At 41.4% G+C, this 222,284-nt stretch overlaps 8 protein-coding genes and 5 long non-coding RNA genes across 20 annotated transcripts; 5 read left to right on the top strand and 8 right to left on the bottom strand.

The window, feature by feature from the left end:
- Nucleotides 1–15,539: 15,539 nt before the first annotated feature.
- LOC139631409 (tripartite motif-containing protein 14) lies at nucleotides 15,540–23,463 on the bottom strand. Its single transcript, XM_071495645.1, has 7 exons — nucleotides 23,124–23,463; nucleotides 20,391–21,346; nucleotides 20,172–20,267; nucleotides 17,691–17,939; nucleotides 17,554–17,576; nucleotides 16,761–16,915; nucleotides 15,540–16,573 (listed from the first exon to the last, which is right to left on the bottom strand). The coding sequence occupies exons 1-7, from the start codon at nucleotides 23,371–23,373 to the stop codon at nucleotides 16,029–16,031; spliced, it is 2,274 nt and encodes a 757-aa protein (XP_071351746.1). The 5' UTR covers nucleotides 23,374–23,463; the 3' UTR covers nucleotides 15,540–16,028.
- On the top strand, nucleotides 23,304–25,965 carry LOC139631425 (uncharacterized). 3 transcript variants are annotated; one of them, XR_011693387.1, is made up of 4 exons: nucleotides 23,304–23,436; nucleotides 23,804–23,931; nucleotides 25,544–25,601; nucleotides 25,696–25,965. It is a non-coding gene; the product is annotated as an uncharacterized lncRNA (long non-coding RNA). The 3 variants fall into 3 exon arrangements; XR_011693388.1 differs by having other exon boundaries at nucleotides 23,350–23,486; XR_011693386.1 differs by having other exon boundaries at nucleotides 23,403–23,540.
- A 354-nt stretch (nucleotides 25,966–26,319) lies between these two features.
- Nucleotides 26,320–50,094, bottom strand: LOC139631400 (LHFPL tetraspan subfamily member 3 protein-like). Its single transcript, XM_071495637.1, has 4 exons — nucleotides 48,636–50,094; nucleotides 30,789–31,025; nucleotides 28,629–28,658; nucleotides 26,320–27,753 (listed from the first exon to the last, which is right to left on the bottom strand). Exons 1-3 carry the CDS (start codon nucleotides 49,060–49,062, stop codon nucleotides 28,642–28,644), a joined length of 681 nt encoding a protein of 226 aa, XP_071351738.1. The 5' UTR covers nucleotides 49,063–50,094; the 3' UTR covers nucleotides 26,320–27,753; nucleotides 28,629–28,641.
- Nucleotides 50,095–52,251: 2,157 nt separating this feature from the next.
- LOC139631387 (uncharacterized) lies at nucleotides 52,252–60,003 on the top strand. Its single transcript, XR_011693370.1, has 3 exons — nucleotides 52,252–52,808; nucleotides 53,462–53,570; nucleotides 59,821–60,003. It is a non-coding gene; the product is annotated as an uncharacterized lncRNA (long non-coding RNA).
- Nucleotides 60,004–79,858: 19,855 nt separating this feature from the next.
- LOC139631353 (reelin-like) lies at nucleotides 79,859–170,149 on the top strand. Of its 3 annotated transcripts, none has more exons than XM_071495565.1 (64): nucleotides 79,859–80,433; nucleotides 99,515–99,622; nucleotides 114,972–115,110; nucleotides 125,384–125,454; nucleotides 132,431–132,463; nucleotides 132,583–132,661; nucleotides 132,833–132,929; nucleotides 134,585–134,636; nucleotides 135,879–135,987; nucleotides 136,482–136,722; nucleotides 136,924–137,069; nucleotides 139,122–139,273; nucleotides 139,446–139,561; nucleotides 140,189–140,397; nucleotides 140,879–141,007; nucleotides 141,112–141,221; nucleotides 141,710–141,776; nucleotides 142,071–142,304; nucleotides 143,244–143,405; nucleotides 144,149–144,385; nucleotides 144,795–144,987; nucleotides 145,775–145,887; nucleotides 147,731–147,868; nucleotides 148,055–148,241; nucleotides 149,076–149,281; nucleotides 149,404–149,575; nucleotides 149,819–150,025; nucleotides 150,152–150,387; nucleotides 150,556–150,713; nucleotides 150,823–151,030; nucleotides 151,149–151,225; nucleotides 151,726–151,884; nucleotides 152,008–152,202; nucleotides 152,989–153,262; nucleotides 153,362–153,502; nucleotides 153,630–153,807; nucleotides 153,931–154,015; nucleotides 154,127–154,309; nucleotides 154,569–154,737; nucleotides 154,899–155,004; nucleotides 155,126–155,352; nucleotides 155,514–155,737; nucleotides 156,239–156,389; nucleotides 156,515–156,773; nucleotides 156,941–157,190; nucleotides 157,389–157,557; nucleotides 157,815–157,955; nucleotides 158,207–158,384; nucleotides 159,220–159,413; nucleotides 159,509–159,759; nucleotides 159,885–160,039; nucleotides 160,177–160,391; nucleotides 160,597–160,774; nucleotides 160,914–161,089; nucleotides 161,186–161,292; nucleotides 161,403–161,645; nucleotides 161,775–161,950; nucleotides 162,048–162,121; nucleotides 162,930–163,091; nucleotides 163,277–163,434; nucleotides 163,734–163,953; nucleotides 164,105–164,302; nucleotides 164,737–164,835; nucleotides 168,679–170,149. In XM_071495565.1, exons 1-64 carry the CDS (start codon nucleotides 80,181–80,183, stop codon nucleotides 168,773–168,775), a joined length of 10,431 nt encoding a protein of 3,476 aa, XP_071351666.1. In that variant the 5' UTR covers nucleotides 79,859–80,180; the 3' UTR covers nucleotides 168,776–170,149. The 3 variants fall into 3 exon arrangements, with proteins under 3 accessions (XP_071351666.1, XP_071351659.1, XP_071351651.1); XM_071495558.1 differs by lacking the exon at nucleotides 168,679–170,149 and adding an exon at nucleotides 166,799–168,672; XM_071495550.1 differs by lacking the exon at nucleotides 168,679–170,149 and adding an exon at nucleotides 166,799–168,672 and having other exon boundaries at nucleotides 163,734–163,959.
- LOC139631395 (uncharacterized) lies at nucleotides 142,190–143,364 on the bottom strand. Its single transcript, XR_011693372.1, has 3 exons — nucleotides 143,252–143,364; nucleotides 142,409–142,513; nucleotides 142,190–142,316 (listed from the first exon to the last, which is right to left on the bottom strand). It is a non-coding gene; the product is annotated as an uncharacterized lncRNA (long non-coding RNA).
- On the bottom strand, nucleotides 163,279–166,252 carry LOC139631391 (uncharacterized). Its single transcript, XR_011693371.1, has 3 exons — nucleotides 166,119–166,252; nucleotides 163,726–163,902; nucleotides 163,279–163,414 (listed from the first exon to the last, which is right to left on the bottom strand). It is a non-coding gene; the product is annotated as an uncharacterized lncRNA (long non-coding RNA).
- A 777-nt stretch (nucleotides 170,150–170,926) lies between the features above and the next one.
- bncr (bouncer) lies at nucleotides 170,927–171,310 on the bottom strand. Its single transcript, XM_071488222.1, has one exon. It carries the CDS (start codon nucleotides 171,308–171,310, stop codon nucleotides 170,927–170,929), a length of 384 nt encoding a protein of 127 aa, XP_071344323.1.
- Nucleotides 171,311–172,112: 802 nt separating this feature from the next.
- Nucleotides 172,113–173,186, bottom strand: LOC139631369 (protein Bouncer-like). Its single transcript, XM_071495576.1, has 2 exons — nucleotides 173,025–173,186; nucleotides 172,113–172,908 (listed from the first exon to the last, which is right to left on the bottom strand). The coding sequence occupies exons 1-2, from the start codon at nucleotides 173,045–173,047 to the stop codon at nucleotides 172,425–172,427; spliced, it is 507 nt and encodes a 168-aa protein (XP_071351677.1). The 5' UTR covers nucleotides 173,048–173,186; the 3' UTR covers nucleotides 172,113–172,424.
- On the top strand, nucleotides 172,776–173,794 carry LOC139631382 (uncharacterized). Its single transcript, XR_011693368.1, has 3 exons — nucleotides 172,776–172,913; nucleotides 173,064–173,130; nucleotides 173,634–173,794. It is a non-coding gene; the product is annotated as an uncharacterized lncRNA (long non-coding RNA).
- LOC139631372 (small integral membrane protein 29-like) lies at nucleotides 173,211–175,908 on the bottom strand. Of its 2 annotated transcripts, none has more exons than XM_071495598.1 (5): nucleotides 175,754–175,908; nucleotides 174,132–174,399; nucleotides 174,002–174,027; nucleotides 173,794–173,899; nucleotides 173,211–173,682 (listed from the first exon to the last, which is right to left on the bottom strand). In XM_071495598.1, exons 2-5 carry the CDS (start codon nucleotides 174,276–174,278, stop codon nucleotides 173,629–173,631), a joined length of 333 nt encoding a protein of 110 aa, XP_071351699.1. In that variant the 5' UTR covers nucleotides 174,279–174,399; nucleotides 175,754–175,908; the 3' UTR covers nucleotides 173,211–173,628. The 2 variants fall into 2 exon arrangements, with proteins under 2 accessions (XP_071351699.1, XP_071351693.1); XM_071495592.1 differs by lacking the exon at nucleotides 175,754–175,908 and adding an exon at nucleotides 174,582–174,724.
- A 205-nt stretch (nucleotides 175,909–176,113) lies between these two features.
- pik3c2g (phosphatidylinositol-4-phosphate 3-kinase catalytic subunit type 2 gamma) lies at nucleotides 176,114–190,444 on the top strand. 2 transcript variants are annotated; one of them, XM_071495512.1, is made up of 33 exons: nucleotides 176,114–176,229; nucleotides 176,638–177,193; nucleotides 177,308–177,387; nucleotides 177,742–177,899; nucleotides 178,517–178,631; nucleotides 178,737–178,848; nucleotides 179,216–179,286; nucleotides 179,456–179,519; nucleotides 179,630–179,755; nucleotides 180,003–180,033; nucleotides 180,151–180,334; nucleotides 180,471–180,593; nucleotides 180,948–181,076; nucleotides 182,090–182,204; nucleotides 182,288–182,421; nucleotides 182,593–182,781; nucleotides 183,107–183,200; nucleotides 183,423–183,517; nucleotides 183,814–183,994; nucleotides 184,113–184,220; nucleotides 184,341–184,433; nucleotides 184,586–184,715; nucleotides 185,130–185,266; nucleotides 185,399–185,568; nucleotides 185,684–185,840; nucleotides 185,945–186,054; nucleotides 186,185–186,353; nucleotides 187,398–187,516; nucleotides 187,705–187,801; nucleotides 187,907–187,970; nucleotides 188,173–188,252; nucleotides 188,399–188,524; nucleotides 189,438–190,444. In XM_071495512.1, the coding sequence occupies exons 2-33, from the start codon at nucleotides 176,726–176,728 to the stop codon at nucleotides 189,588–189,590; spliced, it is 4,182 nt and encodes a 1,393-aa protein (XP_071351613.1). In that variant the 5' UTR covers nucleotides 176,114–176,229; nucleotides 176,638–176,725; the 3' UTR covers nucleotides 189,591–190,444. The 2 variants fall into 2 exon arrangements, 1 of the variants encoding a protein (XP_071351613.1); XR_011693361.1 differs by lacking the exon at nucleotides 188,173–188,252 and having other exon boundaries at nucleotides 189,438–189,578.
- A 352-nt stretch (nucleotides 190,445–190,796) lies between these two features.
- Nucleotides 190,797–207,289, bottom strand: LOC139631343 (1-phosphatidylinositol 4,5-bisphosphate phosphodiesterase zeta-1-like). 2 transcript variants are annotated; one of them, XM_071495535.1, is made up of 13 exons: nucleotides 207,139–207,241; nucleotides 206,247–206,284; nucleotides 205,917–206,112; nucleotides 203,943–204,144; nucleotides 201,745–201,889; nucleotides 201,184–201,336; nucleotides 199,491–199,688; nucleotides 199,217–199,373; nucleotides 198,090–198,206; nucleotides 196,346–196,518; nucleotides 194,254–194,380; nucleotides 191,476–191,625; nucleotides 190,797–191,220 (listed from the first exon to the last, which is right to left on the bottom strand). In XM_071495535.1, exons 3-13 carry the CDS (start codon nucleotides 206,104–206,106, stop codon nucleotides 191,138–191,140), a joined length of 1,695 nt encoding a protein of 564 aa, XP_071351636.1. In that variant the 5' UTR covers nucleotides 206,107–206,112; nucleotides 206,247–206,284; nucleotides 207,139–207,241; the 3' UTR covers nucleotides 190,797–191,137. The 2 variants fall into 2 exon arrangements, with proteins under 2 accessions (XP_071351636.1, XP_071351628.1); XM_071495527.1 differs by lacking the exon at nucleotides 206,247–206,284 and having other exon boundaries at nucleotides 207,139–207,289.
- Nucleotides 207,290–222,284: the final 14,995 nt, after the last annotated feature.

The raw sequence follows: 222,284 nt of genomic DNA, 5'->3' as shown, positions 1-222,284 counted from the left end.
ATGGGAATGCTTCAAATGTGTTACTCCCTGCCAAACTATATGGTGGCCCTGAGGTGCAAAACATACTGTGCATACCTGTGTTTAGACTATTGTATACTCATCAACGCAATTCCAATGAAGCGCCGTGCCATACCAACAGAGTATCTACTATACTAAACTATCAAAACATCTTGTCCCCATCTTGTCTTTGCGGTGTATGAAGTCAGGGTTGTGTGCCTTTAATTGCCTTTGTAACAGTATCAAGGATATTCACGCAGGTGCTAATAAAACAATCTCCTCGACTTTGAATAGAGGTGTTGAATGAGTGTTGGAGGAAGGACCTCTGAGGATTTACTAGCAGAAGCAGAATGAAAGGTGTGAGAGGGGAACAGTGCACAGAGGTTGGCGGTGAGTAAGACACATTTTTATAGAACATCTTTATGGCAACATGCACATATTTCTCTGAAGTGTTACTGTAAGCAAGGAAGCACCCAAAGCTTTATTTATATAGCACATTTCATTCCAGGTGGAAGCACAATGTGCTGCACAAAGCATGAGAGATCGCAGAAGTTGCAACCACAAAAACTATGTGGATATTGTGAAGATTAAACATTAGACACAAATTAAAAACAAACCCATAAATGATACATATGAATTAAAAACCATTAATAAAATAAAATAATTAACAACCAATCAGTAAAAATAAGAAATGCTAATTAAAACTATTAAAAAGTAGGAATAAAATATGATTGAATTAGATAATAGTTAGATCAATAAAATTATTTGACATATAAAACAAACAAATAAAAATAAATAAATAAAAATAAAATAGAATGGTAAATTCAGACCAGCAAACCAGGCTTCTGGAAAGCACAGCTAAAAAGGAATGTTTTCCGTTTAGATTTAAAAGGTGATATTAGGGGTGATCCTACCCCTAATATGATTAGGACTTGAACAAAGATAGTGACTGGATAAAATATCCCTTTTATATTGACCTAGATAACATTTTACACAATAAACCAAACTGTCAGCCAGTGGAGCCACATCATGCCATGATGCTCAATGGTTAACATTTTCATTTGAGTCTGTGGTTCATTGTACGTACTGTACAGGTCAGAAAAAAACAAGAATTGTTCAGTCTGTAATTTAGATGTTGGCCGAACTGAAAATAAAACACATCAATGTTAATCAAATGTAAATCGAAATTCCTAAGGAAAATATCTCTGAAAGAAAACACACAAAACTCATTAGGCTGACCAGTGAATAGCTGTGATGTAGATGTAATAATTCGAAGTATTCATAATACAACCAAATTAAAGTATTACCTAGGAGGGCCACTTCCAGTGATAGTTAAAACTTTCATCTTTAAGCATCTATTTTTACACAACAGATGGGCCTTCTTGGTAATTATGGATCTCAGTAGTGGAAATAACCTGTCAGAGGATATTGGAGAAGAGTGTAATCGTGTTTCAGTGGCATTTTCGCCCTGGCACCTGCATGACATCAACCCTTCACTATTTTATCAGGATATTGGGCATTGGAAGGAAAGCGTGACATTTAAGAGGGACAGATGATGGCAGTAGGTGGCTGTTACAGGTGAATGAAAGCCAGAGGTATTTTGTTAGAGATAGTAAGAGCAAGAGGTAAGGTACGCTGCTGTGAAAAGTGAAAACATGTATAAGCACATGAGGAGAGAGAAGACATGGTTTGTGTGGAGAGACGAGAGGGGTTGAAACAGGAAGTCTTTCCCTTTACTCTATGTATCATACCGTTTTTCAATACATAACCATTTTTAGCCTGAAGACAGAGGAATGTGCACATGTGCTCCATGCGATGTGAGCAACGAACAAGAAAATATGGGCTCTAAGAAAGGGGCTGGTATGTGGGAGGCATTTGTGCTTTGTCTTCACCCACACTCAAACCTGTCAAACAAACAACACTCTTCTTCCACCCCCAACATGCAGCAACCAATTAGGTTTTAGTATCACAAAACTCAATTTCTTGCCTCTTGCCCAGTCTTTCTAAAATGAGATTGTCTGGAACAAGGTGTTTGGTAATCAGTGTTTGTGGATGAAGGGAAGGAGATATTACAGTAAAACCCATCATGCTTGTTATGGTTATTTTGTGAGTTAAGATGTTAAGTCAAGCGCAACGACACTTCGTTATTCTACAAGTCTAAGATTGTTCCAGTTCACAATATCTTCATGTTGACTGCTGAAACTCTTAAAAAAAAAGAAAAAGAAAAACACCCCTTGTAAGAACATCAGGGCTGTTGGTCGATTTCATCACCAACCGCAAAGGCTCACCATGTTATCCAAAGAATTTTTGTCTTGTTACACTTACGAATAAAGATCCTTGACCACAAGGTAGACACAGAATACAGCATGGATTAAGAATAATCCCAGGTCATCAGATCCATACTAAACACTCAGTGGACCTTGATGACGCCGAGACTATGTTATCAGCTCACTTACAGACATCCTACCTCTTCAGCTAATCCTGTTAGACAGCCTTCCAGGAGTCTTAGTCTTATATTCCCCTGCTGTGCTTCATCTCACTTCACATCACAGGGTTCCAGGGTGTTTTTAAAGCATGAGATATCTCTCACATACGGTAATCATGTATTAACACTCCAAAAATTGAATCTTCTTAATCCTCCCTTGCCTCAGGACAGCAGGATATACTGTCTAAGAGCAAGATTGTGATATTTGATTCATTCACAGGAATGGATTATTCAGGCTTGTTGCCAGTGAGCTGAGAAAACTGAAACCAGTCATCACAACAGGAAGACTGTGGGAAATTGATGAGGACAGGGACTTCCTGGAAGAGAGCAAGAATCAGCCAATACTGTCCACAGCCAACATTGCCAGGTGAAAGGATATGGTGAAGCAGCCACTGTAAAACAAGAAGACGAGAAGTGATTTCTGGACTTTTGAATAAATGGAGAGGAGGATATTGACCCAAGTGGATAAACACTGTCCAATATAGCTGTCATCCATTAAGTTTACTGTATCAAGAGTACAACTGGCCCGGAGGTCATCCCTTCTGTCACATGAAAACACAAAGAGGAGGAGTGAGGTGGTGGGTCCATGATGAGCAGTGGTCAGCTGTGCCTCTGGATTGGTTGTTCATTTATCTGTGAGAATCTCCCATGAGGCTCAGCTTTAGCCCAACAGTTGTTCGGAAGGAAGGAGGCAAAGGTCAAGTATTATTGCAGTCCCCCCACTCCCCTGTCTGCATGCAGGCTTGTTGACCTGGCCTCCACCAGACTCAACAAATGCACAGCCAGTTAATAATTTCCTTGGCTCATCCTTTACTTTGAGATTAATCATTATTTTCTCTATCCGATCCTGGAGAGAATTAGAAAACCTACTAATCCAATAATAATCAGGACATAAACCGAATTACCTTTCTGCTGAATAACTTCCACAAAAGGTGAATGAAACAAGACAAGAAAACAGGAGAAAAGCAATATCTTTGTTGTACACAGTCAAAATGTTGTCTGTTAGAAATGCACTTGAGATGGAAATGTGCATCCTAAAACACTGCATACAGATTGCACAATTGGCTCTATTCAAATTTATTAAGCAAATGGAAATAGTCTTTTGATATGAAGGACCTCTCCGAGGTTTTGGCACATTGTGCTGCTACGTGGGATCCATCTAAATATTTAGCACCTAAGCTGCTCTTCTTATGGAAACAATGGTGTTCCTTCTTTCAAATATAATTAAATTTCCTCTTTGCCTCAGCCAAGAGCTATTTTGAGAACCTGGCTCTTATTTGTTCCAAGCAGGAGAAAATTATTAACCCAAACACAGGCTTAATACAGATTTGAGGGCATTTCGCCTCCCAGCTTTGACAACAGAGCCTGAGTAGTTGACTCTAAAGGAGGCAAATCTGATTTTATATGATGTATGAAACATTAATGTTTCACAAGCTGAATGATGTCCCACAGGTGTTGCAGAAGTAGTAAAAAACATGCAGAAATTGAAGCTTTAATATAAGAAGCCAACAGGTCTCAGCTATAAGACATGCTAATAGCTTCATTAAAAACAGATTAATTGTAATTAATTCAGGTTTGAAATGAAAAGAGGAAATGCTGACTGTGCCATCAGCTGACTGGATGCACAAACAAGACTGTACACCTGGAAAACACCAACAGTGTTTGAACCTTGTAAACCAATAAATATGATGGTAATTGATCAAAACCACTCCCATTACACCCGCATCTGCTTGGTGTATGCCGCAGATGGTATAAATCCGGGCCTGTATGGCATTTCCCTCAGGATCAACACACACTTCAGCCTCTGGAATGAATATATGACTTCCTGCACACGCTGCATACACGATTTACATATTTCATCATTAAGGGAGAAAACGGATTAGAGGAAGAGATGAATAATTTCATAGCCAATATGGACTAGCTTCTCTCCTCAGTCGCACTGAGGCTACACAAAGGAACATGCTGCAGCAGTCACAGAAACTGAACACTGTTTAAATATTTTATAAGGACACCTTTGTTTTGCTTTTACAAAACAGACTTGGAGCGTTTAATGAGATATTTTATAGAGGCAGGAAATATCCTGCCCTCTCAGACAACTTTACCCAACATTAAAACCACTGACAGGTGAGACAAGTAACAGATAACATATTATTACAGTGACATCTGTTAAGGGGTGGGATGTATTAGGCAGCCAGCAAACAGTCAGTGCTTGAAGTTGATGTTTTGGAAGCAAGAGATATGGGCATGACAGGGGCCGAATTGTGATTGTTAGACAATGCAGCATCTCCAAAACAACAGGTCCTGCAAGGTGTTCCCTGTATGCAGTGGTCAATCCCTACAAAAAGGGAAAACTGGTGAACCAGCAAAGATGTCAAAGGATCATCGATGCCTTTGACCCCTGTCCACTGCCAAAAGCACCGGCAATGGGCACATGAATGTCAGAACTGGACTATGGAGCAATGGAAGAGAGTGACCTGGTCTGATGAATCTCGTTTTCCTGTACATCATATGGTCGGCCGGGTGCATATGAAGAGATAGCACCGAGATGCACTCTTGTGAGAGGACAAGCTGTCAGAAACAGTCTGATGCTCTGGGCCATGTTTGCTGAGAAACCTTGGGTATTGGCATTCATGTGGATGTTACATTGACACGTACCACCTACCTAAACATTAAGGACTTCAAGCAGCAACAGTTGAAGAGATGGCTACAGCATGATGTGATATGACGAAGATTCTATCTCGACACTTCCTACCATTGCAGCCGAAGTGCCTATAACAGCAAATCAGTCATTCTCACGTCGTCGACAGTGGGCTGCAATGGTAGGAAGTGTCAAGATAGAATCTTCGTCATCCACGTCATGCTGTAGCCGTCCCTTCAACCATCACTGCTTAAAGTCCCTAACGTCTACTACAGGAGAACGACTGGTTTGCTGTTGTCAGTCAGTACCCCTGTCATGATTTCTTTGAGCTTTTATATCTCTTAAAAAAGGCTGGTCGCCAACAAGTGGCTTAAATGTCAGCATGAGCAATAGGAGGACCAATCTACTTTTCAGTCCTTATCGTTTATACTCGCACTTTTGCAAACTATTACTGACTTTACAAGAGGAAAAGCTTTTGTAGAAGAGGTAAGCACACTAAATCAAGCTACAAGTTGGACTGGTGATGTTGCAGCCATGCAACCATTAGCTTTTTACTTCTGGCGATTGTAATTTGGCTTCAAAAGTCAGAAAAGTGGTGTTCATTTGTGAAGATTATCATGCCGAACAGAACGTGTAAATATCAAAAACTCTTGTTTGTCGCAGAGCTTCTTTTCTTTTCTGCAGTAATCCAAAAGACAATGTAAAAATGATGCTAAATTCTGGACTGGCCTATGAAAATACATCAGCCCAACAGCACTCTGGACTAGTGCTATTTGAATCCAAAATACATCACATATCATGATATATTATGATATTTACTATGTGTCCGGCAAATACCTTTGAGACAGGGTAAAACTGTATAATATGATTCATCAATTGAGAAACAGCTTGAACTGTGCCCACAGGGAGATGCATGTGTGCAGTGGAATGTGAAAAACAGATTAGAGAAGAGTCCAGCTCACTGCCAATGATAAAGGAGGAGGATTTAAAGTTGTTGGGCCGAATCTCTAGCAAACTGAGAGATAAAAGCTGAGACTGTGAGTGGGTGAACAGGGTTGTCTTTGTCAGGGTTCACACCTCAGCAAACACCCCACTGCCCAGAGGCACAGGAAAAAACAGAAGCATGAAAAATAAATGAGAGAGAGAGTTTTCTCTGCAACACAAATAAATGGGCACAATTGAACTCCTCCAGTGATGATGATGGGTCTGCATAGCAGTATTTTGACTCTGTCCTAGAAAAAAAATCAATAAATGACTTCAGTAAAAGTTTGTGCTCAACTCAAAATCTACATATTTTAAGGGAAGTCAAAACTCTTTCAGTCTGCATCAGGCCCATCTTGTTTAACTAGCTGAGTGTTTTAGACAAGCTAAGCTCATCAAAGACGTTCTCATGTGAAGGCACATATTGATTTGTCCCATACCCTGCTGACAGGCCGGTCGTTGCATTGACGAGAAGAGAGAGAACTGAGAGTTCTGTATCTTTCTGGCTTCTCCAACGGGAAGTGAAATGAGACGCTGGCTGACACTCCTAAAGTCTCTGGTGAAAATATGACAGCTCTCTGAGGATACAGAAGGACGGCGACTTCCCTTACACTTCACTCTGCTCCCTCCAGTCCTTTATCCATGGATCAGGATATGTTCTCCTCTAGTGCACACTAAAAGCTGATGGCAAAGTCAGTGTGACCAGCTCCCTCAAAGTGTTATTGCAGTTATTTCAGGCGAATGCTGTCTTAAATGTCACTGGCTCAAACCCTATTTGGAATTTTGTCTGAGCAAGTGCAAATCCTCACAGAGATGAATATTTCCCAGTTTTTACAGTTTAGCTAATTCATAGTAAAGAATGCAAATTTATATTATTATTATTATTTTATTATTATCATTATTTATTTTTTTTCTGTGACTGTCAAAACTTAATATACACTGGCAGTGGAGCTCACCTATTGGAAATTTGAACCTCAACATCAAAATATCATTGAAATTACCAATATAACCTTTTTTTGCACTGAAATGTACTGAAAAGACAATATAGTGAACCTAACCTTGTCAGCTCAAGCCATTCATGATGCTAGGAATGGTAATAAATGTAAAGCTAAAAGTAATAAAAGTAATAAAAGATGTATTTGGATGGACCATTGCAGCTAACACCACCCACACACTCATCATATAACAAAACAGGCTGAAAGAGAAACTTTCTGAAATGTCTGCAAAACTAAAGAGACTGAAATACAGGAACATCATTGGTATAAAGTTTAATGTTGTTTCATTAGTCAGGGTCTAGTTCTCGTCTGTAGAGCTTCATCAATGTAATTTTTAGTCACGCTCAAATAAAACAAGGTCATAACTGATAGGCAGGGACAGGAAGAAGTGGGCTCAGAGTGTGTTCAGGTGTGACCGTCCAGCTGCCCCAGGGACACAGACGTTATTCACATTTCACCATGACACTGAATTTGAGATGTGAATAAATTGCTCAAGTCAGCAAACGCTTGGAGGAGACAAAATGACAGTGTGAGAGGAAGACAGGGAGGGTGAACTGTGGGAATTCCTAATGGGCCAAAAGAAAGATCGAGTGAAAAGAAGAGAAACAACGAGAGCAGTGAAGATTTCACTTTAATGAGCATGCTTCATTCGTGGGATTCGGGGACACATCAGAAAATAGCACAGAATGTTTTTCAAGATTTTTCTCATAGAATTACACAAAAATAACATCAACCACAAATAACAGCCTGCTTATTACAAAGACAATGAAAACAGCCTATACAATAATGATATATAGCTTTTGAAATGCATGGACTGACAATGCCCTGGCTACAATATGTGCACTGAGATTATAAATCTTCATAAAAACAGCAATAATAGAACTCACACCAGAATTCATACCAATATTTCCATCCATGGGCTCAAACACCAACATACCAATTACCTTGAGCAGTGAAACACCCTTATCTACAGCAGTGATATAAAAACATTCCAGACAGCTGAAAGTAGGCCCAGGAGGAAGGCAGGGGGAAATGAAAATGTTGGGTGATTACATTAAGGATGCAATATTTTTGCACTGAGAAGGCCTGATTGCTCGGGGCAGAGTTGATGATCTCAGGCCCGGTTGCTTCATCTCCCGGTCACAATGCTGCTGTGTGTGGAAATGCCAAATGTTTCATTGCTCACAGTCATTCAGTGCCTGAGCATCTGCTCGGGGTCAGGAGCTCTCCTGGCTGACATTTTCATGGTGTAGGTGGAAGATAAATGTGATGACACATGTCTCATTGTCACCATTAAAACTTAAGTTGTTATACAATAGATAAATGTTAATTGTCTTGATTGTTACCTTTACAGCATTTCATTTATCACCAGCAATAAAGTAATCTACACAGTGAGGCATTTGGTCTCACTGATCCTGCTAAATGGATCATAACTTTGTGTGTTTTTCCCTGTGGCACTCTGAAACATTATTAAACCAAATGCAAAATAACCAGCGATTGACTCAGTGTAACCGGACTGTGGATATCAGTGCTTGAAATGGTTGCTGTTTGATTGTTAGTCATTCCTTTCTACTGGAGACCAACTGCTGTTGGTTTGTTGACTAGCACAGGAGGCAACATTTTCATTTTCACCCATTATCATTATCATTATCACTTCTGCCCCTGATGACCTGCTTCTATCCTGCTGTGACACCTCTGGAAATCAGCCCACTGTTAAAGCAGGCTAAGACGTTTAGGGAAATACGCTTATTCGCTTTCTTGATTAGAATTTGTTGAGAAGATCAACACCAACTCCACCTGTGTGCTAAACATGAAGCTACAGCCAGCCAGTTAGCCTATCTTAGCATGAAGACTGGAAACATGGGGAAATGGCTAATCTGGTTTAAAGGTGCCATTATACTCCATCAGAATAATCTGTCAGATGGTGGAATAGCTTTAAATGGCTGCAGCCTCATATTTAGCGGAGAGATGTGAGATGGTGGTGTCAGTGTTCTCATCTAACTCTTAGCAAGAAAGCAAATCACTGTTTTCCAAAATGTCAATGTCTATTCCTTCAAATACAATAACTGTCCTGAGCACTGAATATGTATGTGTTTGTGTGGGAAACGTTATTAATGAGGAGGGTTGCAGGAGTCAGAGGCTTGGACGGAGATAATGCACTTTAACATTCGCACTCAGCCATCTGATTTGTTGCCAGAACTAGTGAGACATGGAAAACTCTGCTAACCCTCACAGACATGATTAAGCTCATATGATAGATGCACATTCAGCAGCACTGTGTCCTTGAATGACACATTAATGGTTTATCAATAGTTTTTCAGTGTTTGTTTGCCCCTCCACAAATATCTTAGGCAGGCTGTTAAACCATGCTCTGAGCTGCATATGAGCAGGACGGGAAAAGACAAAACAATCAAACATCACTGCAACGTTAAAGGATCAGAAACACAAGGAAGCTCTGTTTCTCTGGTGATTGTGTGTTTGATGAGAAACCTGCAGCTTTGGCCAGAGCAGGAGGTGAAAGCAGAAATCAAGAGCCCCAGCTGTGTTTGCCTGGAAAATGAAGTTGCATGAAGTTGGATGATTAGAGCCCAGAAGTGGTTCAGTTCATTTCTGAAAATACTGTTTAATTAAATCCTACAAAAGCCATAAGGGAATCCCCAAAAGGCAAGTAAAAGGTGCTAGAAAGTTTAGAATTAAGCACAGATTGTGTGAAAGGAAATCTGTTCTGGTCATTAGCGACTGACAATTCAATTTAGTAGATCTGAATTACCCTCGAGGAATAAATCCAATACATTTGACATTTCTTTACAAGCAATAATCTTTGGCAAATACTCGTCACTGTTGATCCTCTTACCGAAATAGGACTTGTTTTTAACACATAAAGCCAATGTTGAAGGAAAGGAAAATTAGAGATGATCAAGAAACAACATACAGCAGAAGTGATTAAAAGATAGATTGTGTTTCTTTGTGTGTTTTGACTCCAGCAGTGAAGCGTTAGCACTCGTGCTTGAAAACCATCCTCCAAGGAGTAGAAAGCCCTGCTACCTTCACTACTACACTAGATTGTTGTCTGTACTGGGTTTTTCACAGTTTCAAAAGAAAAGAGTTCAATCTGGAAGCTGCTTTTTCCCTCCTTACTGCTGCTTTCTGTCAGAGGCTATACTCTCCTTTATTCAACTAACCTTTCCAGCTATCGCCTTCCTTCTTCCTGTTGATATCTGAGGCTGTTTCAGGTTTTTTTTATACAAAATCCACTGATCAGGCATTTGACTTAAAAATCCAGTCGCTTCCCTTAAATAAATAGATTACACAGGAACTGAGATGGTATCTGTCAAAGAGAGGGAAAGAATTAGAGATGTTACATTTTTGATTTATAAATGTACAACTTAAAGCCCAAGAGGGTTAAATGAGAAACTGCAGAAACTTTGTTCTCAAAGAACAGGATTTTTTTTTTTAGCACAACAGGAAATGAAGCTAGAGGATGTGTGTCCATAGGTCAACTGAACTGAATTTGAATTTTGTTAAGGTTATTCATAAATATTAAGCGATTAAATAAGTGGACTATTTTTTTTTTAAACATAGAAAATATTTGATGATGAGGTTGAATGGGTACAGAATTTGTTGCATTGTGTTGAAAAAATGAGATTCAGTTTTTTTTTTTTTTACACATTGATGGGTCAAGATGAACAAACATCTTTGCTAAAGAATATTTTGAAGAGTCGGTTGTAATTGTGCAACGTGTTTTAATTTTGATGACCAGTTTGCACCTCAGTGTGTGGACTCTCAAATTTAGAAATTAGGCAGAGGGATGTAAACTAAGAAAACAACTGGCCGTAGAGTATGTAAGGCTCAGCCTCTCACGAGAGCCTCCTGCTAACACCTCCTTGAACGAGACACTGAATCCTAGTCGTCATCGAACCTGCACTCTGACCTTCCTGCAGAGAGGCCAAGACACAAGAGCAATAGGTCAGACAAATAAATAAATAAATAATGCTCAAGACACTGGAGCTATTCTGAGAAATGACAGATAGGGGGGGTACAGTATGTGGGCTGGAGGAGGAGGCAGACAGGCACTGTAGCCGACAGTATATAGCGTTTGGAATAGATGCTGCTGCTTTTTCCACCTAATCTTAATGTGCTGACATGTTAATGGTTGAAGAGCAACACCACCAAGTAATGCTAGGGATAGACAGACAAGGAAACAGACACAGCTGTCTGCCATTCAAGTGTTTGAATTACTGTGCATAATGCAGTGGGGGTGTTTAATTCTCTACAGAATACGCGCTTGAATGTGGAAAAAAAATGGACACCACCACGATAAGCTGTGATCACTTGACAGCAGCACAGACATATGCGAGATTTGGTTTTCGTCAAATTAGATTTTATCAATTCAGCCACGGATGACGGACAGATACGGAGATAGATTCGCTCATGAAAGTCATGAGGCGTTTTCCGTGGCAGTCGAGAGTGAATTGATTTGCCTGGGGAAAGGTGCAGGAGAAGAATAGGCATGTCACTCAACAATAGGCCCAATGACTTCTTCTGTCTCAGATTTCCCTGGACCTTGCCAAGCCTGGCAGGTGACTGGGCGAGACACGTGAGACTCCCCGCTCACCTGGGCTCACCAAACTGTTGCCATGCCAACAAAAGATACGGCTCCAAGGCATGCCGGGTGTGTGTAGAGACCATGCCAACACCTGCTCATACTTGCACATAGGCAGTATACCTGTGTCGATCATGTAGTGTTTCATATAATGTCACCTAGATTCAAAACTATGACTCTTTTTGTTGTTTTGATTTATTTTCTGGACAACACTTTGGTTGTATGCCACACAGGCCTGAGCTGCTCACGCTTGGGCTACTGAGACAATACTTGGTAGAGACATTTCCATAGGATTTGCTGATAATGCAAAAGGATACATAACGACAGCCCCACTCTTTGACAGAGTACTTCATTGTGAACAAAGCAAAGAAGGAACACGCAGAGGACCTCCTGTGCTCTGAACCTAGATACTAATCCAGCTCTCATTTAAAACTTTAGGAGGTTTGTGGAAAAACCTCCTAAAGTTTGCAAATAAGGTATCAATAAATAGCTTTAAAAAAAACAGCTGGAAACCACTGTGTATCTTAAAGCAGATGGTGGCAGTTCACTTGTTTGTTATGCATGAGCGGCCACATCTCTGCTGCCTGTTGACAAGCTGATAAAACGGACTCCGAGCTGGTTTCTGCCCTGATGGAGGAAGATGTGTATATGCTCTCTAATGAGCACAAACCCAAGTACACCCAATTACTTTACCAGCTAGGATGTTGTGGGAGCAGTTGAAATTGGAAGTAAATGCTTGAATTCAACAGTGTTTGATGTGTGTTCTTGGTGTTGCAGAGAGAACTTAAGCTCTGCCACTGTTTTTCTGGTTAATTAGAGTACAATCCTCCATGTCTATGTTTCATAAAGACTATAGCCCTGTTTGTGCCTATCATTTACTTTCATGACATGACATTTGTATTGCCAATCTTTAAAAAACTCAGGGGGTCATTTAACGAGAATCCTCAAAGACTCTTCTAACCATCTGGATGGAAAAACGTAAATGATGAATGATTTTTAAGCCGTTTCCTAACTTTTCGTAAACACAAATGACAAATGAGTGTCCTTGCTCAGTTTGTGCATCATGAACCAAAATAACACATTATATTATCAGTTGTTTATATATATATATATATACATGCAAAGTAATGGGTTCAGATTTTGTGTGTGTTTGTTTGATAAAAAAGAGCATAAATATATCTTTTAAGGCAACCAAGATTAGAAGTCCAAACTTGAGAAACTATTTAAAAATCCAAGAGAAGGGATGTTTTCATCCAGTGGTTACAACAGTCTTTAAGGAAAGCAGTAAGTGCTGCGAAATGAATCTTTGAGTTCAAAGATTTTTTTAGCCTAATTATTTTTCAGAAAAATCAGATTTTCTGTGATTTAAATGTAATAGCAGATGAAAGGAGCAAACTGCAGTTATTGAGACGACTGATCATGTGTTGTTGGTTGCATTCAGAAAGTATTCAGACCCCCCTCACTATTTCAAATTTTGTCAAGTTGCAGCATTATGCTAAAATCATTACATTTCATTTTTTTTTCCCTCATCAATCTACACTTGATCATTAAATGACATTTAATTCATTAAAAAGGAAAATTTTAAATATCACAATGACATAAGTATTCAGCGACAGGCTACTTAGGTGAAACACCTTTGGCAGTGATTACAGTCTCACGTCTTACGACGCGTCTAGCTTTGCACACAAGCTCTGCAGATCCTCTCAAGATCTGTCAGGTTGGTGAAAAAACATTTTCAGGTCTCTCCAGAGATATTTAACACATTCTGAATGCCCTATAAATGTAACATTTTACATGCTAAATTAACTTATTGTGACTCTAATCAGTGAGTTTGACTGATCTCGACCCAGGAGTTAACGGCTGACTTTGGGGCACATTTTCTCATGGAAGAATGCAAATTGAATTGGCTACTATTCCTGGCCGAGGAGAAAAGGCAATCTGTGCTGTGTAGTCACTATTACTTCCACAGAAGGACAGAAGGAGCATTTACTGTGAATTAACCCACATCAAATTGCTCTATACATCAACCTCTGAAAATGATCCACAAATTGTTCAACCTCTGAGCAATCTTGGCATAAGGTCAAAGTCTAAAAAGCTAGAACAGAGGGAGAGTGACATTTAGTGGCATTAAGAAGACAGTTTAAGTGAAAGGCTTGCTGCCCACTATCTGTGTGAAATCTCTGACCCCTGTAATTTCAAGCAATTCCACTTTCTTTACTGACAACAATGAGTGGTAGAAGCATGAAATCCAAAGGAGAGCACTGACTGGAGAAGCTTTGCAAATGAGACCCACTTACTGTACAGCTTCAATATGAATCTGCTGAAGAAAAAAAGGCATTTCCTGAAAGAAACAAATAACATTAATTTAATACTATTCTCAATAGTCAGATGAGTTTAGAGTCCTTTTAATTAAGTATTGATTTTAAAAGCAAATAGCACCCTTTATTGCCTGGCTTTCTCCTCCTAATCTGTTCTTGATTTCTGTTTATTTGCCTTTGAGATCACCAGTGGAAAGGAGCGATACATTACCATAAATCAACTGAATGCGGGATGCAGTGGCTTTTAAGATGCGAGACAAGGCCACATCCGCTGAGTAATTTATCACTCTACATTACCTTGTCACTGAAGTGGTAATTTAGGGATTTGATTCTTTGCATATTCCTCTGAGACATAAATACCCGAGTGCATTTTACCACAGCAGCCAGAAGTGGGCAAAGGTATCTTATTATGTGAGGACATTTTGACAAGCAGACTCTTTGGCTGTTACCTTGAGGATATAGGAGGCTCCTGGGATTACTAATGAAGACAGTTTGTCCCTTGATTTAGTGACGGCCCATTAGTAGCCAATGACGCTGCCTAGAGCCTTCAATACAACATCACATACATTTTATTCCTTATTAACTAGCTGACACGCTGCTCGCTGCCAACGCAGTATACGCCCTTTGCTCATTTCATTTAATAGTAACACGTCTGGGAAAGCTTGTATGAGCTTGGCTGCATTTGAGAGACCATTGGATGGACATGGAGAGGAGAATTTAATTATCCTAAGCCCCCTCCTCCTCTCTGCCTCTCAGATATTGCATCCTGCCCTCATGTGCCAGCTGGGAAACAGAGAGAAAGAAAGCAAAGCTGCAAAGAGGGTTTCTGACTACCTTTGGATCATGTGGCTGAAAGTGTGAAATTGTTGCCATGGTTGACTGGTGCACCTGTGTGGATTCAGGTTTCTCAAGCGTCTGAAATTATACCAAACAAAAGTCTATCACAAGGGGAAGCAGACAATTTGGCAAAACAAGTTATTAAAGTATGAAAAAAATAACTGTAGGTGGTGATTAGTCCTCGCTCTTTATGAAGCTCTATTCCCCCGAGCTGTCGTGTGCAAGTTTCATTTAGCCCTTTACAGTTGTAGTTTATTTCATACTGTAGATCCTGAAGATTTCAAGCTACTCAATTAGTCAACAGATTTGGATCAACCTTGATCCAAGGCCAGCTGTTCCAGAACCACTGGAATGCTGTTGCTTTACCAATCATCCAGAAAGAGTTAATGAAAGCACTTTGATCCCTCTCAGTGACGTCAACAGCAGAGACCCCCTGTCAGAATAAATGAGCCTCAGTTTGCAAGGAGGGGAACAATTTAGCGACAGCAGCGATCTGTGACGCTGTAAGGAGTTTGTGCCAAAAGCAGTGTTTGTTGTCGGTAAATCTCACATGCTGTGGGGGCAGTGAGAGTTTAAAGTTAGCACACCAACTGTCACCTGTTGAGGGGAAACACACCACCCACTCACACACCTGTGTTTCTATTCAAACGCATATAGGAAGCATCAAGGCACAAAGTCATGCAGGTTTTACTTTGCTTTTGAAACTCTGACCCTTTATTTCTACATAAAGACAATGGCTCACCAGAAGATCAAAGAGGTATCAAACATCTGGAACATAAGAACATTTGGAACATTTTAAAAAACATATTAAAAATGGAAATATTATCTAACATTGTTTACATTCCTCCAATTTAAAAACTTCCTCATTATCTCACTGAAAATCTCAAATTAAAAACTGAAAAATATCCTAAGCACTCTTTGAAATGTTACATGTATAATGGAAGGTGAACAGCATTTCTAGCCTGATAAATCCAGTTATATATGATATCATGTAAAAAAAGAAAATCAAATTTTTTGCAAAAGAACAGCATTATACAGAGCATGACAACATCCCCGAGAATTTTACAAAATATCCAGTTTTTATGAAGAAGTGGTTTTCACATATAAAAAAGGCACTGAACTTTCATGTGTTCTGTGTATTTATAGCAGAACTGACATGCCAGTATTGAATGGTTTATGACTGGAACAGATCACAGATGGCCAGCTGTGTTTTAGACACAGACAGAGCTGGGTAAAGAGGGTCAGTAAACCTGTGATTGTAGGAATGCATTAGTACTAGACTGCCCCCTGGTGTCACATTAAAGAATGATAAGAGACCCTCTTCAAAGTCGAGGAACACTCCCACCCTCTGCAGCCTGTCCGCATCCACAGGAACAGGCACTTTGTTATGCAGAGCTTCCACCTTCTTTTTGTCACAGGCGAGGCACCAGGAGTAACTGTTGAAGCCCAGACGAGAGTTGTCCCTTTGGCCCTTCCTCTCTATCTGTCCCTCACACAGCCCCACCTTCCAGCGGCCATCATCCACAGACACGTTCACCTCCCAGTACCAGCGGCCCCCCTCCAGGGCACAGGAGGCCAGGACTTGCGGGAAGGAGCTGAAGCGAGCCTCGTGCTCTGCGTAGAGCTGCTGAGTCTCGCTGTAGGTCACCCTCCTGTTGCCCTCAGACAGCTGCAGCTTGGAATGAGCTGTGTCTGCATCCAAGAGGGGAACGGTACCATCTGTGCACAGGGAAGGAGATGAAAAAAAAAAAAAAAAGAATTTTCAGATCAGAACATTAAGACTAATTGAATATAGCACCTTTGAGGCTACAGGATGCATTTAGTCCTTTGGTTTAATCAGATGTGATTGTGAAAAGCAAGTGGAAGGTCAACAGGTTCTGGTATTAAAAAAATCCACTTGTCTCACAGAGCAGTCTGTAGAGGTCTCTGTCTTTGCCAGGCACAGTGATGATGACTGCGTCCAGCCGCTTCTCTGTCCACCTCTGCAAACATTTGAGCCGGGCCTGATCCACTTCCTCTGGAGCCTCAAAGTTCTCCACAAAGCTCCCTCTGTTACCAGCCCTGGGGAAAAGAAGCAGAGAATTCAGACTTAAGATTTTAAGACCTCTTCATTCCTTAATGATCCCATAAGGTTGGCTATACTGACATAGCTACACAGACACAAAAAAAGAAATACACAGAGACATAGTAAGTGAACAGCAACACTTAAATGCAACACAATAAAGGAAAAAAATCATGTGTTAAATATGCAAAAACAAATAAACAAATGACCAAACAAGCACACAGGTAAATATTCAGTAGGTCCTTAAAAGTAGCCATTATTATTTTATTAAACTTTATTAAACAAGATTGGATAAAGAGTCTGTAAAAATGGCCACACAGATACTGTATCTACAACAGACTGCAGCTGTTCGTAATATTCCTGTCAGCGTAACATCTCCACTGATCTCTTTTGCAGGTAAAACTGGTCACAGCAAGAGTCTGTGGATTAAACACGGTCACTGCTTCTGGAAAGTCACAATGCTACAGATTTTTATAAATGTGTTTTTTCATAATAAGGGTGAATTAGCCTTTTAAGAGTAATGAAAGTTTCATATATGCTACCTGTGCTCTGTTAGTAGCACATTTAGCTATTGACATGTTCAACAAATTGCTGTTTTTTCATGCAACAAGGTGGAAGTTGAAAGAAAATCACTTACAGTTGAGCGACTTTGCTGTACTCCTGTCATGTGAAGGAAAAAGACATTTTCTGTTGGTTAGTTTTCATAAGCCAACAGTATATCTTATATATTTTACAAGCAAACAAAGAGGTATTTCCTCCTAACACCCAGCTCACCATAATGAAGGCCTGGTCCTGTATGCGTTTGTCTCCCTTGGCATCAGCTAGCCCCTCTAGAGTGTGGAGGCCTTGCTGGATGGACAGCATGGAGCTCTGGAGATGACTGAGTTTCTCCTCTAGTCCACCCAGAACCCTGCTTTCCTCCTTCATCACACACTGAAGAGCTGATTGCTCCTCCTGCTCCAGGGCCTCTCTGATGGCTCTGTACTGCTGCTGCACCCCTTCTCGTGCCTCATTTAAAGCCACCTGGACAGATCAAATGTAACTGTTGTGTTACGTAATGTTATATTTTTCTCAGCTGTCATTGCAGTCTACCAATCACTCAAATAAATGAGCAAATCAGAATTTTAAAATAACACACAGTTAGTGAAACCTGACATTCAAGGAGCAAAACCTCAACCCAGATCTGCACAACTATAAGTTCAGTCTCAGCCTCACATTTTTTGCAAAACACAACTTATCACTTGCCATTTGCCATTTCAAGGCACTGCCTTTCAAAACCCCACACCAATGAACCAACTGATCAAACACGGCCGTCAGGTGCACAGACACTCAGGTGCTTCATTGTAAACTCATCGATCAAGTGTAAGAACTATAACTAGGCAACAGGTGAGTTTGCCTTTCCACAACAGCACAAGTGATATACAACTTTCCTCTGCTATCTACAGTAAAATCAGTACAATGTGTACTACATCAGTGCTTTTTAGTTCACATTCAGTATGTTTGAAACTATGCCTTTTACATTTTACACATATTTTAACTGGTCTACATGGGAGTGAGGTCAGTCCCCTACTCTCTGTCCCATTTCCTGTCACTCTCCACTGTCCTATAAATATACGCATCATGGGCAAAAAAAAAAAAAAAAAAGAGAGCGAGAATGTTAAGGAGGAGAGATATCATATCGAGATATCACTGCAAGGAAATTTAAACAAACATCCTCAATGACACACACATAGTTTTGATCAGGTCTCTCTATCAACATCACATACAGATAAAACAACTCTACAACAACTCTAAGGGTAAAACACCTGCAGCATGAATATGTGGAGGTAACAGTAATGCATACAGAACCTTTTTACATGTAAATTTGCAGTAGGTCTATATTGAAGTACACAATGTTGTCTTTCTTCCAGAGTTCTTTTGCACTTTTTTTATCTTCATAGGTGAGGCTTGCTTTAACCTGACAACAGTAAGAAGACGAGGGAGAAACATCATTGGCCACAGAGCTATTCTGAATGTCCTTGGCCAACATCGTGGTAACATCACAATGTCTGTTGCAATTACACAGAACGGGCTCCTCCACCACTATGCCAACTTAGGTCCTTACAACACGGCCCACAAGGTCCAAATTTTAAGAGAGACTACACACACTGTCACAGCATGAGACCAAATGGATGCAGCTCAGATGAGAGATATTGTCATCTCAGCAACCACTATTTTCACTTCAATACCTTCCACCTTCCTTAACCTTAAAAGGTTTATGATCTCCAGCTCTATGTCAGGACACCCCTCATTGAAACCATGGAGGAGGCCTGCGACCAAACTGATGCAGGGTCTGTGCAACGCTGGCCTTACCAGAAGACTGTTCCAGTGACTGAGTCTGTGATGTGGGTTGATGTTGAAGAAGAGTTGATGTTTAGGATGTAGATGGTTTTTTTTTTTAATGAATGATTCTTTGTTGTCTCCATGAATGTGCTCTGCTATCTACTATGTGGAGAGAAAATATTGTGTGTGTTTATTTGTGTGCTGCGTTTGGTCAATATATTCAAGTGCTTTACTCTAATTATGGGGAAAAAAATAAAAAGAACAACATCAAACCCAGACTAATTTAGATTGAGTGTGTGACTAGTTCAATTAGAATCAGATTGTATGAACCATGTGTGTGCCAGACAGCAACAAAATTGGGTTTTTATAAGTTGATGTATATTTTTGAATGAAGTGTTTCATTTTGCAAAGAATCTGAGGTCCTGCTGCTTGTGTGTGTGTGTGTGGTTGTATGAATTGCGTGTAGTGTTTTTGACAAATGAGCCCTTCTTTCAAAGCTGTGGTTAAGCTGTAAACCATGTCTAACCATATCCTCAGCTCACAAGAAAATTCTAAATGTACCATGGAGATCACCACATATTTACTTAAAAATTCATTTATAAATAATCTTTCTTGGGCATTTTTAAACAAATTCAGCTGTTCTCTAGTTTGAGAATTTATTTGTATAAGCCTTCCAACTCTGACATGAAACTGTGTTTGTGGTTTACATGACAGCTGAGAATTGCTACCCATTTATAGCTGATTATATCTGCTTTAAAAAAAACTGAAATCTCAATACAGTGCTATAACTCCATGGTGATTCTTTGGCTTCAAAACATGCAGATAAGTCTGCATATCTGTAATATCATATATATCACCTTGAGTCAACGTAAGAATAAATCTTATCCTGTATTACTGAGCAGTTCATGTAACTGTAAGAGTTAATTCTCTTACTCTGGAGGTCTCCTTCTTCTGCATAAATTCAGTCACTCTGTTCTTCACTTGCTGTTCAGCATCCTGCAGTTGTTTGATCTCTTCTTTCAGGTTCCCCTTTGGAAAAAGGTGCACAGAGAATTAAAAGAGAGAATTAAAAAAAACTAATTTACTGCTATGTCTAGTTTTAGATGTATCTCAACTTTAACCACATGTATGGTTCTATAATTCACCACTCACCCTGAGCTCTCTCTCTGCCTCCCTGATGCTGATGCACACATGGTCCCGGTGGGAGCCTATGACGGTACACACCGTGCACACACACACGCCACACTGGCGGCAGAAGATTCTGTTAATCTCTTGGTGCTCCTGACACCTCCAGGGAGAAATGTCCTCCATGGGAGGAACCAGGGTGTGATTCTGAAACACAGGGGAGTCCAGGTGGGGACGTAGGTGCTCTGTACACATGGAAGCTCCACACACCAGGCAGGTCTTCACAGCAGACTGATACCCAGTTTTAGGACAATAATGGCAGGGCACAGGGCTGGCTTTTTTGACTTCTGGCCTGGAAAAGATGCCAACAAGGCTAGAGGATCCTGAAGCAGCGGCAGGATGTTTGGTGAGTATCAGAGGAGGCTTTATGTGATGTACTGGAGACTTATCTTGACCTGGGGTGGAGACCCCAGGGGAGAAATCAGAGTTGGCAGGTGTGGCAGATTTCTTTGGTGAGGCATGAATTCCTGTCACTTGTGTGTCCGTCCTTGGTGCTGCGAGAGGTGCATCACATATATCTACTTCATTTGAGCTGTCAGAGTCATCCAGCGTGAGTACTTCTGGTTTACTATGGCTCTGCTGGGCTGATGTGTCTTGTGGCGGATCACTTTCAGGTACTGCCTTGCTGCCAGACTTGTCACTGGAGGATCTGCCATCACCACGCTCAGACTGTGCAGATTCTTTGTGCACTGTTTTCTTGGATGTGTCCACACCAGTCGACTGCCCAGGTTTATCTGAGAAGGAAGTGGTGGGAGTCTCAGCATCACTGGCCGACTCACGGGGAGATTCCACAGTTGATCGCTTTTTGTCAGGCTGCTCTGGGGCAGGTGTGCTGGCTTTTCTCTTCCCCAGGAGCGTGCTGGTGAGTGAGGGCCTCCTCAATGTCGAGTCAGATCCATTTTGTTCATCGTTACTGGATGTGGCTTAAAAAAAAGTTAGAGTAGAAAGTTGATTTAGCACTTTTATATCGATACTTCACATGAACTCCCACAAGCTGCCTATTGACCAACACAACTGCACTAAACCTTTAATGCCTATTGAGCAGTTCCACTTCAAGCAATTCAAGCAGTGACTTTGATCTTGCTTTCGTCTTCGTTATTATATTGCCTTGCAAGTTCACTTAGAGGCCATGACTTGATCAATACAACTGCTGGTGAAAATACTTCATTTTATTGATGATTTGACGAAGACGCTGTATTTACCGTGGTTTGGTCATGTTATGGCCACTACCCGATTTCAATAAAGTCTAAACGTGTAAAAGTATAAGCACAGATAGGGATCCTGGATATCAGATCAGTGCATCTTTGTGATTGATATTCAACTTAAAATCACCCACTCACAGTGCAACTGTGATTTGAAGTCGCTGCTTGAATCCCTGTGGCATCAGTCATTAGCAGTGAAATACAAATTACATAATGTGGAAATGGAAAAATCTTAAAATCATGGTGACGTATGTCGTATGTCAAACTGAGAGGGGACATACTTAAGAACACGTCATTAATTAGTTACACTTTAGCCCTCACTGACTTCTTGATAAAGAAGACAAGCTTTGGCCTCAAAATTACTATTAGATTGAGCCTCAATTTATGCTACTTCACACATATTGCACGGGAAATATTTTACTCCACTACATTTATTAGAAAGATATAGTTACCAGCTACTTAAATGATTAAGATTTTACATAAAACCTCACGATAGGCTGAATAAAAGGAACAAAACAAAAAGATTAAACCAGTTTTCCTTTTGGGCTTGTGACACCTTACAAAAATACAGTCTACAGCTGGAGTTATGTTCCAGATGTCTATGAAATGTTAGCAGTTCCACCAAGGAGAGTAAAGTAGGGTTGCTACTAATTATTTTCATAATCGACTAATGTGACAGTCATTTTCTAATTAATTAATCAATTATTATTATTCATTTGGTTTATAAAATGTCAGAGAAAAAATAAAAATTCCTGTTACAATTCCCCAAAGCCCAAGGTGACATCTTAAGATGTCTTGTTTTGTCTGACAAACAGTTATAGTTAAAGATATTCACTACAGCTTCTCATATGGTTGGCTTAGAAAATTATTATTTATTAAGGAAGATAGTTGCCAATTGTTTTTTTTGTTTGTTTTTTTTGCATTTTGAGAGTAAAGTACATAAAACTAGCTCCACCTCGACTAACTACAACAGTAAAGTGCTGCTCACACATTAGTGCATAAGTATTAACAATCTAATGACAATAATAATAATAATAATAATAATAATAATAATAATAATAATAATAATAATAATAATAATAGCATATATCAGTCACTGGGACCATTTTTCGGCGACTACTTTTGATCCTCAAGTACAACTGTGAAACTACTTGTGTACTTTTACTCCGGTTGGCTCTTTAATGCAGGACTTTTACTTGTAGTGGAGTACTTTCACATTACATTTACTTCAGCAAAGGAGTCTTCTTCAACAAGGACTGTATTTCCTGTTTATTAGTCGTTCGGGTGCAAAAGTAGCTAAAGAATGATGTGAGCTTGCATGTGTCTAGTAACATGTAAATTCATTAGCTAGTTCAGCGGGTACCCGCCGGAAGTTAGCTGAATTAGCGAGGGTTACCTGCCAGCCTCACCGTCACCTGTGTATTGGGCCACTTCATAAACACTTATTTCTAACCGAGCGCTTACAGGCACAAGGTTGACCCAGTTGTTTTCAGAGTACCTGCGGTGCTGCGAGGCTGAGCCCGCCGACTCGGGGCGGGCGGCCGTATAAAGCTGCGGTCAAACGGCAGCGTCTGGTACACAGTTTTACACCTCCACTCGGGACAGTGGTACGGCCCGTCCGGCGTTACGCTCCACAAGTCTCCGATACATCGTCGGCAGAAGCGGTGGTTGCACTTCAGGCTAACGGGGTCCCGGGTCAGCTCGTTGCACAGAGGACACCTCGCCGGAGTGTCCAACGATGCTCCCATTTTGTTTTGACTGATGTTTAGTTTCTGTTTCCGGGATGTCAAGCAGCAGAGGCGGAGCCACAGGTTTGAATCCCGCTTCCCGTCCCCACGGTTCAAGTCTTAAAGGTGCAGCGGTAATGAGTGTATCATTTACATCATCATCACAGTGCGGAAATATTCTCCTACAAGTAAAAGTCGTGCATTCACCGTTTTACTTAAGTGCAAATTATTAACATTAAAGACGCGAAAGTAAAAGAACTCATGACTTGAGGCAGATTTTTTCAAGCTCAAAGTAGACCTGCAGGATTTAGTACAGGTTCTGTAAACGAGATTTTAAACAATAATATAGCAGTAAACAATTATTTCTATGTAAAGATATATTGGAGTAATTGTGTCCTAAGCGTTAAATGAAGTCAAACATCATGTTGTAATTTAAGTTTCTCTGTTTTAGGTTTTGGTAACCAGACTGAGAAAGCGGGATGTTCCTGTTTGGGTCCCTCCTGTTAAACCGATGGCCTTCCCCACCTTTAAACACACAGGCACCGCCCACACGGGAGCAGACACAGTGCACAATGTCAGGTGAAAGTGTCATTTAAGAATTTCCTCCACTAAAGAAACAATTTTTCATCTAAAAAGGCCTCTAACTAAGAGGGATGAGACCAGAGCACAGGCCAACTGGTCATTGGGACAACAAAACATTCAGAAAGTTTGTATGTCTGATCGCAGATTATTCCAAAGCTGAATTTAGGCTTTCCCAGTCGGACTGCAGTCGGGCCCTGCTCGGTCAGTGGACCATCAAAACCAGAAAGTTTTTAAAGTTTTTGCCAGCTTCAGTGTTTTTATTGGTTCCTTCAGTGTCATTTGTGCTACGATGATAAAGTCCAAGGCTGAAATGCACTATTTGTATATGAATCACAGTGAAGCACGACCAAAGTTGTAACAGTACTCCAGCGTTTTTAATCAGATTATTCAGTCTCCTTGTGTTCTTGTCTGACCTGGTGCTGTCTCAGCATACTGCAGAATAAAAAAGGATATCAGTATACCCACTGAAACATAGCAGACTACACCTCTGACTAAAAACCTGTGCTACATAACATAATCAGATTGAATATAGAAGTGTTTATTAAAGGAAAAATATCCAAGTTGGAGCCTAGTTGTTCTAGGTTCTCAAAGACAAGTCAGTGGCTTGGATGAAGAAACTGTAGGAGAGAAGCAGCCTAAATATAAATGAGATGGATATACGGCCCAACAGGGCAATGGCTGTCTGTCATCCTGGCTACAGTGCTGAACAGAAACCTGGGGTTGTTCTTGTTTTCATCTATTAGCAATGACTATAGAAGAGACATTATGGAGGGCTTTTTTTTGTATGTTAATATACTATCTTTCCAAGCCTTGTGAAATTCTTCTAGATTGGTGGAACGCCACTTCCTTTCCAGCTTTTGTGAATTATACTCTAGGTGACAAGTAACTGCAGTGAAGTTCTGAACACTTTGAAATGAAGTGAAGTATAAAGCAGCATAAAATAATCCCTGGTAGGAGAACTGTTCAGATCCTTAATTTAAGTAGCAAAACCATAATGTAAATGTCCTCCATTCAAAATTGTACCTAAAAGAACAGAGACTCAATCTAGTTAACACTTTTTTTCCAATATTTATTTGTGATAAGCATTGTTTAGTGGCAACTTTGTCAATATTATCAGCTCATGGTCCACCACCTATGTTAAACTGGACAGTTTAAAGGCCGTAATGTTCACTACAATGTGTTTGGTATCATTTTAATGAGTACATTCTTGGCCTTTATGCATTATTCATTCGGTCTTTATACAGAAGTATCACCAGGAAAACATTCTTAAATGATCAAATGTATTAATCTTAGATGTGTTAAGACTGGGCTGGGATTTTCATTGTCTGTGCCAGAACCCCTTCCAGACAATTTTCTCAGGCACCCATTTGTATCATTCAGCATTTGTATCATTCATGAGTCATCATTCATGACAGGAGTTTGTACTGCGGAGCTTTAATTCACTAATCATGATTTAAAACAGAGTTGTGTAACTGTTTCTACCATAAGAGGATCAACAATTAACCTACCAATGAAATCTCAAATCAAAATACTGCTGTCATTTTATGCACTCACTGAGTGAGCTGCAATGAAATGCAATTTAACAAAATGAAGTTACTCCTCCTTCTAGGCTCTGGATAGCCAAAAAGGACTCCCATGAACCACACACAACCAATCAGCATTAAAAGGTCTGGATAAACCAAGTGCTTATTTAGAAGGTTGACAGTACTGAGTGTTATGAATCAGAGTAATAAGCTTTTAAACTGTTCTTTTCTATTCCAGAGGACAAAGCCATCTGAGCCACACAGACACTGGTTCTTGTGATGATGCCTTAAAGCACCAGATGGGAACAGTAATAGCTAGAAGTGTTATACATTTTTTTCCCTCTCTCATGTTTTCCTCTCAATAACATTCTTGCTGTATTGTGGTCTAGAAATGTGACTTGGATAAAAAGACTATTGTGATTTGTGAGTGAAAGGTTAATCTTATAATCTCGTAGCAGCATTTTCTTACCAACCATGTCACTTATGTTGCCTGGAATTATGAAGTCAAAGTGGGACCTATATTTTGTGCTGTGAATTTTTAATGCAATAATGGAAATGAAAGGCTAGCATTTGAATACAAAATTAAAGAAATAAATTAAGATTTTAAATGAATTTTCTCTTATATTATTAGACGTTTAAATCAATAAATACCTTAAAAATGTATATGTTATATCTCAAATCCACAATTAAGCTTTCAGATCCTTTCTTTAACTTTTTTCCTCAAACCAATTTTGAGAGATTGGCGGTGTGCTTGGAAAGACAGTGCAATCTGTTACATATCCAACACATGAAAACACAAAAAACACAACAAAAAACACAAAAAAAAAAACAAAAAAAAAGAAAGAAAGAAATCATGACAGTGTTTTACAGTGAAAACCTTTATTAAGTGTTCATATATTCTTAAAGGAATCTCTTAAATTTCTGTAAGTTAACCTCCTCCATATTTGCTAATTGTTTGGTATCTATAGAATATTTATTTACATAAGAACATATCTGGGCTGGGACAGGCCTTAGTCATCCAATATCACTAGAGATCAATCCTCACGCACACCTGTCACTTTATGCAATTCTCCAACTCCATTATATTACCCTGTATGTCCCAACAAAACAAAGGGAGAGAGGGAGTCAAAGAGAGAGAGAAACGGAAAGAGAGAGCTGGAGACAAAGACTGAGACAGGCAGATTTAGCTACACAACAGGACAATTGTGTGTGAGGCTGGCATATTGGTTCACTTGCCCAACAAACTATTGCACACAATGCACATTCACGCTAACATTCACATTCTGTATGTGCATGCACTCACACCCACTCCAATATAGCCACTGAACTCCCTTCACACACACACACACACACACATACAGAAGCACACTCGCACAGCTGCTACAAGTCCTGCAGCAGACAGTCCTAATAGCCCCATCACAGTGTAGATACCACAGACTATAAAATATTATATTTCTTCTCAAACTGAAGCGCTGTGGAAAGTTAGCTAGCAGGGCATTGAATGGGTTTTGTTAAAATTCCTAGAACATCTTTAATATTCACTGTACATACTTTGTAAATACAAGTTTTTTCTCTTTTGGATGATTTATATTCTTATAAAACAGTCTATTTTTTTTTTCCAGTAAATGAAGAGGAACAAAGGAGCATATGAGCAAAAGAAGAAACTAAAACTTTCATTTCATTGTCAAACCTTACATATGAAACACAACAGATTTACAGCAACCCGATATTATCTGAAATTTAGCAGTTTCTTCTTTTCACAAATAAAACATGACACACATTCTGAAGGTGATACACACAGCTAAGTGTTAACATATTTTAATATTCGTTATTACAGTTTGTTAATGTATTGTTTGAATGTACTGAATGTTGTGTACAGAGTTGTTTTCGTGGATATGAGTGAGGTGGCATGTGTGTATGTGTGTTTGTGTCTGTGCTCGTACTGCAGGTGTCAACCCTGTGCCCTCTCAGGTAGGTAGTCGGTAGTCCATATACTTCTCAATAGAATAACAGTCTCTGCCCCTGCCATGGTCTATGTAATGTTGTGCAAGGACTAGCTTGGGAGACACGCTGGGATTAAAGAGCACTGGGCTCCATCTAAGTGTTGGAAATGATGTGGGGACTGCGAGCAGGATGCATGGACTTCAAAGGTCGGGGTACACTGGGTTTTTTGGCAGGTGGATGTGAAAGGCAGGCTGGCTGGTTCAATAGTATTCTTCTCCTTCACAGACCTTCCTTTAAGTTGATGTTGAGGGGCTGGTACTTTATGGAAACGGACTCATGGTGATTCAGGAACCTGAGGGAAAGAAAGAAAAACTGAGTGTTGTGTAGAAACTACGTTCAGTTTTAAGGTATTGTATTTCTACTTAATGTATCCTAAATGAATTTAAATTTGTTTGGCAGACATTGATTGTCTTCTTTCACACCACATTAATCATATCTCTGATTAATCCTGTGACCTTTTTGGTGGGAGCCTGACCCCTCGACTGGAAACCACTGAAATGATTTGACCAGCTACAACAGTAGAATGCTGCTCACATTGTAAAACATCAGTATTAATAATCCAATAATGTAATATACAATAATACTTTTACTTTTGATCATTTAAGTACATTTTCCTGAAAAAAGATTTACTTAAGATTTTGTATACAGCACTTTTACTTGTAATGCACAATGTAACGTATATTGTTATATTAGTACTTTAGTCAATGAACTGAGTACTTCTTCTACCACTGATTTACTCTGAGATACTTGTACTTTATTTGAGTATTTCCATGTTATTTTACTGTATATTACATACAGACTAAAATGTATTTTTTACAACTTTTTGCCACATTTACTTGACAGCTACAATTAGTAGTTACTTCAGAGATTAAAAATGTATGTTCTTAACTTTTAATAAGCTCATAGAATATTTCATTGTTATATGAGCACTGTAAAGTTGTTAAAACTGGCTTCACCTTCACCACAATACGAAATTATAATTCTGCTTACACTGTAATACATCTGTAATTATTAAATATGAAATGTTAAATATGTATAAGAATATGTTAAATATAACAGAACAATCACATTTTGCATGGTGGTTTACATAATGACAGACAGCTCTTTGTCATGCTCATAGGGTAACATGTATATATATTTCAAGATGTATGTTATGTGCTTACTTACTATATAGGTTTCATTAGGCGTTGCCTCCCTCTGCAAAAAAAAACCAAAAAAACAACCAAAAAACAAACAGAACCACAGAGAAAAATATTAAAGTGCAACAACACAGTACTCAAGGTCATGCTATTAATAGACTCCCATGTTCACACGTTGCCAGACACATGCATCCTTCACCATGAGTGGCTGTACTGCACACAAACACCGGTAGATGGCATCAAGGATGAGCTAATTGGTAAAAGACTATTGAGCTGTTATGAATAATTCATAAATGATAGATTCTCCAGAGCCCTTAACTAAGGACTGGCACGTCACTGGGCTGCACAATGAGGCAATTTATTGACTAGTAAAGCTACTGATAATCCCATTCAAGTTTTCCCTTTTATGACATTGATTCTATATCTTTCACCTCGGCTCTTTATCTCTTATTTGTCAGTTGAAGGTCAGCGGGGATGGGGATGAGAAAACAGAAATTGCACAGGCCTCCTCCCAGAGTTGGTTATATTACTTTGTAAATTGTATTACTACATCCACAGATGATTAAACATGGCAGCATGATGATGCTACATGTGCATTACTGTCATGAGAGTGTGACACCAAACCGAGGCATCATCATCAGTCTTTCCAAGCCCCCTGTGCCCCTTTAAGATGCCGTTCCCTTCTCTCCTCCCTTCTCACTCTTTCTCCTCACTTCTTTTTTGAGGGTTGCTGGATGTCCATGCCTGTCTGGTTCCATTACAGGCTACATGGCATGGACATACTAATCCCATTTCCCACTGAGACACGTACCTGGACCCAGGCCTTTTCACAGTATCTCACTTTGTAGACTTGTGATAGTGATCCAGAATTACATACAGTATGCGTTTACAGCAGTTTCAGCCAGGACATTTCTCTCTGGCTGAACCATCACATCCCCTCACTGTATAGTAGATCTGTGGTGTGGCAGTGAGAGTCTGTCAGATATTCTTACTGATTTTGGATCATTGTCCAGTCATAGAACACTAGGGAGCAGATACGTGAGTTATGTTAAGATAATACTGAAAATGTCATCAACATGGAAGTCAGGCTGTCAGCTCATTTGCGATGGCATCTGGATGTACCTCATTCAACCATGACAAAATTTACATCATTTGAAAACATGCCATGTGGCTCTATCTGACAACAGATGCTAATTATGCAACACTACATACAAAATGGAGAAGTAAAAGGAGAAAAAAAGCAAAATAACTCTTTTGTTTTTTGTTGTTTGTTTTTTTTTTACTAGGTTTGTGTCTCAATGGATTTGGTTCCACACAATTCTCTTTCATAATAGATCATGGCTGTTCATCAAAAGGGATCAGACACAGGAAGCTATTAAGGGGTTAAAATAAGCGCACATGTTTGCTCGTTTATAGCTGTTGATTTTTTTTAATTCTTATTATATCAAACTCATTATCCAACAGAATTCCCTCAATTATGTTCAAATTGTACATTTGAAGCTTAATAAATTTAATGTTGCTTTTATTGAGGCTGCATCAAAAGCTCATTACGTCATAATTGTGGCTTTCATTTGTCACAAGTAAGCGCACCGCCTGTGATCCAGTTATGAATTCAACTCACAGAATCTGTTTGCCAGACAAGTGTATGTTTTATCACGACCTTATTGGGTGTGCACTCTCCATTTTCAGTCTGGTAGAACGTTGTGATAAATCAGATGTCTATGTTTAAAGCAAGCTTTAAAGTACTCTCATTTGCTTTAAGTATATGCTTTTGCCAGCCCACTATAGCGGCATAAATTGCATTGAGAGTTCACTTTTAGAGCAAATCAATGGCCCATAGATTTATAACCCAGTACAAGATTTAAAATAAACAGAAATTTAAGGGAATCACTGCCCAATTCTAGATGCATTCACTGTACATGTGGAGAAGTATTTATAATTTCACTTAATTAATACCAAAAAGAGCAATATAGATTCGGTGAAAAAGTGAGGCTAATGGTTTAAGAGGCTGTTCTCCAGAATCATTTTGACTTTACATGCTGGTAAGTAGCAGTCCTGCCCCCAGAGTGCTGCTCTGAAGCTGGCTCTGACTTTCAGTGTAGTGCACCAGCGGAAAGAGGGAATTTTCCCAGGGAAGATCAATAAAATATCACATTTTATCAGATTAGATACACTAGTACATTCTCACCCTTGCTTTCAGCCAGCAGCTCTTCAGACATGAGGCCGTCCTGACGGTTCCCCAGGACAAAGGCCAGGAAGGAGAGGATGAGGGCATCCAGGATGCCCATTATAGCCAAGATGTAGGCCCAACGCACTGAGCAGGCCCCCAGGCTGTATTTGTCTGTCTGCTCTCCGCACATCCGCCGGACCTCATCGCTGTCCCAGCCGTCAGGATAGATCATACAACCCAGCACCAGACAGACACCTAGTGGGAGGCAGAGAGGGGAAGAGTCAGTAAAAGAGAGGTGGCAACATGAGGGAGGATATTGGATGAAAGTGGGATGAGGAGAGGAAGGAGGAACAAAAGGTATAAACAGAACAAAAATGAATATGGGAGGAGAAGTGCACAGTAACAAATGAGGTCGGGGATAATGAGACTTTTTGGGGAAATGAGAGAAGAAGAATTATTATTTCAAGTGCTTTAAAAATCTCCACCCTTTCATTATCCTCTGTGGATAGTTAACTGTTTTTATTGCATTCATCACTTTGATTTTCATTTCTTCTCTTTGTTGGGAAGTGAGTGTCTAGACACAATGAGTGCCGGCAGAAGAGCAGTAAAACCTGCAGTAGACATCCACAAACAGCCATGGCCAGACACAATAGCAGCAAGAGATATAGACTGTGGTAACTGCTCTCGTCATATGAAAAACTGTCCAGGATTTCCTAAGTTGTTTTGTTACACAACAACATGGATTCTCTCCCTCTTGCATTTTAAGCAGCGGTAATATTAGATTTTAACTCCTATCTACTCATTCTCAGTTTCTGCCCAAAGTGTAAGATGTCTCTCTCTCTCATTTTCGATTTGAATCTCTCTCATCTTCAGTTTCAAAGAGATTCTTCTCTGAGGTGATGCTGCGGCAGAACAGCACAGAAAAAAAAAAAAAAAAAAAAAAGAAAGCCCATGCACAGTCTTGCAGCCTTTTCTCCCTCTTTGGATTTTCACTAACCACTCCTCATTCTCAGTTTTTGCCCAAGGGGTAAAATCTCTCTCATCTTCAATCTGAGCGAGGTTCTCCTCTGAGGTGATGCTGCAGCAGAACAGCATAAGCTGACTGCACAATTATCCAGAGTGCATTGCACATTAATAATAAAACATACTAATAAAACGAACCCACTTCTTTATCCCCAAACACTTGCTTGCAATGTTTCCTCTCTGCATGCAGTTTGTTCATGTATTTGGGTTAAAGATTTTGAATGTTATTCTAGTTAGTTAACCATGCAATCAGCATTTTTTCTACATTTTTTTTTTTTACTTGTACACATTTAAACAGAGATGTATGTGTATATAACTTATATTGGCCTTATTTGTAGCATTTTTTCTGGCTTAATCACAGTCCTAAAACCAAAAGTGGTAACAGTATGCTCTTTTCACATATGCATATACAAGCGCACACATATGCAGTAAATCACACACACACACACACACACACATACACATACACACTGCATTAACTTGTAGTACTGCTGCAGTATTTACTAGTCATGGAAATTAGCAGGTGTTGGGAGATGTTTCAGTGAGAGACAGGGAAATTACAGAGCAATATATGCTGCAGCCAAACCACATACCCAACAGAGCAGATCAGCCCCAAGACTCCTCTTCTACCTCCCCCGTGTCTCCAACTGTCATAACAAATTCATATGCGCACAGTGTTTCGGGGAGCAAGGACTCAGGTGCTTGTTCAGACTCAGTCAGACGGATGGAGGAGTACTGCGGACAGTCCCATGCCATTTACAACAGGAAAATATTCCTTTACTGGATTTTACTATTATTATTACTACTAATTAAACAACAGAAATTATTGCCATATACTGTAGTTTCAACATTACAGTTGTACAACCGTTTTATGAATGAATAGAGGCTGTTATTTGCAGTCTTCAGGAAGATTCATGGAATCAAGCAACAAGCCTTTTTCACTGAAGCAAGACTGAACTTGGCCGTGACAGGGATGCGATAGGGCCTCGCTCGGACCTGCGTCTGTCACTCAGCCCACACCAGATCTATATGCAGTAGCATCACAGGCTGTCAAACATCCTCTTGAGTCTAGTATGTGATTCACCTCCTGACTGAGTGTCACTGAGGCCCTGCTGCACGTTGTGAACAGCGAGTTGACAGTGAACAGGTCCGCTTCTACCTGCGTCACAGGAAGCCAGACCTCAACAGCCTGTCTGCCTGTCCACGGCGTGCTAACAAGCCTCTGATGTCCCTGTCAACGACACACTGACAAATACAGAAGCTGGCTGTGGCTGCAGAGGCCACAGAGCAGGCCCTGAACTCACAATACAGTACATTTACACACATATGTGACGTGTTGTTGAACTAAACCACCTTTCAATATTTTCTGTATTCAGAGCAAATCAGCGACACAAGGTGCTTGACAAACAACTATCAAATTGAGGGGGAGTTTAAAGCAGTCAGTGCTGAAGGAAAGAGACAAAGCTGCCTCCGTATGTCCTTGGCTTGAACATAGTAATAGCCCTGGTTTTTTGATAGAGCAGTCCAGCCTGAGATGGTGCTGATTAGCTGAACCAATCAGTAAGCTGTCACGTTTTTGGTCACCCAGGGGGGAAGCTGTCCATGCGTTATACTGATATAAATTTAACTTTTTCACCTTGGAATAAGAATGAATCCCTACCAACTGTGTTTCTCCTAGCCGTATGAATGCTGTGAATATTATGGAGGCTCATGTCGCAACATTCACGGAATAGAGGAAGCGCCATAGACGACCAAATAACATTTGATATTCTGTGCGTCAACACACATTACTATTCTCCCTCCCTCGTGATGTATTTATTGCAAAGGTAACAAAAGCTTTTCCAGATCCTTCTGGGTGTCTCTTGGATGCCTTTGGCTCAATTCAGTGCCATCATGAATATTACATTGAGGCTCAGAAGGAGAGAGAAGAGGCTCACAGACAGAGAAGGGGAGAAAGGGTACAGGAAAAAGACGAATGAAAGCGGTGTACGCCGACAAATGCTGATAGCATCAGGGAACGAGAGATACAAGAGCAGTGAAATATCTGTCACAGTCACTGCTGAACGTTATCTACTCTAAAGCCTGCCTCTACAGATGAGCGTCTCTGAGGGATGCTCCGGCCAGGATTATACCAACAGAGGGTGCCACAAATGCCACTCCCGTTTCCAGAAACAGCATGTGGTAAGAGGAGGAGCACATGTCCCCTCCATACACTGTAACAGTAAACCCGGAGTCAACTAATCCATAACCACACAACACAGTCCAGGAGACCCAATCCAGCACAGTGCGACATCCACTTACATAAGGAGAGGCTTAAGCAAAATTCACAGGGTAAAAAAATCACAGCTATAGTGCCATGCAGTTTATACCAACATCAATAATACCAGAGGAAATGCCAGAGGAAACCATGAAACCTCTAAATATATCAGGGGGGAGGCAGCGTGGCTTTCCAATTTATCTAAACATTTGAAAACATATTCTCTATAAAATACATTAATAGTATATCAGATATAATATAGTACAAACCCAAGTTATTGTCTTGCATTGTTTTTTCTTATTACCACAGATAACAAGCCAAACATAGCCATGAGTCATCACAGACATTTTAGCACTGCTTCACTTGAGTTTAATAACAAAACAAGGAAATCACTATCTAAAAATGAGTGGAAAACATTTAGTTTTATGCCAGTCCCCCAGAGCTTGAGCTTCTTTATAAATCAATAATTTTGCACCAAAAAACATTTGACATACAGTCCATGAAGAGTGTCCTCATAACAGAGTACGTAGCACAAGTACGTCTCATTAACTCCTAATGCAGTGCAGTCAAACATCATTAATGCAGGTTTGCTTCCTGTTTAGTTGTTGCAGATGTGTGTGTGTGTGTGTGTGTGTGTGTACAGGTGCCCACCGTGTCTATTAGTGCTGAAATGATCAGTTGATTCATTGATTAGCTGATCTACAGAAAATTAATTGTGAGTTTTTTGATAATCGGCCAATAATTCATAAATGAGTAATTTATGAATACTAAATAGGGGGATTTAAAGCGTTACACTATCTCATTATCTTTACATATCTGCAGGCTTCACCCACTCACACTGCATTGGAGCAAAACTTCATGCTGCAGTAATAAACTGTGTGCTCCAAATCCTCGCCACAGAAATAGCAGCACACTTGACAGAATGCAGCTGTCAGTTGGAGGCGAGACTAGATATTAACTGATGGCATTATCCTACCCTTTCAGCTTTGCCCTTCTCTCTGTCTCTCCTCCCGCTCCGGGAGGAGCAGGCAGGCGTAAAGAGAGGAGAGGCAGATTATGAGGCAGGGCGAGGCAGAGATACAGAGAGAGAGAGAGAGAGAGAGAGAGCACGGGGGGGGGGGGGGGGGGGGGGGGGGGGTAGATGTGGTGAGAGACAGGGCCCATGTAGGGTGCCACGCTCCTGCCCTGTGTGAAGCCGCCAGCAAGTACCCAGCACCGCACTAACGTCATGAGCACTGCCTTTTACACACACACATGCACACACACACACACACACACACACCTATCTGTTTGTATCTTTCTCTTCCTGGGAACACTGGGACCATGCACGTGGAAAACTGGGCTGAGAAATGCTTGTTGGCTAACAGCAGCTTATATAAGAGACTGTAGGTAGGGCAGATTAGGTGCAAACAGCGCTACAGGAAAGTCTGAGGGCAGACCAGCAGATGGTACACAACGATTTGATGGCAGTAGATTCGTCAGAAGCACATTGGCTCATTTTCCCAAAGAGATGACTAAATCCCATCGATACTGGAAGAATCCCATTGCCTCCTATAATCTCTGTGCGTCATTTACAAGTTCTGTAGGTGACTGGAGGATTCATGTGACCTCCAGAGTAGCAGCTCGACTGGATTTGTGTGTCAGGTTTACAGACAAAGAAAAATAAATCACATATAATGTATGTGAAAGACTAGACTTAATCTACCGCTATAGCATTTGGCTCATGCTTTACCGTAACACTGTCAATGCAATTGCATGTCTGAGTGTGTTCTCAGTGTTTCAGCATGTCATTGATTGCACTGGGTGGCAGATGGTAATACACAGTTTTGTGTTCTCTGCTCTTTCCATCACTTACACATCTGCAGCACATCCAAGCAGCCATGAAAATGGATTCACATTTTTCAACTCCCACAGTCCTTTGTGGATCCCATTTTCTCCTCTTCTCATTTAAATAGCTGTGACAAACTGAATTATGCATACGCACAACCCAAACTGTGCTATCTTACACTGCATACGCCTATCCAGTTATATCACAAACATACACACACACACACATTGATATATATACTGGTAAACATGCACCTCTTTGTGTAAAATATACACAGTGGCTTAAGTGCTCATTCATCTGTTACTTCTCATAGTGACACATCTTGGTGCTGATAAATAATAAGAGTGTGTTTACTGAGCTGACAGCCTCTCTGTGCCTGTGGCTGTATAAATGGCATTTAAGGTAAAAACTAAAAGTGAGCTCAAAAAAAGGAAACTGACACAGACGTTCTGGGAACAGCTCTGAGTGTTTATCCCAGTGGGGCTTCCTATGAATATGCATAGGTACGTTTGCTTTAATATAATAGCTAATGTTACACTCCCACAGGTGAAATGGTGACCTGAATGTGGGTAAAATCCTTCCACTTCAGTTCAAAGGGTTCCTTCTATAGGCTTCTTCCTTCTTAAAGAAAGAAACTGATTGGAATACAAAATACAACGGGAGATACAGAAAGGCAGCACCATTTTCACTCACATCCAAACAGAACAAAAGAACAGTTTGTGATTGTTCTTCATCGGCCAGTACTGTGATCTACTACCCCTAAAGACATGGTTCATCCCTGATGCTTGTTGTCTACGTTGCTGTTCTCAGAATTAGGCTCCAGGCAGAGTGAGAGTCCTGCCACTGCTGAGGCCCAGTGTGGCTGGGTGCTCGGGTGAGTCAAGTTGCTGAGTCTGGAGACAAGCAGCCCAAGGCCGAACAGCACAATGTGGGAGGGAGGTGGGAGCAGAAGAAGTAGCCTAAAGTTTCAAGGACCACACAGCTGGTTCTGCTTATTTAACTTATTTTAACAATTCCACGACAAACTGCATATATTCTACATTTCTGCAGGCGTTTTTTCAAAGCATACTGCATAGTGCAGTTTGCTGCAAGCGTTTAAATGCACCAGCAAGTAAGAGTATTCAAAACACTGCCTGCTCACAACTGCATTATATCACCATTCAATGATCACAGAAAACAGACTAAAATTTGACTGTGGCTCGTTGATTTTCATGCCATACTGGCATGAACTGATACTGTTGGCTTGGTGGAAAGTCTAAACATTTTCAGAGCGTTTATGTAGGTGTCTTGACACACTGAATAACACTGGTAAAGGGTTTATGGACTCCACTTTCATAGTGCTAAACCTTAGAAGGACAATCTATTTTACAACTTGCCTCTCAGTGGTCAAGGACACTTCAATATGTAAAAATGAAGAGCTGGGGATGGACCCACCAACCCTGCAGTTAATGGAGAGCCTGACCTACCACCTGTATGTTTGTGTGTGTGTGTGTGTGTGTGCATGCAGGGGTGGACAGTAACAAAGTACATTTATATGAATATTGTACTTAAGTATGTTTTTCCAGTAACTGTACTTTACTTGAATATTATTTTCATTGGAAACTCATGACTTTTACGCATCTACACTTACAAGAAAAATATAATGCTTTTAACTAACTACATTTCTATTAAGTACTTGTTAGTTTGAAGCAGAGCTTTTGGTCATTGGGATGAATTTTCCTTTATTTTGAAAAATGTGATAGAGCATACACTGTGTTCATCACAGGCAACTCCTGCACTGTTAGTCATGTTGTGCTGCTGCATTTTAGAACAGCTCAGTTTGAACTTGGATAAAGATGAGGCAAAAGATTCTTCACCGCAGCACCACGGCCTCATCTTGATCTTGCTTTGTCCAATTTTTGAAACGAAAACGAAAAGATTCCTTTCATTTTAAATGTTTGCTGTGTTTACCACGACCAAACCTCACACTCTACAAAAAAAAAAAAAAAAAAAAAAATGTCAGCAGCTCCTTTTGTTATGTTTTTATGTCCATTTCTACAAGCTTCTTATTCTACAGATTCTACAGTCAGGTTGTTTCAGAGTCATTAGGTTCTGTAAATGTGGAACAATACAACAATGTGTTGACACAAAAAAAATATACCTTTGAAAACTTAAGTATTTTTAAAAGCATGCACTCCAATACTTTAACTCAAGTAAAAATGTGACTGAACAACTTTCACTTGTATTAGAGTAATATTTGACTAGGAGCATCTATACTTTGACTCAAGTAAAAACATTGGTGGGACGTTGATCCTATGCACTCCAGTACTACACTATGGCTATAAGAGAAAAAAATAATGAGAGATATATAGGATTTAGAGTTTCATAGTTTCACACAGCATAGGCAGGAGATGAGCATACTTTTAGACAGCTGGTTGGATACAAATTGAAGACAGTCGTCTGAAAAAATACTTCCAAAGTGTCAAGGATACAGTGGAAAGTGGGTCAAGAGAAACTTTTAAAACTGACTCCAACTATCTCCCCTAGAAGATGAGGAAGAGGCTTCTTGAGATGAGCTGTCTACAGTCCAAATCTATTTCGGCTTCAGCTGCTGGCAAAACTCAGTGGTTGCTAGAAGGAAGCAAGGAGCTTCCAGGCATCCTCTGAATCCCACACTGTCTTCATCAATTTTCTGCAAAACGAGCACATAGTGCCCACCGCTTACCTCTCAATTCAATTCAAAGGATTACAAGGGGCAAAAAATGGTTTATTTCATCAAATCATCTCTGTTCTGTGCCAGAACAAGTCTTACAGAAACTTTTTAACCACCTTGCAGTGCTGCAAATAGTCTTCCCACAACAGCATATTGCATATTATAGTATACCTGTAGGCTGCAGGAAGCTCTCTGACCTATGCTGCAGGGAATAAAACTCGACTAGAAGGAGATCTTTAAATATATCATTTCCTCCTCAGCTTCAGAACAAGCCTGACGTACTGTATGAATCTAAAAAAGAGAGTGTAGCACATCTCTGCCTAACAGGGGGAGAGTGATAGGAGGCGACGTGTCTATCACCACCCACACACTAATTCATTCAGTCAATCAATTAAACAAGCAACTCAATCTATTAGGTGTGTGTGTAAAAAGATAATAATTTGTACCTCAGTAACTAAGATACTATATTGGCATTATGCACTTTAGATTGATCTGTCTGTCTATCTGTCTGTCTGTCTGTCTGTCTTTAAATCCTGCTTAGCCTCTGTAATAGATATAACATTTCAGGTTAAAGCAGAGGTGGGGTTGCGGAATTAGAGGGTGGGGGGAGGGGTAGAGGAAGAGAATTGCAGTGTAAACCGCAGTGAGCAGAGCAGGAGGGAGTCAGGCTGGGGTGGAGGGCTTATGTAACAGGTCCAGATGCAGCCTGTACCTCCACAGAGGATAAGGATTGGCAAGGGCAATGGGGATGAAAAGAGGCCTTTGAATTCTCTGTGAAAATACTGACTGGGCCACCAGTTCAGGGACGATGGAGGTAAACTGTGCCCTCTCAGTCAACAGTTAACATTAGGAGTACTCACCCGAGACAGACTAAGCGTCTGCGGCAGAACACGAACAAATGAAGATGTAGTTGTAACAGCATTTTCAGTGAAAATAGCTAAATGAAATATTAAATAAAATTAAAAATACAAGATTTCATAAATGCTCCCTCTAGCCACCGCTTTCTAACAAAATAGTGCTTGAGGGCTAGACTGACTTACAACTCCTGTAGCTGACACAAATTAATAAATTGCACAGTTTTAAATATTCTGCATTTGCAGTGGTGGAGGATGTATCCAAATTATGAAAGTATTTAGTAAAAGTAGCAAGTAGAATCATAATTTACTTACAATAACAAAAATAAAGGTACTCATTATGCTGACTAGCTCCAGTTATTATATTATTGGATCATTATTATAGGTACTAATATGTAATTTTGTAGATGGTCATGGTGGAGCTCATTCTAACAGACTCCTACGGTGATATCATACGTCATATGCAATGCATCATACTTTATAAACATTACACATTATGTTTTGCATCTCAACATGACATGTAACTAATGACCGTAGCTGTTGAATAAATGGAGTGAATTAAAAAGTACATTTACCTCAGAAATGTAGTGGAGTAGAAGTATAAAGTGGCATAAAAAGTAAGGCACAGGTATGTCAACATTTTACTCATGTGAAGTACTTGGTTAAATGTACCCTCCAAAACTGTGCATGTAAACACGTCACACATGAACACAAGCACACAGTGTCCTTTCTGGCCCACCTCATCCCTCCCTTTGTGGAATAAATCAGCAGGCCACTTCTGAGATCACAAGGATTAACTCCAGAAAATCTATAGTCCACACCCTGCAGGGCAGCAGGGACACCAAACACAGGGAGTCATGATGACGACTTGGCTGGCATTTGCAGTTTGTATTGCACAGTGCTACACCTAGACGCGCAAAGTGTGGGCTAATTAATCAGCATTGATCTGTTCGGTTCGAGGACTAAAAACATGATCTTAAATTATACCAACTTTGCTGCATTCACAAATAAGCTTTAAATAGTATGCCTTACAAAAATCAGCACACGGCCTTGAGTTTGACTCTCTTGCTGTGCTGCAACAACCTGGCCATGGTATGTAATTAAAAACACATGTTCAGTGCAGCCATGTAGAACCATCTATCCTCTCCTCACGGTCAACCATCAGCAGTAGGGAGAGCTGCATGGATGATGGTTCCCCAGTGCTTCCCACTGGCTATAATTAGATGGTTGCACTGACTGTATGGGTTTCTTAATTACAAAAACTTGGGACTCTAACGGTGTTAATACAGAGGTGATTTAAAAACAGATTACCTTTGTAGAAATGAGGGAAATGGATGAGAAAGCAACTCTGATTATTCCTCACTGTATGATTTTATATGAAAACAGGGGAAAATGGAAGAGACGGGTTTAAAGACAGCCAAAGAGACAAAGACAGAAAAAGATCTAAGGAGAGTCACAGTGATGAGTTTGTCCCGGAGAGATCATCCTGACCTCCCCTTTGAATTCTGAGATGTCTACTGCAAGGGAGTTATGGGAGGATTAGGACACAAGGTAGTGTTGTGTTTTCATTTGTTTTGTTTGGAAAAAAGGTGGTGGTGAGAATACACATCGGCTCTTCAAGTATCCCAGACCGGTTATCATCGCCTCTCTTAACCACCTGACTGCCACTATCAAGCCCCTACAGGCAGCCAGTGTGGATGTCAGGTACAGATTTCAGGAACCTATTTAGGATTTGAGAGCAGCTCTGCTCTCATATTTCTATTGCTTTAAAATCTCCTACGGCCCTGTATTGTTTGTTCTGTCAATTAACTCAATATGAGACCAGTTTCTCAATCTCTCATAGACACACTGCGCCACAGACACAGTTTTATTTCTCTCCAGTGTTTCATAGTTAAAAGTGCTAATGCACCTCGCTGTAACAACAGCAGACAGTACTCTCCCATGTTGTTTCGCTCTCTGTTTTACACAAATCTGCCCCACTGGGTATGTGGCTTGATGTGCTGCAGAGAGACATTACTCCCTGCTCTGTACGTAGCTGCTGCAGCACAAGTGACTAGATACATCAGCTTGTTTCTAACATGATGATAGTAACCGACAGGTTCCAAACTGTCACGGACTGCTGTTAAATAACAAAAAGGTCCACGGTAAGATTGGCTTCCTCTCATAGGCTGCAGTTTTGATGTCCTGGTGTGACATTTGTGAAAGTTTCATGCTACACATTCATTTAAAGGGACACAGTCAGACTACAAAAACTGTGCACAGAGAGAGGTGCACACTCATGAAGTTAATTTGGGTAGGCAGGCCACGGGTAATTTATTCATCAGATTGGGATGCATGTTGACAGAATCTCACTAACTAGTTTATTTTGCCAACTGTTTAGACACATAACATTAGTCATCTTACATTAGTGTGTGAAATTATGATGGCGGTGTGTTTTTGATAAACATTAGCTAAGTCACATGAGTTTGTCTACATCCATAAATACACAAAATAATGGACAAATGCCCAATTATGTTTAATTACTTGATATGAAAAGGTCTCTACAGCACCTGAATGCCACTAAGTCCACTAAAGGAAATATGAATTTACTTCCATAATGGCGTAAGTAGAATACAGTATGTATTGTGCCCTAACCAGTAACATAACACAACAGTAACACAACATAAAGTAACTGATTTTCTGCCACTTTGGGGCAGCACAACAAACTGTTAACACTACACTGACATATTCTCACTTTATATTGAAATTGTAAGCATAAAGTTGCTTGCATGCAGTATTTAGACATCCACCAGTTATAAAGCAACATTAGTATTGGATCTGGAGTTGTTTCAGGTGACCAAACAAATGTCTGCGTGGCTCTTTAGCGGCCGCTAACTTTGTCCGTCAGTTGTGTTTTTGGCACATTGCAAACAGTCATTTGACCCATTGTTAATATTTAAAAAAAAATGATTTGAGCAGCTTTAAGTAATGGTTGCTTAGAAGTTTCCATATTTTCTGAAAACTCGTTCCTTTACTGCATTAACTTGGTCTTTCAATGTACTTCCACAATGTCAAACCAGACTGAAGTGAACTGAACTATGATAAATACTACTTCACTGGAGCTGATAGAGCAGTGCAGTGTTATCTTAAATCTTCTGGGTAAACACAGTGAAGGCACAACATGTAAAAATAGTCAGGTTCACTCACTTGAACTCAATGCAGGAGGTCGTTCAAGGATGAATGAAAAAAACTGCAAAGATGAAAAACTTCTAATGTGTTGAAAGTTAATATATAACTTGTTTGCACAGTATTTTCTTTGTTTACTATTTTGGGATCAAGGCAATTATGGACAAAGCTTAACAGCACTTCATCAAATTAAAGTGTACTCCTTTATGCATTTTAATAGAAATGTAGTTCATCTATATGCAAATTCTTTGCTATAGCACAATGTCGTTTGGGATGGGCAAGTTGTTTTTCAACAAAGATGCATTTGGCCAAAACAGTTCCTCGAGCTCTGAGCAGAGAAGACAAAGGATGTGCTTCTAAAATGGCTACAGAATGAACTGAATGTGCCTATGTGAAGCATGCACAAACACACTATAACACACAGGAAGCAAAGCAACAGGCAAAAGCAACAGAATCAGCCTTTCCCTCAGTCAAGTACTAATCTGCTTTTAAAGGCCTGAAAGGTATCCAGACAAAAGTGCTCATTTGTAGCATTACTTCTGGAGAGCTGGAGCACACAGGTTTGGTCCTGCTGCAGCGAGAAGTGCAGCTCTATGACAGATGCTCTCATGCTGAACTCCAACACTTTCCACTTCTGCATTCAACTAGGTTTTAATGCTCCTTTCAGAACAATCCTCTCAATAGAGCTAATGGACCATGGGAGTGAAAGTCAGCCACAGAGAAACATTTAATTTTATATATATATATATATATATATATATATATAGAGAGAGAGAGAGAGAGAGAGATGACCTAAAGGATCTGTATATCCTCTTTTGGCTCCGCTATCAGAATCTTTGTTTTCTGTCTGTCTTGTCTTTCTGTTTAGATTCAGATCTCATATTTTCCTCTCACATCTTATCTTTCTTTTATTTTCTTTATTGTCAGCTCTGTTTCTCCTTAATCTTCCCACGCTCCTTTCTGTCAGACAACAAAAGTTTCAAATTTTGATGTGTTGATTCCTCTTGTTTGATTTTTATCCATCTGTATCTGAAGTTTATTTTAGCTGATTTCTTGAACGCTCTGTTTTCTGCAAACAAAAAAATATATGCAGCTAGAATGACATTCTGTTGAGCAGATACCACCACCAAGGCCAACAATCCTACACATCTTTTTTTCTCAAGTATAGCTTTACTTATTTATTCTTTATAATTTCCTGTTGTGTGAAATATCAGAATTATATATAATTCATACAGCTCCATAGCTCTATTAATTGTCTCATTACTATGCCGCAACTGCTATTGTTATTATATAATTTCATTAATTGCATGTTGAATGAATTACAAGTAGGCCTATAAGCGTTCTGAAATGCTGCTGATGCCATGGTCACTGTCACTTACTATTCATAAGAAGTACAACTTTGTGTGTAATGCAGATTCAGCATTTTCTTCCAACAGATCCAGATTAATATCTGATGTGCACCAGATTGTACAAAATAATAGCTATCAACACCATAAATATATCTGATGCGTATGATTTTATTTACATCCACATTGATACATTATTTCCTGAGAAGTTGACAAAAATGTCAAAAAAGTGCCCTATCTCGCACTGTTAAGGTGATGAAAAAGAAAAACTGTGGATCCTCCTCTTTCACCAGATCAGCACCAAAATTGAATGGGTTCTTTTTTGGCCCACACCTCATCCGTCCACCAAGTTCAGTGCTAATAGGTTCAGTACTTTTTTGCATAGTCCAACTGACACATTAACAAACACAGGTGAAAACATAACGTCCCTGCTGGAGGTACTGAGATGACCGTGACAGCTGGATTGTCTGTTTCCTCAGTTACAAAGAGTGTAATGTCATGAAAAGCAGCTCTGTAGCACAAATTAGTCTAAACTTAGAAGCAGCTGTTTAACTTCTGTGAAGACTGATAGCTGGTCTGACTAAAATATGTGTTGTACTTTCGTTTAGACCTGAAACCATGAGTCAATTATTTTATTAGTCAATTGACAGGAAATAAATCTAGAAACTGTTTAAGTAATCAATTACTTGTGGTTTTTCAAGCGTGAATACCACGCTATGCTAACAATAACATAGTCCCAACACCTTGCTTTGTGACAGTGAGTTTTGTTTTGTTTTTTTACTTATAACTACGATTAATTGAGTGAGTTGTAGGCCTAACCTAGTTATCTGTAAAGCTGCTAATTTCACTATTCAAATGAGATGTGCTAACAGCTAAAGTAGTGGCGAGAGTAGTTCCAAATGATAATACTGTATAACAAACTGAACAAAACAAACAGTTAACATGTGTCCAAAGTATTGAGCCACATCTGTTGGTGCAGGCGTTTTCCTAACTTTTGATTTCAGCTGTTATTGATTCCATAGTCATTCAGTAGCTGAGCTGAACTGGGCTTACCTCACCAGCTAAGAAAACTGCAAGCTTATTCCAGACAGATTAAAAAAGGCCATCCTTTAGTTTGTATAACTAACAATAGCTTGTCATAGTAGCAAAAACACAGGTGTTACTAATAACAGTAACAATGTCTTAGTAAGCCATGACAAAGCAGATGGAAGCATCTAATTGAAAATCAACCATCATTCAATTCATTATTTACACCTGTGTTTTTCCTGAGACATGGTTAACTCAATATAATATATATGCCAACCTCTTGCCCAGCATAAAAAAAATCATATATGATTTGTTAATGAAATGAAGCTTACCATTGTGGCATAAGCACAGAAACGATATTCCCTTTGGATAGTCAGGAATTTCCAAGACTAGCTCACTGGATAAAGATCTCATATGTTTAAACTTACTTCAGCTCTTCATCAGAGGAATCAATGCAAATGCTGCAGAGAGCACAGGCTTGTGCAGAATCTCAAAATAGATCCCTAAAGTATAAGTACCGAAGACGTTAAATAAGAAGCAGAACGTGCTCCCAAATGTAACTGTGTCATTTTGCTTGCCTAATTATTTCAGCAAAACAAATCTTTTCTTTCTTAATTATTTCTGGGAAAATAACAGCCACACACTCAAGCCCATGCTAATAAAACAGACCTAAGAATAACGTAAACAACCAGAGGGGAAAATGGAAATCTGACCCCTAAAAGCAGTCCTATGAAAACACTCTGTATCTTTCCAAACACACCACCCTCAGTCTGCACATTTTTTCTGCTGACTTTACAAAGCTTACGTCTTGCTTATTAACAGGTATGACTCATATCGGTTTTTCTTGAGAAGACACCATCTCAACCAACGTAGAAAAGGGCTGGCAGCCGACATGACAGAGTATGTAGGCCGGGTGTAAAACTATAGACAGGGTGTAAAACTGCAGAAGTAATTATCACTGACCTCACAGTCTTCTTAGTTAATTGGTGTACAGACCCCTGTAGAACTGCGGTTACAGGCCAGGAAAGATGGAGAGAGAAATGGATGGCACATACTGTACAGTACTGACTAAAACAAGGTTGTGAGAAGGAAAGAGGGAGGAAGAGGGGGCAAGTCAAGAAAAGAAAATGGATGAAAAGTGAGTGGAACGGGAGATAGGGTAAGGTCAAAATGAGCAACTGAAACGTGTTGAGATGCACAGGGGGGTGAAATTATGTGAACGGAACTGAAAGAGATAAGGCAAAGGGGCTTGTGCATCATGCATCTTGCTGTGCTCACCTCTGCGGAAAAAAAACACGCGCTAACATCTGCATGCCATGGACTTGAGCAGATGCACAGACAGAAATAGCACTTGTGAGGAAAGAAAGAGAAGGATACGAGTCCATCTAGGGCAGCAGGAGCACTTCTGCACTCAACTTTGTTCGGCCGTGGTAGACATTTTGAGATTTCTTATGCGTTCTGGAGGTTTGCTTTCTCCACATTCAACATTTTTACCTGGACCTCACAGAAAACTCTCTCCCTGCAAGGCTAGAGATGTGAGCACGCTCTCACTGACTGATTCAGGAGCTCTGTGCATTGGCGTGAGGGTATTATATGTTGTTAAGTGTTTATCCACAGCCTTTTGACCTCAGCCCACAGGGATTTGTGAAAGCTGCTGCATGAGTGGCATACAGTGGCATCACCTTAATCATATGGTCTGGGTCAACACATGCAGTGTGACTTTGACATTGTGACATTTAATATAGTGTTAGTGTATCTAAATAGCCCTTATACTCAATGAGGCATGGTAGAGTTATATAATGTTTTTTCATACCTATCATACCACAGATTCAGTATAAATCTGTATATACAGCCTCACAAAGGGAGAAAAAAAGACCTGTAATGATGATTGATGAAGCCGAGAGAAAGATCAGTGCCACGGAGCAGAGTGCAGTGCTCTGAATACCGACTGTGTCATTCATGTCCTTGGAGCAGTCTATCAGCAGGGATGAGAGACAACAAGCTCTGTCTGACCCACTGTGTGAATTTTAATTTCAGTTTGCTCGACTGGCGTGAGATGTGAGATACATTCATGTTGCCAAAATCTTTTAAGCAGGAAAATAGTCGATAAAGAAATCTCATTCCTTCTTCCCCTGTCTCTCCACACACACACACACACACACACATTCTGGCCTCCCATTTATCACTATCATATTGACGATTTGTACCTCCCTATCACAACATCAGCTGACAGTAAGGGGCCCATTACAGATGCCAGTGGGCCACCTGTCCTCCACAGGGCTAGTAAGTGAAGGCAGCGTGAGTTTAACCTTCAGCTAAGTGTAATGAAGTCTGACAGTGCTAAGCAGCCAGGCTTGCTCATTAGGCATCCCTGTGCCAGCCTGTCGTGGTCAGGGTCTCTCCTCTTGGCTTTCTCTTTCATCTCTTAGCTGCAGAAGCACAAAGCCCAGCGGTCTCCTCATTAGGCAGGCTTATTGCGTTAATTCAGACCAACATAACGCACTGAGCTGGAGTTGTTCCAAATAATCCCCCTCATTCGTGTTTTTTTGCTAACAGGAAGCTGCTTTGACCACTGGTAAAGATGAGCAGATATTTGGCGGCACTGGGACTCTGATGATGATGATGATAATGACTCTGATTTCTGATGACGGAGGCCTCCACTCACACTGGACGACATTAGCCCACAGTTACAGTGACAAAATGCTGCCAGCAGCTGACAACATTTAAACACCCTCAACACCCCCAACATACACACAGACCTGTTGGCTGAGCACAGACTGCTGATCATTCGGTAACTAACTAATCTGCATGAACAAGAAAAGACAGTTCACATTAAATTTGGCTGCTCTGTATAGATACAGTGCATATGCTATAATACCACACACATGTAATTCAGTGCATATGTCATATGGTTATGTAGTCTCAGAAAAATCAAATGAAATATGAAAATTATGAATTTGTTGCCAGTTTTTTCAATATCATTATTAAAGTTATAGGCATTGTTCCAGTATTATCATTTTTTTGTTATTTTATTATATTATTCAGACAAATGTACCATCATTTCTGGCCTTTAATGAAAAGGTTTAAGCTGCATGCATGTGCATGTATGGTGTGGTGTATTGGGAAACATCGAGGCATTTTGAAAAATTATAAGGTGAGGAACATTTCATATGTGACTACACCCGCAGTGTGTCCACTGATTCGCTGATTGGGCCCCTAAATACAATGCCTGTCATGGCCTCTGCGAAACTTCAGCACCATGGACAGCACTGTCTTTCCAGCAGTGTTGGCTGGCAGCTCCCAGAGAGATCCTGGACGCTCTCTGCTTATCTTCACTTTGGCTGCTCCCACTGACAATTCATTTATCTAATCAACAGATAAATTAAATTCAAATCCATCCCAGTGTTTAAGATATCAAGGTAACGCATTATGTCAGGGTCATTACATCCTTCAAGAGCTTGTCCCTGGGACCCAACATCTTTTTTTATTTTTAACTTAGAAAATATTTATATTGCCTGTAACTGTGTGTGTAGACGGGGAGATAACAGATGCAAGTTGTCCTATTTGATTTATATATGCTCTCCCTACATTTGGTGAAAGCATTGAGAGTAAATAATCCTCTGACACCCTTTCAGCCGGTGCACCCCACTCTAGATTCACTAAAACGTACTTACCTGATGCCGCCTGCATCCAGCCACAGATCTTGTACACGGTGGAGGTGCTGAGCAGGAAGAAGAGACTGAAGCAGCCGATGCAGGTGACAACGAGCATCATGGACATTCCGATGAAGAAGGAGGCGGCCTTGAACGCACTGGAGGGGATAGCGGAGAACTCGGTGAAGCTACCCTGGCAGGCCAGCTCTCTGGAGAGTCCGTCTCCGATGCAATAATGAAAAAGGCCGAAGTAGCCGGCCTGCGGCGTATCCACGCCATCCCCAATCCAATAGGGCTGTGAGAAGATGGTCACGTTAACGATACCGAACAGAATAGTGAAGATGGCCCATAAGAGTCCGATCACACGGGAGTTGCGGACGTAATTGGTCTGGTACAATTTCGCAGCTTCTGCAGATGGTAGCATTGATGCGGCAGATCCTGGTATCATTTTATGCAATCCCGAAGACTAAATGATTGTTGCGACGTGTCCGAGCACAAAGCGAGGACCGAACATTTAGCACACAAACAGTTGTTTTCTTTTCTGTTTGTTTGTTTGTTTGCTTTTTCACAGAATCATCCCCAGAACAGCGAGAACAAGCGGAGAATCTACGCCCGCACAACTGCAACACAGCCACATCTGTCGGGCGCGATCAGCTCATGACGTCGCATCCTAAAGCCGGGCGGTAAAGCGGAGTGAGCAGCTGAAGCGGAGCAGGCTTGAACCCTGGATATGGCCGATAACTCGGAAATCTCGGGCACTGGCAGAAACAGGCTCCCTCCCGCTCGCTCTGTCTAGCCGCCAGACGTGCACATCGCTGCCGCACCGCGCCGCTCACTGGTGTCCTTGGGAAGACTCCGACTGAAACAGAGGTGTATTATTCACAGCGACCCCAGCTACACGGCATGAGACGCGCACGTATCCTCATCAGCCCGAATACAAATAGCGGCAGCCTAAAACCAGCCTATGTCTCAGAGGTGGGTCGCGTCCAATAACACGTTAGAGGCCCGTGCTCACGAATTAACGCAGCCAACCATAACAACCATTAGGAAAATATGACAGACCACCCCCCCCCCCCTTTCAGGATCGTTAAAGGGGAATTAATGCTCCGGTTTATGAGAGCATCGCCGGGCTGTCAGTGATGCCGGGAGCCGGAGAGGGAGGGACACAGGCGGTGGACGCAGAGGCAACCCGTGTTGTGCGCGTCAATCTGTGCAAACAGTGGCACACACCTTCCGGATGGCGCTGCGTCAACATCCACTGAACTGACGAGACATCGGTGCGATTCTAAATACCCGGCACAAAACTAAAGCTGAACGCTTTTGCACCAAATGTGTTTTTCTAAACGCAAATCAAAGCCTTTGATTTGATTTATTTTTTTTCAAACAGGATATCCGCCTGAATCCCACGCGAGTCGTCCCCGTGTCAGTGTCACCTGCCGTGTTAAAGACGCAGACGACGCTGCTCGGCTGCATGAAGTGTGCTACTTTCCTGCCGGGAGGTTATGTAAGACCCCATGAAACTGCACACGACGTCCTGAAAAACCACATCGGCTAAACACACCGAATAGTATCGAGAGTGAATACTGGTTTTTGGATTCAAATTGCCAGAGGTAAAGGTTGCAAAGTCATTTCTCGCCCTTCAGAAAGAGAAGAATGTAAAAAAAAAAAAAAAAAATCATTACATGAAGAAAAGAATACTTCTGCAGCTTTTTCCATCTCTATTAGTATTTGTTTATTTGTGTTATGCACATAGAGGCTCCCAGCCCATGGGCATTAGACACCAAATGTTGTTGCAGTGGTGAAGCAACGTTTGTTCTCTTAAAAAGAAATCAAACGTACCATTTATAAACGTAGCGAGCCTGCACATAGAGATCTTTTACTTCATTTCTGCAGGTAAAGTGAACTAGGTCCACATTAAATAAAGACAATTACGCCTGGTGTAAATGTTCCTCTCATGTAGCTGTGACCTCTGGCTGTCTTAAATAACCTATCATACATTTAGATGAATTAATACCCATTATTTCTTCCCATGTTACCCTGGTAACTGTGGCTACTCCCATTGCATAATGCTGCCCCTATAGCACTTTAAATGATTGTATGGGCTCTTTTCTGTGCCAGATGCGTTGTCCTATATTTTGCTCCTTTTATGGCCACTCTGCATAATTTAGTTCAGTTGCTCCTGGATTAGTATTCAGAGAATTTACTGTAGAGTTCAACACTGATGCACTGGACTCATTCATCTGAGTGGGAGGAGGCAGTAGACTCATGATATCAGTGGTGCCACTACACTGAAATAGATATTTCATATATCTGGTTTATTTCTAACCATGCAAAATGTGTACAAACTTTTAGGTGAAGTACATAATAAACAATGAACAATAAACATGCATCTGTCATACCTCACAGATATATGAGCCTAATCCAGACTAATACAGATTAATCTGTATTAATAACAGAGACATTTCATAACAATTCAATAATTCTAATGGAGGAATATTTTTGTAAATCTGATTTAATCAGATTGAAAAGCGAGATGAAGCAGTACATGGTTTTACTATTATAAACAGAAATGTTGTACAACTACATCAGTATGAGATAACAAGCAGCATACAGAGGCTTTGACATTGTCAATTTAAAAATTGATTTCCCATATTTATTTCGAGACATTATCTAATCTTACACATTCACATTCATATAATCCAATACAACAGCTCTGCAATCAATCCTTGTGAGACTTAATGGATCTTTTGAGGTTATATAGTATGATGCTTACATTACATTGACAGGGTTAAAAAAAAAAAGGGTGAAGAAAACATGTGGCAGAGCTTTGGTCAAGGACTGGCAGGATGATTCTTATTTTGAGCTGTGCCTTTGTTGCAAAGGGGAACACAGTAACGACAAACAACTCCTCTGCTGCCTGCTCGGAGCATAAAATCGATATTTGCAAAGAGTCACACATCTGAACAGTGTTTCCTCTGTACTATGTGCGTGTAAAAATGAATAAACCATAAACAACAATTTCTGTTGACTGTGTTGACAATGACTGTTGCTGGATTCACCCAGTGTAGGTGGGAAGTACAGGGTGGGGTGCAAACAATGCATTATAGGGCCCTATACTGTCTAGAAGGGAACTTTCTACTTCATATGACAGAGCTTTAACACTGGTCCCTGCACATGACAGGATGTCCCTGTTGTTTCAGTGCTGCATATTCCAAAATAAATGCAGGAAATCCAATTACACAAATTGACCACAAATAAATACAAATGGTGAACATTCAAGGGGCATCTGGGGTTGCACTGTACTGCATAAACAGAAAAGTTGTTGAAACAGTGTAACTACATGGTTTATTCTATGACAATAACAGACAATAGAATACCTTGTGTATAAACATAACACATACAATATAACACATTATATTTAATTATTCCATGACCACTGAAAAGTCTGGATTCTTATTGGTAGGAAGGTGTGGATTAACTTTTAGTAACTGGACAGTCAAACCAGACGCCTATGATGTTTGTTCGCTAAATTAACTTTATACATAACAAAGGGCATAAACAGTATGTGTAATGCACTGTACTTTACTGCGTTTGTGATTTTCCTCCCTACCATTTTTGCTTTATTATATACGTTGACAATAGGAACTAACTAAGATATAGCCCAATTCATGAGTAAAGTTTGCTAATGTTACTGTGGTGTGGTGCAAACATATTGATCCTGATGTGGTTTTCCACAATTGATTAACTGTTTAGTAACTTGAATAAGATAATCTACTCACATACTGCTGATCTTCTCATTTTATGTTAATTAATTCATGAGCGTTTGTTTAACTTTTAGTTTGGGGGTTGATTGATTAATTGGTCTGGTCTGCTCAGCAGGTGCTGTGGAGATGGTTGTTTAGGCTGATGGAGAGAAGAGGAACAGCTGAAGGACACGTTCAAGGGCAGGGGACTTGTTTTGGTAACTTAAAGTTATGATGAAGAAGTGTAAATCTCTTGAAACTTGCCTTCAGTTGTTTTGCAGAATGACGCAAATATCTCTTTTGGCAGAAACAGAGGTTTTGGGGAAAAGCTGACATTATTTTTTCATTACTGTGCAGACCACAGCTTTTTTTTTTTTTTTTTTTTTTTTTTTTTTTTGTTTAAGTTGGTGGAAGAGTGTTTGAAGGATCCAAAAATGTCTTCCAAACCGAGGTAAGTCTTTAAATGTGCAAGTTGTTTTCAGGTTTGGCTCGTAAAGTGAGCTAGCTGACCCCAGTGTGTCGACAGTACAAAATGTCTCAAATGTAGTTAGGCATGTTTTTGCTGAGAGGAAAAAGTGAAGGATATAGGGGCAAACTCATCATAGGCTAATGTCGGACCAAATAATCCACGAAAAATGACCAGAGTTGTAATTTCTCCTTTTCACATATGAAGGGGCTAACGATTAACCTAGCTAGCTAGTTAACTTAAGCTAGTAACAGCAGGAAAATCACACCTGTGATTAATTGGTGTAATTAATGCTGGCTCTATTCCCAAGCAAGCAATTAAAAAAAACAAACAAAAAAAACCCATCTCTGTGCATGTATTTATGTATGGTTTCCCTGTTATGCAAAAATAACAATGTACATTGTACATTATACATCATTGCAGGCTCAAGTCATTTAAGTAGTGTAGCTAATATATTAACAAAACATAAAACAAAACGTTTCACCTTGAAGTATAGTGCACCACAAGACAAAGCCTTACACAATGATACTGCTGAATCAAAACAAAAATGTCACAAAGGCATTGCTTGGCTTTGATTTTATAGATGTTTCATTTTTCTAATTATTATTGTATTTTTTGTTTTTAATTTTTGATAACAGTGACAGTGGAGATAGAAAGAAGCAGGGAGAGACATGGGTACAACATGCAACAAATGTGCCAAGCTGGATTAGAGTTTCATCTTAACCACCTGGGGCCCTGTCTTATGAGGTGAGCTCATTAAAAGACACTAAACCTTATTTATCTTTTAAAGAGCTAATTCTACCAGGGTGCAGTGAACCATAATTCTAAAACAAAATGACCAGTTTAAGAAGCTTACCTGGAGCTGAATGCTTTGAACCACAGGCTTTTGATGTTTTCTGTCTTTTGCCTTGCTCGCCGACTTATGTTTTTGCAAAGTACATGACCTCCAGGTCATTTTTGTGTGTTCTCTTCGTCCAGCTCGCCTCCTTTGTAGAGAACTCCTTTTAGAAACTCTCCTCATTAATATCCAGCCGCTGCTGGAGGATTGACTCCTCATGAGTATCAAATTTGCTGTTGAAAAACTCTTTCTTGCTTTCTCTGTTTCATGAACACACTATTTATGGTTGTCATCAGTAATAGTTATAATGATATTAATAATGATAAAAGTATGAAGACATTAGATAAAAGATAAACTAAAGATAAATAGAATGGTTAAAGTGTCTAGGCTACTAGTTAAAATATTCCTACTCTTACTTGTTCTGCTATCTCATCCTGTCATGTTAACTGTATTGATAGAACAATAATTTAATAACTGTACATCGCAGTTTCTCCAAGCCCTGCAAAAATCTAAAAAAACTTGATAATATTCAGTGTCACATAATAAAGAAACCAGATAAACAAAAAAATAAAAATAATAAAACCATCAAATATTCATATTTGAAAAGCAGGACCAGACAATTTGGGGCATTTTTGTTGATTAATCAACAAACTAATCTACTATTTAACTAACTGTAAGTAACTGTTTGTCTCAAATCACAGATGTTTCATTGTAGTCCTATCTGCTATTGAGTGAACAAGCTACTTTGTTCCGGCTTGATACCTATTTAATATGAACTGTTAGTAGGAGATTGCTGTCTCATTTACCTGTAGATGGTGCTGTCCATCTGTTGCTTCATAAACTTGAAATGAATTTTCAAAAAATCAAGTGGGTGGTTGTCAATTTAAAATTTTCAGAATATAACTTATTGAATGATAGATTTTAGATTTTGCACATGTATTTAGCAACAGTTTTAATACACACATTTTGAGCATTGGAGCAAACCAGGCTTTTTTTTTTTTTAAATAGAAGCTTCCTAAGATCATTAATGTTTTGCAAAGGAAACCCTGCTCGACTTATAGTAGTTGTAGTACCTCATCTTACCACCAAGGATCAGTATAGCCTAACATTAGAATCTGGTGCAAACAGGCGAGAGGATAGGATCTAAGGATTCATGAGTTCTGTAGTATTGCCAGAGATATCAAATACAGAAATTTCTATTGTTGTTATAAATATAGCATATCAGAAATATTAATTATCTCCCATAATGCAGTAGTGTTTTAAGTATATTATGCTGTTATACAAGAAAGGCCAAAATGCTTTGGAAGATGATTTGTGATGTCACTAATCTCTTGTAATCTATCGTCTTATCCCTGTGAGAGTCGTGGCCCAGATGTAAAGGCCATGTCTCACATGCTCTCTCTCTCTGGACCATAACTCCCACTAAGCCTGGTGCTGTGCATAATGATATGAGAACAGAATCAAGAAATTACTTGGGAAACAGCTTGAGTTTTCCTGTTGAACTGCAAGATGATGACCAGTGACACAGAGCGGATAATGATAGCAAACCTGTGCCACAGGATGCCCACTGAGTGGGCCTTGCCTGGTTTTGGATAATGAGAAAAGAATTGTCACATTTGCTTGGGGTTTCCTCAGTTGAACTAGATTATTTCAAGACAAAAAAGCCACTGGAGGAAGCCAGGAAAAGGAGGGATGCAGAATGGGCTGTGACAGTGAATTTGTCAGTGTTTGCCAGAAAAATGAGGAGATTTTAGAGGCAATGCTGGGACAGAAGAGGGAACGGTGCCTGCAAGAGTTGAGGAGAAAGAATGGTTGGTAGAGGATGAGAGAGATTTGCCTCCATGAATTTTGGGATGAAAGATAGGCTTGTGTCTTTGTGTGTGTGTGTGTGTGTGTGTGTGTGTGTGTGTGTGTGTGTGTGTGTGTGTGTGTGTGTGTGCGCGCGCGTGCACGCTCACATTAGTATGTTTGAGCGAAAAAGAGGGAGTGAATGCCAAAGAGAGAAAGCCTGGGTGTGTTGAGATAAGCATGGGTCGTTGGGAGGTTGTTGTTTTCTGGGCACACTACATGTGTATATGCCTGTGTGCATGTGTTTGTGTAACTGATTGTCTTTATGTGTGCACATAAACAGTTGTTGTTGAGTCGTGATTTGGGACTGCACACAGTCCTTTTTGTTGACTCGCAATGGCGCCATTCTTGATAAGTGTCTCCTTCTTTCTCTCTCCCTCAGTTTGCTGATCTCTCTCTGTGCCCCTCAGTGTTTCTGCTCAGTATTTCTACTGTTGTGTACTTATTTACTTTTTTAATGTCGCCAAAAATCTGGCTTATCTTCTTTGTGCTGGGAATAGTGCCTGTTTATGATCTCTTGCTGCCATGCTGCAATCACTACTCACAGACCCACTCCATCACATAAACCCTGTGCTGAGACTAAATTTGTGCTCTGTGATGGTGGACAGCAGAACCATGTGGGCTTGGCCATCTGTTGATTTGTATTTATTTTACTTGTAGGACATCAAATCAACTTGCTGCAATGGAAGTTGGAATTTAGACAGTAAACTAAATGTATTGAATTGCAGACCTAACTTTATTTGTACCACAATTTTAAATAGATTTATTGTTGGGATCCCATGTAATTAAACTGAGAAAGCTAAAACAACTAATGGTAAGTTAATCTAACTACAGGAGAAACAAATCATTTTCTTTATTGATTAATCTATCCGTTTTCTGATAAATAAATTCATTGTTCTGTCAACAAAAGTTTAAAAATGGCAATCACTAGTTTTTAGAGCCACCGTGATACCTTCATGTCTTGGTTTGTCCAGCCAACAGTCCAGAGTCCAGAATTTTCAAAGTAACATGTTATGAAAACACAGCAGCAAAGCATTGTGATTGAACGTTAAAAGGGGATGTCTTCAAATGGCTTGTTTTTTTCAATCAAAAGATAATCAGTTTATGATGATTATACAAACTAGATAGCAGTCCAGTCCAGAATATCTTACTGGTCATACTGAATTTAATCAGGACAAATATAACAAGTGAAGAATTTTGGTCAAATCCTCAGCCCTGATTCACAATCAAGTGTTATTCATTTGTGACCGCGAGATCCAAAGATCATAAATCTGGCAAATATACAAAGTGTTGATGGTCAACTTGTCTTTTATTTTAGCCTATAGTAATCAAATTACCCTCGCTTTTATCTGCTCTATGAGTAAAACCATTCATTGAAATTCTTTGGCAAATCCTAGTCCTCTGTGCTTTGTTTTTCTTTTTTTCCCCTTGACATCAAGATTGTCTTGTGGTGTTGTTGATGCTAAATCACCACCAGCCTGCTGAGTGCCGACTCACAGCCTGAAAGGGCTGGTTGGATTGTGGGGAAGTTTCCGGACTTTTTATTTCCCAGTTGAAACTCAGGCTTGTCTATTGTAGAGGTGACCCCCACTGTGTCACACAAACACTCCCTCGCAGACTGTTTACCATCACAATGCTGACACTGGCACTTTCCCTCGCTGTCAGGAGGACTCATATTTATGTATTTTTATTGTAATTACATGGCAGTGTTTTTTATATTTCCAAAATACCCTTGTTTTCTACCCACTGGCGCTTTTCATCCACGACCGCAGATCAAACTGAGCTACTGCCAACACTTTGCTTCCCTGAGCCACTGAGAATAAAACCCACCAGTAAACAAAAGATAAAACACCCAAATGAAAGCTGGAGAGGAAACAAAATCAACACAATGAGAGGGGTTGTTGAATAGTTGTCTGATGCTGGCTGGTGTCGGAATTTGTTGATTACAGAGGGGGAATGGGTGTGTGTGTATGTGTGTGTGTTTGTGTGTGTGTTCATGTCTCTCAATGTTTGTGAGTGTTTAGGCCATCTACAGTTTAGTAGAATCATCTGAAATGTTTTGAAAGCCTGAATTGACAAAGTCTACTTCCTGTCTCTTTTAGAAAAATAGTTCCAGGCAAAGTCTTGGCTTTTGTTGATGAGAAGTCCAAGTGAGAAATCCACTGAAGTTGAAACAAAAACATTTAGAACAATAATCATATTATTCTAATGATTCTCATTTTGCTATACAAGATATTAAATTCTTGTAATATTCCACATTTTTCATATTGACAAGTAATCCCATGAAATTGTATGTGTGTCTGCAGCCTGATATTGCTTATTCCTCTGTGCCATTGACTGGCATTGTTGTGTAAAAACCATTAAAAACATGTCTCTGAGCCACATCACTGCAGTGGTTGGCATGGCCCTTCATTATGATGACCATGAGCACTGTAGTTTGAGTTGATCCCACATACACCCATGTTCTGCTGCTGGAGAAACTAGTGTACCAAATCCACAGCAGAAAACAGTCCCCAACATTCACAACTCAATTCACAATTTACTCATGCTTGAGTAAATTACTGTGCTCCACTTGTTTTGTGAAATGATTTAGGGGTTTAAAAAAATGAAAGTATACATTTGTTACCCATTTTTAAAGATTTAAATCATTAATTGGAATAAATGAATGTGCTCGTGCCACAGATAGAGTAGGGACGTACTGAGAGACAGACTTACACATTGTTGGTTTTGGTCTTTACATTGGATTTGTTGACAATATCAAATATACAGAATATTTTCAGGCCTATCCCTTAATGGGCTGACTGTTCATATCATGACAATTACCAGTGTACAATGTGTTGATGGGTGTACAATCCTCTCCACTGCCTTCTGGGATTTTTTGGGGAAGTTGGGGAGTCTGTTCTGTCTTTGCTTTTCCAGTTCTGACGCTCCACTGTCTCCCATCTGATTGCAATGTTTACACTGCTCTCATTAGACAGATAATGCCCTGCACCATATTAATGAGTGTTGTAACATCTGAGTGTGTGTTTGTGCCTGTGAGTGTGCAGTTTGAGTGTATATGTGTGCATATGAGTATATTCAAGCATATTTCAATGAGCATGGGTTTGTTTTTAAAGGATCAGGCTACCCTGGTATTGAGGTGTAGAGGAACATGCTTTTGTATAGGATCTGTACATAAGAATATGCACATTTGGTTTAATTGCTCTACCCCCATTCATAAAAGGGTGAGAGCTTTCAAATGGCACAGAAAATAAGCATCATGATGCCAATGTGACAGATCATGTCCTCTATGAGTATATATTGTTGTCAGGAACAAAATTTTCCACTGTTTTATTGAAACATTTTCAATATATCAAACTTTCTCACTCTCATTTAATATTTGGGATGATGCAATTCTCAAGATTTTCTTCAAAATCACAAAGTATAAAGTGTGTGTCCTGTGATGTACCACTAGATGGCATCCTGAGAGAGGCCTTGGTCACCCTAGCGGCACCAGTTTATTTGAGTGCAAGGGGGATGTTATAAAATAACACTCATGTCCACAGGCATACATTTTATATATGCCTAAAACTGGCTTGATATATTTGCTGCACTTCAGGCCGTTTTGTGACAGTTTAATGTATGAGTCTAATATTCTGTTCCTTTGCTCGTTGTCCAGCATTTTTATTTTGTCAATTTTATTTCTGCCAGTGCACAAAATGATTGGGAGTTATTTGTTTGCTGTTGATGCAAGCATAATAATATCCAGGGATATCTCTACACATTGTGGTTGTTAAGTGAAGAGAATGGCAGCATGGCATTTGAAACTTCAAACTTGAGACTAATCATATTTTATATAATGTGAAATGTTATTTGAAATAGCTCAGACACTGCACAGTGAAGAAGGCATAGCTCATACTTGACAATTTAAACTAAATAAAAGCAAATACCTAATTCTGCACACTTTGGTGTGTGAACCCTTTTTGTGCTCTGGGATGTGAAATGTCATTGCCGGTGATAATCTGTGTGCTCCACGGAAATTAAATCCTGTGAAACAACTTTTATGGTTGGGCAGTCCTCTACATGGCATCCTTGACTTGTTGACTGTCCAACAAGGTTCTCACAGTGGCTGCACTGAGCCTTCAGGAATGTTAAGCATTCTTAACTTGTGTAACATTTTTCTGTCACAAAAGGCTCTTGAGCAATGAATGTTCATTTATAGTGACAAATATATGCCCTGTGGCAATGAGGTGATGAGAGCCCTGCATGTTTCTGTGTGTGTCTGTGCGTGCATACACATGTGTGTATTGAATGTTTGGCATTGTGAGACAGGCCAGGCTGTGTTTGCTGTGCGTGACTGACTAAGAGCAGAGGCCCAGGAGCAGTCAGACATGTGTATAACCATGGACAAAGGTTACATGTGGAAGAGAGATGTTTCACCACACCAGGTCAGATCTCCTTCCATATACTTTGACACTCCTACTTCCTCTCCCTGTCTATCAGAACCACTGGTCAGTAACTCCTTTTTGGCTGGACCGCTGACTGACTGACTGACTGACTGATGGATCACATTTCCACCATTGGTCAGCAGAATGCCACATGACTGGGCTGTGTATGGATGCTAACTAGGGACTTAGGTTTACCCCTTTAGTTACAGGCAGTCACGCAGCCACTCTGGTTTCACGACTGCTCTAAAGGAGACAGAGCAATAACTAATCATCTGACACACCGAACAAGAGAGAGCAGGGGAGTGGGAGGGAGAGAGAGAAGCCATTGGTAACAGCTAAACTGAAGAAATAGCAAATTTCCCCAATGTGGGACTAATAATGGCTATCTTAATCTTAATCTTAAAAAATTAGCAGATCTGACTAGCATGTAAACAACAGAAACACCAGGAACCGAAAATGAGACACTACGCTTAGTGCAGCATAGCAATAAAAGCCCTGTTAAGAAATAAAGGGTTTTAATTTTAACAATTATAGGAAGTATTGGCTTTGTATGAACATGTAATGCAGTAACTTTAATACAACAGCCTCTAATACAAGCCTTCCTCAAATAAAAATGGTAAACGTTCTGCAGTTGAGGCAAATAAAGCCCCTTGTCACTGTTTGAGAAAAAATAGGCAAGAAGAAAATGGCAGAAGAGCAGCAGCTTGGAAATGGCTTATAAGTTAACATGTAGTCTTAATGGGCCACGTTTCAGTCACTATTTTATAGGCTACTTGTTCTGCTGTCTGACAGCAGAACAAGCTCTAAAATACAATATATGTGAGCAGAGATTAGGAGAGAATAGGACGTGGTGATTTAAGTTGTTTACAGGTTCACAACAGTTTTTGCAATATGCAGTCCAGCCATAAACTAGGTTTTGATCTAGTCTAGTCTCCATCTTTTCCACTATGTCCATCCATATGTCATCCCCTCCATATCCCTTCTCACTCTCTCTATCCCCTCAGCTCAATCGCACCACACTGGCTCTCTTTTCTTAGCAAACCTTTCTCTCATCCATTATTGAGGCTTGTTTTTTTTCCTTGAGTCTCAGAATAAAGAAGGGGAACGGATCTTTTGAATTTTTAATGCCCCACATGAAAAATGAATCATCAGTCATTTCTCAACGATACGAACTGGTAAACTTTTTGCAGGACACAACAGTCCAAGTCACGAGATGATGCGAGACAGGGAAAGCATAGGAGGAGAGAAGCATTGTGTCCTCTGATGTGGAGAGTGGTATAGGATGAAAGGGAATGGAGAAATATGGAGTGAAATGTGACAGAAAGGTGAAGAGGTGATATGCTTATTGAAAGTTTTGACTGCAATCATCACAAATGCACTCACATCCAAATCTCACAAACCCATACAAAAAAGTAGCAAGCAGAGAAGGTGGACATGATGGCAGTTAGGCTGATACAGATGCTCACTGAAAAGGACACAGATTCATCTCAAGCATAAGGAGATAATCATATTCAGTGAATACCTGGAAAGATTTGAATCCCAAAGGTTATGGTGGATGCTATTGAATCTCAGCCTTCTGGGACTTTGTTATGCATCAGGAAAACCTGTTAGAACTTGGTGCTCCATCTCCCCCTCCAGTCATCTAACCCATCACCCACTCTCCCCTCCCCTCTCACCTGAGCTACAGAGTGAGCTTTGCAGCTCTTCAAACAACAGCCAGGTCAAGGTCAGTGTTGTGAAATGGTAACAACCTTTGTCAAGAAAAACTCACTGTCAAACATGAGGTCAGTCCACACATCCCTGCATACAATGGGATTTTTTAGGCTTCCAGCAGCCAGCAATACGTGTAACAGGAGAAAGGCAAAAGCAGGTGGAGAATGGGAGTGTGTATGCACTAAAGTAGGAAAACCGCCAGAATGTTAAGGCTGTGTATGCTTGCGTGTTGGATGTATCTCTCGCTCTTCTTGCACTCTGTCTTTGATGTTTCATACCAGCAGCTAAGCGGGGTTATTTATGGTCTAGCAAGGTGCAGAAAATTATGAAACATTTTTTCCATGATGACTGCATGCCATGCATCAGCTCAATCACCATTGTATGTCACATAAGACGAGCTCTATGAGGCAAAGAAAGTAGAAGGCATGTAATGCCTTCTACGGCTATAGTGCAGTAAGCTTTCTGAAAAATATACCGTATCACTGTGGTTGCGACAGGCTGATCCACCCTCATCTAGCTATCCATATCATAAATCTGCCCCCAATGAAAAAAAGCTTAAGTGCCTCCCTCCTCTTCCTTTATTCCATATAAATGTACACATCTCAGAGCTTAAGGTGGGGGAAGAAGAAGAAATGGACCAATAGCCTGAGGGTGTCGTATATTTCTGCCATGAGCCTGGAGCATGCCTTCTATATTTATGCACTCATTTAGTTGTTTGTGTCTGCAGATTGGCCACAGCTTGTAGGAGCTCATAAATAATATCTGGGCAAATTGATGTAATGTATAGTACCCTGATGCCCCTCCTTTATGACCTTGCATAATCTCAGGTGGGAGGTTAATACCAACATGCACATATACAAATGATTGAATAGATGGTTCAATGTAAGAATGAATAATCAGCCACTATTTCAGTAGTGATATTTTGCCTATTAATGCAATGGGAGGCCTTTTGTCTTTATATATGTTGAAGATCATCTAGATCAGAAAGTTGTATAACTGTTCTATAATTTTTGTATTTTTGGTGAAATTTACAATATCAAGCTGGGCATTGGTGGTGTTTAATAGAGGGTTTTATAATGTTTTTATATTGCTCTCTAATGTTGGTTGCTTTTATTGTGTGTTTGCGTTTCCTAGTAGCCTTGGCCAGCTTATCATTGACTTCCAGCCATCCGTCAGGGGGAGCGAGGTAGTCTAGAGGACAGGGACAGGGAGGGGCCCACTGCTCTAGTTTCAGGAGTCAAATTGACTGCAGGAGGATGTTTCTGCCATAGGCCTTGGCTGGTTATGACAGTCAGGAGGATCCATTAAGGGACCTGCCCTCATCTATAACAGCGTGTCTCTGTGAACACCATTTAGCCAGAGGTACTGTTCTCACCAACAGCAGCAGCAGTGAAGGACATCAGGACTGTGGTTTACACTGTGGTTTTCAAGGCACCTGGGTGGACAAACAGTGATCAATCAGGACACCAAAGTAGCAAAGCAATCACTGGTGTCTTTGAGCCACACCAGCAGGTTACTTTACCCTCTCAATAATTCACCAGTCTTAAGAAGCAATTTCTTCTCTCCATAGCCAACAAACCGTGTAGTAAATTGCTGTGGAAAAAATCTCTCATGCTGAATGTAATATTTTACAGTGTGTAGAAAGCAGGTGTTTCATATGTGGGTTTCATCTGTACATGCACGATATGCAGAATGTATAGCCTGCGGCAATGGACAGAAATAGAACCAACAGCCTGGCAATGAAATGTCAAGAGACAAGGAGCAAGAGGTTCAAATGAGGAGGAGGAACAGTAAAGGCCCAGTTAATGAAAGAAGGACTGAACCACTGAAATTCCTCCATAACAACAGGAGAGAAACCAGAGAGCATCTATAATCATATCTGACATAGGTGAATGTCTTCTGTCTTCATTTTAACGCTATCCCATTCCCTCTCTGATAGTGATGAAGTTCTAATAAGGAATTGATTTTTTTAGCGAAAGGGAACGCGGTTAAAAGAGTGACCTTCTGACCCCATTGCTCATTGTAGGTGGGGCAGGAGATGGTCCTCATCCCTGAAAATCAATGCAGTACACCTCATAACCACCCTCGGCTGATTTCAGAGGCCCAAATGTGTCATCAACATGTCATCGAGCATACGTCTTCGCCAGAGGCGACAGGACCTTCCCCACCCGCCCCTCTGTCGGATGAGGGGGCGTAAAGTAGCATTTCCCCCAATTCAGTGAAATGGTGCAGAAAAGAGGAGAAAGAGGGACACGCCTCACAGTGCCTATCAATCCTGAGTCTGCAGTGCTGACCTCCTGTGAAACTTCATCTAGATGCCCTCATCTATCTGTCGGTGAATGGGAAAGGAGGTAAAGGAGGAGGGGGTGGTACTGGAGCCAGCAGCCAATCTACCCTCCCTTCTCAGATGCATAATTCAGTGTTTCTCTCACAACAGCCTGCGCTTCGAAGGGCTCAGCTCCCCCCAGCCATGCGGCCAGCAGTCTGCTAATATGAAAGAAGCTCAGAACCCACTCTGTTGTTCCTTAAGGCTTTCTGGCTCTACACACTCTCAGCCATACTTGTATGATTTATTCAGCTTGTTCATCCATGGCGTGAGACTCGGACCCCAATGGACAAGTTGGGAACCACTTTTGTCTTTGTCAGGATCCAGCCGCAGAATTTGGCAGAGGAAGTGTGTCGGCATCACTGCGGGTTGTCAAAGTGACACTGGAGTAGCTTAACCTCCCACTGGTGGTTAGTTTTACTGCTCCTTCTGAGAGGCCCACCACTGAGCCAGTGTACAGCAACCCTGCCTTGTCCTCAATATGCAACCAAGGAAGGAAGCATGGAGGACAAGAGCACAGGGTGACTCTTCCTGTTCCTCCAAATACAGTCCATTTTTGCCACAGTCCTTTAAAGTTCACTGAAAAAACTGTATCTACTCTTGTTTATGTTTGTCTTTTTTGGTGTGCAGCAGCTTATACCTTATCCAAACCTATCCATGTGTCTTAAGATAAAAAAAGTTAGAATCATGGTCTTCATTGATAGTCCCACAAAACATTTCCCCAGTGTAAGGGAGTTTTAGACTGTTGTGGTGTATCTGTTGAAGGAGGGAGGCTAGTTTTTAGTTAGACCTCCAGTAGGGGTATAGTATTGGCTGAAACCCAAAACTCCACATGGAGAGCCTCCTCACTGAGCCAATGGACTACATTTTATCTCCCTAAAGAGGTATATTATTGAAACCTGGCACCACCACAGACATGAATTGAAACTGTAACAATAAGTTTGTCTGCTACTACAATGCAGTGAGTAGTTGCCAAACTGTACCATGATTTTCTAGAAGAAGGGTCAATGGTTACTAGACATGGTGAAAAGCCTGTTTTACAAGCTACAGTGTAAACACACATTTACACCTGCAGTGGCGAAGCAAGCTGTATGTCCTAAATTATTTCATTTTCATGAATGTTTTTAGTAATTGTTTGAAAAGAAAATAGCTATTTATAAAACTAAACTTAAACTTAAATTGGTGATTTAAATTGGGGGGCAAATAATCTTGATCAAGGAACAGATTTGGTTTTCAGGCCCTAATTTACTGTCCTCTGTTTTAGAGCCTGGATGAACCTTTAGGTATTTCATCACATGGTTGTGTCCTTTGTGTATGTAAGGTTTTGTTTCTGATTCTGCATGGTCTTCTTGATTAATATGTGAACATATTATTTCACTTTCTTATCTCCCCTAAAACAAAATGCTCTCTCTGCTCGAGTGCTTCTATTATCTGTTTGTGTTTTGCTTCAGAAGCAGAAGATGATGGTGATTCTTTAATTGCTACTTGGCTCTTCCTGCCCTCACTGTCCATGTGCTGCTCCAGGTCAGACGACCTACTGTGACGTCAAACGTAATGAGATGGCATAATGGCCTATTAAAAAGCTTGGCGTAAATGATGGCAAGAGGAGGGGTGGTGGGGCCTGAATGAGCCTAGCTTGGCCCTATGACAGCACTGCTCAGGCTCATGACCATAATCCATCAGCCTCTGCTGATGATGAGATCCCCTCTCCCAATTCATGATTGGAATTGCCATTTAATTGCATGGAAAGTTTCCACCCTGGTCCAAGCAAATGGGTTTGATCTCACTCACTGTTGTGTTAACATTTCATATCCCATCCTTATCTCTCTGTCTGTTGTGCTCTCTTGATCTCCTCTCTAATAGAGAAAAGCATAGCTTGGGGAGCAGGTTAATTATGGAGGAGCTCATTACTCATGTTTAATTATTGCAACTAGATTTTCAGCTGATCAAAATGTTTCCTCTTCTTTTCATTGTGTGGGGTGAAGATGCTTCTGTGTTTTACCACTTCAGTGATTGATTTCACTTTAGCTGAATATTATTGTCTTTTACAGAATCCCTTCTCATTAATCCCTGAGGATTTAATGGTAACTACAAAGCTAATCAGGTAAAGGATTATTTTGAATTATTTTAACGGATACGATCTTGGAACATGGACATGTATAAATTATTTTTTGTCAACCCTAACAATTCATAGTTACACCTGTAGATGATGGACACAGTGTAGGTTATACAAAGGCTTTACTCTGCATAAACTGTCACTGAGCTGCCAGTGTAGGACTTGGTCATTAGCTAGCAGTCATTAGCAACTTGTTTAATTGAACTCATTTACAGGCTGTGCTAATCTGCTGAGGTGACCTTGATTCTGCGTCTGGGTAATGTTTATGCCAGTGCAGCAGAGTGTGTCTCTCTCTGTATGCCATTATGGGCACAAAATGCAGTTAGGCCCATGTTTGGCCATAAAAGACTGCACTTCATTAGTCATAATTACCTTTGCTGTTGCCCAGAGAGGTGATGAGTTTTCCCACTCTTACTAGACTGATGCCAGGAGAGCAAAACTCATCAGCAGAGATGCTGAGGGAATGGGGTGCTAAAATCTCAGTTCTCATCTGTTCCTCTTTTTCTTTCCTCTTTTTTTTTCTCTTTCACTGCTCACTGTATATCAACCTAACCCCTATCGGTGAGCAGTGAGGTTGTAAATCTGGGGCAGGACAAGTAGCAAATGCATAGTGGAGGAGAGGAGGGAAGGTGTGAGGGGGTGCTTGTTGGAGTGATAGATTAATGAGGCATGGCCTTGTCTGTGCGGGGTGTGTGGTTGTCTGTATGGGAGGCATATATTTCTATGTACATGTATCCTTCTTTTGGCTCCCATGGCTTCCCTTCTTCCTGTTTCTGTGGTCTTTCCACCAGTTATCTGGATTTTGTAATGAGTATTTCACTTTCTTTATTATTTTAATTTAGTAAGTTTACTTAAGTTACATTAAAACAGATTTTGTGTGAACTCAGATATACTAAATATTTTGCACCATACATATATTTTGCACCATACATAAACAACACTAGTGAATGACCAACAGATACTTGGATGAAGATGAGTAACATTACCATGCAGCGCACTACAATGCCAGCCATATGTTGACACAGTGACACAGTAACACGGTGACTGCCACACACAGGGTTGACTTCCCAGTTACCAGAAACAAACACAGAGCAGGGACACAGAGGGAGGAATAGATTTTTCTTCTCTCCAGGTCCAGCGAGTTGAAAGGGAGAGCTTCCCTCAGGGCAAACGCTACAGACTTACCATCTGATGGGGAGAGAGAATAAGGAAAGAATAAAGAAGAGAGTAGGAGAGAGACAGAGTGAGTAACAGTGGAGGAGCGTAGGAGAGAGAGCTTGGAGAGGGCAATGATTGAGAAAAGGGCAACCACAGAGAAAATAGATTAGTCTAAAAACTGCAACAACAACACTTTGAACAGTATGGAATGCCAGAAGAGAAGAGCAATTTAATGGAAAATGGTTTAGATATAAAAAGATAACATGCTACTTTGTCAGTGTTACAGGAGTAGAGTTGGCTGTTTCTCTTAGATATAGGGTTGGTCGGAGCAGGGTTGTGAATATACAAAGGACATAAGCCTGTGATTGGCAGACACATTTGTGATGGAGACAGACAAAGAACGAAAGCTCTGTGAGCACAGTCAATAGCCATTTAGATGAGACGAAGTGAGAGATGACAGCTGAGCAGAAGGGTGTGAAGAGAGGAGGATGAATGAATGAGGAAAATGCTGGGAGGATGGGGAGAAGTGAGTGGGGGAGGTCCTATTGTATATTGTGGTAGGATGGGACTGTCTTGTGACCTCTGACCTGTAATTGGATCAATGAGTGTGTGGAGCACTGTGCTGAAGGACCTACAGTGGAGGATTCAGTGGGTTATTTTATTTTGTGTAAAGGTGTGGCTGTGTGTTTCTGGATGCATGTGTTCAAGGTAATGTTTATCTGCACCTCGCTGCTAATTACAGTCTCTAGCCATCATGATGATGGTGGAGCAGGTGTGCACGAAGCACTGTTCTCTCTGTCATTGGTAAACTGTAGTGGAACAGCTATTGTCCTTGGTTTTCATGATTGAACTTGCAAGTGCATAATGTCCTTTTTTTGAAAGCTGAATATAAAGTTGGGGAACAAATTCCACAGGGATTTTCTCTTGTACATTATCATCATCATCATCATCATCTTTTCCTGTTCAGAATTTTCTTTTGACTGTTTTCGGCTTATAAATATTTCAACGTTTGGTGAGGAAATTCATAAATACAACTGTGTGTGTGTGTGTGTGTTGTATTTGCATTTTGGTTTCACCTTATTAAGCAGGGCCTCATCATTGATTGACTCCCTTTAAATCAACTAGCTGTCTGTGTGTCTGTGCATTTGTTTGACTTGTTGATCGCCTCCATGTGGGACCACCAGCTCCTAGTCCGCTGACCCATATAATTAAGGGCAAAGGGCTCCCTCCTATTCATAACCACAAAGATGAAGGGCATATTATCATCTTTGTCATCTGTCTCACTTGGTCCCCACTAGCCCCCAGCCTTACCCCAATGTATCTCTTCTTCTGGTCTTGTTGGAGATTTTGACAGTCTGAGTGTGTGCTCTGTTTAAGAGATATGTGTCATGTCTGACCAAATCCTTTTGATTTACCCAGCCCAGGGCAGGATGTTCATCCATCTGTGTGGTGTTTACATGCCAAAACAGCCATGATCCACTGTGTCTCTACAACATCCACACCCACAAAATCCACATGCCCAGAGCCGCTACTTATCTCTGCTTGTTTACACAATGCAGCACAATATGGATCTGGCTACAACTTGGCTTAAACAAGGTAGTGTGTTGCTGCGTTTAGCCTGTGGAGTACAGTGGGCTAAACCTAGATGGTAAATAAGGAGGCTGTGTGCCAATGTGGTCTTTGGTTTGGAATTTATAAGCTCCCGTGACATCTGTGCCTTTCTCTAATTGGCATCATTCTATCTGCCATAAAGTCCAGCATAATAAACTATGGAATATAAAATGAAGCCAGTTGGATTTGATATAGCAGATTCACACAAACACATACAATGATCTGACAATCCAGCCCCCTATGCAGGTTGATTGTCAGGTGTCAGATTCTGGTGTGGTCTGGTATTGCCAGAATTCATCCTGGGAATAAAGGAAAACAGAAAACACAGTGAGCACAGTGCTTCCTGTCCATGTCTCTGGAGGCACACGATCGGTGGGTTCTATGGAGTTGTAGAGATGGATGCTGGGCAGCCAGTCTTTGTGCTTCTCCACCATGAAACCTTGATCAGGGATATGGGAAGGAGGAGGAGAAGGAGAGCTGGGAGGAGGAGGATGGGCTCTAAGAGGGGGTGTGAAGCTACTGGTTTAAAATGAGATTTCCACTTATTTATTTATTTAGCTGAGCTCATGGCTCAAGGCTGTCTTCTTGTTTTTTGTTGTATGCTCTGTGACCTCAGTGCCCCCTTCCCCCTCCCCCACTGTGTTTTCAATGTGAATGTATCTGCAAGCGCAAATACTGTATGTGTGTGTGTGTATGCATGCACATTTACACCTCTGCTACTACTCCTTGTGTGCGTTAGCACTGTGTGAGCGAGAGTTTGTGTGTATCTTAACAGTATTTATGAGTGTGTATGAGCATTTTGTCCTCACTATCACTGCATACGTGTTTATACACTCTCCGTCTTGTATGAAGTGAGAGCCCGAGCTGGTGTCTAGGGATGAATGGCATCTTTTGGGATATATCTGTTTTATTATGTGTGCCACAGACATGCTGTGCATCTACTGCACACACAAAAAAAGCAACCTCTCCTAGGCTGTTTCTGAGCACAATGCCTGAAAACAGCTCAGATTATGCAGGACACAGCGGAATAAGAACTAGAGATGTTTTGTCTTACTTTTTTTTGGTGCAAGTTTATGGACATTTGCCCTAACCACACTAAAATCGATATTGTATCTATTAGGCTATAAGAATTAATAGAAGGGTTTTTGTGCGTTTAAGATTTCAGGTGTTAGAACATTTCTTTATCATTTATCTAATTGATTTTCAGCCACACACACAGCTTTTGTTCTCTTGAATGCAGAAAAAGTAACATAAGGGCTTTGGAGCTATAATGCTGAAAAGTTCATGTCAGTAGGTGAGCTCATTGTTCTCCTTTATCCAGGAAACTTGTGCCAGAACCCCTTGAGAAAAATTATACTTCAGGATGAGAAATATATGTTGGTTGCCCCTCTAAACAAGACAACATGTTCAACGATTGTTCCACTCATTGTGCTGTTGAATGCCACTCAAACACTAGCATTCCTGTTTGTCTTGACTCTGCTGTGTCCTACATAACTTCTGCCTCCTGTCCTTCCTAATTGCTTGCATGCTGGATGTTAGAATGGGGAAACGGCTGTCTGTGGTGTCAAACCATTCAGCACTCCCTCCGTCTGTCTCCGTCACAATGTGGCCATGTGTCTGTCATCTCCTATGTCTCATATTCCTTGGCTTGTTCTTTCACAGCTCTGTTGCCATGACTGCAGGATGGGAGGGGGTTTATGACAGTGAACTGGGAGCTGAACTGAAAACATGGAGTTTGGAGAACAGATTTTCTGTCTAGCAAATGCAAAAGAAGTATGAGTCCAGCGGTCTGTGGACACAGGCAGCCCTGATCATGCACTTTGCCATGCTCAGAACTCACAAAGAACTATGACTCACAGCTATTGAAAAATGTATCACACTTAAATGATGCCAGGTCATGTGCCTCCACCATTTACACTCACAGACACACAGTTGTTGTAGCCACTGCAGACAGTGACGTCTGTGAGAACCCCAGCATTTGATTGCTTTTTCTAAAGATAATTCATGGGTTCAGCATTGTGGCATAAAGTGTGGCTCAAAAACCATCAGGACAACATGCACCTGCACTTATTTGCACTCTACTTATTTCTGTGTGTGTTCTGTGGAACAGGGCTCCTGCAGCGAATGATGCAAAATGCACTTACCTCTGACTTCCTGAATTGAATATCTGCACATGAACTGAACTGAAGCGGCTACAATTGATATTTTACAATAACTATGTATCAAATGTCAAGAAGGGGGTCACTCATGGTGATCACCCTACAAAGAATTATCACCAGAGCTTTATACTGAATTTCAGCTTACTGTTTAGCTGTCCGATCATAACTTCACTGTTGACAGACAGACACAGGTAGCAACTAGCTGATGAACATGGGGGGACATATAGCAGCTATAAAGCTATAAGCAGCTATATAAAAGCCAGAGGTTTTCCTCAGGTGTTGGTGGATACCAAAAACTGAGCGAAAACAGAGTAAATATTAGACTTACTTTATCTCGGTGGCCAGAAACAAATTTACAATTGAACAATAATGATGCCCCATAACTGCTGGATGTGAAAATTGGCAACTGTTTGCTAATTGATTTACCATATCAACTTAAAAGGTGATCATATGTCAGTTCTTTGTTCACTTGTTTTCCAATGCGATCAGTTATTGCTACTGCTAATTTCAAACTTGAAAAATTACTTACTTAGTGATATTGTACCTTGGAAATTTTGGAAAGATAGAAAAAACACAGCACAATAATTTAGTAATTTAGGTAGAATGGATGGAGTGATATTTTAACATAATGGGTATCATAATGGTATTAAATTGTTTATGGAACCTTTCTTATTCACAGAGGCTTAAAAAATTCTTAGAGATGTTTATGATGAAACTATGGTGTAATAACAATAATGTATTCAAAGTCATGCTCTACCCTGAGATACAGGCTGTGGATTGCTATGATATAAGGCACAAGGCAATGGGTTAGTGCCAAAAACTTGTACTCCCTGTTGTATATGCTCGATTATCTCATATTTCTTTTAAAAGTAAACTAAAAGCCAAACTTGAGAAATGGGCCAGGTGTTGCAAAGGCCAATGCTGAAAATCTCGGGTTGTAAAAGGAGTAATGAAAGGCTGAAAGCCTAGAGATGTTCATTACTCAACACATTTTTCTCTACTTCAGAACAAGACCTGTGTGTTTCATCAACATGTTTGTATTCATGCAAAAAATCAGGAATGCTCTGTGACAAGCAGTTAGTTGGCGAGTATAACTCACCTTGGTAACAAATGGTCTTGACACAGTGCTGGTCTGAAGACACTGTGGATGCTTCTCTTAAAGGAGCAATGTTGGTTATGGTTCTTCACAAGATAGGGTCTGCTCTACAGTTTTACAGGTAGTAATAATTGAACAATAGTAATGACGAGTTTTAATTCAGTTATGAATATTTGTTTGAAGATAAAATTAATTTGGAGAAAACTTAACTGAAAGACGTCAGACAAGCAGAACAGTTCTTGCCTCTGTGCTGGTGGCAGCCAGGGTGTATTGTTTTCTGGTTGTCCATACGTCCGTCTGTACGTATGTTCGTTGGCCCCATTCTCATGGACAAGCTATGTCAGTAACGCTTTGACGGAACTTCTTCAAATTTGGCACAAACATTCACTTGGACTTAAGGATGAACTTTTTTAATTTTAGTGGTCAGAGGTCAAAGGTCACGGTGACCTCACAAAATGCAGTTTTGGCCTTGTGAATGCAATATCTCCATAATACCTCAAGGGAATTTCTTCAGATTTGGTAAAAATGTTCACTTGGACTCAAGAACGAACTGAAAGGTCAAAGGTCAAGGGGACCTCACCAAAATTTCACACAAATGGTTCATATTTTTAATGACTCTGGATAAACAGGGACGTAATCTAAAACTAGTCTGGGTCGCAGAGACATACAATCATGAGCGGGTAATTCTAGTTATATCCTGATATAAATGCCCTTGTTTTAATCATTCATTCATTTTAATTATTACGTACATGTTTTCTTAGCCCCTTGATAGAAAATATTGCCAATATAATTATTCAATAGTATGTTATTCTGCAACAGGGCTTTGCTTAGTTTACATTTAGATAAGGCCTAGAGCTTTTAATTGTGTCTGCAAAGTTTTTGAGAAAAGCCAGAGGTAAGTTTCTACTCATCCACTTAGCACTCAGAGAGTTTATACTGCTTTGTCCAAACAACAGATTTAAGTCTGCTGGTCAGTTGTTTATAGGAGAAAGGAGTACCACAGTATGTGGGGAATGTTGATCCTACTGTTTTTCTAAGGATGATTTTCCACTTGGACTACAGGACAGCTGAATCTGTCAAGGTGTCAATGGAGCCACTTGTAGAAGCTCTTGGCCTAATCTTGGGTGGAGCCTGTTATGCATGCATTTCAAGACTCAGCTGAAACATGTGACCATGTCTGAACACTAAACTGGAGAAATGACCTGCTGCTTACTGAAAGAGCAATATCCAATATCCTGTGGTCAATGTGTCATGTAAATGTTTCACTATTTTTAGGAACTTTTAAGTATAATTAGACCTTTTTAGCCTTTTAGACATTTTTCCATTTGCAGTCATAAATCAGTCACTCAGTTCCTAAACTCTGGTCTCAGCAGTAGGCACAACAATTATAATGCATGATATGATTAATTATTTCATCAGTTGCAACAAAGATGGATAGGTCTGAATAGGTCATACAAAATGAACATTTTCAAAATATCAGGTGGTTTGGGCTGGACAGTTTTACAGGTCCACAAATTTTACTTGCCTTAAAACAGACTGACTGAAGATGCATCAATTTGTTGAAGAAATAGATATAGACCCAACATTGATTAGACACAACAACTTAAATGGATTCTTAAGGAAATTACCCATGTTTACACCCATGAACCAAGGTGGATGCTGCTCTTTGTACATAGAGTCTGAGCAGTAACAGACCATTATTCAGCATTTGCATAAGTGTTAAATCACTGTGGAGTCACTGTGTCATTAATTTTCTCTGCATCAGACTTTGAACTATTGTCAGGACAGTTTCTGGTTACAAAGAGAGAACTGGTGCCATTCAACAAGTTACTGTAAAATGTCCATTTTGTTTGTGTAGTTCAGATTCAAAATACAGTGTTTGTCCTTTGGAGCAGTGACATTTAATTTTTTCTGTGGCAGCTGTATACATGGAAAAAGAGCTCTCCTATGGGATTTAAACTTGGACTAGGTTACAACGGAAAAACACAGACATTGACTTGTGTGTCAGCAAATGTACTTCTAATAACTATATCTTACTTTTCTTGAGCTATGGCGTGTGCAGTCAGATTTTATATTTGCAATTATATAAAGAAATCTGTTTAGTGTCAGTTACTAAACCAACACTTACAGTAAGAACCATGTCTGTGCCACTTATCATCTCAAGACACTCAGTTGTCTTTGTGTTAGTGTTTTCATTGCTTGTGCCCACTGCTGAGACCTGAATGCCAGAGTTCTTGTGTGCTGGCCCAGTGAGGCCCTTGATGTTTGTGACTGCATCCCTCCCTCTGTGACAGGGCTTTGAGTTTTTGGGGTGATCCTGGCTGGTTTTTACTCATTGAGTAACACACCCCTCCTTTTACTCCTCTCAGGGGGGACAAGCTTTTCATGGGACTAATTGGAGTGTGCAAGCCATCACAGCTGAAGTGCTCCCGCAGGGCCTCTCTTTCTCTTTTTCTCTTTTCTTGCCTTCTCCCCTCCTCCAACACCCAGGCTTTTATTATCATTTGCCATATTGAGTAAACAACCTGTTAGTGTAAATTAGGGTCCAGTGAGTGATGAAGCGACACATTCAACCTCTTCTGCCTCCTCTGCCTCTGCTTTCCCTTCTCTCCCTTGCTGTCACACTCTTTCCATCCCTTTGAGCTCTTTCGTCTTTTGTGCCCCCACCCTCTGTTCTGCCTTGTTTGGCACGCAGCCTTTTCAAAGACAGTAGTAGTGATGGTTGTAGTGTGTGTGTGTGTGTGTGTCTGTGGATGCAGGGGGTCTGAAATGAAGATTGAAGCGGACAAAAAAGCCCTGGCGCAACCTTGAGGTGGAAATTAATAATGATAAAAATAATTACTGCCCCACTCCCCTCGCCCACTCCTCCCCGACCTAGTTTTCATAATGGAGAACGATAGCCCCCAGTCGCACATTATGTGTGTTTAAGTGTGTATTGGTGTGTCTATGTGTATGCACATAGGGGAAGGGGCTTCTGAATCGCCATCGTATAATAGGGATGGATGTAGGACAGGACCTACATGAAGAAAACACAGAGGCCATCAGGTACGGAGATGTGTGTTGCTGTTATTAAAGACTGCTACAGGTAAAACAGATGGCGCTTCTGGCACACACTAGCTGCTTCACCCTCTTTCTGCCTCTTGTGCATCAGAAAGACTTGTGCTGTGTTCATTCTATGTTGGGTGAGTGCTGGGTTCTTGCTCACGTATCAAGGTTCCTCATTTTGGGCAAATATATTTGTGTGAGTGTGTGTTTGAGCACTGTGAGCATGTGTATTCAGCAGGGGTGTGTGAAACACACACAATGAACACTGTGCTGTGACCGATCTCTGCTAGTAGCCCAGGTCAGAGGGGGCTGCAAACACACATATGTGCATGCACACGCACATTTTGTAATGATGAACTATGACACAATTTTCAAGAGCGTGTGTGTGTGTGTGAGATGCTACCTTATGGCCCCGGTCAGACATCCGCCTCTAGTCTGTGGTCAAGGAGAATGAAATGTTATTAGCAGTGCTGCATGCACACATAGAATCAATCCGTAAAACTGGAATTAACTGAGTAAGGCCATACTGAAACCAAATGAATTCCAGGTTAAAAAAATCACTGGTTTGCAAGGTATTTTAAAAATGTGCTTGCAAATATTATATTTACCAGCGAAAGACGGCAGTGGACTTTGCCATTGCAAGAACTGAGCTGGGATCAGCTTTGTTCCTGACAACCCTGACTTTTTTGCATCAGTAGACTTGGTGTTTCAATTCAATGGTCTCATGAAATGAATTAAGAGACCTTGACACAGTGCTTTTTGTCTGAATAAGTGGTGCTAATTAAAATTAATAAGCTGCGTGGGTTGTCAGTGTACCAGCCATGTAAACTATCCCGTTGAAATGGTGGCTATCCAGTTCATTATTTGTGATGCATTGTCCATGGAGAACATGGAAACATGTTTTTATGTAAACAATGTAGGCTGCACTTGCTCACACTAACAAACATCATGCCGAGCACATGTTACTGAAAAACATGAGATTTTGAAAATGTTCCAGTGGATCTATTTACTTCCTGTGCGAGGCCTGCTACCTGTCCTGACCTGTCAGTGTTTTAGCTTTGAGGCCAGCCAAAAATCTGATGGTTAAGGTGGTCTCTGAACTATCCAAGCCCGGAAGTCCTTCTTCCTCAGCTTGAAAGCTTTATCCACTGCTGATATTCCCCAGCAGGTACTTCACTGCCACTAGAGTTGTTCCGATACTGATGATAGCACCAAAGACTGCCTAAGAACCAGTATCAGTGAATATACAACTCCATGCACTGATCTGATACCACACAATTTCTCAACAAACTTTGTAGATTCTCAACTGAATAAAATGGTAGTTTTCCTGGACATCAATTCTTTTTTGCTGCTCTAAAACAGTAGCCTACACAGGAAGTTGTGCTGTGCAGTCACTGGCAATTACTGTTTTAGAGTGGCAAAGAAGAATTGATTGCCTGTTAACTAGTGTAACTATAGCCATTAGTAACATGTCAGCAATTTGGATGTCAACACTGGAAAATCCCACCAGTAATAAGGCAACGTGTGCAGTATGCAAGGCTTTAATTGAGGGGTGGCATAAGTGTCAGCATAAGTGTCAGAAGTGTAGGAAGTTTTATTTACTTGAAGATTTACACAGGTTCATAGACAAGTTCAAGTATCAGAATCAGTATCAGGGAAGGAAAAAAATGGTATTGGAACATCTGTCGTTGACACTGTGACAGACACCAAAGACCTTCTGGAGCTTTGAACATGGTCTTTTTAGGTTCCATATTCACGACCTCCCTGCAGGAAACTTCCCCCCCAGGACACCCATGCAGTCACATAATGATGGGTCTGTCAACTAAACCAAACCATGGACTGGTCGGGTGCACCCAGTTCCACTAATGTAAACTCCACCCACCAGGACTCCAACCACCAGGGAGGCACAAAAAGCAGCCAAGGACAAGATACAACCCTACAGGCCATGGCAGAGTCAGAGGGACGTCACAAGGTGCAACTTCTCAAAAAATTATTTTGGGGCAGTTTGGCTTTTAGTTGACTTAAAAGGAACTGCTTGTTTAGATTAACCACTTATTTCTGTTGAAAGTTTAACACAGGATCCAAGTCAAAACTTGAAAGTTAAGGGGTATATTTTTTATGTGAATCTCAAGACTGTAACCACAGTATGGCAACATTTACAGAGTGGAATGCTATCGAAGCTACACATAAGGACTTAAGCTCTTTAAGAAGTCTCACCGGTGAGTTAATGCATTTAGATTAATTAAAAGTACTTAATTAAGGCAATAAGGGCTGCAGGGTGGCTGTGAACTGGTTGAGAGGAAGAGCAGAGAAGTACTGAGATAACCTCTGACCTCACTTTCCAGTCTCAGCAGACTGGTCCGCTGAGTTGACCTCATAGAGCAACTGCGGAGGACACACTCTGTTTCTGAAAAGTTACTGCCTTCAGTTGGACCATACACTTTTTCTTACTGTACCTTCTTTTTCATGCTGTTCTCACAGTGCTGTAGTGTACACGCTTCACATTGTCTTAAACTGGCATACTAAAGCAAACACCTAACATTACAACACACCTGTTCCTTGTGAAGCCGCTGTCACGCTTTCCACATCACTTTATTTAGCCCTCTGATGTTTTGTTGTCCCATAAGCAACAGAAGCAGCAGGGGTCTGGTCACGGTATTACTGTGGCCTCTGTATGAGGAAAAGAATTGCTTTCTCTTTTGAGCAACTGTGATGACTCCAAGATTTTAGGAGAAAGTTGTTGCTGTATGTAGTCACCATGGATGAAAAACAACAGATAAAAAAAACTAGAACTCAAACATGTGATTTCATCAGATGTGGTGTACTCAGTGGGGACAAATTGTGAAAGACTGTAAAGATGATGAGGAGCACACTGAGCAGTTGTTTTGTGTCTAACCTGTAAATTAATTTCTTTTCTTCAAAATCAGACTATAAGTAACTGCATTTGAAGCATCTCTCAGCTGTGCAGTTTAGTGTAAGTTAATATAGACCAGAGTGGCCGCCATAGATAGAAACAGAGCTCAATAAAGGGAGTGCAGTTCCCCTTTAAAGTTGCATAATATTTGCGTTTTTGTCCAGCCTTTCTTGGATGTCTGTATTTCTGTGTGGATAAACATGCTGACTAGAGCTGGCCTGGGAGCAGCAGCTGGACTGGCAGGTGAATGACTTCACTTGAGCCAAATATAAATCTTTCCTCACATCAAAGCAAAGACATGCAAGAAATGGGCAGAGATACAGTTTATGCATTCTAAGTATGTTTATTTGTAAATAAGAGTACACATGCGTTTTGCTTCTGTGTGCATTTGCTTGTGTGTATGTGTGATCCAGGGTTTAGACTGTTAAAGCATCTGGCCATGCTGGCCTGGCTGTGCGCTCCTGCTGTGGGCCAGTCAGGCTGTTTGGACATGAAGCGGCTGACAGAGTGTGTGTAGCTTGCTGGCTTTGGAGTGTTTATGTCTTTAATAGGCACTTAACCGCACAGACCCAGCACGCAGCTAAAGAGAAACACCAGAAGAGACGCTCAGTGGTGTTAACAGCAAGTTCTTTAAGTTCCCCCCTTTGCTGTAATAATTTATCTAATGTGGTTTTTCTCTTTGGCCTTGTACCATGGAAGGTATTGTATAGCCACTGGGAACATTTGTGTGTTTGTGATGCACTTGGAAAATTAATCTTTTTATATCCTCAAGGTCTACTGAGAGAATAATCGAGGGGGGGCATAATGTATCACTTACACACAGAGCAAGAAATGGATGAGCACAGAAAGAGAGAGACATGAAGGGAGTGTGAGGCTGAAAACTGTGAGGAGAGAAGATTTGTGTTTTTGTATTTATTAGTGGATGAAAAAGGACATAGTGAGAGAGGGGGGGATGTGCAGGGTGTTAGGGAAATACTTATCCATCATTTGGTGAGCAGAGAGTGGTGGGGGAGAGAAAGAAGCATTATAGCCGGTGTCTTCAGTGTAGAGGCGGGTTAATCTAGAGCAAAGAGGTGGCGCACAAGGGGGGGCTCTGAGAAGGGAAAAAAAGTTGGAGAATCCTGTGGAAAAGGAGATTCTGATGGAAAACCCATGAAAAAAGCAACAGTAGTGAAGAGGAAAAACAAATCTGAGCGCTGCTGAAGACAAGAAGAGAGACGGAGAGGTACAGGGTTGGAAAAAGAAGGAGAGGGAGAGTGAAGGAGGGGAGGGGGACTAAGTGAGAGAGAAGCAGAGAGAAGCAGAAACGGGGAAGGAGAGGGAGGTGAAGAGAGCGGAAGAGGGAGGGAGAAAGGAGGTGTGATAGTGGGTGGGAGAGGAGGAGACAGTCTGGTGGATGGGCAAAAAGACAAAGGAAAGAGAGGAGAGTGAAAGGGATCTGTCAGAGGGCTGGTTAGGGATGAGGAAACTAACAGATGCATAGAGATAAGACAGCCAAGGTCTCAGGAGAGGGATACAAGAGTGCAATGTGGAGTAACACAGTGGTTTAGTGAGAGGTAAAGAGAAGGAGAGGAGAGAGGGGGAGGAAGAGATTAAGGAAAAAGGCAGTGATAGACTGGCAGAGAGAGAAAAGGGAGGAGAAAAGAGCTGGATGAGAGAGAGGAGGGAGGCCGTCTCATAGAGTGCATACAGCACGCGTGGAGCTGGTGTTAGAGCGAAAGAGAGACAGAGAGAGGGAGGGAGGGAGGGTGGGAGGAGAGAGGGAAACAGAGGGAGGGGGTGAGGTATTTAAACGCCGGAGCAGGACAGCACAGGCGAAGCTCTGAACTCCCCGAGAGTGAAGGTAGGACAGGGAGAGGAAGCAGAAGAACAGAGCTCTACAGTTTTCCTCACAGCCAAGCCCACACACTTACACACATAAATCCCACACATACAAACACACACAGACACGCACTTTCACGCACGCACTTTTGGACTTTCGACTCATCTGTGGACTCCAAGAGCTGTCCTCTGGAACTCTACCTGTGCCTGCCTTGCTCCCACTCATCACTCTCCTCACCTCTTCACCCACCTGCACTCCCTTAGTCCCTCCCTTGGCGAGGGCAGATGGCCATGGTGCGGGCCTCTCTCGGGGGTGCCTTAGGCTGTGCCCTGCTGGCCCTAGTCTTGGGGAGCAGCAGCATGGATTTCGGGGCGCCCCCTGCAAGCTTCTACCCCCGTTTCAACCCCTTCTTCTTCCTGTGCACCCATCATGGGGAGCTGGAGGGAGCAGGGGTGGCAGAAGGTGGGGGAGAGGTGCTACTCACCCTCCAAATTACGGGCAGCCCCACTGCCTACACCCCTGGACAGGAGTACCAAGGTGAGCACACCCCTTATGGTGTCCACTTTTTCTTTAATGCATGATGAGAATGGAATCTATTGTTTCAGCAATTTGTTAATCAGTAATGAATAACACAAAAACAAGTGTTTTGAATTGATCCGATTGTAAATTTGGTTGTGAAAACACAACTTGTATTATTTTAAAACAGCTTTCCTTTTGTGAAAGAAATTCAATTTGAAATTGTGGATGTTTTCTTGATTAATACACATTACTAAATTCTGCTAAATTTGTTACGATGCGTAAGATACATTACATTAAATATATAAAACCAACTCATATACACACATTTCCTTGCAGGTGTTTTGCTTCACACATGATGTGCTGCTGTGGTGTGTGCATATGGAAGTGTGCAGTTTTTGTGGGGTGGCTGTTGTTGGAAACCATCATTTATGTAACTGTTATAAGTAGTGATGCTGAGTGGGACTCCTGTTCAGTGCTGTGAGCAGCTTTGGTGTTTTACTGAGCTGTGATCCTGATGCTCCATGTGTAGGTGGCTTCTCCACAGGACTAACAGCAAGATCCCTCCAACTGAATGGGAGTGAGAGTGCGAAAACTGCGAGTGCGAATGGACAAACAGAGCACCATAGAAAGAGATTCTCTGACTGATAGAAATAAAAATTAAGAAATCTGTAAACCATGCTTAGAGTGTATGAGGAGACGGAGATTAATGTCCTCTTTCCCACACTGATGTGCTGGCACCTGGTCCTGGAAAAAAAGATCCTCTCTGACCTCCCAAACTGTGTCACCATTGCTCAGTCACTCACTCTTACCACTCACTTAACACTGGGGACAGTGACCCACACAGGCCACCACAAACCGACTAAGGTCACATTCCCATGCGGCTGTCCTATTCTCTAAGAGTTGGATGTATACATATTTTATATATATTACTGATTATATCTCCCTTCCTAAATACACAAACATTCTGTGTATATTGTTAATATCTTTTCCTTACCCTGTCTTTGTTGTATGCTATCTAATTTCATATGGCAAACAGTGGATTTATTACACTGTTCTTGCGCTGTTAAAAACTGCATTCCATTATCATGGCAAATAAACCTCTTGATTTCAAAAAGGATATGTGCAGCGGTGTAATTGTATATAGATAGAAAAAGGATATGAGAAGGCCAGGATAACAGAACAGAAAAGGAGAGGAGTCTGGAAGAAGCAATATTATCTTCTGTCTGAAAACAACAGCCCAGATCAACCCTTCAGTCAAGCACCTTTTAACTGGGGCCGGGCTTGTAGGAAGAGCGGGTGGGGAGAGATTTGAATAACTAGCTGGTGGATGGGAGGGATAGAGCGCACGAAGAGGTTTAAATAATTAGCATTAGAAATGTGGTGGACTGGGAGGAGGGAGAGATTTAAATAGGGCCACGGCTGGGATCGGATGGAGTAGGGGGAGATTTAAATGACGATGAGAGGATTGAGCTGATAAGATACCAGCAGCAGGGCTTGCACGAAAAAATGACAGGGTTCCAAGCTGCTCACTTTTTTTCTCCATGCCATGTTTTGGCACATGATGGCAGCTCATTGTTAAATTTCTGGGGTTTTCTTGTTTTCTTGGGGATGGATGGATAAATGACAAGTAAGCAAGTAAAATGAGGCTGGCTGTGTCCTTAGTCGTGCAATCAGGAGTAATCCCAGTTTCTGTCTGTCTCCCTGTCTCATCCTTTCAAACCTTAATGGTTACACCAATCCTTACATGTTCTTACCACGGCCATGGCCTGGCTCATTGTGGCAGGAATTGGGTGGTAAATATACAGACTTGGTTTGAGTTTTGACATGTATCTGCCTGCTCTGCTGAAAAAAGAATGGTAGAACAAAGTAGAAAGGGAAAAACAGTAAAGCTCATCCTTTGGTGACGTGAAAAAAAGGGCAAGGGAAGTATTTGTGAGACATTTTTTGCTAATTTCTGCAAATTAACTTTTGTTTTTCAGCATACTTCTTTTATTTGGTTTAGTCAATTATTTTTTTCTCATTGTTTTTATGCACTCTTTGGGCTTTAGTTTTGGATTACATTTGGTTTAATCTTCTAAAAGCAACGTGTGATCTAACCACTGAAAGAGCTGCATGTGGAAATGGTGGGCGGAAGGCATTAGAGATGCTGGCCGTGTGGTTGAAGGGCTGTCGAAAAGAAAACTGAAGAAAGAGCGCGAAGGAGAGAGGTTGCAAGTGGAGGGAGGAAAAGTTAGAAAAATAAGAGACAGATGACCCCTATAAAAGAGACATGAGGTGAGTGTCTAAAAGAACCACCTCAGCATTCGGTGCTAAGCAAGAGTACGACTCTGTGTGGCCAATTTGTTGTACAGTAATTGGGTTTCTGATCTGACCTGACTGCCTCTGGCGTCTCTGTTGCTTTTGAGTGATAAGACCATGTGTGGGCAGCATACTTTGCGTGTGTGTGTTGTAGACAAGATTACTGTGTTTAGCTATCAGAATGAAATGACCAAGAGAGGTTACGTTACTCTGAATGTGAAATGTTTGAGAGGGTGGGTGTATTGGCAGGGTCATAGTAGACAAAATGAAAACAGAAATACTGCGGAGACACTTTGAACTGCTGGGAAACGGAAGGAGGAGAAATGAAAAGATTTGTGGAGTTCTGTGTGCTTGCATTCAGACTAGGGTCAATCCTTGTACTAGACAAATGGAAACCAAGTGTCACTTGCACACACTCTTACTGCCTACATATAGCCTTATCTTTCAGAAGGGAGAGAAGCAAAAAGAAGTAAGGTCACTCTGGGATTTGAGCCTGTCCTCTAAATAATCAAATGACCCTTTTGAACCATTTTTGCTACACTCAGGAAGCAGTTCTTTGGTTCAGTAATGCCTAAGTAATTTTCTTTCATTTTGTGTCTGCCCTCTTTTAACACTGCTGTGGGAATGTGAGGTGTCCTCCATACAGCAACCACATGTTTATAGGAGGCAGCATCACAATACATAACCCAGAGCCCTGTTTTTAAACACAGTTAATCAAAGTGTTGTTTTTCATTCCTGTTATTTCTTGTCTCCCTGCTTTGACATGTTCGTTTTCACTGAAGAACAGCAGTGTTCAAGAAGGGATGGTGACACAGCAGTGGGGGAACAGGACGAGGCGAAATTCCTCCAAACGTACTGTTTTGGTATCAGAAAACATGGCCTTTCCAGTAGAGCACATTGGATTCAAATCATGAGAAGAAGGGACATCATTCTAGTCTTATGCAGTCAGATTAAAAAGCACAATGGAAAAGATTGGTGAGGGAATGGAACGGCAGTGAAATGTCCTCTGGAAGTCAGTGGAGAATAGCTGGAAAAATGGAGGTGCATGAGCAGAAATGGGGCCAGTGAGATTGATTGAGTGTCTTTGTATGTCAAGAAATTTGTACCATTTTTTTTCTGTCAATTTCATACCGCTGTGTAATGATGGTTAGACACTGTAGATGAAAGCTACAGTTGTGTTTATCATGCCAGTGGTTTCAAACCATACGCATGTTTGGATAGAATGCATTGTTATGGCTGGTGTCAATTAGTCTGTTATTTTAAAAAGGTTGAGTTTGTATTGTTAGGATGTGCATTTGCATAGAGTGTAGAGTTTTTGTGTGTGTTTCCATATGCAGGGTTATTGGTGTCAGAGCAAAGCACTGAGTGAGCCACTCACACAAGTCCTTGCTGAGGCATGCAGGTTCAGGTTGGTAAGCGTAGCTCTGCTTCTCACCATATTCATTGTTCCTACACACTATTGAAAACCAAACAATTCAGCAGTGTGTCTCTACTACACTGCCACAATAGAAAACAGGAGGCGAAACAGTGGTGCAAGGGAAAGCGACAGAGGGTAAAACAAGAGAGCTGCTCGGAGAAGTAGCTGACAGCACAGGCTGAAATGGCCATTGCTAATCTGTCAATGGTCTCTACTGCAGTCCCTGTTCCATGGACCTTTTCATGTGCAAATGATTGAAGAGGCCTGAGAAACAATCAACATTTCAAGGAGATTTGGACGTTGCCACTAAATGACATTCTTAATGGGAACTTGGAGATAAATTCATCCCCACAAAATGCCATCAGCTCTTCCCATGATAACCTATCAGATTAGACATTGTGAATTACTTCAGCAGCTCTCCTGCCAGCCAACAGAAACAACTCACTGTGCCTTGCAATGGGAAAAAGGCCATTATCTATCTGCAAAGTTGATTACTTGTCGTGGTTGGGGGAGTTGTTTCTGTGAGTGTGCTTTTGACTGATGCCTGTAGAACAACAATTGAGCCATGTTTAAGTGAAGGTCACAGACACAAGGCCCCAGTAGGGTTGTGGAAAAGCAGATATTAACATACACCAGGTCATATCAGTAAAGCCACAGCAAGACATCATGGAAACACATGGCCCATCTTAAAGTCTTCACAGACGTCTTTGTTTTAAGATTGAATGCCAAAATGGCATCAGTTTGCTGTGACTTAGAGCAGCCCGTTGGATGTTATCATCACCTTCTGCAGCACTTAACCTCAGGGGGGACCAACAAGAGTCTGCATTCTGACCTCTGACCACTTCTTGTCAGTGCTGCATTGCTTGGAGCTCTGTTCCTGCAGAGTGATTAGATTGGTCACTACTCTTCCTGTCCAACAGATTAGTATTCTTTACCTCTCTGTTCAGCTTAACTGCAGTGTTTTACATTTATCTATTTAAAAGACCAGGAAAACTCTTAAGTATATCTTATGGTGCAGCAAGCATTGGTCAGTGAACCATCAAAAGACTGGCCTAGTTTTCATGCAGACATCCAGTTTAGGGGAGCAGAGCCACTGAAAACGAGGTAAGAGTGAGGAAAGAGTGGGGGGGATCGGGGCTAATGGTTTAATGGGGCTCTCTTGTGAGCAAAGGAAAAGCAACATGCGAATAGAACTAGCACTTTCAAGTGGTCCAAACCCATGCATTCATTAGCTTCCCAGCTCTTCAGCCTCTCTGCCTCCTGCTGCTTTGTCTGAATAGGTCACTTCACTGAGTAGAGGGAAGTGTGTCAAGTGTATTACTGTTTGTATGGACTTGCTGGGTGTGTTTGGATGTTCTATCTTTGTGGACATTGAATGATGAACCATTTAAAGAGCATTGTATTCACTGAGATATGCCAGTTTCCTTTATATGAGGGAGCAGATGGGCGAGAAATGAGAATGGATATTCATTGGGAATCTTCCCTTTGTCACACATGCACGCTTGGCCATGCGCACAGCACTCAGCTCCTAGTGGGTGATCCATCATGACACAGAGACAGGTCAGATGTTCCACTGGCTAAACACAAATGTCCTGATCAGCGGGCTATTACAATTCTTTGTGACAATGTTACAACAGGATATGACATGATAACATGAACAGGAGGTTGGTATTTTCCTCCTGTCAGGTGCTAAATAACTGTGTCAAGTTGTTTTCACAGGAACACGCTCTTGCTATTATAAAATACTTTACAAACTTATGACAATGTAATGATGCCACAACAGGCTGACAGTGACAGGCATATTATCTGTCTCTACCTTTGTGTTTTCTTGAAGAATCATTGAGATACAGCAGCTATGGAGAATTTCAAGGTGTGATAGTTGAGATGGGCCAGATGCCACTTATATGCTACATTTATGGAGAATTGATTTACTGCATCAGAGCACGGCAAATCGCCTCAGATAACAGTGACATTGTTAGCCTTTGCCAGGGCGGTGCCAGAATGATGGCAGCATGGTGCCAGGTGTGGTAGAAAGAGCTAAAAATGAAGGCAGTGACTGGATCAATGCCAGGCAGAAGTGTGTGTCTGTGCCAGTCTTATCTGGGCAAGCGGCAAGGAGCTCTTACATTTTTTATTTTCAATTTCCTCAACGGGTTCGTTTCCCAGCCAAAACAAGAAAGCTCTTAACAAGCAAATGTGAGTTGTGTTTTCAGTAACTTTCATGAGTGGGCAGACAAGTGGGCGTAAGTATTTTCAGGATGTTGGAGTGTGTGCTTCCCTGTTGGGGGTTTGCCTGATTTGGAGTGCCTCTCTGTTGATAATGCAAGCTCGGGTGTGCAGATGCTAGACTCCCGCCGTCCTAGTATGTGCATGCTTGTTGTGTTTCCCTTGTGTCCCTTTTCAGGTGTCTGGAGATTTAAGCTTTAGACCGCACAAGCACAAACACATTCCACTCCTAGCACAACATTAACAACATGTAAACCATCCAAAATATTGTGACATGAGTTTTTCCATGCCTGAAGCACAAAACATTTGGTTTTGTTCTTCTTGGTTACTTACTCTCAATTCTGTTTTACTGACAATTAAGTATGATGAGGAATGCTGTATTTCAGTCATTGTAAATATATCAGTCTCATGGTAAACCATAGTGGGAAACAGAACACCAGCTCACAGAGCCCACACAACATACTGTAGACCCTCAGGGTGGGGATGAATCTCAACCGCACTGTATTTGCTGTCTAAGTTTTCCAATAGAAAACACAAGGGACGCACCCTTCCATCGTCTATTTAAATAATTTTTTATTGGCACATAAAGGCCCTCCCACCCACCCCCCACTCCTCTGCCTCTGCCTCTTTGATGTCTACTTTTAACTCACAAACAGGTTGTAAACATAATTCCAGAGTTGTTTTTTTTTTTCGACTTTTCAGAAAGCTCAAACATCAGGTTTGCATATGACAGTAAGAGCTCCGTGTGTCTATGCAAACTCATGCTAATGTTCCCCCAATCTACCTCATAACAATGGGCCAGTGTTCATTGTCCTTAAGGAGTACCAAGTGGCTCTGAGCCGGATTTTGAAAAGTGATGGATCCTTTTTAAATCTGTCTTCCCTCCTCCCTATATCACGCTGGACGTGTTGTTCTCATGGGGTGGTTTCCCAGCCACTGTTGATTGGCGTGTCAGCTTTGCCGATAGCCTCTTCCTTTTAGAGAATAGAGCTCCTGTTGGAGGATTGTGTACCTCCTCCTCCTTCTTCTCCTCCTCTTGCACTGGATCCTCCTTCTGGCGACTTCATTGAGAGAGCTGTAATCCCTGCTTGGGGGCCAGTGTGTCGTCTGTGCTGATAGCATTCAGAGGGCCTTGTAGCGCTCCAATGGACCCACTACAGAGGAGGCGGCATGGTGCAACTGGCTGGGTGCTGGGCACACGATGCGTGGCACAGGCGAATTAGCCCCAGCCCTACCCCCCATTCAGCACCAGCCCTTTTTCAAACAACCAGACCCACTCTGCCCAGAGAGACATAGCAGGCTGGCAAAGCCAGATTATACATCCATGTGCACACACACACACACACACAAGCTCAAACATTTTCCTTCCGAAAGTGGCAGCATGGTTGAGGGGGTTGGTGTTTACAGGGCCCCTGAAAATATTTCATTCCTCTAATGCTCTGTTGTGAAATCCCATATATCAAACCTCCATCCACCCCCCACAGGTCCATGTGTCATTGTGGAGCTCTGACTCAGGATTAGAACATCCACAGAGATTCTCCCAGTAGACAACAAAAATATTAGGTACATTTATCTTACTTTTTGGGTTTATCAGCAAAGATTTTGAACATGCAAGCTTGCCTTTACCTTTCACATGTCGTGAGTAGTAATTGCCCTCTTGAAATGGGATCATTGAACTAGTGACATATTACATGAAGCAAGAAGTACCCAGTAGACCAGTGTGTTTTACACCTCAGTGGATTAGGTGTTTGATTGTACCTTGCCTTACAGGGAGTGACGAATGAGTGAGACTTAATCGTCCTGCCTCATTGTGCTCTGTGGAGACTGAATGTGTCCATCCAATGTAAAGGACAGTGTTCTTCTCTCAATTGCTGATCTCTGTCCTTCATTTCAATTTTTCCTCAAAAATTAATGTGGAGCTTGGAACATGTCTGTCACCTGGTGCTCAGTGCTTCCTTTCCCTGGGGCCAAGAATATGAAATGAGAGTAGCTCTTCACCACACCACAGCATTTACCACAGCCTCCTTTTGAGATGGCAGTCTTGCTTATATATCATATACTTTCAATCCCTCAGTGAAAAATATGGAAAATATCTTGCATTCAACCTTTCGTATAGTGGCATCCATACCAGATAAAGGTGTTTAGGAGTCACAATGGGCACAGACATGATGCAGAAGTACCAAAAAGTTAATAAGGAACCCTATAACTAATATATTTCTATCAAGGTAGATGGAATTATGTTGCAACCAAAGGTGATTGTGTGCTTGGGGCTGTCAATGAGGCTGGGCCATATTTTAAGTGGTCAACTATACCACAGAACCTCTCCTGAAAACTGCAGGATTCATAAATGCAGCCCTTTCGGTTGCAAACATAACAAATACCAATACAGGCTTCTTAGCAAAGACCACTCCCTCTGAACATAAGCATCACAATGTCTTTGTCAGTGACTCAACACATTTGTGCAGATGTCACTATGTCATGACAGCAGAGGAAACGGAGTGATCGAGTCATTGAGTGATTCCTGCTATGAAGTGAAAGCAGAGGTCTGAGGTAGAGGTTAAGACAGAAAAGAGATGGGATGAGAGAGGGGCGATGGAGGGGCAATGACAGTGTTAATTACAGCAATGAGTGCATTATTGCCAAGCTGAGCCAGTGTGATTAAGACTAGATGTCAAGGGAAATGCTCCCCATTGATCCACTACCAGTAGAGACCATCTAGTCTTTCATTACTGCAACCAGCTTGTTAATTAGAAATCAATCTTTCCTCTCTGCTCTATGCAGCCCATTCCACACAACTGTGCTACTCTCTTTCCACCCAAACATTCATACCCAAAAGCTATGGAGGCATGTCAGACTTTGACTAATGTCAGTACTTTTTCACTTAGTTGGCCATAATCTGTAATTTTCACGCCAAGAAAGAGCAGGGAGCGGAGAGCAAAATAGTGAGGCACAATATCCTGCCTTCCTCTCCAGCTCCCAGGACGTCTTTGAGTTCTTTAAAGAATTTGCCAAACTCTAGGATTGCTTTAAAATTGAGAACTGAATTTAAATTTCCTAGCTGAATAACAGCTATACTGTTGATTTTCAACCACATCTCTGTCATTTTTTAAGATCAAATATTTAATTTAAAGGAGACCCATATTACATGAGTTGATTTGTTCTAAATCCATGACAAATCATTTGGATAAGTTGATCTGTTAACATTTTTACACATGATTATATAATGTACTACTCCTCTGAATAAAAGAAGTGTCATCTATAAAAGATAACTAACAAAAAACTTGTATGTTCTATATTGTACCAGATTTATTTTTAGTGTTGACCTTTTTATGTCTCTGAACTATACAGATAAGAACAAGTGCTGTAATGATAAAAAGTAAATGAGAATAAGAGGGAAAACTGCGTGTGAAAGAGATGGTGAAAAGGACCCACAGAGTGGAGATGTAAAGTGAATCTCTCTGTAAAGTGGCAATTCCATTTTTCATTTTAGAGCTATTATATCTGTAATTGTTGGAACATGGTTGGCATGTGTTTGCTCCTGTATATACATGTGCATACAATAGTATGTGCTAACAGGCAGAGCAGATGTCTGGTTTTGCAGAAGGAAGATGTGTTCAGATGTTTTAGGGCAGTAAGAATTCAAAACTGGGTACAGATGTGATTATGTTACGGGCACAGGTAGCTGGGCTCGTTTGTGCGCTAAACACACAAAAATATTTTTTATCTCCATGAGGCCCATTTTGGTGATAAGTGAAGAACTGTAACTCTTTCAAAAAATCAAGTTAGAACAAATTCGAACTGGCATGTAATTTGAATGTAATCCAGCATTTAACAGGTAATTACTTTTTTTAAATAGCTTTTTGTTTGAATTTCAAATAAACAAAAGTGACAGCCCTAGAATCCAGTGAAACCATACCACTCTTGCCATTGGCCCCTAGAAGTCACAACTGCATTGTATGTATGTATTGCATATTGTGTGTAAGAAACGCTGTCTTGTTTTTGGAACATCGTTAAACAATTGCTGTCCAACTTAAAATGAGCATCATGTCTCTTACTGTTTGCGAAGTTCAAACTGCTCAAAAGTCCAGGTTGATATGCTGATAAAAACTGCAGTTTGAAGTGTCAGCCCATGAGGATGGCTAAGAGGAGGGCAGGTGCACCTGGTGCTAACTTACTTACTTATTCTCTTTTATCTCATAAGCCTTCGTGAGCCTAGACTATGCAATGTTGGAAATACAGGGATGGTAATTCATAAAAAAGAAAAACAAATGCTAGGACAGTTTTTTAAAAATATAATGTTTTTAAAGTTGAATATTAAAATATGTATATTTTACTTAATTTTCTTAGGCTATTTCATTTTGCTTGGTCAAATTTAAAAAATAGAAGCACTGTGAGTCACTTGAATAAAATATACACTAAGTGGCTCAAAGACATTGACATTAATTAGGTTTGTTCCAGTCCTCTCTTTTAATGTGAGGAAAGGTGCATGTTGTGTATCCCAACTACTAACTAAAACGATGATAGACTAGACTCCCTCTATAATTTGACTCCAGTACAGGTGGGCAGGGTTTAAGGAGTGGGTCAAAAAGTAAACAACAACCTTGCATTACCAAAAGTTCTACCCTCCAACTGAACTATTAACATGCCCTCTGGAAAGAACAGAGATTTAATGACAGAGGTGATTTGGTGCTCACTCTCATATCAGATATTGGATATGATGGCCTGTGGGAAAAATTTCCACAACATCAGTGCAGGGAAATTGGATGCTTTAAAATCTTAGCATTTTGGCCATTGTGCTGCAGAGATCTAGTGATCAAGTTACTGTTGGCATCTGCCAGGGTGTTTACCTAAATAATACCATGGTTGTGAGTGGCTGTTATGCAGTTATGTTATTGTTTAGATGCATGCTGACCCTCTCTGCTTGCCATGTTAAATAGCTAAAGTAAGCACTTTAGGTCAGAATGATGTCGGTATTGAGTGGTTGAGGGTATACATTGTTTGGATAGGCAGGTTAAAGTTGATAGAAAGGGTGTCACTTGTTGACAATAGCATCTTTCCTTCTGAATGTCTGTACAAATCCCAGCTCTTCCTTGTGCAAATTCTCAAGGCCTTGCTTTGACAGATGCCTTCCGGTTATGGCTCAGTCCAGTGTGAAGCAGTTTGCGATGGGCTGTTGGAGGTTCCGGGAAGTGGGGGACAGACCAGCTGTGGGAAGGAGATGTAGGTCACATAGGCTAAGTAGCCTGGTGTCCCTGAGAGGGACATAGCAGGCAGTGAGGTTATATAGGCTGTGGCTGACAGCTTGGCCCTCATTACCCCCTTCCTGGTTCCTACCAGGGCAGCTCCCAATAGAGCAGGTGAGATGGAAAGGGAGTTATGCAACAGTGTTGGTCTGTGTCCAATGTCTGCATTTTGTCTGTGTGTACTTTTACAGCTGGCTTTCGGGTTGGCTATGTGTGTTTGTATGTTTCTGTGCAAATAGGTTAGCATGTGCTGAGGTGTCTCTTTACACATATGGATAGATGTGTTTTATGTCATTGACCTTGCCATGTATCTTTACTGTTATAGTGTATTTCTGTGGGTTTGTGTTGTGCATCTCTGCTGTGTGTAAGGAGCTGTGGTCTGGCACCTACCCCAGTTTTTGAGGCAGACTGGTGTTTTAGTGTTTTCCTACATTCCATGGATTTTCCCTGAGGAAGGCTGTGGCGACTTAACCCTGTAACCTGTGTTAGTTGACATTAAGATTGTTGACATTATCTGGGTCATGGTTCTCATGTTAAACAACTTTGCTTTTGATAGTGTGTTAGCATGTCCAGTATGGCTTTGATAAGCGATGGAAATGCTATGCTTGTCAGGCCTGGATGGCTGAAGCCTTTTCTTTGTCTGCAGAACACATGGTGTTGATCATAAGGACAGCTCACTCTCCAGTCCTGGCAGTCACCAAGCAACAGAGGGAAAAAATCATGGTGTTCCTGAACCCTAATACAATATAACCCTTCACAGTAACCACCAATTATGCATCTTATGCTGGATAATATTCCTTTAACACAGAAAGTTTTTATGAAATGCCTATAATGTCCTTTTTTAGTAATTATGCAGGATACTGTTGCTCACAGCTGTAGGTCTCTGATTATCTTTTGCTCTTAACACCTACAGTGCTTTCTTACCTTGTCTCCCCTCATCCTATCATATTTTCTTCAACATTTATAAAGAGGAAGTCCAGATAACAGAACTGTAGCTTATCAAATCCCATTTAGAGTCTCCTAGCAGAGATCAGTACCTAGATGGGATTGCTGTTTGAGGCCAATGTACGATGAGCCTATGAATAATGCTGAAAGCCCAAAGAGATGATTCCCTATCAAAGCCAATCTCAGGTAAAGAGAATAGCCTTTGAGTTGTCACAATGTGATATGCTCCTTCTGAACATGCAATGTTCGATAGTAAACTATGAAGAAATGTTCTGTCATAACTGATTTATGATGCCCTGTTGATTAGTGGATATGTCTTCCCACAGAGGCTGTGTCCTCTTATAAGTCAAATGTCAGCCTTATGCCACACCAGTAAGAATGAAAAGCATATATTGTGCATTGTGTGCAGAATAATATTATTTGTAGATTACTTGCAGATCATATGCAAATCATACAAAAAGACAGAAAATGTCCCTAGAGAACCGATTTACAAAACTCTCAACTCTTATACTCTGGAGGCTTAAGAAGCTTAGGAAAAGATACACAGAGGCTTCTGTCTTTGTAGAATAAGTTAGACACCTGTGCTTGCTCGTGTTCAAGCGTGTGACACACAGGCTCAGATGAATGTAAACAGACTCACATACATTGCATCGTATAAAAGCAGCACAATGAAGTGTGATTCTGAAGCAGATTATGTGTGAGGAACAGGATGCTTGTGATAGAACTGCCTCTTCACTCCTGTTTTTCTCCACGGCTGTTGCAGGGGTGAAGCCAAGTTAGGCAGGCAGGAAGGCTTCAGCTCCCCTCTGTGGTAAACAGAGTAAAACCTCAACAAAGCAAATTGGACCAAGAACAAGAACAGGCTGCACGTAATGATCTCTGGCAGTGATCATGAAAGGACCTGTAAATTGGTCTTAGGTGATAAATTGCTTTCGTTCAGCCATTTGCAAAACATGGTTGGAGATGTTGTAGTTAAGCAGACCTGTAGAAGCTCAGTGGCTGATAGGTTGTCTGTGATCTCGTGTTTCACAGCAGCAGATGGCAGTGCCAGCAGGCCAGGATGGTGCCAGAAGGTTACGCAATGGAATGATGCCTCTAAGACCTGACTAGAACACCGCATGACACATATATGTGCAGAAACTCACTTCCCACACCATCTTCTGAACCTGTCGAGGCGCATTCGTACTTGTGTGTTTCCGTTTGTCTGCAAATTCTTCTGCAAACTTGTGGTCAGTCTAAACGGACCAGTCTTTCCATTCCTAATCGCAGGAAATAGTGACCTACCCATGGTGTCATGCTCAGGTGACTGACAGTTTGAACCATTTCAGGAAGCTAAGAGTGAAGTGGCACCCCAGCACTGGCATGACCACGGAAACAGATGGAACTATAGCTTCCCCATGGTCTGGCCTCCATTTCCTGGTCCTCTCTGGGGCACGTGTGTGTCTGCCAGTGGGATATGGGTCAGATGGTCGGCTATCTTTATCCAGATTGTTGCCAGGAAAACCTCCATCCATTTGGAAACAAAAATGGTGTCCTCCTGGTTCACTGGGGAGAAATGGGGATTTCATTGATAATCTGTTCTGTTACACTCTTGTTTCTTGCAAAAATTACTTTTGTGATTAGATAGCTTGTTCTACTTTATGCTGTGATTGTGCTGCTTGACAGACTATGATTTCTGTCTATGGTATAACAGAGAGCTACCAATTAAAATCTTGTCAGAACCTCCGACTGAAGCCATGTCTTTCCAGTCCTGGGTACTTTCTAGATGTTTTTCTGAAACTTGTATAAATATGATTGTAGGTGTGGTGAAGACTGGTGGGTGTATTTGTACACAAGAGCAGAAAGGCGCTGTTCAGGCCATGCCAACCACACGGGGACTTAAATGCAAGCGGACTAAGCTGCAACGTAAATCAGGTCTTCTCTCAGAGCTCACAGACTTCCTGTCCAGCTCCAGCCTAATCCTTCAACGTGCTGTTTTCTAAGAATGAGCTCATGTCACCAAGCGTTGCCAACCATGGTGCCGACCACGCTTTGCTGCACCATAAGGAGACATTACTATTGCTTTTAGGATGCCACTGGGCCCTGTTTTTCAGGTCGCTAACATGATTACTGACCCAGCATACAGTGAGCCATTCACATGAGTTCAGAATTTCCAACATGAGCAGCACTTTGGTCTGTTCTTCACTGATTCTTGTTTGAGGAATCGGCCAAAACCATCTATCAATCACAGTTGCTCCCACACTGCTTGTACTATAAATAAAGAAAGAAACAACCCGAAAAAACTGATTCTCTTTCTACCGATAGGTGCATTCATTTCTAAAGGCATCAGCACACCTCTTTGGGACTAGTTTAAAATGTACTTCAGGCTCTTATAAAATTTTAAACATCTATTCACTGTATTCCACTATTCCAGTACCTTGTTTTTCCCATATTGAGGATGCTTTTACAGCATTCAAGATTCACTCATGTAATACAAGGAGCTAATGCAATCCTGTTGTTGTTCTTGATTGCCAGGTGGTCAGAAGAAGTCAGGGGAACTCCTAGCTGAAATATTAACTAAACAAATGTAAACCAAGAGTTGGTGAGACCAACCAAGGGACATAATATTCTACACATGAATAAATGTAGATGGAAAATAGACTTTCTGATTTACTGGCAATTATTATGGATCTTATTTTTGCAGAATAGATTGTCACAAAAGATTCATTTTCCATTACTGATTAGTCCTTACTGAGTGTATTCTGTGTACTCTGAGTTACTTGTCAGCAAAGTCAGTATTGTATTTTTCAATGTGTGTTTTGTTGCATTGTGTGGTATGCTCATACTTTGTGCCTTAACATTCCTCCTGGTGGATCGAGAGAAGTGAAGAAAGCCCCCGGCCCATCAATAGTTGAGTAGGAGCACGGTTGTGTGTCTGTAATGAGGCATACCACATCGCATCATTAATATTACATGCTGGCTTAGGGCCAAGGGATGTGCTCTGTGGTGTGTTCAAGTATGAGCGTGTGCATGTGGGTATGAGTGCTGTGTGTACAGTGTAATGAATGTTTTGCAAACTTAAGCTTAGGTGCACTTGCAGGAAGTCCAGTTTAGTAACAGATTAATGTGCTTAAGGGTTTATCAGCCAGCAAAACACTTTGCAACAGTTTGTAATACTCACAGAAAGGATTTTATGACTCTGAAAAGTTATTACGATGGCAACTATTTTACCTTTTGTTACAATGATTGCAAGGTAAATGGCAGAAATATTGTGCTCATTTTACCAAGTAATCCTCCAGGAATGTATGCTTTCAAGTCTTTGATTGGCTTTGTTGAAAGTGGTCATATTGTGTTGCAGCAAAAGTTGAGCTTAGCTGCCGGATGATCCTGCAATGTTTTGCCAGAGACGCCCACACTGAAGTTGGTCTGAACCTTACTCTGCCACCACCAAACCCATCCCCCATTTCTAACCTGGCAATCAAAACTTAAACAAATTGTATGATATATTTCCAGAGAATTAAGTATATTTGTATGTGTTTGTGCATGTGTGCACTTGATTTGTAAACCAGACATTCTGCATCATATCCAGAATAACTCATTTAAGAGATATTCAGAGTGTATTTTATTTGTTATAAAAAAACCTGTTATGCACTTTTATGTAGCTTAATCTAATGATGAACTGTGCTAGTCTAACACCTGGTTTGTTTACACATGAACAAATTGCACAAAAATGTGCATTTGTGCGCACTCACATGCTCACACACAAAAAACCTTCTAATGTGTTGGATGAGAGTGTTCGTAATAAAGTTCACCCCCAATCCTGCCTCATCCCCCTCGGCCAAGTGAATAGTACTCAGAAATGAGGTATGGACAAGAATGTTAAAGGCTACCATCAAAGGCTGCCAGCCTCTTCCTTTAGATCTGTGTGTGTGTGTGTGTGTGTGTGTGTGTGTTTGTGTGAAGTACCCCCACAGGTGATTGGATCTCATCTCATCTCATCTCATCTGATTGGCTCATCTGTCTGATGCGTTCCACAGGCGAGTGAGAGAGGGGTGTTAGAGGCCTGTCTAAATAATTTAGATCTTGCATTTGTATTGATCAGGTAGCGCTGCTCTCCGTGGGCCACTCCGCTACTCCCTGTCTCTCCATCGTTCTTCGCCCCTGTTCGTGTTTTTTCGATTGTAACCTTGTGCCCCTAGCTTTGCCTCCTCTCCACTCTCTCCCCCCAACCTCCACATCAAACAGAGTGCAGGTACACTGCTGCGAGGGAGGAGAAAATGCATGAGAAGGGAGTAGATGGGGAAAGTGCAGGAGAGAGCATTTTTTACCATGATTTCTCAAATGGTAGTGAGGCTGAGCGAGAAAGACTGGAAGGAAGGTGTAAGCGGTGGATAAAGAAAGAAATAGCACAGTGAAGGCAGAAAAAATATTTTGTGTGTGTGTGTGTGTGTGTGTAGCCCATATGTAAGTGTCTGTGGAGAGTAATGGAGTGTATGTAACCTTGGTGATGCAGGTCAGTGGAAGTGCAGAAATGAGTGTATTGTGTGTACTAAGGGTGGTGTAGCCCAGTCCAACTTAATGCATTAAACCCAGTACATTACTCCATTAAATACTGCATCATGCCATGGCCTTGGATCAATACAACATAATGTAAACACTGATAACATGTCTTACCACTCTCTGGATGGATCTGGAGAATAGGTAATGTATTCTGTTAAGCAAAAATAGCACAAAAGAGGAGCACACACATACACAACATGAACATGATAATTACTTGTTTGAATGAGAAGGCCTTTTCCCTGCATTCTGTGGGTATTGCGGTGCAAGAGGTGCACTGCGCAACATGGATTGAATATGATAATGCTTCTGTTGCCAAGCAAAATGTCTCTTTCTCACAATACAGCTTCTTGTACACGCTGTACGCACTGATAGAATTTGGCAGTGCTCACAGCTGACAAGGAAAAGGAAGTACAGAGAAATTACTTGTTGCTCACACAGTGTTTATAGAACCATTCATACAAAAAGAGAAATATCTGCAAATAACTGAGATTTGATATTTAGTTATTTAATGATACTGTAACTCAGCCTATATTTTAATTGTTGAATATTGTGAATGGACCAATAGTGACTGCAAACAGCTTCAATATTAAGTAACAGAACATTTTTCTATGTTAGTCTATTAAGATGAAGCTATGGAGGGTAGAGGGTGTGCTATTCTTTGAGTAATGTTAATGTGGCTCTCTCTATTTTAGATGTAGAAGCCAAACTTATACAGTGGTTGATTTTACCATGTTCCATTTTTGTGCTTTGGAAATTTGCTATTTTTTGGTGGACAACTGACAGAAAAAATAGCATTATTAAGCATGCAATTTACTGCTGTATGCTGTAATAGAGCAGGCAGTATATAGAATATAGTGTTAATGCTATAACTTGATTTTTGTATAAATCCTGTGACAGGAGAAGAGAGGAGGAAATGTCTGGATATAATAAAAGAGAGTTGTGGGATGAATTATTGAGGCTTTGATATGGAGGAGAGCAGGGCTTAACTGTGCTCTTAAGACAGGGTGTAGCACATCCAATATACACAGACACACGCAGAACACACACTTTCAGACACACTGAAACGCTGGGCGCCTTATGTGGGGACGTGTTAATGGAGTCACCCAGACAGACAGACAGGGAGACTGGGCCACACAGGAGTCTGCTCTGCCCAGATTCCCACATCGAAACACACCAAGCCCAGAAGAATGAACGCCCCAAGACCAAACTGACATGTTGCTATTGTTACTAAAAACACACCAACACCTTGGGTGTCTCTTCCTTTTCCCATTCAGTTTTCCCCCAAAAGGAGGGGGATTCCAGGGTCAGCATATAATGATACCTCCATATTTCCCAGCTGCGAAGCATTTTATTCCTCAATGTGTAAAAGTGTATGTTTTGAGAGTGCGTTCTCCTTCGAGCCACAGACTGTTCCCCTGTGCTCTCTTCTGTCTGGCTGGAAGCAGTCCAGTGGCTGAGCTCTTTTCCTCCGGTGATGTAGCTGGCTCTGTGGTCCCGTCACTCAGGGTCTTTGTTTACTGGGTGGATCAATAGTTAACTTGCTGCTGGATACACTAAGCTGTAGATCTGTTCGGCTGGATAATAGACTGGCAGTTTTCTCTTCTTTTCGTTTTTGGTGACCTATGATGAAGAGAGGCTTAACAAGGCTATCAGGGTTCCAGCCAATTAGCTCATCGCTCTCTTCTAATATGGTTGTCAATAGAGGCAGGCTTTGATTAAAGCACTGTGATTTGTTCAGGATGAGTTAGATTACATCCTGGAGCTGTTGGCTGTAAGACAGACAGCAAGGTGATGTTATCATATTGTTTTCTTTTTAGTCCCACTACTTTAAACATTAGCCACCATTAGCAGCCTCTTTAATTGTGCTCCTGTGTGTGTATGTCTGTGTATTTCTGTTTTTGTGTGTGTGTGAGGCATGGTTGCTTTTGCTTTAACACCTGCCTGCACATCTGTGCACTTTTCTCTCCTTTCCTCCTGCAGGGCATTTAGTGTCATTGGCTTCCCAGTTAATGGTCACTCTACATTTCTGTTTTTTAACACCTGAGCTCTGTGCTCATTAGCAGCAGGACGTTAGGGATCATTATACACTTGTGCGTATACAGTTCCAGACTTCCTGTCCACATGCATGTACATCACACCGACTAATTATCTTCACAGCCTGCAAATGAAGTGTGAACATTACTTAGTACTTGCGATCCCTGACACCTAATCAGTGGCAAATTAGTTCGTCTCACAGTCTTCATTATAAAAACAATAAAAAAACAAGAGATGATAATATGTGTGTGTATATATGTCATAAGTTACATCTATGAAAAAATTGTGTTTTGCTTGGATGCTATGTGACATAACCAATTTTTTGTGGTCTTGCAGTAACACACAGCTTGAGAGCAACACCAGTGTTAAATGTCTTCCTTTTCCTCTCTCTCTGCAGTAACCATCTCTACCAGTGTATCCTTTGATGGTCTGCTGGTGACTGGCCTCTACACCTCCACACCAGTCCAGTCAGCTCCCATCCCTGCTCCAGCTGCATTTGGCTTTGGTAAGTCTTCAGGAGATACAACTGTAGGCTGTTTAGAGAAGCTTCCTCACCAATACTCCCTGTGCCAATTCAGGCTCATCATTAAATGCTCAACTTAGCTTCGCCTTTAAGAACAAACAAACCATCAGATGCTCCAAATAGTAACTCAGTGCTGGGACTATGTGGTATAACAGTGAGTACAACCCAGCTCAGAGATTCACATCTGTTCCCAGAATGAGTATTAGACCACTTCCCCACTCCCATTGTGACGGGCCGTGATGGATGAGGAGTGGGGACTATGGGCTCAGCCACATGGGTTTTCATTGATGTTTGAGAGAAGAGAAACAGAAAACTGAATGTGAGATGAAGAAAAGACAGTGGACAGTAAAGAGAGCATTTGGCCTCAAAGAGACAATACCAACCATCAAATAACAATGAAGACCATGTTAATGGTCAGCTGTTCAGATGATCAAATGTTGAGCTTCAGGAAAGGTTGAGTGGTCCACTTGAAAAGCATAGCCATTTTCTCTACTTAAAACATATGTTCCTAAAATTACAGTCGTGAAATGTTATTGATGGATAAAGATTTTTGCAAACAATGTTTGCAATAAATAAATAAATAAATAAATGAATACATTTTGCCTTAACATTGTTTTTTACAATGCAATCTAATTTCACAGTGGACAACTGCAACCGAATTAAAGCTAAATGTAACCCATTTCTTGACACACAATGAAGATTTTTAGACTCAGATGAAGTGTGTGCGGATGGAGCCCCTGTGTGAAGGGGTGGGGGTTCTCTAGGGGCAATGGACCAGCCATAAAGAACTCCTTAGAGAACAGGGCTACTGGCCCAGAACTACTGCCCAGCGGGCTCACTTATCCTGACTAACTCCACTGTTCTTCAGACGCTGACTTCACCCCAGCCAGGGCAGCTCTTCACTCTTGGCAGCGCTGTTTACTGGGGAGGCATCCAAGCAAGGATTGCGTCACCTTTGCTTCACTCTCATTAATTTGAAAAGTTTTAAGGGAAGGGCTGCACAGAGTGATAGGCAGCAGCTTGTGGGACTGTGGGTTTCCGCATGGTGTGTGTTTAAATAAGTCTGCAAAGCCTTCCGTTACAGTGTGTGTAATCTGCTAAGCAGCGATGCTGTCCAGGTTTCACGGCGCAGTCACTCAGTCTGTCCTCAGCTGAAGAGCTCTCTGCACTTTGCCTCTCTGCTCTGATTCTCCTGCATCCTCTCTCAGGGCATCAGGACTGTTATGAGCACACACAGATTCAATGTTGTTATGAAGGCAAAACAGAAGGATGATTTATTACTGCCACCATAGTCCTCTTCTAAGTGTCCAAAGTGGGACTGCTGTCTAAATTACAGTTTGAGTTTTCCTTTACTTCACTTGTCCTCACAAATATTATGTACATGGGATTTTTATGAGAAACTCCTCATAGCCTAGTGTCGGCACCCTGACTGGTCTGCAGACCATGCTCTGTGGCAGGGTGTCACATCTGGGGACTGTAGGCTCTTCATCCTTGGGAGGCCTGAAGAGGGATGTTCCCAGAGAGGGAGAGCTTCATCAATGATCTCATGGAAACCTGGTGACATTGTTGTGAATAAGAGAGCCAGTGTTTGAACAAAATCCTTTGAAGATAATGCAGTGGAAAAACAATAGAATGAGACGCCACTTGATGTCTATTGTTGTGACAGATATTAAAGGATCTGTGAGGACAAGGGGGTCATGCAACTCCACAAGGGAGTTTTATGAGTCTGATGTTTAATGTAGAGTATCTAAGATAGGGTGTGGCTCTAATCCCCCTCAATGGAGGCATATAGGGGACACAGTTACACATGGGTAACAAACTCACTCACACACTCACACTCACTCTAGCTGCGTACATCTGTTGGAGTGGCGGCTCGCTGAGTGAACATGTGGTTGACAGATGTATCAGTGCGGGAACCAACATGAACTCCAGCACGGAAGAATGAAAGCTCACTGCACCGTCACCACATGATTGCACACACGGGGAGAAGATCAGTGGTAAATTAAGATTAATGAATATTTTTGAGATTTTAAATCACAAGATAATGTTAAGCAAGAGGAAAAGGAAGACTGTTATGTTAGTAGAGTTTTGGTTTTTGTTGAGTTGATGTTAGAAAAAAAGAGGCTGAGAAGGAGAAAGACAGATGGACGTTTAAGGAGCAGGAATGGTTTGAAACAGAGAAAAATGAAGACGGAATAAACAGATAAAGGCAGGGAGCTGTGGAGCCAGAGAGGTTAGTGTTTGTACACTCTGTGTGGGGATGTCTAGTGGTTGGTGTGGTCAGAGCTGTGGTAGCGAGCAGACAGGATGACTGCACGCCTGCCTCTAAAGAGAGAATTCCTCTTGACCGTCCAGTGTCACCCTTCACTGCTTTTTATGGAAAATTCATCAGTGCATGTACATGTGCATGGCCACACTGCATGCAAATACACATGCTCTATCACCAGTCATCTTCTTTCTCCCCTTTCTTTTGTGTTTTTCTTGTTTTGGTCTGTCATATGAACTAGACACCCCCACAAAAACTCATACATAGACACCATGATGTGGAGACAGAGAAGTGAACTCTTCCACTCCTTCTGAATAACAATGCAGTTCACACTACATTTGTAATAAAAAGTGAAGCTTTGAGGTACTGACTTTTTTACTGTGTTGTCAGAACTCAACACCCACTCATTGTCGAATCAGCTGAAGTGTGATGGAGCAATTGGGGTAGCAATCAGCATAGTCTGAGGAATACTGTATTTTTGGCCTCTGGGCTGAACTGCTGCTCCGGTTGCCCAAGGCTCATTCCTCCTCTGCCTAAAGGCAGGAGGTTCCCCACTAGCCACTGGCTGGCTAACCACAGACCTTTATAATGCTGTAATTGCTTTGCTATGACTAATGCAGAATCAGACAAACTGGAGCTAAAAACAATGTTATGTTTGGGCGCCATACCCACCTGAATGAGGGAGAGCACAGGAGTGTAAATTGACTGTGGTTTTTATAAATGTGATAAACTAGTCTGGCTGAGGCACAGCTGCAACAATGATTGTGTTTCAAGATGCCAGGCACTGGCAGGAAAGGCTCAACATGTCATTTTGGGCTTCTAGTAGCCACAATATACAGTTAATGGATGAGGTAGAGTGTGTAAAGTGATTCATTTCATTCTATTGTGTCGTAGAGTTTGACAACCTAATTACTCATTAGAGTCCTTAGAAGGATGTTTTACAGTGAAGCTTATAAGCGTTTCTATGTGTGTGTGCAACTTGTGTGGAAGGGATGTCTATACACACTGCCAGAAAAGCAACATGAGTCTGGACTGACTCAGCTGCTGGAGAATTCAAACTGCTTCGTGTTTTTCCCTCCTTTGACTTTTATTCCATTAAGAGCTCTTTCTTTCCATTCCAGCCTCTTGGCTTTCTGAAACGATCTCACAACACGTTCAAACTGCTGTCTACAAAGATTTTATGATGAAAACAAAGACTTATGTACAATATCATAATTTTGATTCATTTGGTTTGGTACACAAAAGAACAGTTTACTGTTGTATGTCGCACAGTAATGATGAGGTGGTGTATTGGACCTCATGGTCCAGAGCCTGGATGGAAAGAAACATGTCACATGTGGTTGGAGTGTATTGCTGCCCTAATGGCAAAATGTTTCCCATCACATAATTATCCATTCAAACACAAAGACTAAATGTCGTTCTAAATGTCTTCAGCTATGTTGTAATTATGATGATGAACAAAAGGCACTTGAAAGGAGGAGAGAGCTTTGAAAATAGACAGGAGAGGAAAATGGATAGGCAAAATGCCAACATGGGGCTGACAAAGTGTTTGAGATTAAGGGAATGAATGTGAGTGGAGAGTGAGAGGAGAAAATTAGAGGTGCATGAAAAATGGCAAATGGGGACCAGTGAAAGGGAGACAGTATGCTGATATAAGGACGGAGAAGCAGAGGAAGAAGATGAGAGGATGGCGTTCCATCACTCCTTCTGACGGAGTGGCTGATTGGTGTTGCCGTGCCAATGCTGAGCTGCTGAGAAAGTGGTCATTGATGGATGGCTCGTTTGCAGGGTGATGTTTATTTTGTCATTAATTTGCATATTTGTATGTATTTGTGGTGCGGTTGGCTCCTGCTAGCAAGGATCAGTCCCCATCTCAATATGATGAATCTGGCTGTCTGACAAAATGGACAGCTTAGTGACAGGGACATCCAGCCGACACTCTGTCCCCATGACGGATGGGCTCATGCTAACACACAGCCAGATTAGAGATGAAATCCTGCTGCACCTTGACCTGTGGAGGAGGGGCTAGATAGGGTGTGCAGCCAAAAGTGTAATCATGCCATCCACACATTTAACCGGACTCATGCTGAAATGAAACATATAGAAGTACACAATAATGAATGGTCTTTCTTTCCCATTATGCACAATTATACATTCAAATCCAGATATCCGCACCCTCATCCATCTAAAGGCTGAAGGTCTGCTGTCTGCGCCCTCTTGCCACCAAGCCAGATTGAATGTCAGCCAGAATGTCAGACTATGAGAGATGGCAGCTCATCATGTCAGTATTTACAGAGGAACACTACTTCCTACTGAACAAAGCCTTGTTTTGGAACCTCTGTGTTTTCTCAAACACAGTACTAACAGTCCCAGGAGAGCACAAGTGTGCTTCCGCATACCCCCTCCATCAATAGGATGAAGAAATGCTGTGAAGGAAATACTGTGTAGGGAGAGATGCAGCATAAAGAGGAATGATACAGAGAAAGGGTGGTGCAGGGAGGAGAGAAGGGGCAACAGAAGAGGTTCCCATGGGGAGAGAAGCTGTCAGTCCCTAGGAGACTTCAAACGCACTACAGCCCTGTGATCAGCCTGCTCCCTGGCTCTCGGCTGACAGCTCCCTGACTGCGCCGCTTAGACTCCTTCATACACACACACAGATACACACATACACTCTTGCTTGCTACAATAAGAGCTCTCACACTCACTGACTTATCCACTCATACCACAACATATTCAAATTCCATTGACATACACAATCTCATGCTGATTCTCACAGATCGGTGACACATTTGTGCTGACATCCATCCTTACAATAACCTTGAACACTGCCAAAGTTCCCCTGTTGCAACTCTGTCAAGGACACTGCTTAGTCCCAAACTGTTGCTCCTGAACTGCTGGCTGAACAGAGGCAAGGTGGTGTTTGTGGTGGTGGTGATGTTAATAATGATGATGATGACTTATCTAAGCCATTACTCCTTTTCTGCTCAGGGCTGAGGCACCCAGAGGCAGATCCCTCCTGATGATGAATTCATTAGTGCACAAGATGAAATGAGTTGTCAGGGGCAGGGTTATGTATGGGAGGTGATTTGTGCTCGCTGCAGCACAGTGTTAGATCAGACTTGAGATCAGCTGGGTCGGCTTGCTGTAAATCTCCCATCTTTGCTGGCACAGGACTTCCCCACCCCTCTTGTCCGTGCCCCACCAAGCAGAGCCACTTTTCTGTCCCTCCCGTTGTCCTCACCCACTGATCTCACACTGCCTGGCGACTGCTAGCAGGTGGATAAACATTTGGGTGCTCTCAGAGTCCAGAGGAATGTTTGGGTGATTATGCATCACAAGTCATGTAGCTTCCTTCCATGTGCACAGCCTCTTAAGAAGCAAACAGCAGCCCCACCTTCAAAGAATTCAAACAGAATACAACATAACCCATTATTAATTTAACATAAGCCCACATCAGACTCTGGTGCATTAGTGTTGACCATACGTCGCAACAGCATAGGTCTTGCCTCTCAGGTGCGATGGTACAGTAGACCTGCTGGAGCACTGCTGCTGGGAATTTACTGGTTCACTTAGTGTACACTAGCTCTCTTGGAAAACATAGTCCCTTCTTTGAACTCCCATGGCGGCACTAGGTGTGCTTACATTTGTAGTGTATGGAGTGTTCAGTATGCGTGTCTCTGCACATGCTTGTGTGCATCTATTTGTGCCTGTGCGTGTGCATCAGTGTGTGTGTTTCTATTTGCTTTTTGTGAGAGCACACAAAAATTTGTATGCACATGCTGAGCATGCTTTTTCCATTTTTCACTGTATTTTTTGCATCCAAATATATGGTAAAAAGATCCAGGGTGACACAGAGAGCAGAAATAGGGGAAAGCAGGAGCTGGATTGACTGTGATAGAGATTTCAAAGTGGTGTGTTAGCTGTTGGGCAGTTTCATTTTTTATTTTTATTTTATTTGATTTTTTTTATCGTGAAGGAGAGAGCAGCAGGCGTAGGCTGTTTCTCCCATGTGTGGTCTCTCTTGAGCAGAGCAATGTTATTTTCTGCCATGCATAGAGGTTGGTTACATGCCAGAGAGAACGAGAGAGGAGAGAGAAATAAAGATAGAATAAAGGCAGCGAGAGCTTTGACTCAAAGACTGCTCAGTTTGACACATTTCTGTGAACACTAGTGGGTTTGCATCATTTCAACACAGAGGCAGGCTGACTTTGAAATTTATCTTTGTTGTGTTGTGATATAAAACTCCTTATACTCCATACCTCCACATGCACCTTGCAAGTGTGTGGGCATCTGTGGGTTTGGTGTGCAAACTGAGAGAGAGTGATTTTACAAAGTCTTCTCCACAAGGTGCACACCATCCAGGCTGCACTCTGAGGTCTATTCATTTTTAAAGTTGTGTTACAGAGAGTATTAGAAACAGCAAAAGTGCTCTCTCCGATTCTGTGAGATGAGGAAGCTTAGTGGTCCTCCTGGTTTCTCCCTGTTCGGTCCGAATGGATCTGGTCCTCTACCCTCAAAGAGCTCAGAGAAGAACAGGAATGCTCCACTGCCTGGCCCACTTTCATTTACGTTATATACAGTTTATCTGTGAAATCCAGTCTGACCCATATTTTGGCAGTGAAAATAGTTGGTGACCTTCTCTATGTTTCGCCCTCCTTATGAGAGCCAGGCTGTTGCTGTGATTAGTTCACTGCCTCCCAGCACTCCCCTGTCAGACCAGGCTCAGCTCCAGCCTCAACCGTAAACACATTTAGATACACACACATGCTGTATGTACACATGCATACAAATGCAGCACAGACGCCATGCTTTTCTTTCCCATGGCTTCCACTGGCTCCTCACCTGTCGCCCCAGGTCTCTGTCTCTTATACTCAACATGTGTGTATGACAGAGCCTGCGAGACTGCGGCCTCACTAGTTTGTTTGTTTGCTGCATTGACGGGTGGGTAACAGGGACGTGGGTGCAAGAAATTAGCACAAGTCAAATCAGATTAATTAATCCCCAGCTCAAACTATTAGCCGGGGAGTCGTGTTGAATTAAAAATCAAATTAGCCCTAGCGCCTGCCGGTAAAGCTGTGGTGTGTGCCTGCCAAGCTACAATGACACACACCCACAGAAGGCAGCCGCTCATGGGCTTCACTAGTGGACGGGCGGATGGATGGATGGATGGATGGATGGATGGATGGAAGGAAGTAGGTGCTCAAGGACTAGAGGCATGGGGGAAGGGGAGTTCAGTGACTTTGCCACCCAGTGTGGAAAGCTTCTCCTGGGGCACGGAGCTGGCTGTCTTCCACTGGGTGCTGCTCCACAGGCCTCACACCACTAACACTCAGCAGGCTTGGCTATGTCGCTCTAGTTAGGCCTTTAAGCAACACTTTACCCCAATGGTTTATATAACACACACACATTGTGAGCCTTGAACTGAAACCAGTTTTACACAGGCCCCTGTTCTTCAGTTTGACTCTATTAAAAACATGTAGAGAAGGGAAAGGGAAATTCTATTTTTATTAGTTATTTTATATTGTAATTATATTGTATTTATATTAATTTATGTAATCTATATATGTCCATTGGCCATTCTTCCTATCAGTAATAATAACATTGTGCTCATCAAATTAATTTCTGAAACTTCTAGTCATCAAGTAAAACCTGGCATAAAGTGTCCAATGATCATACAGTTTTAAACAAACCTACTGTTTAATCACAATCATTTGGAAGAGAAGATAAAGGTAAAAGAAAAAAATATTGCCCAGACTGTCTTTTGTAAACATCCTTCGGTTGCAGATCATCATTTTGACCTACCATTCTCATCATAGTTAGTTTTTCTACAATGAGGAACTTTTACATTTCAGGTGCACCATTTTTGGTTTTACTCCCAAATAAATTAGCTAAACCTTTGACTTGTTTCCAACATCTCTGATCGTTTAACTTATCTTGTTGCATTTGGACATGTATGTATTTGGGTATCGTGCATGTGTGCTTGCAAGTATGTGAGTGTGGCTTTGAGATGGATTGCAGGGCTGTGCAAAGAAGTAGCGGTCTCATCTATCATACAGGGTTGGGCTCCAAAACACACAACACTTGTTTGATTCAGAACAACATTCATTTCAATTATGACACATTAGTTCGGGGGGGGGGGGGGGGGGTTATTATGCTCCACTAGAGTTCCTATATTCCATTTATCATTCATGCTTGTATGGCTTGTAGCCCTTGATCATTGAAAGAAAGCAGTACGCAGCCTCAAGCAATTAGTATTATTTTCTTCATACTTTTAGTTTTCAGTTATTGGTTGTGATAGATGCAACATGTATGGGGCATATTACAGCAGCATAAGCAATTATTAAATTAGTAGAGTATTTGTACTAAATTATTATTCACATATGACCATATGCTGTTCTGTACAGTACTTTCCGTCTTTCAGCTGGTTAGAGCCATACTGGCAGCTCCTTCAGTGTGTGTGTGTGTGTGTGTGTGTGTGTGTGTGTGTGTGGCCTTGCCTTGGAGTTTTTGGATGATGGATGATGGATGCTGTGAGATATAATGGAAGCCTAAATGAAAGAGCAATTCTTCTGTGAATGTATGCATATAAGCAAGAATCAGTCAGGTTCTTAGAGCAGGGGCCTGAATACATACATTTTATCTATACACACGGCTTCTTTCACAGAACATCATATTGCACGCACTGTGAAAAACATGATAATGTAAAGACGTCTCTCATATACACTCGTGCATGTTCACCTACACACACATACTGCTCAGCAGATCTCCAGGTGTCCTTTACTGCCATTTAAACACTCTTTCATTCAAGTGGCAAACCTCTCCCCCTCGCTTTTTCCCACAGAGTCTCTTACCCCCTTTCCCCTGGCCACTGGCATCTTTCACCACCCATATTAACACACAGCTTCCTCCTGGCAACTCTATGCCGGACCCCTGCCATCACCCCAATGCTGCCAACCTGTCTCCATGGCAGTGTGATTGTCAGATGCTGAGATGGATGCCTATTTCAGCCAATGGCAGATCAGAGTCAGGTTGTCATGTGCCGTGAGACTCTGCAGTGGACCAGCTGAAGATGGTATTGGGGATAAAGGGTGAATGCAACACAACAGGCACACACAAACACACACACTCACATAGCATGGGATTATTCAGCAGCACAAAGCGTATGGGGTCCCTACCCAGGCTGTCAGTACTGTTGTGATGTATCATTTATGTTGCCATTGTGTGGCCTTCTCCTGCTACATGTTGACAGAGGCATTATTCTGGCTTTTGACAGATTCCCATACATTCACAGACTTTTAATAACACATGTTAATGCTCCAATAGGTTTATGACAGGTTCTGAAAATTGCCACATGAAATATGAGCCTCTAATGGGCCTGCTCTCCAAATTATCTGGGGTGGTATACTTTGAATTTCTAAGTCTGAGCAAGTGGGAGAATAATCACTGCTTATAAGGCTATTATCTGTCTGAGTGCGCACATACATACACACACCACAAACATGCACACAACAGGCCTGGAAGACAAAGGATGTGCATCATAAACTTTAATCTGTGCTTTCTAATGAGATCCACTTTTCTGTGTTTAATCAAAAAGTATACAGTGACTGGTGACAAATATAAATTCCCCAGACAAAAATCAAATCGCCTAATCTCCTTCCAGCACATTACACTACTTCATAGCGCTTTCATTCGTGCTCAGAGTAAACTCCCATGCACACACATGCATTTTAATATTCTGTTTGTGGTTGCTTTTCTGTGTGTATGTGCAGACATACAGGGCTATGTGGCTGTGTATTTATGGTTCTGTGTGTGTTTTCTCTAGCATTAAGGCATACATGAATTCATTAATAACAATCGTTCCAGTGAAGGGAAAACAGGACAGTTTACTAGATTTACTGCTGGTAGAAAGGAAGTCACATGCTCCCAGATTCCTCTTCCCTTTAGGGATTGAAGTGTATTTTCCCACTGCCTTCCTGTCAGCAATTCCTTAGTGACAGAGAGAAGGAGTTGGAAATGTAGCTTCACTGTCTTGAAATCATTTTAAAACCATTTTTAGGAAGAGATACAGTCAAATCAAACACAGACAGGTCACTTAAACTAATAGTTTCCTGTTGCTCCAGAGCCAGACATTGCTGAAAGACAGTTGTGGAATCACTGCAAATTCCAATAGCTATTTGCTACTGACCAGATGTCAAATGATGTGTATAAACTCTGAGTGATTCTGGTAAATGTGCACATCAATTTGAATGGTGCCTCTTGAATCCTCACAACTCTGCCACAAAGCCCATCTATCAGTTCTAATGCCAGTTAGACCGGCTCCTGCTGGTCCTACAGTGTGAAGCTGCTGCCAGGCTGAGCCATCGATTGCCCATCTGCTCCATCAGGGAGAATTCTCACTCCATGTATTTGACTTGTTTTGAGCTTGGCTGTGGAAAGCTCATTAGCTTTGCAAAGTGAGATATAAAGACAGATAAAAATGCACTGTCTAAGCAGGGAGTAAAGAGTACACAGACAGATGTGAATTGAAGTGTTTACATATTTAAAAGAGAAAGACTAGACGGAAGGGAAAAAATGGGGCAAAGTCTTTGTTACTGGAGACATGGGCGGACTGAACGTGAATAAAGAAAAGGCAGTGAACTTCCCACTTCCTTTTTATGGGGCGCTTTAAAAATTCACTGCAATTACCAGCATAGATTGATGTTGGGGTTACAGTCCTACAACCAACATATGACCCTTAAAATTCAGACACACCCATTTCCTGTGTTTCTATGTATCTGAGTGAGTGTGTGTGTGGGCGTGCCGGAGAATGCATGTATAGGCATTTGTGTGTGCATCTATATGTGTGTGTGTGGGGGTTCATATTTATGAAACATGCTCTGCCCAATCATACCGTGGGAGTTAGCAGGTCATCTTCCCTTGCCATTAATCACTGCCGACAGCTCATAAGTGCCCAATCTGCATGTGAAAGAACTGTGTGTGTTTGTGTGTGTGAGTGTGAGCGTGCATGTATTTGCATGTGTGCGTTTGACTGTGGATGTGTGGTTGCCTCGAAGATCTCCCTGTGGCTGCTTATTGAATTAGAAGTGGCCTTCACTGATACTTATCTAACATGCGGCATGAATGCATCACTGGTGGCATTTATACTGCAGCTACAGCTTAGGTCATTGTCAGCTCAGTAGGTGAGTTCGACATGTGGCTGATTGTGTGATAAAGAAACTAAATGTGGAGAACTCTCAGCCCCAGTTGATCAAGCATAAGGTGTGCCCACTGAAAACTAAAAGTTAAACATTTTTGCTTCACCATCACACACTAACTGTGGCTTTTAATTAATACAACTCCATCGAGTACTGATTAACAGGGAAGAGAATTTGGTGGATCGAGAATGAGAAAAGAGGAGATACACAAAGCACAAAATATTAACAGAGAAGGAAATAAGCACACAAAGAAAAATTAATATCCATCATAACTGTAGTTGTAACTCAGATCATCTAAGCAAAGAGTAAATTAATAAACAGTGTTTGTAGTTTGTGTGGCCCTGGTGCACAAGGACACAGGAAGGGCTTTGTTATACATTTTCATTTCACAATGACAAAAGAGGCTGTCTTTCTGTTTCTCTGCTCATCTCCCTGGACGGAACCAGGAATGTCAGAGCTTTCTTTTTTTCTCTCTACAGGTTCACTACAGCTTGTTGCTTTACTGGATCGTTTGGGATTTGGATCTCATTGAATAATAGTGATTTTTTTCTCTCCCTCTCTCCTTCTCTCTCTCTCCACACCCAGACATGAAAGGGACTAGTTTCGTTATTTGCATTTTTACGCCTGAGTGCATTTTTCAAGTGGGAATAGAAATGCTGTGAGTGGTGTCGAGTCCCAGCACTGCTGTGTCCTGGAGTGCATCAGTCTGCCTTTTCATCTTCACCCTAGCCAAACTGCTCACTGTTTTTCTTTAGCCATACCATCAGGTCCTCTCTCTCTGTATTGCTTTCTCTCTCAGTCTGATGCTATCTTCTTTATTTTCCTGATTTTCACACAATGTTATAGTCAATTTTAGTTTCAAATGTTAAGTTGTGTTTGTTTTAACCTTATTCAACAGTTACAGTAGCCTGTGGAACATTTAGTTATGGTTGTATTACAAGAGTTTGTCATAACTGTTAATGAAAAACCACTCTAACACTTAAGTTGTTGGTTCCTTTCCCACCTTTTTTTGGTTTGAATGAGGGATTTATTGTTTCTGTCCCTCTGTCCACATGAGCCATGTCCCTTCCTTCCTCCTCCTGCTATCTCCTCTGTTCATTCTGCTGCTCTTTCTGTTCGTCATTGCACCTTTCCAGATAGTTTTTTCATTGCCACGAGGGCTAAGCTTGTATTATGCACATCTGCAGGGATTCTCAAATTGCACCATGGCATTGTGGTGAGAAACATTCATAGCACTTCTCCTTCTCTTAGTCTGCCACAAAATTGGACAAAAAGTCCCAAAACTGTTGTCTTGACTGCCTTGGTTGTGGGAGTAAATGTGTGGCACATAACAGAAAGAAAATTGTTCTGAAAATGGCACTCTTTTCTGTCAGGGGGTAGAGATGTATGTGTATGTCAATGCATGCTTCCCTGAGTGCTTCAGAAGACCAGCACAGCTGCTGTATGTTGGCAGTAAAGACAGGGTGCTGAGGAGATCTTCCTCAAACAAACAACATAGCAATAACCCTAGACAGTAATGTGTGTTTATGTGTGTTTCCCGTGTGAGCGTGTATGTGTTTACTTAGGAGTAAATCGCGACCATTACACAGAGAGGTTGCAGCAGAGGTGATTGGAGAACAGCAGTATTAGTGGGTGATTACATCTCAGTCTGTTATTACACACCAGCAGCTCCTTGTAGGGCTGCTTTAGCTTGACACCTCATAAATCTGACACATTAGGACCACATGATGCATGTACTTGCACATAATGTCACAATATGTTGTTGTCACGTGAAAACCTCTTAAATCATTTAGCTTTGAAGATCATTCAGTTTGAACTCCAGTTAAAGAGTTTGATGTTTTCTCTACATGACTAGAAAATTTACAACCGGGTTGAATAAAACCTTTGGAAAACCCAAAGGGTAAAATAAACACATGTAAAAACAAGGTTGTTTTTCTTAGTTTTTCATCCGACAGCAATGATAACTAGGTTTGTTTGTACCGTCGCACACATACACATCAACATAAATTCTGCACAACGCTACAAATGAATACCAACACACAAATACACACGCACACACACACACACACACACACACACACACACAGCTGGCAGAGTCAAACAGACACATTTACGGTGCTGTCGACATTGTGCGTATTTATGGATGCAATCTGTGAAGTCAAATTTATTACTGTCAGAAATGGGTGGAATTATTTCTCTTTAAATAATTAGTTTTGAACCACACACGTAGACACAGACGCACACATACACAGTCTTTGCATATTGATTTGCACATCGATCCAGGGGATGTTAAAGCTCAGATGTTATTAATCATTGCTGATTATGTTTTCAGTGAAGTGATTTATGATTGAGGAGTGGAGAGAAGTAGAGGGAAGGGGGTTGTGTTTGAAGGTTTTAAAGAGCAGAGGCCGTCTGCCAGAGCGCTGCAGCTCAGAGCACATCGTCATACACAGATGGGACATCACATACATTTTTAAACTGGCTGAATGTGTTTGCTTCATGTGAACTGGACCACAATCTTACCTTGGTGTTGAATTATGACAGATGCCCAGATTATCTGCCCAGGAGATGCAAATGCATACTCTAGTTGTGTTACAATAGTTACTGCACAGTCACTACAAAGCCGTTTAGTTACAGTAAATTATTAAACTGTTCTGTATGTCTGCACAGTGATCGATGAGTCCAGCAGCATCCTGCCCTTGCCCTCTGTGACATGAAGGAAAGATTGTGTGACATGATGTCATTCCATCGGTGCAATCATAGCCAGACTCAGACCCTCATTATGTAGTGTCAGCTCACAGGGAGGGAGCAAAGAAGGAGGTGTCCAGAAAAAATGAATGATGAAAGAAGAGAAGGAGAGAGGAAAAAGAGCAAAGGAGAGAAGGTGTATGAGAAGTCAGTGTGAGGCAGGCAGCAGTGAAAGAAGAAAAAGGAAACTGCAGGATGCCAGTGGATGGAAAAATTAATAGTACAATGGCATGACATCAAACGAGTGAGGAAGAAGTAAAAAGCTAACGGAAAGAAGGGAGGATGGGGTAAGGTGGATATATATGTTCAACACTCCAGACATAGGTAAATGTCAGTACTCTGCCTTGTTTTCACTATTAACAGTTCCTTATATCACACAGGTCTTTGTGACTCTCTTAGTTTCAAAGTTTTAATTGTACACAAGTTGGTAGGTTTGACTTTGCCACAAATCATCTTGCCCAGCACACCATTTTTTATTTTAATGTGTTCCTACTTGTCTTCTTTCATTTCAGTACTACATAAAATCAACCTGAACAGACTTGCTTGAGATAGTTTTGGTAATCCATCACAGTTTTGTGAAAGTAACTCTATGAGTGTGCAGCAGTGTGTGTATTAATTTTTAAAGGCAGCTGGTGGGAAACTAGTGAGAGCTGGCTACCAAAAAACACATTTTAACCCAAGAGGCCATAAATTAAATAGAATCCTTTACACCACATCTGTGTAATTGTTTGTCATTGGGTGTGGCTTTCTGACATTGCAACTTATGAAGGCAAAGTTGTCGGGAGGCCCATGAACATTGACCACTGGCAGACCATAAAAATCACAGTCTTATAAATGGGCTCACCACACAATGATAATGTAACTTTTACCCCCATAAAAGCAAACATAACAAAGACTGTGACAAATTACTGTAACCTATGTCTTTGCAAGTTCATTTTAATGCTGTACTAAACTAAATGGAAACCAGCTGCTACCTGTAAGGTGAGGAATAACTCTGAAAAACTATGGTAGGCTTTAGTGAAATGTTTGTATTGGGAATGACTGAAAACCGAATGTCTTGTTGACACTCATTCACTTTCTATCTCTCTCTGTTTCACTTACTCTCTTCTCCTCTCTCCTCCAGGTGTGATACCAGAGCGTCAGTTTGGTGGAACCCAGTTTGTTTGCAGTGTGGTTGCTTCCCATGTTAGCCACCAGCCCTCCACCAGTTTCAGCTTTGTCTGGATCGCTCCACCACCTGGCACTGGCTGCGTCAACTTCCTGTAAGTCATGTGTGTGCATGTGAAGAAAAGAAAATGTCTAAGAGTGATAACACTGAGAAATTGCAAACGAAATAGCTTTGTGACACAGACTAGGACCTTTACAACTGCCACACATCTAACCCTGACATGGAAGTCGTAAACTCTAACAATAACATCCATTAATGTTGTGTGGCCACATATTACCCAGTGAGCCAGAGAGATCAGCTCACACCATGGGCGGTGTTTTCTTTGTTGGAGCCGCAGAAAGGATGTTTAAGGCCATCCTGTCATAGACAGCATGCATGCTGACTGGAAAAAGTATTAAACCAGGAACAGAGTTAGCGTGTGTGTTTATATCCTAATTACCTTGCCTGACATGGCCTGTGCAGCAGCAGGTGTGAATGCCTGTGTGTGTTTACCCTGCTGAGAATTAACGGAAATATCCCCATCCTCTCATTCAATGGGCTCCGTCACTCTTCTCATAGGAAAAAATGTAAGCCGTTGGTCAGATCCACCCTTCCCCCAAGGATGGGTGTGATGCACACAAACACACACACTTTTTGAAACAGAAGAAAATCATGTTTCGTTTCTTTATTATCTCTATTATTTCATTATTTTTTTTTATTTTCTTGTTTTCTTGGAAAGCTGCTCACCTTAATGTAATGGTGAGCAGCTTTCCACTCTTACTAGAACAAATGCTTTCTATTAGGGGCTTTATTATGATTTTTAGCCCACTGCAACACATTCAGGGGCAGTTACAGTTGACACTGCACAGTTGATTTAGCTTTCATTTCTATGTGTACATGTAACTTACTGTATTTCCCTGAAAGTAACATGTTGCTTGAGCACCTTTAGCTGTGTACATTTGAGAACAATCTTGGTCTTTCCTTTTTCTCATTTTGTCCCCCCCTTCCTCTGGTTTATCTTGCTCTTCATCATTTTCTCCATCTCTATCTGTTTTAAATACCATCTAACTCTCCTTCCCTCTGCTTCTCTTGGCTGGTGATTTACAGCCTCATGCTGATAATCAGTCAAAATGCAATTAGCAGCTGCTGCTGGAGCAACGTAGAGAGAAGGGGAGTATTCAGATGCCTCAGCCCCATGCAAAGTCACAGCAGCATAGCATCACATTACAAAGATCTTTAAGAAATTCACCCACAAATTTTACAATATTTATAAATTTGACTATGGCAATTGTCTGACTTTTATATCCAGAACAGTATACAGAACAGTGTATTTTTTAATGAAATCCAAAGAAGAAAACAGTATTAATATCATCTGATTTTAATGGTTTGGTCAAATTAAACTGCAAACTAATCCCTTTTTTATCACTAGTCATCCTCTTTCAAAACTTGAAAGACATTGAAAATTTCATAAAAACCACAACTAAATTAAATATTTTGGCAGTCTTTGCAAAAACCCCTTAGTGAATTCCTGGAGGGACTCGATAGACTATCAGACACAACCTTTTATGGACAGACTAACAGAAAAGGATTCAGCTTTGGGAATTTGCTGAAGTGGAGCTGCCATTTAGACCATATCCACAGAACCAAACAGATTTACTGGCTTTTTTGTGTGCCAGCAAACACATTTACTGGTGAATGTGTGTCAGCTTACGAGGACTGTGTGTTTCCTCTGTATTTGTGTGTGTGTCAGTGCATGAGCTATGTGTATGTGGGTGAGTTTAAACCACGGAGCAGCAGTGTGCCAATGCTGATGACAGTGGGGCTGGCAGGGGGCCACGACTATATGACAATAGGGACCCCCGCGGCTGACCTTATCAAAGTCAGCCAGTCACTATCCAGCTGGCTAGAGACTGCTCCTCACACACACACACACACACACACACACATATGCACACACACACACACACGCATATACACACACTCTTACTGCACCCCGTTACAGTTCACAGCTTCCATCTCCACCAGTATATCCTCGTCTCCAGAACTAGCCTCTCTACGTTCAGTGGAGGAATTCAGCAGACGAGGCCCTTGTGTCCAAAACCAGGGCCACCTTGGGTGCCACATCAAATTTTCTAGGAGTGGATTGTCAGTGTTGTTACTCTTGAGGGCAAGATTCGATCAGAAAAGTATGGCCGCTGTTGCCTCTGCACCTTAGTTTTTATGAATGGACTCTTCCCCAGAAATGCAGTTTTGTAACAAATGCTACAGTCAGTTTAAAAGTCAACCAAGGTAATAAAAATATAGTGCTATGGAAAAAACATTTGTCTTGACAGTACAAAATGTAAATAATACAATGTTCTGCCCTTGTGCACAGTTGTCCTGCCCTGATGGATACAAGGACCATTTTCCACAAGCGGTGTCCATGAGTGTTTAAATTAAAGCCACAGACATCCTCCGTCCTTCAGAGGGCTGGAGCCAGTCCGACACTGCATTAATATTGGGCCTATGAGCAGTTTTATGGGCGATATTGTGGGAGTGTTCCTGGTAACAGATCACTAGCCGGAGTGTGATAGAGTGCAGTGACGTGGGGATCTAGAAGAACTCATTTTCTGGGTGGCTGTAAATTGCCACCTGAAGAAAAGTGGAGGCCTTGGAGGAGAAGAGGAGAGGAGAGGGGCAGAGGAGGTGGAGGAATAGGGAAAACACACATACATCCACAGTTTTTATAATTTCTGATTGATATTTCAGTCCTTTATCAAGTTGAAATGCTAAGATTAATAACAACTATCAGTGTAAATCTAATATGTATGGGTTTGGGGTGTTGTCGAAAACAAAACAAAAAAAATTTGATGCTGTTACCGTGGTCTCTGGGAAATCGTTTTTTTATGAAAATTTGAAGACTTAATAATTTAGAATAAAAAAATCTATATATTCTATATTATATATTTAGTTTTTTAAAGTAACCATCAGTTGTAGTCATAATTGGGCACACTCAGTGTATATATACTGTAGGCCAAGATAAAACCCTTTCTTACACAAAATACAAACCAACTCATGCTTTAATGATTACATAAAACACAGTTGTGCCCCACTTTTTATTCTTCTTGCACAGACATGACAGTCCACAACACCACATAATGTACTGAATGCTTTGCTGCACTTAGCAGAGGTGAGAATGGTTAATAGCTTCCTCTGGTGAATGCAAAGATGCCCTGGTGTGTCTTTTCTTTTCTTTGCCTTTATTCTGCTTCACTTACAGCCTCAAGGCAGTCGGTGCAGTGTGTGTGTGTGGGGTTTTATGTGCGACTACAACTACCTTCAGAGAAACATTCACACAACCTTAGCCCTGTGCTTAACTCATACTTGTGCATGGGTGCTATATGAGTGTATCTGGGTGCTGTACGGACACATGCAGTCCAAATGAACATATCCTCGTGTGTTAGTGTGTTGTGTGTGTGTGTGTGTGTGTGTGTGAGAGAGACATGTTTTTGAGCTGTAGTGTTTTGTACTGCCTCCCTGTGGGACTCAGACAGCTGCTGGGTTGGAGATTGCTTTAATTACTGGATGTGAGCCCCCCCCTTTTCAAAGTGCCCCCCTGAGGAGACGTGTGTCTGCAGATCTAATGGCACACTGTTCCTGTATGTCATGGCATGCTGTGTATGTCTGTCTTTATATGTGTGTGTGTGCGCATGTGTGTGTGTCTGTATGCATTTGTTTGCAAATGTATCTGTTCTCTCTATGCATCTCTGCTACCTGTGGTTTCTCTGTGGAGTCCCAGACAGATTGAAGCCACTTGTTGGGACAATTAGGAGGAGAAATAGAAATGGAGTGAGGAAGGGCAGGTGGGCGCTCAAATACTCTCTTGTCTTATTAGCTGTAATTAAAAAGGAATAGTTCCTGTTCTGTAATTATGCCAAGTGTTGTTGCACTGTTGATACTGCCATCTGTGAGCATGAAGTTTGTGAACACTACTGTACTGTATAGCACATATGAGGTTGACCACAGTCCACTGCTGGAAGAGAAAACAGAATGATTTGGCTGCTTTTGTAGAAAGGGCATTGCTCTTAAAAGCTGCAGCAGGTAGCAAACATTTTGGACTTAGCTGTAACGCAGATGTGCTGCTGCTTTTATGTGTGCTGCTAAAAATTCAGAACCAACCGACTAGATTCAGGGTCCTGAAAACAGTGAATATTTATACCTCACAAAAGCATCAGGTGAAGATGTCCTTTTTGGAAACATTGCAGTTCAATCATGGAATAAAGTGATCAATTAAAATTTGGATTGAACTTTCCAATTTATGATCCTGACAAGGAGGATGATAGACAGCTTGTTGTATTAATCAGAGGTCAAAGGTCAGAGTTTAAGCATCAGGCTGACAGATGACCTATCTCACCCAGCTTCTAGTTTCTCCTCATGTTAGTCTTCTACATTGATTTCCTGTTATTCAAGTCGATCTTGGAGTCTGTTTCAGCATAAAATCACTAGTTAATGAGCTCCCCTCATCATTAAAGCTCCATACTGGCCTCTGGCTGTGTGACTGATTCACTGTAGACATTGGGCCAGGGAACATGAATGATTGGTTCAAGGCAATCACATTTTTGGCATTGTAGATATAGAAATATGGGGGAGTAATGTGAAAGATGACAGAGCACATAAATCCGATCCACTTTTTTGCTCCACAATCCGACCAGAGCTGCAAATCTGACACAGTCCACCCATATAATTCCAATTTTCATATATCAAACATTCACATATAAGACAGCGACTCCTATATCTCTCATACTCATGTGTTTAACCTTTCTTAAACTTTCAAAATGCGTCACTTTTTACAGAATTTAACAGTAAATCATCACGGTTTAGAGGCAAACCCATTCCTGGGCTCCTCAACACATCACAACCCAGGCTCCTGTTGATGTTTATCCTAAAGGTCTCTGCATCCATGATAGTGTCTTATTTCCCACAGGACAGTCCATGACCCCTGTAATTATATACATACACCTGTGTACACAGAGCCACACATGCACACACAGATACATGAATAGCACACACCAGTGCTCTGATCAATACTGCCATAAATTGTCCGCATCACATATGTGCTGCACCAGAGTCACAGTCTCATCAGGAGGTTGCCGTCCCACCTGCTGAGATGGTGACCTCCCTATCAATTCTAGATGAAATAGAGCATGGAGATTGAAAAAGAAAAGCACTTCATTTTAAATGCAGAAAAATGAGCCATGCTCAAGGGACAGGGGGTCTGCTCTAGATGTATTTTGTGTGAAATGATTGCTCGACATTTTGTGCTGTCTGTTCCGCTCCGTTGAGACTGACAAGATAAATAACAGACATGACTTGTTGCAGGGATTCATCTCTCTGTTGTTTACTCTGGGCAAATACATTATATTCCTGTCTCTCTCCCATCTTGTCCTAATCTGACCCTTTCTGAGAATGTGAGGAAGGCAGACTAAGGTTTTTAAAATGCACCTTTTTTCAAGACTGAAAGAAATCACGTTTTACCTGCATGTGAACTTGCCTGAGCCTGAAAATGAGTACCTTTTTAGGCTCACATATTTACTAAGAACTGTTGTTTTCCTAATCCCCCTAATTATTAGTCACTAACAGCAGTCAAGGTCAATTGCACTTCTCCTGGCTGTATACTGAGCAGTAACTGTGCTTCTTCTGGCTGTATTCAGAGCTGTAACTCTCTATGACCCTGTGCTAACAAGCAGGTAATTTGCCAAACAACTCCCAAATCCCTCCTCTGTGGAGCTTCATTAAATTTGCATGTTCTCCAAGAGCCTTTTTCAATTAATTAATTTAGGGGCAGAGGGAGGGGGGAGGGAGTAATGTGATTTCACGAAGCCAGTCACACCCTCTCAGGCCCTTATGGGTATGAAAATATCAAGACTGGGGTGAAATCAAGAAAACCTACTTTACAGTTCACCCAAGCTCCTGAACAGTGATCATCTGGAGAGAACTGAATGCAGATTCAGCCTCTCTCATTGTCCCGTCTTTACTTCTCCATCTTTCTGCCTCTCCATTCTTATACTCGTTGTCCCTGATTGCGATGCCATAACCACAGCTGGTCCTCAACATGGAAGATAAATCAACCAATTAGGGGGTATTATTTTAAGGGGTTGGTCCAAATGCACCAAATCAGTGCTGGCGACTGGAACTGCACCCCACTGAAACTCCTCATATTAATCATGATTACCAACAGGCCTAGTGAGCTGGGAGAGAAAATGAGCTTTTAATTGGGATTTGAGGAGAATGGGATGGGAGTGTCGTCTAACGAGGGAGGAGCGAGGTGATGTGTGTGCCCTCTGCCCTCAGATGTAATAGTTTGTGTGGGAAGAGAAAATCATTTATTTTCTGGCTTTTTGTAAAAACTCATACAAAAGTTTATTTGTGTGGTCAGTATTCAGTGCATGTTCCTGTCATTCCTGTCTTTAAGATTGCAGCAGATATATTTAACTGCATGTATATGGCTTTAGGGTAAATCAGCTGTCAGGGTTCCCCACTGTGTGTGTGCGCGTATACATATATGTGCGTGCGTACATGTGTGTGTGCTTAGCAGGGAGCTGTCAAGCTGGTTCCTGGGGGATACTTATGGCCAACAGCAACATGTAATCTAACATGGAAGACATGCTTGGTAATTACCCACTCCAGGCCCTTTTGGGAGCTCTTTGAGTGACAGCCTGTCCATCTCCATACATGTTAAAGCTCATATATGGCTTGGAGTCTCCCTCTCTCTCTGTCTCTCTGTGTGTGTGTGTGTGTGTGTGTGTGTGTGTGTGTGCGTGCTGGATCCCTGCCTTTTATTGTATGCCTTGCTATTTGACAGCAGATTGTGGACTTTGAAGACAAGGCCATCTAACCCCCATCTCTCCTTCTCAGACCAAATCCCCTCCCCTCCCCCTCAATTTGTCCATATTTCTCTCTCAATCCTCCTCTTCTTCTCTATCTTCCTCGGCCACTCTCTCTTTCCCATCTCTCAGATTTGCTCCCCAGACTAATGAGAGGGGAGAGGATGACACAAGATGAATGATCCCTCGTTTGAATCAGAGGAGAGAGAAAGGAGAAAAAAAGATACCAACACATTTAGGCTCTTAATTGCTTTTTCCCCCTCAAAGAAAGTCAAATTAACATTTAGATGTTCAATAAATGTTTTGTGTGTATCCATGCTGTTCTGTGTGTGTGCGTGTGTGGCTCCCAGAGTGGAGATGGTAATGAGAGACACACGCTGAGGAGCTGCTGGAGTGTGACGGCAGGACAGACGCTGGCGTCGCGCTGCGCCGATCACACACTCTCCGGCTCAGACTAAATGCCCTCTCCTGGCTACTGTTTTAATGACATACATGTTATTAAGTCGCACACAGTCAGACCACTCACTCGTACACAAGGGAACAGCTCTGAATTTCCCACTGAATTTATCTCATTTGTTTTGCCTTTGTATTTATTGAAGGTGAAGAAAACAACATCATTAGAAACAGAAAAGTACTTGAATTTTCAAAGATACCCCTGCGTAATTTACTCTATTTATGCACTATTTTAAGGTACTTCAGTACCATTTTATTTTACTTTATACTTTATACTTTATACTCATTACATTTCAGAGGAAAATGTTGTACTCTTTATCCTACTACATTTTATTGCACAATTGCTTTGCAAATTAAGATCTTACCAGCGAAACATATAATCAGTTTATGACATGATGATGCATCATTTCAGATTAAACTAGCCAGCAGCACATAAAAGAGTTAAAAACCTGCTCCACCTCGATGAGTTACAACATTAAAATGCAAATCTGTACATCAGTAAAAATAATCCAAAAATATAATATAAAATATGATATACCTTTGACAGGGGCCATTCTGCTGTATGATAAGTACACATTTTGTTGATGCAAAAAGCTCCTGCAACACGACCCCTTGAGTTGTTTTAACACAGGGTAAATGTCTGTGTGGATGCAGCATGCTTCCACTGCTGTCAGCTTTGTAGGACTTTTTTCTCCTACCTGGCTAGAGGGTTGCTGTCACAGATGTGTGTGTGCTAAATATGAGTAAAAGATGCGTGAGGTCAAATTTGCTACTTGATAGAGCCCCCTGTCCCCTGTCACTTAACAGAATCTGTTTAGTGAACTTGACTTGAGACTGTGTTTAGTAAATATTTAAGGGCCTTGTTCCGACATCCCCTCCCGCTGTTCGTTACGCACCATCTTTTATTCATAAATACCAAACTCAAATTAGTTTTCGCCCAATTCTGAAATATGAGTGTAATTATGTATGTTTTCTCCCCAGCTCTGCACAAGCACTGGAGCTCTTTACTAATTAATAAGGGGCCTATTCATTATTCATGAGCTGAGATGAACGTGTAAATGCCTTGGCACCCATAAAAGGCCTGAGTCTGCATGGTGGGCCAGAGTAGGGCAGAATTTGGGAGGTGCAAGACAAAATCCACATGAGATGGCAGAGAATGAAAGAGACTTCAAGAAGCAGGAATTGCATAAAATGGATGGGGGGGTAGGTGATTCAGGTACCTAACATATTTTGTAGACCCCATAAAGCTTTGCTTATTTTAATCCTCTCCTCTCCTCCTCTCAGTCAATGCAATGGACAGTTTGTTGACCGGGTACGGCACAGCACACAGAAAACTGTCTGGATGCTTCCCACTGATGATGACATATAGTGAAGTTGAAATCACAGTGAGGTTACCCAGAGCTCTATTTGTTTCACTTAGATAATAGAAAGGTTGTGCAATGTCTCTGGATCCTGGGAATGCCCTGAACACTGAGAGTAACTGAGTGTAAGGAACCCAAGTGTGTCCTTACATGGCAGAGACCTAGAAAAAGACCTCTTATTTCCACAAGTGCCCCTTGAAGGGACTTTCTCACTGTATGTGGGTGGCACACACAGTTCTGTGTCAGTGTGTGCTTTAGCGTGAAGTTGCTCGGCTTTACAAGCCACAGATGATGCTCATTATTAATACCAAAGCCAAATTACAACATCGAAATGTTGTCTGAGTGCCAAACAGATGAGACAAGACTCCCAACTGCTCTACTCTCCTTGATTGACACGCAGTAATACTACAAGAAGTCAATGAGGAAACACGTCATGGCTGTGATATTTATCCTCTTTATATCTTTGACCTCAGTCCCACTCCAACTGTTTCCCTCTGTGTATTGTGTTGGGAAAACACACATTACACTGGAGGAGTGGTGCAATACAGCTTTTACTAGCCAACTAAAAGTGTTGTGCCGTCTCCTCTTGCCTCCTTCATAGGGCCACACAACTATACAGACTATTTTGCAGCTGCCACTGACTTGAATGAGCTACAAAGGGCTCTAAAACTTTACAGTTTCTTTTTTTTTATTTTTATTAATAACTCATTTCAAGGATTCTCCGAAAATTGCAGCTTGCAAACACAGTAATCTTTCCATGTCAATCTCTCTGCGTTATGGGCTTTTATTTTAAACTCTTTATTCGATGAGTATTATCCTCTGTCTTACATGAACATTATGACAACTACTGTCTTATTTTTTTGCTTATTGTCACTAGTAGTTGAAGCAGTAGTAGTATTGTTGTTGTTGTTGTTATCGGAAGAGATGATATCTCTGTACTCAAGCAGCTTCTACAGTACGCATATTTCTCGCTGTCATTCTGGTGTTGCAAATGAGAGTGTATCTCATTCCACATGGCTACAGTACAGTAGAGCACGTCTCAGTATCTGTGTAAAAGATCCCACTGCACTCTGAGCCATTTCACCCTCTTAGATTTTGAAACATCTCTCCATTTTCAAATGAATAATGCATTTCGTGGCCACCGGAAGGAATTCATATTAGATTCCATACATACACGGTAGCACGCAACATACAGTTAGATTTACATTGGCGTGCACGAATGCAGTAGAGCAGGGAAGTGATGATATTGGAAGGCATTTGATAACCCTCACTCTTTTATACTGTATGAGCACAAAAATGCTGTCATAGAAACAAGCAACAAACAACTTTGCTCACCAAATAAGAGTAATGCACCTGTGCATGTATAGTCAGCCTAACGGTTACTTTCTTTTTTTGTCATGTTTGTCATTCACATGTAAATATTATTCTATCCCACAGAGCCTCAGAGAAGCTAGTTTATTAAAATTCCCATTTTGACAGGGCTCTGAGGGTATTTCTTTTTGTTTTTACCCCAAAGTCACAACATAATGAACTTCAGAAAATCTCTTTTATGTATGATGCTAGAGCACATTTTGGTTGATGATGCCATCTGTGCTGTATTAATCTTCATATATTAAAGACAGACTAGTTAACTTTTGTGGTAGTGCTGTTTGTGTTAATGCTCCTTCTCTCTTTGTCTTTTCCTCCTGATTTCTCTCTTTCTGTCTCTCAGTGCCACAGCAACACATCGAGGACAGATTATTTTCAAGGATGCGCTGGCCCAGCAGCTCTGTGAGCAAGGAGGTGAGTAGCAGGAACAACAAAAGTATACCCCTCTTCCCTCCTCTATGACACAAATGTGTTAATATACAGCACCTACAGGAAGATGTATCTGCATGGATACATATATGTTCAAGCACACGTGCACCAACACATATGCTAACCCTCCCTGCTTATTACCTCCCATTACTGTCCATCAAATGCACAGATAGTCAGAATATGGATGACACAGTATGGTTGATATGCTGCTTCTTCATGACAGTGGCATTGCAGCACTTCTTGGCTCTCCCTAACGATGCAGCCAGAGCCAGAGATATTTGGATGTCCTATATTGCCAGCTTAATTTCAGCTTATGCTAAACTCAGCTTTTTTCCCCCCTCTCTCTGTCGGAGATTTACGCTTTATGGCCAACACTTCTTACATCCACTTTCTGTGACAGCCTTAAGTAGCTATTGACAGACAGTGCAGTCCCACTCTGCATGCTGAGTGTGTATAATTGCTTGTTTACAGGAAAGAAGCCTCCTCCTCACTCAAGAACTCCTCCTTGTATATCAAATTTGACTTTAATGCTAAAAGTGGAGAGGTACACTAGCTGCTTCTTGTTTTTTTCACTGTTTCAAGGTAAAAACAACAAAATTTGAGCTTTAAAATATACTTAATCTTTATTAGAAGAAATAGTTACTGTGCCTAGTCTCTGGGGACTCTTTATTACAAGTGTGTCCCCTAGCAGGTCATTGGAGACACTGCAGACGATTGTGGCACATGCCAGGGAGAGTGCTCAACTTGATGGCTCCATGCCACTTGGAAAAGATAGGGCACAGAGCCCTCAGTCAGGCCTGGAAGAGTGACAGAGAGTTAGCGACAAGGCTTCTCTCCTCTGTCTCCTTGCCCGAGAGCTCATCCTCTCACCACCACTGACACACTGCCCGAGTCCCCTCCCTCTGCACATGAAATATCTGCAGCCAACAACAGTCACTTAGTTGTTCATTGCCAAGTCCCTGCAATATCACACTAACACACAACTACTCACAGCAGACAAGCTGGAAAGTAAAGATTTAGACCTTGCGATGCCTTGGAGGACACAAGTTGTGAATGGTAGCAGACAGAGAAACTAGCAGTGAGGTAATGTCAAAAATGTAATCTGTAGTGAACGAGTGAATGTACAGGTATGAGGAATAGTCAGTGGTCAAAGTGATAAGGGATACATAGGAGCGATAGCTGAGGATTGTAGAGCTATAAATTACTGGTGTCAGTAATGACAGTTTCATTGTCTCATTGATGAGGGAGAGATGGGAGGACAGACAGAAAAAAACAGGTGTGATGAAGAGATAGCGTTAATGAGAAACTTGAAGGTCATCAATTGCAGGTGATTAGAGTGTTGTATTGAGGTGATGTGGAAATTAAACATCATTTACCAAAAAAAGTGGGGAAAGAGTAGATATGAACGGATGGCTGACCTTGTGGTAGGCTAATTCCTTTGATGGCCAATAACCCAACACTCTTTCTGTTGCCGAACTACGCCAGAAAATCTGAATTACAAATGAGAAATGAACATGCCGCAGGCAACAGAAGGCAAAAGGAGACTGAAGAGAGACGATCGAAAGGAAAGAACAGAAACAGAAATTGCTCTGATCATTTCTTGACTCTTGTGGATTTTCCATTAAGCATAATTTTCTCTATATTGCTGATCTAACTCACCATCATTAGTTCCTCTGCCTCTTTCCACACCAGAACCTGCAACTTCAAAAAAGGTGTGCAGATTTAAAAAATCTTAAAACTGGACTGTGCAAGGATCCTGACCTAAAAAAAGAAACTTGAGAACTACTTTGACATTAAACAAACTGTGCCGTGGTGCAGCTACTGTATTACTATGTATAGTAGTGTGATAATGCAGAAGCTAACTCATTAAATTTATTGTCTTAGTTCCCTCAACAAAGGCAGACTTAATAGCGGGTGAAGCAGAGGCCTGTAGACGATTCTCTTCCAGCAAGATCAAATAGGCTACAGTCCCAAATTCAGCCGCAGAGTGGCAAAGAGAGTGCAGGCTGCTCTAAGCAAAGTTACTTCAAATCTAGGCTTAGCATTCAAAGTAGAATAAAAGATGCAGGGCCAGCTCAAGCCACTTTAAAAGTTCATATGCTTAAGACTCAAGCTTTGAAGAGCTGGAGAAATAAAAGATATCTAAAGCAGGGTTATGATCCATGGAGGAGAAGGAAGGGAGAAGGAAAAGAGAAAGGAAGAGATGGAGGGAGAGAAATAGCGGGCCGGATGCTCAAATAAGAAGGCAATCAGGGGTGATCAGCCAGGGTGAAGACTTTAAGAACAAATGGAGAGATTAGCCAAGGAGCTAGAAAAAGATTGAAGACATTGGAGAGTGAATTTGAGTTTAGCATGATAAAGAGGTGGAGGGAGTTAGAAATCATTCAGTTAAATTCTAATGTAAATAGGAGATTTAAGGATAAAAAAAGAGGAGGAGAGATATAAGTCTTAAACTAGCTTGTAAAATCTGACATGCAGCACTTTGCCTCTATCCACAAGTTCACAGGTGTTTGTTTCTAATATTTCCACTCTAATGCCCCTAAAACCCTGCTGAGACATAAGCAGAGGCTGGATTTGTGTGTCTGTGGTTTTATGTGTGTACATGTGTGTCTAGCAGTGTAGGAACCAGGGATGCCTGGTTCCAGACACACTGCTCCCCCCTGAGCTCTCAGAGCTCCTTTCTGCTGGGCCAGCACACTTCTCCACCCCATCCCTTCACTCTACCTCCAATTCACCCCTCCAGCTCCCCCTCCAGTTTGCTTTGATCTACACCCCATCACTTCAACCCACAACGAGCACAGAAAATCCCCATATTTTGCTGATATTTGTGGATTCAGAAGACAAAACTAATGGGAGCCTGACAAAGACTGCTGCAACTGAACGAAATCTACAGCACAACGGACCAATCAGCGCATCACCAAATTAGTTGGACAGGTTTCTAGAGATGCTTTAAAGTATGACACAGCAAAATGCAAAGTACTGCCACTGTTTTAAATGATTGCAAGTATAAGAAGAGACAGGCAGGAGGATAAAACAGAAGTACATGTCTGCTCCTCCTGAGCAACCATAAAAAGACTTAATGAGCCCAGATGAGAGAAGTCAAGTTGGAGGATAAGCAGAGATAGGGGCGGGTTAGGAAAGGGTGCTCAGTGCTAAAGGGTGGAGTGGTTGTGGGTGTTGAATGGTGCTGCAGGCCATCCATCAGCTCTATCTCCTGACAGCAGGGCCAGCAGTCCCTGGTTTCTGCCCAGCATCGCCAGGTCCCCTCATTTCCAGCAAGGGAATAAATCAGGTCTTTATGGGCCTGGCCGAGTGCACTGCACCCCAGATGGATTATTAAAGGAACATATAACTCAAAGAGGCCACTGCTCCCTGAGGGACGCCTGATCACAGTGCAACAGAGGAGGGACGGGTGGCCTCCACTCTTCCACCTCCACGCCACCCACCCGGTCTGCCAGCCAGCCTGCTTCCCTGGCTGAACGCCAGCCCGCTTGCCATCCCTCATCACTCACCAGGGAGAAACCTTGAGACCTCAGTCATCTATATCTCTTCCCCTCTTGCATCCTGAATGTGTCCTCTAGCCCTATTTTCTCCTCTTTATTCCTGTCTCTCTGCCCAGTCTTCATTTCTGTTCGTCTGCTTTTAAAATTTTTCCTCTTTTGCTATTTTGTTTGTGTAATTTATGTTTAAATGACCTTACTGTGCTAAATATGCCTGTCCTCGTGTTTTGAGACACTTGGCTAGACTTAATAATTCTCACTGTTGTAAAGAAAAATATGTATCATCTTTAGCACCTTTACTTAAAAACACAACTAAAAAATGTTACATGGAAATCTGAAAATAATAGTAAGTGTTAGATCTGTCCTGGCTTCCTCTCCAGTCACCTATGATTGTTGTAATAATGCCAATTGAAGCCCACACAAGGGCCCTAGTTTTGAGTGAGTGGAGTGAAGTGGCTGCAATCTGACCTTGGAGAACCATCTCTTTTTAGCCATTGTAGAAGAAAAACAACAGCATCCTGCGTCCTAGTGAGTCAGTAATTGCAACCGTCAGTTAGACAGGAGCAACTCGACATCAAATGCAGATCATGTCGTCAAGGATGAAGGGAAATAGAGCAAATGAGAGGAGAACAAGGGAGATCGGAACAGTGGGTACAGTTTACAGGGTAAGGAGAAACAGAGTAGAGAGAGGAGATTAGAGCTGGGAGATGGCGAGAAGAGGGGGAGAAGATTTAACATGACTTGTGCCCTGCGCTCTTTGTGCTGAGATGTCTGAGTCTGCCAAAGCTTATGCTCGTTTAGTCCCCCCTCATATCACCCCAACCCTGCTCATCAGCACCCAACTGATTTTAGTCCTGGTGTAGTTTCCTAAGAACCCCCTCCTTTTTGTTGCTCCAGTATATATGTGTGAATATGTGTGCGGGTTGGGTCATCTGTGGAAGGCAAAGCCATCTGTGTGTATGTATGTATTTGTGTGTATGTGTGTGTGTGTGCATGTGTGTCTGTGTGTGTGTGTGTGTGTGTGTGTGTGTGTGTGTGTGTGTGTGTGCGTGCACGTGTGTGTCTGTCTGTGTGTGTGTGTTTGTGTGTGTGCGTGTGTTTGTGTGCTTGTGAGTGTAAGCCCTGGCCAGGGAGATACAGGCATTAGCAGAGATGAGCCGCTAATAGAGGAGGCAGTAATTGAAGTCTTTAAGAAAGTGAGAGGGGATTAATCCAAGTGAAATAAGCGCCACTGTCTGCTCCCGATGCGCAGAGGGTTAGGCAGAGAGAGACAGAATGGGTGCGGATGGAGGGGTGGGCAGCAGGGAGAGATTGTGATAGAAGGAAAAGTGAGAGAGACAGCAGGAGAGTGTGATGAAGCATGGAGAAAGAAAACTGTAAATGAGGTCTTTTTGGAAGCTTGAAGGGATTATCCACCCAAAAAAAAAAAAATCTTCCGGGCCTTTCTCCAGCCAAATGGCCTCACTAGAAAGACTGAGAGCGATTTAGAAGGGTTTGTTTAAGAGAGAGATGGGAGACGACTGTAGAGAGCAGAATATCAACCAAGCATTTATTGCTGTATGTCAGTTTGAGAAGGTGGATTACCAGGAATTGAGTTTTAATACAAGCTCTTTTCAGGTTGAATTTGTCAGATGAACACATGCTCATGTAAACTGAGCATACAACTGTATGTTTTATTTTTATTATAGCTTAATAAGAATAAACTACAGGAAGCATGAGAGAGTTACACATGCTGGGATTGATGTTTTGAATCAGCAAACATTGGAGGATTAGAGGGGGAGGAAGGGAGAGTACGGGAGAGAGAGGGAGAGGAAGGAAAAAGGCCCTTTGATCTGCTTTTAATGGGCTTCATCGTCGAGCCTGAGCCACAGCCATGGAGTTGAGTGTCAGGGTCCACCAGAGCAGCAGCAACAGTCGCAGCCACTGAACCGCCCAGCTCTGTCAGACAGGCCACTAAGACCCCAACTTCAACAGTCAGCATGAAACTTTACTACCAGTCTTTGAATAGTAAATCCATTTCTAAGAGCCCAGAATTTGGATCCAATGGGAAAAAACGAGGACAGCTAATGAAATTGAAGCTTGAGATAGTTAGAAACCTTTTTTGATAATCCCTCCTCTCCTGATTCAGGTTCTGTTGTCTATGAGGATTTTTGGGTGGGCTCCCTCAAATGTAAGCCCCTCTCCAAGAGGAAATTTTAAAACTGCTTTAAGGTTTGAAAGAAAATCTTAAGTAATTCAAAATGAAACTTTGGAAAGAGTCCTCACTGTGTTATCTTAGTGTGTCTTATCAGGTGGGCAGGCTCATCCTGGATGGAGAATACTGTGGCAGATTATCCTTCTCTTCAGTCTGGAGAAAGGCTTTCTTAAAACACCCTACCTACCAGAGCAGAGTAAAGAGGCTCAGAGGGACTGAAGGCTGACATGTTCACTGAGGTCAAAGCCACTGTGCTACTCAACATTGTCTGATCATAAAATAAGGTTAAACTTAAATTCCCCAATATGGGAAACATAGAGTATTGAAATTTATTTACAAGATAAAACAACAAACAGTGTACAAACTTCATTCTACTTAATGTTCTCAGTGACCAAATCTGAAATATCACAGGAAACTTCCAGAGCTTGAGGACATACAACTTTTTTTGAGTGTAGTTCATGGCATCAGTCAGATGGTATAATTTATCACACCTTTCATGTTTCTTTTACCAATGTGTACCAGCTAATAAATTGTTTCCTCAAAACTAATCTATCAAAAATGCTTCATTTTGATTTATTACATCTTCAAGCTGACTTTTTTCTACCTCCTCTACCTTTAAGCACAAAGACTAAAAGGCAGGTTGCTAAAATGTGGACTGTATTCTACAAAGTGTTCTTAGTAATTTAGCTAGAAAGTGAGGCCAGTGTTTTCTTTTTAATACCCATGTTTGATTAATTTAGTCTTAACACACCCTACCCCCCCTTCATTCACCTCACTCCACTTCTCAGAGCTGTGTATCCCCTGGGAGAGATTGATGGTTGAGTGTGTTAGCTAGGCAGTGGCCACAGATTACAGCACACAGGCGCCCGTGGGGAGGATGGCGGTTAATTGGCATTGAACCGTTAATCATGGCCGCCCAGTCTTTCATTACTGAAAGGAATTAACATCAGGAGCCAGGAGACTGCATCTGTGACCGGCCAGGACACAGGGAAAGTTTGTTTCATTCAGAGATGATTTAACAATGGGACCATATCCCTGCAGTTACTGACTAGTAACACACTTAATACATGTGCACAATTCACAATGCAAAACTGCACAGGCATGAAAATACTTTGTACGCTTCCTTTTGTTCACATATTAACATGAATGTTCTCACACTTTACGCACATCTACAGCTCTCGATCTGCCCATAAACATATATCTGTACATTCAAACGTTCAAGATCTTCCTTAACTCACTACTTTTACACTCTTCTTCTCTGTTTCAGCTCCAACTGAGTCCCCGTTGAGACCTAGCCTTGGTGAGTCTGCATTTCATTTCATGCTGTTATTTATTTTCTTTTAATATTAGAATCACAAAGGTAATTACAGCATAAAAAGACCTGTTATGTGTGACCATATGGTGTATGTGTATGTATAGTGGAGCTCCATGGTAAACATGCTGTGCTGCGTGATGACTTTGACTCCAACCTCCAAGGAGAGCTGGACCCCAGCATCTGGTAGGTAAAAAGGTTATGGCTGCTCTTGTAATCTGAGGGTGGAATCACTGTCTATGTCCTCAGCATTGTTCCTTGATCCTATTTGCTTTTGTAATAACTCAGTTTCTTCTTCACTTCTTCTCTTCTCTCCTCTCCTCTCCTCTCCTCTCCTCTCCTCTCCTCTCCTCTCAGGTCTGAGTGCAGTAACTGTGATGTGGGAGAACAGTGTGGTGTACTGATGCATGGCAGAGCGGTCACTTTCTGTGAGCCCTTTGGAGAACGAGAGCTGGTAACTGTCATGTTTGACCACACTGCGACCGCTGTACATTTTATGGCCCATGGACCATATATTAAAACAACCACTCAGTGGCCACAACCACAACTACAGTAAATTATGGTAGACCAGATGTAACCACACCTCTTCTAACCAAGCCCACAGCGGGTGGTTGTGGTTTTGTTCCTTTCGTAGTTTAAATTGATTCCAAAATAAAAGCATTAATCATGCATTAGTGATGAACAAATATCACATTTTGGAATTTATAACTATGTTTCATTCACAGGGAGAAATATTAGTAAAAAATCCAAAACATGCATGTTTATGACTAAACATGCCCAAATATAAATGACCAGGTAGTACCATACCTCAGATGAAAAAAAAAACTAGAAGCAAAGATGGCGCCAATATCATTAAACAGTTTAATAATTGTTTGTGGTAAAAACAAAGATCATACTGACTTTGTCCAGCTTAAGATGTGTTGAAATAGGGAAACTGTGCTTCTTGCACATGTAGACAAAGTAATAATATGTGTTTTATGATTTGTTTGTTCAATTTCAGTCTTTGTGTCAGCTGATTACAAAAACGTATCATTTGTAGATAATGACTTTCAGTCATCTGCCGAATTTAACTCAAAATATTGCTGCATCTGTTTGGCATTTATGAGTTTTTGCTCCAGCAGAAACTAAATACTCCTGCTGCTGCAGGACACAGAAGTTAAAAAAAGCAAGTGCAATGCTATATTTAAAAATGATGGTGAAACCAAAGGGAGCACATAGGACTGAATATCATATGATGATCATGTCACAGTACAGTAACATCAGGATACTGCCTGACCTGCAGTGTAGCACACACACACACACATCATCATCATCAGACACACACCCATACACTGATAACTGCTTATCAAACCTATTCATGCCTTCTTTCTATCGTCATAAAGTTGCTTTCAAACTGTTTATTCTGCTGTAAGAGATGAAAGCCAGTCAGCAACAGAGAAGTGTTTAGTGGCTCATGATTCTATTTACTTCTCTGATAAGCATTTGCTTTGTCTGTCACTGTTCCAAATGTTTGATGCCGCTGCCTGGCAGCTCTTCTGTCAAGTGCAACAAGCATGCACATCCAGAAACACAGAAATGTTTACACACAGATTTTCACCAATACGACAGCAATGACAATCAGAACACACACAGTCATGCACACACAGCATATCTCTACTTCTCTCGCTCACTGTCCCCCTCTTTTGCTCACACACACATACAAAACAGATACAAAAAAGATAATCTACAGCCCGTTAATGGTTTTATTCTATTGATTATATAGAGGGGAAAACGCTGCACCAATGTGCCATTTAAAGAGTAACTTAACACCAGATGAAAATGTTGTTGTACTGCTCTCCAGTGTTTGAAGTTGTGGCCTTTCTACAGTGAGACAGAAATGTCTTCAGAAATGTAGAAAACACTTGATTTAATTGTTAGATGTGGTTACAGTTGCAACAGACAAACAGAACAGACAAACAGAACGTCATTTCAACCAGTAAATGTCAGTAAGTCAGTGCTTTTCAGCTTGGTATTGCATTAACAACACTGCAACTACATCAGTGTAACAACTTAAACTAGATTTGATTATTTATTGGTAACATCCTAAACTGCCTTATGTATCTTCCCCAGACCACTGTTCCTCTCAACACCAGCACAGCCTCAGTCCTGCAGTTTGCTCTGGGTGAGTAATAAATCTCCACATGAACTGCAAACAATAACTACATTGAGACAGATTTTGTATAACAGACTAATGTATGAGACACTTTTAACCTTGTAAAATATCTTAGCCCTGCGTGCAACCATCTAAGCCAGCCAGCACAACAGATGCCTTTGTCATCGACGGGAAACAAGCATCCTTTGCCCTGTTATATGTCAGTAAACCAACTGGTAGACAGGATGTTTCTGTGTTTCATTCTCTCTCTCTCCCTCTCTCCGTGTCTCTCTTCTCTCCCCTCTCCTCCTATCACAATAATGAATGATTTAAAGTATTCTGGAAAGACACCCAGAAGGCCATGGCAGGGTTTTTAGAGGTGTTGTATTTTTCATGTCCATTACATGCATCTGCCAGTTCTCATGGGAACGCGACTGGGTGGAAACAGGAGTACATACTGTATCAACAACCCCTCTCACCCTCACCCCTCTCCTGTATTTCGCTTTTCCCTCTCTCTTTTCCTGTCTCTCATTCTGTCTGGCTGCGCTTTGCAGGTCATTAATATGAGTTTGTGTTGTGTATGGAGCAGTTCAGTAGAGCAGTACAATGAAGTGGTCGCAGGTTAATGCACGGCTGTATTCAGTGGGGATGGAGCATCACAGCAGGACACTGACGAGACACGGATGCATCTCGCCGCCAGGCGGTGTGGGAGGAAGTGGGGGAGCAGGGCAGGAGAGAGTAAAGGTGGGGACATGGGGGTTTGCCTGCTTCCTCCATTAGCAACCTTTGACCCCTGCCTGTTCCCACAGCACCCACACAAACCCACATATTTAAAGTGCAAAAATAGTCTGATCCCACATAACCTCTTCAAATGCACAAGAATATTCACACACAGATACACCAACAGTATTTAGCTGCAGCTGACTATAGAGTCTCTGGTCCTACATCAGCACTTCTCCTCTCATCACCTCTGCCCAACCCCTTCCATATCGACTTGTCCTTCTCTCAGCGCTGTTAAGCTGCTGATCACTTAGTTCCACTATGACACCATTTAGATACAATTTTCCACTTGGCTAAAGGAGGGAATGTGGGAGCAATCAGTCAGAAGAGGCCACCATGCTGTGCCTGGCTGCTCCTTGGGGCATACAGAGGATCATTGCCCTGCTGATGAAATTCAGTTGATGAAAAAAGGAAACCAGCTGACATATTATTAAGCTGTGGTAACAGTCATGTACTGTAAGTCTGTCCTCTTTGTATGTTCATATTCCCCAGGTTCAGGCTCCTGTCGGTTCAGCTACTCAGACCCCAGCATCACCGTATCATTCAGCCTAAGTGGTAACGCCAACACCTCAGATGACTGGATCACACTGGAGAAGATCAGGTCTCTCTCTCCTCATCTTCCTTATCTATCCCACAGTTCTTCCATCTGTCTTGAACACCCACCCTCTCTCTTATTTTTCCCTCATTCACACCTCCTCCTCTCAATTTGTCATTCCTCTCCTGTTTGTGTCTCGATGACCCCCCCCCTGTTTTTCATCCCTCTATCCCTGCCTCTCTCTGCTTTTTCAGTTCACAGACAGAGGCATAATGTAGTGGTCTTCTAACTATAATATGTAGTTGTTTGTCTGTTGTGCATCTTATGCTTTCATGTAAACACAGAAACCAACTCATAGACTTGGATACATTGCAAAACCTGGTTTTCTCTCTTAGTTTCTCTCCATCGTGAGGGAATGCATTGTCTCTCCATATTTGGCTATTTCAGTTTCATATAATGATTAATGATTAATGATGATCATTTTCATGTTAAGTACATAAATACAGCCACCACCCACACACTCACCAAGATTCTCATTTTGTATGTTTTTCTCTCTCTAGAGCCCCAACCAACAGCAGCACCGTCATCCACCTTCTTCCCCTGCCACATCACTCCAGAGCTGAAGGTGTTCGTCTGCGCTGGTCTCAGGAGGCCCCTCAAGGCCCCGAAGGCTATGAGTCCTGCTGGGGGCTGGACAATATGCTGCTGGTCAATGCTGCTCACAGAGCCCCGCTCATGGAGGACAATTTGGACCCTCCAGACACTGCTAACTGGCTCTTCTTCCCTGGAGCTACAATTAAGGTAGCACTGTAGTTAGAAATGTATTAGAAAGCCCAATGACCTGTCATATTAATGAGAAGCAGAATTAATGTCATAAATATGTGGTGTTTTAAACCTTAGAGCAGAACTGCAGCATTTGCTTATGATAAGAATCAATTTATATGAAGTCATGAAAAAATCTTACTGGTTGACTGTATTAACGCCTGTGTTCTTACTGGCCAGCATGCCTGTCAGTCTGAGGGCAATGCTCTGTATTTCCATGGCGGCGAGGGAGCTGGCCACAGCTTTGCCTCCACCAAAGACATTGATCTGCACAGGGAAGAGGGAAGGAGCTACTGGGAGGAAGACTTTGAGAGCCCACCATCAAAGTAAGTCAAAATAATGGTCGTATTTAATCTCCCTCCCAGCTGTCTGAATCCGATTTACATTTTTGTGAGGGAAGTGAATAAGTCACTTTATATCTACAGCACCCTATAAAACCAAGTGCTTCACAAATGAACATCAAAATACAATGCCATAAAAGTACGACAAAACAATTTACAAGGGATGGTCAAACTATGTAATTGATATGAATATAATACAAACTACAAAAAACACTGGAGTAATACTTTATTAAAATGCCAACCTACACAAGTTTATAGTTTTTAAAAAGCCTTTTAGAAATGTGGCACTGACTCAGCTAACCTGATCCTGAAAGGGTATTCTGTCAATAGCAATTAGGCTAATAAAGTATGACCAAAGTTGGTTGCCAGACCTGAGACAATAGTCTTCAATAGTCTTTTATCATGTTAAATGATCAAAGTATTTTACAGAGCCAAACCATGGTTAGGCTTTAAAAGTAGTCACATAATCTTAAACTGAAATCTAAACCAAAACAAACCAAGAAAAAATTATCCTTAATGAATGTATGAATGAAACATTTTAGCAGCAGGCTAAATATTAGCTGGAACAGAGAGGTAGGATTTTGGTAGGATATCAGTGCTCAGATTTTTCTCTCTGTGTTTACATATGCATGTGCATTGACACCTGTCACTTATCGTATGTCAAGCACATGACATGCAGCGTGCTGAACAAGTTTCAGTCAAGCTCACACAGGTGAATGCCATGCCTCTGACTGCTACAGAGACAGCAGTCCATCTGTTGAGAGTGAGACACACACACATGCAGGCAAACTCACACACTGGACAGAAGAAAGCAAGGAAACACTGTGAAAAGCACAGTGAGAGGTAGGGAAAGAATAGAAAGAGATGATAGATAGTGTTGCTGCCAGAGAGTCATTAACAGGCCTCATGCACCAGGTCTGTCAGTACATTTTTCCATTAATGAGAAGGACCTCAAACAGGAGCGTGTTTCTGCAGCTACCCTGCACCCTCACACTTTCCTGCAGAATGCCAGCATGCTAGCATGGCACACCGCATGCTTGCTGTCACCCTTAAGGTGTCATGGAGTGACACATGTGCGAAGTAGGCAGGCAAAGTTTTTCTGGTGATGCCACACTCATTTAACCCAACACTGGCTGTGACAGAGACACACCAGCCTTTACTCAGTATGACAGAGAGTAGAGAGGAAGAGGGGGGAAGGAAAGAGGGGAGAAAGAGAGTGAGGGAGGGGCAGAGGAATGCAGGAGAGGGCTGACACACTGAGCTAACTTCTGTCAGCGCTAACGAGGATCCTCTCTCCACTGTGCTGAAGTATGTGTCTGCACATGTGTGTGTTCTGATATGTGTAAGTCCTCTTCCAGGTGATTTATGCAAGAATTCCTGGCATTCTGTTTGTTGATCGGCAAGGTGTAAAATATGGCAACTGTTTCCTGACTTCAGTAATACTCCAGAGGGAGATGTTAGGTGATAGAGGCAATCTGTAAGCATAAGTGTTGGTATCTTATAATTTGTGTTACAGTTATTTCAGTGAAGTCTCACTCAGAGATATTATTTGGCTATGGTTAAGTGCTTAAAATTGCCAATACATGTAAACCCTCTGTTTCCTTTTGTCTTTGTTTGACTGTACATCATATATGCACATTAAATTGTTATGTACTTACTGTTAAACATCTATTGTTGTACTACCATCTCACTGTGAATTAGTTTTTATGTAGAATTATTAATGTAAGTGAAATACTGCCTCATTACATTTTTATTTATTGATTTATTTAATAAGGACAGTGCACATTAATAAACATTGCTGTAAATGCACCAAAGTTAGCAAATAGGCTATTTCTGTCTGGTACAAAGTTGCCTTAAAAACTGAATATAAATTAAAATTACTCAAATCATTTATAAAGCATGTAGAGCAATAATAAAAAGAGAAGAGAATAATGGTGGTAAAAAAAATCATCATTCAGGACACTAATAAATATGTAGCATTTGAGAAACTAATTTTCCTTACTAAAGCAGCCCTCCCTGTCTGTGTTTTGTATCCAGTTGGAACATAGAGGGAGCTGTCTATGGGACCCAGTGTGGAGAGATTGAGTCGGGATCAGCCCTAGTTTTTGAAAAGGAGGGCCGGAGGTGGGTGTGCACCCCCTACCTTGACACCACGTCTTATGGAAACCTCCGCTTCTACTTTACCATGGGTATGGAAATCCCCCATCCATCAGACACTGTCATTTATTTACATTAAGAACAAGTGAGCAACAGTAGCTCCACTTATAGTAATATATTTCTGTGTATTGGTCTTTCTATTTTATGGTGCCCTCATCATGTGTATGACATTGCATAAACATAGTGAAGTGTGTTTGTGTTTAGGTGGTGGCAACTGCAATCCAGGAGAGTCCCATGAGAACGATGTCATTCTGTTTGGGAGGTCTGAAGGCAGGAGGGAACCTGTGGCACTTGACATCCTCCCATACTCTTCTTACAGGGTGAGACATACACAACTTATTCACACACAAAAACATATGTACTCTCCCTGAAACCTTACAGTTAATTAAATGGAAACAACAATAAATACCATCACAATGTTCAATTTCTAGAGCAACTATACCAACTTATGAATTTCTAACTTTCAGTGTGAGAGTAGCTCCAGCATGTTATGTTGGTAGGGTTAAGGTATTTTACCCAGCCCTAGCCCAACCTCAGGATCACAGCAGCAGTATTGTTCAGATGAGTAGAATTAATTAAAATTTTTTATTGCTTTTGATTGTGTCTATGTTGAGCAGTCACATCATTCTGTTGCTCACTGAAATGTGTTTCACCACTGAACCAGCCCATTCCCATGTCGTTATAATCATATAACAGATTATTGATATATTTCTATTAGAGGTGAAACTATTAGTTGACTAATAAATTAGTGTTTGGCAGCTATTAATTGATTAATCACATTTTTCAAGAAGAAATTTCAAATGGAGACTTATTGTCCAAACTGTTTGATGAATGAGTAAATAGCAAGCAGATCATAAATCATAAATCATAAAATCATAAATATGACTGTTTCAGCTCTAATTAGTGTCCTCCCTCTTTCCATCTGTCTTTCATTTCTCCTCTCTCAGACTCCTGCAGTGGTATCGGTGGCACTGCCCACTGAGCTGCAAACACCAGTCACCCAGTTCTGCCTGGAGCAACAGTCACATGGGGGTGCCAACCGTCATGTGTGGGCCGTGGACTTCATGCAGCTGCTCCCTGTGCTGCCTGGCACACACACACACGTTGCTCAGTTCTCCATCAACCTAGGCTGTGGCTCCTACCAGCCTGCCAACAGGTGTGACACACTTTAAAACTAGGTTAGGCAGTGTTTGTGTGTGAAAATATGGCCACTTTTTTAGTGATAATCACAAAAATGGGCTGCAACAAAAGAGATCGCCACACCCCAAGTGAGACACCCTAGATTCACTCAGTTATTTTGGTGTTAAGAATGGTAAGTGGTGCACATAAGAAACTGAAGGGCATAATTCTTCAGAACAGCAGCATCTAGGGGAAGCTAAACTCATTTGACCCAGGTATGTACCCGTAAGTCCTCAAATTTCAAGCATCTATTTGAAGCTGTAAATGTACAAAATGGCAGTTTTAATAAAGGAGTAGAAGGGGTAAAGACATTGCAACAGAGTCTCAGAAGACATAAGAGTCTTTTTTTTACCTATTCTGAGTGTAGAGTAGCTTAGTGATTTTATACTGCTTTAGGGGGAAAATCAAATTCTGCTATTAAGTTGTGAGATAAGATGTTCTTCGTTCCTTTTCATCAGCGTCAGTCTGGAGTTCTCCACCAACCACGGTCGTACTTGGTCTCTGCTTCACACTGAGTGTCTGCCAGAGCTCTGTGCTGGACCCCATCTACCTCACAGCACCATCTACTCCTCTGACAACTACAGCGGGTATGAACGCACATTTGTGTGTGTGTACATTGTTATTGTGTGTCTATCATTTGCTGTGAATGTACTATGTGTTTATATTAAGATACTGTGTTGCACTGCTGCAGGTGGACAAGAATCTCTATCCCTCTGCCCAATGCTGCACTTACAGAGACTACACGCTTTCGCTGGAAGCAGTCTGGCACTGGATCGGGCAACATGTGGGCCATAGACAATGGTTAGAACTATACATACAAGTAATATGGTTCTAGGTTTTTTATTAGTCCAAGGCTCAAGGTTTTTATTATCACATGTTACAATGCAGTTTACACACTGGTTTGTGAAACAGTGAAATTCTTAGGCCTCAGGTAAGCTCCTATTTGTAACAGTCAAATAAATTAGAATAAGAAATTACACAATAAGATAAGCTATAAATAAACATAAATCAACTCCTTGACACTAGTTATGCAAACTCTAGTTCAGTATGAACTGTACTTGATGTACAGTATAAGGTGCTAATAGAATTTACTGAAGGTTACATGGAGTGTATAGCTGCACAAGGTTGGTTCATCATTGTGTCCCTTGTCCTTGTCCAGTTGTAATATCTTCTACCAGTAATATCTTTGCTCTTCTTTCTAATGAGATAATACAGACTCGACCATACATAAAAAAATATTTTTTTTGCTGTAAAAGGTAATTTATTTTTATTCATTTATTGCTTTTCAGTGTATATTGGTCCAGCCTGTCTTCGTTTCTGCTCTGGGCGAGGACATTGTTCCCGAACAGGCTGCAAGTAAGGATCTGCTTTTTATTAAACCAAATAAATCCAGTGTCTCCCCTTCAAAATGAGTCTGCTCATTATCCACCTAATGCCTTGCAGCACCAATCACCATTCAAAATTAATCAAATTTGTATAATGGTTATGATTTATTAATGGATTTTCATTATCTCTGTCTACTTTTTGTCATTATATCCTTCATTCTTTTTAATGTCTCCTCTCCTCTCCTCTCCTCTCCTCTCCTCTCCTCTCCTCTCCTCTCCTCTCCTCTCCTCTGGTCTCACACCTCTGTCTCTCTCCATCTCCTAGATGTGACCCAGGTTTCAGTGGTCCAGCCTGTGAGCTCGCCTCCCAGACCTTCCCAGCTTTCCTGTCAGAGGGTTTCTCCAGCCCACGCCTCTCTTCCTACCACAGCTTCTCTTCTCTTCGTGGGGCTGAGGTCAGCTTTGGCTGCGGGGTGCTGGCCAGTGGCAAGGCTTTGGTCTTCAACAGGGACAGCAGACGACACTTGGTCACTGCTCCATTAGACAGTTCCCAGGCCAGGTAATGGAAGTGCTGATAAAGAACAGTATCGTAATTTTTGTAAAAACAAAAATAAACTTCATCAGTAGATATTATATATATTTTACTTCATTAGGTTTCCTTACATCTGATAGATACTGCAAATTTTCCTTCCAGTCACCTATCCACTCGCCTCCTTTGTCAATACTCTCTGTTCCTTTCTGGTAGATGGATTATGATCATGGGGAGGACTGCAGATGAGGGGAGAGATGAAAGCAGAGAATAAAAATGTGAGAGAGAAAGATAGAGAGAGAGCGATGGCATTAGATATGGCATCTGTGTTAGATTGATTATGCCTGTTGCGGCTCTCAGTGTGCCACCTGATGGCCATATTTAATGCCAGTTTCCTGGCTGATTGAGTGAACAGCTGCCTGAAAGAGGAAACTGCACCGCTAATGAAAGCAAAGCTAAGCCAAGGACAGAGAGAGCTGGGGGGTGACTGGCAGCCTGAGAGATGATGGAAATTATAATAAATATTACATTAGTATAGACGATAATATGCCTGCCAAAACCTAGATGAATACATAAGCTCATGCTACATTAGGACTATGCATGTTTACATGAATACATGGATATGAAGTCTGACTCTCATTCACAGTCTCTCTGTCTCATTCTTTCTTTCCCTCCACCTCCTCATTTAATTTTGTCCTCATTCATTTAATCATCTCATCCATCATGCTGCCACCTCTCTCCCACCTCTTCGTTCTGCATGATTGTCTGTTTATCTACCCTTTTGCCCCTCTCTCTCAACTCTCCTTCCTGAACACACTCTTGGTCACCTTCCTTTTTCTTCTTCTCATTTATCTTTTTCTCTTTTTCTGTGTCACTTCCTTTTTTGCACCCTGTCTGTCTCAACTGCCGCTCCAATTCTTTTACACTTGCTTTAATTTTGTTTCATTTTCTCACTTTGATTCTCTGCAGGTACCTACAGTTCACTCTTCGACTAGGCAGTCGCAGCACCTTGAGCTCATGTCCTGCTCCAGACCAGCCAGGAGAGGGCGTCCTGCTGCATTACTCCTCAGATAACGGCATTACCTGGACACTCCTGCAACACTACGCTTACCAAGGCTTCCATGAGCCAAGGTACCTGCTGTGCTTAGTGTCCATGTGATGTGTATGCGTGTGATGTGTGTGTGTGCATAGGCTTGTATACTTATGATTCCATAGAGACACTATGAGTCTATTAACACACACATTTGCACTGCTAATAGTGTGCTGGAGGTGTAAGCCACTGGGACCCATTGAGTCAGTTAGTGCCATCTATGTGTATAATGAAGACAAAGTGGGCTGGCTTCCAGCTGTGCATGCCAAGTCTCAGAGCTCTTCATCAGCACTTGGAAGGCCAACAGGGGTCAGTGAGATAGGGACAAGTTCTACTCAACTATCAGGTGCAGGAGGCAATTGCAGGTTCTTAGTCTATCAAGATGTAATTTTGTACAAAAACATCATGACACAGGAATCAGTCAGTTTTTGTGGCTGACTTGGCAGGGTATAAAATACAATGATGAAAATGCTGTGGGTATACAGTGCATCTTGGTAATACAGACCATCTGCATTGTGTCAGAAACTATTTAAGGTTGTCCAGTTGTAGATTATTTACAAACAGCAGACTGTGATTATGTCAGTCTGAGACACAGTTCAGTCAGTCTGTGTGATTAATTCCAGCTGAAATGTTTGTCATTATGAATACTGCCCTGAAAATACATCCCACTATTCTTACATTTGTGCAACTGTGACTGTATGTGTGCGCATACACAGTTTTGTCAAGAAAAGTTTCCATGAAGAGTCAGTTAAATTCAGTTTGACAATTTCTTTCCCCCAAAAAGGATTGTGTCAGTTGAACTCCCGCCCGGTGCTCGGAAGTTTGGCGTGCAGTTTCGCTGGTGGCAGCCATACCACTCAGGCCGCGGTCACGATGTGTGGGCCTTGGATGAAATCAGCATGACGTCTGTGCTGTTCAACACCATAAGTCTGGACTTCAGCAATGTACTAGATGTTACCCAGAGTCTTGGCTTCTACCTAGGCCATGTCCAGCCCTATTGCCAGCATGACTGGACACTCAGGTAGGAGACTGATAGAGATAATGTATTGGTCATTATATTGTAATGGTATTTGGATGTGCTTGTTTTTGATTTTATGGAAGAGTGTCTACTGGGTTTGATCATAATGAATTGGTTTGATATTTCTTTAGTTCTTAATTACTGTATTTAACAGTAACTTTCTCATTACTTTCTCAATTTAAGGCCACTATGTGTAATCCATTGGCAGTGCCACATCCAATCTGGTGTTACAAAAACAAATGGGTTGACAGCAGCACTCCTTCAGTATTAATTGGGATTTGTAATAAACAAAAGTTACTTCCATCAGAATATTTTGATAGATGCTCAAACCACATGAAAAGTCTACACATGGTGGCTTTAAGGTCATGTTCCACAGCATCTGACACATGATATCCTCCCTGTTGTACTCCAGTTTCTCTGGTGAGCCCAGCCCTGGCTCCAGTATTCGTTATGTGGAAACTCAGTCAATGCAGATCGGAGCCTCCTACAGTCTGCAGTTCTCACTGGTCATGGGTTGTGGCCGCGAGCCTTCCCCTCACATTGACACGCAGGTCCGCCTGGAGTTCTCCACCAATCACGGCCTCACCTGGCACCTGGTCAAAGAGGTAAGGAGCGTGAAATGTTTTCGCCTTTGTTCCCCTCTCATTAAGTGATTGTTAACATCCGACCTCTTGTGTTTCAACAGCCTGACACACACCTTTGTTTATGACTCAAACTTGTAGAAGTCATCCCGGAGAGAGAGAAGGAAACTTATCATTTATTCATGATCATGAATATTGATTTGCCCATTACAGCCTTGGTAATAATGTGTAAATAATGATAGACCTTAAATGTAGCACTTTGTTTCAGATGAGAAATTATCGCAATTACTTTTTATCATCCTACTATTAGCAAATACATGACAATACTTGAATCAGCAAGTGGATTATCTTCCCATGATTCAACAAAGACTTTCTGTGATCACAACTGGCTCATAAATATTCATAAGGCACCAAAGTATCTGCCAAGATTTTTATTGCTTTTGGAATTGAATAGGGCGTAATGAGTCCTCCATCAGTGAATTTTCTCGAATTCTTCCATGTGCATGAAAATGCAGTCATCTGGCAAGTGCAGACTGTAACTCACTGAATGTCCTGTACTGTTAATCCTCGCTTGTCTTCCAGAGTTCAAGGTCAACGATACTGTAATCCTGAATTAGCTTTTTATATGCAGCTACTGTGGGACTAATAAAGCTTTAGGGTGTCTGCAGTATATGATGCTATTTTTGAAGATTTTTCCTTGGGTCCACAATGTTAGATTTAAAAAGAAAAACTTGTTTCATTAATTATGAGCAATCAACATTTAGCAAAGCATGGGTGTATAGTGATGAATCCCCTCATTTTCTTGACCTAGGCCTGTCTGCCCGGCATGCCAAGCTGCTCTGAGTTTACAGCTCCTAGTGTCTACCACCCATCAGAGTTCAAAGACTGGAGACGCATCACTCTGTCTCTGCCTCAAAAGACTTGGTAAGTATTGTACATCTGTACAATAGACACAGAAGAAAAGACTCTCAAAGTACCCTTTGGGATAATATGTTCTCTGATCTTAGAACATAAAGTAAAAGCTAGTACTAAAAATAATCCACACATTACTGTCGGTGGCTACATATCCACACAAAGACACACATTTCTTATACACATCTAAACACAACTATGGACACATAAGCTTTTCCACATCAAACCTGTCCTGAAAAATTTGAGAAAGGAAGAATATAGAAAGGAAGCTTTGCTCAAAAGCAATTCACACTGATTAACATTGCACAACGTTTTTTCCAGCAACACATCATACTGGGATTTTAATGCATGCTGACCATTCTTGCATTCCTATGATGCAAAATGCTTAATACACTCACTTTCTCATGCACAGAGGCACAGATCTCCACTAAAAACAGTAAAAAGCTGCTCGAGATTAATTTACGTCTGGCATGTAATGTTAATGTTTCTGTATAAGTCAAACTTTATTACAAAAATATGCACACTTGAAAGAATAGTACAGTGGTTGTGGAGAAAAGGGTTTGAGGCCTGTTTTAGCCAGGCTCACTTCAGTGTTTCAAACACAGATGTGTTTAAATATAACAATTTCCTGAGAGACACATTTTCTGTTTGGTTCACTACTCCTTACTTACTCCTTACTTAAGCATTGCTATAATTTACTAGAAAAATGTAGTCCTTCAAAACAGGGGATCTAAATGATATGAGAGGTTCCTCCAGCTCTGGCATCAAGTCTGCATTTGCCATAGCGGTGATACTAGGTGTATGAGCTGTGCTTATCTGACCAGCATGGTTTATCTCACAATTACGGATACACTGATACTCCACTCACACCTTTAAATTTGTGTTCTGCCTGTAACAATACAAAGACTGCAGTTATTTTGTATTAAACTAACAAGACTGTAATTATTCAGCTTAAAGAGCACGAACTAAACTAGTCCCTTTATATTGGACACTTTGTGAGGAGTACATGCACTGTCACAGCTGCAGCTCACACATACAGTATATCAACTCAAATAATCACATAAACCTTCCACAGTGACCACTGTGACCTCCACCTCCATTTCATTCTACTCCCCAGCTCCTAAATAAAGGTGATCTAATCTCCTGCACTGTGTGATGGGAGGTCATGGGGTCATGGCAGTAAATGATAATAAAACAGTCGTGGCTAGCTCTATATGATCAGGAGGTGATCTTAGTTGATATAGGTCACCAAAGCAGCAGACCAAAAAAGCCCCCTGCTATATAATCTCAAATATACCTGACTATCTACACTTCTACTGCCATTTGTCATTTCTGTACATGCAGTAAACAGCTGCACTGAAAGGCACTCTCATGCACAAACATGCACCCATACTGCACACACATTCACATCCACAGCCTACCTTTAACAGAGATGATGTCACGATTATATTGCCTTCTCTCTGACATTCATCTCACACAACCACAAAACCCAAACTCACACACACAAACACACATTACAACACACGTACACACATGTTATAGGGTTTATCTTTACCTGCAGGAACATTAAATCCACAAATCTCTATCCTAGTAGAGAAGTAGATTAGTGAAAATAACATGATGTTATGGTTGATATGCTAGCAATCACTGTCAGTCATTTGCTTTCTGAGATTACATAATGCATTTTAACGTTATATTACTTTTTTATCAATTGTAATTGAGCAAGCAGTTACAGTATTGCAGTTTTCTTCCATCTACTGTATGACGTTATGTACAGCTTCTATAGTGTGGATCTAGTTTAGCAATTTTTGTGTGTGTGTGTGTGTGTGTGTGTGTGTGTGTCACCTGTGTTCAGGTCCAGTGCTACACGGTTCCGTTGGATCCAGAACTACTATGGAGAGCAGGATGAGTGGGCCCTGGATGACATCTACATTGGCCAACAGTGTCCTAACATGTGCCACGGACATGGCTGGTGTGACCATGGACACTGCAGGTCAGCCTTCACATGCACTCACTCAAACATTAAACTTCCTGAGGTTGTTCTTTATTACTTTTTCAGTATCACTCAGCATGGAGGCCCATAAATATCTTCTGTCTCTGGATGCTTGTCGGCTGCGTATTAAATCATAGATGAACCCAGAGCACAAATAAGAAGTTCAGCCACTCTCTTCCCTCGTAGGTGTGACGATGGCTTCTCAGGGACAGACTGCCAGCCCTCCTCCCCCCTTTCCTCCAGTGTACTCTCTGACTTTGAGTCCCAGGATGCACTGCTGGCCACATGGCAAGAGGTGATTGGTGGAGAGGTGGTCACCCCTGACATGGGCTGTGGAGTGGTCTCATCTGGATCGTCCCTGTACTTCAGCAAGGTAGAACAACTAGAAAACTGTCTTCTTTAAGAATACCGTTTTCATCCTTTGTCTTTTTGTCATCATCATCATGGTATATTATGGAGTATATCCAGATCTAAGCAGAATTTCTTAAACTTGCGAGATTGCAGCATTTTTTTTTTACTTTTTCATATTTTGTCATAAATGTCTGCCCTTACTTGGAAGGATCAAATTAGGCATATGAAGCATTCATATGCCTAATTTGATCATTGTGTTTTGGTGCAAATCCAGCTCCAGATGCAAAAATATTTTTGTGTTATTAAAATAACCAATTTAGAGGATTCTGCATACTTGGCAGATGTAAGAATTCTCTGATTACTTCCTAGATTTTACTGCCAAAAACTTCTCACCTCTGACATCTGAATTACCTTTATCTGAGTACTTGTAGAATTTATTTAATCTGATTGGATGGAAGATGGGTACAGCATCCAGACAGCTGCACACCTCTGATATATTTTAGCAGCCTCATCACTTTTCTAAATTTATACACATAGTTGTAGTTGTTGCAGCTGTGACCAGAAAATAGCTTTTTTTACTTGTGGCAGGAACATTTATTCAAGTATGCTAGCAAAGGCAATAATAATAGTCTAATAGTAATTGGCAACACAGAATTTCCATTTAAGGAATATATTCACCAAATACAATAAACAATACTTAGAGTTTGATTGATGGAAATTGGCCATGGTAAAGTACAAATGGGACATTTTCTCTGACCCATGGTTATTAAATATAATACACTCACAGTATGTCCTACAGGCCTCAGTTGTTATCATCTACTTAATATGCCAAAATTCACATGTGTTCTGTTTTCAGGCTGGGCTGAGGCAGCTGGTGAGCTGGGACCTAGATACTGAATGGGCAGAGTTTGTGCAGTTCTACCTGCGTGTGGGTGGAGACTGGGCAGACTGTAACCAGGCAGACAGCAGGGAGGAAGGAGTGCTGCTGCAGTACAGCAACGATGGAGGAATCAGCTGGGGCCTCATTGCTGAGATGTACTTCACTGACTTCACCAAACCACGGTGAGAAGCCTTGGGATGAGGAAAGGGAGGGGATTGATATTTCACATTTTCACAAAGATGTGTTTGTGATGATTGTATATTTTGCAGAACTGTCACTAACCAGTCTCTTCTATCATTTTCAGCTTTGTCCACTATGAGCTTCCCTTGGCCTCTAAGACACCCTCCACAAGGTTTCGCTGGTGGCAGCCTCTTCACTCTGGGGAGGGCTATGACCAGTGGGCAATTGATGATGTCATAATTTTATCAGAGAGGGAGAAACACATCATCCCCATGGCCAATCCTACTCTACCACAGGTCAGGAATGAGTCTGACGAGTTTTTCCTATAACTTTGACCTTGTGCAGCAGCTTCAGCTTCATCTTGAGATATTCTTTTGTTGTAATGGGAAGTGTCGGCCAAACTGAGATAGGGTAGCTATAAAATCTTGAATCTTTGCAGAAGCATATCCATTTATCTTATGAGAAACATGTTCTGCTGCACAGTGGTACCTGTGAACACAAAACACTTCACTACACTCACCTGCCTTGTGTCTCTACAGAACTTTTATGAGAAGCCAGCTTTCGACTACCCTCTGAACCAGATGAGCGTGTGGCTGATGTTAGGTAACGAAGGCATGGAGAGGGAAAGCAACAACAGCTTCTGTGCCCCAACGCCCTCTGCCATGGTGTTTGGACGCTCTGACGGGGATAGGGTGGCTGTCACAAGGGACCTGGCCCTGCGTCCTGGCTACACCCTTCAGTTTAAGGTACACACATGGAAAACTATAAAGGGACAGGGAATTTTAAAGTTATTTTTGGGAAATAGGCACAAAATACTACTCGATCAGAATTAAATTGCTCTTTAATTTTCTGTCCACTCTTTCCCCTCCCAGTTGAACATAGGCTGTGAGTCAGAGTTCAGTGCGTCTGCCCCAGTCCTGCTGCAGTACTCGCATGATGCCGGTCGTACTTGGGCCCTGGTGAGAGAGGGCTGTTACCCAGGCACCCCAGGGGTAGGGGTGTGTGAGGGCAGCGGTCGTGAGCTCAGAGAGCCCACTGTCTACAACACTGGAGACTATGAACAATGGACCAGGGTCACTGTGGTCATACCACGCAATGTTGCAGCCAGGTAGCTATGGCAACAAGCATGCAATTGGATCTGCTAAATTGAATACATTCTTTTAGGAAATTTTACAGTAAACTTTAGACACAGAACATTTTTAGTAGCTGAATAGCACAGTTTAAATGTCTGCTGTATCTTTCCCATTCTCTAATCGTCGTCCTCTCATTTTCCCAGTAAAACCAGGTTCCGTTGGTTCCAGGAGAGCAGTGTGCACAGAGATGCTCCACCTTTTGCCTTGGATGGGGTGTACATCTCTGAGCCCTGTCCAAACCACTGTGGGGGACATGGAGACTGCATTTCTGGAGTCTGCTTCTGTGATATGGGATACACAGGTACAGTGACAGAGGGGAAGGATAAAACTGAAAGTAAAAATGTTTTAAAAATTTTTATTTTTCCATGCATCTTAATGTTTTATTTTATGATTCCCTATTTTTTCCTCAGTGGAACAGGATAGTTGCGTACCATCTGTAGCCAGTCCCACAGAGCTGACTGAAGGCTTTGAGGGGAAGCTGAGCCCTCTTTGGCAGAGCCTAAGTGGAGGACAAATTGGAGGGGGCTGTGGTATCATTGGTGAGGGCAAGGCCCTTTACCTCAGTAGCCCTGGGAGGAGAGAAGCACGCACAGTGCCTCTAGACACTACCAACACAAGGTGAGTAAAATTCACAACTCTAAATATCTCATCAGTAAGCACTGGACACATTACATTACATTGCTGCATGTTTGTTTAATGCTTAAACTGAAATTTAGTTATTACTATTTACATACAGGTTGGTCCAATTCTACATCCGCATTGGCAGCAAGAGTTTGGGGCCCACTTGCACCAGGCCTCGCTCTCGCAATGAAGGTAATTATATGTACTGCATGACTGTGCTGAGGCCCTCTGCTGCATTCATGTGGCTGTTCCTTAACAGCACAATCTGGAGAGAGCATCTCCACATCTGATCTGGCTTCTTTCCGTCTGTTCCTTCTCACTCTGTGTCTTTGATCAGCCTTGTAGCTACAAATCTGATTCTCATCATCAGTGTTTTTGCTAATGAAGAATCAAAGTCTAGTGTTGTCTGTTCTGGTCTTTTCATCAGTCAGCAGATTTTGGATCTCTATCCTGCAGCAGCACTAAAGGCTCAGTCTGAGTCTGTTTCTGCAGCGTCAGATAAAACCCTGCCAGCCTTCTAAACAGCTTGTCTGTAATAATCAGGACTTCTGGACTATTTTTTGATTCTGTTGCATTTTATTCTATTGTTTTTTTTTTGTTTGGTTTTTTTTTAGTTCCAGCTAAATCTTCTCTGTTCTATATCTGTATAACTAAAAGTGCTATCCACCCTGCTCTTCTTTCTCTAATTGTAGGTGTCATTGTCCAGTTTTCTACCAACAATGGTGTCCAGTGGCAGTTCCTAAGGGAGCTGGACTTTAGTTCCTTCCTGGAGCCCCAAGTAGTGACCATTGAGCTGCCACCTGCAGCCAAAACCCCCTACACGGTATTTCGGTGGTGGCAGCCACAGCAAGGTAAGTGCATGATCAGGGCAGTCAATACTACAGAAAAGTACATAAAAACAATTTTAAAAAACCATATCACTGTGTCTTCTATACTGTACTGTATCTAATTTTTCTTCCTCTCCATCCGTGTAGGGAAACACTCTGCACAGTGGGCTCTGGATGATGTATTGATCGGTATGAATGACAGCTCCAGAACAGGTTTTCATGACAAGTTTGACGGCACAACCCCTCTGAGACACAACTGGTACCGCATTCAGGGTGGAGAGGTGACTGTGGACTGTTTGTCTCTGGACACAGCACTTACCTTCAACTCTGAGGCCATTGATAGTGAGTCACAACACCTTACTGTTCATAAACACATACATTTGGAGACAAGGCTAGGACATTGCGTGCACAGAAAGTAAAGGAGTAACTCAACACTCCCTCAGCAATCACTGTCAAGTGGCCCCTGAGTAAGACACTTAACACCTGACTGCTTCATTTGTACTGAGCGGCTGAATGTGCTGAAGTGACTGAATGCAAAGTAGGATGTTACTGCAAAACAGCAGGACAGCTCAGTAGACTTTGCATGATGGAAAAAAATAAAATGTACATACATGCTTAGACGCATATGATATACACATACTGTGTATTCACACACACTCACATTCAAACAAACCACATAAGTGGCTGTACAGGGACATCACAGTATTACACACACAACAGGCTGAAATTGAATCACCCATTTACTGTGGCACAGTGGGTCCTGCATTATTAATGAGAGCAAACCTGATTGAACATCCTGCCTGTTATTTATGCCTGCATCAAGCTGTGAGCAGATTTACTTTGCACAAATATTACATTACAACTGAGCCCATTCATTAAGTGTGCAAAGCGAGAGCAATTTGGCAACACATCTATAAACATAAAGCTCCCGTGTGCCTCTGTGAACACATAAAGCACTGATTGTGAGACTCGAAGGCTCATATGTGCTGAAACATGAACACATTTCACACATAACTCACTGTCTTTCATTCAGGGCCATATTTGTAAATATAACTTTGGTTATAATATAATAATCAGGCTACAGTAAATGCCTGCAAATGTAATGTTGCCTTCACAATGTTTCTGCAGAGAAGCCAAGGTATGCAGAGAGCTGGGACTTTGAGGTGTCAGGCTCATCATTCCTGCAGTTTGAGCTGAGTATGGGATGTAGTAAGTCCACTTCCTTCTCCCACGGCGTGCGACTGGAGTACTCGACAGACTGTGGTCGTCACTGGTCTCTCATCACTCCAGAGTGTGTGCCCCCAGCTATCGGCTGTGCTGGTTATACTCAGAGTTCCATCTATACCTCAACGCAGTACAAACACTGGAGGAGGATCACTGTCTACCTGCCCAGTGCTGCTAAGTATGTGTTTTTGAACTTTTGTACACCAAATTAGCAGGCAATGTTTGTTCAAAGTGCAGAGACTCCTGAACCTACTTAACTTGCCTTTGAATCCCTCAGTTCCCCCAGAACTCGGTTCCGCTGGATCCAGACCCACTTCACCCCAGGAGCAGAGGGTTGGGCTCTAGATAATGTGTTACTTGCCCCTGGCTGCCCCTGGATGTGCTCTGGACATGGTCTATGTGACAATGGACATTGCATGTAAGTAAAACAGTTTTTTATGCACAGCTAATGAATTTTAATCTTTGGTCATATTTACATTTATTTTCTTCCTACATGTAAAGGTAAGGGGTAATTAACGCCTTCCCTTTTCTCCCTTTTTACATAGGTGTGACAAGGGTTATGGAGGGGCACACTGCGTGCCTTTGGCACCTTTGCCATCTGTACTGAGAGAGGACTTTAATGAGAACCTGCAGCAGGAGACGTGGCCTGAGGTGTATGGAGCAGAGAGGGGAACTCTGAGTGGAGAGCCTCTTAAGTCTGGCACTGCCCTTATCTTCAAAGGGGTAAGGATCCTACACACAACAAACAACACCAAAAACAATAATAATACTGTTAAATCACATACACACTGCTTGAAATCTTTAGATCACTGACCAACAACATAAATCTTATCTGTTTGTTTGCAGGATGGACTGCGGATGATAGTGTCGAGGGATTTGGACTGCACAAACACTCTCTATATCCAGTTCTCCTTTAAATTCATCACTAAAGGTACTGCATAATTCTTTTTTGTCTACTTTGTATAGCTGTATTTTCACTTATTAAGATTATGGCCTTTTTTTCAAATATTGGTGTAATGGTTCATCGTTGGGGCTTTTCCAGGTGTCCCAGAGCGCTCCCACTCCGTGCTGCTGCAGTACTCAGTGAACGGAGGCATCAGCTGGCTGCTTTTGGATGAGTTTTACTTTCCAGCTTCCACTGACACTCTGTTCCTCCACCTACCACTGCCAGCCAGTGCTCAGACCAATGCCACCCGCTTCAGACTCTGGCAGCCTTACAACAGTGGTGAGTGGACAGACTGTGTGAAAGTACAATAAAAATATTTACATCTCTTGACTGTTTTTGCGCCATGTTAACTTTTCTTTCATCTCATGATGAAAGAACTTTCTTCCTCTAAATTTCTCTCTCCTTTTTTCTATCCTTCTCTTTTCATCTTTCCAAACACTAATATGATCTCATTTGCACTTTCCCACATACACAACCATCTTTAGGCCAAATGTCTACAGTCAATGTATAATAATTTCCACAATATTATGCCCTTCAGGTAAGAAGGAGGAGGTGTGGGTGATAGATGATCTCATCATTGATGGCAGCTCCGTACACAACCCACCAGTGGTGATAGACAGCTTTGACGAAGGCCCCAATGAGTCCAACTGGCTGTTCTTCCCCGGGGGGAACACTGGTCTCTACTGCCCCTACCAAAAGACTGGCCTGTATGAAAAACAAGAACTTTACTTTGAACATGGACAGTGATGGTGTTGTTTTGCATTTACTATTTTTGCTACTATTATTATTTTGTACTGACACCATCTAAGAGCCCAACATGACATCTTTTGTTTGTGTGTGTGTGTGTGTGTGTGTGTGACTGGTGCAGGGAGGAGGATGAGTCAGCCCTTGTGTTTGTCTCCAGTGAGCTTGGAGAGCACTCTGTTACCACCAGGGACATTGACGTAAATGAGAACACTATCATCCAGTTTGAGGTACACAAACACAGCCTTGATGATTTATTTTCATAATCAGCAATCAAAATACTTATTCATTCAAAACATACATCATGGCTCATCATCTCTGCTGATGTCATGTGTATTTATTTCTCTCCAGATTAATGTGGGTTGCACAGCTGAGAGCTCCTCTGCCCACCCAGTGCGTCTTGAGTTCTCACGGGACTTTGGTGCCACGTGGCACCTTCTGGTGCCCCTGTGTGCTGGTGGGCCACAGCCCTCCTCACTGTGCTCCACAGAGCTCCACCCTGCAAGCATCTATTTCCCGGGTACAACTCAGGGCTGGAGGAGGGAGGTCATTCACTTCGGCAAGCTTCGTCTGTGTGGGTAAGGACTGGATACATCCGATACAGCACATGAGCAAAATAAAAAATAAAACTTGGGAAAACTTTTGAGGAAACTGTTTTTTAATTCTTTTAATATCCTTACAAGATGATGTTTATTTATTTCTCTCCCTCTCTAATCTTTGCATTTTAACCGGCGTACAGGTCTGTGAGGTTCCGTTGGTACCAAGGTTTCTTCTCAACTGGTTCTGCTCCTCCAACATGGGCACTAGACAATGTCTACATCGGCCCGCAGTGTCAGGACATGTGTAATGGCCATGGGGCTTGTGTCGGTGGAACCCACTGTGTGTGTGACCCCGGCTTCTCTGGATCTGACTGTTCTGTGCCTGACACCCCCAACCCTGACTTCCTCAAGGAAGACTTTGAAGGTTATTCATCTGTGTAGTATTTATTATCAGTTTATTGATCAGTCAGAATTATCATAGATCCTATTCTATGGCACCTAGATGGATCATGTGCTCATTGCATGTTTACAATAGCCTGTTTTTAAATTGATTTAACCTTGTTTTGTTACTGAAGTGAAATGTGATGCATGCTGCTGGAGATTCAGACTACATTGTTCCACGCTTATTATGCCTTTACAATATATTTGTTTATGTTTTTTTTTAAATAAATACTATTATTATAGAGTGATTAGCATTAGAATTATTGCAATTGTGTACATAATGCGTTAATGCTGATGATTTTATTCACATTCATTTTTATAGCATCTAATAATTTCATATTGAATATTCTGTAGTAAATAAAGGTCCTTATTAGGACTTCAGTTTTCCTGCTTTGTTAATTCAGTATATGATGGATTTATGATTGTGTGTTTACTGTTTTGTTGCTGTTTTTGTGTTTGTTTGTGTATGCACTTGTTTCTTGAGGGGGAGCCGTAGATGCTGAGCGTTTTAGACTTCTTAGCGGTGGCAAACCATCCAGGAAGTGCGGTATCATGTCGAGTGGGAACCACCTGTTCTTCAGTGAGGACGGCCTGCGCATGTTGGTCACCAATGACTTGGACCTGTCAAATGCCAGGTACAGCTACTGCTATCCAAACAAAGAAAATCACTCACCAACTTCATAAAAATACACAATAAAATTTTTTTTGTTGGATTTCCACTTTTCAGCAGTAATCATGTGTCAATGGTCATACTCTGTAGGTTTGTTCAGTTCTTCCTTCGTCTTGGCTGTGGTAAGGCAGCTCCAGACCCTCGCTCCCAGCCTGTTTTGCTGCAGTTCTCTGTGGACGGAGGTCTCACCTGGGGACTCCTCCAGGAATTTCTCTTCAGCAACAGCAGTAATCAGGCTCGCCTAGTGGCCCTGGAGATCCCGCTGCGTGCCCGCACACCTTCTACTCGCCTCCGCTGGTGGCAGCCCTCTGAGAACGGACACTTTTACAGTCCATGGGTCATTGACCAGGTACATTTAGACTTTTAATCATTTTCTGTCAATCACTGAAACATCATGGCTGTCATTCATGCATTCTTTCATTTTTTTTCATTCCTCTGACAAATCCCATGTGAATTTAATTTCCATTTTCTCTACCTTTCTTGCATTAACTATGCAATTTATCTTTTATTTCCAAGGTGGTGGTAGGTGGCAGTGCCAGTGGCTGGGGACCTCTGGAAGATGATTTCTCTTCAATTGATGGTCGCTCATGGCTCCTTCACCCCGGAGGAACTCGAATGCCTGTTTGTGGTTCCGATGGACCTGCTTTCGCATTCATAGAGAAGTCCAACACTCGTTATGCTGTTACCACTGACATCAGTTTGGGTCAAGATGCCTTTATCCAGTTTGAGTTTTCTGCTTCCTGCTCTGTCACCAACTCCTGCTACTGTAAGCACTAAGAAGTCAGAATAATGCATAATTATCATCTGCATGAAAAAGTGAATAACCATCTTAAATTAAATATTAATACTGAAGAAGACCTCACATTCTACATTCAGGCTTTGGATTTTCAAGCTATTCATGTTTGTTTGCAGATTCATGAATATGCATATTGTGTTTCTTTGTGTTTCTCTTCTTTCCATGCAGCTGTAGAGTTGGAGTATTCTCTGGATCTGGGTCTGACCTGGCAGCCTGTGGTCAGAGACTGTTTGCCTACAAGCCCTGACTGCTCCTCCTACACCCTGCAGAGGCTGCTGGTTTCTGACACATACAACAAGTGGGGACGTATTACCCTGCCTATCCCATCATATGTCAGGTCAGCACTGTTCTGTACTTTACTCAGACACATGGACAAACTTATGTAGCCCATAACATATCCTGATTACAGTATATTACAATTTTTTAAAAAGGTCCATCGTAGCCACGTTGTAGTGGTTCCTATGCAAACACAATGAGGCTACATTACAAATCAGTCAGTACAATGTCAGGATTTACAGTTTAGGTCAACTCAACTCAACTGCTCAATTTATTTTAACTTACTCAAGTATCTGTGACTTTGATTTATGTCTTCAGGTCTCCAGCCACAAGATTCCGTTGGTTCCAGCAGGCTCCCTTTGACAAGCAGCAGACCTGGGCTCTGGATAACCTCTACATCGGAGATGGCTGCCCAGATATGTGCTCTGGACACGGCCGCTGCCAGCAGAGCTCCTGTGTGTAAGTAACAGCAGCCTCTTACATGCATACACCAAGGTTTTCCACCTTAAATGTAATGTTGTATGTGACCATGTTGCTTAGTTAATATTATTTATACTGTATTATTTGGACATATGTTTTCATTTGATCTTGTAAAGTGGTATGTTTCCATTGCAATATTAAAGTCAATTAACCAACTAACTAGATATAACTTGATGGCCAGTTTTTCTTTTAATGTGATTATGTGGATCTGACTCTACCATGCTCCCCAGGTGTGACCCAGAGTGGGGTGGAGAGTACTGTGACGAGCCTGTGGTTCCTCTGCCCTCCCAGCTGAAGGACAGCTTCAGTCGCGCTCCCTCACTCAGCCACTGGCACATATTAACCGGTGGAAAACTCAGCACTGTGTGTGGAGCTGTGGCCTCTGGAGCTGCTCTGCACTTCAGTGGTGTAAGTGTACATCTACCTTCATTGTTTGGTTTTTATTCATTCTCACCCTCATTCCTTGCTCTCTTTTTTTGCAAAAATGTGTAGAATGAAACACATCACAGTCAGGGATTTAGTGGAGCATACATGGAATAAAATACCATGTTCCTCACCCACTTACTGCTTTTTTAAAGTATCTGGTCATTTTGTTCACCTGAATATCTCTATGTAAACATGAGATATGCATATACTAGGTAGGGAGTGAATAACATAGTTCTTCAATAAAGACTGCAAAAGCACTGACCTGTACTGATTTAATAGATGATACAGGGATACTTTGACAAGCTAGACATCTAATAACATCTAGAACATGTTGTTTCAAGTATTAATCTGTCGAATAAAAGACGATTAAGTGAGTAGCTGTCAGCCTTTAAGTGCAGCTTAACCTTTCCCCAGGCACTTACTGTAGGGCAGTGTTGCAAATGGATACCTATTGACAGGCTGATCTTAATGTGGAGAGGCACCCTGCCAGAGAAACCTCTTAAGAGTACTCATTTAGGTCTAGCAATAGGCTGTATAAAGATAAATTATTAGTCTGAAACTTTACCCAGGATATTTACACTATTTATACTTAAGTCAGTTTTATTATGGTCATGGTTGTGTGTTCTGGTAATGTTCTCAATGTTCTCAAAAACACTAGAGATCATGTTTGAGACTTTTGGATTTGTTTTTAGAGGTTTTGTTTTAGAAATAGAGAGAGAGATCAGAGACTGACAGACAGGCATCCATCTATCACAGGCCTAAACTAGATGAGCCCCGGATTGACTCAGACTGCATTTCTCAATGTGTCTGCGCACAGAGTTGTAGCCGTCAGCTGGTGACAGTGGACCTGAACCTGACCAACGCTGAGTTCATTCAGTTCTACTTTATGTATGGCTGCATGATCCCACCTAGCAACCGCAACCAGGGTGTACTGCTGGAGTACAGTTTGAATGGAGGAATCAACTGGCACCTTCTGACCGAGATCTTCTATGATCTGTACACAAAGCCTGGGTGAGTTTTTTCACCTGCCACACATAGACATAACTACTTGTATGCTACTGAGTAAACAGTGAACCAGAGTATTTTACTTTCTTATCCGTGTTTAGGTTTGTGAATGTGCTGCTGCCCCCTGCTGCCCGGCAGGAAGGGGTGCGTGTGCGATGGTGGCAGCCACAGCATGAGGGAGCAGACCACAGTGATTGGGCTCTGGACAATGTCCTTATTGCAGGCTCAGACCCACGAGCACAGATATCTGACACGTTTGGAGGGGTGGCACTGCCCAACCACGAGAGAGCTCCTGCTGATGGGACCTCAGGGAGGATAGGTCAACTGAACGAGCAGGAGGAAACACCCATCGGTACATCAAAATTGGTTGAACCAGGGATCTAAATCAAAGACTTTAGACAGAATGTCTTGGCTTTATCAATTTCTAGTAATTGCTTCTCTATTTCCATGTTTCTCTCTCTCTGTCTTTATTCTCAGTGAGCGATCACTGGTTGTTCTCAGAAGACTGCTCAGTGCAGCGCTTCTGCAGTTCTCCTGATGGGGTGATGGTGTGTGGAAATGCTGATGGGAGAGAGGTGTATGCTGTCACCCATGATATTATTCCTGACAAGGGCTGGGTCATGCAGTTCAAGGTAACTAAAACCTGCCTAAAACTACACATTTAGACACATATTTGTTTTGTGTGATATCCCATTCATGTAAGAAGTTCATTGTTATAAATTTGCTAAGGTAATATCACCATATGTCATCAATATCTGCATGTTGATAGATTGCAGTAGGCTGCAGTGTGCCAGAGCGTCATGCAGACCGGCAAGTTCATGTCCAGTATTCAGCTGATTTCGGAGTGACCTGGAAGTACCTAGTGCCCCAGTGCCTGCCTGCTGACCCCCGCTGTGGAGGTCAGGTCTCACAGCCGTCAGTCTTCTTCCCTGCTGAAGGCTGGAAGAGGGCAGTCTATCCCCTGCCTGACAGCCTAGCTGACACGTGAGTTATTCTACCTACTAACATTTACCTCCACATGCTTTGACAAAACACGTTCATTTTTATGAGTTACCACCATGACATGCTTGACTTAAATTATTGATAGATCATATTATTGTCATCATATAAAATATTAAAACCACTGTCATTTCAATCATGAAAATGGTATGCATGTGGTTTGACTAACTTATCCTGTCTGGCTCCTCAGTGCGGTGCGGTTCCGGTTTTTCCAGCAACACTCAGACATTCAGTGGGGTGTGGAGAACTTTTACATTGGCCCAGCATGCGACAGCCACTGTGGAGGGCATGGGGACTGTCTGGATCAACGCTGTCTCTGTGACCCAGGATTCACTGGATCAAACTGCTACGCCAGCACTGCTCTGAAGGTAGAGTAATCATTTTTTATATATAATATATGTAATCTATGTTATATATATTTGTGTGTGAAAACAGAAAATAATACAATGATGAGATGTTATCTGTTTGAGATGTCCATGATTCAGATTCTGTGTGGTTTTTCCGTAGGCATCTCTGAAGGAGCGTTTTGACTGGGAAGGGGCCGCAGGACCTAAGTGGCAGGTGCTGGAGGGCGGCAGGCCCTGTACAGACTGTGGTGTGTTGGTAGAGGGGACAGCCCTGTACTTTGGAGGGGCCGATGCCAGACAGGCTGTCACTGCTGATCTGGACCTGCGTGGGGCCAAGTCAGTACTCAATCTCTGTTGGACATTCCCAGACACTGAGACATTTTCAAAGTGTTTTTAAATAGCATTCTTTATAAATTGCATGTTTTTGGATAGGTTTGTGGAGTACTGGGCCAGGATTGGAAGTGAAGATAACATGACCATGTGCCATCGTCCAACATGTCGTAAAGAGGGAGTGTTGCTGGATTACTCTACTGATGGAGGTGGATTAACAACGCGCATGCTACATTATATTGTGTGTTTTTCCTTTGTCATCATCTTCCCTTTTTCTTTTTTCTTTAATTTTCTCATCCTGTCAATATTGGTTTCTCAGGTGTGTCCTGGACACTGCTGCATGAGATGGACTATCTGAAGTATGTGTTAGTGAGGAGAGACTACATTGTCCTCCCAGAGGGCGCTCTGACCAATGCTACTCGCCTGCGTTGGTGGCAGCCATTTACCATTTCCTCTGGCCTGGCCACCCCCAGCCTGGAAAGAGCCCAGTGGGCTATAGATAACATCTTGGTAGGGGGCTCAGACATCAATCCATCCACCCTGCTTGACACCTTTGATGATGGTGAGTTTGTATGTGCTGATATAACAGAGCCTGACCACATTAATATTACATTACATTACTACTACATTAATATTTTGGAAATCACTGTGACTATTCCTCCTCCTGTTTTCTTTCTTTTTCTTTCACCAGAGGGTGTTTCCCATGAGGAGAGCTGGAGTTTCTACCCCAATGCTGTACGCACAGCTGGCTTCTGTGGAAACCCCTCATTCCACTTGTACTGGCCAAACAAGAATCAAGACAGGACTCACAACATCCTGGCCACTCGAGAACTCATAGTGCAGCCTGGCTATATTCTACAATTCAAGGTACAGTACTGCCAGAGAGCGACACAGGTTAATTATCAGCTGTCATTTGTCTCGAACACTGTGGCTTCAGTTCTTAACACATCTCTTCCTGTTGCAGATTGTTGTTGGGTGTGAGGCAGACACCTGTGAAGACCATCACTCTGTCCTGCTGCAGTACAGGAAGGATGCAAGGTACACAAACAAAACAAAAAAACAAAGAGAGACATACTTTAAACATGTGAAATGAGGGGCTCATAGTAATGAACCCACAGACTCATCATCCAACTCTGCAGTTCCTTTTAGCTGTAGGGAGTCTTTTAGCGTTTTGGTTTTGGTTCACTCTCACCACTGTCACAGCTTTGTTTAGGGGTGCAACAGGCTGTTCTTCTCAGGTAGAGTTTAGACCCACTGTAGACTACCTCGAGCACCAAACAGTAAACAGAAAAAGTTCGCGACTCACTAGTGAACATAATGCAGTATTCAGCAGTAAGAGCCACCAATGTCCCTAGATGAATGCTGATGACTGCTTGCTAAAGAGTTTGATATATCAATTTAAAATGTGATAATGTCATTATTTTGTTCACAGCTTGTGTCTACTGCCTCCAGCGATTGCAGGTCAATGGAAACACTTTCACACAGTTATAAAAAAATATACTGTCAGGGCTAATTTTAATATTTGATGGTCTTTTTTTCCTATTCCCACAATTAACAGCCAAATTGTAGGTAATCCAAAAGCTGTTGTCTTCATAACCAACAGCTTGGGATCATAGACCTGTATGATACATGTGGCTGATCTGACAGCCAGTCAGAGCAGGTGATGCCATGACACGAACTAATCAATGTTAAATATCATAATCAAAATAGCTTCACTCTGCGTCCACCATGTAAAGATTATTATCATTGTAGGAATATTACCAGATCAAGGTTACTTGACATGTTTATTTCGTTCATCGCATGCATTTTACATGGACTGTTTTCAGATCTCGGTCTTTCCCAATAGGTCTGACTCATGGCAGCTTGTACAGTCAGAGTGCCTCCCCTCGTCAGTCAACAACGTGGGCTGCTCCCCCTTCCAATTCCACGAGTCCACAATCTACAGTCCAGTCAACAGCTCAGCATGGACAAGGGTCACTGTCCAGCTGCCAGACCACGTCTCCTCAGGGTAGGAGCACACACATTAGTTCCTCCTTTTAGTTCCTTGGTTAGCAGTGGAGCACATCAAAACTCTTGTCTCATTTTTGTTTTGTCTCAATTAATTTATTTTGCACATATGTGCAGAATAATGAACAACAGTTACAGTTTTGTTGCTGTGTTATAAGCCTTTCATGATTTGTTGTATATTTCCAGGGCCACACAGTTCCGCTGGATTCAAAAGGAGGGAACAGGAGAGCGGCAGAGCTGGGGAGTGGACCATGTTTATATTGGAGAGGCCTGCCCGGGGCTCTGCAGCGGCCACGGCTACTGTACAAGTGGAGTGGTCTGCATCTGTGATGAGGGACACCATGGTGGGCCACAAACAGGATATTACATTCAAACTGCTAAATACACACACACTACTCTATCATTTATACTGTTCAGTTAGAGAGGGCTATTTTTGTGAAGTAAATGATGCAAATGAACAAAGTGAAAAGTAAACATTTGCAACAACACTGAACAAAATATTTCCATCTGATTAAGACAGATTTACTGGTGTAACTCATTGAGTACTGTTGTCCATCACAAATGGTCTTGCAGAGTTTATGCTCTTATTTTGCAATTTCTCCCAGTTTCATCACCTCCCCTCTGCATCCTCTCACCTGCACAGGTGATGACTGCTCCCTCTCCAGCAGTGACCTGCCCAGCTCCATCAAGGACAACTTTGAGTCCGGCAGCGTGTCTCAGGAGAGCTGGCAGCTGATCCAGGGTGGTGGAGTAGGCAGTGGCTGTGGGCAGCTGTCACCGCATGCCCACGGAGACTCACTCTACTTCAATGGCTGTAAGATGAGGCAGGCAGTTACTAAACCGCTGGACCTCACTAGAGCCAGGTACAGGTACAACCAAAACATATTGTACATAAAGTACTTATGTAAACGTCCACCTACCTACCTCACAGCCATGGTAAATAATCTGTCATATAAAGTTTAATACTTTATTTCTTTAACCTCTCCTTTTCCTCCCCTCTCTGTCTCCCTGCAGTAAGATCATGTTTGTACTGCAGATTGGCAGCGTGGCACAGACAGACAGCTGTAACATAGCTCTGGATCAGGCTGACACAGTAGACAGAGCCGTACTCCTGCAGTACAGCATCAACAATGGGGTCAGCTGGCATGTAATTGCCCAGCATCAGCCCAAAGACTTCATAAAGGCCCAGAGAGTCTCCTACAACATTCCACTGTGAGTGATGCAGAGACATCCAGAGACATGCAGATACCATCTAGTAATGCACCCTTTATAAAAAATTTAAGTTGTAACTTACAGCTGTGTAAATGTCAGTAAAAATTTTAATATTGCTGTATAAATGTTAGTAAATCATTAATCCTGGAGGAGGATGACACTTGCTGATGTTTCACAACCTGGCAACTCAAAAGTTGCTCTTATTAATGGCTTATAATTGATCCATAAATCCATCATTAGCAAATAATTTATTAACCATTAATAAATCTTTCAGTTACAACTTTTATAAAAGGTGCCTTATTAAACTACTGTACTAAAATACTGTTTAACCAGTGTAGAAAACTGTGATAGGCTGCTTTGAAGGTACAACACTTTAGCCACAGGTTTTATTGTTGACCTTTGCTGACCCTACAATGTTTCCATGGTCTCTCCAGCGAGGCGAGGGTTAAAGGGGTGATGCTGCGATGGTGGCAGCCACGTCACGATGGTGCAGGACATGACCAGTGGGCGTTGGACCATGTGGAAGTAGTTCTGTGAGTACCCAATTCCCAGCCAGCTCCCGGCCCCCCAGAGTGGCCCCCAAAAGAGCCCCGATCTGCCCCTGTCTCTACCTCTGCCTCAGCCTCACCTGTAAAAAACGACTCCCTCTACTCCACACAAACACTGAGATACAGTATACTTATAAAAATACTGTAAGCACGCCTGCGTGTGTGCTGCTTACCACCTACAACAAAACCTATCAGCACTCACTTGTTATAAATGCTCATCATGACTTCTGATGTCAGGCAAGCAGAGCAGAAAAAGTACTGCAGTGTGCTTGTGGAGGGTTCTGTTTGTGGATGGATGTTCTGTGTATGACAGATCAACTCCTGCTGTCAAATTATCATATTTTCAGTGTCTTGTAGAATTCATGCATCTTCCAGAAACACATTTTGTCAAGAATTGATGAAGAACTAATGTATTTTTCCGTGGAAATGTCTAAAAAGTGTTAAAATGTTGAAAAGCATATCATATGAATAACCTTAGAAGATCTTAGAGGTAGTTACATGAAATAACTGAGGTCATAAATTCCAACATTGTTCAAAATGTTGTCATTCGTTTTTGTACTGAAGCGCTCATTAGATGTGAAGCACCCAGTCACTTATCTCTTTACAGTATTCACCCATCTTGTGACCCTAATAAGGCAGACAGTGCTGAACCAAGATCATTTACAATACAGAACACTGATGGTGGCTTCACATCTCTGACAGTGTGTCTTTGATCTACTGTGACGTCAGCGTTTTGTTTTGTGTTTTTTCTCATCCATTTCATACAGAATTTGTCCAACAATTCTTTCTATGGGGAATAAAAATGTTCTTACAGAGTCTTAAATTTGATTTGATGGAACTTGCAAACACTCTGCACTGATTCATTGATTGTTTCTCTCTTTCTTTTCCCCCCTTTTTACATTTATGTTTTGCATTTTAGTCTGTAGCCTGCATCAATAAATATTTTCTCCAAGGGGAAGTCAGTTCCAGCTTTCATACAGAGATTAAAAAAGGCAAAACTGGAGATTCTGCAGGGCACTGAAGATATCATGAAGATGGTCTATACTCAGCTAGCATATTCCTAACATGGCAATATCATCAAGCATTTTGAATGCATTCTCTGCATGTTGCTGTGGGTATCAGAGCAATGTTCCCTCATGCGGGTGCTGATTGTTCATTCAGATGTGTACCCAATGCATTTCAAATGCTGCATACAACAGTCATGTAAGGCCCTCTGATATTTCATCTACAGTCGCACACACAAACACAAACACACTTAAATGCCTAACCTGAGCTGTCCCTGGTCTTCGTGGCCGTGACCTGTCCCACTCCCTCACTCGCACTTGCACGGTTTTCAACAGTGTCTGCTGGAAAGAGTAACCGTGATCCTCACACTTTGCTCTGTTGTTTATTTCTCTCTGGTCACCACTCCTCCACTCCTTCACACATTCTTCCTCTCACTCCTACACCTGCTCAATCTTTTCTTTTGTGCCACGCGCCTTTCCTCCCTGCTGCTTTATGTCACTGACGTGTTTGATCATGTGGTCATGCTCACTCCTCTGCTTGTGCTGCATTGTATCCTATCCTCACGTCATCCTCCTCCTCCTCCTCCTCCTTTTCCTTACTTTCTTCCTTCTTTCTGTCTTTCCTTCCTCAAATCTCTCCCTCTTCCCCTTTTTCTTCTCCCATTCTGCCATACAACGGATGGATTACTGCTGTATATCTTGCTCTGTCTTCACCTCTACCTGTGTTTTTTCTCACCTTCTCTTCATCTTTGTTACATTTCTTTGCTGTCTATCACTCACTCTCCACCAACTACTCTTCTGCTCTCCATTCTTCTTTCATATTCTCTTTTTTCCTCATTGTCTCTGTCTTCCCACTAACGTTCACTTATTCTTTGAACCTCTGACTATCTCTCTTCCTCTCCTCTCTTCTCCCTTCTTCCTACTTTGGGCCCCTGCCTCCCCAGGCCGGGGCTCATACCCCCCCAGACCTTTCTGCGAGACAGCAGTCCCCTCCTCCTGCCTCTCCCCTCTCGCGCTCTAACCTCTGCTCTCTTCTGTATTCTGCTCCCTCTGGCATGGCTGTAGTGTGAGGTAAGTTATCCGCCTCTTCCTGAATGCAGCCCCTCCCTCACCCTCCTCCCAACCCTTTCTTTTCCCTCTTACACTGCGCACACCCTCCCTCAATTTCACTGAAACACCCCACCTCATCATTGCCACAGTCATCTCCATGCCCTCGCCTTAACTCGAGCACCAGGCAGGTCAACAAGCAGACCAGCTGCTCACAGTGCCCAGGTGGAGGCTTGCAACACAAAGAGCTGAGGAGACAGTTCTCAGGACAGATAACAAAACGATTTTCACAATAAAACAAGAGTAGCCACATTTTGACAGGCGGTGGCAAATTTTTAATTTGTCAAATTTGAGATGACTTCACATCCCTAAAACAGATCAACACAATGTCACCAGATGAGAACAGATTCCTGTTAAATGGGTTTGATTTTGAGTGTGCAGTTCATGCAATACTTGAGGCATTTTTAATGCAGGAATTTACATATACAAATGTCAGTGGTATTGTGTTTGTGTGTATATGTGTGATGTAATTCATCACTATACCTGTTTCTGTTTGTTTTGTTCTGGCTACTACCTCTGCTACGGCTGTTCTGGTGTTTTTGACGTAGCTGCTACTTCACAAGCCGACACATAACAATTCAGTGATCCTATGTGAAACAGATGACTGTTTGTGGGTCCAGGATTTATCTCACTCAGCACAAAAAGGCCTTTTTTCCCATCTGTATACCAACATCAGCAATGCAGAGCATCTTGCACCATTAATTACAAATGAAGGCACGTTTAGCCGGAGAGTTTCATCCAACTAACCTCCTCCATCCAGCTCCTTGCATGGCTTTGTGGACTGACTGTTGTGACAGCTCTCCATCCCTTTTTCACTCATGACTGTCTGTCTGTATGAGGAGACATGACTCTGAGCCAGGAGCTCCCTCCTCACTGTCCCTCAGATTTCTGACCATAAGTCAGAAACACACAGGCTTGCACACTTACACACTCTCAAACATAAGCAGTTTAACAGCCATCCCTCCCATCCGCCTTCACAGTTCCACCTTCACAGCCATCACACACACGCACACTGTCCCCTCCCCCTCCCCCACCCGTCCTTATTCCCCCTGCTTCGCAGAGGCCCCTGCCTGCCCTGGCTGCATTCCTGGCTCACTGGCACCACCCTGCTGGATGGAAGAGGCAATGAACAGGCTAAGCAAGAGCGATCTTCCGCAGCTTTTTTCTGTCTCTCTTAGTTTCAAAATCACCCTTCTCTGCTCATAACCCTGCACCTTTATGGCCTTGGTTTAGTTATTTTTCTTGTCTCCCAGTGATGGCTGTTAACTCTGACCTCAAACACTCAGTGTCAGAGTTCCCCTCTAGTATTTTTAAAAGTGTGTTTGTAAATTCTTTGTCCCATGTCTTGTCCTGTGACATTTGGTCTGCCATTGAATACATGTAGCTAGTTCTACCACCATGTTCACTGTCTAGCTGCCTCTCATTTGTGGAGAACATAAACAAATCCAGTTGTGTAGAGTAGCACCACCCATTCTCCGAGCCATGAGACCCATAGGTGTTGAGTGTTTGAGGTTATAGCTGAAACATGATTTAAAAAGCCAGCATGAATCTGTATGTGAGAGAGTACGGAAGCTGCATACGACTATTTGTGTGTTTGCACGCATGGATCCAAGTGTGTGCATGGGGATGTGTGCATTTTTAGTGCCCTTTTCTCGGTCACTAATGTTCACACTCCTCCTCTTTCCCTCCCTCTTTCACCGTCTTTTTATCCCCGCAGCACCCGTAAACAAAACTACATGATGAACTTTGCCAGACAGACCGGCGTGCGTCACTACTACAGCCGCAAGAGGCGGGCACTGCGACAGCATGCCTGAACCCAACCAGAAGGGATTCGCCCTCTGACCTGCCAATCACACATCGACCTGCCACGCACATCCTTTTTCTCCTGACGACATATCGCCCTGTTGAGTCCCATCCACCAGTGGATTCCAGTCAGCCTTAGACTTCCCTTACCCATCTCTCCCTACTCTCTGCCAGAAACATGGGCCATCTAATCAGTTTACGCCAGCCAATCAAGGCCTTCCCAACCACATGGGTCGGCGGGAATGAAACTCAGAAGGAAGAAGTGAAGCGGCCATTTTGTTTACTTTTTCCATGGACAGTCGGGGTTTCTAGTTGTTTTCTAATTGTTGCTGTGGTTCCTCTGATTCCTGTTCCCACCTGCGATATCCCTCCCTCTGGCTTACCTCCCCATCACTCCCGCTCCCTGTCCTCACCCTGCTTTTCCTACCACACTGTGAAATTGAGAGATAATATATCACTGCTGAACTGACCAGCTGATTGGAGAGTTCCCTCCCAGTTCCACTGAGCCGCCGCGGGGGGGCCACTCCACTGTCGCCAACCAGTACGCCAGGAGAAAGACCACGATGATGATACTGACCATTAAGAGGTTTAACGGTGAAGAAGAAGAAAAAAAAAAAAGTACTGTGTTCTTGCTGTTCTGTGTGTCTGTGGGTTCTTTTTGTGATGAGTTGACTGTGGTGTTCTGTTCATTTGTTTGTTTGTTTTCTACTAATTCATATGCTTTTAAGGGGGGAAGGGAGGGGGGTTGCTGGGTTCTTTTTCCTTTTCCTCATTTATCTGGAATGGATGTGGGCTGGGCAGAAAAAGCCTCCACAGCAAGAAGGAATGAAAGAATGATTTGCACGATGGGAAAAGGAGAAAAAAAAAGACTGAACAATGATTTTTTTTTTAATCATTTTTTATATATGTTGGTTCCCGAAAATACAGATATTTATGGTAAATGGTTCTTCACGTAACCTATTTAAGATGCACTGTGCGTGAAATCTGTATGTTATTTTTTAGTGTTAAGTTATTAGGCAGTTGAGTCAGGCTCTCAGACTGCATCATCTCCCCTCTTCCTTCTCTTCCCTCTTCTCTTGTGCTGTTTCCCCCCTTTCCACTTCTCTCTCTCTCTCTCTCTCTCTCTCTCTCTTTCTCACTCTTTCTCTCTCTCTGCTGATTTCTGATACCTGGAGGTGAGGCTCTATTAGTGTTGTTTTTTGAAGTCTGTGTAACATGGACCCTCTGCCCTCAGTGTAACTCCAGTATAGCAATCTCCTGTATATATATGTATATCCACTATGGGGAGACCCAGCAGCCTTATAAAAGGGAAATAAAGAACTGTCCAAACCTCATACTGTACACATTGCTTCGGATGCTCTTTCATTATTAAAAGACAAACCTTGCATTTGTCTATACACTTTTCTTATTGTCAACAAGCCTCTCTTTTACTTTTCAACTTCCCTTCCCTGTGTGCTGCACTTCTCTAAGTGCACTGAATCCTTCCAAAAATGTAAATCATCTGCTGGGGACTATTTTCAGCTGCAGATCAACAAGCACTGGTGAGTATTTACAGATCCAGGATGGTGAATGTTGGACTGACTAAATAAATTACAGTGCCTTTGTTTGTTGTGATAAGGAAACATTTTAGTTGGTGCAGCAGTGTGGTTCACTTAGGTGTTTTCATTAGTTTTTGGACAGCAGTGAAGCTCCATGGCACAGAAGAATAATTTATCTCAAGATATCTAAACACGGACAACACTTGTTTGTAGGATTGGTTGATTGTTGGTTTTGGTCTTTTCATGTAATGTGTTGACAATAAGAAAAATACAGAATAGCCAGAATTGCCAGCTTTGTCTGGTGTGTGTTGTGAGAGAGGGAGAGAGAGAAAAGTATAAATAAATACACATAATTTAAAATATTTATTTTATAGACATTCAAACATTATGAAAATACATACTTGTTACTAAAATGTTTTAAAAAAAATACTGTGAAATCTCTGCCATTGCCTTGATGCACAACCCAGTATCTTCAGACTGGGCATTCATGACACACTTCTGCAGGCCTTCATCATTACTCCATGCTGAGGCTGCAGAAGTGCCTTGGTCTTGACCCATATGCACATCGTCAACCTTGACATAAAATAAAAAATGCTCATAACATAGCACACTAGGAGTCTTTGGTCACAAGCTGCCAGTCATCACAGCTACAGTGAGAAGTGTTACAGTGATGGAGAGGAGATTGGCTGTGGCGGCCAGGCAGGAGTTACAGTATGGCTTGTCACAGCAGGCATAGCTCATGATGTAGACAGTTCCTTTGAGGCGGATTTTGTGCACCTGGCTGCAGTCCTTCTCCGCCATGCAGCCCCTAGCCGACAGGGCGCTGTGATTGCCGTAGCGACCATCTGCCTTGAAGCACAGCTCATGAGGAGGGCACTCTGTCACAATGAGCTCAAACGTTTGCTCCTTCTCCAGGATGGGGCTGAAGTAGCAAAGCAGGTTGTCGCATAGCAGTGAGGGGAGGAGAAGGTAGAACCACAGCACAGAAACATGCAGGAGCTGCAACATGTTCAGCCTGCAAGGAGGAGAGAGACAGGTGGTATTTTACATTAAAAAATGAAATTTAAAATTTTTTTTTTAAAAATCACAAAACTTAAAGATTACATCAACAATTTAATATTGACCTTTAAAAAAAAAAACAAAAAAAAAACAGTGTAGGTCAAGCTCTAAAATCACTAGTTCCAAAACTTCCTATTATATGTGTGTGTGTGTGTATATATATATATATATATATATATATATATACATACACACACATACATACACACACACACACACACACACGACATTTAAACCCTGTCCTGCTTTGTACATAAAGACAATGTCTGCAAGTAAACATCAAGTCGTATAACTTGAATAATTATTTTAGACTTGACAAACTCATCCAGTCACAAAAAACTTCATACAACCATTTTCATAGGCTCTGTAGTGCTACACTGCAACATGTGTATTGCCATGTATGTAGTCATCTTTTATCTCTTAGTGGAAGAAAGGCAGAAATTCAGAAAGTTCAGTGATTGACATTTCCAATCCTTGCACAAGTGTTAATGATTTCTACTGATTGTCACATTCAAAGGTTGTAAAGGTAGAAAGTGATGGAAGAAACACAATTTAAGTGTGCAATGTTTAAAAAGACAAAAAAAGAAAAAAAGGCAGTACTTTGCCGACTCACCTGCACATTTTAAATCCAATCAGACAAAACTCTTCTCCACATGAACTTTAGTCTCACCACTGACTCTAGATCTTCCTGCACAGGCCACACCTTCCAACACACCTGTTTGTAACATCAATACAGATGAACTACACCAAATGGGAGCTTATTCATTTTTGCTTTAATTGTGCTTCATTCATCAGTAACCACACAGATAATGTCAGCATTTAATCCTCTTTTTTAAAGGATTATTTATTTTCTTTGAAATGTACTAGGAGAATGGCCTGCAAGTTAACTTTTTTCTCTCTGGAGCAAAAATGTAAATCACACAAAACACTGATGAGCTACACATTCATTTAGCAAAAATACCAGTCATCACATTATAAACATTTGACCAAATGTTATTTTTCAGAGACTCAGATAAGTGCCTATGACTAATAGGCCTCTCCCAGTCTCCTACAAGTACTCCTTTTATGCAGCAGCAGGTAATGTGGTGGTCCTTAATGATGTGTAATTTGCACATGAATCCCAACGCTCCTCTGGAAGAACATTAGTGATGTTGGTGTAATCAGTTTTGTCTGTGATCATCCCCAGGAGCTTCTTCAGGTTGGCCTCAGACTTTGGCGGGCCGTTGCACTTGTCTTTGCAGCAGCAGGTGTGGCTGACGTTGTACTTGACCCCTTTATAAGAGAGGAGTTCGTGGGAACCACAGAGTTCACTGTCCACGCAGCCCTGTGCAGACAGGATGTGGACAGGGCCATAGTGACCTCTGGAGCTGGAACAGCGCTGATCAGGCAGACACTGACTGGTGATGTTAGCGCAGGACTTGCCTTTGTGCTGCAGAGGACAGTAGTAACACAGCAGGCTGTCCACAGTTAGAGCTGGGAGGACCAGAGCTGTCGCCGACAAGATGGAGATCAGGAACCAGTGTGGTCCCAACTGATGGACGTCCAGACTGACGTAAATCCACACACACAGAAGCACAGAGGAATGATACACAAAATTCATCACACACATTCAACAGTTAGTGGTTGTATGGTTTTCCATCATTTGTGTATGCGTGTTGCTCACCTGCTCTTTCTCTGTGGCCCCATCTTCCTGTACGAACAGGTGAAGTTGTTTCAACCTGTGAAACCTCCAAACATCAGGAAAACTGCTGATTACCAAGCAGAACCAGGTGTGTCTTTGAAGCTATCTGAGTTCAATTCATAAGCAATTTCAAAAATATACACACAACACAAACAACAAAAATAGAAATGAGATTTAGCTTTCAATTTATTGCCAAAAAATAACATCTTTCCTTCTCCTTCAAAGCACTTTGTATAGTCTTTTAAAAAAATATATCATATTGCTTAGATCAGACAAAAGATGGGATTACAGTGCCATCTACTGTCTGGTCTGCTGTATAAACATGACATGAAGGAAGAAGAAGAATAGTGATTTAATTATTTTTGTTATACCATTAAATGTTGGATTTCTCATTAATTTGATCATAATTATACCTTTTTCCTCTTGGGTCCTCTACAGATTCATACATTTTTGCTCAAAGATTATCCCCTCAAGATATTTTCCATATATTTACATAAACAGCAACCGGTCTACATTTTTATAGCATCTGCAATAAAATAAGAAATCCTTCCTCTAATTGGACACATTCTTCTTCCCTTCTTTCTTTTCAAGTTCGATAACCAGATGAAAATGAGAGCTTTCCCTCCTTGTACAAAGGTTCCTGCAAAGAAAAACAAAGTCTGTATATGGTGAAAATTTTCATTACCACCCGTGTGTATGACAGAAATAGGTCTTTCAGATGTGATCAATAAAGCTTTAGTGGTGTGCTTACAGCCAGCTCCTCCTCCTCATCCTCCCTGCCACCTTCGCTCCAGTCTTGTTCTTCTGCGGGGTCGTAGCTGTACAGAGGAATCAGCCTGTGGCGTAGCTCATCTAATCTGAAGGAAAAAAAGAACAAAACAATCAAAAGAAAGCAAACTGTGACTGACCGTAAAAGATAGAAAATGGATTTTAAAATGCTGCCACAGAAATGAACTTACCTTGATTTCCTCCTAATATAAACAACCTACAGAGAAGTAGAACAATACACACTTAATACTAAGCCTGTGATGCAGAAATGTGAAATGAAATATGCATAATAAAAACCCGATATAACACAACTGCTCTTACCACTGCTACTACACATCCGATGAGTATGAGTAGCACAAAGGGGATAAGAGCATAGTAACCAGGAAATCCAGGTTTGGGGTTGAGGGGTGAAATATGGGGAGTAGTGCGGTTGAAATACATTTCTTTCTGCTGGTTCTCCTCCTCCATACAGCACACCCCTCTGCTCTGTGCACCTCAGCTGACACCTTTGTGAGACATTCAGTGGATTGGCGTTGGTGTCATTCCCAGTGAAACGTCATGTTGGGCTTTATCAACCTCATAAATACCACTACAGAAAGTCAAACAAGCACACAGTTTAGTATGAGATTTATAATCCAAGGTACTGCTTCAGTATCTAGGTCTTACAGTGTTTCAAATGGCCTGAACAGGAGCTTGATGACAGAACATAGAATGCCTGAATAAGTACCCAAAACATTCCTCAACTAAAAAACCTGAGTAATTTAATCTTACCTTATGTGTCCTGTGTGGAGTGTATGAACACACATTTCCTTCTTGCTGCTTTCATTTCAGTTCATAGAAGACACATTTACTGAAACTACATACCTCAACCTGCTCAGTGACATTCCTGAGTGAGGAGTAGATGTGATGTAGTCGGTCGGCTTAGTTGAACTAGATAGATGAGTCCACTCAAGGAAGTTATATTTTTAACCCTTTTTTTTTTTTTTTTTTTTTTTACAACATTGAAATACTGATAGTACTGATCAACTTGAAATATATCTGGATTGTTTTGTAAATGTAATGTAACCAGAGCCCCATGAAGCAGGATTTGGGATCAAGTTCAGTGTTTAACCCTGGATTTTGCAGGGTCACAATGGTGGTTCACATTTTCTGGGGGGGTACATCACCATAGTAACTTATGCTGCACACCTGAAACCAGGCTCAGACTACAGGAGCATTGGGTTTATTTAACCCCAAAACACTCCTTCAAACAATCAGAGGAGAAATGTGGTCCTGGGCCTGGTCAGTTCTGATGTTCAGTCCAGATTATGTGAGTTCACACACAGATTCAGTCCTAAACCTCCCAAACCTGGCAGAGATGCCTTCTGGCTTCAGTTTGCAGTTACAGTTTGGTTAAATTAATGCAACAAAACTTCTTGACTGAGTTTAGGAAAAGATCATAGTTTGGGTTAGAATAGACCCTTTCACTGTGTTTACCATGTGCCAAGGTTTTCTGGCAAGTTTTAATGAATGACCATAATTGCAGAGGGCCAGCCAGTGCACTCCTGTTTTAGAGGGAGACCTCTTGTCTTCTTCATTTAATTTTTTCATGTTGGCTGCAAGCAATGTCAAAGCTTTTTATTCTGGTTAAATATGGATATCATCCTACAGCAGAGACTGATTGAAGCACTTAAAACCCTGTATTTGTTGTACCTATAAGACATACGATATAAGACAGTAAACCTAATAATGACTTTGAATTATGTTTTTATAATCATTTTTTTATTTGCTCCCATCTCCATTTGACACAGATGAAACAGGTTGCAGATGAAAGAATAAGGCTAAAACTGTCATACATGCCAAAAGAATAAATCTAAGCAACACATTCATGCACAGATGTAATTATAGTCATTTCTACTTGTGCTCTAATTTTGATGCATTGATATAGAAGGATATTAACTTACACTTTCACGCAGTTGATGTTTTTTTGGCATGTGTCCCTCCAGCATTTTGCGGCTGTGACTGGTGCTTTAAGCCTGAATTATGTGTTTAACTTCTTCATATTTGTCTAATACTATAGTTTGCTTACATGTAAAATATACCGCTCTGCTGCCAGCAGACTTCTCCATGTTTCTGATTAGTCAGATACAGGAAGCACCGCCCCTTTTAAATGTAAGCACTCAGGAAAGCCTGGGTTGATTCATGGAGAGGAGCTAGGTTATCTCTACCACATATGTGATGTTCTGTGTCTTCCAGCAGAGGGAGCATTGTTTTGGGCTGCAGGAGGGGGAGGAGGTGGGAGGGTTAGTGGGAGGGGTGAGGAAGCACAGACAGGAACCTCTCCAAATCTTGGACAGGTCTAACTGGCTGAGCATGGTTTCAGAGTCGAGCATTCACCTTGTTGACAAAGGGTGGAAAACCAGTTCGCCGGTCTTTGATGGTAAGTTGTCATTTAAAGGATTCAGTTAGAATTAAATTAAATCTCAAAATGTACATCAGGAGGAGGTTTATTCTACTTAATATTTTATCAGTTTGGATTGTAGTTTTGACTGGGCAAAACTTGAATTTCAGTTAAAGTCACTTAGGTTAAGGATATGTAAATGTAAATCATAATGAAATGATCATGGTGGTTTGGAAGATGACTGTCTTGTTTCACTTTTCAAAAGTGGAACAAAGTATTGTCATAGTCTTAGTGGCGCGCTCTGGTAGATTTCCTGTTAAGATTTGAAAGGCTGTTAATCATTAGACCAACATAAACCCTCAGGTTCAGTCATAAAACAGTTCACTTTTCTTACCTTTTAGTCTCATACATTAATGTTGAATTCTGATCTTATTCTGTCTTTTTTAGCACATAGTTCTTCATTCAGTGATACTATGAAGTGAGGACATACTGAGACCATCCAGGAGGACTTGTGTGACCTTTTCCCTACAATGTGATGGATCCTCCTGAAAGGCAAAATGGAACAATCCAGAGACAAGATGCAAGTGCTACTGACTTCCCCATGCCTCTGACAGAGGATCTACACAGAACACACTTGTATGAGGAGATTGAAGTCTTTCCTGAAAATAATGACACACATTTGTATGAGCGCACCTTGTCTGGACTCCTGTCCCCACATGAACCACAACCACAACCCCCAGGCCATCTCTGGGGTCAAGGCAGAGACGGTACCAGGAATACTGAGCACCTCAACACAAATGAGCCTCTTCCACTCAGGGCCCCTCCCCGTCCACCCAGAACCAGGCTTCCAAGTGCATGTTTGCCAGGTAAACCCAGCCAGACAGCCCCGCCTATTCCCCCCAGAACACGAGTACCCCTCCGCAACAGCAAAAAGCCGTTCTCCTGTGACCTCACTGGGCCTGCTCACAAACTGAATCGTTCCAAGACAGAAATAGACAATCATGTGAGTATGTGAGACAAAAAGCTCTTTTATGGATGAGTAAAATGCCCCAAATTAAAAGTGGCAAGATCACAGAAAGGGCATAAGTGTATAGTTTGTCTTTTTTTCTCACATCAGGAGCCATGGACCATCAAACTAATAGACACTCCACAAGGCAGCACCAAGAGGCTGACTTCTTTTTGTGATGCAACCTCCAAGTAAGAGAATGACACCAAACAGAATGGTTTATATATATATATATATATATATATATATAAAGTATTAGTATATATTAGTTTTGTCAGTTCTCTGTAACTCTAACTTACTGAATCCTCTGCAGCTTTAGTTGTTTAAAAATAATCTTAACATGATAATATTTTCTTGTCTGTATGTGATGTACTGAACGATGTACTGAACATATATACATATATATAGTCATGTCTGCTTTTGTTCTTTTAACTGTGAGATGAAATGAATCATGTTGTTCAAATGAAGGTAAAGTGTAGAACATATAAGTCATCATACTTTCACTCTCACATTTGAAACCTGTTTGTCTTTACCGTCTCTGGCAGGCTGATGTCGCGGTACAAACACACAGACAGTATTAATAACTCAGGTGTGGTGTGGGGTCGAATGTTACATATCCACCCTGCGCTGCTGCAGCAAGTGGAGGTGACTGTCAGTGTGGCCACTGAGTGGGCCAATCATCAGCTCCCCTTCCCCATAACCGGTAAGATACTTATTTACTAGCCTTCTGCCTTCAGTTATGCACAGGTACTCAGAATAATTGTAGTCCTATCTATCCCCAGAGAGAATGGAGATGAGAATGTAAAGCAAAAACAAACACAGACGACTGCACACACCTGCCAAGACCAAACAATCCCACATGTCTGTGAGAGAAGTCATAGATCTCAACACCATAAATATGTCTGATGTTTTTACAAGAAGATCCAAAAATAATTTCATGAAAAATGGACAAAAATGTCAAAAATGCCTTATTAGACAGTGAATAGGAAAGTGATTTAAAAAAAAAAAAAAAAATCCTGAATCCACCCCTTTATCTGGATCTGCCCTAAAATGTAATGAGTTCTTCCCTTGCCTGCTCTCCATCCCTCGACTCAATTTGGTGCAAATATTGGTACTTTTTGCATTGTGCTGTTGACAAACAAGCAAACCAACAGACACAGGTGAAAACATAACCTCCTTGGCGGAAGTAATAAGGCTCTGCAGGGCCGTTTTACAGCGTTCATTGTTTGTGATACCACGCCTTTTGTTGTCTGTCATAAACTACAGTATCCTGCAGGTGTTGGCACAAGTGTGGACTCTGAACTCTAATCTTTTATCCAGTGAACAGAACAGTCAAGAGTCTGATTGATAAAATCTTCCAGCTGCTGGATCTCACTCCCAAAACACATGGCTATTATCTTCTAAAACTCTGCGACTCTGACGAGTATCTCCGAAAGTAAGTCACTAATCTTGTCTATGATGCTCTAAACTAACACTATGGATTTCCATATTGATTGTTTAATCTGCTGAACCTTGTGCAATTTCCCATATCTCTCTTTAGTGATGAAATGCTGGGTATGCACGAGACTATTCAGATGTACAACAAGTTTAAACTTGTAGTCCCCCTCCGACTGCTCCACGTGAACGACCTCAAATACCGTCTGGCCAGGGATGTAAGTCGGTTCAAACTCCTTCTCTGTTCCCACCTACAGTATAGATCATTTACCAAGAAGGGGTGGACTGTCTTTAGTCTTGAAATGCTGCTTTCACAAACACATGTTCCTAGTTCCCACCCAGCTTCCTCTTATCAGGGCTATTGTAGCTGTAAAAACCTCCACCCTGACTTCTTGACTTTGCTCTGTTTACACACAACGTCACGTCTTTCAGCAGCAAGAATAACACAGAATAAAGGTGGACCTAATGTGTCCTTACATTTATAGTCATAAAAAGCCAAAATTAAATGTCTATATTTATTCGCAAACACTACACAATAAATTTGCCACAATCCTCAAAGTCATCAGTGTCTGTTTCCTCTCTAAGGGAGCAGATGACGAGACCCCATGCCACGTTTACCAGTTCCTGCATCCTGCCTGTGTCTTTGACACCTGCAAGTAAGATCAATCAGCTTTGTAAAATTTGTTTTAGTGACAACAGCAACTGTTCAGTGGGTCATGCGTCAACTGATATCTGTTTGTAGAAAACATTGGTTAAGGTAGCTTGACTTCATGGCTCCCTGCCACTTTGTCATCTGTGTGTGTTTAACCTGTCCTCCCCTCTCAGAGTGAGTCTGCAGGAGGTGCTCAGTAGCTACGACAGAGAGGTGAGAGAGATAATGAAAAGTAAGGTGAGTAAAGACAAGTTAACTAGTGAGGTACATGTACATATGTTTCTCTCACACACATGTCTGTCATTATTTATTTTTGATTCTTGGCTCTGATCTGATCATGTCTGTAGTCTGGGATGAACGTGAATGTGCTTGTCGGCCATGTTCGCACCATCAGCAGTCTACTGTGTGGGTTCTCATGTCAGGAGTTGGAGGACGCCATCAGTCGCCTCAACAGACTCAATCCCATGCCTTTGGTAGGATATGACTCACATTTGTGACACTTGTGCCATAGTGCTACATCAGGTGTAACCATGCACAGCAATCCTATCTGTGTTGGGCTCTTTTTAAGCCACTTTTTTCTTTTTGTAAAATACTCTCTATGACTTTGCCGAGGTGTCGTGACACTACAAGTGCATCAAAAATATAATGTAGTGAGGAAGAAAGTAATACCTTTTCAATCCAGTGATCAACCGAACAGCTTATTTCTTATCTTCTTTACAGACTTATGATGAGGTGTTTGAGTGTGAAAGTGGTGAGTAGATATTTGTAGACTGCTTCATAAATGTTTAATAGGGGAACTTAAAGTAAAATGTAAAGTTATTTATTTATTTATTTTAATTTGATATTTATTCTCTGTACTGTACTCTAGCAATAATCGTGCTGCACGGGGCTCTACTCAAAGTGCTGCAGATCTTTTTTGACAACTTCCAGTCAGGCTTCAGAGGTCAGGAGGTGACCTGCAACCCGCAAACCTGTGATGTTGAGAACAACACTGAAATCTGCCAATTCAACATTGCTGCTCTCTACAATCTGCAACTTAGCTGGCTGACCGTGTATGTGTGCATTTTGTAGTCACATATAAATACACACACATTTTTATGTGTGTTTGTACACACATACAGAAACAGAAATGTGTGGTATATGGACACCAAGGTTAACTATGTTCCTGATACGTTCTTTTGTTTTTAGTTACGAGTACTTCTCTGTTTCCTGTGAGCTGATGTACACTGGGGCAAGGATCTGCGACACTGGTATTTCCGAGAATATCAGCACCGCCCTGGCTTATGGAAACAAGATCCAGTGTAACCGTATGTAAGGGCGAGTCTCATGGTGTAAATTTAATTTCATCACAGTAAATTTCACCTTTCCTTGTTCACTTAAATATTACATTATGACAAAGGTAAAGTGGATTCAGCTGTATCAGCTTTGCTTATTGCCCTTGCTTTTTTAAGTGACCAGCTTTGTTGTGTCCTCATAAGTGTGTACATGATGATGATGATGATGATGATGATGATGATGATGATGATAATAATAATCTATTTCAGTTCATTTAAATACAGATTTGTATTTGAACTAGAAAATTAAGCAGTTAAGCAAAGAGAGGAAGGATTATAGAGATACAAAATAAACATGTTTATAACTATATGTGTATGTATTTGATTTTAGGATGGTCTTCCCTGTTCCAGTGAAAGAGCTGCCATATGAGAGCATGTTGACGTTTTACCTCAAAGGCTCTAGAAAAGGAAAGAACCCAGAGCTTTTAGGCTGGGCTGTGCTACCTCTTTACAGCAACAGGTATGTTTCCCACAACAGTTCACACCTCTCTACCGGCTCATTGAGTTTTTTGGACAGATTTAAGAGAGGAGCAGATGGTCAAAGGACTACTTTGAAACTAGTAATTCAGTATTGCACTTCTATGACGTTGGTGGATTAACAACTAAGAAATGGGTTCAAAAAAGAAGTGTCAAAGCAGCAGACTGTGACTTTAGCAGATATTCACTCGATTTGTCTAACAAGGATGCCTGAAACTTTTAAATAACTTTAGATGAAGTTTGGAATATATTATTGCACAATCTGAGGACTTTGGATTTTGTACTTAGATTTAAAGTACACTACGAGGGGACCTTTCAGTGACCAGTATGAACAGGAGGAATGGTTATACCAAGCAAAGCTGGTTTCAGTGTTCAGCTGGGTCCCTGACTTGTTTGTTGAAAAAAATTAAACTATAAAAAAAAGGGATGCATCAATATTTCAGTCACTTTTATGTTTCACATGTTTGGAATGATGATCAGTCTTTTGTTGCCACAGTCAACAGTCAGACAGCTACAGACTGTTTAAGATGCAGCACAAAAGATTTTAGCTGGAGCTAAATGAAGAAACCATATATTCTCAGTTTTATTGTCTCTCTGTTAAAGATGACACTGCGTTATCCTGCTGAGCCAGTAACAGCTTTCAAATCAGTTTTATTGCTGCTTATGTTATTTTTTTAAATCTTGCTTGCTTTAAACAATGAATTATATAATTTTAAAGCTGATTTTATTTTTCATATGAATTAAATCTACTTCTATTAATTCCACTACTACCCAATTACCAGTAATTATTATTTTACTAATCACGATATTAACAAAGGTAGTTGTTATTATTAGCTATTATTAGCTAGAATTAGTTTTCTATTATTTTAGTTTTTAATTAGTTTTTCTCTGCTTGTACAAGTGACTAATTATCAAGTGTTTTGATAATTAGCCACTTATCCACAGCAGTATACACAGTAATTAGTGACATATAGTGTTTGTAAACTGTGTGTCTAGGACTCTGGTAGGAGGGACTGTCCTGCTCAGTCTGTCCTTGCTGGCTGGGACGTCTGCTCCTCCCTCCCCTGCCCTGTTTGACGGTCACACACAGCCCATCGGGGTCATTCTGCAGGTCAGCAATACTGAACAACTCTGCCCCCTGTTGACCAAAACACAAATGACAACACAATCTTTTATCCTCTCACTTCTCTCCAGCTTGAGTTTCAAAATGAGTTAAAGTGGATGTACCAGAGGCCCATCGCACTCAGCGGTTCAGTCGTATTCTCTCAGGCTTGTGAGGAGTTGCAAAAGAAAATGCTGGATGTCTCCAAGAAGCACTGCCTCTGCTTGTGAGTAGAAGAAAATAACATATTATGAACTACTGTCCAGGTTAATGTGCAGCGCTCGGTTTCATATTTTTGGACATGCATAATCTTTTCATTTCCAAAGGAAGGATTGTATTCCCTCATTTTCTCTTGCTCTCTGTATCAAACACAGTCCATAATCCTCTCCTTTCTCAGTCTAACAGAAAATGAGAAGACTTTCCTCTGGGAGAAGCGTCACTGTGGTGACAAAGGATGTACTTTCCTTCACCTGATGCTGGGTGGAGTCCAGCAGTGGCAGCCTGAATACCTGACAGAAATCTATACAGTCGTAGAAAACTGGCCCATCTATCTGCCTGAGGAGGCCCTTTTCCTGCTCAGTGACAGGCAGGTTACACTGGCTTCATCTACAAAAATATTGTCACAGGCATTATGCAAAGACCAACGAAAATATATAATATACAGTACATGGAAAATTGTTTTGTTGTTGAACTGTCAGTCACAGAGCTGAAAACAATCAAAGTTTATAAAGATCAGAAAACTGTGTGTGTACCTAGAAATAAATGTATTCATAAATAGGAATACAATGTGGTTTTGTAGGAACAGTAGACTTAACATGACAAGCTGAATAGTAACCCAAAATTACGTCTATGATCACAACCATGATTCAGGTTTCCTTGTTTTGTTTGCTGACTTAATGTGTCTCTTTCAGTTTTCATGATCAGACTGTGCGGAGGGCTGCAGTTCACTACTTTGAACAGATACCAGATGGAGAACTAGAGGTGTTTCTGCCACAGCTGGTCCAGGTAAACAAACTAACATCTACCGCTAACTATTACACAGTCTGAGTGACAAAACAATACAATTCATACACACCTCCAACCTATCCTTTGGCATCTTTAACTTTACAAGTTAATATTTCAGCACAGGAACAAACCAGTATTAGTGGTACAGGTGGAAGACTTTGTAGATTCCTCAGTGGTTTGATGTTATGTGTGAAGTGTAAAATGAATCATCCTGTCCTGCAGGCTCTGAAGAGCGAGTGGGAGCTGGATGGACCTCTGGTGATGCTGCTGTTGGAGAGATCATTGAGGAGCATACGAATAGCCCAGCAGCTCTACTGGTGAGCAGCGGAGTCACACATCAAACTGAGGGGATTTGGATTAGGATTTACTGTTGTACTTTCATTCACTATATATATATGACATGACACAGTTTGCATGAAAATAAATCTCATTCTAAATTAGTAATGCTGCACAAGGAGTGAATATAAGGTAATATTACTTTATGCAAAACACATTGATATCTTTGCTTTTGTATTATTTTCTGTGTTTTCATGCTCATTGTTTTTCACTGCAGTGTCTACAGTAAAGTTAACTTGTTATCATCATCATTTATTAATGTTTTCTCTGCTGGCAGGCTGCTGGAGGATACCCACAGTGACCCTTATTACCAGAGTTGGTACAGTAAGATTCAGACTGCACTAAAGCACTGTTGTGGCCGCGCACTGAGGCAGGAGCTGGAGCATGAAACCCAACTGGTGTCCGTGCTTCTACAGATAGCTGACAATGTGCGCACCGCCGACAGGGCTCGACGTAAGGTCTGTAAATCGATCTCTCATCTACTGTATGTGTTCAAGTTATACGTTTCATTTATTTAGTTTTTTTTCCCATTTCATTGAAAATCCATTTCATTTTTTTCCATTTCTTTCTCTGCAGAATGTTTTGAACAAAGAGAAGCAGAAGATTGATGACTTCTTTAAAGATGGGATCAGCTGTTGTCTACCACTGGACCCTGCAGTCCGTGTGAAGGCAGTGGACATGGATGTAAGAACATTGCACAACACATTAAACCTAAATATCATTACTCTTACTTAATGTACACACAGCACTGTACCATTTCAGAGGAGTTGTTTTTTGACACTTGTTTTGATATGTTACTTACAGGCTTGTAAGTTCTACAGCTCCAATGCTGCTCCACTAGGGATCACGTTCATCTGTACTGACCCTCTGGCCAAGAACGTCAGTGTCATCTGCAAGGTTGGTATTAATATAGTGCTTTATGAAATAATATGGTACTTGATGTGACAACATGGTACTTTACATGCCATGACACTTTGGCACTCTTGCTGAGACAAAGCACAAGTTTTTTGTTAAACCGTTTTCATTACTCAGTAAAATGTGTTGTTCAGACAGGAGATAACCTGCGTCAGGACATGCTGGTCCTTCAGATAGTCCGTGTGATGGACAGGGTGTGGCTGCAGGAGGGGCTGGACATGCGAATGGTCACCTATAGGTGTCTTTCTACGGGCAAAGCTCAGGGTCAGTTGATTTATTTGTTGGTGTTTTTGAATGTACGGTAGTAATTCCCTGCCGGAGCGGCAGTGGCTCAGGAGGTAGAGCGGGTCATCCACTTATCAGAAGGTTGGTGGTTCGATCCCCGGCTCCTCTGGTCCACATGTCGAAGTGTCCTTGGGCAAGGCACTGACCCCCAAACTGCCTCTGATGGCTGTCCCATCAGCGTATGAGTGTGTGTGAATGTTAGAAGCAGTCCACTGTAGATGTAAGTGCTGTATGTATGTGTGTGTGAATGGGTGAATGCGGCTCACGTTGTAAAGCGCTTTGAGTGGTCAATAAGACTAGAAAAGCGCTATATAAGCAGTCCATTTTACCATTTTACATCTCTGTGGCTGCGAATATATTTTTTCACTGCTTACCACTCTACGTGGTTGTCAGGTCTGGTGGAAGTGGTTCCAGAGGCAGTGACCCTGGGGAAGATTCAGCAGGAGTGGGGTCTGGGTGGGACCCTTCGCGAGGACACACTGGAGAAATGGTTCCACATGTGGAATAAAACTAAGGAGGACTATGAGAAGGTTAAGTCCACTCCAAAATCTTTGATATCTTATTCTTAACTACTGCTGATTCTTGACTGTACTCGTAAATATTCAGTTTGCTGTTTTATGTTTAGTTGCATTGTGTAACATCCTCTCACTGTGAATGTGCAGGCTGTGATGAACTTCATCCACTCCTGTGCTGGGTGGTGTGTGGCCACGTTCATCCTGGGGATCTGTGACCGCCACAACGACAACATCATGTTGAAACACAGCGGACACATGTTCCATATAGACTTTGGCAAGATTATGGGCAATGCACAGAAGTTTGGGACCTTTAAAAGGCAAGTCGATAAAAAACTGCATTTAGAAGGTGAAAAAAGTGGTGTTTGTGTTTGAAAAAGTGCAAAGTCAAAGTAAATTAACAAAAAACACTTTTTCTCTCTTTTTCAATGACAGGGACCGTTCACCATTCATCTTCTCATCTGAGATGCAGCACTTCATCACAGGCGGGGGGCAGAAGCCTCAGCGCTTGCATCGCTTTGTGGAGCTCTGCTGTGAGGCTTACAACATAATCAGAGGGCGCACTGCACTGATACTCAGCTTATTGGAGCTCGTAAGACCTTTACTGAATCACAGTAATAACCTCCTCACAGCTATATCTGACAGTAGATATTATATATAACATTTTTGCATTCATGGTGTCAATGTGGTTTCCAGATGCTGCAGGCAGGTATGCCAGAACTGAAGGACTCTAATGACCTGCAGTACGTCCAGAACAACCTCAGACCTCATGACACTGACCTGGAGGCCACATCCTACTTTACAAAGTAATTTAATGCACAACACGCACAGTCTGTCTTTCTAACTAAAACAATTCCTCAAAATATCTCCTGTTTTATTTCTGCAGTTGTATTAATGTAACACTTATTATATGTGTTTGTCTCCCTCCTGACATAGGAAGATCAAAGAGAGCATGGGCTGTGTTGCAGTGAAGTTTAACTTCCTGACACACAGCATGGCTCAAGGGAAGAAACAAGAACCACTAACCAGGGAGGGCATCCCCACTCCCAGCAACAACATCCAAGAAGCTGTTATCCAGGGATACACTGTCAAGGGAAAAGATGTGGTGAGGCAGCATGTTTCTCTTTGTGCTTTGGTAATTCAGACACAAAACAATGGCCTCATTTTTCATTTTTAAAACAAATGTTGCTGAGAGATTTTTGCCTGATGCACCACAGAGCTTTGTGTTAGATCCCAGTAGCCAAGGGAGCTGATGAAACATGTGGAACTGATAGGAAGTTCACACATATTTGGTCTGAGAGGAATTACCCCTGGCACTCAGCTGACTGTGTGTGTTTGCTGTCACACACTCACAGGATGTGTCTCTATTCCCTCACCCTCCAGAGTCGACTGAGGACTGTTACTGGGGTTTCTTGGCATTTCACTGCTCTTTGATCGGAGCAGGCTTCCTGATGTCAGGTTAAACTCTGTGAAGGTGGAATGGAGCATCTTGTCAGTCAAAGCAGGAGCACAAAGATATTCCCAATTAGTTCAGTAGTATAAATAGCGTGTTTCCCAGTAAATCAAAAGTTAAATATAAGCATGTGGGAACTCATCATTTTCTCTGCTTCTGCGTGGTAGTAGTGCTTGTTTTTATTAACACAGTATAAACACACAAATTCAGTTTCCCACATTATTGTTTTTTAATTTGGACTCTGGCAAATACTTTTTCAAACAGAAGAAAACATAAAACGGATAAACCATTAAAGAAGCTGCTTGGTTGAGGTTACATTTGCAGAGGTCTAATAAACAAATTGTTACTTATAAGGATCACCCTGCTTGGGTTTAATTCACTTGTATATCTAACATTCTTAACTGAGTTAATAACAATAATAATAATAAACTTTATTAAGATAACAGTGAAGACAGACACACCAGATAAGATAACAGTGAAGACAGACACAACTGTTGATCCTTTACAAAACTCTCTCATCAGTTGTGGGTCAGTTACCAGGAAGCGTTGATGGGAGCTGGCTTCAGCTGTTGAAGAACATGGACAACATGTAGCATCTACCTGGGAGTTTCAACATGGATCCTGAGTCATCAACAGTCTGTCGTCATTTATTCACCCTGCAACCTCATGAAGTCATTTGTTCTGTTTGATGTGCAGATCTATGCCCTGAGAGTGACCATTCATGATGGGTACCTGACCAGTGAGAAGACATTTGGGCAGTTTGAGCTCATCCATAAGCAGCTGCAGAAGTACTTCATTGAATCCATGCTGCCTCAGTGAGTGAAGAGAAAACATGCACATCCAGCTCACATATGTTGGCTCTTTTATTTTGAAGCACAGCCTTTTCTTTTCAATTTCCCTATAGGGATCAATAAAGTATTTTTTTATCATTATTATTTTTATTTATTATCTTTCATGGTAACAACCTAATTTGATGCATGTGTTCACTCTTTCTCAATTAAAGGTTTCCTAGCTGGTATAAGATGTCATTCACTCCAGCCAGGAAGATGTCTCTGCTGAATAAATACCTAAAACAGCTTTTCGAGGGACCGTGCAAGGGAGTAAGTTCCTCTTGTCATGCTCTCCATCACTGGCTGATTTCTCTCTGTGATCATTTGTTATGCTTGGCTCTAACTTTCTAACCTATCTCCCTCGATCTCCTGCAGAATGAATTTGTCTGCAGCTTGTTCCTGGATGGCCCCAGCATAGTCCAAGAAAGTGTGACGACAGGTAATTTTCTGCTCTTAAATAAAAAGTGGGCGTATAAAAAAGATTATAAAAGATTTAAATGAAAAGAACACTTTCCTGCTAATGGGAATATTTTGAATATGAAGGTTGATTCTGTGCTCTGTCTTGAGGAAGGTGATTATAGTTCATATATTAGATATGCTATGCTATGATTAACTGGCACTGATGCTCTGACCTGTTGCAGGAGCCCGTCCTCAGATCCAGCTGTACATTTCTTACAGTAACTCTAAGCTCTCGGTCTTAGTAAAACACCTGAAGAACATTGTGAGTTTGCTTCACCCTTATCATTGCATTGTTTGGAGCATTGAACATGAGGAAAGCAAACACAGTAGATGTGTTCTCTGTCAGAAATACTTCATAGTGTGTGCTCAAGAGCAGGCTGTCTCTTTCGGCCTTTTCTTTTTCAACAGAAGCAGGCAAACGGCTCTAACCCTGATGCCTACGTGGTCACGCGTCTGAGACCAGACCCTCACCAGCGCTCCAAGAGGAAGACAAAGGTGGTCCGCAATAATGACAACCCCACCTTCAATGAACTGGTACATCACCTTGTCTGATACCCTCAATATATGAACATATGTTTTATACAAGGAACAGTACATAGTGGATTATTCAGCAGCTCAAGAGACTCAGAAGTTGACAGAAACCAACATCAGAGCTAAAAACATCAGAGCTAAAAGAGAGTGAATATTGGACTTAAATTCATCAGAGGGTCATATACACAACCACAAAGAAGGTGATAATATGTCAGTGTAGTGTTCACCGTTTGTTTCTAGTGTCTAGAGGCAAAAACAATCAATCTGTTATTGCAGATTTAATAATCTAAGTCCATATATGTTACAAATGGGCTGTGAGTTTAGCAAACCAATAGCAAATTTTACATAAACTACTGTACAAAATCAGTATAGTGCAGTAACCTAGAGCAGAAAGTAATAAAAAAAAAAATTAGGCTGTAGTGGAAGAGATGCTTACTATGCTCAAATATTAATCATATATGTATGTATATATATATATATATATTAATACTGTTTTGATACAATATTAGAATCAGGGATTTTATTTTCCTTTCTTGTACATCGGGACCCTCTTGAAATGATGGGCTGTCACTCAAAGTCCTACAAATTCACTCTGACTTTGTAATGTTCACTTTTAATGTGAGCTCTGCCTGCGGCGCCACTCTCCTCGCCGTGTGAGTCTGATGTGATCTTTGAGTGTTGAACCCAACAGACTCTGACCAGTAGCCCCCCACATACTTTACAGCGTCTTGCTACCCTTTTCTATGTTGCAAAGTAAAGCCTTCACAGAATCAAATGAATAGAACAAAAAATCTGTCTTATTACTGTTCCTGAAATTTCAAATAAAAGCCAGTACAGTAGAAATATTCTAAAATTATTCTTCATGTTCTGAATGCAGAGCTGTTTGATAACTGAAATATCGGCCTCCTGTTCACAGCTGGAGTATAATTCTGTCCCACTGCTCCATGGGATGGTGCTGGAAGTGACAGTGAAGAGCAAGAAGGCTTTTGTGGCTGCAACCAACATTAAACTGGATGACAAGCTGCTTGACAAGGAAACATGGTTTCCCCTTGGGAACAGTGCAATCTGACATTATAGAGCTGCACTGCATGCCTGCTGCCAGCAGGGGGTGCAGCCTCACTGGGGAGAGAATCTGAGGTTATCTTCAGACTGTGAAAGGGAGACAAACTCAACTGAGAGGAGGAATCATGCACTATCATTTTTACCTATTTATCAGATGCAACCAACCTCACTCCAGAGCTAAATACACTGGCAGTGGATGGGGTGTTTGGATGAAGTTACATATTTGAGTAAAAGTACTCAGGCAAAGAGACTGTTTACTGTGTGAAGGATCCTTCACCTTTTCCTTTTATCTTTAACTGTTAATCAAATGAAGCACATTTGCTAAATATGTCTGATTTTATGGATGTAGCCTCAGTGATGGATGAAGGAAAGAAACTATTACTTTTATTATCATACTTGCACTTTGGTTTTTACTCAAACTTTGTTTTCGTTGCTGTGAGTCAAAACAGTCGTAAATGTGTGTGGTTGAGACTGTCAATGTGACAGAGTGAGGGGGAGGTGATGCAGTGCCGTTAGGAGCTGCCTGCTTGTTACCTGCCCAGAATGAATGTGTTTGTCCCTTTGGGCTGTGTCAACTGTGTCCTTGACCAGTGGAATTGGAGGCGAGAGGCAGGAGGGTGAGGAAGGGAGGAGAGGGGTGAGGAGAGTGTGTGAGCAGGATGACAACTCTGCTTCTCTGGCCTGAGGGGCTGAGTTAACACCCGCTCTCCATCTTTGTCTTATCCATCAGTGGCATTCAAACAGTTATACACATGCATGCACAAACACGCAAAGGCTCACATGCCCACAATCTACACACACACACACACACACACACACACACACACTCTCAAGGCAAGGCAGGTCTTAATGCCATCCTCCTCCTTACAGGCCTGCTGACCTGTGCTCCCCTCCACCTCATTCATAGGATTTAGTGATGAACGAGGATAGAAATAGACTTCCCTGCACTGGATCTGGTTCAATAATGTATACCTCTGTGAATGCTATTTATATTATTCCCTGCTGGGTCTCTCACAGAGAGGTAGGCTTGGAAGAAAATGCTGGCTGCTACTCTTTCATAGTAATGTTCACAGAGTATTAATGCATCCTGGCATCACACATCAATTTCAGCCCTGACATAAGAATGACATCAACTGTTTTGGAACAGATGATTAATCAAAAACAACAGGATCGTCTTATGTGTGATTGTGCATGCATCAGTTATTCTGTAATGAGAACCAAATACGTTACTCCAGGGATTTCTGCATTACTTGTGTGATTCTAGCAGAGAGTTATTCTTCGTTAGAAGGCTTTTCAGCCCTGCTGGAACCTTCTCATGTTTTCTTCTGCGGCACACAGTGCAGGCAGTAGAAAAAGGCAAATCTATTTTCTAACAATAAAACTGGTATTTATATCTGAAGAAATGGTGCTTTTGATTTATTTATATATTTTTGTTGTTGTTGTTGTTGTTGTTGTTGCTGCATCAGCCATGCTTCCCTATCTGTTAGAGGTGTGTGTGTGTGTGTGTGTGTGTGTGTGCGTGAGTGAGAGAGAGTCTGATAGGGAGAGCTGTTTTTAGGAATACCAGACAAAGACAAAGAGGGAGGCTGGATCCAGGCTGCATCCGTCTCGCGACAGGAGAGGCACCCAGCGGTAGCCTGGAGGTGGAGAAGGAAGGTGGGCGTGAACAGAAATGTATGTATAGCTGCAAAATACATGAGCACCACGTAGATACACTGGAGCATTTCCATACAAACTGAAGCACAGAGCAGAGACCAACCTTCAGTATTGCTGACGTGGTGAATGTAGGGAAATACAATAATTGGTCATGCAATGTCACCTGATGTAATTTAGCTCTCCATTTGCCTCCCAACCCCCCACCCGCTGTCACTCTTTGTGCCTCTGTGGCTCACCTTTCTTCAGGCTGGTGAAGGGCAGAGTGTACTGGCCCACAAACTCGCTGCTGAGGAGGCCGGTCTGATCTCGGACACAGAAGCAGATGAGGCTGAGCTCGGGGACGCCGATGTTAAAGTTCATGTCAGCATCCCAGTGAGGACTCAGAGCTGTAATGGTAATCAGAATTAACCAGTTCATTACAATCAATAAGCACTAATGGGTTTAGTGTCTATAATAAATATTTTATATTAATATTGGATTACATGAAGGCGATCAATATAATGAAGAGCCTACAGATAATAATAACCCAACACTGCAGGTCTCCTCAGCTCTGGCTCAGTCTCAGCGTTCTCATAGCAGCGTTTGTGGTGGCAGCTTTTAGTAAAAAAAAACAAAAACTGAGCTAAAAGCTGGCCAGACACACATTTGCTGAGTCAGTGATGTGTTTGTAACTTTTGTTTCTGCTCAAGCCAAGGGCCCGAAATGTGTTACTGAAAGTTTAAAAATAAGATTAAAATATTGCAAGTTACATTATTATGAAGCCAAAACTGTAGACACAAGTTAAAGAAAAGCCTCTCTGGAAAAGCTTGTTTTGAGAAGTGACAATCAAAATGTGGCTGCACTATCACAGGCTAAGCTCCTCTTAAGTCACGGTGCTCTGAAGCCGAGGGACCTTCACAGCAGAGGACATACAGGAGGAGAAGAGCTACTTAGCTACTTTCTTTCTCGTACTCAGCTTCTTGATAAACGAGGTCTTAAGTCCACAGCCAAGCTAGTGGCTATTTGAGGCTGCGCTTGATGCTTTGAGCTAACAGCAAATGTCAGCTTGCTAACATACGACAGTGATGTTAAGTAAGTGTATTGTTCACGAGCCTGTTAGCATGCTGATACTGAATAATTAGCACTAACCATAAAGTACAGGTCAGACTGATGGAAAAGTCATTAGTTTAGCAAGAATTTAAATTAAAATATAACGCTGTAGGAGAAGAATAAGAAAGTTTCTACAATCTATCCTGAATGTCGACAAAATTTCCCGGCAATCCATCGTATAGTTGTTGAGAAGTTTCCGTCTGGACCAAAGTGGCGAACTGACTGGCAGATAGACTTTAACATCTATAGGAAAACAGGCAATTATCAGATGCACAACAGCATCTTAAGGTGTTATTTGTGTTCAGTGTTCAGGAGAGAACACGTGGATGACTAATGAGTCATCTCTGCTGCAATTCACAATCCATTTCTATTTCAGAGCAATTTGCTTAAGTTCCTATGTTCTGTTTACTTCTGTGGATTTCTTAAATCCACATTCATTTGTATTCACCAGTGACCTCATCCATTTCATAGTGTGAAATGATTTTATGATTTAGGCTCATGTGTAAGCGCCCCAGGAGTCTTTACTATCTCTCCCACCCTCTTTGTTTCATCTCAGTAGCACCAACATAGCGCTCTATCACTTAATGTTATGTTTTGGTCTTAAGATCATTTTCTTGTAGCCATTTTTGAAAATGACTCCAAATCAAAGGAAACAAACTGCATGTTAGGGCTGAGCAAAACCTGAAATATGAAAGGTCTGTCAAAATCTCGACAGCTGAGAGAATAATTTCCACACTGATGATAGTTACAGACTGTAAATGTAAGACTCAAACAATCATTTTCATAGTTATCATCATAAACAAGTAATGTGACCCTAGTCATCATGAATGTCGGTGATATGGTACCATGACACTTCTGAACATGAAAAATGTGTATGTGTGAGAATCCAACTGATGCTTAAAATCACTGTAGCCTTTCATCCAGGGTGCAGTGACTGCTCCATGTTTCCAGTCATAGCAATAGTGCATGACAGACTTCTCTTCAAAGGAAATACACTTCTGCATGCCGAAGAAACTCATCAGCACATTTCTCTACAGAAGCCAAACATCAGCTTACTGAGACATGGGTTTAAAAGCAAGTAGAAGAAAGTACAAAATACTGCTGTCAGAGAAAACTGTCTTCAATTCAGTTTCCATGTTTTCACTTGAAGGTTTACATTGTCCTACAGTATGCTGGTACTTCGCATGTTCTCAGATGTCAGTTGTATTTATATGTGTATTTGTTAGAATAAAACCAGAGGTGGGCAAGCTCTTGGTCATGGCTCTGTTGATGGAAATGTCAGCCTGTCAGTCCACCACTTTGGTCCTGGATGAATGGATTACCATGAAGTTTTGTACAGATGTTTACTGTTTTTTAAGGATATTCCCACAACCTCAAGTGCCACTTTGAGGTTGACGTTTGTGGTTTTGAATGAAATGTCTCAACAACTTTTAAATGGATTACTATGAAATTTTGCAGTGATGTTTCCCCCTCAATATGAACTGTGACAACTTTTGATTTACTTCTGACATCATCAGGTCAGAATTTTAATTTGTACAATATTTTGGTTTATGGCCAAATATTTGTTACCTCTTTGTCTGAGTACTGCTCCACAGAGCAGCTGGCAGAACGTAGACTCTAAGTCTCGTTTTTGTATGCCTATTATTCCAGTACTGATGGATTTAAGTCACTCTTTCACACAAATGTCTGTTGCCACATCAGCGCCATTTTTAATGTGAGGAGGTCCAAACTCAGAGAGAACAAATACAGAACACAAGCCTGCAAAACACATGCAAGAGTGAATATTTTCAGATGATACTAAGATAAATGTGACAGCGTACATCTTAGACTGATGAAATAAGAGCCAGTCAGGTCTGACAAAGTAGAGCTGTGTCTCTTTTGATGCCCCAACATGACCAATGCACAGTTCGCACTGCAGTACTTACAATTGTTTTTGACGGTATGTGTGCTTTTTCTGCGGGAGTCAGATGCAATCCCATGAATCTCTACTCTGACAAAAGGGTCCAGAGCTTTGCCACTCCTGGGGACAGGTAGGTTGGACCCACTGATCACCTGTAGGTAAAATGGAGGGTCACACAGAGGGTGTGTAAGAATGTCATTTAAACCAGGGATAAACAGGAAATATAAAAGAGAAGGGAGAAGGAGAGGAGAGGAGAGGAGAGGAGAGGAGAGGAGAGGAGAGTGCTGTAATTACACTAGTCTGGAGAGAGGCAGGCTTATCTGCAGTCCTCTCACATTGAGCCTTCCCTTCCCCAGCCCTGATCAAAGACAAACCTGCTTGTACTTATCATGACATGCCCCGCTTGGCACTGATGGAGCTTTACAGTGTCTGGCCCAAAATTACAGTCCTTTTTGTCTCCTAAAGTCATGCTGCAAAACACTCTGCATTATTCTCCTTCAGAACAACAATGGTCTATACTTCTGAGTGCGTAGATAGCTGTTTGGAGTAGTCATTTCATGAAGATTTGAAAACAGACCATTGTTTATAGTTGACAGTTTTATGCTAAATAGACTCATGAAAGCTCAAGGGAAAATATTGTGTTCCCGAGCAGATGAATAATTGAATCTTTAAAAATTGAAAACCGACCCCACCTAAGTAACAACACTGTATGCTACTCAAGACTCTGATTGCCACTGAGTTGAGAGCTGAGGCAAGATTGCAGAGCTTTCCCTGAAGTGATCAAATAACACAGGGTGATGATTTGAATAAATAAAGTTTGGGTTTTTCCCAGGGCATCCAAAAACAGAGCACGCCACATTTATATTTCATGCAGTGTGCTGGGAGGATGTACAGTGAGTGTACATATTCTATTAGAAGACAATGTCTGATGTGCTTTTAACTTGTGACAGTCTATACATCCTCATGAAGCTGTTGTCTGATCAAGATTTTCTTCATCAGAGGTGCAGCATCATGAGGTGCAGCCATGAATTAAAGTAGAGGCATTTTAAAGTAATAGGCACCAGTGTAACTGGCTGCTGCAGTGCCTGAGCTAAGTCAGCTGAGGAAATAGCCGCAGATCCAGCTGAAATATATGAACCCACATAGACTGAGTCGCTGTAAGTTTAAGGGTCAGTTCACCAACACGAGAAAACTCACATTTTCTCACTAACCTGTGATGGTATCAACCCATGGCAAAAATGTTGCTTTCATTTGTTCAGTTTTCTAACACCACCCAAAACAGTGGAGATAAAGGAAACTGTGTTTGTGATGATCACATTGAAAAATTACATTGAAAAAAATTAACAACAAAAAGAACAACAACCTTTTCCTGTTACTCTAGATACTCACTCCAACTCCGGATATTCCTACTTGACAAAAAAAGACCAACATGAAGCACTTGTGCTGTAATACTCTGAGCATGCTTTTAGTTGTTTAAGAGGGATTCACTTCCAACTTGGATGACGTCTAGCTCTTGTCTCCCTCCTCTGCAGAAAGTCTCTATGAGTCCAATGTGATCCCAGGCAATCCCACATATTGCCTTTGCTGTACAAAGCCCCCGATATCTCTGAATCCCACCATTATGTTCTGCACACAAGTTGTTGTACTGCTATAATTGGACTTATGTGTGTGACTGTAGTCCACTACAAACATGTCTTGTGACTGTTTCATCCACCTTTTTGTCATGTGACTTGGATACTGTACATTACAAGTTCTGCTATTACTGCACCCCAAGACATTTAAAATAATGGAAAAAGGGATGATCTATTAATTGGACCCTGGGTCTAATTGCATTAGATCCCCCTCTCTCTCCTCTCTCTTGACTTTCTGAGGGAGATAATCTAATTAAACTCAGACACTCTCAGAGAGTTTTACATCATAGTTGGTTCACAGCATCCAGCATTTATCTGGAGGCAAGAGTAAGATGAGCTTCCCTACACAATGCCCTAGATTGTGAGGCATAGACACGCATACATGCATGTAAAGCACACACGCACGCAGAGTCCTCTAACATTACACCTTAATCCATAAATCCACCCTGAGTGGATTATTCAGCGTTCAATGCTCCGTAGCCGTACCTTGAGCAGCAGGTGTGTGGGATTGCGCCTGTGCTGGCTAGATCCAGGATCAAAGCTGCTCTGACCGGACATGAGCACTGCTGGCTTCAGGATGTATCCACAGCCCCCGTTGTCCTGGAAACGGCCCCCATTAAGGTCCATAGGCAAGCCCAGAGATTGGAAATTGAGAGCCACTGCAAAACACCACGGGACAACAGTGATGGAACAATGAAAACCAGGGGCCACAGAGCAGTGGCAAAAAGATTTAGGGGAGCAAAACTGAGAATACCTGAAGCTTGTTAAAATAACACCAGCTGCATGCATGAGATGATCTCTCTGCATACCTTTCATTTTCTAAAACCCTTGTTCATTCTCCAGGAGGGAGCTCAATTATACAATGACTTGAAATGTTTCCACAATAAATGGCGTACATTGCATCAGGGACGCATTCACAATCACCAAGTGTGCAATGAGTGCATGTGTAGAGGGATTTTCTGCAGTGCATACCTCACTCTGTGTTTGTATGTGCCGGGACTAACAGATAAATAATGCAAAAACAATACTGAAGTTTGTCCTAACCAACACGTTGCAATGCATCCTTTCATATACTTTTCACATCTAACTGTAACTGATCCATCCAGGCTGCTGCTTTGTACCGCCTGGTCTCCTGCAACTGTGAAAAGTGCCGATCACCACCTGCACAGCTGCCATCACAGCACGTACACAGTTTGCTCAGAGATCAGCAGGGCTCCATGTCAGAGTCGGTGGCTGGCTGACTGAGCAGTGGTGACGGATGAAGTGGATGTGTAAGACATGCAGTGACAAGAACACTGGCCAAGACAGTGGCAGACAGATCAGAGTAGTGACTTTAAGCTCACGGTCGAATCATTTCAAGAGAGTCTGAAGACATAATGTTTGTGAATGATTTTTGAAGCTGAGATTTCTCTTGGTCATTGCTACTGCAGTGCACAGGTATGTGATATGGAGTAAAGCCCAGTGCTCTCGCTGGACGCTAAAGAGGCGATAACTGCACTAAAATACTAAGCTGTGACCCAGACAAGGATGTAGTTTGAAGAAGGAAAAAAAGCACATTTAGGAAGGTACAAATCGATTTAGAAAAGGTGTGATAAGGGCCAGGAAAGGACTTGCTCCAGGGAAAACACAGATGAGGTGGTCAGGCTGTGGACTGGAATGAAATGTTCTTTTCACTGCTAATCGACAGGACATTTGGCCAGGTTGTTCCCTTTGAAGTTCGACAATAAAAGTTTCCAGACTGCATTTTGCTCAGTTTCAAAACTTGTAATGGATTGTAGTGGTTGTTCTGTGGGTGTTGAGAACTTTTTGATTCCTGTTGAAACCGATGACACAAATCAAATCAAAAGAATTTCCATTTCATGTCTTTTTTTAATCTATGTTTTCAGGGTTTTTATTTCAGCCAAAACAGAAACATAGTTGGCAAGAAAATACAAATAATAAATAATTAAACATCATAAAATAAATACCTAATAAATGTATCTGTTGATTTGTAGGCTCAATTTTTCTTTTTTTTTTTTTTTACAATTAAATAGTATATTTTTTTACAGTTTCCATCACACCTGCCATCCCCCACAACTGTATATTTGGTAACATTGCATAGATGTAAAAATCAGCATTGTTTGCTAAGTTAATTCCTCTGCCTAAATAAATGTGTACTATGGATATGTATGAAATTTTAGTATGTATCTTATTTGAAATCGCAGATTGTGTTATGTGGCGTCCGACTCACCGAGCTGCGAACCAACGTTCCAAAACTCCTGAGGGTTGTAATTGGACGAAGACGTCCTCGAGCCTGCTGGGTAAATCCTGCTGAGGAACTTCTGGTTATGGCGAACAAAATCTGCAGCTGAGATGGTCGACACACGACATTCAAAGGTCAGAGGTCGCACACACAGGACACACACTTTCAGTTCAGTGATTCAAACATCACAGGTGTCGCTCCTATGATTCAGTACATTTTAGTCCATCTGACTTAGTCACAATAACAATGTGATGCAGTGACCCAGTGAAAGCATAGTTTCACTGGATCACTTACAAGATTGTAATTTTCCAATTTGTGATTTGTGAAACCTGTAAATAAGATAAACACTCATTAATTAAGTATGAATAAGTGTCAAATTGAATTTTAATAGTATACCTATAGAAACCTGAATGTGACGTGAGGTTTGTCCTGATCAGGTTTTCCTGCCTGAATAATTACCATCATTCTGGATGGACTAGAAAAACACAGCTACAGCCTGTGATCGCACCATAGTTGTGTCATTTGCCTGTAGGGATTGACAATGACGAGACACTACAAGGTTTTTTTTTTTTTACAGCTTCACAGTGGCTGAGACTACTTCATGGTGCCTGCCAGCCAAGCCAACCAGCTCATAACATGTCTGTGTGTCTGGAAAGTGTCATTTCTCCTCAGCAGAAACAGATTTCATTTCTCGACATCACTCTGCTTCTCCAATATACTGCCGCACAGTAGCGTGATGACAGTTAAACTGATTATCAGTTGATTCAAACCTCTGTGGGCTCTTTTCACTTCCTGAACAATGGGGATATAAGGAACATTACTGAGCTTGTGCTGCTGTGCTTTATTCCCTAAAAGTACTCCCCTATGTTGCATATGTCATGTGAAATATGCTTTTGCTATTATGGAGGTTTATGGCCTTGGGTATAATTGCATTTCTTATCCAAAGATGATCTGCAGGGACTTCTTCTCTGAGCTCAATGTGATAATAAATCGTGTGAATCTGCTGGGCTCATCACAATGATATGTTTTAATATTTGCAATTAATTGGACACAGTCTTTTATTATTTCAAAATTTCCCTTGTCTCATGGTTTCAAATGAATAAATGACATTGTACCTGAGGCTCTGGCTAGCTTGCGTGCTTTCTTCTCTGCCATAGACGTGTTCTCATAGTAGTTCTGATTATCCTTAGAGTGACTGAAGCTGATGAACTTGACAGACCGGGTGTATATGACCAGGTCAGATAAAGCCTCAGCCACCACCACCTTCTTCTTCTACTCGTTACATTTCAGGAGCAGAGGGAGACAAACCACAGACAGACAGCAGCTTTATCCATTTGTTCACATTAAAAATGTCCATATGGTCTTCAAGCTGATCTTGCCCTCACTTACTTTCTTCTTTGACCCTGCCTTGCTGGGAGACCAGAACTTTGCTTTGGTTTGAAGATCCTCGTCCTCCTCATCCCCCTCATCATCATCATCATCCTCGCCCTCATCTACACTCTCCTCTGCCTCTGTCCCTGATGCCTGCTCTGCCTTCATCTGAGGCTTTAGCTTTTTATTCTTGATGAGGATCTTATACTTCAGGTCCTGGCATCCCCACAAATACACATTATAATGTGAATTCACATCTGAATAAATGCAAAGTTATCTTAATCATGGTTACACACATTCACACCAACCTCATAAAACCATCACATGGACAAAGCAGTTAAGTAAACTCTGAATTGTTGCTGTTGCATCCTCAAACTTAGGACACAAACTTCAAAACACTCCTTTTGTGCAAACCACCCTCTATGATTTGTCACAAAAATCCTATTCCTCAGTAGACACATCCACATCACACGGCCAGGTATCCAAGGATAAAGAAACAGAAAGCAGCAGGTGAACCAAATCACTGAATCACACATCTGCTGCCACATCTCACCACCCTGGCTCCAAATCCATCAGTACACTACAAGTCTGTCTGTGCAGATGAGCTGTGAAATGCTAAAAGTAGAAAAACATTATAGTCTGAAATTTGGACGCAGTTCAATGTCAATGTCTCACATACTGTATGCACAGGCAAAGATATATAAAATAATTACAGATCTACAACCTGTAAAAGCCCATATAGTATGAAAATTACAACCTCCGGAGCTTCCTTTGCTACTGAACTCTTTCATTTTACATTTCTGTTACACAAAATGATACAGTCCCCAGAGCTAGAATAGAGGCTTTGCTTATGTTGATGTGATTTAGGATATCATATGAAGTTCTTGAAGAGAATTTTGCCTCATGTTGACAGTAAAAAATAAAGTAGAGGAATTGCTTGTTAATGAACTATGGCTTATTCTAACCTCCCAATAACACAATGGATAAATAGAGAGAAGGCAATTGGGTTTTCCAATTTGGTAAACAAGCTGCTCTAACTGGCTAGAGGGGAGCATAAAGCTCCTAAAATCCCACTGTTTCTGAGTCATAAAGATAAAAAAGATACGTGAGATATGGGGGGAAAATAATCTTATATGCACACTCAGGATAAAACATAACTACTTTTTTTGCAGTAAATACCAAAGCAGTAGAAGTCTGAAGCAGCAAAGAAACTCCGGAGAGACAGCACACATTGATCCACGCAGACAGAAAAACCCTTCATCCTCCTTGTCACATCCAATAGACTGGAGTGACTGTCCCTGCATCTTTCAGGCCAGTCACTCAGTCTTGGCTTGACACAGATGTTTTCAGTGGAGAAACCAAGCAGGTGATTCTGAATGAACAGTCAGGTCAAGTGCCTCAGCGTGTTTAAAGTGACGGACACTTCTCAGGATCAACTACATCACATTAGATTTTGTGAATCTAATGATTAAAAATTAAAGAGGCCTGCAGACGTCCATCTACCCCTATGTCCCAGTGGGGTAGACAGGCAAAGGAAGCCTCAGAAAGAGACTAATGAGGCCCTCCGTGGCAATGGAAAGGTCTCATTTTGCTGTGCTGTGACAGACGATGAGGATTAATAGATACAAACCACCCCCACCCCCCCAACCCCCACCCTTTGCTTCTGATCTACCATTCAGATAGCCGGGCTCTCACTTCTTCTGAGTCTTACATTTGGGCTTGGGAGGTCTCCAGTGGTGGGGTGATCCAAGGGAGTTCTCAGCAGCTTCTCCCCCAGGATAGAGATGAGGTAGTGGGCCATGACCTCCTGCTGCTCCCGGGAACAATGGTTTTCCAACGACAGGATCACCGGGTAAGCAGACACCTGTCAAGAAATAATCCCATCAGAAAAAACAAAAACAAAAACAAAAACAAAAACAAAAACAAAAACAAAAACAAAAACAAAAACAAAACCAAAAACAAAAACAAAAACAAAAACAAATTTGCTAGCAACCCATATTTCCAACAATTTGCATCAACCCTGATGTAGTCTACTGCTCTTTCTGCATGGTCTTCATATACGTACACACATCACAGAGAATGGCCTGACCCGCCTGAATCAAAGACAACTTGCAAGGAAAGCATTACTATCAGAGATGCTTAGAGATTAATTAGCGCAAGTGCAGCTCAGTGGGGTCCTCTGAAGCCGACAGATGCAGAGTTGGACACTGAGTTTGATGCCTGGGGTCACCACTTCAGGAAATACATGCAAAATAAATATATATATTGTTACCTCAAAGGCATGTTGCTCCACCGTGGAGATGACGTCCTTAAAGAATATCTTTGTGGTCAGGGTGTAGCCATGGTAGACCACAGGCTCCATATCTGGCCCATCCCAGCAGTCAATCTCCAGACAGCGACAGCCTTTCCTCAGAGCACTGTGCCCCACACACAGACACACACACACACACACACACACACACATACATATAAGCACATGTATACATACAGAGGCACATGCACACACATTTAGCTGTGGCAAGGCCCTGATAAACACTTATAATGTGCTTATGCTTAAAAATGAAGAGTTGAGGCACAGACTGAGTCAAGCCATCATAATTGTTTCCATGCATGTGACAAGTTATATTAACACATGTGAATAATCTATAATAAACACTGAATACTAATCATTTATTCCAACGGTTTCTTCTGTCTGCATGGATCTGGGTCCTCTCCTCACCTGTCACCAGAAAATGTTGCTCTTACATTTCTATTCCTGTACTTTCTTCACATAAAAAATATGGTCAAGCTTATATTGCACAGAATGTATCTTGGCCTTAAAATATATTGCTTTCTGTTGGTGGTGGATTAAAATGGTTTCACTTTCACAGCAGAGGTCAGGCAAATAATCACTATACAATGGTACATTTCTTGAAGCTAGTTATATCACCCTTTTACTCCAGATATTTTAACTGTGAAATAGTTCTGTTTTTATGAATTTGGCCTTTTCTGCCAGTTTATTGCTGTTTTAAAATCAAATTAGGGCACTCACATCTTTGGATGTTGTTAGATACTGTAGTCTTTCATCTCAGTTATCTTTTTCTCTGGAATCACAAAACACAGTGTAACTGCTGTGTGCCTCTGTTATTGTGAGCACAGTCATAGTATCATGTTGTGATTGCCTCCTGCATTTCAGAGAAGGAATGCCTGGAGGATCCAGGCTCACTTTTAACTATTTTCTTTTTTTTTTTGGCTGTTTAGTTTTTTTTTTTCCATTCACAAAAAAATTCAAGCTGAACACTTAGGACATGCATTTTTGCTTTCTTTCAAATAGTTACATAGGAAAATTGATACAGCTCTCATAACTCTTGTGTTCAGTATGGAACTAGGCTAGAAACAACTAGCCTAGCTTAGCAGACTTTAGACAGGGGGAAACAGCCTGGCTCTCTCCAAAGTTCAAAAATACACCTCTACATCATACCAGTTAAGAAGTGTGTCGTGTTTGTCTAATACACACCCACACACAGAAAAGTAAAAATGACAAATCAGGGTTTATTTCTTGGCAAACACTGTAGTCACTTCCCTGAGACTTGACATGGAAGTTTGAGTCCCCTGTGACTCAAACTCAGTCACGTAGCATTTGGCTGACCATTGGTAAATATGATCACTCAACTATAGTCAATCACTCAGTCAGTCCCTTATGGTCATTTGCAATTACAAGGCTGGTCCTGCTGTTGCGCTCCAGCCAAAAAAAAATATATACACACAGTAAATTTCCTCTCAATCATATTTTTTTTACAAAACATACAAAGTTATTTTATTTTCTTCACCCTCCAACGTGAGCTAGAGGGATTTCTAAAAGCCACCTCCTGCCACTGTGCTGTCCTCTCGAGATGACTCTTTCATTATCTACGTAAACCAGAGCTTCCCGGCCGCTGGGTTGGAGAGTTCCACTCTACCACCCGTCCAGGGCGCTCAGCACTTTCACAGGGTCCATAAATACAGCACTTCTGCTGCCATCAGCCCCTTTTGTAATCACCTCCATTGTCCCATAAAGGGACCACAGCAATTTCACTGTCTGCCTCAGCACATGAGAGGGTCAATGAAATGAGAGGAAAAGAGTTTATCCAGATAACACACATGTAGGTTTGAAGGGGAGATCTCAAGATAGGATAATGGAGAGTTGAGGGGCATTTCTGTATCAGAGCTAAATTGCTTTTAAACTGGCCTTATCATTGCTTTTCACCTACATAGAAAAAAGCAGATTGATGAAATATCCAGGATTTAGCAGATTAGCTGATGTTAGCACATTTGCAAACAGTCTTTAACCTATGTCAGTGCAATTTGATACATTACACAAGTTACAGAGGTAAAAACATCATCTGTGAAGAGTCGTGGAAGCAGGTTTTCTCTGGGAGTGGATGTGGTTTTCTGAAGTGCTGCATCATGATGAAGAACAAAAGCTGTATTGTACATACTGTACTTTCTTACCAAACATAGGCATCCAGGTGGCTTTTTCCCACAAGCTGATCTCCAGTCAAGTAGGTGTTGTGTGATGAGGAGATGAAGTAGCTGCTGAGAGGCTGATCCATGTCTTGGTACACCGATGTGTGGGTTTGGTTGAACACGCAGCAGTCTTTGGACTCCATGTACCTCAGGAATCCCTCAAATGTCATGGACCTGCTTTCTCTGGCTGGAGGAAGAGGAAGGAGCAGTGTACCACTGTATCAGCGAGAGTCATAATCAGTATCAGTTCCTTTACCAACTGCAAAGCAGTTTTAAAAGTAGAAGTATTGTTCCTGGTATCAATTATTCAAATGAATGATGACAAGGCACAGTGGTGTTTTGAGCTGAATCCAAACGTCAGCATACTGTCATGCTCACAACAACAATGGGCCATGATGTTTAGCAGGTAGCGTTTACCTTGATCACCACCTAAGTTAAGCAGGTTAGCCTGTTAACACAAACACAAAGTAGGCTGCAGGGAATGTCATAAGTTTTGCAAATATTTAGACTGAAGTATTGGTCCTGCTGATGGGACTAAAAGAAAAGTCAGTGGGTCACAGAAGCCATTAGAAGTCACCTGAGTGTACAAAATTGGGACTCCATCTACTAGTTGTTGAGATATTTCAGTCTGGGACAAAGTCTAGTTTCGACCAACAGACCAATCTTGCCATCTCTTCTTCCAGGCCACTGTCATGGCTAAAAAGTGGCCCTCTCAAAATGTAGCTACTTCTGGTAAAGATTACTATATGCAACTAACAGTAGCACCTACTAACACAGTTCATGCTAGTACAAATAACGAAACATTTATAGATCGTTCTTACCAATAATTGTGAATATTATAATATATTTCACATATTCCCGCCTGGAAAAATTTGACAATCTGATTTCAGACACCCCTACGTTGGACCATAGCATTTGCAGGGAAAAGTTAAGTGGGGAGAAGAGAAAAGGGGTAAACATTATTTCTCTCTGCAGCCATTTGTTAAAAGAAAGAGGATGTTGATAAACTCCGAGAGAAGGGATGATGTTCTGAGATTGGGGCACTATGCTTTAGCCGGCTATTTGAAAGTCATAGGCAAACATCCAGATGGTCTATGTCAGTGTGGAAATTTGGAGACAGCCCAACATGTATCCTCTTGTAACAAATTCAAAAATGAAAGGAAACAGTTATTCAGGAAGTTGTCAGATCTGGGTCTCTCTTCTTTCTCTTTCAAATCTATTTTTCCAACTGAAACAGAATCTCAACAAATAGAGCGGTGCTACTAATAGTAGGCTGAACCTAGAGATTACATCTCTACACCTGCTTTTACCTTCAGCAGTTAAGATCAGTTCACTTTGGTTAAATTTTGGATGAATTCAGAAACTACGATCCAGTTTAAAAAAAACATTATTATCACTCCCCAGTCCTCATCTTGGTCTGTGGTCAGAACCTAAACACCATCAATCGTGCACCTCCTCTGTAATCAGGTAATTTAGTTTATTGAAAGAAATCTGTTGTATGCAGTATAATTATGGAGTAGGTGCTAGATGAGCGAAAAACTGCTCCTTGAAACCCTCTCCTACTCAAACATGATACCATAAAGTAAAAAAAATGAGGTCTTTGTTTGTGCTGCAGCATAGAATAGTTGTGAGCCTTGTGTTGTTGTTTGCCTGTTTTGGTGTTTGTGATGGTGTAAATTAGCCCACAGTAACCCTAAAGAACATACGGTCCACTAGTCCACTGATGGGCCTGATTCTTCCATTTTTCCTTCAAACGTCATTTAAACTACCTGCCTCTGGGTTAACAGCAAATCACTTTGTCAGCCAGGCACCACTGGAGCGCAGACCTTAACTTCTGTCGTAACTAAATTAGCAAGATTACGTGACAAAGCCTTAGTCCTTAAAGACCAGAGTCATTTTTAACCCATAGTAATGGGCAGCACACAGTCTGACATGGCACACAGTTCCCCCTTCACTCACCTGCTTCATCAATCTCATATCTGTCAATCAAATTCTCTGCTGTCTCTGCATTTGCTGTGAGTTCCATCTGCTCCTTGTGGAGGAACCTGAGGAGGGCGCAGGCAGGCAAAGTCGTCTGGCCTGAGGCGTAGCATTGGTACAGATGCTGGATTTCAGCTCTCCTAGAGGAGGGGGGCTTGCTTTTCTTCATTTTGGCCTGCACAGAATCATTACAGCCTCTCAATCCCCTATCAGTGATCCTGAGAAGTTATTCTTTAGTTTCTTTGTAAAACTTCAAACAGAAGAATATGTGGCTACTAGTAATGTATTATTAAGTCTTGTATTTCTCACCAAGGCTTAAAATCCATCATGATAGTGCAGACAGGAGACTGTTGAATTTAGGTCCATTTAAAGCACAGTACCTCACATTATTCTTCACATTGTCATCTTGTAGATATAAGACATAGAAGATCACTTGCTATCTAAAAATATACAGGGAATACTGAATAGAAATGTCAAACCTCAGATGTATCCCAACATTTACCTGAGCTCACTGTTAAAATTCAACTTTTTCAAAACTCAGCACGAGAGAGAATAAAAGAGAAGTCAGAGTGCTCACTCCGCACAAAGTTCTCCCACCCTCTCACCCTCTACCCCCCCACCACCCCTCCTCTCCGTATCTCTTACTTCCATCAAATACTAAGGCAACTTCTATGTGGCTTTCTCATTTTAGTCCCTCTCCACTTCTTGTCATTCCTCTCAGTCAGTGAGACAAAAGTGTCTGTGACTTTCTTTGGCTTTGTATGTGTCTTTTTCCCTCCATACCTTTCATCTCTCTGTTCTGCAGCCTTTCGCAGTTCAGACATATGCCTAAGCCTGTGCTGTCACTGAGTACCCTGCAGTGGGCCGTTCCCCTGCTGCATCTGTTGCCTCAGTGTGAGCAACACAAAGTAACCAACTCTGCAACGACCTTCATTAGACTTTTATGCAGAACCTGCAGTAACTGTATCTGAGGCAAGAAGTCCCTATAAAGTGGTGTATCGTGTGTAAAATTGCCAGCCATTAACCCAAGAAAAGTCATAGATCTTACATAAAATGTGGATAAAAGTCTCTCACACTTTGTACATTAATGTTTCCCAGCCAGTAAATCACTCTCACTGAGGAGGGAATGCAACTTCAGTGGGACTAAAATGTTAAGTTTCACCTGAAATCTCAATGAGATATCATGTAAACAACAGCCTACCTCAGATATCAATGGTCTCTGGGCCCCTGTTGTACGAATATTGAACAAGAAATCAGCATTTTATAAAACCACCACCAAAACAATCTGACTTTTTCAGCAGGTCTCTGGGGAAGTACACAAAGTTGTTGCCATAGTGACAAAACATTCTGATTCTATGGTTGTGTAAAAAAATACCAAAGATTGTAATTGTATTGCATATGGCTTTCTCTGAAGTATGGCAGGGGAAGATTAAAACTCACCCAGTGTCTGGCTCCTCTCATTTTTTTCAGACATGAGCAATGGACTTGGTGATAAAAAAAATAAAAAATAAAAAAAAGAGACAGAATAGAATATGTGAAGAAATAACTTTTGCCTTCATGTTTCTGCATGGTGAGCACTCTGTCTGGGGTGAGTGAAGAGTCTTTTCCTTTCATATTTTTGACAAAATCATTTTATCTCAGTGTTATTAGAAGTGACAACATAACACAGTAATTCAATATATATATAGACTAGGCTAAGTCAAGATACACTAATTATTTCCACCATTTCTAAAGCTCTATGTTTGCAAACTCTGTAACTCCCAGAAGCAAAATTCTATACCTAATATATACCTAACCAATATTTGGTGGTTAGCCATGCCAGGTGGGGTCTAACACTGGTAGTCGGTCAGTTTGCCACTTTGGACCTAATTAAACTGTACTGGCAACTATTGGATGGATTGCCATGTAATTTGTCCATTAACTTTTAAACAAGCACCATCATTTCAAAATTTCAATATCCCCACTTCTTTTTATGACCAAATACCTGCAAACTTAATGACATTTCAATCAGCCACCTGTACTTTACTGTGTTTACTGCTAATTAGCAAATGTTAGCATGCTAACACACAAAACTAAGATGGTGAAAGTGGTTAAAACAAACATTAAGATGTGTTAGCATTGTCCTCGTGCGCATATTAGCATGCTAACTTTAGTAGTTCAAAGCACAGCCTTACAGAGCTGCTAACATGGCTGTAGATGCTTAGTCTTGTTCATATATCATAATGTTTGACTATTAAACTGCTATTACTTTTAAATACGCTGTGTAATTGCCACCAACTTTATGTCAGAGCGCTACACATCCACATCCAAGAGTAATCTTACCCAATTTGATGGTATTACTTCTGTAAAGTGTGCAACTGGAACACGGTAAATTACACTGTTTGACCCACTTGAAATTTTGCATAAAACATTTCTGAACAGGGTGTACATATTCTCCAAAAATCAGTCAATTAGCAGTAGCATTTTTCGGGCTCCAAATGCACATCAAAATTTGTGTATGTATGTATTTATCATACTATTTAAACCTACAATTGTGTGACCTTAGCAGATGTATGATGTCTTTGAGTGCTCCCCACTTCACCATCTGACCTGACCAAAATGATTTGCTTGTGATTTTCTACAACAGCATGGTAAATTGAAGCACTGGCATCGCAGTGTCTGCTATAACTGCAACAGGGTGCTGCTGTCTGAATACATCATGCAAATAAATGCACATAGTCTATGCAGCACCAGAGACTGATTTCAGTTTAATTTTATGGAATTAAGTCCACATTCTCCAAAATGTCAACGCCGTAGTGGATACAAGTGTGAATATATCATAAAAACGTATCTATGCAAAACTCAGTGAAGCATGGAGAACATTTCCACTGATTCTGTGATGGTTGTTTTAGCAAGTTTGACAAGAACTTCCTCTCTGGTTGTCTGTGTAAATCTGGATGTTATTGATGTGGTGTGAATCACTGGTGCACAACAATAGTTATTGCCTAGTCATAGTCCAGCAGAGTCATTCCTCTCTACACCAGGCTGTAATGGTTTGGCCTTCGGCCTGTCAGAGCCATTGGGCACACAAGTTTGATGTGATAATTCCCAGGCAGTGAACATGAAGCCCTGTATATGGCCCTTGTCTCTGCATCACTGCACCTCTCTCTCCACGGTCGGTTAGTTGGACTCATTTTGGAGCAGGGCATGAATATGTAGCTCTCAGTTTTTGCTTCTGTGACTTGTGCATCTGTGCATATTGAAGGGTCAATGGTGAATAAAAGATCAGCAGTCCGTACTTGTGTTTGTGTGTGTGTGTGTGTGTGTGTGTGTGTGTGTGTGTGTGTGTGTGTGTATGTGTGTGTGTGTGTGTGTGTGTGTGTGTGTGTGTGTGTGTGTGTGTGTGTGAATTCAACATTGAACATGTGGAGCTCAGATGCACCAGCACATTTCGGCGCTGTCTGTGCTGCTCATTGTGGGAAAATCAGATCACTTTGCTTTATATCACAGAGTGATGTTCAGAGATCAGGGTTATATCTTAACCCTGGGCTTAAGTTTAATACTGAGTCAAAACCGCACCTGTTTAAAATGAGAACAACTGCGACTTTTTGAAATGTGACTCAAGCTGTGACTTAACAAGGTGGGTGGGGGGCAGACCATGTGACCTTTTGACAATGTATTCCCAGCTGGATTTCCACCAGCTCATTTGGCATTCACTGGCCTGTTGGAGTTTTGAGTCAGGCAGCAGAATGCCAGTGGTAATGCCTGATGTCAGGGGATAACTGGAGAGATGAGGAGCTGCGAAACAACCAAAACTGACACAGACAAATATAGTAATTTACTAGTAACTGCCTTTGCCAAATATGTTTAACAAGTTTTTCCTAATCTTGTATCACAGAGAAGTCAGATGGGGGAGGTCATGGTGGGTGTTTAGGCATATGAAACGAAGGACGTTGAAACCAAGACCCAAGACATCCTGTATCCAGTTTGTTGTTTAAACTACCAAAACACTTTGTTAAGATAGGCTAAATATTGTAGCTTTGGTTAAATATTTATTAGCCAGTGAATGCAATCTCAGGTCAGTGTTGATTATCTTAATACCGTGGTCCTTCTGTAAACTGTGCAAGTGCATTATACTGTCTAAACCTATACAATAACAATAAGCACGTTAATCATGCTGTAGTATATGAATTTATATATTTTATATGCTGGTAATAAGCATTTTGTAGATATCCTCAGTATTTTTTTGCATTAGCTGTGAACATTTTACAGTTACTGTATATATGATTAATATAAATATTTCCATGTTAAATAAAGTAGTTTGTTAAATAAAAAATGTAATCCAGTGAACTTTATTTTTCCTACTAAATATATTTGCTGCTGAAAAGTAATGTTAGAGTAATGTTAGAGTAATGCATGTTAGAGTAAATGGTAGAGGACAGAGTTGCAAACTGGCCTGCTGTTCATCACTTGTAGTATAGTCAAACTGAAGAAAATGTAGCAGCTGTAAAGTTAATCAGTTGTTCCTATGTAACCCACACAAATACACAATCTTTATCTCCACCACGGATTCACACTCTCATCCACGCACACACACACACACACACACACACACAAACACACACACAGAATATTCATGCTAGCAGAGTTTATTGCCAGCTGGGTGAGGAAGATAATAATGATGGGCTCATTATTGTGAACAATTGCTTTATTCTCTGGATCTGACTTCACTCTTCCTCTAGGTTATAGCAGAATTTTGCCATCAGAAATCTCAGACTTGATTCAGTTTGGGGAAAACTGCTGCAAACACAGCAGTTTAGAAAAGTCAGTTTCTATCCAAAGAGTTTATCTTAAATTTGAAAATCAGGGAACAGAATTAGAAAAGCTGTAAAGAATTTGCTGTGCACAGAAAATGAATCATAATTCATAGCTGCTTAGTATTCTCGCTCGTCCATTCTAGAGATATTGCCATAGCCCTGAGCAACTGGCCATCTGTTTGAGAAAATCACCATCCAGAGGCATGCATGTTGTTGCAGCACCAGAGTCATCTTTCTCTGACAGTGCTAGTGTGTTGAGAGAGGCAGGCAGTTGGTTATTAGGAGAGATCCCTGCCAAGGGAAATCAACGAGTCAAAGGAGCAGGCAGAGATGTTCATTCGTTATTCAGCTCAGGATGGAGACAATGATACAGATCTAGATCCATCCTGAGGAATGTGTGACACTGGTGATACATGCATACAGTACGCAAGAGCCTACATGTTGTGACAGGTCCTCTGTATCCAGCTCGTGCCACCAAAGATAAATGTTCCAGCTACACAAAATCGGTTTGACATAAGAAAGAGAGAGAGAGTTGTATGATACACTGGTTGCACAGTATTATTACTGCAGATCTCAAATAATACTTCCTCTCTTTGTGCCTCTTCTTATCACTTCTCTTTTCTTTTGGCAGGAGACATGGAGAAATGTTTAAAAGCTGACATGGCTAACTCTGATAAGTTGTCTTGCTTTTCTCTCATTATGTCACTTTACAATTTTTCATAAGGCTTTTAAGCCACTTAAAGTGAGCTAAACATAATAATTGGCCAACACTTTGTATGGCTTACACAGAAGACTATAGCTATAATTGGAAAGTACTACTATAAAGAGTGCTAATTTAATTAATGCTGTTACAAATTATTGCATAATTTTCAAACTTTTGCTGACTGCTGTTTTAATTATAGCTGGTTGCAGCCAATGTTCAGTGATCCCCGGCAAATTACATATCCTCTGTGAGTCTCAGTGTGCTCTGCCCATCCATTTTCTGTGCCATCCTGCCCTATAATAGCCATGGGAGAATAATTGGTGTCTTTTAACCTCACTGACTGCCAAGAGTGATGTGAGAGAAGTGCATCCACCTGACCAGGAAAATTAGACCATTTAGCTTTCTCTCAAGGTTCATATAGCTGCTCCATCCTCCCAACTCATTCATGCACCCATATTAACCTGAATAGAGTTCGGCATCAAAATGTGACCTCCACCCTCCATTAAACAGGTTGTACTCTAGAACATGTAAGTAGTGATAGTGTTTGAGGTAAGTCAATTAGGCATCTGTCGACATGTGTTGTGCGTGTGCGTGTAGTCTACTCCAGTGTGGATACAGGTCATTTCTGGCAAATGAAAAAAAAACATCTCTGTACTGTTCATCAGAAGGTGATTAAACATCACCATATTGTCGAAAGATGGAGATCTTTCTCAACCACTCGCAGTGGCAACAAAATGCCAAAGCTCACATGCATATCACATCCTAATGCTGTGAATGAGGGTGATGGATTCAGCTTACAAGCCTCATTAGTGAGCCTAAGAAGCTCTAAAGATGCAGCTCTGACGTGGATAAATATAAAGTTCTGCACAGCCGACAGGGGAAGTTAATGGGAGTCTCAGGGTCATAGATATTATTTTTATGAGCAGGGCAGGTTGTGAAAGGCAGGGCTTAATGAACTGTTTCTTGAGGCACAGTGTCGCTCAGTCACAATCCAGTTTGGTATTTTTGGTAGAGCCCTTATCTCCAATATGAGGGAGGCACAGCATGGGCTGTATCTGGAAGTCCACTGCAATTTTGGTGTCCATGTTCATTTTGGTGTAATGTAACGTGAAAAGGTTGCTTAGCTGCTACCACTAATCCAACTGGAGTAACATAACATCAGCCTGAAGCTCTGTGCACTGCTAGGAAGTCTCTCGACAGGAGCTCATTTAGGGCCCAGAAACAGAGGGTTTTTATTGCATATTTAAGGGCCTCTCTCAGCCCTGGAAATCACTCAGGGTATCCTATCAAAAACACAGGCTTACACATTGATTTCATACTGTGAATATCTTGACCAAAATGATCTCCGTATTATCATAAATCATTATTGAAATAAAATTAAAATCTTTACCTTCAGCATCCTTTAGTAACCAAATTTGTATTATACCATTCATATTTTTATAAGGGCATTTCCACAGCCATTTAAATTATTTATCATATCATACGATTTGGTTATCATTTCATCTCTGTGATACTGTGCTGTTCATCTTGTGAAGCTTGGCTTGCCATCACTGGAGTTCTCAGAATATAATGTGTTGACACCTGAGTGAAAAGGTGTCACACGCAGACGCTTTGCATTTATGCTTTCTGACAGCTTGTCAGAAAATCCACAACAGGAGAAAAAAAACACTAGCCTCTCTGAAAGTGAACTGTTAGATGTCAGTGGGGCAAAAATCCATACTGATGTAGCAAGCATTCATATTTGAGTGCAATGCTGGCGTGGGAGAGGGCATCAGCAGTAAAGGAAGATCATCCATATGTATTACACAGTACGGGCCAGTGGCAGGAAAATCAAGGTAATGCTGACTTTGTTTATCAATATCTCCTGTCTTGGGTGTGCATCTGCTTCATGTCTATAGCTACAGTGAGAACAACTGATGTCAGGGGGTAATTAGAGGGCATCAGCTGTGTCTCTGTAATTCTGCTGGATATACTATTGTCTGGGTTAATTATAATTATATGCATTTAATGCTACTTTTAGATCCAGTATATTGTTTTGCACAGATTTCTTCTTGGATGAAACTACCGACCATGCTTCAGTCCTTCACTCCTCATTAGAGTTTCAATTTATTTACATGAACCCTAAAGTCCCCATGACTGTGTGGTCCTGCTGCCATCAATCAGCCAGTAAACAGCATATCCCTGACCACCTGTGCTGTCCCACCCACACACAGAGTAACTGATCACCGTGAAAGTACGAAACTGCAAACATCTCCCTCCTTGTTTTAATTTGTGGTAGCTGGTTATTATTAATTCTGAGGAGAGAAATGTTTATTTTAATTGTAAAAATTAAATATATTCCCTGGGTGAAATTGAAATTTGGGTGTGCTCACTGGACATTATAACTGGATTTCATGTGTTTGTGTTTCAACCCGAACCTTCAGTTGACACATTACCACTGTCTCCTATCACTTTTATTAAACCACAGTCTGCTAGCACCCCTCAGACCACTGGGACTGAAATGAGCTCCTCCATCCCGGCTCCACTGTTGCTCTGCTAATTAATCAGTTGCTTGGCAACATCTGGCAGGGACATAATTTATGGCAAACAGTCAAAACACCTGTTATGCTGAGGCAGGAATGGGTGGAAGTTGAGTCATTGTGCAGCACATCAGGCCCTCTCACACTGTGTAAATATCTGGCAGCAAAATGGAGTTTGACTGAGACATTTACATATTCAGGGCCTCCCTTGCTCCGGATTTAAGCAGATGATTGGGTTTCTATTCTAAATGAACACAATAGCCTCGAGGATGTTTCAACTCAAGTCCTATTTATATTTTTTCACCAGCACCACTTCATCAGATCACACGCTGCATGCTCGTTGTGGTTAAATGAAATACATGCAAAACATTTCTGCTAGTACAGCTGATCTAAATAGAGGATTTTGTGACTTTATAAATGTTTCTCTCACATCCTCATTAATCCCTCACATCATGTTCAAACAAAGCTTAACTACAAAGCAGAGATTCCCAAAGAGTACCTCCTATTATCACTAAGCCTGCGTCCTGTTTTCCTTTAAAAAAAAGTAGCGTGCTCGTACCTGCAGGGACGTGGCAGTCGTCCAGGGTATCTTGTTGTCTAACGTTTTTCAGACTGTTACCCTGGCATCTGTCTGTCTGCAAAAAAGAAAGGTAGTCTTTGCCCTCTGCATGGCACTCCACCTGACTCATTCCAAACAATAGGCTCTTCACCTGCTATTTTGACACAAATGTCATCTCATATAACCTCAGAGCGACAGTAGGCTGAATCTGTCAGCTGATCTGTAGCTTTACGGCTTGTTTCTATATTAAACTGTGTTGGTGTTAACAGTGAATTTAGGCCATCTTATTCTTTTACTTATCCCTTAATTTACATTTCTTTGACAGAGCCTCTCCTTTTCTGTTTCCTCTTTCAACCACGCAGACAGAATAACTTCACTTCCTGAAAGAGGAACCAATGCTTAGCCTGGATGGAGCCTTGTACACTGCAGTCTGTCTCAGTGAGCTAAGGGGAACTTATTCATCACAGCTCACTAAATAAATCAGGAATCCATTAATTGCATTTCACAGCAGTCATGATCTGCAAATTAGGAATCAAGGAGCTTATTTTGTCTACACTACTGTAATTGCATGGTAGTCACAAATGCAATTATTCCAATCCTCCTCTGATTCTTTGCCAGTTTTGCTCTTCCTGTCATTTTCCCTCATGTTCTATCTTTTTTTGACACTGTACACAAATCAGCCCCAAAAAATATGTGAATACTTGAAGTTCACAGGGAGGCTAGAGGAGGTGGAGAATAACATTGCGTCACCTAAAATTAATATTCTATTGGAGCAGTACTCATTAAGCAGCTACTGAAAACAGTTAGTTTTCTATTTTTCCTCCACACTGAAGGCTGTTTATAGCAGATATTACACCTCATGACTCCTGAAGGGAAACCTTCTGGATATCTTTACAGAAACTTGTAAGTTAAGGTGGCCTCAGTCAGAGTCAGTCAGCAAGTGAACAATGTGGACATACCACCCACTGTGGGAAAAATTGTTGCTACTGGAAATCAAGGAGAGGAGGGAAAATCCATGCTTGTGAGAGGGTGATACAAACTTGGATACAGAGATGTTGATTTCTAAGTTGTTTTTTTTTTAAAAAAAGGTGTGCAAATCTCAACAAACCAAAGTGGTATCATCTTTGGGAAATCTGCCAGTGTCTAAGCTTCAGAAATGGTGACAATGGATTTCATTGTTTATGAAGTTGCCTAATATCTGAGTCATGATTGAGATTTGTCATGAGGAAGTGGCCATTAGCACCTGTTGACAGCACTGTTTACTCCGAGAAAGCCTTTTATGTGCAAGAACATAAGTCAACCGGTGAATATTGTCTTGGTTTAAGAAATATTCTGAATGACTTGAGAAGCTCTGGTTTCTCTACCACACTGAAACGGAACAATTGTGTGCAGTCACTATTCAACTCTCCATATAGTAAGGATTAGACAGTGAATCAAAGGATGGCCTCAGTCTGAGGAATTATGATTTGATGCATATGCAAATGTGAAGTAGGAGACGGAACAGGTGAAATATCGGTAAATGGTTAACATTCACAGCACAAAAGCTTGTGCAGGGAGTTTTCTAAGTTACAATTCCACCACTTTTCCTTGGCCTGTAAACTTTCCTGTCATCACTGAGCTCTTTGATCTGTGCACACATTTGCATGTTCCTGTGTGCGCATGCACCTACTGCTGCTTTATTGCCACTTGTCAAATAAGAATATTATGCTGCCATTGTAATTGCTGTGCTGCCTACAGTATCTCCACCTGTGCAACATTAACCCTTTCTTTCAATCTATGTGTGATATCCCACATATGAGGATATTGTCATCCCTCCATCCATCCATCCATCGACATGACTGTCAGTTTAGAGGATTTGCTTGCACTTTATTTATTTAACTTTCTGCTGAGCACAGCAACTGCAGTGAATGTGAGCCACCCAGCCGACAAAGCACTGATTAATTGTCAGCCTGCAACAAGAGAGGAGTGAGCGCTGCAGAGGGAGGAGGAGGTTTTAAGAGATGGGCAGTAGAGAGGATAGCAGGGGGATAACTGTCCATGCAAGCTTTGACAAGTCCAGCCTGAAAAAGGAGCTAGTCCTCCGGCTGTGTCTCCTGCTGTGTATATATACATTTCTAGTGTACGCATACCTGTTCTTGTGTAGATCTGTCTTTCTGTCAGTCAGTGTGTGCCTATGGCTTCCTCTTAACCGCAGGTATGCAGGCTTTTTTTTCACTTGTGTATGTGTGATGCAGTGTCTTTGTTACACAGCACAGCACTCATCCTGCTGACATCCCTCCTCTGCTCCCCTCTCCCTGCAGGAGGTCAGATGTGTGACATCTCATCAGCCAGGCTGCATTTGAGATAAGTGAGGAGTCAATACTTATTGATTAGGAAAGCTGCCACAAGAAACCCTTCCCTTCCCCTGCCTGCTCTGCCTCAGCATCCCAGTATAGAAAGCAGATGGCCCTGCTTACCCAGTGGTACTCAGCACACGGGACGTGTTTAGTGGCCCAGACACAACCTCTCCACAGGACTCAGCTGTGTCCGACCGCCTCTCCAACAGACTGACAAATTTAGATGCGTATGCAGACATACACATATTGGGGCACACTCTCATGGAAAGAGATGTCAAGGAATAAAAATGGTATGATTTTGAGGAATATTGTTAAATACAATTTAATTACAGGATGTTTGATTAAAAAGCTGTTTTGTATTTTTTTAACGATTTGTCATTATAGTGATCGAGTGTGAACCATTCTTTACATTTTAGTGTGATGTGCAGTAAATGCCTGGGTGTTGATGTACTGCCTTTTTGCTTACTGGACCTCGGTGAGGGAGGAAATGAGCTCAGATTTCCCACAACCCATCACTCCTACTCGTCGATTCAGAGCCAATTTACTGCCCAGCCCCTTTTACTGTTGCTGACACTGGTCATCTTACCAGATGGCTCAACTATATATATATTCATGTTTTAGTGTTTGGTGTAGGTTGGAGCTCTATATTCAATAATCCAAAGGAAACACTGAACTCATACACCTGAACAGGTGTGGAGTGGGAGGTAAAAGCCAAAAACTGACTCAGCGCAACATGTCACATGCAATCTGCCGCATAAGCAAAAGAAATAAACCACCAGTAAGCTTGTGCAACAGAACAAGGGAGGCAAGGGAGGTTTTAAATTATTTATCAATTGTTTTGTGTTAAACTATGATAGTGTTGTTTGACTTGTATTTGTTTCACAGATTTTACTACAAAGGACTCATACCAGAGACACTGTGGCACAGGATTTTCTTGTGTTTAATTAAAACCATTTGAAACACACTGTGGTGTGTTTGAGTACAACTGTGCCTGCAAATGACAGGAAAACATTTCCCTCATGGTTTACACGTCATATTATTTTTAAATTATTAGATATGCCACCCAAACCTGTTGTCTGTGTTTATTTTCATATTCCAGTACATTAACACATTGTGTGGGTGTTTCACTTGTGACTTCTGATGCAGAATGACTGAAAGTCACAGTTTTGCTTGGGTTGTTTTATTAACATGATGTAAACTACCAGCTTCATAAGGTCTCTAAGGACAGATCATTTGTGATAGAACATAAAATTCTTGTCCCGCTTGTCAACACAACATGACGGGTTGTATGAAGCTGTGTGGTTTCTAACTGCATACTTCATCAATCATAGCCAGATCTGTCCTTTTAGGAAGTTACTACAGAGTGTGGCGTCATTACATAAACAAATAAATAAGGCAGAGTGCCCACTCAGAACTCTCAGTAATTTCACTGTCAGTAGATAGCTCATTTATACAGTGCTGAAGGATGTGGGTCGAGTCATGAACAGTAAAATAAATAAATAAAAAACAAGAACTTCTGTTACAGATTGGGTCTGCTTCAGGGAACTCACTCATTTTCTTTTTGAATGACTATGTACACACTACACTGAAGTCCTGAGAATCACAAGAATCAACACTCCGGAGCAGATGAACAGAGCGACTTATTTTCTGTGGAAATCCAGGATTTCACAATAACTTCCTGTGTCTGAGTTGAAATCCAATGAAGAAATCCCCAACAGTGTGCAACTAAACAACTTTTCATGTAATACAAATAAGGTTGTGACTAAAGCAGTCATGTTACTTTGATCATGAAAATGGTTGTGCAGATCTTGCTGTTTTTGTGTGACCTTGAATTTTAGAAAACTCCAGGCTCAAAATAGCCTCAAGCAGAGCAGATGTTCATACATAAATATGTGTGCTGTGATGTCAAAGACTAGGTCATATGTTTCCTTCCTTTTCTGGAATATCTAATTTAGACTTCTTTTACATAATTAATTATTTTGGAGGTTACTCCAAATCAACTGGATAGTGGGATATATACTGTGTTTTATTTACATTTTCTTTAAAGGCCACTGGCGGAGACATAAGGGTTATGTTATGCATGAATCTGTGGTCATTTTGCTGATTCAGCAGGCAAAAGTACTTTTGTGTTCCTATTTTTTTCCTGCACACGATGTGAACACAACATTCTGTGTACAAGGCTTTTTTTTTTACTGTTCTGGGCAAGCAAATCACTTCTGTATTGCTGTATATGCCCCTTATTAAAATCCTATCCTTTTTGTTCATTTATTTGGAAATATTCATATGTTAGCTGTGTATCAGCGCTCTTTGAATTAGACAGTAGGTTCTGAACAGAGTGGGACTGATAACCAGAACCAAAATGTTGACGTGATTGTCCCAAACTTCAGAATCATTTGGGAATATCAGTGTCCTTGAGGAGCTCTTGCCTTCCGCCTTGAAGAATTATTCCCGGACTGGAGCCTTTCTCACTGTCGCTCACATGACCCTTGATGCCCTGAGAAGATGCTCATGACCTGTTTGTCACACTGCTTTGCTTTCCCATCAGACACAGGATATGTGTGTCAACAGGGGAGGACTGCATGCCGAGACATGCTGAATATTGCAAAGCGAAACAGATGTTCAGATGTCGTGGTTGCATTGTTACAAAGTACATCTCATCAGCCTGTATGTAAAAAAAAAAAAAAAAAAAAAAAAAAAAAAAAAAAATTGAACGTATGTAGTTATGGTTGGTTTTATATCCACATCTTAATTAAGATTGTACATCACCTCAGACATTTAAGATGTCCGCAGTGGAATGAGGCTTCATCCACTCCCACAGAGTCAGATAATCATGCCTTTACATTACATTACACTAGCACTCAGCCTAAAGTACTTCTCCAAGAACTGATCTATAATCTGCTACTTAAGCATAAATACAGTGCAGGGTGCGGACACAGGCTCGCACTCATGAAGATGAAACCAGGAGGTGCTGCACATCACAATTTGTGATGTCAGCACATGCAACGAGCTTTAATGAGCACTGTATATAGAGGAATCACAACCCTGTCAGGTTATTTATGCATTACATCAAAGTGGAGCTTGATCCTGATCAATGTTAAGTAGTCCCTCATCTTGATTAATAATCTACTCTATTACTTAAACACCTCAGCGGGAACTTTTGAGTAATGATGCCAGCTGCAATCAATAGAGAATCACTCATGTTATGTGTGGATGATTTAAAGTACTGCGGATTTACAGTAGCCTTTTGTAGTGCTTACTAAGTACAATAACAATTAATAAAACAGTTTATGATGCACAGAGAGCTGGAGGGAGGCATGTTCATTTCATTATGTGTATACAAAGGTCCTTGTCTAAACCAATAAAGACAACATATAGGTAAGATTACGATGATTATATTAGTTTAGATATTTAACAGTCTCATTAATCTTGAGAGGCTGGACACAGATAAGTGATACTTCATTCCCGCCTGGTTCTGCTGTTGGGTTTACAGTAAGGTTACGACTCCTAACCTCAGTCTGGGGCTCTGAGGAAAGTAACACAGTCAACCTTTTCAGTACGTAAGCACTAATAAACTATCACACTGAGCACAAGCCCAGCTCTGTGTTTTGTTTACATTGCAAAATAAAACCCAGTAGGTCTGGGAAAAATAACTTTTTTCTACAGCAGAGATGCAATGCATTTCCTCTCACAATCACTACAGTCACAACTGACTCAGGCCACTTACAGCGTCCTCTAATTACAAAATAGAGTACCCACTCATTCAGTCTTAATGACACATATCACTAGTGGAAATCTCATAAAACTTGGAAAGAAAAACATTTGGACTGCACCCAAAAAGGCTTTGGATCCAGTGAGGTCATGAATGTGGTGAACAGAGAGCCATTTGTGGGTTGGGTTTTTGTCAGGCTGTGACTAGCAGTGATTCAGGGATGTGTGTTTAATGATTCAGAGGTGAGTTGTGAGGACTACACCTCCTGTCGGGATCTTTTTTCCACAAAGAAGGAGATCCAAATTCCTATCATCTGTATTGCTAGTACTGCATACTACTGCAGCTACAACTGAATTAAGTCTTATACCATTTTCCAATGTTGCCTATTTCCCTCACTGCTGACTTGACTGGCCCTAATAGCTGTACTGGTTTGCGGGTTGTGCATGCCAGTCAAATGATACTGTGTGTTGCAATCGGAGAGGCACAGATGACATCATATTCACATCATTGAGCAATGTGTAAGGGATGGGATAAACATGCAGTCCCATAGGAAGTTATTGTGCCCTGCAAGTAGATTTTCTTTCCAGTTGCACTGTACTGTTTATGTGGACTGAATATTGTCCTGCCTGAGGCTCTATCTGTTATTTTCATTTAATCACATAATAACTAATTTCCCCCCAGTAGTTGTTAGCTGGCAATATAATTAAATTCCTTCATTTACAATCCACTAATTTCAAAGCACAATGTGCAGGCTGAAAGATGGCTCTATCTGCACAAGCTTTTGATGCCAGCTGATGAGAGGTCTGCACAGATGCCAAGTGGCTCCAGTGTAAAGAAGAGAGTCCTCCCTGTTACCTCGCACAGACAGGCACGAGGCTACTGCTGAGCTGGCACCAGAACGAAGCCCTCCAACAGCTGCTTTATAATGTGCAACCATTAATTACATTCTGATGCCTCAAGTCTGGCCTGTGTTGCTGAGCAGAGAACCCTCACCTTGCTGAGCGTGGAGCAATTATGTAAGAATGCGTTGAGCAATGTTAACCAGACACAAAACTGTGTGTATTTAATAATAACTCTGTCTCTGTCACATTTTTACATATTCAGACCCTGGTTCCCCTTTAGGAGATGATTAATATTTTGTGAGTTGAATTGTGTCTCTGAGTGGCTGCTTGCATTGTGTAATTCAGCTAATCGTGTTTCTTTAATTCTTTCTACGACAAGGAAGTAGCCTTCTGTTCACAAGAAACTGTGAATATTAAAAGATTTCAGTTCCTTAAAATACTCTTCTGAGTCAGTTGTGTGACATTTGTAGATCCCAGAGAAATTAGTTCCTGACAAAATGAATAAACAACTGGAACAAATCTACAGGGGTCAAAGACTTAATGGCTCCAGATCTGTTTGGCATGTTCTCAATTTATTTCCATGTTCTATTACTCAACTAAAAGGTTCATAACTTGTCCTGTATTAGCTCTAACCTTTGCAGAAAGACAGACATACTTTGTCACTCTCATTTGGGTTCCCACTTTAACTAAATTGTATCTGTTTGCTTGAGTGCTGATGATATACTATAGTACAGTGAAGCATATCTCATCCATCCTGGAGACTGTGGGCTGCAGTTGACAAATGTCTGCTTCAGCTAAAAGAAGAAATACACTGACCCACGGTGCTGGACTTTCTGTACTGTCAGACCCTGGAAATAAAAATCCACGCAAACATGCTTGAGTA

This window comes from Trachinotus anak, unplaced genomic scaffold (genome assembly GCF_046630095.1).
Source record: "Trachinotus anak isolate AG129_WGS33_773 ecotype Australia unplaced genomic scaffold, CSIRO_AGI_Tana_v1 ptg000002l, whole genome shotgun sequence".
NCBI lineage: Eukaryota > Metazoa > Chordata > Actinopteri > Carangiformes > Carangidae > Trachinotus > Trachinotus anak.
This window is presented reverse-complemented; position numbering and strand designations above follow the sequence as displayed.

Coding starts and splice junctions, on each gene's coding strand:
- LOC139631369 (XM_071495576.1), bottom strand. CDS start 173,047: ATGGGGCCACAGAGAAAGAGCAG. Junction 172,909..173,024: donor GGGCCACAGAGAAAGAGCAG/GTGAGCAACACG, acceptor GATTTACGTCAG/TCTGGACGTCCATCAGTTGG.
- LOC139631343 (XM_071495527.1), bottom strand. CDS start 206,106: ATGAAGAAAAGCAAGCCCCCCTCCTCTAGGAGAGCTGAAATCCAGCAT. Junction 201,337..201,744: donor TGGAGCAACATGCCTTTGAG/GTAACAATATAT, acceptor ATTTCTTGACAG/GTGTCTGCTTACCCGGTGAT. Junction 198,207..199,216: donor CAAGCTAGCCAGAGCCTCAG/GTACAATGTCAT, acceptor CGACCATCTCAG/CTGCAGATTTTGTTCGCCAT.
- LOC139631409 (XM_071495645.1), bottom strand. CDS start 23,373: ATGGGAGCATCGTTGGACACTCCGGCGAGGTGTCCTCTGTGCAACGAG. Junction 20,268..20,390: donor AGGCAGAGAGAGAGCTCAGG/GTGAGTGGTGAA, acceptor CTTTTTCCAAAG/GGGAACCTGAAAGAAGAGAT. Junction 16,574..16,760: donor AGACCTCTACAGACTGCTCT/GTGAGACAAGTG, acceptor CCCTGTGCACAG/ATGGTACCGTTCCCCTCTTG.
- LOC139631353 (XM_071495550.1), top strand. CDS start 80,181: ATGGCCATGGTGCGGGCCTCTCTCGGGGGTGCCTTAGGCTGTGCCCTG. Junction 99,623..114,971: donor TCCAGCTGCATTTGGCTTTG/GTAAGTCTTCAG, acceptor TCTCTCCTCCAG/GTGTGATACCAGAGCGTCAG. Junction 137,070..139,121: donor TTTGAGAGCCCACCATCAAA/GTAAGTCAAAAT, acceptor TTTTGTATCCAG/TTGGAACATAGAGGGAGCTG.
- bncr (XM_071488222.1), bottom strand. CDS start 171,310: ATGTTGCAGCTCCTGCATGTTTCTGTGCTGTGGTTCTACCTTCTCCTC.
- LOC139631372 (XM_071495598.1), bottom strand. CDS start 174,278: ATGGAGGAGGAGAACCAGCAGAAAGAAATGTATTTCAACCGCACTACT. Junction 174,028..174,131: donor TCGGATGTGTAGTAGCAGTG/GTAAGAGCAGTT, acceptor ACTTCTCTGTAG/GTTGTTTATATTAGGAGGAA. Junction 173,900..174,001: donor TATATTAGGAGGAAATCAAG/GTAAGTTCATTT, acceptor TTTTTCCTTCAG/ATTAGATGAGCTACGCCACA.
- LOC139631400 (XM_071495637.1), bottom strand. CDS start 49,062: ATGATACCAGGATCTGCCGCATCAATGCTACCATCTGCAGAAGCTGCG. Junction 31,026..48,635: donor CTGGATGCAGGCGGCATCAG/GTAAGTACGTTT, acceptor GCCTCCCACTAG/GTGTCTGTCTGGTGCTGGGT.
- pik3c2g (XM_071495512.1), top strand. CDS start 176,726: ATGGATCCTCCTGAAAGGCAAAATGGAACAATCCAGAGACAAGATGCA. Junction 178,849..179,215: donor AATACCGTCTGGCCAGGGAT/GTAAGTCGGTTC, acceptor TTCCTCTCTAAG/GGAGCAGATGACGAGACCCC. Junction 179,287..179,455: donor TGTGTCTTTGACACCTGCAA/GTAAGATCAATC, acceptor CTCCCCTCTCAG/AGTGAGTCTGCAGGAGGTGC.